The sequence below is a fragment of the Heterodontus francisci genome, chromosome 2 (assembly GCF_036365525.1).
Source record: "Heterodontus francisci isolate sHetFra1 chromosome 2, sHetFra1.hap1, whole genome shotgun sequence".
In the NCBI taxonomy this organism is placed as follows: domain Eukaryota; kingdom Metazoa; phylum Chordata; class Chondrichthyes; order Heterodontiformes; family Heterodontidae; genus Heterodontus; species Heterodontus francisci.
This window is the reverse complement of record NC_090372.1, coordinates 182,873,273-183,161,630: the sequence shown is the minus strand read 5'-3', so window position 1 is coordinate 183,161,630 and position 288,358 is coordinate 182,873,273. Positions and strand designations below refer to the sequence as shown.

Genomic DNA, 288,358 nt, shown 5'->3' with positions numbered 1-288,358 from the left:
TATTCTAATGAACGCTATATATCTATTGATAATTCATGATGCAGATTCCAGCTGTCGCAGGAGAGCAGTGCTGTAGGGAGTGGGAGCATCATGTCAATCCAACGCACACTTGCTGACAAGTCCAGTCATGCGGTCAGCAATTTGCTATTTAAATTCCCACAAACTTGCCAGTCGATCAGTTGTTTCTACCGATGGAAGAGAAAGAAAGGCAGAGCTCAATGGTCCAGATAAGATAACAGAGTGGGCATCCCCACCATATGAAGTAAGTTTGTGCAATGTTAAATCACCACATAGTGGGCAAGGCCCAGGGCACAGAACTGCCAATAACTAACACAAAATTGACAATCTTACGCAGAGAGGCCACAGGACGGTTGACATGGGCGATGGGAAAGTCACAATCGTGCCACATAAATGACAGAAGAAATTTTATTCTGCATCTAACCACATTGTGCCTGATCTTGAACTTTTGATGCTGATACTCAGTGCTTTAATTGGGAAATTATTCCATTGCCAACCAGAACATCCCTCACCTTAAAGAGCACTAAGGTTGTCAAAATCTTTCTAGAAGGTTTAAAGCTGAATAAACCTCAAAGATTAATATGCTAGGCTGCTAGCAGCTATTCTTGGTTTTGTAGACAATATTGTTACATTTTTAGAACCATATGAAAGGAGGCTACAAACACATCTTCTAGACTACAGTTGCTAATTTCATTGTCCCAGTCTATATTCAGATTAAAATCTCCCACAATTGATACATTACCTTTTTTACACGCTCCAATAATTTCCCATTTAATGTTTTGTCCAATAATATAACTACTGTTAGGGGGCCTGTAAACTAGTGTTTTCTGACTCCTACTATTCCTAATTCCCACCCAAATTGATTCTACTTCATGATCTTCTGAGGCCAGATCCCTTCTAATTAATGTCTTTATGTCATCCTTTAGTATCAGGGCTACCCCTCCTCCTTTGCCATTCTATCTGTCTCTCCAAAATATTGTGCACCCTGGAATATTCATTTCTCTGTAACCATGGGCTGAATTTTACCCTCAGCGGATGAACAAAGAACAAAGAAAATTACAGCACAGCAACAGGCCCTTCGGCCCTCCAAGCCTGCGCCGATCCAGATCCTCTATCTAAACATGTCGCCTATTTTCTAAGGGTCTGTATCTCTTTGCTTCCTGCCCATTCATGTATCGGTCTAGATACATCTTAAAAGACGTTATCGTGCCCGCGTCTACCACCTCCACTGGCAACGCGTTCCAGACACCCACCACCCTCTGCGTAAAGAACTTTCCACGCATATCCCCCCTAAACTTTTCCCCTCTCACTTTGAACTCGTGACCCCTAGTAATTGAATCCCCCACTCTGGGAAAAAGCTTCTTGCTATCCACCCTGTCTATACCTCTCATGATTTTGTACACCTCAATCAGGTCCCCCCTCAACCTGAACCATCCACCAACTGGAAAGTCAGTGGTGAACCCACCTCCGTCTGGCCTGGAGGTCCAGAACACATTTTGCGGTCCCCAAGCCCTTAATTGGTCTGAGGCGGGACTTCCACCTCCGGTCAATCAGCAGGCCCGCAGCTCTTAATCCCAGAAGCGTCACCAGGAAGCGGTGGCCACTGCTGGGACTGCAACCCAGCCATCGGAAAGAAGATGTCGGGGAGCCCTCGAATGAAGGTAAGTTTTCAGGGCCTCACCAGGGGTGATCGGTCAGGCCCCAGCAAGGCAAAGGTGGATTGGGGGAACAGGGGCCGTGTTGGGTGTTGGAGGTGGTTGGAGGCAGCCCTCTGTCGGGCTCAGGGTGCCTGATCATTAGGGCACCCCCCACCCCCCCGCCCCCTGGCCATCAGAAAGTCACCTGCTTTTCTCAGGTGGCTTTTCTTGGGCCTGGGCTGCCCGACCGGCCATGGGTAAAATCCTCGTGGCGGCGGGCGGAGGCCCTTAAGTGGCCATTTAAGGGCCTTGATTGACCTGGGGTGGGCGGGCCATTTTCTGTCACCACCATCCTGAATAAAGTGGCGGCGGAGGTGCCAGTGGGTCAGGAAGGGCCCCCCCGAGCCTCCCGCTCCATTTTACGCACCCCCCAGCCACCTTACCGCTCTTTGGGGAGGCGTAAAATTCAGCCCATGTCTCGGTAATCGCAAATAGATCTAAAACATTTACCTCTATTCGTGCCACTAGTAGATCTATCTTATTACAGATGCTTTGTGTATTCAGATAAAGGAACAATAATTTCATTTTTTTAATCTCTATTCCCTGCAATTACCTTATTGGCTGATGTACATTTTTTGTGAAACTCTCTGTTCCTTCCCTTCCCGTTCTGTTGGGTGTTATCCACATCACTATCCTGCTCCAATGCCCTGATCTCTCTCTTTGGATTTCTAAATTTCCCTGAACCCAAACCCTCCCCCAATTCTGTTAGTTTAAAGCCCTGTCCACAACCCTAGTTATGCGATTGGCCAGGACACTGGTCCCAGCCCATCCCAACAGAATAGCTCCCTTTTCCCTGAGTGCTGATGCCAGTGTCCCAAGAATCAAACCCGCTTCTTCCTACACCACACTTTGAGTCACACATTTAGTTTTCTAATCTGCTCGACCTTGTGCCAATTTACACATGGCTCAAGTAACAATCCGGAGATGATTACCTTTGATGTTCTGCATTTTAGGTTGGACTCTAACTCCTCAAGTTCTCAAAGCAGAACATCATTTCCGGTTCTACATATGTCATTGGTTCCCACATGGACCACAACAACTGGATCTTGCCCCTCCCACTCCAGGTTGCTCTCCAGGGGGCACCTCTGTCAAAATCCCAATGACTGACTGCTTCCCTCGCTCCACCCACCACCTTCCTCCCACCAGGGACCAGTTTGGGACCCAGATCCTCCCAACTACTGTTTCCTGTCCCCGAAGGGAAAATCCAGCCCCTTGAACAAACAGACTTAGGCTCAATTGGCTCTTTTAAAGATTGGTATCTGTTCAGAGGCAAATTGAAGTTTATCTATCCAACAACACTTGTTAGCTTTGTATTGGGGGGATATCAGGGAAGGAATTTCTGTGGTGTGGGAAGGAGTGCTACAATGGAGTAGTGATACATGGTGGAGTATAGTATTTGACAGCCTGAATGGTCTTTCTGGTGTTTTATTGTGCGGAGTGAGCTCTAAAATGGCACTACTGTTGTCAAATCAGCGTTCCATGCTGATTGATATCATGATCTGCCTGCTCTGCATATGTTTGGTGGACATTGGTGTACTTGTCCATAGATCACTGAAGGCAGCAGCACAGGTAGATAAGGTGGTTCGGAAGGCATATGGGATACTTGCCTTTATTAGCCGAGGCATAGAATATAAGAGCAGGGAGGTTATGATGAAGCTGTATAAAACACTAGTTAGGCCACAGCTGGAGTACTGTGTACAGTTCTGGGCACCACACTATAAGAAGGATGTCATTGCACTGGAGAGGGTGCAGAGGAGATTCAAAGAACAAAGAACAAAGAACAGTACAGCACAGGAACAGGCCATTTGGCCCTCCAAGCCTGCGCCGATCTTGATGCCTGCCTGAACTAAAACCTTCTGCACTTCCGGGGACTGTAGCCCTCTATTCCCATCCTATTCATGTATTTGTCAAGATGCCTCTTAAACGTCATTATCGTACCTGCTTCCACCACCTCCCTTGGCAGCAGGTTCCAGGCATTCAACACCCTCTGTGTAAAGAACTTGCCTCGCACATCCCCTCTAAACTTTGCCCCTTTCATCTTAAACCTATGTCCCCTAGTAACTGACTCTTCCACCCTGGGAAAAGTTAACTGGAGAGTTAATAGTTTGTTTTAAAGTTGTAATAGGGACACTGACATTATTGATGGCTGACTGCTGGATTCAATTGTGTTTATATGCTATTAGTTAGTTTAAATTGCAGTGAAATAAAATTAATATCTAATCTAATGTTTCACTTTTCTGTCCATGCCGCTCATAACTTTGTAAACCTCTATCATGTCACCCCTCCACCTCCGTCGTTCCAGTGAAAACAATCCGAGTTTATCCAACCTCACCTCATAGCTAATGCCCTCCAGACCAGGCAACATCCTGGTAAACCTCTTCTGTACCTTCTCCAAAGCCTCCACGTCCTTCTGGTAGTGTGGCGACCAGAATTGCACGCAATATTCTAAGTGTAATATTCACCAGGATGTTGCCTCGGCTGGAGCATTTCAGCTATGAAGAGAGATTGAAAAGGCTAGGGTTGCTTTCCTCAGAACAGAGAAGGATGAGGGGGGACATGATTGAGGTATACAAAATTATGAAGGGCATGGATAGGTTAGTTAGGAAGAGACTTTTTCCCTTAGCAGAGGTGTCAATAACCAGGGGACATAGATTTAAGGCAAGGGACAGGAAGTTTAGAGTGGATTTGTGGAAAAATTATTTCACCCAGAGGGTGGTTGGAATCTGGAATACACTGCCTAAAGTGGTGGTAGAGGCAGGAACCCTCACAACATTTAAGAAATATTTAGATGAGCACTTGAAACATCATAGCACATAAGGCTATGGGCCAACTGCTGGAAAATGGGACTAGAATAGTTATGTGCTTGATGGCCGGCACAGTCACGATGGGCTGAAGGGCCTGTTTCTGTGCTGTATAACTCTATGACATTCAATGCAGGTGCGCTAACACCCTCACCAATATGGTGTCTGGTGTGATTTGGCTCAAACATTAGTGCATGTCGTGGATGCCATTTTGGAGTTCTAAGGGCATTAGTAGCACCCAAAAATGGGCACTAAAGAGTCCAGTTTCTTGCCTGTTGTACCATTAGAATAGAGGTTAAGAACAGATATGATAAATGTGTTCAAAATTATGAGGCATTTTGTTCCGTGAAACAGGAAATATTCTTTTCACCAGTCAGTAACAAATGGGCACAAATTTAAGATTATCGTCAAAAGAATGAAGGGGGAGATTAAGATAAATGATTTTATATAGGGGGTTATTCAGGCATGGAATGATCTACTAAAAATAGTAATGGAAACAGAATGCATAACAGCTTTTAAAAGGGAAGTAGATAAATATTTGGAAATGAAAATCTTGAAAGGGCATGAAGAAAAGCTGGAGAAATGGGCTTAAGTGGATAGCTCTTTCAGAGAGTCACTGAGTGGCCTCCTCCTGTGCAGTTTAACTCAATGGTTCTTTAATTCTATAAGAATTCTTCCTGTTAACTGTTCATATGAGCCATGAATTGAATTTGCCTTGTTCGATTGTTCTGTAAATGCTATATTCATGCTGTAATTTCATCAGGATGGGCTGTTCAGAGTTACCTAAAAGGAAACTGCTTTTAGATCAAAGTGCAGTTCTGAGGATAAATGTTATTGAACTGCCAATTCTCACTCAGTTCTGTTTGTCTTGCCATGATGTATGGAATGAATTAAGCTCCATAGTGTACATTTATGTCATTCTTACAAAAATTATATTCTGTTTTCAATCAAGCACAAGATTGGTTATTTCTTTCTGAGACGTGCTTCCTGTTAAATTCTGTAAGAAGAATTCAAAGGGTCTTATCTGTCTTTTTGTTCGATTAACTCCTTGTTAACTTGTTCCCAGACTTAGTGCTCCATCACACTATTCAATCGTGCTTTTGTCTCTGTCAATAATTCTACTCATAAATAAACACATTAACTAGTTTAGCTGGTCACAAAAAGTCTCTGGCTTGAACTACAACAGAGGATATGAAATTGGACCTGGGGTGATAGACATTTAAACAGTGAGTGAAAACAACTACAGTATGTAGCATGACTGTGTTATATCTGGGATATGTTGGCTAAGTAAAATTAGTTGTTGGCATGTGAAGAATGTTATCAATCATTAAAATTAAAAAAGTGTAGACCTGCTTCGGGCAGCAGTTTCATACTAACACTGGGCAGCACCCCTCTGTTCTGGAGAGGAGAACAATCAGCCAATGTTTCACTCTTGATTGCTGTCTAAGTACTCCTATTGGAAAGTCCATGTTGATTGAAGAAAGGTGAGGATAGGATCAAACTTTACTGGCAAAGGGTCATAAGACCAGAAACATCAGCCCTACCTGCCTCTCTCCACAGATGTCGCCTGACCTGCTGAGTATTTCCAGCATTTTCTGCTTTTGTTTCCGATTTCCAGCATCTGTAGAATTTGGGGGTGGGGAATAGCCACTTTGCTGAGATAGCAGAGCTCATTTCATTCCATGTCACACCTTCTATACCAAAACAGAGGCTGCACCAACAGATACATTAGACTGTGATCAAACTGGATTCTTTTCCTGGAAGACATGCCTTGCCTTGTTTAAAACTGATACTTGGTCCTGATTTCTTGATCCACCATCAAATGTTTATATTGTATAAGCTCCTTATTCACGTTCCCTATTTTTCAACTCTCCCCGTTCTGCTGAAATCTTGTAAAGCCTTCAATTACGATCAGATTTTTGGTGAATTAGCAAGCAATTCAGTTTATTTTGTGTTTCAAGTAAACATTTTACTGCCAGTGGAAAGAAAATCACACAATATTTTTTGAAAAAGAGATTACATTTCTTCCAACAAATGCCAATCAAAATAAACAATCAAAACAACACTTTAGCAAACAATAAAATTAGAATTTTTATAATGACTACCTTCCCTCTGATCCTTTAAGATGCATAGGGCTTCCCTTAGACATACTCTAGAGAGGTAAAGAAAGCCTCCCATTCTATCTCATCGTCGACAAAGAAATCGTGCTAAGCTTCAATTTCAATGCATTGTTGTGTTTAGTTGAAGCTATGACTTATTTTTGACACAACCACTTTAAGTCAGTCAAAAGCCCTACGACAAAATTGCACTCAGCATTAAATTGGCACAGATAGTGTTATGTGGATCTGTGGATTTCCCGGTCCTTAGGCACCTGTTCCACTCTTGCACTACACACCATAGCAACCAGGATACTTATCCTAATATGGCCTGGTCAAAATTGATCCTTTCCCTGACAAGCAGTGCAAGGTAAACTTGATGATTTAGTTCTCGCAATGCAAAGCTTCACACCGGAAGGACATTTTAAAAATATCTATCCAAATATGTCAATACAAACAAAATTGCATAAGATACGTTGTTAGAAAATGACAAAACCCATGTGTTCTGCTCTGGTTTCATTAAACCAACTGGAGGTATGTAATATGGCAGTGTAGAATATTGACAAAAATGTAATCTGGTGAAAGGCAAATTTAGGACTGATATAAGGGTGATCACAAAAGAATTGATCAACATATGGAGGAAATTGTGTACAACACCCCCCATGTGCTCCATGCTTGGGTCAGGGTATGAAGAATCGAGATGAGATGGCTCAGCTGTGAACTATTTGGTCTGAATAGAGTAATGAAGGCAAAAGCTGTGATAACATTTGGATGTGAGAATGGACTAAGTGACCCCCTTCATCCTTAACTATCTTGTAATTCTTTGAACTCTGTTCAGGCTGGCTTGGTAACTTTCAATGAACACTGATCAGGAGTAATACCTGAGGTGATATTGTGAAGATCCACTCTTGTTATGGAGCCTTGTTAGATGGGAGCATGGTTTTGGAGATAGAGATATTACACTATTGAGCTGAACATACCACCTGCGCTCTCACTGAGCCATGCACTTTTCAGAAAGTGGATCCTCATTAAAATAACCCCTTTATTGTTTATCATTGGGTTTTATCACATTGGTCTAATGGCTGAAAGTGTTTATCGGGTCTGTCCTCCTGTTTAGTATTTAATGGAATAATAACATGTGTGTTTTTCTTCTGCTCCTTAACTTAATAGATATACTGGCAACAGGAGCAGAGTCTTTGCCTGTGAATCACTGTTATACTCCCACTAGGAAAAAGATGGTCAGAAAAAAAAATCCAACTCCTGGCGCACTCCTTTTATAAAAGACCAAATAATTCACAGCTGAGCCATCTCATCTCGATTCTTCATGCTCTGACCCAGGCACGGAGCACATGGGAGGTGTTGTACACAATTTCCTCCTTCCCAGATCTATCCATGATGCCAGAGTAAAGATATTACTGGACCACCCCGGTGATACCGCACATTCCCACGCATACTAACTCCTTGATATCAGGTTATGCTCGTCCACAAGATACTAGTAAAAACTGTTGGTTCAGATTGCTCAGCTACCTAATAACTGATGAAAGAGTCTCTATCCTTCTTTATTATAATGTAAAGCTGAGCAACCCACCCCCCGCAAGATGTTCCTGAAACAAGACTGTACAGTTACTCCATGCTTCCATTAATTCTATCTTTGGATCTATGAGCAGAGAATCAAATGATCATATTATACAGAATTATACAGAATTTTATGCTCCAATGTGTCAACATTTAGGAATCATAAAACTTAATTTAAAAACATTGTAAATCAACTTTCCTTTCACCCACAATCCATTTCCAAACTGCAGACACACTGGTGTTTATTCAGCAACTTAAAGAATAAGGTTTGACGCAGAACAAAACAAAAATTCTAGTCTTATCACCAACCCCGTAGGTATAGCAACAACGAGTTACTTAGGAAGCCTCTGCTTCCCCTGAAACTGATCCTTTCATTCGGAGGCCCAATGGGTTTTCCACAGCAATTCAAATAGCAAGTCTCAATTATTTGCTCTGTCTGCATTTCAGAGGTCAGGATGACATCTGCCTATATTCAACACTTCATATTCTTCTTCTATCAAAAGCATTTAAAGGCACATATTTCAGTAGATTATTTCTCCTACTATATTTCCGGAGCAGCTGGTTTACAGAGCTCAGAATTCTTTTGCTATCACAGTTGTTACTGCTGTATCCAAATTATATATTCACTCAATCATTTATTTAATGCTCAAAGGTAAATGCAGAAACAGTAAAGGATGGATGATAGTAAGTATGATCTGGGGAAGACAAGCATTTCCTGAGTGCCCTCGTGCATGACTCTATAATGTCTTATTGTGGGTGCGCCATTTATTCATGAGAATCCTGTGCCCTTTCCTTGAAGCCAATGTGCCCGGCAATGATTCAAGATGGTCCAGTTTGGCTGCAGTATTAGCTACCTCTGCCATTACCTTCCAAAAAATTTATAAGTGTACTAACACTGGTAGTAATCAAATGCAAATTAGATAATTCCTTACAGAAAAATTATATTTCAGGATTCAGTATTTGAGTCCTTTGAGACATGACATATAAGTGTAGTCTACTTGGGAGCAACAGGTGACTTTCAACCAATGGTTCCCAAAGCTTTCCACCATTAGGGATTATCTCAGAATCACAGAATTGTTACAGCACAGAAGGAGGCCATTCAGCCCATCATGTCTGCACCGGCTCTCCGAACGAACAATTCACTTAGTGCCATTCCCCCGCCTTCTCCCCGTAACCCTGCACATTCTTCCTTTTCATATAACAGTCTAATTCCCTTTTGAATACTTCAATTGAACCTGCCTCCACCGCACTCTCAGGCAGCCCATCCAGTCTTAATGTTTTTCCTCATGTCGCTTTTACTTCTTTACCATTACTTGCAATCTGTGCCCTCTCGTTCTCGATCCTTTCACGTGTGGGAACAGTTTCACCCTATCTGATCTGTCCAGAAGCTTCATGGTTTTGAATACCTCTATCAAATCACCTCTCAGCCTTCTCTTCCCCAAGGAAAACAGTCCCAACTTCTCCAATCTAATTTTAGAACTGCAGTTCTTCATCCTTGGAACCATTCTCGTGAATCTTTTCTGCACTCTCTCTAATGCCCTCACATTTTTCCTAATGTGTGGAACCTGCATCTGGATGCAATACTCCAGGTGAGGCCGAACTAGTCTCTTATATAAGTTCAACATAACATCCTTGTTCTTGTACTCCATGTCCCTATTAATAAATCCCAGGATACTGTATTTTTTTTTATTCATTCATGGGATGTGGGCATCGCTGGCCAGGCCAGCATTTATTGCCCATCCCTAATTGCCCTTGAGAAGGTGGTGATGAGCTGCCTTCTTGAACCGCTGCAGTCCATGTGGGGTAGGTACACCCACAGTGCTGTTAGGAAGGGAGTTCCAGGACTTTGACCCAGCGACAGTGAAGGAACGGCGATATAGTTCCAAGTCAAGGTGGTGTGTGACGTGGTGGGGAACTTGCAGGTGGTGGTGTTCCCATGCATCTGCTGCCCTTGTCCTTCTAGTTGGTAGAGGTCGCGGGTTTGGAAGGTGCTGTCTAAGGAGCCTTGGTGCATTGCTGCAGTGCATCTTGTAGATGGTACACACTGCTGCCACTGTGCGTCGGTGGTGGAGGGAGTGAATGTTTGTAGATGGGGTGCCAATCAAGCGGGCTACTTTGTTCTGGATGGTGTCGAGCTTCTTGAGTGTTGTTGGAGCTGCACCCATCCAGGCAAGTGGAGAGTATTCCATCACACTCCTGACTTGTGCCTTGTAGATGATAGAAAGGCTTTGGGGAGTCAGGAGGTGAGTTACCTGCCGCAGTATTCCTAGCCTCTGACCTGCTCTTGTAGCCACGGTATTTATATGGCTACTCCAGGTCGGTCTCTGGTCAATGGTAACCCCTAGGATGTTGATAGTGGGGGATTCAGCAATGGTAATGCCATTGAATGTCAAGGGGAGATGGTTAGATTCTCTCTTGTTGGAGATGTGACTTGTGTGGTGCGAATGTTACTTGCCACTTATCAGCCCAAGCCTGGATATTGTCCAGGTCTTGCTGCATTTCTACACGGACTGCTTCAGTATCTGAGGAGTCACGAATGGCGCTGAACATTGTGCAATCATCAGCGAACATCCCCACTTCTGACCTTATGATTGAAGGAAGGTCTTTGATTAAGCAGCTGAAGATGGTTGGGCCTAGGACACTACCCTGAGGAATACCTACAGTGATGTCCTGGAGCTATGATTGACCTCCAACAACCACAACCATCTTCCTTTGTGCGAGGTATGACTTCAGCCAGCGGAGGGTTTTCCCCCTGATTCCCATTGACCTCAGTTTTGCTCGGGCTCCTTGATGCCATACTCGGTCAAATGCTGCCTTGATGTCAAGGGCAGTCACTCTCACCTCACCTCTTGAGTTCAGCTCTTTTGTCCATGTTTGAACCAAGGCTGTAATGAGGTCAGGAGCTGAGTGGCCCTGGCGGAACCCAAACTGAGCATCACTGAGCAGGCTATTGCTAAGCAAGTGCCACTTGATGGCACTGTTGATGACACCTTCCATCACTTTACTGATGATTGAGAGTAGGCTGATGGGGTGGTAATTGGCCAGGTTGGACTTGTCCCGCTTTTTGTGTACAGGACCTACCTGGGCAATTTTCCACAGTGCAGGGTAGATGCCAGTGTTGTAGCTGTAGTTGTACTGGAACAGCTTGGCTAGGGGCGCGGCAAGTTCTGGAGCACGGGTCTTCAGTACTATTGCCGGAATATTGACAGGGCCCATAGCTTTTGCGGTATCCAGTGCCTTCGGTCGTTTCTTGATATCACGCAGAGTGAATCGAATTGGCTGAAGTCTGGCATCTGTGATGCTGAGGACTTCAGGAGGAGGCCGAGATGGATAATCAACTCGGCACTTCTGGCTGAAGACCTTTGCAAATGCTTCAGCCTTATCTTTCGCACTGATGTGCTGGGCTCCCCCATCATTGAAGATGGGGATATTTGTGGAGCCACCTCCTCCAGTTAGTTGTTTAATTGTCCACCACCATTCATGGCTGGATGTGGCAGGACTGCAGAGCTTAGATCTGATCCATTGGTTATGGGATTGCTTATCTCTGTCTATCGCATGCTGCTTACGCAGTTTGGCACGCAGATAGTCCTGTGTTGTAGCTTCACCAGGTTGACACCTCATTTTGAGGTATGCCTGGTGCTGCTCCTGGCATGCCCTCCTGCACTCTTCTTTGAACCAGGGTTGGTCTCGTGGCTTGATGGTAATGGTAGAGTGGGGGATATGCTGGGCCATGAGGTTACAGATTGTGGCTGAGTACAATTCTGCTGCTGCTGATGGCCCACAGCGCCTCATGGATGCCCAGTTTTGCATTGCTAGATCTGTTCGAAATCTTTCCCATTTAGCACAATGGGAGTGCCACACAACACGAAGGAGGGTATCCTCAATGTGAAGGCGGGACTTCGTCTCCACAATGACTGTGCGGTGGTTACTCCTACCAATACAGTCATGGACAGATGCACCTGCAGCAGGCAGATTGGTGAGGACAAGGTCAAGTATGTTTTCCCCACTTGTTGGTTCCCTCACCACCTGCCGCATACCCAGTCTAGCAGAAATGTCCTTTAGGACTCGGCCCGCTCGGTCAGTAGTGGTGCTACCGAATCACTCTTGGTGATGGACGTTGAAGTCCCCACCCAGAGTACATTCTGTGCCCTTGCCACCCTCAGTGCTTCCTGCATGTGCTGTCCAACATGGAGGAGTACTGACTCATCAGCTGAGGGAGGGCGGTAGATGGTAATTAGCAGGAGGTTTCCTTGTCCATGTTTGATCTGATGCATGAGACTTCATGGGGTCCAGAGTCAATGTTGAGGACTCCCAGGGCAACTCCCTCCCGACTGTATACCACTATGGCGCCACCTCTGCTGGGTCTGTCCTGCCGGTGGGACAGGACATACCTGGGGATGGTGATGGCAGTGTCTGGGACATTGTCTGTCAGGTATGATTCCAGAGTATGACTATGTCAGGCTGTTGCTTGAATAGTCTATGGGATAGCTGTCCCAACTTTGGCTCAAGCCCCCAGATGTTAGTAAGGAGGACTTTGCAGGGTTGAATTGGCTGGGTTTGCCGTTGTCGTTTCCGGTGCCTAGGTCGATGCCGGGTGGTCCATCCAGTTTCATTCCTTTTTATTGACTTCATAGCAGTTAGATACAACTGAGTGGCTTGCTTGGCCATTTCAGAGGGCATGTAAGAATCAACCACATTGCTGTGGGTCTGGAGTCACATGTAGGCCAGACCAGGTAAGGACAGCAGATGCTTTATTAACCGCTCTCTCAACCTGTCCTGCCACCTTCAATGACTTATGCACACATTCACCCAGGACCTCTGCTCCTGCACCCCCTTTAGAATTGTGCTCTTTATTTTATATTGTCTCTCCATGTTCTTCCTACCAAAATGAATCACTTCACATTTCTCTGCATTGAACTTCATCTGCCACCTATCCGTCCATTCCACCAACTTGTCTCTGACTTTTTGCAGTTCTACACCTTCCTCCTCACAGTTCACAATGCTTCCAAGTTTCATATCATCTGCAAACTTTGAAATTGTGCCCTGTACATCATGGTGTATGTTATTAATATATATCAGGAAAAGCAAGGGTCCCAACACTGACCCCTGGGGAACTCTTCTACAAATCTGAAAGAAAAACAAAAAGTGCTGCAAATACTCAGCAGGTCTGGTAGCATCTGTGGAGAGAGAAGCAAAGTTAACGTTTCAGGTCTGTGACATTTCATCAGAACTGGCAAAGGTTAGAACAGAATTGGGTTTTAAGCAAGGTTTTAAGGAGAAGGGGGTGGGGGAGAGAACAAAGGGGAAGGTGTTTGATAGGACAGATGGCAGGAGAGATTAAATAACAAAGCTGTCCTGGGACAAAGGCAAAGAGTGTGTTCATGCTTGTGGTGAAAGACAAAACATTAGTCCAGAGAGAGTGTGAATAGCAGAATAATGAGCAGCTCAGACTACATGAAAAGCATGCACATGGTGAAAAAATAAAATTTAAAAAGGCCAGTCATGCTCTGAAGTTATTGAACTCATTGTTCAGTCTGCAAGACTGTTGAGTGCCTAATCGAAAGATCAGGTGCTGCTCCTCGAGCTTGCATTGATGTTCACTGGAACACTGGAGCAGGCCAAAGACAGAAATGTTGGCATGAGAGCAGGGGGGAGTGTTGAAATCGCAAGCAACCGGAAGCTTGGGTCACGCTTTTGGACTGAGCGGAGGTGTTTCGCAAAGCATTCTGCGTTTGGTCTCCTCGATGTGGAGGAGACCTCATTGTGAGCAATGAATACAGTATACTAAATTGAAAGAAGTACAAGTAAATTACTGCTTCATCTGAAAGGAGTGTTAGGGGCCTTAGATAGTGAGGAGAGAGGAAGTAAAAAGGCAGGTATTATACCTCCTGTGATTGCACGGGAAGGTGCCATGGGTAGGGGACGAGGTGTCGGGGGTAACGGAGGAGTGGACCAAGGTGTCGTGGAGGGAACGATCCCTTTGGAATGCTGACAGGGAGGAGAGGGGAAGATGGGTTTGGTGGTGGCATCACGTTGGAGGTGACGGAAATGGTGGAGGATGATCCTCTGGATGTGGAGGCTGGTGGGGTAGAAAGTGAGGACAAGTGGAACCCTGTCACCGTTCTGGGAGGGAGGGGAAGGGGTGAGGGCAGAAGTGTGGGGAATGGGCCAGACACAGTTGAAGGCCCTGTCAATCACAGTGGGGGAGAATCCTCGGTTGAGGAAAAAAGGAAGATATATCAGAAGTGTTGTTGTGGACGGTTGCATCATCAGATCAGATGCCTCTACCAACCTTCCTCCAGCCCGAAAAACGTCCATTTTCCTACCATCCTTTTTATTCCATGAGCTATAGCTTTTCTCACAAGTCTGTTGTGTGGCATTGTATCAAACGCCATTTGGAAGTCCTTGTACACTACATTAACTGCATTGTCCGCATCAACCCTTTCTGTTACCTCCTCAAAAAACTTCAGCAAGTTAATCAAACATGATTTTCCCTTAAGAAATCCTTGCTGGCATCATGTCTGGATCTTTTGTAGTCTAATTAACAGGGATTGATTGCTATGATGAGTCAACAACTATACTATCGCCATTTTTATTATGTTTCTAAGGGTAACTTTGTATTCATAGTAAGGTACAGGAAGTTGACTGTTGTCTCTAACCAGGAAGTCTTTGTATGATTAACAGTTGCATGTAGTCAGTTGAAGTGGCTGAGCATTAAGTAGCATACATTTTGAAACACTGGAATTTTATCTAGTTTAAAACCAACTGAACTTAATAACAAATGCTACAATAACATGAAACCTTAATGGGTTTCAAGACAAAACTAGACAGGTTTTTGTCAATAAATGAGATTCAAGATTCAGAGAAACTTTCAGCACAGAAGGAGGCTATTTATTTTATTTTCCAGCACTGAAACAGGCCCTTCGGCCCACCGAGTCTGTGCCGACCAACAACCACCCAGTTATACTAATCCTACATTAATCCCATATTCCCTATCACATCCCCACCACCTACCTACACTCGGGGCAATTTACAATGGCCAACTTACCTATCAACCTGCAAGTCTTTGGCTGTGGGAGGAAACCAGAGCACCCGGCAGAAACCCACGTGGTCACAGGGAGAACTTGCAAACTCCGCACAGGCAGTACCCAGAATTGAACCCGGGTCGCTGGAGCTGTGAGGCTGCGGTGCTAACCACTGCGCCACTGTGCCGTCCTATCACACCTGTGTTGGTTGTTTGAAAGAGCAGTTGTGCTTAATCCCACATCAGTGGTTATTAGAAATATGTGATAAGGGGCCACAACAAAGGTTATTGCAGAAAATAGAAGCTCATGGTGTCGGGGATAACATATTGGTATGGATAGAAGATTGGCTAGCTAACAGGAAACAGAGAGAGTAGGCATAAATGCAGTCATTTTCTGGTTGGCAAGATGTAACAAGTGGTATGCCACAGGGGTTAATGCTGGGGCCTCAACTTTTTACAATTTATATAAATGACATGGATGAAGGGACCGAAGGTATGGTTGCTAAATTTGCTGATGACACAGGTCGGAAAGTAAGTTGTGGAGAAAACATAAGGCGGCTACAAAGGGATATAGATAGTTTAAGTGAGTGGGCAAAGATCTGGCAAATGGAGTATAATGTGGGAAAGTTGTTCATTTTGGCAGAATAAAAAAGAAGCATATTATCTCATTGGTGAGAGATTGCAGAGCTCTAAGATGCAGAGGGATCTGGGTGTCCTAGTGCATGAATCACAAAAGGTTAGTATGCAGGTTCAGATAGTAAGTAAGAAAGCTAAAAGAATATTATCGTTTATTGTGAGGGAATTGAATACAAAAGTAGGGAGGTTTATGCTTCAGTTATGCAGGGCATTGGTGAAACCACATCTGGAGTACTGTGTACAGTATTGGTCTCCTTATTTAAGGAAGGATGAAAATGTGTTGGAACCACTTCCGAGGAGGTTTACTGGACTAATACCTGGAATGGACGGGTTGCCATATGAAGAAAGGTTGGACAAGCTAGGCTTGTATCTGCTGGAGTTTAGAAGAGTAAGAGGTGAGTGACTTGATAGAAACATATAAGACCCTGAGGGGTCTTGACAGGGTGGATGTGGAAAGGATGTTTCCTCTGTGGGAGAATCTAGAACTAGGGGTCACAATTTAAAAATAAGGGCTCGCCCATTTAAGACAGAGATGAGAAGTTTTTTCTCTCAGAGGGTCATGAGACTTTGGAACTCTCTTCCTCAAAAGGCAGTGGAAGCAGTGTCCTTAAATATTTTTGAGGCAGGGGTAGATAGATTCTTGATAAGCAAGAGGGTGAAAAGTAATCGGGGGTAGGCAGGAAGGTGGAGTCAAGGTTACAATCGGGTCAGCTATGACCTTAATGAATGGTGGAGCAGGCTCGAGGGGCCCAAGTGGCCTACTCCTGCTCCTAATTTGTATGTTCATACGTTCATATGTCATGGGAATGCTGTGTATAGATGGGCTGCATTGACTGGAGGTCTTCTCCTACCTGAAACTGTTACTATGTTACTGCAATAAGGTTTCCAATGTCTAGTCTTAAAATCAGTATCAGAATTTATCTTCTCCCTTTTTATTCAGAATACAGTGAAATACCTATTAGTAAGCGGAACAATAATGTAGCGTTGCACACCTCTGGTTTAGGGATTTGAAGATCTTACACTGGGCTCATTCCTGTGATAAGCTGGCACACCATTTCTATTCTTTATAGAATTGTTTCTCCCTGTCTTTCCTGAATGCTAGTATATTGTTTCATGGCAGTCCTTAAATACTGAGCCTAAAAGGCAATTCCTGAGGTATGAGCTTAGTGAGTGTTGGCAAGCTATTCAACCAAGAGAGACAAACAACCAAACCCTATCTAATTAGCCTTGGCTCAGTGGTAGCACTGCCAAATCATTTTACCAATGGCGTTGCAATCGAAAAATCTAGACCAATATCTTTAACATCCACTCAAAGAGACAGCCAGAACTTAAGTTTAATATTTCATCTGAAAGGTAGCTTTTTTTGCAATGTAGTGTTACATCAATACTTTGATGATGTCAACCATGGCTCAGTGGTAGCACTCTTGCATGTGAGTCAGAAGGCTGTGAATTCAAATCCCACTGAAGAGATTTGAGCACATAATCTGGACTGGCACTTCAGTGCATTACTGATGGAGTGCTGCATTGTAGGAGGTGCCATATTTCAGATGAGACGCTATACCAAAGCCCCAGTTGCCCTCTCAGATGGGCCTAGAAGATTCCACAGCATTATTCAAAAAATAGCACAAGAGTTCTCGTTCGTGTCCTGGCCAATATTTATCCTTCAACCACCACCTAAAACAGATGATGTGGTCATTTATTTCATTGCTATTTGGGGGAGCTTGGAGTGCATAAATTGGCTGTTTTATTGGCTGTGAAGTATTTTTGAGATTGTGAAAGGCCCTACATAAATGCAAATCTTTCTTTCTACATAATATGACAGCAGCGGGCATTACTGATTGCCTTTCTCCACCCTAATCAAGGAGCACCAAAGTCAACTTTTACCCTAACTCCTGCTCCAGTTCGGGCAAGAGATTAAACTTAGAGCCCTCCTAGACATCAAAGCCCACTACTACACCAGTCTAGTAGTCATACCTGTCTATGACTATTTTCAGTTCATTTATCTCAGAGCAGAGGCTGCCAAAATTAAGTCAACGAAAGGGAACAGGTGGGGAGTGTAGCTACTGTCCGATTCACTATCACCCATTTTGCGCTCGCACTGATGCCACGTTCTACCCCCTGGATGTTTATACCATGTTTATTGACAACTAGGAAGAAGTGCCAGAAGACAATTGTCATGCTGTGCCCCCACCTGCCAAGAATGACGCATATTAATTTTGCCATATGTACATTACATTTTAAATTGTTGCTGGGAAGAAGAGAAGGCCTGTTAAAAGGGCTGACTGACTTAGATGGAGGAAATTTGCATACCAATAGTGACAAGAGAGGTTACTTCCCTTATCCAATTTAACCCACAATGGACTTTGAGCATCAGACATTGAAGGTGAGGGAGCTCAAATTTTAGGATTACTGCTGGGATAGCCAAATCCACAAACAGACGTGGTCAGACCAGCTGGTCATGTGACTAGCCTGCTTGGCAACCTGGTTTTTCTGAATTGTACAAACAGTTTGAACTGAAAAAGACTGTTTGCTCCTGGACTGAGAAGATCCCCTGAATTGTACAAACAGTTTGAATTGAAAAAGACTGTTTGCTCCTGGACTGAGAAGATCTCTCCTGTCTGCTCCCGTCTCTTTCTCACAAGCCTCTGAATCACTGTAGACACATGAACCCCAAGAGAGAATAGTCTCCTACAGCAAACAAGGTTTAAGAAGAAGACTGGGCCCCAACGAAAAGCAAGATCTACCTACAATCAAGGACTCTACAGTGAGCTCGAAGAACCTTAACAAAAACTCTTCAGATATTGCCTCAAACATTTCCACTTTAGTTTTCTTCTGCTCTTTTCTGTCTCTATTTGCATGTGTATATTGCTTATGCATTGCTAGAGTGGGTGTGTCGTGTATCCGTAGGTGTCAACCGAATTAGAGTTTAAGTTCAAGTTTAATAAATTTCAACCTTTCTTCTTTGACCCTAAGAAAACTTGTTGGTGCTGGTTTCTTTGCCTTATAATTGGAAAGAGGTGAACAAGGATTCACCAAGGGGGAGCTAAAACATGGTGTTTTAAAAATTAAACCCTGTTACAGTAAGACCAGGTGAAGGCTGAGAGGGACCCCTAGACACCTTTATCACCTGGTTGTAACACAATGCACATCTGGGTGGTCCAAGAAAAGGCTATAGCTAGGTTCAAATCAATTGTCTGGCTATATTTCAGTTGCAAGTTTAGAAATAATAAATGATAAGCCAACAAAAAAACAGCCACAGTTAGACATCCAAACTGGACTTTTGTTTTTATTGTACACTGCAGCTGCCAAGCCCAGTTTTTTTGTTCTCAGGCTATGTTTATGCTGTTAGTAGAGCCGCAGACAGTGTTCAATAGCTCTCAACAAGCTTCACAGCATCCACTTATTGTTCAATTTGGCCACTGTTTTGATTTTCAAGCCAGCCACAGTCTTTCCCACCTCTGATTTCGCTCATTTCTCTTCCTTTGAAATATGGACAATGACAGAGGGTAATAAGAGGAAAATTAGAAACTGAAACAAAAAGTACTTTGAAAAACAATGTTAAAAAAAAAGAAGTGGGAGAGAAAATAAATGAAGGAAGAGGAAATGAAAAAACAATAACTGTAAAAAAAAGTACAAGATGCAAACATAAAATAGAAAGATAGATGAGAAATGTAATAATAAACAAGAAGGAAGATTACAAAGGAGAATGAGTGAGTGCCATGGTAGTGCAGTGTATTTAAGTTCCAACAAACTATGCATGAAGAGGTAGGTTGTGTGTTCACAGCATCCCCGAAAGAGCAGGAATAAAGATCAGAAGAGCAGCTATCCTGGCCACTCATTGCCTATAAAGCACCATTGCTTGAAGCTATCTGCACATTAAACTGAACAGAGTCGTGATATTTCTCACGGCTGTTCACAATAATATGCAGGTCGGGCCTTTACCGTAATCACGTGGAGGGGGCCGGCTCACCGACATGGCAATAGCATCAGCTGCCTGTGCGCAGGCACTGGCACCATTTTTAAAGAGTTGCTGGCTAATTAAAATTTTTAAAGTTCTATCCTCCCACTGTACTGATTAAAAATCTGCTGCCCCTTTCCCACCCCCCAGTAACAATAAAATTCAGTATTTGCCCTCTCCCCCCCCCAAAAGCACTTACCTTCCACACTTGACCTTCCCTCTCTCCCCTCCAAACTGAACAAAATGCTCAGAAGATCGCGGACTGATGGCAAGATTGGAGTAAATTTTATTTAAATGCATGAATTCTGCTAATTTGAATATGATCCTGTCGCCCAGCGGCCGGGGGCCATCACAGAGCCTCGCTGCTGCCAGGAAGATCAGGCCCGGCCCTCTCGGCATCGGCTCTGTGGCGGGCCGCTACCAGAATGATCTTCCGGCCCCCTCCGCCACGGATTCCGACGTTGGGAACTTTGTAAAATCCCAGCCAGTGGGTGAGATTTTGACTCACTCAAAACCCATCCACTTGCAGAGAGTTAAAATTGGGCCCAGTGTGTTACTTTGGGGGAAAAGTAAGGAAACTATTCATCATGATCATTCTTATTGTGCCATTGAGATGCTTAAGGCAGTAACCAATCAATGTCATTCAATTCTATCTTGGGTTTGTGCCTACAGATCACATATTTGCAAGTGCACTTCAGCTGCATCCTTTGTTATTGTGGTGCATAGACTTCCTCTTGATTGGCCTTTATCTCTTTTCCTTCATGGCTTCCATTTCCATATTTGCTTAGGGATCTCTGTGTCAGGCACTTAGAATATAGGTTCTGCTTCTTTTTAGACAGCTGTAGTCAGTGTTTGTATCTGTTCTCTCCAAAGTACACTTTCATTCTTTACTTTGTTAAACCATCTGATGTTAAACAGCCAATGTAGGCATATACAGAAAGTTGAGTTCTTTTGGATGGTTTTGTTTGATCCAAGCAGGAACATCACCAGAACATTGTCATAGAGAGATACAGCACTGAAACAGGCCCTTCGGCCCACCAAGTCTGTGCTGACCATCAACCACCCATTTATACTAATCCTACATTAATCCCATGTTCCCTATCACATCCCCACCTTCTCTCAATTTTCCTACCACCTACCTACACTAGGGGCAACTTACAATGGCCAATTTACTTATCAACCTGCAAGTCTTTGGCTGTGGGAGGAAACCGGAGCACCCGGCGGAAACCCACGTGGTCACAGGGAGAACTTGCAAACTCCACACAGGCAATACCCAGAATCAAACCCGGGTCGCTGGAGCTGTGAGGCGGCGGTGCTAACCACTGCGCCACTGTGCCGCCCCTTTTTTTTGCTCTTAAAAATTCTCGATTTTGTTTATAATTTCTCTGATCACATTTGATGCCCAGATTGAATGAAGTGTTTGAATAGCTCCATCAAATTTTCCGATGTGAGTTTTGGCATCTGACTTGTCTCCATCATCAGCACCAGACCAGCCTAGCAGGAGAAAGGATGCACAGTTTGCAGTCATTCACCTTCCAGATCTATTTATTCATCAGACTCAACATTATTTTTCATGACCTGGGTTTTTGAATTGTTGATGTATAACCCAACAGTTCTGGCTGAGAGATTGCTTGTCTTTCTTTGCATGCCTTCGATACTTTTATTTATGAGGCAGGCCTGTCTGCAAAGTCCTGGTCCCCAAGTTCTCCACTGGTCCATGCAATGCTTGATTTGCTAGGTGAAAGTCTGATCACAAAATTAATCACAATGCCAAAAAGCATAGGGGACACGATGCAGCCTTGTCTGACACCACTTGTGGTATCGAGCCAGTCAGATAGCTCATTGTCTATTCCCATCATACACTATGATTCTTTATACAGAATCTTGATGATGTTACTGACATCCCATGGTAGCTCACATACACTTCAAGAATTTGTCATTTGGAATTTCTGCTCACACTACCAAATGACCTCTGAAAGTCAATGGAATTTACCACATCTAGTAACTGCCATTTTTTTGCACAATGACTTTACAAAGAGACAATGCAAAATTTGTTCTGGTGAAAGCTAACATGCTCTTCTTGGAGTTTCTCATTGATGCCACCATAGTTATACTGAAGATAATGGTTCGGAAGAGTTTGCCAGTCACATAGAGTACCATGCTACCACCACTTCTGTTCACCTTCTTAGGAAGCTTGAGGACGCTTCCTTTGGTCCAAACAATTGGTGTTATTTCTTTTTGCAACATAAAATTAAAGAGCCGTAGAATGGCAGATATGTTTTTGCCTCAACTTTCCCTTTTTCAGTGATTACCAATTTGATCGTCTCAAGATGATTTGTTGCTCTTTAAATTAGCTATGGCTGATCTCAACTATTGCATGGTAATTTTGCCATAATTAACAGCCAGTTCAGCCATCTTCTTTGCCTGGCAGAAACTAAATGAGGACTGGGAGTTGAAATAGTCTGAGCTTTATTTCTAGAGCAGCAGGTCCTCACTAGCCACCCGCCCAGAGTTAAAATCGGTGCCAGTGATTCCAGTTTGTGTGCCTGATCTCCCAACTTGACATAACATCTTACATTCTGATTTTAGTCTTAGCAAAGCTTTTCTTGATTTTGCAAATGGTTTCCTTGATCTTACCTACATCTCTGACACTTAGCAGAGTTCTTGTCAGAGTATGGTGTGCTTTCGGGCGATTTTTCTCTTCAGGCTTTATTACAAGCTGAGATGAAGCCTGCGTTTGAGATGATTCACTTAACCAAACAAATGAACCAATCCCATTGATCTCATTTCTACTTTAACAGATGTGTACACTGGAACTTTAAAAGAGATTATACTACTGTGCAGTTTTACCTTAAACCTGTGTTCATATTTTAAGTCTGAATACCAAATCTGTTTCCCGTTTGTTTCTATCTGGCTTTAAACTTTGTGTCCTGGAATAAAATATGAAGAACTTTCATCACATTAGGCCAAGTAGATGTGAGTTAAATGTAAACTTTAGCCATCAAAATAAGTGAAATTCATATTGACCTTATGAACTGCATGAGTTTTTCAGCATTTACACACATTGCTACCTGGTTACACCCCAATTATAGTCATTTTGAGTTACAGTTGTGGGAAAAGGAGCTATAAATGACCATTTTTAAGCTAATATGTGTACAGTGAATTTCAAGCTTTAACAGGTCTACTCATTGGAGCATATTGTATCATCTTTCTAGCTTTCTAAGGACATACTTATTCTTATTTTCCTGTTTATTTCTCATTCTCTCCACTTTACCTTGCTTTCCTTTTCTACCATTTCATAGCTATACCAACCACCAAATTTAGAACTGTAAAGTGGGATCTAACCAGATAGCAATGTGTGTAAATGCTGGAAACCTCACACAGTTCACAAGATCCATATGAGTCTGACTTATTTTGATAGCTATAGTTCAAATTTAAATAGCATCTGTCTGGTCTGATGTGATGAGAGTTCTTCATTTTATATTGCTTTCTGTTTTTCGACTTATCCTGGTCCCACTAGGCCTGTTAAGAATTCAAACACAAATTTATGGTACAGTATATTCAAACTTAGTCTTTTTTTTAAACTTATTTTTCTTTCTCTCCAGTTTACATTTTTTTTTCTTTTCTGCCATTTCAGAGTAAAACCATTCATCTCTCTAAATATGACTGCATGTCTATTGGTGATCATTTTACTTTCTCATAAGATAATTCTTATCATGCATTATGAATGAATACAGAAACAATTAATACTTTCATGAAGCCATTAATTCATGTGGTACATTTTTTTAAATATTAAGAGGATTATTTATCTCTGGGCTTTGTATTGATTGATTGGTCTAATTAGGCACAAAGCAGAGATGATGAATGATTTTGTAACTTCATTGCATACTTTATAAAATCATTTTCAATATTAGTCAGGTTAAAGGTCATTGCTAAGACGCACTATATATGTAGGTTCAACTTCAGTAAGATGTGTGTTTGCAGTGCAGTAAATTTAAATGAGATCTCTCATTAGACTATATGACTTCTTGCAACATTCTTTTGAAATATATATATCTAAATAAGTCATTAAGCCCCACCCCCTCTTTGAACTATGCAAGCTGAATACTTAACTCCATTAAGTGGCTCAAAAGAGATTACTTCAAACAGACTCATGTATTCTCAGTTCAACTAAAGAGGCTGGAAGAACAGAGGGAGGAATAAAATAGACAAATCAAAGTCAAGTGACTATAGATTATTAGTTGCAGCCTTGAATATACTACACCATAAATTTGTGTTTGAATTCCTAACAGGCCCAGTGGAGCACTATAACATGAAGAATTTTGATTACATCAAGCCAGACAAATTTTACTTAAACTTGGACCATCAAAATAAGTCAAATTCACAAGATCTGCATGAACTGTTTGAGTTTTCCAGCATTTACCTATATGGCTGCCTGACTAAATCCCACTTTATAGTTTGAAATTTGATGGACGATATAGCTATGACATTGAGAAAAGCGAAACAAGGTAGATTGGAGAGAATGAGAAATAAGCAGAAAAATAAGAATGAGCTGTATGTCTTTGAGAAGGGAGAAAGATGATATGATATGCTCCGATGAGTAGACCTGTTAAAGTCTTAGGGCTCAAAATACGATTGCGCAAGATTTGTGATTCACAACTTACTCTTGCTGGTCCCAATGCAAGTAGGCAGCATGTACATTTTGTGTTGCTTTCTCATTCAAATGATAGTGGTATGCAGCCCAGCACAACCTGTGCTACTAGCTGGCTGCACACACAACAGAGGCCTAAGAGGATGTGAGGCTAGCACATATTCTAGCTAGTCTTCAACTCTTAAAGGCAGTCTGTTCTTCTTAAAGAGAAGCTGCATTGGTAACTGAAGGCTGCAAATATTGATATTCAAACATTCAGAGTGAAGGGAAATAGAATACCAGACCAGGGAGAGGGTTCCAAGATTGTTAGATGCCATGAGGGAAAAACCTACTTGACCTCGTTCTCACCAATCTTCCTGTCACAGATGCATCTGTCCATGACAGTATTGGAAGGAGTGACCACCATACAGTCCTTGTGGAGACGAAGTCCCGTCTTCACACTGAGGGTACCCACCATCGTGTGTGTGCTCAATGGGATAGATTTTGAACAGATCTAGCAACTCAAAACTGGGCATCGATGAGGCGGTGTGGGCCATCAGCAGTAGCAGAATTGTATTCGACCATAATCTGCAACCTCATGGCCTGGCATATTCCCCACTCTACCATTACCATCAAGCCAGGGAACCAACCCTGGTTCAATGGAGTGCAGGAGAGTGGACTAGGAGCAGCACCAGGTATACCTCAAAATGAAGTGTCAGCCTGGTGAAGCTACAACACAGGATCACTTGCAAGTCAAACAGTGGAAGCAGGATGCAATTGGGAGGGCTAAGCGATCCCACAACCAACGGATCAGATCAAAGCTCTGCAGTCCTGCCACATCCAGTCGTAAATGGTGGTGGACAATTAAACAACTGACGGGAGGCGGCTCCACAAACACACCCATCCTCAATGATGGGGTGGCCCAGCACATCAGTGCGAAAGACAAGGCTGAAGCATTTTCATCTATCTTCAGCCAGAAGTGCTGAGTGGATGATCCATCTCGGCCTCCTCCTGAGGTCTCCAGCATCACAGATGCCAGCCTTCAGCCAATCTGATTCACTTCGCATGCTATCAAGAAATGGCTGAAAGCGCTGGATACTGCACAGGCTATGGGCTCTGACAACATTCCGGCTATAGTACTGAAGACTTGTGCTCCAGAACTAGCTGTGCCCCTAGCCAAGCTGTTCTAGTACAGCTACAACACTGGCATCTACCTGGCAAGGTGGAAAATTGCCCAGGTATGTCCTGTGCACAAAAAGCAGGACAAATCCGACCTGGCCAATTACCGCCCTATCAGTCTACTCCCGATAATCAGTAAAGTGATGGAAGGGGTCGTTGGCAGTGCTATCAAGCGACACTTGCTCAGCAATAACCTGCTCAGTTACACTCAGTTTGAGTTGCACCTCATTACAGCCTTGGTCCAAACATGGACAAAAGACTTGAACTCCAGAGGTGAGGTGAGAGTGACCGCCCTTGACATCAAGGCAGCATTTGACCGAGTATGGCATCAAGGAGTCCTGGCAAAACTGGAGCAATGGGAATCGGGGGAAAACTCTCTGCTGGTTGGAATAATACCTAGCACAAAGGAAGATGGTTGTGGTTGTTGGAGGTCAATCATCTCAGTCCCAGGACATTACTGCAAGAGTTCCTCAGGGTAGTGTCCTAGGCCCAATCATCTTCAGCTGTTTCATCAATGACCCTCCCTCCCTCATAAGGTCAGAAGTGGGAATGTTCGCTGATGATTGCACAATGTTCAGCACCATTCGTGACTCCTCAGATACTGAAGCAGCCCGTGTCCATATGCAGCAAGACCTGGACAATATCCAGGCTTGGGCTGATAAGTGGCAAGTAACATTCGTGCCACACAAGTGCCAGGCAATGACTATCTCAAACAAGAGAGAATCTAACCATCTCCCCTTGACGTTCAATGGCATAACCATCGCTGAATCCCCCACTATCAACGCTCTATGGGATTACCATTTACCAGAAACTGAACTGGAGTAACCATATAAATGCTGTTGCTACAAGAGCAGGTCAAAGGCTAGGAATCCTGTGGCGATTAACTCACCTCCTGACTTCCCAGTGCCTGCCCACCATCTACAAGCCACATGACAGGAGTGTGATGGAATATTCACCACTTGCCTGGATGGGTGCAGCTCCAACAACACTCAAGAAGCTCAACACCATCCAGGACAAAGAAGCCCGCTTGATTGGCACCCTATTCACCACCTTCAACATTCACTCCCTCCACCACCGACACACAGTGGCAGCAGTGTGTACCATCTACAAGATGCACTGCAGCAACTCACCAAGTCTCCTTCAACAGCATACGAACATACATATGAGCTGTCATGCAGGCCCCCACTGGCCAAGAATGAGGCATATTAATTTTGCCACATGGACATGAAATTTCAAATTGTTGCTGGGAAGAAGACAATGCCTGTGACAAGGGGTTGCCGGGCCCCTGGCTGGAAAGACATTTTTGCACATTAACAGGCAGTGTTGGAACAAAGGAGCTATCCCCTGCTCCAGTACAATCCACAAACAGAGCTGATCAAACCACGTAGTCACATGACTAACCTACTTGGCAGTCTGGGTTTTTTTCTGAATTGTACGGTTTGAACTGAGAGTCTGCAGAAAGTTGTTTGCTCCTGGATTGAAAAGACCTCTCCTGGCTGGTTCGCCACAACCTCTCCTGTCTGCTCCCATCTTTCTCACGGAACTCCAAAACCCACTGAAGACACATGAACCCCAAGAGAGAAAAGTCTCCTACAGTGAACAAGATTTAAGAAGAATACTGGGCCCCAACGAAAAGCAAGATCTACCTACAATCAAGGACTCTACAGCGAGCTCAAAGCACAGTAACAAAAATCTCTCTTCAGAGATTGCCTCAAACTTTTCCACTTTATTTTTTTTCTGCTCTTTTCTGTCCCTATCTGCATGTGTGTATTGCATATGCATGCTAGCGTGGGCGCGTCGTGTATCCGCAGGCGTTAACTGAATTAGTGTTTAAGTTAATAAATTTCAATCTTTCTTCTTTAAACCTAAGAAGACCTGTTTGTGAAAATGGTGAACAAGGATTCGCCAAGGGGTAGCTAAAACACAGTGTGTTTAAAATTTAAACCCTGTTACAGTAAGATCAGGTGAAGGCTGAAAGGGAACCCTAGATCTCTTTCTGACCTGGTCGAAACAGAGCATATGAATTAGAAGCAGAAGTAGGCCATTCAGCCCCTTGAGCCTGCTCCGCCATTCAATAAGATCATGGCTGACCTGTTTGTGTTTCGAAATCCACACTCTCATCTACCCCCGATGCTCCTTGATTCCCTTGCCTAACAAGAATCTATCTACCTCCACCTTAAAAATATTCACCTTCTGAGGCAGAGAGTTCCAAAGTTACACAACCCTCTGAGAGAAAATATTTCTCCTCATCTCTGTCCTAAAAAGGCATCCCCTAATTTTAAAACAGTGCCCCCTAGTTCTGGACTCCCCCACAAGAGGAAACATCCTCTCCACATCCACCTTGTCCAGACTGTTCATGATCTTATATGCTTCAATCAAGTCTCTCCTCACTCTTCTAAACCCCAGTGAAAACAAGCTCAGTCTATCCAACCTTTCCTCATAAGACAACCCGCTCATTCCAGGTATCAATCTGGTAAACCTCCTCTGAATCGCCTCCAACGCATATAAGTGAAGCATCACATCCTTACTTTTATTTTCAATTCTTCTCATATTAGAGGATAGCATTCCATTAGCCTTTTTTATTACCTGCTGTCATGAAGACCCCCATCTGCCAAGAATGAGGCATATTAATTTTGTCATATGAACATTAGCTATTAAACTGTTGCTGAAGTGAAAAAATTACTTGTTAAAAAGAGATCACCAGACACATGGCTGGAGGACATTTGCATACTAAGAGACGGTGCTTGTGGAGACAAAGCAGCTAATCCCTGGTCCAATTAACCCAAATGGATTTTGATCACCAGACATTGAAGTTGCAAGGAAGCTCCCATTCCAGGGTCTGCTAAGATGATAGAATCCACAAATGCAGAAGTGCTTTAACCAGCTGGTCACATGACTAACCTGCTGGTGCTAGCTTTTTGAACTAGACGCAGGACAGTTTGAAGACACAGACTGCAGTTTGCAACTGAACCTGGAACAAGACAGCCTCTCTCCTGGCTGGCTCTCTCTCACTTTCTCACAAGCCTCTTGTCCCACTGAAGACACGTAAACCTCAAGAGAGAAAAGACTCCTAAGACAAGTTAAAGCGTGCACTGGGCCCCAACGAACAGCAAGTCTTACCGGCAACCAAAGACTCAACATCAAACTCAAAGGACTGTAACTACCAGATATTGCCTCAAACTTTTTCCCTTTATTCCTTCCACTTTTTCTGTCTCTATCTGCATGTGTGTTTATCGCGTATGCATGCTAGTGTGGTCGCGTCGCATATTCGTAGTCGTTAACTGGATTAGAGTTTAAGATTAATAAACTTCCACCTTTCTTGTTTAAATCTAAGAAAACCTGTCTGATTTGATTTATTTGCCTTGCAATTGAAAAGCAGTGAACAAGGATTCACTGAGGGGGAGCTAAAACACGGTGTTTTTAAAATTAAACCCTGTTACGGTTAAACCAGGCAAAAGCTGAGAAGGAATCCCTAGACCCCTCTCACCTGGTCGTAACAGAAATTTGGGGGCTTGTGTCCTGGATTTAACCCACAGACAAATGAGGAAATTGGAAGTGGGAAGCCAAATTGATCCCAATCAAAAAAGAGAAAAGATTTCAATAAAGGTTTTCTTGTGGTTGTGTGTGCTAGAATACTAACATGTCTGTAACTGAAGCCAGTAGCTCCCCAAGCCAGGGTGAAGTAATGTGGAATAAGTTAAAAGCACTGTGGAAAATGGCTGAGCAGTGTGGGATCACTGTACGTGGCAAGGCTAGGAAGTCTGAACTCCTAAGGCTAGTGACCAACCACTTTTCCCTTGAGTCTGAAGAAGCAGAAACAGGGTTAGAAGTAGACTCCGACAGGGTATTGTTAGCAAAGATACATGTGGAACAGAGGAAACTTGAATTTGAGGAATGAGAAAAAGAGAGAGATAGGAGAAAGAAAGAGACAGACAGAAGTGAGAGAAAGAAAGAGCCTTCCAGAAGGAATGTGAAGAGAGAGAGCTGAGACGACTTGAGTTAACTAGGGGGCAACAGAGTAACCCCAGTGAAACCATGGCCAATATGGAGGAGTGTAATTCAGGGCTGGGTACAGAATTGTTAAAACTTTCTCAACTGATCCCAAAATTCAATGAAGGAGACATGGAAGTGTTTTTTGTGTCTTTTGAAAAACTGGCAAGGCAGTTAAAGTGGCCAGCTGAGGCTTGGACTCTCCTGCTACAAAGTAAGCTAACCAGAAAAGCCCATGAGGTTTATTCCATGTTGCCAGATAAGAGTTCATCAGATTATGAATTGACAAAAATGTTATCCTCGGGGCATATGAGTAAGTACTGGAAGCCTATCGCCAAAAGTTTAGAACCCTCAAGAAGCAAGCTGATCAAACTTACCTGGAGTGGCTGAGGGCTGTTAAAGTGCAGCCCAGCTATGAAAATCTCAGAGAACTAATTTTGCTCAAGGAATTTAAAAACTCTCTCCACTCTCCATAAAGTCACGTGTAGAGGAACAGAAGGTTCATAGAGTTCGGAAAGCCGCAGTGCTGGCTGATGAGTTTGCTCTCATTTATAAGTCAGTTCTCCAGGGGAAAACCTTTCCTATTCACCCCCACAAATCCGAAAAGGACAAAGGGTGAGAAGGTAATAGAAGCCCAAGCAGTCCTGGGAGGGAAAGGAAAGCAGGAGACCCAGGAGGCCCTCTTCCAGCCAAAAAGGAAGGTACTGTAAGTAGGAGTGAAACCCGGAGACCTGTGTGCTTCCATTGTAATAAAGCAGGGCACTTAAGAGCTGACTGCTAGAAATTAAAGGGAAAACCTGTAGGGTTAATCAGGGCACACCTGCTCAGTGAAAGAGAAGGGATCCTGATGGAAAGCACAGCAGAACATGCTGTGGCTTTAACTGTAGTAAGACCCAAGAAGCTTATGGCTGCAGGTGCAGCAAAATTTAATAGGATTCCTGAAGGTTATCAGGGTTTTGTGTCTGAAGGGAAAGTAACCCCATACCCCTCGAGTGGGGCAAGCAAGCCCATAGTAATTCTCAGAGACACAGGGGCCACTCGATCTCTTTTACTGGGAAAAGGCCTGACCTTTCCCCCAGAGAGTGCATTAAACACCAGAGGGCAGTGTATGCCTGTACCTCTACACCGAGTGCGACCTAGTTTCGGGACCGGTGACCATAGGGATTGTCCCTAGTTTGCCTGTGGACGGGGTTGACCTGCTGCTAGATAATGATCTGGTGCGGATGAAGGTGGTAGCTTCCCCAGTAGAGAAAGAGACACTGCAGGAGGTCAGAGAAACAGGGCAGTGGCAGGAGACGGTCCTCTGCAGTTTCCCTGAATGTGTAATGAATCAGGCCATGATCAAACCAGTTCCCCCAGAGGAGACTGAATTGGCACTGCAGGCAGATGACCGTGAGGTCTGCCTGTCTGAGACTTTCTTTGGAAAGTTAGAAGGGAATGAGTTAAATGGATCTTCCCTAGCTGAGGCTCAGCGAGCTGACTCAGTATTGAGAGAGTTAACATCGGCTGCCCAGTCTGAAATTGAAGCAGAGGGAGTCCCTGATTGCTACTATTTAAAGAATGAGGTACTGATGAGGAAATAGAGTTCTCCTCACAGACCGAAAAGCAAAGAGTGGACAGTAGTTCACCAGTTAATGGTGCTGCAGTGGTACTGACACGGAACACAAAAGTCCAAGTGTATCAAGCCTGTGTCCTCAGTACCTTGCTCTACGGCAGCGAGGCCTGGACAACGTATGTCAGCCAAGAGCGACGTCTCAATTCATTCCATCTTCGCTGCCTCTGGAGAATCCTTGGAATCAGGTGGCAGGACCGTATCTCCAATGCAGAAGTCCTCAAGGCGGCCAACATACCCAGCATATACACACTACTGTGCCAGCGGTGCTTGAGATGGCTTGGCCATGTGAGCTGCATGGAAGATGGCAGGATCCCCAAGGACACATTGTACAGCGAGCTCGTCACTGGTATCAGACCCACCGGCCGTCCATGTCTCCGTTTTAAAGACGTCTGCAAACGCGACATGAAGTCCTGTGACATTGATCACAAGTCGTGGGAGTCAGTTGCCAGCGATCGCTAGAGCTGGCGGACAGCCATAAAGGCAGGGCTAAAGTGTGGCGAGTCGAAGAGACTTAGCAGTTGGCAGGAAAAAAGACAGAAGCGCAAGGGGAGACCCAACTGTGTAACAGCCCCGACAACCAATTTTATCTGCAGCACCTGTGGAAGAGTCTGTCACTCTAGAATTGGCCTTTATAGCCACTCCAGGTGCTGCTTCACAAACCACTGACCACCTCCAGGCGCTTACCCATTGTCTCTCGAGACAAGGAGGCCAAAGAAGAAGAAGAAGTGGTACAGGAGAGAAATATTAAGAATGGCCCATGAGATTACAGTAGCTGTACACGTCGGCATACGAAAAACCAAAGCCCACCCGCATAAGACAGCAGTTTGACTGGCCAAAACTCCACAAAGATGTGGTGGAGTACTGCAGGAGTTGCCACAGGTGCCAAGTTGAGGACAAGCCCCAACCTACAGTGAAAACTGCATCCCTAAGTCCTGTATCAGTGTTTGGAGGACTCTCCAGCAGAGGGCTGGTGAACTGTAAGGGACCCCTGCCAAGAACAAAAGGGGAAAGGTAGGCACAAGGCTCGCAAAAGGTTAGAAAGGAAAGGAGAAAAAGGAAGTCCGGGAAGAATCCGAAATGGAATCCCCTACTGTCCGGTCAGCCAACCCCGAAATATTTGAAAAGTTAGACCCCACATCCTCCTATGTAAATGCAGACACTAGAAGCTAGAGTTGCTAACAGCATTTACAGGAACCTGCAGAGACAAAGAAACTCCTCGAGGGCAGAAGAACCGTGAGAGTGATGCCTCACCTAGTCGAAGTGCCACAGGGGAGTGCAGCAGAAGCTGAGCAAATACCTGCAAGCAGGAGTGTCCCAGAAGACAAATGGAAAATTAGCAAGGAATCCTCCGCCACAGTCAGGAGAAAAGGGAACCAACCACCCCCTAAGGTGAAAAGCCATTGCATGACTCACCAAAGCACTGCAAGAGAGTTCCAAGTAGAACCACCCACTGCCACCGCCCATGAGCAGAACTCAAACCTGAGGCTAATTAAATCTAACCCTCCTCCTGCAGACCTCAACAAGAACAAAGACACCCGATGCAGTCATGGAAATGTGCAAACTAAAAAAACTTCCCCAAAAACCACATGTTTATTGGGATGCCAAAAAGGACAGTTTAGAGTTTAAGATTAATAAACTTCCACCTTTCTTGTTTAATTCTAAGAAAACCTGTCTGATTTGATTTCTTTGCCTTGCAATTGGAAAGCAGTGAACAAGGATTCACTGAGAACATAAGAAATAGGAACAGGGTAGGCCATTCGGCCCTTCAAGCCTGCCCCACCATTCAATAAGATCATGGCTGATTTGCCCCAGACAGGCAGGCACAAGGCTGGCAAAAGGTTAGAAAGGAAAAGGGAAAAAGGGACCCAGAGGGCAGGTTAAAGGAAGTCTGGGAGGAATCCCAAATGGAAACCCCTACTGTCCGGACAGCCAACCCTGAAATAATTGAAAAGTTAGACCCCATATCTTCCTATGTAAATGCAGACACTAGAAGCACCCCACCAGAGTTACTAACAGCATTTACAGGAACCTGCAGAGGCAAAGAAAGTCCTCAAGAGGTCAGAGAAACTGTGAGGGTGAGGGGGAGCTAAAACATGGTGTTTTTAAAATTGAATCCTGTTACGGTTAAACCAGGCAACGGCTGAAAGGGAACCCCTAGACCCCTGACTCACCTGGTTGTAACACTGCATACTAACATTTTGTGACTCCTGCAGTAGAACACCTAGATCCCTCTGCATCTTGGAATTTTGCAGTCATTCTCTGTTTAAGTAATACTCTGCTTTTTTATTCTTCCTGCCAAAATGAACAACTTCACATTTTTCCACATTATACTCCATTTGCCAGATTTTTTCCCACTCACTCAACCTATCTATATCGGTCTGCAACCTGCTTATGTCCTCTTCACAACATACTTTCCTACCTATCTTTGTGTCATCTACAAATTTAGCTACCATGCCATTGCTCCCCTCACCTAAATCATTGATATAAATTGTAAAAAGTTGAGGCCCCAACACAGACCCCAGCAGGTCTCCACTCATCACATCCTGCCAATCAGAAAAGGACCCATTTATGCATACTCTCTGTTTTCTGCCAGCCAGCCAATCTTCTATCCATGCTAATAAGTTAGCCCCTACACCATGAGCTCCTACTTTGCACAATAACCTTGTATGTGGCACCTTGTCAAATGCCTTCTGGAAATCCAAGTACAGTACGTCAACGGGTTCCCCTTTATCCATAGCACATGTCTCTCCTTCAAAGAACAACAAATTGGTTAAACATGATTTCCCTTTCACAAAGCCATGCTGACTCTTCCCGATTACCTTCAGATTTTCTAAGTACCCAGCTACAACCTCCTTAATGATCGATTTTAACACCTTCCCCAAGACAGATGTCCTTCCAAACCCGCAACCTCTACCATTCATAAGGACAAGGGCAGCAGATGCATGGGAACACCACCACTTGCAAGTTCCCCTCCAAGTCACACACCATGCTGACTTGGAACTATATCACTATTGCTGGGTCAAAATCCTGGAACTCCCTTCCTAACAGCACTGTTGGTGTACCTACACTCCAAGGACTGCAGCGGTTCAAGAAGGCAGCTCACCACCACCTTCTCAAGGGCAATTAAGGATGGACAATAAATGCTGGCTAGCCAGCAACGCTCACATCCCACCAATGAATAAAAAAAATGCTGGAGACACTAGTGTTGGAGATGGACTCAAGGAGAGAGGCAATGTTTCTGAGGGGGGTGGGGGAGCGGGCAGAGGGCAAGAGGTCCTCACAACAGACCGTTTGAAGGGAGTGGGTAATAGGTGGCAAGGGAAGTAAATACCCGGGATCTGGCTCTAAGGACCTGAAAACAGTCTCAAAGAAGGTTAATTAATGGTCGAGGTCAGTGAATGCATCTTCATATCATCTCTCCTACTCACCAGACCACAAGCCTCTCACACTGCTCAGTGCATCACATCCTCATCGTTCACCCAGCAACACCTACTGGCACTCAGGACTCATGCCTAACATTCCCATTTTCCACCTCACCCATATACACTTTCCACTGAGGCCAACCTGATGCCCACCCCTCACTGCCTACACATACTTCCAACTATTTAGCTATGGCAGGCACATTACCCAAACAAAGTGCCACACAGTCACTGATTTTCAGCCCCCATCTTGTGGGACAAGAGTTCCCATAACAGGAAGGAGAACCAGAAAAGCGCGATGAAGGAGATGGCACTCTGAATCATGGGGCTGGCTGCAACAGAGCCCATGGCATTAGGCCCAGAGCATTGAGTGTGATGGTAAGCTACTTCCTTATGCCCCTTCTCAACTCCCTCCTCACCCTTATCCTGAGATCTGGCATGAAATGAAAGCTGCAGATGTCGCGACGATGTACCTCCTGCTTTCCTTCCCACACCAGTATTGAGGAATTACCATCACTTGATCTGACATTTGTAGTCACCAGTTCAGCTATTGGTACTGCATCTAGCTTAGAGACTAGTAAAGGGTCGGAATCTGCATGTGTGAGTCATCAGGCACGAGTGAGCTGCAGCCAGATCAGGGAGAAAGAATAGATCCTGTGCCAGCTCACTTGAGGCGAGGTCACAGATGTGTTTTGCTGCAGGGGACTCAGATGAGGACTTCGATGGGGTGGCATACAGGAGAAGACTGATGAGCATGCATACCGAGATGCTTGGTGCATTGGCAGGCCTGCCAGACAGCCTCTTGTCACTGACTGTCAAGGAGGAGTCTGGCTCCAAGGTAGCACAGAACATCGCAAAGTGCTTGGAGTCGATCCTTTCCTCTGTGGAAGTGGTGGCCAACTCCATGACTGCACTTGCAGACCCAGCCGTGATGGAGCATCTGGTGTCTGCTTCTCAGCTTCCACTGCAGCACAAGCAGAAACCACCCAATGTCTCAGTGCTGCAATGAAAGCTCAGACAGAGTTCATGAGATCCATGCCTGGTGCCATGCAAGCTCAGACTGCTGCCCTCATGGGTGTGGATCTCAGTGCTCAGAGGGGCTTGCAGACTCTCACAGGAGTCCAGCAATCTGTTCTGTAACAGATTACAAGGATTGCTGAAGTGCTGTCCTATGGGATGGCAGTGACTCCGTGGTGCACACCTCTCCTCTCTCAGGGTGACAGCATTCATGCTCCCACCATTGCCACTCCACCAGCATCCTTACTGTTCTCTCAGCCGGCCAGCCCAAACTGTTGCTGCTTATGCCAAGGTGGTGCAGTCCAAAGTCAGGCTCTCAAAGCCCGGAGCTGCTCGAGGATGCCCCCCAAAGCCATCTGCAGTCTCATCCAGTGAAACTCAGCATCTCTCCAGTAGCTATGCTGCAGCCACTGAGTAGGAGGACTAGGACAGGCAAAGGTACCCACAAAACAGGCAGTAAGGGAATGCACAAGAGTGAATAGTTTATCTCTGTTTGTATAAATGGATGTGTTGTTGGATAAAGATGTATGTAAAGGTTTTTATTGGTGGCTTTTATTATTGGATGGTGGTCAAGGGGACATTGTGATGTGAAGTCTCAGATGGATGTAATGGTGGGTGATGGTGGGTCCATATTGGTGTAGGGAAGTTGTATCACTGTAATTGGAGCCTGATAATCCATTCTCTCACAGCCTGTCCAGTTTAAAGGAGTCCAGGATGCCTTCTCCCTGCTGCCTCCTGTTCCTCCTTCTGCTGTTCCTTCTCCTCCTCCCAAGTCGACCTCCAGATTCCCTGGAGGTAATGGTTGTGCCCTCATAGTAATGAGGTGGTGGATGATGCTGTAGACTACCATGAGCTTTGAGACCCACTCTGGTGTGTATTGCAGGGCTCCCCCCGTGGGGTCAAGGCATCGACAATGTTGTTTCAGAGACTAATTGGCCTGCTTGACGATGTTCCAAGTAGCTCCATGACTCTCATTGTAGGTCCACTCTGCTCGCATGCTGGGATGATGGAGGAGGATCATCAGCTACATACAGGGTGGGGGTTGTGTGATGGCTAACGCTTGTTCCCGAGCAGCTGGCCTCTGGTTCCTCTAGGTTGGCCAAAGTGATGGGTGGGGCTGAATGCACCATGACTGTTGCAAGGATAGTGGGCATTCACCTCCATGATATATTGAGAGTGGTTGCATACCAACTGCATATGAATGGAATGGAAACCCTTGCAGTTCCTGTACCTCTCCCCATTGACATGGGGCCTGCAGAGCCATGTGAATGCAGTTTATGGCGCCCTCTGCCATCAGGAATCCGACTATCTTGGGAAAGTCCCGTCCTCCGCAAAACAACAATGAACTGCCCTAGCCTGGAGTAGAAGGCCTCCGTAACCTCTCGGTTGCTGCAATGTTATCGATGTCTCCTACTCTCACTTGGAAGGACCAGGAGGCGTAAAAATTGAGGGTGACACTGGCAGGGCCGCCCTCGTTCTGGCTCCAGGTCGTTTCCACCAGGGCAAGTTGAATGAGCTGGCACCTCTTTGTTGAATCTGAGTTGCCTCAGGCACTGCTCCTGGGTCAGGCAGGAGAAGTGCTCTTGAAAACCCCCTGGTGGGTAGGGCCTTCTGTGTAGAAACCTCCTCCTCCTCCTCCCCCTCCTCTTCCTTCCCCTCCTCGCAGAGCTTCCCCTCTCTGCGTCCTCTGCTCCATTTCCTGGCAGACCAAGAGGCATGGCCACCACAGCCCTCGTACCTGGGTCAGGTTATTCACTGTCCTCTTTGTCTGTAAGAACCAACTCTCAGAAAACAACTCCAAACACACAGTATTTCCATAAGCATAAGCAAGTTAAAAGCACCTCTCCTGCGACTTGTTGACTGGCCCTTTAAATACAGCTGGTATAAGACCCCTCTTGCAGCTGAATGCTTGATCTTTGAGTGACCTGAGAATTCATTCAATGGACCTGTGTGGTCCAAATTTGGAAAGTGGACATCACATCAGCTGGACATCACATCAGTGTGACGTTGTGATATCACCAGTTTCATTGCTTCTGGTGCTCACGGGAAATGCCCGTGTGACCACCCTTCTCAAGATTGTGTACTGTGCGGGCCACACCTCTAATGGCTACTGATCCAAATTTTCATACCCTTCATATTCACTGTGTACGTATTAGCTTACAAATGCTTACCATGTTCATTTACAGCTCATTTTATTGTTATTTTACCAGAAATATTAAGTATTTTATTAAAATAATAGACAAAGAAATTAAAACTAAACATGTTATGCATCAGTACGCTAATATTTGCACAGGTCACTGAGTATCAAAGTAAACTCACTGGTTCCGTGCTCCCTGTGGGGAGCTTTGGCTGAAGAGATTGTAGGTCAAAGATAGAACTGTACTCCTTATTCTCTGAGCAGCATACCCTCTAGCATTTTGAAGCCAACCTCCTATTTTGATGTGCAATACTAAGGTGCATTTTCTCAGTGTAATCTTGTAGTCCATTTGCTTATTCTCACCATTTTCAATAGTAGTTTATTCACTCTTAATATGCCAGTGACTCCAGTTTCCTATCGCAATTTGTGAGAAATTTCCCTGTGGTACTAGAAGAGTTAATTGTTCCAAGTATATATATCAGTCAATCCTGTTCAGTTCCTTAAGCAGTACTGTCTTATATAACTATAAATATAATACAATGTATATCCGAACAGATAACTTTTTGCAATTGAACATAACCTTTTTAAGTACACACCGTTGATAAGTGTATAAGAAATGTGAAAAATCAGTTATACACTTAATATAAAAGCATGATAGAAGCCGACACAGAGAGATAAAGCAGGGACTGAGTGATAAGAGTAAATTACTTGTATCGGGAAAGGAAATTTAAATAAAAGTCAGACTGAGAAAAAGGATGGGAGAGTTGTAATTGAGATGGATCTAAAAGGTGCAGCCTAAAACCTTAAATAAATGATAGACAGCTTGGTATTACAGCTCTGCTGTTGAATAAATAAATAACCACTGTAATTTATAAGAGCAATGTAAGTACAGTGATTGCTTTTATACATGTATTACTAATGCTCTGTTATCACTGCTGGGGAATTCAAGCAAGTATTTCCACACTCCGTATGATATTATAGTTTAGAAATGATTGTTGGTGATATTAGCAGGTGAATGCTTAAAGTGTTTGGTGTCCCTCTGCTATTTTAGTGCAGGTGTTAATATCTTTTTTTTTTAAATAGGATTGCATCCTGACTAAAATTGTGACCAAAGAATGCATCAAGTGTTTGAACGCTAATAATTCCTAGGCTCATCTTTTATTTAAATGCAAATACTTGGCTGAGTGTTTCTAGCATTTTCTGTTTTCATTTGAAATAGTGGTACTTCAGCAAAGAAAAGAGGTTAAACCGATTTAGTTTCTTCAGAAATGCATGCAATGATAAATGATTCACTAAAATGTAAAGTAGCAAGACATTTTTATAAATTTACTAGAAGTCGATCAAAGGGTTTAAGTTTAAACATCCTATTAGAAATAATCATTAAGCATATTATTGTGTACTCTATTCAGGTGGAATATCACCAAATTCAATGCTTGTATAAGCAAAGTCAAAATTGGCTGACAGAAGCATCGGTTGCTATTTAAGAGACAAAATCTCTTTTTGAAATTGCTGCTTGGTGTTTTCTTTTATGCCAGCTCAATCTTTAATACATGTGCAGCAGAGGCTGATAGATTCAATTCATGATCCAAATGGGGAATGTTGTCTTATGTTAATTAATTATACCAGTCTTATAAATTCTGCACGCCTAATCAGCTTTTCCTTTTGATCAAAGTATGACGAGCTTTGAAATTTCTTTAGCTCGGTCTGGCTTTCTTTTTCAATCAGCAAAAAGTAGTCTTTATCACCGTCCCCCAAACAGTGCATACTATCTGCTCAATTTTCATGCAAAAATATTGTAAAGAGTAGGAGAAGAAGAGGAAAGAATGTTCCACGTGAAAAAAGGTAACGAGAAGAAATATATTAAAGTAAACGGACAACCGCAAACTACAAGCAGATGTGATGAGAGGCTAATTGCCTATCACAATCATTACATTTAATGGGGTGAAATGATCTGAAAATTCTTTACTGGACGTTTTATGCTTTATTAAATCCTGCAGTGTGAACAATAAACCTATTCACGCCTTTTAACAAAATTGGAATTGTGATGTTTTGTTCGAAGGATAATTTCCTTCATTCAATTCATCACATATAGACAGGTTGGCATCAACTTGAATCAGTATAAGCTAAACTGCATATTATCTGCCAGGTTTTTGTTGATGGTTACCTAGATTCATTTCAGGCACCAGTGATATCAGATTAACAGCCAGATGTGTGAACTGAGTATTGCTGTCTTCCCGAAAAAACACAGGAGATTCAAATGTGGTGTTTGAGCCTGATGTCAATCTTGTGTTTTGTAGCTTTGCACAAATTTGAGGTTTACCCCAGACTCTGAATGTGGTAAATAACTCAGCACTAGTTGGCATCAGGACCACTTGGCATCAGGTGGCAGGAGCGTATCTCCAAAGCAGAAGTCCTCGAGGCGGCCAACATCCCCAGCATATATACCCTACTGAGCCAGCATCGCTTGAGATGGCTTGGCCATGTGAGCCACATGGAAGATGGCAGGATCCCCAAGGACGCATTGTACAGCGAGCTCGTCAATGGTATCAGGCCCACCGGCCGTCCATGTCTCCACTTTAAAGACGTCTGCAAGCGCGACATGAAGTCCTGTGACATTGACCACAAGTCGTGGGAGTCGGTTGCCAGTTATCGCCAGGGCTGGTGGACAGCCATAAAAGCGGGGCCAAAGAGTGGCGAGTCGAAGAGACTTAGCAGTTGGCAGGAAAAAAGACAGGGGAGAGCCAACTGTGTAACAGCCCCGACAACCAATTTTATTTGCAGCGCCTGTGGAAGAGTCTGTCACTCTAGTATTGGCCTTTATAGCCACTCCACGCGCTGCTCCACAAACCACTGACCACCTCCAGGCGCTTACCCATTGTCTCTCGAGACAAGGAGGCCAAAGAAAGAAAGTTAATTTTTAATTATAAGCTGTAAATCCAATTGAAAATTATACAAGACCATCAGAACATAAAAAAGCACAAATTGCAAAATGGCCTTTTGGCCCTCGACAAACATTGGCCCTATTATGGACTTTACCTCACTTAGTTACTATCCTATAGGAAAGGTCTGGAAAAATCTCTTCTTGATTCTAAGGAGAATCAAAAAGAAAACCTCCAGAATTTCGAACCATTCCCATATCTCTGCTATTAAATCCTGGCTCGTTACCACAGCAGCACAGCAAAATATATATATATTTAAAAGGCAGCACAGTAACTATCACACTTCATGGAGTATTTGATTATCTCTTTCTACACTTAGTCACATACCCTTATTGAAGGGGAGGGGGACAGTACCTGAGGAGAGGGAACCGTTAGCAACATCAGCTAACATGGGGCCAGAAAGGGAAGTTGGGTGCTCAGCAGTTTGGTGGGAATAAGGTCAAAGGCGAAGGAGGAGGGTCTCATGGAGATGATGAGCTTAGAAAGAGATAGGAGATAATCTAGAAAACGATATAGAGCTGGATTTCACCAAGCTTCGCGGCGGGAATGGCCGGGGCGGGGAGTGGCAGAAGATTGTTCTGGCAGAAGCCCGCCTCGGAGCTCGACACCGAGAGGGCCCAGCCCGATCCTCCCAGCAGCGGCGAGGCTCCATGGCGGCCCCACTGGGCGACAGTACCTCAATTTCAATATATAAATTAATGAGATGAATAAATTTAAATCAATTTACCTGGTACCTTCCAGGCCCGCTACGATCTTCAGCATGGCAACCGGCACTCCTGCGCCTTCAATTCCACATCTGGGGAAAGCAGACATGACACTGGTGGGGAGGCAGGAGGAGCTAAGATTTTTACTGCGTGGTGGGGGGGAGTGGGGTAACAGGGTCAAATAAGCATCATCAGTGTTGGGGATGGTGGGAAGGGGTGAACTTTCAACTTTGTGCAGTCTTGTGCGGAGAGACAGTCAGAATTCAAAGCTAAATGTTTTGGGGGGAAAGGGCAAATACTGTAAATGTTATTGGGGGGTTGGCAAGAGGCATTACAATTTTATTTTGTAAATTTTGGGGGGGTGGGGGGTGCTTTAAAAATTTAATGTACCAACAGGGCTGGCTGCCCTTTAAAAATGGCACCAGCGCCTGCACACAGCCAGCTGACGCCATTGCTGGTGACAGACAGCCCACCCACTCCATGTGATTGGGGGGAGGCGAGCCACCCCAGTTATTTAAATGAGCCGTTGCGCGGGAGAATGCGGTGGCTCTTTGGTGTGCAGCCCAGAGCTCGCCGCCAGGAGCAATGGCGGGCTCTTAAAGTCCAGCTCATGAGGTCAGAGCTAGGGCTGGGGAACTTCAGGTGATGATTCGCATGGTGGGCAAGGGGAAAGGAGGGAAACAGGACAGGAAGCTAAAGAAATGGTCTCAATCCTAGTGACAAAAATGTTCATGAGCTCTTTGCACTTATTGTTGGCATTGAGGACAGAGGGCTAAGGGAAGGTGAAGAAGATGGTTGGCAGTGGAAAAGAGAAGCTGGGTGTTAACTTTGCATTCTAGGATGATCTTTGAATAGTGAGCACTTTTGGCAAAGGAGAGAAAGAATTGACTGCTTTACGATGTCCAGCTAATTCTGGTGATGAACGGTTAAGCCAGTTGTATGCCATAATGTTCATAACTATGTCCCTTGGACTTAACAGAATGAGGCCATACCAGGGGAATGGCCAGGGTGAGAAAAAGTAACGTTTTAATGAGAACAAGAGCATCAGTGGAGGAGTTGAGGGCATGATTGAGCAGATCGGCAGCTGCAGAAATGTCATGATGGGTGAAGGGCCAAAGGCTAGACATCTGAGAACTTGAAAGTGCAGTTGTAAGTGACTTGAGGGAGAGACTTTTCCATGGGCAGATACTGAAGAAAGTGGGGTTGGGAGTGGGAAGGAGGATGTGGGTGGAGAGGGGTACAAGGAGGTAATCAGAGATGGGTGTAGCAAGGCCACGTGAGATGGTGAGATTAAGGGGTTGGCCATGAATATGGATAGGGGAGTTTATATGGAGGATGAAATTAAGGGAGGAAGGGAGGCCAGTGAACTCAGAGGAGAGTATGATGACATGAGATGGAGGTTGAAATCACCAAAGATGAGAGGCTGCTTGGTGCAGAGGGTGAGGGAGGAATGCAGTGAAGATACCTCAGTGTGAAATTGGTGTGATACTTGGTTGGATCATAGAAAACAAAGAATTTAAATTAGAGGCATGACAGATAGACAATGTGAGTTGCTCAAAGAAGGAGACATTGCCAGAGGAATAGGGGGACAGACTAAGGTGTGATTTAGTGATAAGGGTTACACTGCCACCAGGCGGTTTGGGTGAGACAAATGCTGAAAAGTGTAGCCAGGTGGGGAAGCTTCATTAGGGGGAAAGGTGCCATCATCTCTCAGCCTGGTCTTCATCAAGGCCATGATGTTGGTGCAATCATACACAATAAGCTCACTAAATTCTTCAAATTTGCCATCATCATCACTTTCCTCAAAAAACTCCTCCTTGACCCTTTGACCTTGCAAGCCATCATTCCATATACAAACCTCCTTTCCTCTCCAAAGTCCCTGAGCATGTTGTTACTCCCCAAATACATACCCATCATTCCTGCAATTCCATGTTTGATTCCCTGCAATCAGGTTTCTGCCCCACTACAATACTGTAACAGCCTTTATCGAAGTCACAAATGAGATTCTATGTGACTGTAACCAGGATAAACTATCCCTCCTTATCCTTCTCGAACTATCTGCAGGCTTTGACATGGTTGACAACATCATCCTCCTCCAATGCCTCTCCTTCTGTTCAGATGGATGGGACTTCTCTTACCTGGTTCCATTCTTATCTATTGAATCGAAGCCATTGTCTTCAGTTCTTGCCACAAACTTTGTTCCTTGGCCATCAATTCCATCCCTCTCTCTGGCAACTGTCTGAAGCTGAACCAGACCATTTGCAACCCTGGTGTTGTGTTTGACCTTGAGGTGAACTTCTGACTACTTATATACTCCATTACCAAGACTGCCTACTTCCACCTCTGTAATATTGCCCAACTCTGCTCCACCTCAGCTCACCTGCCACTAAAATCCTCATTCATGCCTTTCTTACCTCCAGACTTGACTATTCCAATGCTCTCCTGGCTGGCTTGCCCCATCTTCCACCCTACATAAACTTATGTTCACCCAAAACTCTACTGCCTGTATCCTAACTCACACCAAGTCCTGTTCACCCATCACCCCTGGGCCCAGCAATGTCTCAATTTTAAAATTCTCATCCTTGTTTTCAAATCTTCCCTTGTCCTCACCCTTCCCTACCTCTGTAACCTCCTCCACCTCACAATCCTCCGAGATCTCTGCACTCATTTAATTCTGGCATTTTGCGCATCTCCAATTTTAATCGATCTACTATTGGCAGCCATGCCTTCAGCTGCCTCGGCCCTCTGGAATTCTCTCCCTAAACTTCTTTGGGTCTCTAACTCTGTCTCCTCCTTTAAGACACTCCATAAAATCTACCTCTTTGATCAAGCTTTTAGTCACCTCTCTTGAAATCTCCTTCTATGGCTTAGTGTCCCATTTTGATTGAGAACACTGTTGTGAAGGTTGTTGGAATATGTTGCTATGTTAACCATAATGACGATATATAAATGCAAGCTGTTGTGGTTGTTGTAACTTGCTGCCCCATTTCCGATAAGAGCATAAGAATAAGCAAAAAAGGCAATTAAGATATGGCTGCTTTAGAATTTATGGGGCTTAATTTTGAACCTGTTACAATTGGACATTTTTGTTAATGGACTTACAGCAAAAACAAATTACAAATCTTTTAATGAACAACATGCAAAAAGCATTATCCCTAGGCAAGTCAACATCGACGAGAGTTATAAGGAAGTGTTTAACTATTATCTATATTGATTCTGCACGAAAAGCATATAGTATTTTGATGGTTGTGTGGGAATAGCAGCTTATCCAAAGTAATGGGTATGCAATTGATTGTAATTGGAAGTTGCATGTGTATTAATTATCCAAGTTGAAGGTAAACAGATATAACTGTAAGGTGGTCGTGATTGTCATTCACTTCTGTCAATTGTGTTTGAATGTGTTCATTGTGTTTCCAACTGCGAATATTCACTGGACAAGAATTGCGATCACCGAAAATTATTCTTCACAAATGTTCGTCTTGAACCTTCCATTATCCTGGGCTGCTCCTCTCAATTTAGCTCAGGTCCTTTGTCGGGCCCTGTTATTTATTGGGTTGATCCTCTCGCACTCCTGCAGGTCCATTCTAGGGCCTCAGTTTCTTTTCTCGCTCCCCTACAGGCCCACTCTCAGTCCTTATTTTATAGAGGGTCGCTCCTTTCACTCGCTATGGAGGGAGTTTTTTTTCATTCATTCACAGGATGTGGGCGTCACTGGCTATGCCAGCATTTATTGCCCATCCCTAATTGCCCTTGAGAAGGTGGTGGTGAGCTGCCTTCTTGAACCGCTGCAGTCCATGTGGGGTAGGTAGACCCACAGTGCTGTTAGGAAGGGAGTTCCAGGATTTTGACCCAGCGACAGTGAAGGAACGGCGATATAGTTCCAAGTCAGGATGGTGTGTGACTTGGAGGGGAACTTGCAGGTGGTGGTGTTCCCATACATTGTCCGTCTAGTTGGTAGAGGTCGCGGGTTTGGAAGGTGCTGTCTAAGGAGCCTTGGTGCATTGCTGTAGTGCATCTTGTAGATGGTACACACTGCTGCCACTGTGCATCGGTGGTGGAGGGAGTGAATGTTTGTAGATGGTGTGCCAATCAAGCAGGCTGCTTTGTCCTGGATGGTGTCGAGTTTCTTGAGTGTTGTTGGAGCTGCACCCATCCAGGCAAGTGGAGAGTATTCCATCACACTCCTGACTTGTGCCTTGTAGATGGTGGACAGACTTTGGGGAGTCAGGAGGTGAGTTACTCGCCTCAGGATTCCTAGCATCTGACCTGCTCTTGTAGTCACGGTATTTATATGGCTACTCCAGTTCAGTTTCTGGTCAATGGTAGCCCCTAGGATGTTGATAGTGGGGGATTCAGCGATGGTAATGCCGTTGAATGTCAAGGGGAGATGGTTAGATTCTGTCTTGTTGGAGATGGTCATTGCCTGGCACTTGTGTGGCGCAATTGTTACTTGCCACTTATCAGCCCAAGCCTGGATATTGTCCAGGTCTTGCTGCATTTCTACATGGACTGCTTCAGTATCTGAGGAGTCACGAATGGTGCTGAACATGTATGTTCGTATGCTGTTGAAGGAGACTTGGTGAGTTGCTGCAGTGCATCTTGTAGATGGTACACACTGCTGCCACTGTGTGTCGGTGGTGGAGGGAGTGAATGTTGAAGGTGGTGAATAGGGTGCCAATCAAGCGGGCTTCTTTGTCCTGGATGGTGTTGAGCTTCTTGAGTGTTGTTGGAGCTGCACCCATCCAGGCAAGTGGTGAATATTCCATCACACTCCTGTCATGTGGCTTGTAGATGGTGGGCAGGCACTGGGAAGTCAGGAGGTGAGTTAATCGCCACAGGATTCCTAGCCTTTGACCTGCTCTTGTAGCAACAGCATTTATATGGTTACTCCAGTTCAGTTTCTGGTAAATGGTAATCCCATAGAGCGTTGATAGTGGGGGATTCAGCGATGGTTATGCCATTGAACGTCAAGGGGAGATGGTTAGAACATAGAACATAGAACATAGAAAATACAGCACAGAACAGGCCCTTCGGCCCACGATGTTGTGCCGATCCTTTGTCCTCTGTCAAGGACAATTTAATCTATACCCCATCATTCTCCTTTATCCATATACCTATCTAAAAGCCGTTTGAAAGTCCCTAAAGTTTCTGACTCAACAACTTCCCCAGGCAAGGCATTCCATGCCCCGACCACTCTCTGGGTAAAGAACCTTCCCCTGACATCCCCCCTATATCTCCCACCCTTCACCTTAAATTTATGACCCCTTGTAACGCTTTGCTCCACCCGGGGAAAAAGTTTCTGATTGTCTACCCTATCTATTCCCCTGATCATCTTATAAACCTCTATCATGTCACCCCTCATCCTTCTCCGTTCTAACGAGAAGAGGCCTAGAATGTTCAGCCTTTCCTCGTAAGACTTATTCTCCATTCCAGGCAACATCCTGGTAAATCTCCTCTGCACCCTCTCCAAGGCTTCCACATCCTTCCTAAAATGAGGCGACCAGAACTGCACACAGTACTCCAAATGAGGCCTTACCAAGGTCCTGTACAGCTGCATCATCACCTCACGGCTCTTAAATTCAATCCCTCTGCCAATGAACGCTAACACCCCATATGCCTTCTTCACAGCCCTATCCACTTGAGTTGCAACTTTCAACGATCTATGCACATAGACCCCAAGGTCTCTCTGCTCCTCCACATGCCCAAGAACCCTACCGTTAACCCAGTATTTTGCATTCGTGTTTGTCCTTCCAAAATGGACGACCTCACACTTTTCAGGGTTAAACTCCATCTGCCACTTTTCAGCCCAGCACTGCAACCTATCCAAGTCCCTTTGCAGACGACAATAGCCCTCCTCGGTATCCACAACTCCACCAACCTTTGTATCATCTGCAAATTTACTGACCCACCCTTCGACTTCCTCATCCAAGTCGTTAATAAAAATCACAAACAGGAGAGGACCCAGAACTGATCCCTGTGGCACGCCACTGGTAACTGGGCTCCAGGCTGAGTATTTACCATCTAAGACCACTCTCTGCCTTCTATCAGTTAGCCAATTCTTAATCCAACTGGCCACATTCCCCACTATCCCATGCCTCCTGACTTTCTCCATAAGTCTACCACCAACAGCTCTATCACTTGCCCTGGTTCATTACCTAGTACCAAATCCAATATTGCCTCCCCTCTGGTCGGGCAGTCTACATACTGAGTCAGAAAAGCTTCCTGGACATACTGCACAAACACTACCCCATCCAAACTATTCGATCTAAAGAGTTGCCAATCAATATTTGGGAAGTTGAAATCCCCCATAATTACTACCCTGTGACTTCTGCTCCTTTCCAAAATCTGTTTCCCAATCTGCTCTTCCACCTCCCTGCTGCTATTGGGGGGCCGATAGAAAACTCCCATCAAGGTGACTGCTCCTTTCCTGTTCCTGACCTCAACCCACAGTGCCTCAGTCGGCAGATCCTCCTCGAAAATTCTTTCAGCAGTTGTTACACTATTTCTAACTAACAAAGCCACCCCCCCACCTCTTTTACCACCATTCCTAATCTTATGAAAACATCTATAACCAGGTACCTCCAAGAACCATTCCTCCCCCTCACCTATCCACGTTTCAGTGATGGCCACAACATCGTAGTCCCAAGTGCCCATCCACGCCTTCAATTCACTCACCTTATTCCTGATGCTTCTTGCGTTGAAGTATACGCACTTTAACCCTTCTCCGTGCCCATCTGTCCTCTGCGACAGTGCTACCTTCCCCAATACCTCACTACACTCTTTGTCTTTCTGAGTGGACCCACTGGTCCCTGGACTACAAGTCCGGTTCCCATCCCCCTCCCAAACTAGTTTAAACCCTCCCGAACAGTACTAGCAAACCTCCCTCCCAGGATATTGGTGCCCCTCTGGTTCAGATGCAGCCCGTCCTGTTTGAACAGGTCCCATCTTCCCCAGAATGCAGTCCAATTATCCAAGAACTGGAAGCCCTCCCTCCTACACCATTCCTGCAGCCACGTGTTCAGCTGTGCTCTCTCCCTATTCCTAGCCTCACTATCACGTGGCGCCGGCAACAAACCAGAGATAACAACTCTGTCCGTCCGAGCTTTCAGCTTCCAGCCTAACTCCCTAAACTCACTTCTAACATCTGTGCCACCCTTCCTTCCTACGTCGTTGGTGCCAATGTGCACCACGACCTCTGGCTGCTCCCCCTCCCCTTTAAGGATCCTGAAGACGCGATCACAAACATCACGGACCCTGGCACCAGGGAGGCAACAAATCATCCGTGCGTCTCGCTTGCGCCCACAGAACCGCCTGTCGGTACTCCTCACCATCGAGTCCCCGATGACTAGTGCTCTCCCGTTCTCCCTCCTTCCCCTCTGAGCCACAGTGCAGGACCCCGTGCCAGAGGCCCGTTCACTGCAGCCTGCCCCCGATAGGCCGTCCCCCCCAACAGTATCTAAAACTGTATACTTGTTGCTGAGGGGAACGACCACAGGAGATCCCTGCACTGACCTCTTCCCACCTCTAACTGTTACCCAGCTGCCTTTGTTTTGTGGAGTAACGACATCCCTGTAGCTTCTATCTATCACCCCCTCAGCTTCCCGAATGATCCTCAGTTCATCCAGCTCCAGCTCCAGTTCCCTAACACGGTCTGATAGGAGCTGGAGACGGATGCACTTCCAGCAGGTGAAGTCGGCAGGGTCACCGGAGGTTCCCCTCACCTCGAACATACTGCAGGAGGAGCACTGCACTCCCCTGGCTGCCATTTCTTTTACTCAATTACCCCTTAATTAAGTACAAATATAGATATTAACAAAAACAGTGAATTAGCTTACCTGTTCAGTCCTTTTTGGTTAGAGGAGGAGGGTAAAAAGGGTCTTATTATTAGGTTAGAGGAGGAGGATGGGTGGGAGACACTACATGTGTAGTGTCTCGAGTTAACTCTGCTCCGCACCTTTAAAGAAAATACCTACCCAGGAGTCCTTGCTGCCGTCCAGCCGTCCACAAGATTCTCTCTTGTTTGAGATAGTCATTGCCTGGCACTTGTGTGGCACGAATGTTACTTGCCACTTATCAGCCCAAGCCTGGATATTGTCCAGGTCTTGCTGCATATGGACACGGGCTGCTTCAGTATCTGAGGAGTCACGAATGGTGCTGAACATTGTGCAATCATCAGTGAACATCCCCACTTCTGACCTTATGATTGAAGGAAGGTCATTGATGAAGCAGCTGAAGATGGTTGGGCCTAGGACACTACCCTGAGGAACTCCTGCAGTGATGTCCTGGAGCTGAAATGATTGACCTCCAACAACCACAACCACCTTCCTTTGCGCTAGGTATGTCTCCAGCCAGCGGAGGGTTTTCCCCCGATTTCCATTGACCTCAGTTTTGCTACGGCTCCTTGATGCCATACTCGGTCAAATGCTGCCTTGATGTCAAGAGCGGTCACTCTCACCTCACCTCTTGAGTTCACACCTTTTGTCCATGTTTGAACCAAGCCTGTAATGAGGTCAGGAGCTGAGTGGCCCTGGCGGAACCCAAATTGAGCGTCACTGAGCAGGTTATTGCTAAGTAAGTGCCACTTGATGGCACTGTTGATGAAACCTTCCATCACTTTACTGATGATTGAGAGTAGGCTGATGGGGCGGTAATTGGCCGGGTTGGACTTGTCCTGCTTTATGTGCAGCGAAAGTTCACCACACTGATTCCTGGGAAGGCAGGACTGACGTATGAAGTGAGATTGGGTCGATTAGGCTTGTATTCACTAGAATTTAGAAGAATGAGAGGGGATCTCATAGAAACCTACAAAATACTAACAGGATTGGACAGACTAGATGCAGGAAGGATGTTCCCAGTGGCGGGGGAGTCCAGGACCAGGGATCACAGTCTAAGGATAAGGGGTAAGCCATTTAGGACTGAGATGAGGAGAGATTACTTCACCCAGAGAGTGGTGAACCTGTGGAATTCTCTAACACAGAAAGCAGTTGAGGCCAAATCATTAAATATATTCAAGAAAGAGTTAGATATAGTTTTTAGGGATCAAGAAATACAGGGAGGAAGTGGGAACAAGTTACTGAGCTTGGATGATCAGCCATGCTTGAAGGGCTGAATGGCCTACTCCTGCTTCTATTTTTCTATGTTTCTATGTTGTAGGTGCAAAAGGAACAGGATGTGATTTTATATTTTTGTGATGATACTAAAATTTATTTGTGATACAAATGAAATTTTGCACCAACACAATTAAAAAAAAACAATTTTATGAATGAATGTAAAACCTTCACTAAAATTTAGCACTCATCAGTCTAGCAAGGGGCAAATCTCCAAATACTTTTGGCAGCTCTATTACTTCAGCACCTACCAAATTATTTTATTATTTTGGCAATCATTCGATTCATTTTTGATGGCATGAATGCCATTACTGTTTTGTTGACATTGTCAAATATCTTATACCACATTTTTATTTGCTCCAAAAGATATTCTTCTAAGAAGGAATTTTTTCCCTCGTGGGTATCTCCCTCCTTTTGTAGCGAGCCCAATACACTACAATATAGAAGGTACAGTGAGAAATAGTTCTGCACTTAACTGCATTGGTAGCTGAAGATTCCTCCCCTGTGGTATAATGGCTTTGGACTGAAATACTCCAAAAGTCCCAATTTGCATTGATTTAAATATTTATATAATATTAAAGAACTTAAGCTCAATGCTACAAATACAATGAGAGACATTTTAATCTTGCCCGCTCAGCTGGAAACTGACAGGATTAGACTGGCCGCCCACTGAAATTAATGGAGAGTAAAATCGAGCGTAATGTAAAAATGGGTGGCTGATCTGATCTTGTCAGTTTCTTGCCAGGCAGTTTAGCTTTGAATTGCCCACAATGGGCTGAATTTAATGAGGCTGCTGCCGGGCTTGGTAAGTCATGCCATTCCCGCCCATTGTGTGGGTGTCCACCCAACGCGATTACGCGGTGGGCATCCATTTTGCATATTGGAGGTGTGGGTCCCCCCAAATCACGTGGAAGGGGCGGGATGTGATTCGTTGATTATGGCCTCAGATGACTCTGGAGCAGCTGTTGGTACCGTATTTAAAAGCCTGCCAGCCCTGTATTCACTACTGTCCTGGAAATGATGCAGCATACAAATCTGTCCTATTGTGTCCTGCACTGCCCCGCCCCCACACCCCCAGGAAGGAATAATACGATGGCAGATCACAGACACCAGGTGGCCCCACGGTTCAGTGATGCCTCCCTGCAGATTCTCCCCCAGACTGCAAGGGACAGGCGTGAGGTTCTCTTCCCCACAATAGCAAGAAGAGGTCCTCCCGCCTGAACAAGTAAGCCTGGGTGGAGATTGCAGCGGAGGTTGGACCCAGTGCAGGAAGAGGGTCAACGACCCAACTGTGTTCTGCCAAGGTGAGTGCTCCATACCAATCACCTCCTTGAGGCTTGCATGTGAGTAGGCGGGAGGTTGCGCATCATGGGGAGGATGGCAGCATTGTGGGGTTGACTGAGTGCCTAGGGGTCTGTCTCTTCCTGACATATGCATGGATGTCTCATGGCCACAGGATACGTTCATTCATAGGTCACCCCGCCCCTTCCATGAGAGACATCAGATTCCTCAATAGAGATTGAGGGGCTGGAAAGAGCTGAACTGTCATATTGATCTGTGTGCCATTCTCAACCATCTCCATCCTTTCTCTTGTAGGACTAGAGGGCCCATAATAGGATGGAGATGTCCCCGACAAGTGGAGGAATCCCAGATGTACATCCATTGACCTCCGCGAGGAAAAGGCCTTGGAGCTGGCGGTCACTCTGCGTGGCCGATCAGCATGCGATGGGAGAGACTGGAGTACCTGCGCAAGAGAGTGAGGATTGTCTCCTGTTGACATGTGCATCAATGTTGTAGACCTACATAATGCTTAGTAGGCATCAGGAGAACTGCACAGACTAAGCCTCATATAATTGTGTTCTCTCAAATAGGTAGCCATTCGCAGGGGCCCACAACCACTAGGTGATAGCCATCCACCCTGAAAACTAAGAGGATGCATTATCCCAAGACTCTCCTGCACCCTCCACCAGCGCAGAGACTTCCACCTCAGTGGTTAACTGCTGGGCTTTAGAATCTGGGTCACGAGCTGGTGAGAGCACCGCACATGTGACCGAGCAGCTGGTGACAGCTGAGACAGCCAAGGCCTCTGACAGTCAGAGGACTGTGGTTGGCCAGGCCCATGCTGAGCCCCAGGATAATGACGGGCCCCTGTTTTGATAGAACAGAACATGCTGGAGTTGCATAGAGGGATAGGGCAAAGGTATCGGAGGCCATGCGCAGCCATGAGCGAGCGATGGAGAAGTCCTTCCATGCCATGACAGCTGTGTGTCTCAGGTGTGTGGTAACATGGCATCCTCCATCGAGAGGTTGGAGACCCTTATGGACAGCCAGATCCCATAGATCCACATGGACCTCCACACCATCGTCTTGGTCATGAGCTGGATGCAGCAGTGGCAAGGCGAGAGAAGGAACAGGAGCCCAGATGGTTCTGCTGCTCCTGGTCTTTCTTTGGTGAGCAGGGTGGCTCAGGAGAGCCTTCAAAGGGAGGAGGAGAGGCTGATAGCCACATCTGGAGATGCCGCTCAGGGCGTTTCCCCTCTGCCAGTGAGTCCAGCTCTAGCGGCCACGATGCCTGAAGAGAGTCCTGCACCAATCCAGGACACCCCCAGGCAGCGGGGGCCTTCCAAACCTCAGGTAGCCAGAGGATGCCTGCCAAAGTCATCAGAGGCTAAGGGGCATCCTGATCAGCAGCCTGCCTCCAGCCCAGCTGCTGCCGACGGGATCACAGCATGTAGGAGAACCTGCAAACAGATTAAAAAGAGCGCAGACTAATGATTTGGGTTTCATGGGTGTAATTTATACCTTTTGTGTTAAATTACTAAAAGATGCTTTGTTGAAATCTTTAGGTGTCATTGTTTGAAAGCCATACATCACTATTCCTTAATTGTGAGATGTAGATCTCACCCTTCGCCTCAGGACTATGCCAATGTGAACACATGCCAATGTGATGAGAGCCTCCGTTAACAAATGCTCTCTTATGGGCACTACTGCACACTGCCATCCGCACGCAAGACAGGGACCATAAATTGAAAGAACACAACAAAGCTCAGGCACTGAGGTGAGACTTTATTCACTGTCTGTGAATAGATACCAGGATGGCCGCAAACAATTCATTGTGAGGTTCTCTGTTGCCCCCTCTGCATGTCCCTATACCAGTTTGGCCCCCTGCCTTGGTACATGAGGATGTGCAAATTATGTCAGCTCATGGACATCCAATCCCTGCCTACATGAAGGCCCAGCCTTTGTTTCAACTGTGTGATCACACAGCTGTTTGCCTACCCCATCGTGACAGCCCACAACCACCCCCTGAAACACGGATTTCATCCCTTTGCAGAGCCCCCTTTATCCTGCACCTTTTTGCAGAGCCCCCTCTACCTCTACCCCAAACGCCTTTTCAGAGCCCTCCAGCAATGTGCTCCCACAATGGCCTCCAAACCCCTCTCTTCCCCTGGGCTGCAATGCTCGAGGCTGTCTACCCATCGCATCAATGTGCCCTCTCGCCTTTGTGCCACCAGATTTCACTGGTCGTGAAATCGAAGGCACGTTGGTGTTGCCCGCCATTAACAGAATCGGCCTTCGGACTTAAAATCGCTTTAAATGATATTAAAATGCATTTAAATCAGCATCCAAGCAGTTTAAAAGAGGTTCCCGTCGTGTTGCGGCAACTGTGCCGCCATTGTGCTTTCCCGCCACTGACAAAATCCAGAACCAAAATCATGATGCCGAATTTCCGGGCGGGTGGCTGCATTGCAATTCTCTGGTCCCTCCGCCAGCAATCCGGCCCTCGACGGCCACACTAAATCCAACACAATGTTTGGATTCATTGTGAGGTTCTCCTCACAATGCTGTGTAAAGACAGACTATTTAACTTTCAACTAGTAAAAACAGACTTCTTTTATATATCAGGCTGACTTTTTTTATTCTTTCATGGGATGTGTACATTTGTATTTGTCCTGGTGGTGAGTCACTTTCCTGAACTGCTGCAGTCTATGTGGTGTAGGTCACCACAGAATTCCCAGCTTCTGCCTGCTCTTGAAGACACAGTATTTGTATGGCTGGTCCAGTTAGGCTTCTGGTCAATGGTAACCACCAGGATGGGGAATTCAACGATGGTAATGCCGTTGAATGACAAGAGGAGGTGGTTAGATTCTCCCTCGTTGGAGATGGTCAATGCCTGGCATTTGTGTTGCGTGAATGTTACTTGTTGTATATGTTACTTTTGTATTATTATTCTGCATATGTATTGTCGTATATGTTACTTTTTTGAAGCTCTGAATTAGCTATGAATAAGTATAGTTACAGATGTTCTAAAAGAGGGATTTCACTATGAATGAAGCAGTCAAGTAAACTTTAAATATAGCTAAGTATAATGGATATTACTTAATTATGCATATTAGGATATATGCATGCTTTTCTCATGGCACGTATGAAAGGTCTTCTTACAGACCATCAGCATATACCACTTTTATTAATGATATTACCATCTATGGAGAGGTTAACTAACTCCCTTTGAATTACTAAAGCAGATATGGACAGAATTAGATAATGTTGCAAAAATGGTGTGTTATTTTCAGGGCTGAGAAGACCAAATAATCCTGCTGAGAAAAATTGGCCATGATATTAACACCATGTCTAATTTATAGAGGGTTGCAAAATCTTTTTAGTTGCACACATATTGACTCTTTGCTTGGCACATCTGGTCTATGATGGTTGGCAAATCAGTAAATGCTCAGTGAGGATGTGGCTCCCTGTCACCATTAGTAATTTATATATTTAATATTTGCAGATCATTCTTAATGTGAGTATTCTTCAAAGCTTATATCATCCTGAGATGCAATATTGAATTTCATTTGGCAGAGTGCAAAATAAAATGTTCCTAAATTTTGTACAATTCAAACCCACACAGGTCAAAGGTTTGAGGGTTTCCCACTTCATGCCTCTACAACATTAAAGACGGATGAGTGTCATTCTCCATGAAATTATTACTTGAACAGCATAGCAAAAGTTATAAAAATAAAGGCAGGAGGAATCATTGCTGGAAACATTATAGAAGAGACAAAAATATATTGACAGTTCATTGGCTTCCAGTGATGATCCATGAAGTGCTTAAGACAGACCTACATTTTTAAGGCAAAGAACACAAGTGTTGCCTTACTACAGCTCAAGATTTTACATGAATCCAACATTTACACAATACTACCAGTAATGAAACTTCACCCATCTCTTATCAAGCCTTTAGCATTTTCTCAACATCTTGATCTCTATCCACAGAATTTAAAATCATCATTTTCTAAACTAAGGTTGTTGAAACATATATTAGACTATGGAAAATCTATGATTTGCCTGTCAGGTCCTAATACAAATTTCTGACTTTTTCCAGCAACCAACAGGGTCAATTTTCTATAATAAATTAAAAGCAAAATACTGCAGTTGCTGGAAATCTGAAATAAAAACAAGAAATGCTGGAAATACTCAGCAGGTCTGGCAGCATCTGTGGAGAGAGAAGCAGAGTTAACGTTTCAGGTCAGTGACCCTTCATCAGAATGGGGTCAATTTTCTTGCAGCTTCTTATGCCACCAGTGCATCTATAATATATAACAGTAATCCTTATTACTCTAAATGCTGAATATAATCAGAGCATTTTTTTATCGTCAGACTGTGGACAAGAAAGAAATATACTATGCCATTTAACTGGATAATTTTGTAAGAAAATCTTTAGAGAAGTGTTCAGTAGACAAGTCTAATCACTAATTAACTGAGCTAACCAGACCAAATATAATAAGAAAAATCAAAGCTAATTGCATGAAGTTACAGAACAAGTTCACATTATTATTTCAATTTAAATGATAATGGCGAACACTGGTGCAAAAATAAAGGCAGGAGGAATCATTGATGGAAACATTATAGAAGGGGCAAAAATATATTGACAGTTCATTGGCTTCCAGTGATGATCCATTAAATGTTAAGTAATTAGCAGAAATTTAATTTGGTACTTCCTTTGAAATTGTCTATAGAGACAAATTAAATCTCCAGCTACATGGCAACCTTCACTTGTTACCACTTCCTCTAGGCAAGAGCAGAAAATCCACTTTTTTTCATTGGCAGCTGCATTATTTATCAACCATAGCAGCTTGTCCAAATTCTGAACTTCAAGTATTGTTAAACAAGTTCATTCAATTCTATTTGTTCTCGCTATGTAACCTACTCATAAACAACCATTATAATCTTCACACAGTAGAAGCGTTAGTATGATAGTTAGCTTTTAAGTAAAGTAACATTGATTTCCACGTGCTGTGCAGATGGTATATTTCTGGATATTTCAACTATTTTGAAATAGTTTGAGATCATTTTTCTTCATGACTTTTTACAGTAATGATTTCCACCTGGTTAAAAATTGGTTGCCAGGTTTTAAAACTCATGTTTGCAACAGATAGCTGGTAAGTAGAAATGCACTTATTTATTTGTTTGTCTGTCAGAGGTTGTGTATGCTGGCTCACCTCCTGACTCCCCAGAGCTTCTCTACCACCTATAAGGCAGGAACTAAGAACGGGATGGAATACCACCAATTGCCTGGATAGGTGCAGCTTCAACAACAATCAAGAAACTCAACACTATCCAGGACTAAGCAGTCTGCCTGATTTTTTATTATTCTTTCATGGGATGTGAGCGTCTCTGGCAATGCCAGCATTTGCTGCCCATCCCTAATTACTCTTGAGAACGTGGTGGTGAGCTGCCTTTTTGAACTACTGCAGTCCATGTGGTGTAGGTGCACCACATAGTGCTGTTAGGAAGGGAGTTCCAGGATTTTGACCCCACACCCTCTCCACTGGCTTAAACATCCACTGCCTCCACCATTGGTGTACTGTGGTGCAGTACCATCTACAGGATGCACTGCAGCAACCCGCCAAGGCTTCCTCTGCAGCAACTCCCACACCCATGACTTCCACCATCTAGAAAAGCAAGGGCAGTAGGTGTATGGGATCACCTCTACATTACACACTTTGGACATATATCTATAGTCCTTCATTGTCACTGGGTCAAAATCCTGGAAATCCCTACCTAGCAGCATTGTGGAAGTATGTTCACCACATGAACTCAAGGGATGGGCAATAAATGCCAGCTTTGTCAGCAACACTCACAAAAAAGAACAAAGATTTCCTCCACCGCTTGTCTCCTGAAGCTGCTGACTTTGAAGCACATGTTCACAAGCACTGATGACATCCTGGTACCTCAGCCAAGAACCCATTCTTCATATGTCAGCCCAGAATGCCGTTAGGTGCATCACAGCCAAGCTAGATCCTGTCCTTAGAAGATGTGTATAAATACACTTTTCAGCAAGGGTCACTGCCTAGTGAGGGGAGCAGGAGACTCTGGCTGATATTCTCTTATCTAGCACAGGGACATTGCTGCCAATTGTACCACTCTCCTACCGTAACTGACATCAATGAATTGAGCTGTATGCCTCAGTACCATTCCAGGAAATGCATTCACCTACTGAGCCTTTGGGTGAACTAAGGGAAATTTATTTCGAGATTGAGGTGCGACTATATCATTTGAATTCCAAGATTGCGTCCCAATTTCTCTGATCGCCTTCCGCTATTTTACTTAATACTGTACAGTGCAGAGTGCTGGAAAAGTCTGAAAGAAATGCGGGAGAAGGTTTAAAAAAAATTGTCAACAAATGTGTTGAGCACATTTTGAAAGCCTGGTGACAAGAAGTGAGTGACAAGACGAGCGAAGAAGTTGACAAACATCCAGGAGAGATAAAGTGAGATTCTGTCAATTGCAATTCTACAGAATAGACATCTCCCTAAACAAGCCTCGTAACTTGTATTTCTGCAGCACTTTGAACACAGCGTATGTCTGAACATGCCTCGTGGAAGAGAATCCGATACTGAGTAGTGAGGGACCACGATATTTACTGTAATACACAGACGTGTCTGTGAATATTATACAGACATTCTTACACTGCTGTGGTGCACCTCCTGTTGGCTGCTTCGGAAAGTTCTGCCGGGTTTGGAAGTCCTGGAGAAGGTTATAGCTGTTTGGGCTGCATACATAAACGAGGTTATGTGGAGGTAAAAGTCCTGGATTAAGGTTAGGGCCACATTTTGGGAAAAGTGAAATAGTTTTCCATTACTTTATAGTAACATTTTAATGTGTTTTTTTTAAACTGTACAATTGCTCCTCAGGATGTGGAATTGACCTTGCATTGAACTGGCTGAAAGTGTGCGGAGGGGACTGTCCCTTACTGTTTGTTGAGAGGATGTTTCGCCTCCCTTCCACGCTCCCGGACTCGGAGACTGGCTACGAACAGGTGAAGCACACCCAGCCCATCCAGTGCCAATGCCAAGCTGGCTTGGGACTCCGAGACAGCATCTCCTGTCTGGAAGTGCAGCGTTCCGCTGCTTCAGAGATTTAACCCTTGAAATCCTGTATTCTGGACCAGTTTCCGTGTGCAGAAGAAAGCTGTGTATGTGTGTGTGTGTATGAAGTGTGCAGAAGGCACTAATATAGCATTCTGTGCAAGAAGTTCTTTTTTCACAGCTGTATCTAACTGGGAACTCAAAGTCATGCAGCCAATTTTTTTGGCAGCCCTCCCATCAGCACACTGGTTAAATCTAAAGAAGCAGCCAGGGTGTGACGAGCTGTTCTCTTTCGATGTTTTCTCCTTCAGATTGCTGATAACCCGGACCAGTTGCACGGCTCTGGCGGCCGTGTGTGTTATGTGTATGTGTGTATATGCTGTGTATTGTGTTGTTATGTGTGTGTATTGTGTATTGTGTGTGTACAGGGGACTCTGCTGGCGACTTGCTGTTCAGCCAATGAACTCTTCATAAAAAAAAGTCTGCTTGGCTGCCGGAGCATGGGCGTTTCTTCCCCGTTGACTGTGCTTCAACAGAAATGCTATTGAGGAAACCAAGACGGCTGGCTTCACTTTTTTTCCAACTGAGTCGGGTGGGGAGAGACGCAGGAGGGGTTTTGAGTGTCCTGCGCCGTCATCACTTGGAGCGAATCTCCACCTCTCTCTCTCTCTTTCTCTCCTCCTGTGTCCACTTCCAGAGCTGCTCTATTATACTGAGAGTTACGCCAATCTTCCTTCCCCTGTGAGAATACACTTAATAGGAAGCCTCAGCCACTAGAGTCAATTAATATCCATTTCTGAGTGCAGGACTGGAGACTGGAGAGCGACTAAGATCAGAGGCACATGAGTGCGATCATCCCTACTGAGGTTATTTCAATCCTTACCTTTACCAGGGCCAATCGCCCAGTGTTTTATCATTTATACTTTGTTATATATGTGAACATGAGCAGAATGCTGTTTATCTGTCTCGAACCTGCACATTGTTCACCATTAGGTCTTTCCTTATGGATTTGACTCCTTTTTTATTTCTTAAACATATTTAATGGGAACCTCCCGACTTTTTTTTCTCTTTCCCACCAGAGAATCGTTGTGTTTTACCGCTGTATGATCGGCTGTTGGCTGGAAGGAGTCTCCCACTCTCTCTGTGTATATGTGTGTCGAGCCTGTGGAAAGCTTTTTATTGGCTCAGGACTTTTAGGAAATGGCAACAGCAGACATTGCAACAGGAACAGTGTATCCGCAAGCGGCGAGAGGAAATCGAAGCTAAATGATTAGGATGCAGATCGCTCAGATCCCCAAAAGTAGCCAACTGCGCTAAGTCCGGGACTGCCTTTTTCTTATCCCTTCTCCTCTCTCCCTGCTCGCTGTTTTCCCAGACTCTCCATATCATGAAGATGCACCAGGTCTCTCTCCTGCATATTCTGGCCGTGCTCATCGGACTGTCCAGGGCGCACAGGAGTGGTGAGTGCCAATTCTACCGAATACAAGCGGGCGCAATGTTAGTAAGTGTGACTCCCTCCCCAGGACACCTTAGAGCAGCGACCTGACCCATGATACAACACTGGGGGATTTGCGAATTAACATGAACCTCTGTCCAGGGCGCATGGGGCAGAGTAAACCTTGTTCGAAAGCAGGTTCGTCTCGGAGATTGTTATATATATATATATATATATAGGTGTTATTTAATCTTATAGTGAGAGACACAGCAGAGAATGGGGAACCGCGGCTGTATGGGGTTTCTCTAAGATAGAGATCAGACATTCACCGAGAGGGGCATAGGGAATGAAAGAGAGGTGTCATTTATAAATAAGTGAAGTTTATCACTGATCTATATAGACGCACTATAACTTAACAATCTTAGCTTTGGTAAGAGAGTCGAAACACTCAGTAAGGACATAACTCACCTCCAAGCGTTTCGCTATAAATAGGGCAATGAGCCGGGAAAGCTGAGCTCAGAAATGGGGAATTGGTGGATAGAATACACCAAGAGTGTCGAGTGAACGTGTTGAATTGTATTCAACCGACTAACAGTGAATAGGCAACAGTGGAATCTCCCATGGGCGATAAGATCGCATTTTGCCCCAGTACATGGCAGCTGATTTTGGAAGGGGCCAGTGTATCGTTCTTGCTGGGACTCTGATCTACGTCAAATTGGCCAGGACTGGAGTTTGAACGCTGCCCTTCCACTTGCTGGGGGAATGTAATCTTTCCTTTTGCCACTAGTTGCCTGCAACGGCGGGGACACAACGACAAGCGGCTCTTTTAAACTCAATCTGAGCAAATGTCTATCTCGCTCATAGTAAACCAAACAAGAAACTCTACAAACACAGATCCGGGGAGGGGAGTGGGGCTCGGTACTGTTCAAACCACAGATTCAACAAAAAACTCTCCAGAATGCAGTATGCCCGGTCTGGCATGTTTAAAACGGGGCGGGGGAGATCTATATCACAACAATCAGCTGTTTCTGTCCGGCGCCTCTTTTAGTTTGAAACCTAGCCCCTCTGACAGCAGTGATCTGCCGAGGAAGACACACTGGCTCCCTCTTATCTCCACAGTCCCTCAGAGCAGATCATAAACCGCCCGGCAATGTTCTCTTGAAGAGGTGCCGCCTAATATATTAACCTTGTCTCAAACGCAACGAGCAGAGCCCTCGATCTCATCCTGATTCATTCATTAACCTCGGCCCCAGCATTAGGACCTCCCCAGCCCCCTGGTTGCTCTGAAACTGTCCAGTGCCCGCTTTGTCTCCGCTGCTATCGGGGATGCCCGTTGTTGAGAAACACTGAGAGCCCCAAAACTCAGCTGTCATGCCTGACAAAGGAAGGGGAAGAGAGCCGAAAGAGAGGGCTTCAAGAGGAAAATAATAGACCCGGCATAAATAATGAAAGAGGGTGGAGGTGAGGTTGGGGAACTAGAAACAGCATATAACATCACAGCATTGTAAATAGAAAGGGAAAGTTCTAGAAAGTTTTACAGCAAAATGTTCCATTGCGCTTTAATCCCTTTTGAGACTTTGCAAATATACAAATGGAGACTCGGGTCAGCAGTTTAGTTTTAGTTTTTAGTTTTAGAGATACAGCACTGAAACAGGCCCTTCGGCCCACCGAGTCTGTGCCGACCATCAACCACCCATTTTTACTTTCACCTTCACCATCGCTGCTGCTGTACTGTCACTGCTTGGCTTTCGTTGCATTTTACAAGCGGGTAAGGAAAGAGCGCCTCTGAAAGTGGAAGTTTGACCAACCACCTTAATTCTGAGCCGCATGCATGAGAAATTCCACTTATCAAGGGCCCATTAGTCTCTGAATTCAGTCTCGGTGATTTTACCTTGCTTGGCCTTTGTTATTGGAGACAAGTGAGCATAACCTGGAATTCCATTTTACCCTATTGATTGTGTGTGAGGTAGGGGGTGGGGTTGAAGAGAATTCAGCAGGTCAGGAAGACTGAAACAAGGCGACCTCTGACCAACCAGCCCGAGCTGGTACAGTCCGGCACTCGCGGGAAAACAAGGTTCAAAGCAAAACCGCTTTCCTATTGCAATCTGAAATCTACTCAAACTAATTATAGACCGAAATCCTCGAAACACGTTAAAGCCACGTAACAAAGCTATTTCAGGAATTTACAGAGATTTCATATAGCACTGGATGAGATGCAACGGTAAAAAAAAATCTTAAACTCCTCAGAATCCGCTCCCACATCATTCGTGATCACTGCCCGCCTACTCTTAACCCCCACAGCCCAGAACCAGCGGCAGTGACTGAAGCTTTCGAAACCACACTACAGTCTAACGCAAACATCAATGTGTCATCCTCATTGTGCGTATAGAAAGCGAACGAACTGTTACCCCCCGGGGTTTGAATCAAATAAAATGTTTCAAATCTGGCCAAGTATTTTACAGTATAGAATAAGACTGGAGAAACTGTAACCAAATGCAAAACAGCTGTTACCCTCACTGAGACTAAGATGTGAAACCAAAAACAAATCCATTAGTTTGCTTTGACTATATGTGCTTCTCCATTGTAGATCGATGTGGAGATACGATACAAATCACGAGTCCTGGGTACCTGAACTCTCCTGGATATCCAAACTCTTACTACCCCCGGGAGAGCTGTGCCTGGGTGATCCAAGCACCCGAACCTTACCAGCGAATAATGATCAATTTTAACCCTCACTTTGATCTGGAGGACCGAGATTGCAAGTAAGTCAGAGACATTGGAAACAGGCTCCAATTTACATGCAGTGACCTCTAGTGGTGTTAAGATATTTACTGGAGCTTGCTGAGAGGGAGAGAAAGCCCTACCTTTCCGTAAGAAAAGGCTAAAATTCCACTTTACAGTAGAAATGCACACATTCCTAATATCGCACTTGCTACAAAATGTCAGATCCTCTGTCTCTTTACATCGAACCTATTTACTGCGAGTTTCTGTTACAGCCACTCGGTTATCAATAAGGATTGTTAACCATTCCAAAACCGTTATTCCTTTAAGGATAAAAACAACCACACGATCAGCCAAAAAAGATTTCCCAAGGAGCCAATAGGAGTGAGCATTGTGTCATTGTAATTGGTTTATTTGTGACTCAAATAATGAGAACACGATTTTGGTAGAGCCTCACACCACAACTGATTATCATAAATATTACATACGAGCCACTTTCTGTATATTGTGAAGCAACTGTTTCCACTTTGTTAATAAGATGCTGTTAGCTGTTCAGCTACTTGAAATTTAATATAAACAATAATAATCTTCCACCTCCAGCTAATACTTTACAAAATACAGGGATCATATGCTTCAGAGATTAATTAGTATCGACAACCCTTTGCATAAATGTTGACGCCCATTTCTCTATAGTTTATATTAATAACTCTACTGCTACACATTATTCAGAAGGAATTCCCATGAACTAATGTATATCTAAATGTGTTGCACTGAGAATAGCTGTATCTCATAGAGTCATTTATGGCATAGAAGGCCCAGGTCCATGCTGGCTCTCAGCAGAGCAATCCAGTAAGTCTCACTCCCCCGCTCACTTCCCATAGCCTTGCAATTTTATTTTCCTCAACTGCCAATCCAATTTCCTTAGAAATCATTGATTGTCTCCACTTGCACCACACTCACATGGAGTGAGTTCCAGGTCATTACCATTTGCTGCATAAAAAAGTTCTTCCTCACATTCCCCCCTGCATCTCTTGCCCAAAACCTTCAATCTGTGTCCCCTAGTCCTCGTACCATCAGTTAATGGGAACAGTTTTTCCTTGTCTAACTTATCTAAGTCTGTCATAATCTTGTACACCTCTATCAAATCTCCCCTCAATTTCCTTTGCTCCAAGGAGAACAACCCCAGCTTTTCCAACCTAACCTTGTAACTAAAATCCCCCATCCCTGGAACCATTCTGGTAAATCTCCTCTGTACCCTGTCAAAGAGCCTCACATCTTTCCTAAAGTGTGATGGCCAGAACTGGATGTAATACTCCAGTTGTGGCCTAACCTGAGCTTTATAAAGGTTCAGCATAACCTCCCTTCTTTTGTACTCAATGCTTCTATTTGTGAAGCCCTAGATCCCATGTGCTTTGCTAACCACTCTCTCAATATGTCCTGCCATCTTCAAAGATCGATGCACATGCAGCCCCAGGTCTTCTGTTCCTGCACACTCTTTAGAACTGCGCCATTAAGTCTATATTGCCTCACCGTCTCCCTTCTGCCAAAGTGCATCACCTCACACTTGTCTGTATTAAATTCTATCTGCCACTTGTCTGTCCATTCTGCTAGTCTATCTATGTCCTGTTGCAGGTGACTTGTATCATCCTCACTGTTTGCCACTCCTCCAAGTTTGGTATCATTGGCAAATTATGAAATTCTACTCTATAGTTCAAGATTCAGGTCACTTATATATAGCAAACAAAGCAGTGGTCCTAGCACTGACCCTTAGGGGACACCTCTGTCTACCAATCTCCAGTCTGAAAAACAACCATTTAGCATGAATCACTGTTTTCTGTCCTTGAGCCATTTTTTAAAATCTATTTGGACATTGACCCTCCTATTCCATGAGCCTCAATTTTGTTAAAACAGCCTTTTATGTGGTACTTTATCAAAGGCTTTCTTAAAACCCATATAGACAAAATCTACCCCATCCCCTTCATTAGTCTTCTCTGTTAGTTCATCACAAGTTCAATTAGATAAATCAAGCATGATCTGCCTTTTACAAATCTGTCCTGGCTATCCTTAATTAACTCCAACCTCTCCAAGTACCTGTTGAATTTTTCTGATTGTTGTTTCCAAATCCTTACCCACCGGTGATGTTAAACTAACTGTCCTGTAGTTGCTAGGACTGTCCTTACACCCTTTCTTGAATAACAATAATACATTTGCCACTTTCCAATCCTCTGGCACCTCCCTTGTACCTAGGGAAGATTGGAAGATTATGGCAAGCCCTTCTGTTATCTTCATCCCCACTTCCTTTAGCAACCAGGGATGCAAGCCATTCAGATCAAGTGACTTATCTACCCTAGACATAGTCAGTCTTTCCAGTACCTCCTCACTCTCAGCTTTTACCCTATCCATTGCTCTACTGTCTCTGCTTCCACTAATATTTTGGCAGATTCCTCTTCCTTAGTAAACACTGATACAAAGTACTCATTAAGTATTCTAGCCTGGCCATGTGCCTCAAAGCACATATTACCCTCTTTGTCACTAATAGGCCCCACTCCACCTCTTACTACCTGCTTACTATTTACATGCCGGCAGAAGATTTTTGGCTTCCCTTTTATGTTGACTGCCATTCTATTCTCATATTCTCTCTTTGCCAGTCTTATTTTCCTCTTTACCTCCCCTCTCAACTTATTGTATTTGGCCTAGTTTTCACTTGCATAGTTCACCTTGTATGTATCATACACCTTTTTTTGTTTCATCATAATTTCTACCTCCCTCGTCATCCAAGGAGACCTGATTTTTGGTTCCCTTACCTTTCGCTCTTGTTGGAATGTACCCAGCCTGTTCCTGAAGCAGCTCTTCCTTAAAGATAATCCATTGTTCCGTTACAGTTTTGCCCGTCAGTCTTTGGTTCCATTCTACCCTGGCTAGATCCCTTCTCATCGCATTGAAATTAGCCCTCTTCCTATTGATCCGTTCTACCTTATATCATTCCTTGCTTTTCTGCAATACCAGTCTAAAACTTATGATCCAATAATCGCTCTTATCCATGTATTCTCCCACAGACGCTTGGTCTACTTGGCCCACCTTATTTCCCAATACCAGATCCAGCAATGCCTCCTTTCTAGTTGGACCGAGGACATGCTGATCAAGGAAGTTCTCCTGAACACAATCCAGAAATTCCTATCCCTCCTTTCCCTTTACTCTAAAATTATCCCAATTGATATTTGGGTAAATAAAATCCCCCAATATCACCACTCTATAGTTCTTGCATATCTCAAAGATTTCCCTGCAGATTTGCTCCTCTATTTTTTTTAATTCTTTCATGGGATGTCGGCATCGCTAGCTAAGCCAACATTTATTACCCACCCCTAATTGCCCTTGAGAAGGTGGTGGTGAGCCACCTTCTTGAACTCCTGCAGTCCATGTGGGGTAGGTACACCCACAGTGCTGTTAGGAAGGGAGTTCCAGGATTTTAACCCAGTGACAGTGAAGGAACGGCAATGTAGTTCCAAATCAGGATGGTGTGTGGCTTGGAGGGGAACTTGCAGATGGTGGTGTTCCCATGCATCTGTTGCCATTGTCCTTCTAGTTGGTAGAGGTCGCAGGTTTGGAAGGTGCTGTCCAAGGAGCCTTGGTGAATTGCTGCAGTGCATCTTGTAGATGGTACACACTGCTGCCACTGTGCGTCGGTGGTGGAGGGAGTGAATGTCTGTGGATGGTGTGCCAGTCAAGTGGGCTGCTTTGTCCTGGATGGTGTCGAGCTTCTTGAGTGTTGTTGGAGCTGTACTCATCCAGGCAAGTGGAGAGTATTCCATCACACTCCTGACTTGTGCCTTGTAGATGGTGGACAGGCTTTGAGGAGTCAGGAGTGAGTTACTCGCCGCTGGATGCCTAGCCTCTGACCTGCTCTTGTAGCCACGGTATTTATATGGTTGCGCCAGTTCGGTTTCTGGTCAATGGTAACCCCCAGGATTTTGATAGTAGGGGATTCAGCGATTGTAATGCCATTGAATGTCAAAGGGAGATGGTTAGATTCTCTCTTGTTTGAGATGGTCATTGCCTGGCACTTGTGTGGCGCAGATGTTACCTGCCACTTATCAGCTCAAGCCTGGATATTGTCCAGTCTTGCAGCATTTCTACACAGACTGCTTCAGTATCTGAGGAGTCGCAAATGGTGCTGAACATTGTGCAATCATCAGCAAACATCCCCATTTCTGACCTTATGATTGAAGGAAGGTCATTGATGAAGCAGCTGAAGATGGTTGGGCTTAGGACACTACCCTGAGGAACTCTTGAACCTCTCATTATTTGGAGGCCTCTAGAATATCCCCAGTAGCATGATCATAGCCTTTTTGCTTCTCAGCCATAATCAAATGGATTCTGTCCTTGTCCCCTCAAGAAAATCCCCTCATTCCAACACTACAGTGTCCTCCCTAATCAGAACTGCCACCACACCTCCCTTTTTCTCTTCTTTATCTTTTCTGAACACTTTATATCCTTATACATTAAGTGCCCAGTTCACACCATTTTTAAGCCACATTTCTGTTATTGCCACATCGTATTCTAATACTGCTATTTGTGCTTGTAGCTTACCAACCTTATTCACTACACTTTGTGAGTTTACATACATGCATTGCAATCCTGTCTTTGCATTCCTCGTAGTCCTGCTCAGTCCACTCCCATCTAATATGGAACAACTTCATTCTGTAGTACTGTCTAATACTGTCACATTATGCACTTTATTCCTCTTTTCTACTTCTATGTGCTGGTGCCCATCACCCTGCCAATTTAGTTTAAATCCTCCCCCAACCATACTAGCAAACCTCCCCACAAGGTCGTTGGTCCCAGTCCTGTTGAGGTGCAACCTGTCCCTTTTGAATAGGCAACTTCTGCCCCAGAACGGCTCCCAATGTCCCAAGAATCTGAAGTCCTCCCTCCTGCACTATGCTTCAAGCCACGCATTGATCCTCCCTATCTTCCTATTTCTGCTCTTGCTAGCATGTGGCATTGGGAGTAATCCAGAGATTACTACCTTCAAGTTCCTACTCTTTAACTTCATCCCTAGCTGCTGAAAATTTGAAGAAGTTTTCGAACTTTGACCAGTATAGTTGCCATGCATGTAAGGTATATTGTGTTCAATGGCACAGGCTATGGATCTAGTGAGTTGTGACAAGCAATATTTGTGCACTACTTTAGCACAGGTTGAAAATAGCATTTTGACAGTTTATGCTTTTAAGTTCTAATGCCATTTAATGCATTTATAATATGTTCAATACTTATGGAAAATATATCGTATAATGGGCCACTTCAGAAGCTGACAACCTACAGAGCAGTGTTTTAGCTTTTGTTGTCATTTGCCACACAATAACTGTTGTCTGAGATGTTTTGAGTTTTAGTCATTTTGTTATTCATTCTTTATTTAGCTCCTTTGTTGCAGTATTGTTTGTTGGCAAAATCCAAATTGCTACTTGCCCCAAGCCTCACTGCTTTTACTGTGGATGTGAATTGTGTAAATTCCTATTGTATTTCAAAATATACTTCGCTTAAATACTTAAGCTTTCTCCATCCACAATAATAATTTAAAACGAGCCTTTAAAATTAAAGTTTTAAAAGTAATATTGCAGGAAGAGATATTTCATGCAAAATTATCTGTTGCATTTTTCTAGTTCCTAAGAATGGAATTTCTAGATAAAGCTGGGTATCTGTGAAATTTGAATTCATAGCAATAAGATTTTACACCACTATTCCTTCTGTGTCTTTCGAGGGAGAGTACCCTTGTCAGAACAATGTTTTCCAATTTAGCTGAGAAGCGCTGTAATGTTCTAATTCTAAAAAAAAAGCCTTTAAGAAAATTTGGTTCCATTGATTTTCTTGCTTTCGATGGTATGTATTACATATGTTACTCATAGCAATAATTATATATTTTTCAAGGTGATCGGTCATAAAATGTACTGGACTGTCAGAAGGCAAATCAGAAAATTATTATTGCAGTACTGTTCATTCTGTGCACTGTTCAATGGAACTGACTGAAAGGAGGGATACTCGCTCTGAACAAGAAAAATTAAAGTTATTTGTTTGGATGATGAATGTATACTTGAATGGCCGAGCAAGGCAGGAAAAGGGTGAATGGCTCAATACTGCCACTTTCTTATATATTCTTAATGTCTTCTAAAAATATGTTTACTGCCATGTAATCTTATATATATCTACATAGTATCTCTCCTCCGTGTACCCTCACTATGTTGAAATTAAGCCTTATTATACAGTCTCCTACTGTTGTTCTTTAACAGGTTTTCAAAACTCTGAACACCACCCCCACCAGCACCATCCCCCAGTCTTTCCTCATGCGACAGTCCTCAGGTTTTTAAAACCCAACCTTGCCATCATCTAATCACTATTTCCCGATTTACCTCATCGTTCATTTTACTCTTTTAGTCTTAGTAATATCCTGCAGGATTTCGCTGTTCACTTTGGTTTCCCAATTAAAACAACTATTTAATATGAGCGTAGGAGGATTTCTGGTAGTCAAACCCACATGGTATTTCTTTGTTTCACTGAATTAAGGAGCAGTTCAGGCTATGTCTCTACTATAAAGAAGATTCTTTGCATGCTTATACATAGAAAATATGTTGCACAAAGTAATAAGGAAATGCTTGAAAAGCACCAATAAAAATCTGAAATCTGTAACAGGTGCTCTAAAATTCGGAGGTCTGTTGTATATTTGACTTGCAGTTGATAACTTTGATAACAAAATTCGGAAAAGTCAATAGGAAAAACATGTGGCAATGGTTTATCTGATCAGAAAATAATTTTAGAATACAGCAATTTGAAAATTAGCAGGTAAATTGGTTTTCATTACATTTTATTTTTGTGAAACAGGGTTAAGAGTCTCAAAAACAACCTAACTGGAAATTCACAATTGTAGAGTTTCTGTGGGCCTGGTATGGTGTGAATGTTCTCCCCTGTAAGGAATAATTCATTAAGCATAAAAAACTAAGGGCAGGTTGGCACCAGTCAGGGCTTAGGGAACCCTAAGTGTGTGGAAGGGTACTGTTGAATCTAGCCAGCTAAAATAGCATAGCTTTTCAGTACAAAGCACTGATAAGCTTCCTGTTGCTTATCTAGCAAGAACCACCCAACCAATTAGGGCATTTATTTGTCTGCAGGGTTATCTGGACCTATATGAGAAAATGCCCCAGGGACAAGTCTACCCCTCCAGATGCCACTAATGATGCAAGCTATTTGGCCAATCATCAACAGTGCCCTGGAGTATTGTAGATCTTTGTGACTCAGCTATCTGGTTACTATCATAGAATATTGACTTAGTTTCAGCATTCCATTGTGAGGTAGGAGCCAACTTGATGCTAAACTGATCATTAATTTCCCCAAGGAGGCTAGCTTCTAGTTGCTCATAAAACAACTAAGAAGGCAAGTTTGAGCCCTTGCCAGGCAGACAGTAGAAATTCCTCATCAACAAAATAACCCTCCATTAAAAGCATTGATTCATTCCTTCTAACCACAGTATGGACACACATCATACGATATGGTTTAAGATGTTGAGATCCAGCAGCAATCGCTTGCATTTCTGCAACCCAGTCATGATAGTTTTACCATGATTTCGAATACACAACCGCTACGTAATAACGATAGCTATTATGGCCAAACATCAAATGTCTTCAATAATAATAGACCAGATAACTGCCTGCACTATCATGGATGGTCCTATGTAGGACTGTTTGTTAGGTGCCAACCACTTTAATGTACTGAATGTACCAAGCTACTTAGCAGTGTTAATCCAGCTGCTTTTATGCCCATTTTGCGATGGACATCCCATCCAAAATACTGAGTGGCAGGTCACTGTAGGCCAAAGCCCTCCCTCAACTAAATCCTCTTTCTGCCACAAATCCATCTTATAGATTGGTCCTGAACATGTACATGGGTTGAAAGAAGCCCTTCCATTACTTGCTTTGGAGTTCTGAACCACATTTTGGAACTCCTAGTATGTACGCATGAGGAAATATTTGCTAGTTTCACCAAACATAAAGAAAGAAAGGGAATAGAAAGAACTTAAATTTACGTAGCGACTTTCAGGCCCTCAAGATGCCCCAAAGTGTTTCACAGCCAACAAATTATTTTTGATTTATAGCAACCATTGTTATGTAGGAAAAGGAAGCAGCAAATTTGTGGACAGGAGGTTCCACAATCAACAGTGAGTTTTATTATCAGTTAATTGGTTTATGGTGGTGCTGGTTAATGTAGGTCAGAACATTTGATTGACCAGAATTCTTTATTCAGTCTGTCGGAAAAACTTTAGTGAAAGGCATCACTCAGGGAAATATATAAAAAAAGCCTGGGTAAACAGATGTTTTAACAAGGAGTCTAATCTTCCTTAAATTAACTTAATATTTGTGGCACCAAAAAGAATGAGAGGATTCTGATGGAGTTAGTCAAAAAGTGTTTTGTACTTGTAAGTTGATATGAACTGAGATAACCCTGAACCATTGATGTCACTGTTTATCATTGCTGCTGTGTCAACCGTGGATTCCACTTTTAATTTTAATTCATGCTCCATAGAATGTAATGAAAGATGTTACTGACATTCACCAAGTTTTCTAGTTATTGCAGCAGGAGTGAGAATGCAATGTGCATTTTCAAATGTAGTTTGCAAATTACCGTACACTTTGTTCTAAACTCAGTGACTTGGTTTAGAATTAGTTATAAAAGCCAATGATATACCTTTAATGTTGATGCTGTTTAGAGCTCTGCTGCTGTATAGAACCTTTGAAATATTCTGGTTTACTAAATTTTGGAAGTTGAATCATATCCTAAGCTTTGTTCTAATCCACTAAATCAAACCTTCAATCAGGATATACTTAGAATAATTTATGTGTTCTCAATCTGTGCTGGCATAGGCAAATGTTACCTTTGAGGCTAGTTTTAAACCAGTGCCAATCCTGATCTGTACTGGTGTAATCTTTTTTCAGACCCAAGGCCAAATCTCCTTCTCTCTGTTGCAACTGTTGAATCTTTCAGTTCCACTGGTTGCACGCCCTCCAATTATGCGTACAGTGATTCCCATCTGCTGTTACTGCTGCTTAGTTTTAAACAAAACTCTTAATTTTTAGGAATTATTAGGGCACATAATTCATGTTGTAGTGGTGACTAGCGAGAGTATGTGGCATAACTTCATTTACATCCATTGTAGCTCAGTTGGTTGCACTTTTGCCTCTGGGTTAGAAGGTTGTGGGTTCAAAGCCCACTCCAGAGACTTGAGCAAAAATCTAACTATCCACTGCAGTATTGAAGGGGTGCTGTCTTGCAGATGAGATGCTAAACTGAGACAATGTGTGCTCTCTCATGTGGATATAAAAGTTCACATGATATTCTTCTGAAGAAGTGCAGGGGAGTTATCCCCAGTGCCCTGGCCAAGTTTTATCCTTTGATCAACATCACAAAAAAGGATTATTTAGTCATTGTCACATTGCTGTTTCTTGAAGCTTGCCATGTGCAAATTGATTGCTGTGTTACCTACATTACAACAGTGACTACACTTCAAAAGCACTTCATTGGCTGTGAAGTGCTTTGGGACCTCCTGAGGTTGTGAAAGGTGCTATATAAATGCAAGTCTTTTCTTTTTAACCAGGCCTCACTCACTTGAAATACCCAGCAAGACGAGATCACATGGGACTAAACCACATGACTTATACTTTCCCTGCCAATTTATAGCAGAGTTTCCTTGACTTTGACATGCACCTTTCATATTGGGATTTCCACTGGCTCAGAACAAGGTAACTGTAGACCTAGGTGCCCTGTTACAATTAGGATCAAATGTCTTCAGTCAGGGAGCGATAAAGTTAAAAAATGTCAAGACAAGAATTCATGGAAGAACTCAATCCACATGTACTGAATAGGCAAAAAGGTCAGAGCAATTGAATGCATTCTTTCTAAATTTATATCGAGACAGTGAACACTTACTTCAGTGAGTGAGGTTGATCCTACAATATGAAAATAATTTCAGTTCAAAAGAAAATCTCCAGTTTTGTAAATAAGGAAAATGGTTATTAAATTCAAAAACTTTTTGTACAGATTTCTATCTGTTTGTAATATTTTGATTTAGTCAGTGAGTTACTGGGAACCAGCTCAGTGGAATGACTTAACTCAACAGTGCAAGAAAGCTAAGTTCACATCAATATGCTTGTTGTGCAGGATTGGGTACCTAAGTTTAATGTTTTCCTTCTACTTCTTAAATGTTCTTTAAGTTACATATTTTCAGCTGACCCCTGACATTGTGGCTAAGGTAAGTAGAAGGAATGTGTAGGGGTATGGCCTAGCAACAGGAGGGCAGAAGTAATCAGGAAGGGAACCACTATATCCATAACACATTAGGTTCAGGAGTGAGGCCAGTCAAATGCTCCAAGTGATTTACATAGAGGAAAGAAAACAATAGATAAAAGGAGCAAGGAAGCAGATGCGGAGCCATACTGCAAGAGTTAGGAGAGGTGCTCAAAAAGCTTGATTCAAAATATGGGTTTTGAGAAGGTTTTAGAGATGGCGAGAGAATTGAAGGGACAGAGGAATTTAAGGAGGGAGTTCCAGAGAATAGGGCCAAGGTATCCTGAAGGTTCTGCCACCAACACTGGGGCAAAGGGAGGAGGTGCATCAAAGACCAGATTTGGAGGTCTGAAGAGGATGTGTGGGGGTCTAAGGCTGTAGATACAGTGGGGTTTGGCCTGAGACAAGATTGAAGATTTTAAATTTAATTTTTTAAAAACAAAATGCTGCAGATACTGGAAACATGAAACAAAAACAGAAAATGCCGGAGCATATATAGGCTAGTTTGCTTCTGTGGAGAGAACAAACAGGTTAACTGACATGCTACATGTTTCCAATATTTCCAGTTTTTGTTTTCAATTTAATGTATTGGGAGAGAGGGAGCAAATATCGGTCAGCAAGGATGGGAGTAATGGGTGATCGAGATATATGGGCTGAATTTAGCGAGTCCGTTTGGAGCGGGAATGGAGGCATGGGGGGGCCGGAGAATAGCATCGAACACGTCTGTCTGGAAATTCAACGTTGTGATGTCAGTTCTGGATTTAGTCAACAGTGGGAAAGCACCAAGACAGTGTTGCCATACCGTGATGGGAGTGCCATTTAAATTGTAGAATAGTAAGTTATAATACATTTGCATGCAATAGATCACAATTCAATGGGGGACTGGGAATTAAGTGGGCGATGGGCAGCCCTCACATGCCTTCAGATCCACAGCTGTTGAAAGCTGGCAGCACCAAGGCGAGGTCTCAGTGCTGCAATGGGTAGGCAGCCATGACCAGCACTGGATGGGGGAAGAGGAGGGAGCAGAGGCTACATCGGCCTGCAGTGCTGTGCGCTCTGCATGGGTGGGCTTGGTCTCAGGTGGCAGTACTGGGTGCGCTTGGTCTCTGGTGGCAGTACTGGGTGGGCTTGGTCTTAGGTGGCGGTACTGCGTGGCCATATTATTGGGTGGTCTGCATGGGTTGACTCTGTGCTGTTGACTCTAGAGGCTCGTCACGAGCCTGGGGCTCAGCATAGGCCTGGCCACCCACAGTCCTACAACTGTCAGAGGCCTCGGCTGTCTCAGCCTCAGTCAGCTGCTTGGGCACGTGTGCAGTGCTCTCACCAGCTTGTGACACTGATTCTAAAGCCTAGCGCAATCCCACTGAGGTGAATAAATCTGTGCTGGTGGAAGGTGCAGGAGAGTCATGTGACGGTGCAGCCTCTGACTGCTCCTCCGCCTCAGAAGTTGACTGCTATCCCCATTCTGATGAAGTCTCCTGCGGTCACCGACCTGCAGGAGAGAACACAAACATGTGTGGGTTAGGCTGTGCAGATCTCGTCATGATATCCATACATGATGTGGATCTCCAGAATTGAACTGTATGTCGTTTGAAGACAATCCTCACTCTCTTGCGCGGAGACTCCAGTCTCACCATTCGCAATTGAGCAGCCGCCCTGGGTCCCTGCTAACTCCAGTGCCTTCTCCTCAGCTGTAGAGAGAGGCCAGATGTCTGGAATTCCTCCACCTGTCTGCAAAGTCTCCCTGTTGTTCTGGGCCCTCTTATCCTGCAAGTGGAAAGAGGGAGATAGTCATATTTTGCTGAAAGATCAACATGACAGTTCTGCTCATGGAAGCTGCTTGTCCCCTGCTGGGGTTTGCTATATGCTTATCCTCATGCCAGCTCTCAGGGGGTGAGCTTAGAAAGAAGGTGGCCCGTGGCCGAGATGCAGCCATGCATCTATCAGGATGCGATGATGCTTAACCACCTTTGCCAGAGTTTTTGTAGTCCCTCCCTCCCCATTGCCCACTTCCTTCTGCATAGCCACATGCAATCCTGAAAATGGAGAGTGGTATGGAGCACTCATCTTAACAGAATGAAGGAGGTCATTGATCCTCTTGCGGCACTGGACCTATGTTCAGGAGGGTGACCGTATGGCTTCTGACCTCCTCTGTGATCGCCATCTAGGCTTGCTTGGTTAGGCAGGAGAAACTCTTGCCATCGCTGGGAATAGGACCTCCCGCCTTTCCCTTGCAGGCCAGAGGAGAATCTCCAGCGAGGCATCTCTAAACAATGGGGCCACCCTGTGTCTTGCTTCTGCCATCCTGTAGGGTCCTTCTCCAGGGGGGCTGGTGGGGTGGGGTGGGGTGTCCAGGAGTTACTCCAACACCGATTTCAGCAGAGAACTCAAAACAGCGAATGACTGAAAAGCAGCAATGCAAACAGGGCTGACAGGGCTTTAAATATGACGCCAGCACATACCGTATTCGGTGCCTAGAATCCCACCCCGTCATGTGATTGGCCATTCCCCACTCCTCCATTATTATAATTGGCTGCCTGCCGTGTAATTGCGGTAGGCGTGTCACACACGTGTCGAGCAGCAATGACGCCCACTTTTGGGTCCGCCAGCCAGACCCGCGACGTTCACTAAATTCAGCCCATAGTATGGGACAGGACATGGGTTGCTGAGTTTTGAAAAAGTTGGAGTTCATGGAGAATGAAGGTTGGGAGGTCGAAAAGAATAGCATTGGAGAAATTGAGTCAAAAGGTTTCAGTGGCAGTTGGAGTATGGTGGAGGTAGAGGCAGGAGATCTAGCTGAGGTGCCAGTAAGTAGTCGTGGTGATCAGCAGGGTGCAGGGTTTCAAGCTCCGCTCTGTGTCAAACAGAACACTATGATTTTGCATGATTTGGTTCAACCTGAGTTGGTGGCTGGGGAGGGAGATGGAATAAGTTTGGAGGGAACAGAATATAGCCGGGATCAAAAATGACAGCATCAAAATTCCCGATGTTCAGTTAAAATTTTTCTTTCGGTTCATCAACAAGCTGATGTCAAAAAGGTAGTCTGACAAGTGCAGAGGTGGTTGTGGATCAGGGGAGGTGGCCAAGAGGTACAGTCCTGATTGGAATCTGGAGTGCAGCATTCCTAGTGAGGTTGCATCACACTGCTGGGCCTTGACTACCCTCTCAAAACATTTAAAATTTATCAGTCACGAGCATTACTTTGTGCATGTATGTAAGAGTACATGTGTGGTGCTCCCTTACGGTGACGGGAATGGGATTTATTTGCACCCAGCATGATAAATTGGGTCTGCAAGTTGTGAGCCATTCTTGGCAGCTACTGATAGGTAGCATGTTATGGCTTCAACCTCAAAGTACAAATAGAGCTATTGAATTTAATATTCTAAATTGACATTGGATTCAGCACCGTTATCATGCAAATCCAATGTGTGTTTAGAATACAGCATGGGGTAATAGAGTCATTAACCTCGAGTGTTTCACTTTCAACTGAATATGTTAATTCAGCTCCTTTCACAGTCAGGTTCAGTAGTTCCTCTTTGCCAGTTCCTTCAACAATGTCATTAATATTCAGCATTTTTAAAACAAAAATATAAAAACAAATGGTATACACCTTGAAATTATACCATTGGAGGCCACCATATGAACACTTCAAATGTTGGTCTCTTTATGTTTAAAATAAATGGTTTAACACCTCCACCAAAATAAAAAGAGAGAAGAATTTCAGACAACTGTATGCTAGCATCCCATGTTATGATTTAAGGCCATAATTTCTTCTTATTCTAAAGATGATTTAAGTTTATTTGTGTTTAAATACTCCTATTTCGTAAAATGTACAAAGGTAAAGGTTTGTTACTTACACAATGCTCACAAGTAAAAATGCAACTATATTAATAAGTGCAGAAGAATTACAATTGATTTTTTTTTTAAACTTCAATAGATGTCTTATGCCTCAGACCAAAAGTTAATATATTAACTATAAAGATTTACTGAGGACTGCATTCTTTCAGCAAACACTAACCTAGGCTTTATAGGTTTTGCTAATTGGGTGTGACATTGGATTTAGCCATAAATCACATGAAAGTGCTACAGTTAGCATTCCATAAGGTTTGCCTGGGAAGTTGGCCTCTTGAAAGTAAACTGACGCATGACTGCACATCCTTCAAGGGAATCGTCCCCATTTACCTGAAGTTAACAATTTATAGATGCTGCTTTTAGAATTTGACACGATTGTTTCCTTGAACCAAATTAGCCAAAATAGGACTGAAGCTCAGGCCTGAACTTGTGGACCTAAGAAGTTCATTGGGTTAGGAAGGAATGTTGAATAAATCATAGAGAAGGCAAACTTAACCTTAGCTAAACAAATGATTTAACCAAATGCATTCACAAGGCATTTTCTTCTTAAGGTTATGTCATTGGTAGGCCCAATTAGTTTAGAAACAACTCTGAATTTAGATTAAAGTCAGATCATTTAGAAAGAATGAAATCAAAGATTAGGCTGCTAATATAGCTTTGTTAGATACATTTTTTGTTAGGGGAGGTGATGGTGTAGTGGTAATGTCACTAGGCTAGTACTCTAGAGCCCAGGCTAATGCTCTGGGGTAAAAACAAGAAATGCTGGAACCACTCAGCAGGTCTGGCAGCATCTGTGGAACTCCGAAGAAGGGTCACTGACCCGAAACGTTAACTCTGCTTCTCTTTCCACAGATGCTGCCAGACCTGCTGAGTGGTTCCAGCATTTCTTGTTTTTATTTCAGATTTCCATCATTCGCAGTATTTTGCTTTTATTTTAATGCTCTGGGGACATGGGTTTGGATCCCACCATGGCAGATGGTGAAATTTGAATTCAATTAATAAATCTGGAATTAAGAATTAGTCTATTGTGACCATGAAACCATTGTCGATTGTTGTAAAAATCCATCTGGTTCACTAATGCCCTTCAGGGAAGGAAATCTGCTGGCCTACATGTGACTCCAGACTCTTAAAAAAATGCCTAGCAAGCCACTCAGTTCAAGGGCAATAAATGCTAGCCTAGCCAGTGACACCCACATCCCACATCCCACAAACAAATATATTTTAAAAAATCTACACATTCTTTTTTCTCATCACAATTGTCCAGCTACTTTGGATTCTTTTTTTAGCTCTCACATGAATGTCCCCTCCATTGTCTCAAATCAGAGATCCACCCCTGTACATAACTACGTGGCTCCAACAACAACTTAAATTTAGGTAGCATCATTAATGGAGTAAAGCATCCAAAGGTACTTCACATTACCAAACAAAATTGAACACTGAGCCATATAAGGAGCTATTAAGACAGTTGACCAAAAGCTTGGCCAAAGATGCAGATTGTAAGGAGAGTCTTAAAATTGGAGAGAGATGTAGAGAAGCAGAAAGGTTTAGTGAGAGAATTCCAAAGCTTAGGGCCTTGGCACAGCTGCCACTGGTGGAGCACTGAAAATTGGGGATGTACAAGTGAACCAGAATTGGAGGAGTGCAGATACCTCAGAGGGTTGTTGGGCTGAAGGAGTTTACAGAGAAAGGTTGGGGTGCGACCATGAAGGGATTTGAAAATAAGAATAAGAATTTTAAAATTGAGGTGTTACCAGACCGGGAGCCAATGTGCGTCAGCAAGCACAAGGGTGAGGAGCGAAAAGGACGTGGCCAGAATATAACGCACCTTGCCCCCACCCCCGGGAATGGACTAAGAAGCTGGGGGGGCATAAAACTGAGTGGGAGGCGGTGGTGCCATTCCCGTCACCTACCCTCCTCCCCCACTGCTATTTTACCAGCGGGGGAGGTAGCAAATGGTCCGCCTGCCCTAGGCCAAGTGAGGCCTTTAAGTGACCAATTAATTGCCACCTAAGGGCCTCCTCCCACCACAGCTGGTATATTGCCAGCAGCAGACGGGCACTTTGCCACCCAAGGAGGCTGTCTAGTAGAACCTGGTGGCCTCCTTGCAGGCTGGGGGAGTGGCCCTCCTGATCAGACACCCGGTGCCCCATGAAGGGCCTCCAACAGCAGCATGAGCCACTCCCCCTAAAACTATCCCCTTTTCTCTACATTCTGACTCCCACCCACCTCACTGGAGCCCAGCCGATTGTCCCCAGCGAGGCCCGACCCCTACCCAGCTGTTTTAGGCTGGCATCCTTGCTGGATCCTCTCACTGGCTGTAGTTTAATAGTGGCCACCACTCCCTGTGGCACTGCTGGGATTGAAGAACTGCTGGCCCTCTGATTGGCTGGCAGCTCTAGGAGGCAGGACTTCCTGCTTCAGAGGGGCGGAAATCCCAATTTAGGCCAATTGAGGACCTGGACCACGTAAAATTACAGCATGGCATCCAGGCAGAGGCATGCCTGCCTGCGACTTTTTTGCCAGTGGGCAGGGCCACTGCCGCAAGGTAAAATTCCAGCCTTGGTGTGACTTAGAATATGGGCATCAGAGTTTTGAATGTGCTCAAGTTTCCAATGCTAATACTACTTTGTGGTTCAGTTGACATAAAATGTGCTTAATAAGGACAAGGTAGGTTAACTGTTGATCTTTTGGCTAATATGGAGATTTTACTTAAAGAATTCGTATAACATGTATGAATGATGAAATTGGACAGCAGTTACTACTCGTAATGAAATCCATGACTACATCCCTCAGAAGAATTGGCAGTTTACTATCCAATATATGACTGGGCTGGCATTTATTTTTAATTATCGTTCACTTAAAAGTTTTCTAAAACTGCTTGATTTGCCAATGAGATGGATAGAAATTACTTTTAACAAGATTATGTGGTCAAAGAATAATTTGCACTAATGCATTAATCAATCATTCTAGGGTCAATAATGAATTTAACTATGCACAATAGGCCAGTGATCTGCTTCATGAGATCAAAAGATCTAATGTATGTGAAATATGGGAAGGAGTAGTAAAACCGAATCCTGAAAAGACAAGGCAAATACTTCCAAAGAAACTTTGGTCCCCCAAAACAAAGCACGAGAGAGCAGAGAAAATAACCAAGATCATATTGAGAAGGATGAAATAAATAACATAATCTTCTCTGGCCATTACAGCATTTCCAGCCCTAAGGGTGTTATTACTGCTCATCAGGTCAATAATAAACACTTCAGTACCGGTAATAGCTGTAATATGCTTCAAAAATTACGTTAGAGGTCTTCCAGAGAGACGGCACAATGGGGTGGACATACCAGACTTCAAGTTGCCGAGAATTACATGAATCTTGCCTGAGTACAAAAAAATATCATGCACAAAGCTTCTCAGACACTCCATTTGAGAAAGGGCTCGTTAACTGGCTCCTAGCTGGTGAATCCTCTGACATTTGAGTCAACATGCTCTTTTGTTTCCCAGCTATCAAACAGCTACCATTGTCAAAATATGAAGTATGCTACCATGAGATAGCTGTACTGCTGGCTAGTGCACATTATCTTTAGAGTGTGTTTGAAATTTTGATAGCAGTAGCGAAAACATGAAATTTTCACAAATAAATTTATGACGTTGCGACATACGCACTCCCTTACATTGAAGAATTATCAGTATGGAGAGAAAAGGTCAATGAACTTCAACCTATGCGAACTGGAGAAAAAGGCGGGTGCCATCGGGAAATGTTATGTTTTACCCAACAGCACTGCCAGTAGAACCTAGTCCACTTGCTAGTCAACAATGTCATGATGCTGCACTTCTACTTATTGCGACTCCATTTTAAGGAAACAGCCAGAAATTTCCTCAGAGTTGCAAACGTTCCGCAGCCATAGCTTTACTGGAAGTGCAACAAGAACTTTTTCTATGCCATACTTTCTGTGAAACTATGGTGGTGGAGAACAACTCTGTGGAAATTCCTGCTGTGGATGTGTCTTTTAAGCAGTGCCAATTATACATCGAGTGTGCAACTTAGCATGTTGACTTACTAATTCCTACATTGTTGCAGAAGGTGTTTGGAAAATATGGTAGTGTGGAGTTAATGGCCTATATCAATCTGATGGTTAATGGTAAAGTGGTGCCAATTACAGATTTTGTTTGCAATTCCCAGCATAGATCAAGAAGAAATTTCAGACATTGCATTTACGAGAGAGAAAGATAATTGATTCTTATCTGATACATCCGTACTGTTTGTACAGTAATACTGTCTTCTCCTGTTTTTCAATTGTTGCATTTTGAAAGCTGTTTATACAAAGTAATCAATACTGCGCCAGCAAACATTTCAACAAGCTCAAATGTTTCTTGTGAAAGCCGGCACCAAACTACCCCATTCAAAATTACCTCCAGTATCAATTTGGAATTTGGCTGATTTCCAAATTGTCTCAGCCTTTTTTTATCAGTTGAATTGGCTCTCAATGACATTGATGATAATCGTTATTGCAAGCTATCAACCTGCACAGAAAAATGCAAACAGCTGGTAGTTCTACCCAAACACTATCAGGCATAAGGAAATCCAGCTCTAAATAGTTCAAACTTTCCATGCACTAAAATCTGTCAAAGCATTCCTCTGACTAAATGATTTCATTTTCTGTCACTGTATTCTGATAAAAGACTGTAAACCATGTTGGAAAACAAAAAGGTTATTTCCAACCATAGAGAAAGGGGAGAGAATGTTCTGCCTTTTAACGAACTTTTTAAAGTAAGGAGTAAGTAGCTGTTGAAAGAGAAAAGTATATTGTTATGGTCGTGAGGAGGGGTCGAAGAGCTTCCCTCTTTTCCCTCTCCTTGTTTGACCACAACAGGTTTAATTCTTTCTTAAAGTGGATGTACTGGCCATATCAGTAGGTGTTTGATTACTTACTTGCTATGATCATAACAAGAACCAATCAGTCAGGTTTTCTTGAGTTTAACAAAGAAAGAGGTTAATTTTATTGTACCTAAATCGAACTAATGAAAATAATAAACTATGCGCAAACTTTCACTCACACATACACACATACAAATAGATTACAGAGTGGGGAAATGTAGATTGATTGAGTTAGAGTCCATAGGAAAAAAGGGGTATACAGTCTGTGGGTTTGAAGATTTGGCTGGCTTCTAGCTGAATTCGTGGTCCTGAGGCTTTTAGTTTGAAGAGGTAGATGACTTGTTCGGTGGGTCTCTTGGAGATGGTGATACAGATGATTTCCTTCTGATTGTAGTCAGAGTATGTAAAGGTGGTCAGTCAACAGGCAGGATTTGAAGCTTGCAAGCTGGAATGGTGAGCGAGAGAGAGACCTCCTACTTGGTTCTGCAGGTGTCAGACTCTAGATGCTTCTCCTTGCTGCTGCAGAGAAACACAAGCTTAAAACCACAGATGGGGAGGGGTTTGTCACATGAAAGTCACTCAGTGATTCAAGCATAGTAGTTAACAGTATTTCATCTTTCTAAAAAATAAAGAACAATCAGTTCTCTTAAACTTCTTGGGCCTTGATTCTTGCTGGGAAGAGCAGACATAGCCTTGCAATGTAGGCTACAGTGATACAGTGTTGCAAATTAGGTGGCCATCTTAAGCTGCTAGCAAAGTCATCTTTCATCTGTTCTTTTTAAAATTTATTTAAAAAAATAAATAAATTCAGATCTCCAGTCAGTGGATTAAAGAAAATTATCATTCAACGAAGCAAGCTGGCATGACAATATGAAGTTTATGAGCTTGCTTTGAGAATGACTAAAAGGTATCATAACCTGCAGCAGGTGTGTGTTGAAAAGGGGCCAAACTCGTCACTTGAGGCAGAGAGAAGTCGGCATCTGATGATGTTCACTGATTTATTTTTATTAGTTTTTCAGAGACATTTCAAGCAGCTTTATTTACAAGCGCTAGACACTTGAGACTCGCAATTAATTATCCAAGGAAAACAACAACAACTTGCATTTATATAGCATCTTTAACATAGTAAAATGTCCCAAGGCACTTCGAGTGTAATCGGAAGTAAATTGGCACCAAGCCAAAGGAGGGGATATTAGGGCAGGTGACTAAAAGCTTTATCAAAGATGTAGGTTTTAAATGGAATAGAATAGAAATAAAAGAGAGGTGGCAGTATTAAACATCAATCCAATTACAACATAAGAATGTAAGGATACTATAGGGCATGGTGAAAAAGATGAATCTATTTAATTAGAGTTAATAAAAAAAAGAAAACTGCTATTCTGTTAGGAGCATATAATAGACTGATGAATGTTAGAATGAACACAGGAAGTAATATGTAGACAAATTAGAGAATAATACAGAAACAATAGCGTTATAGTAATGGTTACAGAGCTCTGTTTAAAATCATTTTTTTATTCATTCATGAGGTGTTGGCACCACTGGCTATGCCAGTATTTATTGCCCATCCCTAATTGCCCTTGAGAACCATAGAATGGTTACAGCACAGAAGGAGGCCATTTGGCACGTCATATCTGTGCCAGCTCTCTACAAGAGCAACTCACCTAGTCCCACTTCCCCATCTTTTCCCTGTAGTCCTGCAAATCTTTTCTCTTCAGATAATTAGCCAATTCTCTTTTGAAGGCTTTGATTGAATCTGCCTCCACCACACTCTCAGGCAGTGCATTCCAGATCCTAACCACTCGCTGCGTAAAAAAGTTTTTTCTCATGTCGCTGTGCTTTTTTTGCCAGTCACCTTAAATTGGTGTCCTCTGGTTCTGGATCCTTCCACTGATGGGAACAGTTTCTTCCGATCTTCTCTGTCCATACCCTTCATGATTTTGAGCACCTCTATCAAATCTCCTCATAATCTTCTCTTCTCCGAGGAGAACAGACCTAGCTTCTCTGACCTATCCAGGTAACTGAAGTCTCTCATTCCTGGAATCATTCTCGTGAAACTTTTCTGCACCCTCTCTAATGCCTTAACGACCTTCCTGAAGTATGGTGTCCAGAACTGGACACAGTACTCCAGTTGAAGCCAAACTCGTGTTTTATACAGGTCTATCCTGTATACATCTTATTGAAATGTGTAAGATTCAGAGGGGGCTTGACAGGGTAGAAGCTGAGATGATGTTTCCCCTCACGGGGGAATCTAGAACTAGGGGGCACAATTTCAAAATAAGAGATAATTTAAAAGATGAGGAGGGATTTCTTCTTTTAGAGGGTCACTAGTGTTTGTAATTCTCTTCCCCAGTAAGCAGTGGAGGCTGGGTCATTGAATATATTCAAGGCTGAGTTAGACAGATTTTTGATTGACAAGGGAGTCAAGGGTTATGGGGGGCAGGCAGGAAAGTGGAGTTAAGGGCACAATCAGATCAGCCATGATCTTATTGAATGGCGGAGCAGGCTTGAGGGGCCGAATGGTCTACTCCTGCTCCTATTTCTTATTTTCTTATCATAAAGTTCTTGGCATTGTACTCAAGCCCCTATTTATAAAGCCCAGGATCCCATATGCTATATTAACGGCTTTCTCAACATGCCCGACAACCTTTATTGATTTATGCACATATATCCCCAGGTCCCTCTGCTCCTGTATTTCCTTTAGAATTTTACCCTTTATTTTATATTGCCTCTCCTCGTTCTTTCTACCAAAATGAATTACTTCATGCTTTTCTGCATTAAATTTCATCTGCCACTTGTTCGCCCATTCCACCAGCCTGAGTCCTGTTATGTTTATCACTATCCTCTTCACAGTGCACAATACTTCCAAGTTATGTATCGTCCACAAACTTTGAAATTGGGCCCTGTACACCAAAGTCTAGGTCATTAATATATATCAAGAAAAGGAGTGGTTCTAACACTGTCCCCTGGGGAACCCCATTATATACATTCCTCCAGTCTGAAAAATAACCAATCACAACTCTGTTTCCTATCACTCAGCCAATTGTGTATCCATGCTGCTACTGCCTCTTTTATTCCATGGGCTGTAACTTTGCTCACAAGTCTGCTATGTGGCACTTTAGCAAGTGCCTTTTGAAGTCCATGTACAACACATCAACCACATTACTCTCATCAACCCTCTCTGTAACTCATCAAAATCTCAAGCAATTAGTTAAACACGATTTGCCCTTAATCAATCCGTACTGGCTTCCCTTAACTAATCCATATTTGTCCAGGGTGACTATTAATTTTGTTCCGATTTATCATTTCTAAAAGCTTTTCCACCACTGATGTTAAACTAACTGGCCTGTAGCTGCTGGGTTTATCCTTATAACCAAGGGTGTAAAATTTGCAATTCTCCAGTCCTCTGGCACCACACCTGTATCCAAGAATGATTGGAAGATTACAGCCAGTGCCTCCGCAATTTCCACCCTTACTTTTCTCAGATGCATCTCATCCAGTCCTGTTGACTTATCAACTTTCAGTACAGCCAGCCTATCTAATACCTCATCTTTTGTCAATTTTTAGCTCATCCAGTGTCTCAACTACCTCCTGTTTCACCATAACTTGGGCAGCATCTTCTTCCTTAAATTGGTCACCAATTTAAGGATAAAGACAGATGCAAAGTACTCATGTAGTACCTCAGCCATGCTTGCTGCCTCCATCCATAAATCCCCTTTTAGGTCCCTAATCAGTCCCATTCCTCCTTTCACCACCCTTTTACTATTTATATGCCTATAGAAGACTTTTATGTTAGCTGTGAGTCTCGTCTCATACTCTTTGCTTCTCATTTGTTTTTCCACTCCCCCTCTGAACCTTCTATATTCATCCTGGTTCTCAATTGTATTATCCACCTGACATCTGTCATATGCACCCTTTTTTGCTTCATCTTACTCTCTATCTCTTTCATTATCCAGGGAGCTCTGGATCTGTTTGCCCTACCTTTCCTCCTCATGGGAATGTACCTTGACTGTACCCAAACAATCTCCTCTTTCAAAGTAGCCCATTGTTCAGTTACAGTTTTGCCTGCCAATCTTTGATTCCAATATACTTGGGCCAGATCCATTCTCACTCCATTGAAGTTGGCCCTCCCCCAATTAATTATCTTTAGTCTGGATTGCTCCTTGTCCTTTTCCATAGCTAATCTAAACCTTATGATGTCATGGTCACTGACCCCTGAATGTTCCCCTACTGTTGCTTGATTCACTTGACCCACCTCATTGCCCAGAACCAGATCCAGCAATGTCTCCTTCCTTAAAAGCAAAATACTGTGGATGCTGGAAATCTGAAGGGTCACTGACCCGAAATGTTAACTCTGCTTCTCTCTCCACAGATGCTGCCAGACCTGCTGAGTATTTCCAGCATCTCTTGTTTTTATGTCTCCTTCCTTGTTGGACTGGAAACATATAGATGTAGAAAATTCTCATAAACACACTCTAGAGACTCTTGCCCCTCTCTGCCCTTTACTCTATTATTATCACAGTCTATGTTAGGATAATTAAAGTCCCCCATTATATCTACTCTATAATTCTTGCACCTTTCTGTAATTTCCTTGAAAATTTGTTCCTCTATATCCTCTCCACTAGTTGGGTAACAGGAACATGGCTGAAACAATGGGATTGTTACCTGTGATCAAGGTGATCAAGGTGAATAGTGTGGGGTGTAGTGCTGGAGTTTTTGCCCCAATATCTTTGGTGGTATAATGAATTTCACACTCTTCTTCTCCAGGTGTATCTTTCAATCTCCCTCAGGGCTTTACAGTGGACAGTGTATTTTTTTTATTCTTTCATGCGATGTGGCCGTCGCTGGCAATTTGTTGCCCATCCCTAGTTGCCCTTGACAACTGAGTGGCTTGCTAAACCAGTGCCTAGCACATGCATAGTCTGTCAGAAAGAATAGGCTCTCAAGTTGACTAACTTTTCCTCATTTCTAATCTTATGTTTTCATGCATTGGGAGAAAGTAACATCTTTCAGCATTTTAGACCAACATAGTGACTTCAGCATTTCTCAGAGCATACTGGGCGATATTTTTAATACTCTCCTAGCTTTTATTTTTAACTCAATGCATTAGTGCCTTTAATGAATGTGGCTAACGAGAGCCCAAGTCCTGGTCCCTGTATGCCAATGATGGTTTCTTTGCACAACCTGATTCTTCTGTGCCTGGGAAGCCTTTAATTTTATGTTTGAAGATCGATGTCTAATGTTTAATATTGTGTTCCATACTTTATTTGTTGTTTTCCAGTTGATCTTTTACATAAACTAAAGAAATAATTAGGAGAAGCAAAATAGTGTGAATGCTGGAAATCTGAACAACAAACAGAAAATACTGGTAATTCTCAGCAGATCAGACAACACCTGTGGAGAGAGAAACAGAGTTAATGTTTCAGGTTGGTGAGTTCTGATGAAAGGTCACTGATCTGAAATGTTAACTCTGCTTATCACTACATAGGTGCTGCCTGACCTGTGGAGTATTTCCAGTATTTTTGGTTCTATTTTAAATAATTTGGAGAAGTTGGAGTTCATGTAGGGTCGGGTTTGGGTGCCTTTGGTGAGGAGAATGTTGTTCAGGTTGAGGTGGAAGAGATAAAGGCATGAATGAGCATTTCAGGGTTGGTAGAGTTGAGGTTTAATTTCCTCTGTGACTTTGCCCCTCCCTCCCTCCCTCTTGTATGTCTTACAACCACCCAACCATCCCCACCCCCCGATCATTCTGTTCTTCAAATTTAGGTTTCTTAGGCATCCTCCCCTTCCTTTGCCCACCACCATTGGCAGCTGTGTCTTCCTTCAGTTGCCCAAACCCTATGCGCTGGAATGCTCATTCTAAACCCCTCCATTTCTGCAGCTCCCTCTTCTCCTTTAAGACCCTCCTTAAAGCCCAGCTCTTTGCCCAAGCTTTTAGTTACTCCTTCTAACATCTCTTTCATTGGCTTGGCATCCATTTTTATCCATTCACCACTGTGAAGTGGCTTGGGATATTTTTCAATGATAAATGAGTAAGGTAGATGTATAAGTGTTACGTCTCTATGTGCTTTATAAATGCTTGTTGTTTTTGAGGTAGGGACTGGAGTAGCCCCCAATATTGTGTGATCTGGAGCAGATCAATGTGAGAACTAGCAGTTTCAATAATGAATGGGAGTGTTAGGCAAAATTAATAATTGGTTCAAAAGGACTGGAATGTAATCAGTGCACTGGTATAAGACCATGAAGCAGAAAACTATTGTTTCTAATACTCAAGTAACATAGAATGCATCGGAGAGTGGAACTTTAGGGTTGCACTTCTTGGTTTGAGGAAGGGCTGGGCAGCAGAATATTTGGGCATTTCAGAGCCATTTCACAGTGGCTAACTCTGGTTATCTGACAATCGTTCATCTTTGAGCTGATTATCTATGTTATGTCTTCTACTTAGAGAAATATCTATGAAGATATTTTATTACTCTGTTCTAAGCAACTCATCTTAGGCATGCAACCTATTGTTACGGTTGAATTTCTAAAGGAATCAATCTTGCATCAAGCTGAACCAGCTGGTTTTACCAAGTTATAATTGCAGCATTATTATACCGTTACTTATTTAATCACCCCATTTATATTGCTGATGATGGCAGCCAGGAATTGCTAACAGTGTTGTATTACCTGATGTTAATCTTCAGTCTTCATCATCAGCAATAATTAAATAAAGCGCTGCTGAATGGGAATACTTCTACTCCCATATTTGCTTCGTTTGTGACCTGTTTCCTGCGCCCCCACCGTCACCCCCACCCCCACCACCACCCCCCCCCCCCACCCCACCACCAATAATTTACCTCCTGTCCTCCCACGTTACGTCTCTGACTTGCACTATTGATTTTATTTGAGAGAGATGGTGGGAAAGTCCAACACAAGACCAATCTTCACAGAGGCTGTTAATTTTGCATTCCTTGAGCGATTCAGTTGGGGAAGTGATCATTAAATAATATTGCAAAGACCTGTACTATTATGAGCAGATGTAAATTATCCAATTTCTTGGGTGTTCACAGGAAAAATAAATCTTGAAGAAGAATTACATTTGGAACGTGATTTTGCTTTTTACTTAGCTAACATCAATGTATGAAAAAATAATTAAGTGGTGATTATTGGGCAGTGCCTTTGATAGTATCATTAATGCTATGGTTACAGGGTATCTCACAGCTTGGCTTAGCTTTCAGGCTAGAAAGCATTTGTAGTTTAAGGGCTTTTCTATTTTTGTTCTCCATAGAGGTCTGTCAAGCCTTTTGTGTCGTTTCACCATGGAATTTTAACTGTAGCATAACTGGAATATTTGGTTAGCTTCACAGAAAAATCCAAAAATACAATCAGCTAACAATTCAACGTGTTGCTCAGCTGTTCTAATGACCAGCAGCATTGCTACTGTCCTACAGTGACATAACAGAAATAAATTCTGATAGGAGTCTGAGAGCCTTTGACTTCTTGGCCTGACTTCATGGATTAGACCGCATCAATTAAAGAAGTTTTCCATATCCTTTGTATTTCCGTCAGCACCTGGGTCCCCCACTGACTTTTCATTTGAATGCCGTTGTGCAGGTTTAAAAACTATTAGCAGCAATGCCTGACCTTTACCCTGCGGGGTAGGGCACCCTGTGGAGCCAAATAACACAAAAAAATAGCAAAGAATAAGATCAAATAGGTAGTAAAATGTCAAGTGACTGGGCCACAGTTAAATTATTAAGTGAAGCTTTCTGTCGCTGTTTGAACATAGGCAGGGTAGGCCAATAAATGCTCCTTCTCTTCCTGTTTTGTTTCTTTTTTAAAAGTATTTGGTGATATTTACAGCAACTCAGGTACTATATAATAGTACAGTCTTATTTCAATCAGTGCACATTCATTTTCAGACTGTGCAGGAGATACTCAGTTACAAGTTGTAGAATATGGAATTCGGTTGACAGGAGTGCAATCAAGGCAATTCTGACTTGTGTAGTTCCTGCTCACCATTTCCTAAATACATCTTTCAACGTCTTGCCATCAGGTACTCAGGACGTAGCACAAGTATCATATGTGTAGAGAGCTCTATATATGTGTGTGTGTGTGTGTGTGTGTGTGTGTGTGTGTGTGTGTGTGTGTGTGTGTGTGTGTGTGTGTGTGTGTGTGTGTGTGTGTGTGTGTGTGTGTGTGTGTGTGTCTCCTGTTGTTTTCAGCACAGGGAGTTAAGACCAAGTGCAGTGTTCAGTTCAGACAGTTTTGAAGATGGGCAAGGTTGGAGCAAGAGAAAGGAGAAAAGAGTGATGGAAGGAGAGAAAGAAGAGGGCAGGTGAGAAAGCAGCAAGAAGTGGAGGAAAGGAGAGACACAAAGTAGTTGGGTATAGAGAGAGGAAAGGGGAGAGGGAGAGAAGGGGAAGTTGAGAAGAGAGAAAGGAGGGAGAGGGAAAAATGCAGTAGGGTTTTCAGCGATGTTAGGACAAAGTTCAGCAGGGAATGGGATGTGGGGTGAAGCTGAAAGGGACCTTCAGCCAAAGTGTGGCAGTGCCATTAGAGTGAGGTTTAGCAGTGTCAATGGACAGCAATGGTGTAGATCCATGATTCAACTACGAAAAACAGAACGATTAGGTGAGAATGAAGTTTATAAGTTATTTTTGTGGTCAGGATTGATAGTAGGAAGCAGACAGATGGGGGAAAAGCAAAAAACACTTAATTTTGCTTACTTTTATCAAAATGTCCATCATGCTCCAACAAAATATTTGGTGGACACAGTGTCAAATGCAATGAATTGCAATGAAAGTTCAAATAAGCAGTCAAACAGTAGTTGATTGACAGTCACGTAACATTAGGGAAACCGAGGAACAGGATTAGTCCATTTAACCCCTCAAGCCTGTTCTGCCACTCAATGAGATCACAGTTGATCTGTGAGCGAACTCTCAGACTGGAGTTTTATGTTCCCCTGAGAGCAGGCTGGGAGGCGGTGGCGGAGGATAGCGTAAAATCAGGTGGCATTGCAGGTGGTGCAGTGCCTGTCACCTACCTACCTCCACTGGTATTTTACCAACAGCAGGCTGGTAGCAGGTGGCCTGCCCGCCCTTGGATCAGTTGAGGCCCTGAGGTGGCTAATTAATGGCTATTTCAGGGCCCCTTCCTGCTGCCGCTGGTATTTTACCAGCGGCGGTTGAGCACTTTGCACCTGGGGAGGCCACCCAGTAAAACCTGGTGGCCTCCCTGTGGGCTTGGTTGGTGGGGGGGAGTCCCTCCTGCTCAGGTATCCTGTGCCCCATGGAAGGCCCCCTCTTCAGCAAGTGCCTCCACTAATGGAAGACCGCTCCCCCCCACCCCACTCCATGCCCCGGCCTTGCAATCCCAGGAGTGGCCACCACTCCTAGTGGTGCTGCTGGGACTGAAGAGCTGCCGGCCCTCTGATTGACCAGCAGCTCTTGGAGATGGGACATCCTTCCTTAGAATGGTGGATGCTACAACTGTAGGCAGTTAATTGCCTGAGGACTGTAAAATATAGTTGTGACTTTCTGGGCTGGCGGAGGCAGACTCGCTCCCGACTTTCCAGCCAGTGGGTGGGAACACCGACTCCACGTTTAATCCCAGCATATGTTTTTTACCCCATATCCCTTAATTTCTTATGTTAACAAAGATCTATCAATCTCAGATTTAAAGTTAACAATTCATTGAGCATCAATTGCCATTTGCGGAAGAGAGTTCCAAACTCTACCATCCTTTGCGTGTAGATGTGTTTCCCAATTTCACTCCTGAAAGGCCTGGCTCTAATTTTTAAGCAATGTCCCCTAGTCCTAGATTCCCCAACCAGCAGAACCAGTTTCGCTCTATCTACCTTATCAGTTCCTCTTCATATCTTGAAAAATTTGATCAGATCACTCTTCTAAATTCCAGGGAAAACTACCTTAGTTTGCATAATCTCTGCTTGTAATTTAACCCTTGGAGTCCATGTATCATTTTAGTAAATCGACACTGCACTCCCTCCACGGCCAATATATCCTTCCAAAGGTGTGGTGCCCAGAAGTGAACACACTACTCCAGGTGTGGTTTAACCAGGGAGACCCATTTAAGTTAATGAAACACATTATCTGATGCTCCAGTGTTACCTACAGAAGCGATACATTTAGAGCATTGCAATTACTCACAACTTTTAATATATATAGTTATATATTAATACGTCAGTTGTGTTTTAGTTGGGAGCTAATCTAAAGAAAATAATTATTAATGCCTCCCTAGCATTTATATGAAGTGGGATAATGTTTATTGATCCAATTTGCTATCCCATTTCCCTGTCTCAGTTTTTTTATAGTGGGACATTATTCTATGAGCATTGACAACACTCCAATACCTGACCCAGACGCCCCCATCTGGCATTATAGTTAAAAGTTATGGATAGGTACAGGCCTAACATTCGTGTGTTTTGATGACTTGCCATGAAGTTAGTTTGAAGATCTAACTTTGACTTTCTGGCACTCGTCGACATTACAGAAAGATAAATGCTTCCAGTCCTGGAAGGTGGCCTTGTTGCTAATCCCCGGTAACAGGGATGCTTCTGTTTCAGTTCTTTTCCAAACCTACTGACTTTAAGATAAATTTGCACTTACAGTAGCAAGGCGTGAAAGAGGCAGATACTATTTCAGATGGCTGATTGAATGCCATGTACCGGATGGAGTTGGAAAACAGTCATAGTTCCCCTATCTGAATAAGTTGTCCAAAAAAGCAACCTCAGTGTATCAGACCCACCGACCGTCCATGTCTCCGCTTTAAAGACGTCTGCAAACGTGACATGAAGTCCTGTGACATTGATCACAAGTCGTGGGAGTCAGTTGCCAGCGTTCGCTAGAGCTGGCAGGCAGCCATAAAGGCGGGGCTAAAGTGTGGCGAGTCGAAGAGACTTAGCAGTTGGCAGGAAAAAAGACAAAAGCGCAAGGGGAGAGCCAACTGTGTAATAGCCCCGACAAACAAATTTTTCTGCAGCACCTGTGGAAGAGCCTGTCACTCTAGAGTTGGCCTTGATAGCCACTCCAGGCGCTGCTCCACACACCACTGACCACCTCCAGACGCTTACCCATTGTCTCTCAAGATAAGGAGGCCAAAGAAGTCTCTACTTAAGTACAAGGGATAGAAGTGTTTTTGTAATAACTATATATGCATTAATATTGCCTTCACGGTGTTAACTCATAAGGTTTTGCACAAAATAGAAATATTACACATGATAAAATAGTCAAATAATTACATTATGAAGGCAGACTGGGGAAAAGTGAACTTATTACGCTTGTATTGAGGTGGCTGGAATTGTGGCGAGTAACTCACCTCCTGACTCCCCAAAGCCTGTCTACCATCTACAAGGCACATGTCAGGAGTGTGATGGAATACTCTCCACTTGCCTGGATGGGTGCAGCTCCAACAACACTCAAGAAGCTCGACACCATCCAGGACAAAGCAGCCCGCTTTCTTGGCAGCCCATTCACAACATTTACTCCCTCCACCGCCGATGCACAGTGGCAGCAGTGTGTACCATCTACAAGGTGCACTGCAGCAAAATGCCAAGGCTCCTTAGACAGCAGCTTCCAAACCCACAACCTCTACAAACTAGAAAGACAAGGGCAGCAGATGCATGGGAACACCACAACCTGCAAGTTCCCCTCCAAGCCACACACCATCCTGACTTGGAACTATATCGCCGTTCCTTCACTGTCGCTGGGTCAAAGTCCTGGAATTCCCTTCCTAACAGCACTGTGGGTGTACCTACCTCACATGGACTGCAGCAGTTCAAGAAGGCAGCTCACCACCACCTTCTCAAGGCCAATTAAGGATGGGCAATAAATGCTGGCCTGGCCAGCGACACCCACTTCCCAGTAACAAATGAAAAAAAGGAGGTAAATTTGGGGCAACCGTTCAAGTAAAGCCAAGAGCAGGAGGTACACACTAAAACAAATGGAAGGTCAACTTAAGACTGATGTCAGGAAGAACTTGTTCAGTGATCAACTTTTAGAGTTGGGTATAAAGATGCAAACCTAGAAAAATAATGGCTTCAAAAAAGCTAACTCCTCTTGCAAAAATACCTCAGAGTCACCTGTATATAAGCATAAAATTGTTAAAATAAGTAACTACATTGATAGTACAGCCTTGTAACTCGAATTATAGATCTCCCAACCTTCCTTAACTTGCATTGGAGGAAATAAATCACAAATATGTGAATGACAGAAGGGGATATAAGTGTTGAAGTCACAAGAATTATTTCCTCGGATAACTCAGGACTGTGTGCTCCCAAAATGTTTTGTAGTATGCATTAAAAATAATGCTTAATGTTAAACACTGTTTTACTTCTTAGTTAATAGATTTTTAATCCAAAAAAAAGTAAATGACAATTGAGTTTTCAACAGACTAATCAGAACATCACCTCCCCAAAATTGAGCCCAGCAATAATACACCACAACCTTATACAATCTCCAAGGTTTGGGGAATTGGGACCTACTCTTGAGAGTGATCTAAGATATCAGATCTTAAACAATCGAGGATAAAACGCTTGAAAAAGACCCAAAATGACCTTACCGCAGATGGCACAGCTCTGCATCTGCAGACCTTCAGAACACAGTTAGTTCCCCATGGGTCATTGTCAGGAGGCTGTGCCAAGGCCTGGAGAAATATTTGGTGTCATTTTAACAAGTGTAGCCAATCACAATGTCCAGTTTGCTGATTGCCCTTGCAGGCCTTTTTATGTAGCATCATGGAAAGAATAACATAGGATATTTTCACCAATCATAGTGGTGCTTTGCGTTGGGAATCTGAAGAAAGGCCACACTTACTACTCTCTGTTTAGAATAAAATGTAATAATTTTCATTAATTACAAAGATTATTCAGAAAATATTTTACAAGGGACATTCGAATGATGTAAATAAGGAGATGCATGGCAAAGGAAACAGAAGCGACATGAGGAAGCTTTCTTTGACATAGTGAGTTGTTATGATCTGGAATGCACTGCTTGAAAGCATGATGAAAACTTTCAAAAAGGAAATTGGAAAGATACTTGAAGGGAAAAAGCTTGCAGAGCTTTGGGAAAAGAACAGAGGTTTGGGACCAATTGTTACCTCTTTCAAAGAGCCAGCATAGACTCGAGGGCTTGAATGGCCTTCTTATGTGATTTTAAAAATTCATTTCATGGGATGTGGACATTGCTGATTTATTGCCCATCCTTAATTGCCTTTGAGAAGGTGGTGGTGAGCTGCCTTCTTGAACCGCTGGAGTCCATCTTGTGCATCTACGCCCACAGTGCTATTAGGGAGGGAGTTCCAGGATTTTGATCCAACCACAGTGAAGGAACAGTGATATATTTCCAAGTCAGGACGGTGTGTGACTTCAAGGGGAACTTGCAGATGGTGGTGTTCCCATGCGTTTGCTGCCCTTGTCCTTCTACAAACAAAGAACAAACAACAAAGAACAGTACAGCACAGGAACAGGCCATTCGGCCCTCCAAGCCTGCGCCAATCTTGATGCCTGCCGAAACTAACACCTTCTGCACTTCTGGGGCCCATATCCCTCTATTCCCTTCCTAGTCATGTATTTGTCAAGATGTCTCTTAAACGTCGCTATGGTATCTGCTTCCACCACCTCCCCTCGCAGCAAGTTCCAGGCACTCACCACCCTCTGTGTAAAACACTTGCCTCGCACATCCCCTCTAAACCTTGTCCCTCGCACCTTAAACCTATGTCCCCTAGTAACTGGCTCTTCCACCCTGGGAAAAAGCTTCTGACTATCCACTCTGTCCATGCCGCTCATAACTTTGTAAACCTCTATCATGTTGCCCCTCCACCTCCGTCATTCCAGTGAAAACAATCCGAGTTTTTCCAACCTCTCCTCATAGCTAATGCCCTCCAGACCAGGCAACATCCTGGTAAACCTCCTCTGTACCCTCTCCAAAGCCTCCACGTCCTTCTGGTAGTGTGGCGACCAGAATTGCACGCAATATTCTAAGTGTGGCCTAACTAAGGTTCTGTACAGCTGCAACATGACTTGCCAATTTTTATACTCTATGCCCCGACCGATGAAGGCAAGCATGCCGTATGCCTTCTTGACTACCTTCTAGTTGGAAGAGGTCGTGGGTTTGGAAGATGCTGTTGAAGGAGGTGTGGTGAATTGCTGCAGTGCAACATGTAGATGGTACACACTGCTGCCATTGCGTCGATGGTGCAGGGAGTTAATGTTTAAGGTGGTGGATGGGTGCCGATCAAGTGGGCTGCTTTGTCCTGGATAGTGTCGAGCTTCTTGTGTGTTATTGGAGCTGCTCTCATCCAGGCAAGTAGAGAGTATATGCTTTGTGGTGGACAGGCTTTAGGGAGTAAGTTACTCACTGCAGAATTCCCAGTCTCTGACATGCTCTTGTAGCCACAGTATTTATGTGGCTGGTCCAGTTCAGTTTCTCGTCAATGGTAACCTCCAGGATGTTGATAGTGGGGGATCCAGTGATGGTAATGCCATTGAATGTCAAGGGGAGATGGTTAGATTCTCTCTTGTTGGAGATGGTCATTGCTTGGCACTTGTGTGGCACAAATGTGACTTGCCACCTATCAGCCCAAGCCTGAATGCTATCCAGGTCTCGCTGTATATGGACACGGACTGCTTCAGTATCTGAGGAGTTGTGAATGGTGCTGAACATTGTGCAATCATCAGTGAACATCCCCACTTCTGACCTTATGATGAAGGGAAGGTCATTGATGAAGCAGCTGAAGATGGTTGGGCCTAGGACACTACCCTGAAGCAACCCTGCAGCAATATCCTGGGGCTGAGATGATTGGCCTCCAACAACCACAACCTCAACTCATTTAAAAGGTACCTGGACATGCACCTGAAGTGCTGTAACCTGCAAGACTACGGACCAGGTGCTGGAAGGTGGGATTGGATTGGGTGGCTAGTTTTTTCAGCCGGCGCAGAAACAATGGGCTGAATGGCCTCCTTCTGTGCTGAAACATTTCTATGGTTTCTATTTTCCTTTGTGCTAGGTATGACTCCAGCCAGCGTAGAGTTTCACTCTCTCACCTCCCTTCCTACTGGTGAGAAAGTTCTTTAGTCGAGACAGTATGGCTAATATTGGGAGTTCATTTTGCATTCATTCCAGGGATCTGTACCCTAAAATGTCTGGAATTTTGTGTTAATACACAGCACTTTATGGTTTTAGTCTATTCTTGTAACTAAATTTGATTTTTATGGTGGTATTTTGGTGAAAAGTGAAGAAATGTTCTCCATAGCAACTCAGCAGGTATCAAACATGCCTGTATACAACTGGGCTGTAGACATTATATTAAGTAGGATTAGTCATCAGCAATGAATAAAGTAGCTGCAAGTTACTGTTTTCAACTTTGTATTAACTTGGAGGGAAACTGCACTTACATTTTATAATTGCAGACAGTCTGAAAGTGCACTTTCCATTATCGTTAGTTTTGGCTGCTTTATAAGCTAAACTGCTGGAACCAGAAATTGTGCACAGTCACCCCACTGTTACACACAGGATAATAGATGGCTGGCACTGAGTTACAAGACAGTAATTCAATCAAGCAGTTCCGATGACATCATAAACCATGAGAGCAAAGCTCAAACAATTTTATGAAGATCAGCAAAAAGGTAGAGATTCAATTACAGCCTTAAACAGACCAGAAGCTACTTATTATCATATATAACATATAGTGAGTGGATTTTAGTAATTAAACTCTTTGTTGTTGCTGTTTTTATATGGGGCGAAAATTAGTCAGTGTAAAAATCACTCAATTTTTCACTTGTAAACAACATTCACATACTCGATTCACAACAATTCCATTTCATTTCTTCATCTTTGACTAGTTCTTAAAGTTAATATTCTGCTTTTTTAAAAAACTTTTTTTGTTCTCAAGCAACGGGCATATAGACATGGCTGAAAAGGGAATAAACCACATCGCCTGGTACTGGAAATATATGCTATCATAAAACAGGCTTTCAAAGGTTTTTTTGGAGTTATAAGTAACTTATTATATCAGTTACATAAACAGTTCATGCAGCATTCTACATTAAAAAAAAGCTTTTTTTAAATGGTGGGTGGATGTTTTGATAAAAATCTGTCAGTGAGGGTACAGGATCAAAATTTGACATTGTGTTTATGGGGATTAATACCAGATGTGCAATGCTGCAGACAGTCTGTTCAACATTAGTTTAAGGTCACTGTCACTGAAGCCTGTGCAGTCTGTTTAGTAGCATATTTGTTCCATTTCTACTAAGTAGGGAGGTCCAGAGACTGGTAGTGGAAGACTGCCACCGATGGTAGAATGAAGGATAAGAGAGAGCAGAGACCACACAGAAGGCCAGAGTCAGAGAGCTGAAAGGTGCAGGGAGGAAATAAAAAGCTGAAGGCAGTGATAAGTTGGGACAAAGCCCATGTAGGGATTTGAAGACGATGACAAGGTGTTTAAAATGGGGTACAGGGAGCCAGTGTAGGTCAAGGATTGGGTGATGAGAAAGTAGGGATTAGGTGCAGGATCAGATGCAGGTGGCTGCATTTTTGGACAAGTTAGTGGTGGATAGGTGACTATCAGGAGAAGGAGAATCCATGAATATCTCCAACTTCAGCCATAGAGGAGTACAGCTGAAAGTGTTTACAGGTGTATTGAGCTAAAAGTGCCGAGTGTATGATTCTACCATCATAGCAGTGGATAGCCAATTCAGTTCATTGCATATTAACATTTGCTGAATGCACCGGACACTATGGGTCCTGATAACATCCAATTGGTACTGCTGAAGGTATGTGTTACCTGCTCCTCTTGCCAAGCTATTCCAGGATAGCTATGACACTGGCATCTATGCAATAATGTGAAATATTGCCCAAGTATCTCTAATCTACAAAAAAACAGAATAAATGTAATAGGCAAATTACTGGCCTCTTAGACTCCTCCCACTCATCGGTAAAATGATGGAAAGAGTCATCAAAAGTGCTATCAAGTGAGACCTACTCATCAATAATCTGCTTACCGACACTCATTGCGACTTCTGCCAAAACCAGCCAGCTTCAGACCTCACCGGCGCCTTGATCCAGATATGAACTGAATGCTAGAGAAGTGGTGTAGCTGCCCTCGACATCACTGGAGGATTCAACTGAGTATCACACTAAGGACACATGGCAAACCTAATGCAATTGATATGACAGTTAAGTTTTTACACGCCACCTAATTATACATTTCATTAAGTTTAATGTTTATGGAGAGTGGGGAATGGGAGGACAAAATGTAGGCCATTGGAACAGTTGAGACTAGGGGTGGCAAATATGTGTATGAAGCTTTTAGTGGTAGAGAGAGTGAGGTATGGGTGGAGGGGAGGCAATTTGGCCCAGGTGGAAAGAGGCAGTCTAAATGACGAGTAGAATATAGAGTTGTCACCTTCAGATTTCGGCAGTGTTGTATGCTGCTCAATGACAGTCTGCATTACTGAATGACATTGTTCAATTGGTAAAATCAGCCACTCTATCCAGAACAGCTTCTATCAGTTCATGAGACAAATGCTTTGTTCACTAGTTTCCACTCAAGAAGTACTGTCTGCTTCATCGTTGACCCCTCAAGGTCAAATTCATGAAGTGACTCAGCAGGATCCGTACCCTTGTTAAGCCTCTACTCACACAGTAACCAGGTATTCTTCATGAGCTATGTTGTCTCATCCTCATCCATGATCAGACCCCTTCTCAAATTCATATATTAGTGTATAATGCTGGTCCAGTGCCTGCTTCAAGTGGTGTGACTGATGCAAAGTGCTGTAGTGATCGTATCATTACAGAAGAAACAGATTCATTCTTTTGGACTTCTGTGTTGTGAAATTAGGCTCGGTGGGGGACGCAATACAGGCAACATTGCTTTTGCCGGCCATTATACGCTTCGTCTGGTATTCAGTTCTATTGATGCCAATGGAATTGAATATCGTGTGGAACATGTAACAGGTGACTAATGCAATATGGCATTGAATCAGTTTGTATTTACGTAAGGGCTTTCAGATACCACATACCACAATCAGTTCTTTCCCATTGGTGCCTGCTGCAAGTCTTCTTCAGCGAATAAAAGAACAGTGGTATTGCTTGAGAGGACATTTTACATGGAGAAGGAAGGTTGCCCATTGCTGGCATAACAAAATAAAATGTCATATAGCTTGTTAACTGCAGCCAGAAAAGCAGAGTGAACATTTTAAGATTTAAGAATATTCAATATTTAAGAACAGTAAAGAATGTTCATGAAATATCTTTGCCTGCTGTCATTTTGTGTATGTAATTTTGTAACCTATTGTAATATTCTGAAATATTCTCATTAGCCGTCCTTTCATGCTCCATTTTCAGCATGTTTGTGGGTAAAATTGGGTTTGCAATTGTGCTTTGTAAAAGTATTCAGACAAGCATACTGACATTCGCAAACTTCTTGCTTAACCATGTGGAACATTGCAAGATAATTGACAGTCAGACCGTATACAGCCCATGTAAGAGAACTGACAGTCATCTTCACTGCTTAGCTAAGAACTTTCTTTCCTGCAATCGTCTGCCATGTCTGTTGACGGAGCTGCCCCCGGAAGTCTAGAAGGCATCTGTGCATCTTCCTGCTCCTATCAATAATCACATGAAGTGACTCGTCAGTGAAATGGGCCTTCCTGCACCTGATTCCTTCCACTAGCACTCTAATGTGTGCACTCCATAACTGAACAGATGCACTTACTTGTCCATTATGATAATTAACAAGTGATTCAGTGCCATTATTGCAGATGTATCCTGAGCAGCCATTCACTTTTGCATTGGTTGTAATGCATGCGACCTCCAACAATGCAGGAGGGGTAACCTTGTATATTCGTGCAAGTGCACCAAAAAAATGAGCTCATTAATCAAACCATAGTCAGTGCACTGAGTAAATTGACCCCCATGGAGTCATTGTCAAACAAAATAATATAGTTTTGTTCATGACCTTTGGCTTTTGCAGGATATGAACATTCATGTAGTACTTCCGAATGATAGTTATCTATCATTGTAATGGAAGAGTGTTTTTTAAAGCAATTTTTATTGTTCTGAATTGAGTTATACTACTAAAGTTGTTTTTAATTGCTTAGTAAATATTGCTGCGCATTTTCTTCATGGCTGTTATTATTATGTTATTTCTAAAATAGTTTGTATAAATGATACCAGCAAAGGTATTGCAGGGGTTATATTTGCATCATATATCATCTCCAGTCTTCCTGCTTATTTGTCCTTCACACCTCACCTGCTGAGAAAGCATTCAAGCAGCCTGCTCCCAGGCTAATGTCTTCAATGCCCCTGAGGTTAGCAACCAGGATGCATTAATCAGATAGGTCTCTCCCTTCTGATTCCTAGCACCCCCACCACAACCCCCCTCCAAACCCCCAACCTCCCCACTTTTGGTGGATGGAGAAATAACCACAACCTCCACTAGACACAGGTCAGAAACTGAGCAGACAAAGATCAGGGACAGGGGATATTAACTCAGAGGCAGGAAGGAAAGGGGGAGCTGGTTTGAGGTCAGGAAGCCCGGAAGAACGAGTTTTCTTAATGTCCAGCTGAATTTAATGACAGCTTGGGGAGTGTCGGGGGGTGACAATTACAAAGTATGAAGACAGAGTTGGTTACAGTGGACTGGGAAAATAGGTTAAAAGATAACATGGTTGATAAGCAGTGGCAGACATTTAAGGAGATATCTGCTAACTCTCAACCATTGAGAAAGACTACGAGAAGGATACACCATCCTAACTAAGGAAGTTAAGGATGGTTTCAAATTGAAAGAAAAGGCATACAATTCTGCAAAGATTAGTGGTAGGCCAGAAGATTGGGAAAATTTTAGAAACCAGCAAAGGAGGACTAAAAAAAGGAAGAAATTAGCATATAAAAGTAAACTAGCAAGAAGTACAAAAAGAACAGTAAGAGGTTCTACAAGTATATAAAAAGGAAGAGAGTAGCTAAAGTAAATGTTGGTCCCTTAGAGGATGAGACTGGGGAGTTAATAATGGGAAGGGCAAAAGGAAAGGAGGAACTTAAGACAATCACTATCACTAAGAAAACTAAAGGGGCTAACGGCTGCCAAGTCTCTTGGACCTGATGGTCTGCATCCAAAGCTGTGAAAAGAAGTGGCTGCAGAGATATTGGATGCATTGGTTGTAAACTTCCAAAATTCCCAAACTCTGGAAAGGTCCCAGCAGTTTGGAATACTGCTGTTCAGAAAGGAGGGAGACAGAAAGCAAGAAACGAGAGGCCAGTTAGCCTAACATCTGTCGTTGGGAAAATGCTGGAATCCATTATTGAGGAAGTAGTAGTAGAAGGAAAATCATAATACAATCAAGCAGAGTCAACATGGTTTTGTGAAAGTAAAATCACGTTTGACAAATTTATTAGAGTTCCTTGAGGATGTAACAAGCAGGGTGAATAAATGGCAACCAGTAGATGTAGCATATTTGGATTTCCAAAAGGCATTCGATAGGGTGCCACATAAAAGGTGACTGCACAAGGTAAGAGTGTTGAGGGAAATATATTAGCATGGATACAGGATTGGCTAACTAGGAACCAGAAAATCGGAATAAATGGGTTATTTTCAGGTTCACAAACTGTAACTAGCGGGGTGCCACAGACATCAGTGCTGCGGTCTCAACCATTTACAATCGATATTAATGACTTGGATGAAGGGACTGAGCCTATTGTAGCCAAATTTACTGCTGATACAAAGATAGGTGGGAAAGCAAGTTGTGAGGAGGACACAAAGGGGGGAATTTTATGCTTTCCCCCATGGCAACTTTGGAGGTGGGGTGAGCATATAGTCAGGCGGGGTGGTGGTGGGAGGGAGCCGCCACCTTCCCGCCTCCACCCAAATTAAGTCCGGGGCGGGAAGGTCTTTCCACCCTGCTGCCAATTGGAGCTGTTAAATGGGAATTAAGGGCCTCATCCCACCGCTGCTGGTATTAACCCTGCAGGCCTGTCGCCACACAGAGAGCACGCCAAGCAAACACGTGCGGGTTGCTTGCCAGCTCCGGGGGCAGGGGTCCCCTCCTTCAAAGGCACTTAGTACCTGGTCGAGGGACCCGGCATCAAGAAGGAGGAGGCCCAGTCCTTGCTGCCGATTCTCCTACATGAATGGCCACCCTAAGATTGTAGCGGCTTCATGGAGGAGGTCGGAAGGGTTGGGGGTGAGGAAGATTAGAGGCTGAGGCCCAGAAAACGCAGCTGGCCAGAGTTAAATTTAAAATGGTGGACTCATTTTAATATTTAAATTGCCAGCCCACCTCTTGCAAGCGAGTTGGTTGCCTCCCCTTTGTCCTGCCTCTGCTAAAACCAGAAGTGGACAGGTTGAAGTTGAGATTGGGAACTTTAACATTTTAGCAGCCCACCCGACCCAAATCTGCCAGTTGAGTGTTTAAAATGCTCCGCCAAATCTCTGTTCAACTCACTTTGTGATGTACAGCACCTTTCACAACCTCAGGATATTCCAAAGCGCTTTACAGCCAATAAAGTGCTTTTGAAATGTATTCATGTTCTGGTCCTCAGTGACACCAATGCACTGTGAAGGTGTGCGTTGTAAATCCAGTTGATGTATTAAAGAAAACTGGTGTGACTTAACTTGTATAGTTGACAATGGAATTGCCATTTCTATTGCCAACACTTTTCCAATTAAAAATAGATTAGAAATTGTTTAAAACACTGCAAGGTTCTAATGTAAGCTTGGGGAGGAGTAGCTGAGATGTCAGCTTCAGTGATTTAAAGACAAAGCTTTTGATGAGAGTCTGAATTATTACTGCAGCAGTTTTGTATAAACATTCTTCCAGTATCTCCCTATCTCTTGCAGCTGCCAAAATTTGACATGCTGCTGGCTATCATCTGCTTTTGCTGCTGACATTTTGAGCTATCTTTGACTTCCATCACACATGCCACCACTGCTGGTAGCACTCCAGCTGTTAGCACTCTTGCTTCTAAGTTGTAAAGGCTCTGGGGTCAAGTCCCAGTCCAGGAAATGAGCACAAAACTCAAGGCTGATGTTGCAGCACCGTACTGAGGGAGTGCTGCACTGTTGCTGGTGCTGTATTTTGAATGAAACGTTAAACCAAGGCCCCATTACCCTTTCAGGTGGATGTAAAAGATCCCATGGTGCTATTCTGAAGAAGAGCAGGGGACTTAAACCCAGTGTCCTGGCCAATGTTTATCCCTCAATCAACATCACAAAAACAAATAATCTGGTCATTACCACATTGATATTTGTAGCACCTTGTTGTGCACAAATTGGCTGCTGCATTTTCTACATTACCACAGTGGTTACATTTCAAAAGCACTTCATTGGCTGTAAAGTGCTTTGGGATATCCTGAGGTTGTGAAATGTGTGAAAGGTGCTATGTAAATGCAAGTTTTCCTTTTTACTGCAACAGTTCTGCAGCATGAGTCTGTTTCCCTTGCCACTGACAGTTAGTATCTCAGGCTTCTGTTGGATTTACTTTTACTTAACTCCATCTCCAGCTACTTCTGCTGACCTCCTTCTGCTCGTCTAACATCATATGACAGGAGGTGTCTATTCATTTATAGCATTTGTATTAAATGATTGTCTTGCGAAGCAATCCTGGGACAGTTTAACCAAAAAAATAAAATACATGTTATTCAAAATTGTTTTGATCTTCTGCATATTATTTACAGAATATATGTTGCAAGGTTGTGATACAGCTGAGGGATTGTAGATGATTGTGAGAGAGTAATTTGTGAGGTCTAGCATACTTCAAGATTATTGAGAAGACACTTGCAGAGTTTTGAGGACATCCTCTCATTTTTCTGAGGTCATCTTTATTTGTGCTCAACTCTACAGGGCACAATGGGCGGCACAGTGGCGCAGTGGTTAGCACCGCAGCCTCACAGCTCCAGCGACCCGGGTTCAATTCTGGGTACTGCCTGTGTGGAGTTTGCAAGTTCTCCCGGTGTCTGCGTGGGTTTCCTCCGGGTGCTCCGGTTTCTTCCCACATGCCAAAGACTTGCTGGTTGATAGGTTAATTGGCCTTTATAAATTGCTCCTAGTATAGGTAGGTGGTAGTGAAATATAGAGACAGGTGGGGATGTGGTAGTAATGTGGAATTAGTGTAGGATTAGTATAAAATGGGTGGTTGATGGTCGGCACAGACTCGGTGGGCCGAAGGGCCTGTTTCAGTGCTGTATCTCTAAAAAAATACTATGCTGGCGACTTTTTCTGACGCCAACGATGTTCTGAAGAGTGACAAAGCAAATGAGATCAAGTAGCATCATGTGACAGCTAGTATCTCATGCTTCTGTTGAGTTTACTTTTACTTATCTCCATCTCCAGCTGCTGCTTCTGACTTTCTTCTGCTCGTCCAAGATCATAGGACAGGAAGTGCCTATTTTATTTATAACATTTGAATAACAAGTGTCTTACAAAACAATCCTGGGACAGTTTAACCAAAAAGTAAAATGCATGTTGTTCAAAATTGTTTTGATCATGTGCATATTATTTACAGAATATATGTCACATGGTTGTGATCCAGTTGAGGGATTGCAGATCATTGTGAGAGAAACTTGTGAGCTCCACCAGTTATCTGAGCCCTGAGGTTGTGTTCTAGGCTTGTGGCAAACTATCAGGGATCTGTCATTTTATATAACGTTTTAAATCCTCACTCTCTGTTGAGATGGACTCATTCAATGACAAAGAAATGTATTAAAAAATTTGTCACCTTGGGCTCCCTCTGCCAGACAATGTTTGGTGCAATACTGAACCATGCAGAGCAGGACCTTGGTCTGTACTGAGATAGCCAATCTCAGCCAGGTGAACATAGAGTCATAGAGAGATACAGCACTGAAACAGGCCCTTCAGCACAATGAGTCTGCACTGACCATCAACCACCCATTTATACTAACCTTCCATTAATCCCATTTTTCCTTCTCACATCCCCACCTTCCCTCAATTCTCCTACTACCTACCTGCACTAGGGGCAATTTTTACAACAGCCAATTTACCTATAAACCCACAAGTCTTTAACATGTGGGAGGAAACCCACACAGTCACAGGGAGAACTTGCACACTCCACACAGGCAGTACCCAGAACTGAACCTGGGTCGCTGGAGCTGTGAGGCTGCAATGCTAGCCACTGCACCACTGTGCTGCCACAGCATAGTATAATTGTAGAGACTACAATTGTTCTCAGTGTCCCTGGGCAAGGGAAAGGTACAAGGTCCCTGCTCCAGACTAGTGTCAAGTGATATCATGCTACTGATACTGCCTAACCCAGCACAGATGAAGGAACCAAGGACCTTTCAAGCCTTTATGACTCAGTACCCCAACATATGCTGCATTTTCCCCTGCTGGAATGTGTGCTGATATGAATGCCAGGTGAGGATTGAATTAACTCAGCTGTGATGCTTGTAACACCCAATGTCCAAGCTGACACATGATAAATAGCAGGACGGGCTTATGAATTTGGCATTCAGCAGGTTGCAGTAAGGAGTAATGGAGGAAAAGAAAACGCGGTTACTTTTCAACTTCAGTTGTAATTTTGCTCCACGGTAATTCAGGTATCAGACATGTCGAACAAAATGGAAAGGAAATGAAGATTACTGAATAGGTTAATAACAGAATTCTTCTAATTGAATTCCCGGTATTTTCCCTCAGGTACGATTATGTGGAGGTGCGAGATGGTGGAGATGAGAAAGCAGCATCACTGGGAAAATTTTGTGGAAAGATTGCACCTTCTCCGCAGATCTCCACAGGACCACTGCTGTTTGTAAAGTTTGTGTCTGATTATGAAACACATGGAGCTGGCTTTTCTATCCGCTATGAAGTTTTCAAAACAGGTTGGTTGCACTGACTCTGTTGCATTATTCCCATTGGTTTTATAAAGTATCTGAGTTTTTCAGTTGGGCTGAATGATTCAGTCACCACAAAATTGGTACCATCTATATATTGTTAAAAATCTTGCATAGAGAGCACATTCAGGGCTGGATTTTATGCTCTGTTAAAAGGCGGGTTTTTTGGCAGGGGGGCTGGAGAATTGGTGTGGAGTCATCTGCCACGGAACCCGACGCCGTAATGCTGGTTTCCGATTTTCTCAGAGGCGGCGAAGTTCCACGGCGGCACCTCGCCGCACATGATGGGATCATAATTTAAATCTGACACATACTGTTTTGCATGAATTTGCATCAAATACCCTGCGATCCTACCAGGCGGTCGCAATCTTATGCATGAGGGGCGGCACTTATGTGCCTTCACTTTCCCGTATTTGAAAAGCTGCTGCCACTGAGGCGAGAGTCATAGGTGCCTGCAAAGGTCAGGTAATTTATCCATTGTTATCTGATAGATTTTGTTTTCACAACAGACATTGCAGCTGAGCTTAATCTGCAGATGTGAGGGAAGGAGGGAACTCTGCAAGTGGATATTGTTGTGGGGGGGAGGGGGAGGGTGGAACTCTGCAAGTGGATATTGTTGGGTGGGGGGAGGGTGGAACTCTGCAAGTGGATATTGTTGTGGGGGGGAGGGTGGAACTCTGCAAGTGGATATTGTTGGGTGGGGGGAGGGGGGAACTCTGCAAGTGGATATTGTTGTGGGGTGGGGGGAGGGTGGAACTCTGCAAGTGGATATTGTTGGTAGGGGGTGGGTGGAACTCTGCAAGTAGATATTGTTGTGGGGGGAGGGTGGAACTCTGCAAGTGGATATTGTTGGGGGGAGGGGGAGGGTGGAACTCTGCAAGTGGATATTGTTGGGTGGGGGGAGGGTGGAACTCTGCAAGTGGATATTGTTGGGTGGGGGGAGGGTGGAACTCTGCAAGTGGATATTGTTGTGGGGGGGAGGGGGGAACTCTGCAAGTGGATATTGTTGGGTGGGGGGAGGGTGGAACTCTGCAAGTGGATATTGTTGGGTGGGGGGAGGGGGGAACTCTGCAAGTGGATATTGTTGTGGGGTGGGGGGATGGTAGAACTCTGCAAGTGGATATTGTTGTGGGGGGGGAGGGTGGAACTCTGCAAGTGGATATTGTTGGGGGGGGCGGAGGGTGGAACTCTGCAAGTGGATATTGTTGGGGGGGGCGGAGGGTGGAACTCTGCAAGTGGATATTGTTGGGTGGGGGGAGGGCAGAACTCTGCAAGTGGATATTGTTGGGTGGGGGGAGGGCAGAACTCTGCAAGTGGATATTGTTGGGTGGGGGGAGGGCAGAACTCTGCAAGTGGATATTGTTGTGGGGGGGGAGGGTGGAACTCTGCAAGTGGATATTGTTGTGGGGGGGGAGGGTGGAACTCTGCAAGTGGATATTGTTGGGGGGGGCGGAGGGTGGAACTCTGCAAGTGGATATTGTTGTGGGGGGAGGGCGGAACTCTGCAAGTGGATATTGTTGGGTGGGGGGAGGGCAGAACTCTGCAAGTGGATATTGTTGTGGGGGGGGAGGGTGGAACTCTGCAAGTGGATATTGTTGGGTGGGGGGAGGGTGGAACTCTGCAAGTGGATATTGTTGGGTGGGGGGAGGGTGGAACTCTGCAAGTGGATATTGTTGGGTGGGGGGAGGGTGGAACTCTGCAAGTGGATATTGTTGGGTGGGGGGAGGGTGGAACTCTGCAAGTGGATATTGTTGTGGGGGGGGGGGAGGGTGGAACTCTGTAATCCAACATCAGGAGACGCTGTTAACGACTTCACCAATGCCGCCCAGCCACGTGATTGGAGGGGAACAGCCACCATCATAATGAACGCTAAATGAACGCCCGCTGCATAATCGCGACGGTGAGGCCATGAACCTCACAGGCAGGACCGCTGCCATTTTGCGCCCCCCCACCCCGCCGCTCTCAGCAGCGGATAGTAAAATCTAGCCCTAACTGTCAACAAAGTGTTAATTTCTGTGGAAATGGGCTGTATTTTCACCACAGAGGTGGGAAATAGGAGCTCAGTTTGTTTTCGGGTCAGAAACCATCAGTGGGAAACTGATAAAAGTTAAGATTTTCACAGGGATGAGTCATTATTTGATATGGAGATGGGTTTCCTGCCACTTAGAACTCATGGAGGTGGGAACGGAGGTGGGTCAGATGAAGTGTGGGACTCATTTAGACATCCACAGCAACCATCACTGAGAGAGAGATTTGTGCCAAAGCCTTCCACTGCATCAGAGGGAAGCGAGACGTCACAGGGGAGCAGGCGGCCTGGCACCCAGGGTAGGGCTGCCCCGGCACCCAGGATAGGGCTGCCCCTTGCTTCATTGATGCCAAACTGGATCTAATGCTGGAAGCCATGGGGGAGAGGGTGGCAGGAGGAGGCTGGCAGGAGCAGGCTACATCGGTGTGTAACCGGCGCAACTCTCTGTTCAGTATCATCTCCCTTCGCCTCCAATTCTTCCTCCACTCTAACCTCTTGCTCCTCATCCGATGAGCTGTCCTCACTGTCCTCAAGGTCCACACCTCTCTGGAGGTTCATGTTACGGAAAGTGCAGCAGACCACCACAATGACATAGCCCATTGCAGGAGGGTATTGGGGGGTAAAGGCCTGCTCGGGTCTGGGAAAAAAAACCCGACCCGAACCCGACCCCGACCCAACCACCGGAATGTTCACTTTCTCCAGTTGACAGCATTCATTTTACATCCATAGTGCACTAACTGTACTTACCACTTTTAGACGGATGGAATGGAAGGAAGCTGCAGCCTGAGCGCGATGACGTCATAGAGACGCTCACTCGCTCACTGCGCAGACTCAGAGTCTGTGGAGTCCGGATGCATGTTTCCCTGCTTGACGTTCCAGACTCCTAGCTCAGGCAGGCTTTTCAAATTTTGACGCTGACTTACTCAACTTCCCGTTTCCTCCCAGCAGAGCAAAAAGTAGTACTGTGTGTGTCCGACCCGGAACCAGCCTGACATGACCCGAGCCCGAAAGCCGAACCCGGAAGAGTGAGCCGACCTGACCCGAACCCGACACATGTCATTGGGTCCTGTCGGGCTCGGGTCGGGTAGCAGGTCTTTATTGGAGGGCACCACCTGACCAGTTCAGGAAACTAAATCACATCTTCAGAAGCCTGATGACCTGCTCAGTGATTGTCCTACTGAGCAGGTGGCTTTGGTTGTATCACATCTGTGCCTCTGTCTGGGGCTTCCGTAGAGGGGTCAGTAACCATGTCTTCAAGGGACAGTCCTTGTCCCCTAGGATCCATCCACGCACTTTGGGGGCTGGAGTGAAGATCTGAGGCAGCCTGGACTGGCGAAGGATCAAGGAGTCATGGCAGCTGCTAGGAAAGTGAGTGCACACATAGAGGAATCTCTTGTTGTGGTCACAAACCAGTTGGACATTGAGGGAGTGGAAGCCCTTCCTGTTGATGGATCCCGCTGATCGGTTGCTGGGTGCCTTGATGGCCACAAACACCTGGGGGAATCCAGCAATGGAGGTGAAACCCAATGCTGTCTGTCCCTGTGAGGCCGTGTCTGTCATTAAATGAAAGTGCTCTCCAGCTCTGGCAAAGTGGCCATAGTGGGCAAAGTGACCAGTGCGATGCAATGTTGTGCAGCCGTTTGCGAGATGCCACTTGGAAGGAGCCTTAAGCGAAGAAGTTCAAGTCCACAGTGACTCTTTCCTCTCCCATGCCCTCCTGATGCTTGGGGTTCTTCCTTTCCTGCAGATAATGTTGTTCCTCATCACCACTGGCCCAAAATCAGACAGTCGGGTGCCCCTTGCCAGCTGGAGCCTTCGTTCTGGGCAGGCGGCCACCCAATTGTCCATGGCAGCCTTGCCCCCTGCTCTTCTGCCCCAGCAATGCCAGAAGGATGCTGACCCTGTTCAAAACCCGGGCGCTGAATGCCCACTCTTCCTGCCACCTGTGCAGCACCAAGGGCACCCCCTTACCAAGTGCCCAGTTCTCCTCTGCTCCACTGACCCTCCTATGGTGCCGAGATGATGCCCTAGGGCAGCCATGGCTGGCTCCCCACACTTTACCTTCCTCGCTTCAGCTGGTCAGTTTCTGAATGCGTGGGTAACCTGTCAGCCCTTTAAAAGTTTAAAGTTCTTATTGAGCCTCAATTGGGAGGAGAGTGGGATTCCTGCCCCACCCTGGTGATTATTGCCGGCACCAGGATCAGTGCCTTGAAATTGACATACCACCCAGTGTCAGTATTTTCAGGACCCCCAACCCCCACTCCTGACTTTAGGGGGGACCCGAAAATTCAGCCCAATAAATCTAACTCCAAATGAATATGTTTTGACGGGCATCCATTTGCACCAACAAATGTTAAATTGAAATGTAAAACAATGGATTTGCGAAGGACTTGGCTTTCAGTCTAACTTTTCTGTGTTTTGGCCAATCCTCAGTTTGTTCAGACAGTAGAGTAATGTGCTTCAATGCTAAAGCAAGAACGAGATGAGAGTGCTGTTAGTCGGCCCTGTGCAAGAACCTCAAGCCCATAGTTTTTCCTCATTCACACAACATCTGTGATTGATCAAAAGTGCCCAAGGAATTTTTATAGGCACTCATGCAGCTAAACCTTCACTTCTTGGCACAGGCCTCAAGAAATTGCTGCCATTTCCTATAGACAGGAGCTCATTCTGATAACTAATAATGTTAAAAATAATTCTTTACAAATCATGCAATTCTAGTAAAGTGCATGCAATTTTAACAAACTCGTACCATAAATTGATCTTTAAGGTTGTAATTGGTCAATCTGTGGTTACCATTAGAGCTTACCGTTCCGTTAAATAAAACATAGATTACCTCTTGTGGCATTATGAACCTTGCTTTAAAGAACAAAGAACAGTACAGCACAGGAACAGGACATTCGGCCCTCCAAGCCTGCGCCGATCTTGATGCCTGCCTGAACTAAAACCTTCTGCACTTCCGGGGACTGTATCCCTCTATTCCCATCCTATTCATGTATTTGTCAAGATGCCTCTTAAACGTAATTATCGTACCTGCTTCCACCATCTCCCCCGGCAGCAAGTTCCAGGCACTCACCACCCTCTGTGTAAAGAACTTGCCTCGCACATTCCCTCTAAACTTTGCCCCTCTCACCTTAAACCTATGTCCCCTCGTAACTGACTCTTCCGTCCTGGGAAAAAGCTTCTGACTATCCACTCTGTCCATGCCGCTCATAACTTTGTAAACCTCTATCATGTCACCCCTCCACCTCCGTCGTTCCAGTGAAAACAATCCGAGTTTATCCAACCTCTCCTCATAGCTAATGCCCTCCAGACCAGGCAACATCCTGGTAAACCTCTTCTGTATCCTCTCCAAAGCCTCCACATCCTTCTGGTAGTGTGGCGACCAGAATTGCACACAATATTCTAAGTGTGGCCTGACTAAAGTACTGTACAGCTGCAGCATGACTTGCCAATTTATATACTCTATGCCCCGACCAATGAAGGCAAGCATGCTGTATGCCTTCTTGACTACCTTATCCACCTGTGTTGCCACTTTCAGTGACCTGTGGACCTGTACGCCCAGATCTCTCTGCCTGTCAATACTCCTAAGGGTTCTGCCATTTACTGTATACTTCCCACCTGCATTAGATCTTCCAAAATGCATTACCTCACATTTGTCCAGATTAAACTCCATCTGCCATTTCTCCGCCCAAGTCTCAAACCGATCTATATCCTGCTGTATCCTCTTGACAGTCCTCATCACTATCCGCAACTCCACCAACCTTTGTGTCGTCCGCAAACTTACTAATCAGACCAGCTACATTTTCCTCCAAATCATTTATATATACTACAAACAGCAAAGGTCCCAGCACTGATCCCTGCGGAACACCACTAGTCACATCCCTCCATTCAGAAAAGCACCCTTCCACTGCTACCCTCTGTCTTCTATGGCAGAGCCAGTTCTGTATCCATCTTGCCAGCTCCCCTCTGATCCCGTGTGACTTCACCTTTTGTACCAGTCTGCCATGAGGGACCTTGTCAAAGGCTTTACTGAAGTCCATATAGATAACATCCACTGCCCTTCCTTCATCAATCATCTTTGTCACTTCCTCAAAAAACTCAATCAAATTAGTGAGACACGACCTCCCCTTCACAAAGCCATGCTGCCTCTCGCTAATAAGTTTGTTTGTTTCCAAATGGGAGTAAATCCTGTCCCGAAGAATCCTCTCTAATAATTTCTCTACCACTGACGTAATGCTCACCGGCCTATAATTTCCTGGATTATCCTTTCTACCCTTCTTGAACAAAGGAACAACATTGCTATTCTCCAGTCCTCTGGGACCTCACCTGTAGCCAATGAGGATGCAAAGATTTCTGTCAAGGCCCCAGCAATTTCTTCCCTTGCCTCCCTTAGTATACATATACAAACAGTGAAGCTGAAACCAAAGTCAGAAAAGGCATATTGTCATGACTGTCAGAATTACTAAGGAAATTATGATTTACAGGAGTAATTGCCTTCTCCATTTCCTATCTTCTCATATTGCCTTGGAATTAGTTCAATGATGCATAGACTACATTTGAAAGATACAGAGAATGTACCAACACAACAAACTTTTCCTCTTAATTTCTTGGTAAGCATATACATGCAGTAATTTCCAATTAATCACTATCCAGTAGATAACAGTATTTGTTTAAAAGAACCTGTGCTTAAGCACAAATTAATTCCATTTATATGAAAGGACACTGCTGATTTGTAGGAAATATTTAGGATACCTGGGAACACCCAGAGTTGCATCATATTGTAGTGTTATGTACAGCAAGAACGAGTGAAACGACTTTCAGTCTTTTTACGTGCACTCTCTTAAGCACTAAACCCTTTCCATCTACTCAAATCCATCTGAACTTCAAGGTGAGTGAAACAAAAAAATATAGAGCATGAAGATACTGCTTTTAGTACAAGTCTTCTGCTGAGGGCAGAAACTGACCCACTATTCAATTAACTCTAACCATCAAAAACAATAGTCTGATATCTGTTTGCAGATCATTAACCCCATGCTTTTGTGTTGGAGTTTCTCATAAACAGATTGTTAGGGTCTCAAGTTCCCCTCTTGCCCCTTCCTCTTATTTGACCGCACAGGGTTTATTCCTTTTAAACAGTTGTTGTGCTTACCACCTCTGTGAGTGTTTTACCTTTTTCCTTTACTGTGATTGCGAAAGAACCAATTGGACAGGTTTTCTTGAGTTTAAACAAGAAAGAGGTAAGTTTACTATACTTAACACTCTAACTCGATTTAAAAATATGCTACACATTCACGCACACATTCACACATACACAAGTAGATTACAGGAGGGAAAATAGATTTGGTGGTTGGATTAAAGTCCAGAAGAAATGGAACTTAAATACAGTCTGTAAAGTGGGTGATCCAGTAGTCCTTGGCTGAAGCTGTATCTTGAAGTTCTCAGCTACTGTCCACTCGGTTCCTGCCTTTCTGCTTGTCTGTGTAACAAAACTTGTTTCTTCAGAGATGAACAAGCATTCACATGGTTCTTCTCAATCCCCGTTGTTTCTAGTGAGGTTTTTCTGGAATCTTCTAATGAAATTCAAGGTTCTACATGCCCCAGGATGTCCATTCACACTTGGAGGGGTTGTCTCTTTCAAAGTCAATCGGTGGGGATGGCCTTGATGGCTGTGCTAATGAAGCCATTCTCGGTAATTCAATCACTTAGAGCAAACCATTGTTCTGGCTGGGCTTCTTAAACTTTTTGTCTCCAGTCCAGTCTCCTGGTATTTCAGATGTAAATGGCAGTGACCATCTTGGCTGCTAGTTTTTTAAAAGTTACTTGTAGGTTTTTTTTCCCATTAAAAGTCTAAGGTAAGTTTCCAACCAATGAAATTAATATGTCCCATTTGGCATAGAGGGTTTTCCTGACTAGATGTATAAGTCGGCATGGTCTCTTTAAAATTTTGCTGCTCTTGTTGCTGTAAGGTAGTTTCAGCCTTAATGACTTCAACAGGACAATTGTACACCTTGCATAAAACCTATGCTGTCAAAGTTAATGACTTTAATTCCAGGACATTTAAAGGACAAGTTTCTGAGAATCTTGTTGAGTATAGATATGGTTTGTCTAATGTGATCATTTGGATAAAAGCACTGTTTTGGTTACCATGGAGGTGGCCCCATAAGAGGCCTGTACTGTACTGCTTGTAAATTGAAAATGATGATGTAAAGACCCAACTCCAGCCATTTTTACTACCTCATATAAATGAACTTGGAATGCCAGAACCAAACATGTGAGGGTGGGAGGTGGCTTTCTAGTATAATAGAGCTTCTCTTGTACTTTTTCTTTGTCCTGATTGTGAACTCTGTAGTTTGTTTGCTAACCCTTTCTGACTCAAAAGTAGGGAAGATGCCAGGGTCACAAATGCTTCTTCGAGTAAAAGTTTTGAGTCATAATTTGTCCCCATCCATATTGATAAGGATTCAGTTTTCATCAATATTCTATCTTATGATCCAAACACAGGTATTTGTGAATTCAATCCATTTTGAATTGTGGTCCATTGATTAGAGAGGAACAGACCCATTTTCCAACCATTCTTTGATTCTCCTTGCTGAAACCTAAGGAATACAGGGAGGTATAAAAAGAGAAGGTACTTGCATTTTTGTAGCACCCTTTTATGTCCTCAGGCCACCCCAAGGTGCTTCACTGCCAGTGAATTATTTTTAAAGTGCAGCCATTGATGTAGTGTAGGCAGATTTGGCAGACATTTTGTGTGCAGCAAGGTCTCACAAATAGCAATTGGTGGTGTTGTTTGAAAGAGGAACATTGGCCAGGACACTCAGAGAACTGCTTCCTCTTCTTTGAGTGGTGACATGGGATCTTTATTTCCACTTAAACAGGCAGATGGAGCCTTAGTTTAATGTCCCTTCTAAAAGAAGGCACTTCTGACAATACAGCAACCCCTCAGTGTTGCAGTGCAGTGTCAGCCTAAATGATGTACTCAATTTGATATTAGGGATTTCTGCTATAAAACCATTAACTGACCATCAAGACTACAGGGATTGTATAGATGTGTAACTATCACAGTCATGGTAGTTCCCACTAACCTATCAGAATCTGGAAAATGATTGCAAAATTCAACAACATGCCCACACCCCTTGCCCACCCTTACCATTACATTACCAAGGATCAAATATCAGCCACCAGAAATTTGACATCCACATGTAGATAACTGGCTGCCAGATACTTTCATATCATTTGATTACCTTCTCCTACTATCGAAAAAGAATAAAATGGAAAGTACAAAATAGGAAAATATCCACACTCAAAGAGACATTTTGGGCTGAATTTTATGTGCGCCGCAAATCACGGTGGCGTGCTCTGATGTTGGCAGTCTTCCTGCACAGATGCGCCATCGCTGAGCCCCCGTGATATTTCGCGCGGAGGCTCATTTAAATGGAGGGGGCTATGGCGTAGAGGGCCCGGCCGCTCCATCCCCGGTAATGGCGTCTGGTGCCATCGCGCAGGTACTGCCGCCATTTTTAAAGCGTTTCAAGCCTTTCAACTAGATTTAAACTTTTGATGGTATTGCTGCCCTGAAATGGAAAATAAAATTGTAGTGACACTTTCAGCACCCATTTCCAACCTCCCCCTTCACCACTGATATATCAATAAATAAAATATAAACCTATTGTTTAAATGAGGACCTTTCACCCCCACCCCCACCCCAACTTCAGCAGCTTTGACCTTCAACCGCTTCCCACTGTTCCCATACCCAATCGGAGCGGTGTTCCCCGCTACCCCCCTCCCGCCCTCAAAATTTTCACTCCTCCCCCTGCCCCACCATTGTCACGGAACTCCAAACGGAGTTTCATCCAGCGGCCAGAATATCGGCTTGGGACAGCTGTCGCTACCAGGTAGGTAAGTATCTTCTAAATGTAATAGCATTTGCATATTAAAATGAAGGCCCCGGTGCCGAACCGCGGGGGGGAGCTGCAACAAGGCCTTGCCGCTGCTGGTAAAATGCGGTGGGGCCTTCCCGGTATCGAGGGTTGTGGCGGCCCTTTCCCCCTCCGCCACGACCCCCAATGTCGGAGGGCTAGTAAAATTCAGGACGTTGTGTGTTTGTGGGTTACAACTCACATTCTAATTCAAGATTTGAACATTCATAAGTAAATCGATAATTAAGCAATTTGGGGCACTTCAGATTTTGAATTTGTTACAGATCTCACAGCTAGTCTTCACGGTCACTTAAACGTCAGACCCTCTGGTCAGTGGCAAGCATTGGATAATCGATTTTTTAAGTATTTGCTTTTGTTCATTTGTCGTTGATTTAATATGTGCTGCAACATTTGGATCTAAAACCAGCTCCTCTCGTACTTACAGAGTATGTCACTCTGACACATAGAGGACTGTTGATGGACCCTGTATGGGTTCGCAGGTAGTAATTCATCAAAATTACAAGCAACAGCCACTTCCTCATTGTATTCACTTACTAAACGGAAGCAAAATTGTATCATCTGTTTACTGGTAGGGGCAAGGGAACAATTGCTTCCAAAGACGAATTATGCAGAATGTATTTATTTCTGTATTATTAAAATTGCTATTTCCTATCGCCTGCAAATATTCCGTTACTCTGTGTTAGTTGAGTCTACATGCCTGTCCTGTCCCATTTCCAATTAAAGTGATAACCTGTAATGCTGCAGTTTCTTGTTCTCCCCCCCCCCCCCCACCACCCCCCACTGATCTTCAACATCCTTCCCTCTCACATTCGTCTTCCTTTCTCTTCCTCTCCTTCCCTTTCCACCTCCCAAGTCCCCCTTCTCCCTCCCATTTCTTTCCTCAGCTCCTCCTTTCCTCCCCCTTCTCCGATCCTCTACCAACACCCCTCCCCCTCTTTTGCCCTCTCTCCCTCCTACTTGAGCTAAAAATTTCATAGCTAAAAACTAAACGCTTAATCTTGACTCCCCATGCACAAAACCATGGATGATTATCTAGCAGAGGAAATCAGAAGGGGGAATCCCATAATGGAGTTGGAAAGAAAATGCTTAAAAAATTAGGAATTGGAGATAGAAAAAAATTTATAAGGCTACGGGGAAAGGGCGAGGGAGTGGGACTAGCTCAAGTGCTCTTGCAGAGAGCCAGCATGGACACAGTGGGCCCAATTACCTCTTTCTGTGCTGTAACCATTCCATGATTCTATGAGAAAGGCCTTCGTCTGGAAGCATTGTGGTTTATCTGAAATTTTTTCATGTAACTAACTTTAATTCAGCTTTAATCAATAGAGTTGGCAGATATTCTTTGTTGTTTCTTTAGTTCCCTCTTTTTTTTACCCGTCATCTGAGGGCACTGGCATGTGCTGGGGTATAGTTCAACTGGGGCTGTGCTATGTCATCCAAATGGCTTTCTTCATGTGTGAAGGACATAAGCATAGAGCTGAGTCCAATCCTGTTCTTCCCCCAATGTCTAAACATGCTCTTTTCAAAAGGGATTCACTAAAAAAAAGGAAGAACTTACATTTATATAGCACCTTTCCCAACTTCAAGATGTCCCATTATGCCTTACAGCCAACGCAGTACGTTTGAAGTGTAGTCACTGTTGTAGGAAACACGGCAGCCAAATTGCGCACAGCAAGCTCCTACAAACAGCTGTGAGATAAATGACCAGATAATTTGTTTTAATGATGTTGGTTGAGTGATAAATATTGGTTTGGATACCAGAGAAAACTTCCCTGTTCTTCTTCAGAATAGTGCCATGGGATTTTTACATCCACCCTGAGAGGGAAGACAGGGCCTTGGTTTGACATCTCATCCAAACAACTCTGACAGTGCAGCACCCCCTCAGTACTGCACTGGAATGTCAGCCTAGATTATGTATTGAGGTGGTCATGAACCCACAGGCTTCTGACTCGGAGGTGAGAATGCTAACACTGAGCCACGGCTGACGCTATAATGTATAGATAGTGATCAAGATTGCAAGCCTTACTGATTGCTTTCCCCTCCCTTGTCCAGGAGAACATCTTTGTAGCTCTCTATTGCCACACAAGCTGAAATCAGCTAGCTCAGCATAGGCCAGGGATCAAACCTCACTGGTTCAATGGTCACTTTTCCTGTGTTGTGCGAAGTTTAACAACTTTGATATTTGTTCTCACATGCTTAATTAAGAATTCCTCCACATTTTTAACATTTTTGAGTGAATGAAGTATTCCTTTCTTGACCGATCACCTCCGCTAAAAGCTAACCATGCAGAAAAACCTTTAATTCTCATATGCCTTCCCCTTAGTTATCTGTTTATTGGACTGTCAGCCATACATGACTGTTCTCCCTTTGCTACATACAGCCATGCTAACTTGCTCACATCAAATACTTGATGTGCATGTGAAAATTAGATAATGGAAAGGACTATTTCCTGATGGGTGATTGACTGAGGTGATTATTATTAAATGACCAATACACAGTAAGCAGGGCGATAAATTGCAGCCTGCAGCTGAATGCCATTCCATTTAAAAGGGCCATGGGTTAAGTGTAAAGGAGGGTAGATACATTTTGGAAGTCACAATGATAGTACACGCTGTTAACATCTAGACAAAAGCTCTTTTTATCAGGGTATTACAGTTCAAAGTGCAAGATTGACTGTCAAGTTTCTGAAGGCTACAGGGAAAAGGTACCCATTAAGCATGCTAAAAGTTAATCTTAGTCTTAATTTGATTTTATGACACCTGGAGATATGATTACCATTGCTGTAATAACAATGCAGAGAGAGAGAGTACTGCCAATGAATATTACATGTCAAGATTCATTTAGTTAGAGTGCAAGTTGAAAGTTTAATGTTAATTCAATAATAATACAAGCTTTCTCTTTTGAGTATTGTCAATTAGAACAAATCACATTTGTTCTCTATGCAGCTAATGTCTATAATTTCTTCCTAATTATCTAAAATTACTGGTCAATAGTTCTGAATGCAATTTACTTGCTTTGAGAATTATGCCCTCTACTTTGAAAATCCATCAAAGTGTGCAGTTATCATTTATATGTCACTTTGCATGTATAATTATCATTATACATCATTTACCCCTACATAATCTGTGAATACGCCCTAACCTGTGCATACAAACCTTACTTTATATACACAACCAGTACCACATTACATTATGCAACATACCATATTTTTAGATACTTTACACACAAATATATGTCACCTTTACCTATCTCACAGCTACATAGCATAACCTATACATTCACTTCCTATATATGTACCAAGATATATCATCTATACATACATACTCAATGAAAAAATCGGCCATGCATTCTTCACCAATGCATACATTAACATAGGCAATTTGGCTTGGGAATCTTATAGAATGGTACCATCACAGAAGAAGGCCATTTGGCCCATCATGTCTGTGCCAGCTTGCTGCAAGAAAAACTCAGTTAGTCCCACTCCCCTGCCCTTTCTCCGTAGACCTGCAAATGTTTTCTCTTCAGGTGCTTATCCAATACCCTTTTGAAAGCCATGCTTGAATCTGCCTCCCTCGCACTGTCAGGCAGTGCATTCCAGTTCCTAACCACGCACTGCATAAAAAGGTTCTTCCTCATGTTGCCGTGCTTCTTTTGCCAAATCGGTGTCCTCTGGTTCTCGACCATTCTGCCAATGGGAGCAGTTTCTCTCTACCTACTCAGTCTAGACCCCTCATGATTTTGAAATCTTGTACAGAAACATATCAGCATATGCTATGTTTCTAAAACTATACGCAGGTTGTGTGTTAAAGAGCTATTTTCAAATGGCTGTTGTAATGCTGTGGATATGTTGCATGCAGATTATGTAGCAGCCCCTTTTGCAACAGGATCAAATAATCTTCCATTTGTCCCTATAGGCTTGTAATTGCAGTTAAAATTGAAATCTTAGTCTTAAATTGATTTAATGACACCTGGAGATAGGCTTGGAATTGCAATTAAAGTTGAGATTGAAATTTTAAAAATTCTTGAAGCTGCATAGGAGGTGATTGAGGCAGCACTTCCCTCCTTCATTTTTAATTTTTTTAAGGAGTGTTATTGAACAACAGTATAACAACACAGATTGACTTACCTCTTCAACTAATAGACCAACAGTTTTACTTTAGGGTGAGACTCCTTTTTTATTTTCCTTCTCCTTGCTGGGGGTTTTTTTTTGTCACACACCATCCATGACCAAAAGAACAGGCGAGCAGGTGGCTGGGCTGCTCCTGACCCCTGCCATTGTTGAGGCAGTTTTATCTTTAGGGTCCAAGGGATCAGGTACAGGGCGAGTGGCTTGTGTGCACTGCTCTTCTCTGTTTATACTGCTAGGTCAATTCACTTAGCAATGCACAAGAAAAGTTTGAAACAAAAACAGAAAATGCTGGAAAGACTAAGGTCACGTCAGGCAACATCTGTGAGACAGCAAACAAGTTAACCTTCAGGGGCTTACCCTCATTCAAAACAGAAAGAGTTTGTTGTTCCAATGGAAGATCAAGTGCCCCCCTAAGTGCCATCAGCGCTTTGGTTTTATTTGCTCTCATGATGTAGGCGATATTGCCAAAGTCGCATTCATTTCCCACCCTTGGTTGCCCTGAGAAGGTGCTGAGCTATTGCATTTAACTGCTGTAGTGCTTGTGGCGATATTGCCCCCACAATGGTGTTAGACAGGGAATTTCCAGATAGTGACCCACCGACAATGAGTGAATACCAGTCAGGATGGTGTATCACCTGGAGGGGACTTGATGGTGCTTCCATGACATTACTGCTTGCCCTTCTTGCTGGTAGAGACTGTAAGGGAGGGAAGGTTGACATTATCTTGGTGAGCCACTGAGGTGCACCTTGTTAGATTGTATATACCACGGCCACTATGCACTGGAAATGGAGGGGGTGCATACTGAATCTACTCATATGGAGGCTGATCAGGTGAACTGCTCGGTCCTGAATAGTATTAAGCTTCTTGAGTGTTGTAGTGTCCGCACCCATCCAGGCGAGTGGTATCGCACGCAAGAATTGTCGTTGGCACTCGAGGGGTCGAGTGGCCTACTCCTGCTCCTAATTCGTAAGTTCGTATGTTGGCAGTAGATAGGCACTTCGGTGAGGTAAACGTGCATCTGCTGTGTTGCCAGCTCTCGAGAAATTAGCAAGACTATCCTGTACTGATCCTTCTTCTGTTTTTTTCTTCCATGCTGAAAGGAAGCAATAAATCAGCCTTCAGTGCCTCCTCACAATAGCACAACTGAGATGGTTGGCCTGGATATGGAAGATCGTAGGAGCACACCCTATATCCTATCACTCTGAGTTGGAGGGTGTCACGGCTCTAATGGCCTGTGTCACCCCACACAAAACTAATTTTCTTCAGGTTTTAGGTTTTACCCATGTTGATGAATGTTTTGTTGATAGTATAATTTATTCTGTTGCTGTGCTTGCTCATTTCACAGCATCGGAACATGATAATTAACTCCAGCAAGAATGAAAAATGATAACCAACTGCATTTAATTATCACATTATGTTGGCACTGCGCGATGCATCCAAAACATGTTTAAAAACAAATCTCAGCTCCCTGTTAGTGCATCTGGCAAATACACTGTCTGATGTGAAACTGTGTCAACCAAGCCAGCAGGTCCCAGGTTCAAACTCCAGCTCTTTAAGTAACCTCAGTGTCACTGGGCAGAGAGGGGTAAAAGTTCATGAAGAGCTTCTGCCCAATTCCTGATTGCTATCCAGTGACTTCAGACAGTTAAAGTAAGCATGTGTGACATAGATGAGAATAGAGTCATCTCCAGCTGTGATAGCCCTCATGCCCAAGAAGCCACTCACTTTTTGGGTCTATGCGTGAAGAATGGCTCTCTGGCTGAGGTGTCAGAGGTCAGCGAGCTCTTCTGGAACTGTGCCAGGCAAGAGTCAACGTTTTCAGGAGAGAAGGGAAGGAAATTGGAGGAAATTGGAAAAGCAAATGTAAACCTATAGAATAAATAAAGCACTGCACCATGGTCATTCTATAGTTAATGTGAAAGTCCAGCATTGGTCTGGATTGCTGGCATGTACACTCGCAAAACTCCTCTGACTCCATATTCTTGCTGCTGTTTTTTTATACTTGAAAAGGCATGGCTGACGTAAATCTCTGGAATGCCTTTATTTAAAAGCTCCCTTTCAAGCTTCAGAGATTTAATGATTCTTTGAACGATTTCTGAGAAAAGTGATGAGGCATTATATAAATATGAGGTTTTTTCTTTTCAATGCTGCTTAGAAAAAGGAGGAAAAAATACATGCATGTGGGCATAACTTACACTAACTACTGCAATTTATCATTTCATTTCATTACAACACTTTATAGCAACACCTGTGTCAACACTGTTCGACCTGTACCCCAATGATAGGCACATGCTGTATGCATTAACTCTTCCACCCCTGTGTGTCAGTGCATGATAGGTCACATCTGGTGTGCAAACAGAATCACTCCCTGTGGAAACATATGCCAGGTCTCCCTCAGCTCGTAGAGACTTGTGTATCCCACTGGTGTTAGTAAAATGCTGCCATTCTCACATAAAACCTTCTTTAAAATTTAAATTAACAACAGGAAAGGTACAATTACTGTTTCTCCAGTGGGCAGCTGAAATTCCTAGACCATGCACATACCTATTCCTAATGCTATGCAGTATTAGGAATGCCATTATATTTAGTGCTGGAAGTCACATAAAGCCAAACTATTAAACCTTAAGAAGCAGGCTTTTATGTCAAAGGCCACAATTATAGTTCAGCAAGAAGGCTGTATTGGTCTCTACTTGATCATAATGTACTTCAATTAATGAAGGGTTGGCACAATTATCAGGTATAACTTATTGCATTTACCCCCATGTACGAGCACTAGGCCAGTGCTGGCAGCGATAGAGTCTCTTCTCTCACCTATTTTTATCTGCACTACCTACTGATTAAGTGCTGCAGGTCATCACTTGCTGCCTGTTTTCCAGCAGAGTTGTTAATGTTTACATATGGCAACAGTTATGTGAATGAAAACCCTGCCAATAATTTTTTTTTATATCATTAGTAGGAATGTCAATGATATTAAAGACAGTAACAGTGCAACATAAAAGGCAAAGAAATAATTGCCAAGATGCACCAGAGAAGCACAACACACGTGTGTCAAGTTATCATATCTTTTGGGATGAAAGTCAACTCCAACTGACATACATATTTGTCACAACTGATGTTGCTCTCATAGACTCTTAGCTCACAGGCTCAGAAATCATTGACCCTTCCAGTGCATTCCCACTGTATGTCCAGTGGGATTGCTGTGGAAGGGCTGCAAATTAGGCCAGGACCTGGCAATAACAGGTCTTGCCCATCCATGGCAGTTTCTTCAGGGCCTTGTTTGGGGCAGAGCTTTGAGATTGCGTCCAAACTGCTTGTTCCTTTTCTAAGGTTAGGCTTTACATGCTCTTATTGATGTACATTCCAGAGGTGCTTCGGTGATGTTTTTGGTAGAGAGAGTGGGGCTTTGCTATAGTAGCGACTACATTTCCTCACCAAGAGCTACAAGAGCTTGAAGTGTACTCATTCTTTTAAGGGGGGATGGGGAAGTCGAATGTGGAGCCTCATTTCATGGGTTAACCTCCAACAGACAGAGGATATTATGGGATTGAAACTTGTCTTGGGCGGTAATACATCGGCTGCCATTATACACCCTACCCAAAATTCCATTCCTATCCCTATATGTTTTATTATTAATCTATTGTTCTGTGTTTTCAGGGCCAGAATGTTCCAAAAATTTCACTGCACAAAGTGCAGAGATAAGATCACCTGGATTTCCTGATAAATACCCAAATAATTTGGAATGCACCTACATGATCTTTGCACCAGCAATGGCAGAGATCCTTCTGGAGTTTGAAAGCTTTGACTTGGAACCAGATAATAATCAACGGGAGGGAATGTTATGTCGCTTTGACAGACTGGAAGTCTGGGATGGTTTTCCAGGAGGTAAGAGAAGAACAGTAACTTTTCCTGAAGTCATATGTTTTTTAGCAGTTTTTAATCGAGAAACAGTTGAAGCCATATAGTTAACAATACACTGATTAACCATTGAACTGAAAGCTGTAACTCACTTCCATTATACACAGAAAGTTGCAATTATAACATTGTTGTTAAGGAGAATAACACACAGGATATTAAATGGAATGTTACAGAATTCATTCATAATCTGTAAGAACATCTAGACTGGAAAACTTATTACATTTTAAAAGTTATCGCTTTAATCCAACAAATAGTTTTAAACAAAAACTTGAAGTTAGTTATTACTTTATTACTGTACTAGACCTTTGGGTACTGTCTGGAACTGATACAATTCCAAAGAATTTTAATGGTTGTTTAAATGAAAGGAAATTCTGAATAATAGCAAAAATTATCAGTAGTTAAAATCAACTGTTCTTTTCATCGTAATGCAGTAAACCCATTGCCTCTAAACCATGCTGTATTTTGATATCAAGAAAGCTGGGTGCAGATATGAATAAGGCTCCAACAACAGCAACAACTTCCATTTATATAGCATCAATAAAATACTCAACCACCCTAAGTCTTCAAAAGACCATCATCTGACAAAAATTGGCACCGAGCCAAAGAAGGAGATATTAGAACAGGTCACCAAACACGGTCAATGAGAGCTTTTAAGTTGAGTCTCAAAGGAGAAGCGAGATGGAGAAGCGAAGAGGTTTGGTGGGGGAGGGGAGGGTGGTGAGGGGCGGGGGAGGGGTGCGTTCGTGCATTTCAGAGCTTTGGGCCTCGACAGCTGAGGATACTGTGCCAATGGTGGGGCAGAACGAATTGAGGGATACACAAGAGGCCAGAGTTGGAAAAATGTAAAGAGTAAAAGATGTGAATCAGATAGTAGTGATTCAGTGATGTGAAGTTTGGTTTTAAACCTGAAGATTCTAGGATGGAAACACTGAGTGAGTTAAATAATTTCAGAATTATGAGGTCCTGCAAAGGAGTTAAAGTAGGAGGCTGTGGGGATACATTTCTGTGGAGAATCTCTCGCTTGTCTGGCATAGCTTTGGAAACTGCTAAAACTAGCATGAACAGGTTTCTGCGGCTCTTCCACCAAATTTACAGTGGACAATCAGGAGAACCCCTCCAAAAATTCAAGCCCTGTGTGTAATGAGCCTTAATTTTAACACTGTGAGAATGTAAGGAGAGGGAAAGGCTTTTAGGATGGTAACTTGAGTTTGGGAGGCATTAAACTTGGTAGTATTGAATTCAACTTGGTAGTATTGATAAAGTAGAGAGTTTTGAGATATTATGAGATTCAGACAGTACATTTATTTTAAAATAATAGTTCTCTTTTGAGTCACTGGTACAGTGATTTAGAGTCTTAAGTAGTACAGAAATGACAACAGAATTTGGTTCATCACTCTGTGCTGCTGCTAGCTCTTCATCTGAAGCGACCTACTATAATCTACCATTTCGCTATCCTTTCCCCATAATCCTTCAAAATGCTTCCTTTTCAATAATGTATCCATTGTCTTTTAAATGATGTGTTTCTTGTCTCCAATAGCCACTTGTTCATGTTTTAATAATCCTCTGTGTGAAATAATTGTTCATCAAGTGAAAATCTTTGTTTCAAATTCACCAATCAGTGGAAATAATTCTCAACTATTTACACACTCAAAACCTTTCATTATTTTGAACACCCTCCCCTGTAACCTTCTTTGTTCAAAAGAAGAAAGCTACAATATCTCAAGTCTTTTTCGTAACTATAACTTTTCCTTCTTAGTATTGTTCTAGTAAATCTTCACTGTACTCTTTCCATGCCTTCAATATCCTTGCTATAATGGAATGCCCAGAACTGCACACAATAATTGGAAGTGACCTAACCACATCCAGCATCACTTCCTTGCTTTTATATTTAATGCCCCTATGTACTAAATCCAGAATTTTATATGCTTTTTTATGACATTGATACCTGCATTAGCATTTTTAAAGATCTATGCAACTGCACCTCTAGATTTCTCTGTTTCCCTACTTTGTCAAGCATCTTGCCATTTAAGGCATTCATACTTTCGCTATTCATATCCCAAAATGTGTAACTGCTGTTACGACCAGGTGTGGAGGGGGGTCTCAGGCTCCCCTCTTGCCCCTTCGTCTTATTTGACCGCAACAGGGTTTATTCCTTTTAAACAGTGGTTGTGCTTACCACCTCTGAGTGTTTTACCTTTTACCTTTAATGTAATCATGAAAGAACCAATCGGACAGGTTTTCTTGTGTTTAAACAAGAAAGAGGTAAGTTTATTATACTTAACACTCTAACTCGATTTAAAAATATTGAAAATACGCTACACATTCATGCACACATTCACACGGGAATCACACACACACACAAATAGATTACAGGAGGGAAGATAGATTTGGTGGTTGAATTAAAGTCCAGAATAAATGGAACTTAAATACACTCCGTAAAGTGGATGGCCCAGTAGTCCTCGGCTGAAGTTGTATTCTTGAAGGTCTTGGTTGGTCAAAGTGTATTTTGGCTGGCTTCCTTTGATCAGGTTTTTCCTGAAGGCATAGTCTGTAGTTGGCTCTCTTCCCTTGGGGGTTGCTAGCTGTAAGTGGTCTGTAGGCTTGAAGGATTCCCCAGTCACAGACGGTTTCCAAACTTGATGTTTTCTGGGGAGAGATAAAGGGAGAGCGAAAGGGAAGCATGCAGCTTTCTGCTGCAGCACACTCAGTTACTCCTTGTCATCTATCTGTGTAACAAAACATCTAGTTTCTTCAGAAGTGAACAGGCAGTCACATGGTTCTCTCAATCCCCTTTGTTTCTGATAAGGTTTTTCTGGAATCTTTTAATGAAATTCAAGGTTCTACATGCCCCAGGATGCCCATTCACACTTGGAGGGAGTTGGTTCTTTCAAAGTCAGTGTGTGCGGATGGCCTTGACTGTCATGCTAATGAAGCCATTTTAGGTAATTTAGTCACTTAGAGCAAGCCATTGTCCTGGCTGGGCTTCTTGCTGGACTTTTTTGTCTCCAGTTCAGTCTCCTGGTATTTCAGATGTAAATGGCAGAGGCCATCTTGGCTGCCAGTTTTTTAAAAAGTTACTGTAGAATTTTTCCCATTAAAAGTCTCAGGTAAGTTTCCAACTGATGAAATTAATATTTCTCAATTGGCACATAGGACTTTCTTGACATTGCACATCTCTTTGCACTGACCAGCATCTGTCACTTTTCTGGGTCCCCCCTGCATTCTTCCTCACAGTTTGTTACGCCCCTTAATTTGACATCAGCAAACTTTTTATTTTTCCTCTTGTAACTATATCCAAATCATTGTAAAAATGGAAAACAAAAGAGGTCCCAGCACAAATCTGTAGGATAGACCACTGCTCACATGCTGCCAATCTGAGAAACATTCATTTACCCCCTACTTTCTGCTTTCTATCCTGCAACCAAAGTATGTTAATCATCTAAAATGATTAAGAGCAGTAACTTTGGCAGACAGCTTAAGAAAATGAAGATCCGAATATCATTATTCAAGGTTGCCGATCAGATTTTTTTTCCAGGACTTATTTTGTGGGCATTTCTAGGATTACCACAATAGCAATAAACATACAGTTCACTGTAGGAGATAAGCAACAAATCAAACAATTTTGCAACATTGCCTTTCTAAAAATAACTGTACAATAATTTATTTTGCCTAAGACAATTATTTATAGTTATTAAATTATGAAGATACTGTATCTTTATCTAAAGGCGCCAGAATCTGCAGCAATTGGCAGCAAAATAATCTACTTCTCATACAGGTTAGAAATAATACATTAGAAATCTTTGAAACACGTGCCTGTACTTTGGCATGGTTATTTCGCCTCCAAATTGAGCTAATAAGTAATTCAAACTGCAGTACAAGGCAGTGTTTGATAACATTGGACCTGGTCATCTATTACATTACTACCCACTTGACTGTAACTAGGACACTTCCCAAGCCAAATGTTTCCCATCAGCTGGCCCGAGAACTTTCAAACCAGTTTGTTACACAACTCCTGCTTAAACCATGTGTCTGATGTTAAGGCCAAGGACAGCTGATGGTGAGAAAAATTGCTATTTAGTTTTATTTGCAGAGTCAATCAGATTTTGCATTTTAATAATTGTCTGAACCCAAAATAAATCATTTCACAGTTAGATTCAGAAAGGTAATTTTACAAAAGTGTTTGATTCATTGCTTATCTCCTACAGTGTGCCACATGTTTATTGAAATCCTGGTTACCCTGGAAATATATTCAGGAAATATTACCTGAGTGGCATTTCTAAACACAGATATTTTGACCTTCATTTTCTTTACTGTCTCTTATATGACACATCCTGGCACTATAACAGCCTGGCCTCAAACCTCAACCTTTAACTGTTTCCCGAGGTATTATACCATTTTTGCATTGATACAAAGTTTGCAGTTTAACTCGACCGAAAGTAAACATTCTTGATTAACAGTACCATAATGTTATTCCTCCACCTCACCACCACCTCTCTCGACTCCTCCACTGTCTCTGAATTGTCTGACGTCTAGTACTGGATGAGCAGAAATTTACTTCAACTAAATATTGGGTGCACTGAAGCCATTGTCTTTGGTCCCTGCCACAAACTCTGCTCCTTAGCCACCGAATCCATCCTTCTCCCTGGCAACTCTCTGAGACTGAACCAGACTATTCACAACATTCGTGTCATATTTGACCCACGTTGAGCTTTGACCACATATTTGCACCATTACTAAGACTGCCTATTTCCACCGCTGTAACATTGCCCAACACTGCCCCTGCCTCAACTCTTCTGCTGCTGACACCCTCACCCATGCCTTTATGACCTTGAGACTTGACTATTCCAACACATTCCTGACCATCCTCCCATATTCTATCCTCCATAAACTTGAGTTCATCCAAATCTCTGTTGTCCACGTCCTTACTCGCACCAAGTCCTGTTCATCCATTGCCCTGTGCTCACTGAACTACATTGGCTCCTGGTTAATCAAACCTCAATTTTAAAATTTTCAACTTTGTTTTCATTTCCCTCCAGGGCCTAGCCTTTCCGTGTCTTTTTAATCTCTTCTGGCTCCCAAACCCTCCAAGGTATCTGCATTCCTCTAATTTTGGCCTCTTGAGCATCCTTATTTTAATTGCTCCAACACTGATCATGCCTTCAGCTACCTAGGCCCTAAGCTCTGAAATTCCCTCCATAAACCTCTCCTCCTCTCTATTTCACTCTCCTCCTTTAAGATGCTCCTTAAAACCTAGCTCTTTGACCATGTTTTTGGCCATCTGCCCTAATATCTGCTTATGTGGCTTGGTGTCAAATTTTGTAACGCATCTGTGAAGTGTTTTGGGACATTAAAGGTGCTATATAAATCCAAGTTGTTGCAGTTGAATTGAGAGTGTGTTCAAAAGACAAGGTGATGGATACAGAGAATATCTCATATCTCCTTCAGAGACTTGGTGTCTTACTTTGTTTTATAATGCTCCAGTGAAGCGCCTTGGAATGTTTTATTATGAAAAAGTGGCTATATAAATATAAATTGTTGGTGGGTACTTTGTGCAGCTGGTCACATGATGGATCTATTTGTGAAGGCTGCTTATTCACATTACCCCCTATTGAAGCCTGATTAAATTTTCACAAAAGCAAAGTACATTTATTGTGCACACTAACAGCTGGTTTAGATGATGGATTTACACGTGTGTAACACAATCTCAGCATCTAGATGACTTTTTAAGCGATCGTTTTCACAGTTTATGAGGTAATCCAAACTCCTCAGTCGAGCTATTTCTACAGCCTTGTTAATACACTCCCAGCTATCAATTATAGAAAACGTAGAAAATGTTTTTGTCATATTTGGATTTGCTGCTGCAAGAATAGTCACTTTTAGAAATCATATTACCCTGTGTATCTGAAGAAATCAGAATGGAAAGTAGTACAGATTGCTTTTCTAAATGATGTCTGAAAGCAACACTCTGTGAGACACAACCGTTTCTGTGCATTTGAGAGTGTGGATATGTCATCCTAAGGAAGCTTGGCTCAGATTAATTATGAATAATGCAGGATGTAAGGTAGAATGTATATTCTTCTCATTTTCTTTTGGAGAAAGGGAAAACCTTAACAGAGAGTCTTTCCTCAGGAGATGAAATAGATTGGGTAGAATCCATGATAGAACACATTGTACGTGGTCAGTGATAGGATTGGGTGGTAAGAGTTGGATGGCCTTTCTCTTTCTGTTGTATGTTGCTTTTAGTGGAAGCAAACGGATTATATCAACTCTATTGTATTCTTTGTTCTCCATCACTATGATTTAATATTCTTTGCTGGGGAAGAGGTGGGAACATTGTAATGAATAACATCAACAGTTGATAATTGATTTAGCCCCAGGAATATACCTGGTTACCATGAAGTAGCTCCCTCAGAACAAGCAGAAAGGACAAGGAGACTCCAGAATAAAAAAAAGAGAAATGAGATAGAGAAACAGAAGGATACTAAGATATAAAGGATATTGGAAAACAAAGAGGAACTGGACTCACACACAAAGAAAATACAGCAATGAAAAGGGAAGATAAATGCAGAAAATACATGGAGAGCCAAGATAAAGTAGAGATGCATAAGAACAATCAAGGACAAGGAAAATTTATTTGGCCTATCAAAGCTGCTTTTTCTAGTTCACCCATCCTAATATCCCACTTGCATTCCACTTGCCTTATCTCTACTATCTTGCTTGGCAGAATATGTCAAACATTCTTATTATGTTATTATAAAAAGAGTCTCATCGACAGGTTTGCGGCTGCCTGCAACGAATTTGGCCTAACCATCAGCCTCAAGAAAACGAACATCATGGAACAGGGTGTCAGAAATGCTCCATCCATCAATATTGGCGACCACGCTCTGGAAGTGGTTCAAGAGTTCACCTACCTAGGCTCAACTATCACCAGTAACCTGTCTCTAGATGCAGAAATCAACAAGCGCATGGGAAAGGCTTCCACTGCTGTGTCCAGACTGGCCAAGAGAGTGTGGGAAAATGGCGCACTGACACGGAATACAAAAGTCCGTGTGTATCAAGCCTGTGTCCTCAGTACCTTGCTCTATGGCAGCGAGGCCTGGACAACGTATGTCAGCCAAGAGCGATGTCTCAATTCATTCCATCTTCGCTGCCTCCAGAGAATACTTGGCATCAGGTGGCAGGACCGTATCTCGAACACTGAAGTCCTCGAGGCGGCCAACACCCCCAGCTTATACACACTACTGAGTCAGCGGTGCTTGAGATGGCTTGGCCATGTGAGCCGCATGTAAGATGGCAGGATCCCCAAAGACACATTGTACAGCGATCTCGCCACTGGTATCAGACCCACTGGCCGTCCATGTCTCCGCTTTAAAGACGTCTGCAAATGCGACATGAAGTCCTCTGACATTGATCACAAGTCGTGGGAGTCAGTTGCCAGCGATCGCCAGAGCTGGCGGGCAGCCATAAAGGCAGGGCTAAAGTGTGGCGAGTCTAAGAGACTTAGCAGTTGGCAGGAAAAAAGACAGAAGCGCAAGGAGAGAGCCAACTGTGTAACAGCCCCGACAACCAATTTTATCTGCAGCACCTGCGGAAGAGTCTGTCACTCTAGAATTGGCCTTTATAGCCACTCCAGGCGCTGCTCCACACACCCCTGACCTCCTCCAGGTGCTTACCCATTGTCTCTCGAGATAAGGAGGCCAAAGAAGAACAAAGAAGATATTAAAAACATCTATTACTTTTTTAAATAGCTGCTATTACACAGAGAAATTAAATGGAGAAAAGTGGTTGGCACAGACACAGTGGAGACACACACAGAGGGCTGAATTTTATGAGTGCGCCGCAGTTTATGGTGGCGAACTCCAAGAACAGCATGCATCTCGAGTGGATGCGCCTTCCCTGAGCCCCCGCGATATTATGTGCGGGGGCTCATTTAAATAGAGGGGGCGGAGCAGCCGCCCCGATGATGCAGAGGAGACGGCCTCCGCGCCCCCGGCAACGGCGTCCGGTGCCACTGCGCAGGCGCCGGTGCCATTTTTAAATGGCTTTAAGCTCACACAAATAAGTGTAATTTTTAAAGGGTATAAAATAAAAGTTTTTTAATACATTGAAAGATAAGTGATGGAGGCCCTTCCCATACGGAGTTCTGAAGGCGCGCGAAGCACGAACGGCGGCCGTAATATCGGAGTGGGATAGCCGCTGCCTGCAGATAAGTTTATTCAAATATTTTACATGTTCATTTACATATGCTGAAAAGGGCCTGTCGCCAGGCGGCGGGGGGTCCTCACAGAGGTCCCACTGCCGGCAGCGGGCCCTTCTCAATGTCGCAGGTCGAGGCGGGCCTCTCCCCGCAGCATTGTACCAGCCCCTGCGCCATGACCTGCAGCGTTGAGTGGCCGGTAAAATTCAGTCCAGCGTAATTAAAATAGCACAAGAAAGTAAAAGAAATGTGGAAGGGCAAAGTAAGGAGACAGAAAGAGCAATCAAGGGAATAAATGAGGCATGAGTGTCTCTCATTCACACGCGAATTATTTGTTCTCCTCCAAAAAGGTTATCAGATACCAAAAGTTTATTATCCAGCTCAATTTGATTTTGTCATAGCACTGCTTTCTCATCAGCGGCACGGTGGCACAATGGTTAGCACCGCAGCCTCACAGCTCCAGCGACCCGGGTTCAATTCTGGGTCCTGCCTGTGTGGAGTTTGCAAGTTCTCCCTGTGTCTGTGTGGGTTTCCTCTGGGTGCTCCGGTTTCCTCCCACATGCCAAAGACTTGCAGGTTGATAGGTAAATTGGCCATTGTAAATTGCCCCTAGTATAGGTAGGTGGTAGGGAAATATAGGGACAGGTGGGGATGTGGTAGGAATATGGGATTAGTATGGATGGGTGGCTGATGGTCGACACAGACTCGGTGGGTCGAAGGGCCTGTTTCAGTGCTGTATCTCAAAAACTAAAAACTTTTGGGCACACATCAATTTAAATGGAAGAATAACTTAGGAGCCTGGCTCCATTCTGAGACCTGAATGTACTAAAACCAAGCAATCTTGAACTTTTGAAACTTTGTCCAGAATCTTTTTAATGTTAGGAGAAACTGCCCACGCCCTTTTAACATTTAAGTCCAACAACCTAGGGAATTAAGCTTTGTTTGTACCCAAGCATGTACATGCAGAGGAAAGACCCTTTGTGACTAGCTCAGTGCAACCTGCAGACAGGCAGACACAATAATACAACTTTGTTCTACCAACTGCACATCACAGTCCATAGTATTACAGAAATCTTAGAAACAAATTAATTTTCTACCTGCAGCACCTCTGTCAAATTTGTTCAGCGTCCAAACCTGTGAACGCTAATTTATTTCACAAAATAAATATTAACACAAACATTCACAAGTACTCCACAGTATATATACTCCACAAGAAACCTGTCCTGATGCAGCTTGCAGCTAGTTCCAAAACTGAGCTGGCTCCTGTGGGTTTGGGAAACCGGAGTGTAGTGAGACTGGACCCGCAGTGGCTTGCACTATTATTGCAGAGCACTCCTGCTCCTCCCCCTCCGGCTCCACAGAAACACAAGTATAAAAAAGTACCTTTCTGTTGCATTCTCCATTGGTCACTTTAAGGACTTGAAAAAATTGAGCGGTTTCCCCAGTTGATGACGAATTTAGCACAGGATCCTAAAACAGGCTCAAGGACCGTGGTTTGCATATTCAAGGTGCTTAACACCTTTTGCAGGCTGGTGCCCTGGACACCTAGAAACCACTGGCTTCCGATTTTGGCAGTTGGCACAATTCTGGGACAGATCGGCCAGGAGGGATCATGATTCAAAATTATGTTTTTTTATTCGTTCCAGGCCAGCATTTATTGCCCATCCCTCATTGCCCTTGAGAAGGTGGTGGTGAGCTGCCTTCTTGAACCGCTGCAGTCCATGTGGGTTAGGTACACTCACAGTGCTGTTAGGAAGGGCGTTCCAGGATTTTGACCCAGCGACAGTGAAGGAACGGCGATATAGTCCCAAGTCAGGATGGTGTGTGACTTGGAGGGGAGCTTGCAGGTGGTGGTGTTCCCATGCATTAGCTGCCCTTGTTCTTCTAGTTGGTAGTGTTGTGGGTTTGGAAGGTGCTGTTAAGGAGCCTTGGTGCGTTGCTGCAGTGCATCTTGTAGATGGTACACACTGCTGCCACTGTGCGTCGGTGGTGGAGAGTGAATGTTTGTGGGTGGGGTGCCAATCAAGTGGGCTGCTTTGTCCTGGATGGTGTCGAGCTTCTTGAGTGTTGTTGGAGCTGCATCCATCCAGGCAAGTGGAGAGTATTCCATCACACTCCTGACTTGTGCCTTGTAAATGGTGGACAGGCTTTGGGGAGTCAGGAGGAGAGTTACTCGCCTCAGGATTCCTAGCCTCTGACCTGCTCTTGTAGCCACAGTATTTATATGGCTACTCCAGTTCAGTTTCTGGTCAATGGTAACCCCCAGGATGTTGATAGTGGGGGATTCAGCAATGGTAATGCTATTGAATATCAAGGGGAGATGGTTTGATTCTCTCTTTGAGATGCTCATTGCCTGGCACTTGTGTGGCGCAAATGTTACTTGCCACTTATCAGCCCAAGCCTGGATATTGTCCAGGTCTTGCTGCATTTCTGTGTAGGCTGCTTTAGTATTTGAGGAGTCGCGAATAGTGCTGAACATTGTGCAATCATCAGCGAACATCCCCACTTCTGACCTTATGATTGAAGGAAGGTCATTGATGAAGCAGTTGAAGATGGTTGGGCCTAGTATACTACCCTGAGGAACTCCTGCAGTGATGTCCTGGAGGTGAGATGATTGACCTCCAACAACCACAACCATCTTCCTTTGCACTGGGTACGACTCCAATCAGCGAAGCGTTTTCCCCCTGATTCCCATTGACTCCAGTTTTGCTAGGGCTCCTTGATGCCATACTCGGTCAAATGCTGCCTTGATGTCAAGGGCAGTCACTCTCACCTCACCTTTTGAGTTCAGCTCTTTTTTCATGTTTGAACCAAGGCTGTAACGAGGTCAGTAGCTGAGTGGCCCTGGTGGAGCCCAAACTGAGAGTCACTGAGCAGGTTATTGCTGAGCAAGTGCTGCTTGATGGCACTGTCAACGACACCTTCCATCTCTTTACTGATGATTGAGAGTAGGCTGTTGGAGCAGTAATTGGCCTGGTTGGACTTGTCCTGCTTTTTGTGTGCAGGACATACTTGGGCAATTTTCCACATTGCTGGGTAGATGCCAGTGTTGTAGCTATACTGGAACAGCTTGACTAGTGGCGCGGCAAGTTCTGGAGCACAGGTCTTCATTACTATTGCCCAGCGCCAACGCTCCCCCTACCCCTTCCACAGACTAGCGTTTTGGTCAAAAATGAACACGTGAGGATCAATTTTTCCCCCGTGGATACTACTGTACTACTATACTGTACTACCGCCAATTAACATTCCATATTATTAGTTTAATTCATTCCTATTATAGTCCACTATTCCATTCAATATAACTGAAATGCACTGCACAGCCAGTGAATGTCCCACTGCTCTCTTAACTTTGGGATTCTTCTAAATACTCACAGGAGACCTTTCACATCTGCCATAGGTGCATAATAAGTCCTTCAGTTTCCCCGATGTATAAACATTCCTCAGTTTTATGACACACACTTTCTAATATTCGCCAGTGCTACATCTCGACTTCCATTTATCCCCTTCCTTTCTTCTGATGAGCCATTATATGAGACAATCATGAGAACAGTTTTGGAAACAGAACTACTTAAGTGTTGTCGAGTATTTATTCACCCTATAAATGTTTTGTGCATATTCAATATCATGTATCATTGTGCTTCCTTTTTCTGAAAATAGAATAATTTATCTGCTTTCAAACCTAATCTGCCACTCTGTTCATGTGCTTCCCGCAGTGGCTGAAGTCAGTGACGCGATTGTTTTTGAGTGTCAGTTGAAGCTTCTGGGACTGAGGTGGCTCGCTGCCTCCTTGAGTATGGTATTGAGGTGTCCTAACTATTGGCTGCACTGTGCCCACTGCTACCAGGACTGTCTGGTAGTGCCCATTTTCTGGTGTATATATATAGAGTAATGAAGTAGGGAATGCTGGGTGGTTCCAGGTGTGCAACAGCATCCTCTTCTGTGTAAGCTCCAGCCAGGCCCTTGCTGCTGGACCCAGTCTCACCATGGACAATAATTTACATGGCAGCCGACCCTACAGCACTGATGAGTAATGTGAAGCGCTTGACCGTGCTTCTTTTAATCTGATCTGACAGCATCTGAAAACAAGAGCAGGAAACAAGTTGGATAATAGAGACTGAGGCCTATGCCTATAGGGTCTCCTCTGCAATGTCTCTGGAGTTGTCACACACTCCAGGGTGGACTGCAATGCTCTGTATGTATCCATTATTCTTGTACAGATGCAGCCTGGGGACTCTTCAAAATGCCCTTTAGCTGTTCCAGGCCACTTGCCAAATTGTCCACTACTTGCAACACACTTCTGTGCTCAGAAAGCATCCTTGAGGCTTGCAGCCCTTAGCTGCTTAGCTGCGAATGACTCAAGCTGGCCCTTTGGATCGCAGGGTTCCTGCTTCTCCTTTTCCTCCATCACCTCCTGCTCACCTGCACTTTGTGAATAACCCAATGCTGCAGCTGTCAATAGACAATTCCCTCGGGTTGAGTGCTTTGGAGATCCAGGCTAGTTGTCCGGTGAAAATACTCCTGTCGTACAAGAGAAAGCGAATTAGGAGAGATACTACAACAACTGAATTACATGTAAAATGAGTTCCATTAGAATTTGATGCAGCTTCTTGAGCTTGAGTGCATGTATTGGTGGCAGTGAGTGGATGTGTGAATAGATAGAGTGAATAAACCCTGTTGACCTATACACATTTATTTCTGAAACACAACACTGGGATGAAGAGGGCCCCTGAGCCCATTTGAGTGCACGCTTCCAGTATGCCTGGCAGGGCATCTTCCACTGCAGCATCGAAAATGTTTCTTAATAACCCCAGTGTCCTGACATTAATGACCCTTCCTGGCAACTGTTTATGACTGTTGATCACCCTCTGTGTAAAGAAATACTTCCTGATATCTGTCTTTACCATCCAACCGTAGATTTCACAAATATATTCAGAACAATTGGCACCTTGTTGAATGGTAGATAGATTAGTTATGCACAGCTCAGAACAAAGACTTAAGCTGGAGGGTGAATGAGATGGGCTGAATGACTACTCTTTTTTCACTTGGCCCTGTTTGTTAAAGGGTTCGTGTTTTTGTTAATACAAACTTCCCATCTTGTCTCAGATGCACCAGTTACGCAGGTAGTCAGTATTGGAAACAGTTGCTGAAGATTCTGTAAAGATTGCTTCAATTAAAACAAAAACAGTGTCACCGAATATAGATTATATGGATGGTGTGGTTTAAAACCACAGGAAAGCTACAAAAAGTAATAAAAATAGATCGACACAAGACAACCCATTAAAAGACTTTAACCTACATCACTTGCAATAATCAATTATGATAGGCTGGCAGTTTTCTTTGTATCTGAGAAAGCCTATTGCTGTAATAAATTTAGACTCCATTTTAAAATCAGGTGCAATGGTCATATTCTATTATCTTCTAATGTTGCTCAGTGAAGACGAGAGCACCTGGAGTGAGGTATTCCAGACAGTAGTGCATAGCTTATAACATGGAGCGAAGAACCCCTGTTGCTTTGTTGTACTGAAGTGCATTGGTAATTGCTTGATATTACAGTCCAGTGGCTTACGAGGATTTTTTTTTTAAAAACTGTCTTTAATTGTATATGATTACAAAAGTTTAAAATGTAGTTCTGTAATAACACTTGCGCATATACTTTGCCATGGTATCTTGATGTTTTGCCTTCTATTGTGGTATGTACATATCTAACATGCAGCTCTATTACTCAGTGTGGTGAAGGAGATACCCAAATGTTCCTGATGACTATGGTGATCATAGTGACATTTTTTTTAAAATATAAGTTGGTATGAGTGGTGAGAGCACTTGGAATGTCTGGATATCACTGAAATAGTTGCAAAAAATTTAGCCTTTCTGCTTGGAGCAGTGAAATAAACTTGCTTATGATTCAAAAAGAACTTGAAAAATCTCTGGAGGAAGCTGATCACCATTGCCCCTGTGTCTCTGTGTATCAACACAGATTCTGACTGAGGAGCAAGTTTTCATAATAACAACTGACCAGAGCCACTGATTGATTGTTGCTATGGAAATTCTCATTGGGGGTGACATTCCTTTTTTAAACCAAAAATGTAAGAATGCCTCTGATTAATGATCCACTGATGAAATCGCTTTCTCAAACACTGCATGTTTCAAATTTTTGCTTTTATTGATTGCGGAGATAAACAAGCATTCTACCGATTTTTCTTTTTCTTTTTTTTTTAAATGAGAGGAATTTCAGGCCCCCGGGTTCGAAACCAAGCTGTAACAGCATCTAACTGATTGGCAAACATCTGTGCTGTGAATTGGCAATTTCATATCATTCATGAATATTCTATCAGGATTTTCCAATTTAGATCATGTGAAGTCCCTCACTCTACATTGTAAAGTATGATCTAATGTATGAAATAACTCACTTTAGTTGCCATCGAGTCAGTGGAACAAAAGGCAATGCCCACGGCTCTTGCTTTTAAAATGGAGTTTAAATTTACAACAGCAGCAGTATGTTTTATGGGATGCACAGGAGGTTGTCAGCTTGACCACAATTGATTAGTGCAAGTGAGGTAGGTTAGTGTCTTCTAATGGCTTGTCCCTGTTAATACATTCTTATTGTATTTTATTGCTTTTCATTTGCCGTTAACCCGTGCAGACCTAGTAGTCTGTACTTTGTATAATTAATTAATTTTAAAATAAATGGCAAAGGGGTTTCATGTGAATGCATTAAGTAATGTTGGAGAGCATGTTTTCAATCCATTATAGGCCATTTCAGGGCTCTGGGTAGGACAGCTGGTTCACCTAATTCACTTATCTGAACATATTGTTCACTCCTATGTATAAGGAGGCTGCGTAGCTTTAGATGCACCTCATTTGGAGCGAAACTAAATTATTTTTCGGCCCTACACAATTGGGTCTCTATATGTTTGGAAACATCCCTCTGCATTTTCTCCAATCTCTCCTCAAGGCACTAATGTTTATTGGGGTACAACTCCAGAATGTCCAGCCACTCTCCGGAATCCAGCCCAAGTGACTATTCTATCCATAGAACGGACTGAACGAATAGATGCTCACACGTCGTCCAGGTCTCAAATTCTTTGTCCCAAGTATAATGTGATCAGCGCTTCAGTCAAAACTTCTGCATTTTGACTAATGTAAAGTCAAATCTGATATGGGCCTGTAACCAATTTTGCTCTGGGAGTCTATTTTGATTTTGGTCAAGAGAAGGCAGTTTCCAACTTTAACTCTGGTTAGTTTAAAATAATATAAAATACTGAAGTTTTCAGTATTTGGTGCTGGTGAAAAAGTCCTTTTTTTCTCACATTACTTTATAGATTGTTGGGCTGACATGTTGCCATGTCTCTATTCTAGAATTCTATATAGCATCATTAATGCACAAGGAAATGAGAATTTAAGTTTGAAAATTAGAAGCAATAATGATATAATAAGTTAAAACATACAATGAAGCCTACACCACTGCATCCAAAACATTGTAATTGAGCGGGCAGAATGGACTTTAGTTAAAATGAACATAGAACATAGAACATAGAACATAGAAAAATACAGCACAGAACAGGCCCTTCGGCCCACGATGTTGTGCCGATCCTTTGTCCTCTGTCAAGGACAATTTAATCTATACCCCATCATTCTCCTTTATCCATATACCTATCTAAAAGCCGTTTGAAAGTCCCTAAAGTTTCTGACTCAACAACTTCCCCAGGCAAGGCATTCCATGCCCCGACCACTCTCTGGGTAAAGAACCTTCCCCTGACATCCCCCTTATATCTCCCACCCTTCACTTTAAATTTATGACCCCTTGTAACGCTTTGCTCCACCCGGGGAAAAAGTTTCTGACTGTCTACCCTATCTATTCCCCTGATCATCTTATAAACCTCTATCATGTCACCCCTCATCCTTCTCCGTTCTAATGAGAAGAGGCCTAGAATGTTCAGCCTTTCCTCGTAAGACTTATTCTCCATTCCAGGCAACATCCTGGTAAATCTCCTCTGCACCCTCTCCAAGGCTTCCACATCCTTCCTAAAATGAGGCGACCAGAACTGCACACAGTACTCCAAATGAGGCCTTACCAAGGTCCTGTACAGCTGCATCATCACCTCACGGCTCTTAAATTCAATCCCTCTGCTAATGAACGCTAACACCCCATATGCCTTCTTCACAGCCCTATCCACTTGAGTTGCAACTTTCAACGATCTATGCACATAGACCCCAAGGTCTCTCTGCTCCTCCACATGCCCAAGAACCCTACCGTTAACCCAGTATTTTGCATTCGTGTTTGTCCTTCCAAAATGGACGACCTCACACTTTTCAGGGTTAAACTCCATCTGCCACTTTTCAGCCCAGCACTGCAACCTATCCAAGTCCCTTTGCAGACGACAATAGCCCTCCTCGGTATCCACAACTCCACCAACCTTTGTATCATCTGCAAATTTACTGACCCACCCTTCGACTTCCTCATCCAAGTCGTTAATAAAAATCACAAACAGGAGAGGACCCAGAACTGATCCCTGTGGCACGCCACTGGTAACTGGGCTCCAGGCTGAGTATTTACCATCTAAGACCACTCTCTGCCTTCTATCAGTTAGCCAATTCTTAATCCAACTGGCCACATTCCCCACTATCCCATGCCTCCTGACTTTCTCCATAAGTCTACCATGGGGGACCTTATCAAATGCCTTACTAAAATCCATGTACACCACATCCACTGGTTTACCCTCATCCACTTGCTTGGTCACCTGCTCAAAGAATTCAATCAGGCTTGTGAGGCAAGACCTACCCCTCACAAAACCGTGCTGACTGTCCCGAATCAAGCAGTGTCTTTCCAGATGCTCAGAAATCCTATCCCTCAGCACCTTTTCCATCAACTTGCCTACCACCGAAGTAAGACTAACTGGCCTGTAATTCCCAGGGTTGTTCCTATTCCCTTTCTTGAACAGGGGCACAACATTTGCCACCCTCCAATCACCTGGTACCACCCCCGTCAACAGAGAAGATGAAAAGATCATTGCCAGCGGCTCTGCAATTTCATCCCTTGCTTCCCATAATATCCTTGGATATACCCCGTCAGGCCCGGGAGACTTGTCTATCTTCAAGTTATTCAAAAACCCCAACACATCTTCCCTCCTAACGAGCACTTCGTCGAGCTTACCAGTCTGTTTCACACCGTCCTCTTCAGTAATACACCCCTTCTCATTCGTAAATACCGAAGAGAAGTACTCATTCAAAACCTCACTTATCTCTTCCGGCTCAACACACAGTCTCCCGCTATTGTCCTTGACCGGACCTACGGTCCCCCTAGTCATCCTCATATTTCTGACATACGCGTAAAAGGCCTTGGGGTTTTCTTTTATCCTACCCGCCAAGCATTTTTCATGCCCTCTCTTAGCTCTCCTAATCCCTTTCTTCAGATCCTTCCTGGCCATCTTGTATCCCTCCAGAGCTATGCCTGTGCCCTTTTTCCTCAACCTTATATACGCATCCTTCTTCTTCCTAACAAGACTCTCAACCTCTCTTGTCAACCACGGTTCCCTCACATGACCATCCCTTCCCTGTCTGACAGGGACATGCTTATCAATGGCCCCTACTATCTGCTCCTTGAAAAAGTTCCACATTTCGACCGTGCCCTTCCCTGCCAGCATATGCTCCCAACTTATGCTCCTCAGTTCCTGCCTGACAGCATCATATCTACCCTTCCCCCAATTGTAAACCTTGCCCTGTTGCACATACCTATCCCTCTCCATTACCACAGTGAATGCTACAGAATTGTGATCACTATCTCCAAAGTGCTCGCCCACCAACAGCTCTATCACTTGCCCTGGTTCATTACCTAGTACCAAATCCAATATTGCCTCCCCTCTGGTCGGGCAGTCTACATACTGAGTCAGAAAAGCTTCCTGGACATACTGCACAAACACTACCCCATCCAAACTATTCGATCTAAAGAGTTGCCAATCAATATTTGGGAAGTTGAAATCCCCCATAATTACTACCCTGTGACTTCTGCTCCTTTCCAAAATCTGTTTCCCAATCTGCTCTTCCACCTCCCTGCTGCTATTGGGGGGCCGATAGAAAACTCCCATCAAGGTGACTGCTCCTTTCCTGTTCCTGACCTCAACCCACAGTGCCTCAGTCGGCAGATCCTCCTCGAAAATTCTTTCAGCAGTTGTTACACTATTTCTAACTAACAATGCCACCCCCCCACCTCTTTTACCACCATTCCTAATCTTATGAAAACATCTATAACCAGGTACCTCCAAGAACCATTCCTCCCCCTCACCTATCCACGTTTCAGTGATGGCCACAACATCGTAGTCCCAAGTGCCCATCCACGCCTTCAATTCACTCACCTTATTCCTGATGCTTCTTGCGTTGAAGTATACGCACTTTAACCGTTCTCCGTGCCCATCTGTCCTCTGCGACAGTGCTACCTTCCCCAATACCTCACTACACTCTTTGTCTTTCTGAGTGGACCCACTGGTCCCTGGACTACAAGTCCGGTTCCCATCCCCCTCCCAAACTAGTTTAAACCCTCCCGAACAGTACTAGCAAACCTCCCTCCCAGGATATTGGTGCCCCTCTGGTTCAGATGCAGCCCGTCCTGTTTGAACAGGTCCCATCTTCCCCAGAATGCAGTCCAATTATCCAAGAACTGGAAGCCCTCTCTTCTACACCATTCCTGCAGCCACGTGTTCAGCTGTGCTCTCTCCCTATTCCTAGCCTCACTATCACGTGGCGCCGGCAACAAACCAGAGATAACAACTCTGTCCGTCCGAGCTTTCAGCTTCCAGCCTAACTCCCTAAACTCACTTCTAACATCTGTGCCACCCTTCCTTCCTACGTCGTTGGTGCCAATGTGCACCACGACCTCTGGCTGCTCCCCCTCCCCTTTAAGGATCCTGAAGACGCGATCACAAACATCACGGACCCTGGCACCAGGTAGGCAACAAACCATCCGTGCGTCTCGCTTGCGCCCACAGAACCGCCTGTCGGTACTCCTCACCATCGAGTCCCCGATGACTAGTGCTCTCCCATTCTCCCTCCTTCCCTTCTGAGCCACAGTGCAGGACCCCGTGCCAGAGGCCCGTTCACTGCAGCCTGCCCCCGATAGGCCGTCCCCCCCAACAGTATCTAAAACTGTATACTTGTTGCTGAGGGGAACGACCACAGGAGATCCCTGCACTGACCTCTTCCCACCTCTAACTGTTACCCAGCTGCCTTTGTTTTGTGGAGTAACGACATCCCTGTAGCTTCTATCTATCACCCCCTCAGCTTCCCGAATGATCCTCAGTTCATCCAGCTCCAGCTCCAGTTCCCTAACACGGTCTGATAGGAGCTGGAGACGGATGCACTTCCAGCAGGTGAAGTCGGCAGGGTCACCGGAGGTTCCCCTCACCTCGAACATACTGCAGGAGGAGCACTGCACTCCCCTGGCTGCCATTTCTTTTACTCAATTACCCCTTAATTAAGTACAAATATAGATATTAACAAAAACAGTGAAATAGCTTACCTGTTCAGTCCTTTTTGGCTAGAGGAGGAGGGTAAAAAGGGTCTTATTATTAGGTTAGAGGAGGAGGATGGGTGGGAGACACTACATGTGTAGTTTCTCGGGTTAACTCTGCTCCGCACCTTTAAAGAAAATACCTACCCAGGAGTCCTTGCTGCCGTCCAGCTTCCGGTTCCTCCCGCGCCAAAAGTAACTTGAACACAAGGAAAACAGTAAGTACAACTTTTAAAACAACTTTTAAAACACAGCTCCTGTTGCCTTCACTTACCCACCGAAGAGTCGCTACCTTCTCCTGCTTCTCCGCCGGGAAATTGAGTATAATTGATTATATTTGATTATATCAAACAATGATTAAGCCATGACTGCTTGAACTCATTTTGAACTATGCCTGGTCTCAGTCTTCACTTTAACCTGTGTTTCCTGGGCTTCACTAAACGGATAGCTTGCTTTAGGAAAGAATACGATCCTAATAATTCTGGTCTATTTTCTCATTCCAACAGCCTTTAGATCATTTTTCAAAAATATGTGTCATGCTCAAAGACAACATTCATTAACAAGAATAAAAGCAAAATACTGCAGATGCTGGAAATCTGAAATAAAGGGAGAAAGCGCTGCTAATACAGAGCAGGTCTGGCAGCATCTGTGGAGAGAGAAACAGAGTTAACAGTTCAGGTCTATGACCTTTCAGACCTGAAATGTTAACTCTATTTCTCACTACACAGATGCTGTCTGACCTCTTGAATATTTCCAGCACTTTATGTTTTTATTTGAATAACAACATATTACCAGTGACACTGTACAATGTGTGGCAATACTGTATTTTTGCACTGTTCAGCTTTATGTATCGAAGAAAATTTACACTAATGGCTTGACATTGTTTGCCCTGTCTGTCTCAGACAAAAAAAAATCATTCTTTCTTTCAAAACTGATGAGGGGGAAGGGATAGTTGTTTTTTGTGAAAGCAGGATTTTAATTTCTGATAAAACTGTTTGTGACTTTAAAGTTATTTGGATGACCTTACTTAAAAGGATGTGAGGTCCTTTTATTTTTTCAGGTTGCCTGCCAAAACTGCCAAGACAAACCCTGTTTTCAAGCACCAATTGCATTTTTGACATGCCTTTTAAATGCATGCATAATAAACACATCCAGCATTGTTGATGTGGCTTTCTTTGATATTCTTTGTAATGGACCTATGTAAGGAGATGATATCGCCATGTACCATGGTCAAGTAACAAGATGCTGTCAGACATGTGACAGTGTTTTCCTGCAATTTGAAAAAGATTACAATACAGACCTTGTTTTAGTTATGGGCAAAAATCCTCTCAGTGAAAATACTTGGTTCATTTTGCATAGACTCATTTGGCCAAGGCACAAAATTCTCGTAAAAATTGAAATGAAGGCAGCTGTTGGAGCTGGACCACAACACTGGCTCCAAATGCTGTGAGAGTTCTCAAAACATCAGTGAACTTTAATGGAGAAAAAGCAGTAAGGATTAAAAGTTGTTTTGGGACAAAATGACAAGTTTAATAACTACTGTTGCAAAAATAAAGCAAGTCATTCCTTTTTCAACTGATCGCCATTTGGCAAATAGTTTTGTCTAAAGAGGCTACAGGCAACAGTCCAGCAAGCAGGCAAGTAAGACTTGTCTTCATAACTCATGTATCCAATCACACATTGGTTCCAACTTCACATCATTGGAAGGTACAAAAAGTTTAACTTTGTGACTAGTTTATTTATAACTCAATTTATGGCAGCTTTACTCCAACTCAAAAAGCTGATGTGCATATTTTGGATACCAAGGCAGCAATACTGGAAAATTAATCTCGGAACAGGATGGAAAATTATTGCTAGCAGGTCAAGGATCCTGAAAAATGGTTGGTATTAATTAATGTATGTTGTTACAGAATATTTTGACATTGTTTAATTTTAGCCTACTTGCTGAAAGGAGGAGAGATTTCCTCCAGTTTCATCTGAGGTGCCTTCCAGCTCTGCAAGCTCCACTGTGCAGTATCTTCTCTTCTTCTTTGGCCTCCTTGTCTCGAGAGACAATGGGTAAGCGCCTAGAGGTGGTCAGTGGTTTGTGGAGCAGCACCTGGAGTGGCTATAAAGGCCAATTCTAGAGTGACAGACTCTTCCACAGGTGCTGCAGATAAAATTGGTTGTCGGGGCTGTTACACAGTTGGCTCTCTCCTTGCACTTCTGTCTTTTTTCCTGCCAACTGCTAACACTCTTCGACTCGCCACTCTTTAGCCCCGCCTTTATGGTTGTCCGCCAGCTCTGGTGATCACTGGCAACTGACTCCCACGACTTGTGGTAAATGTCACAAGACTTCATGTCATGTTTGCAGACGCCTTTAAAGTGGAGACATGGATGGTTGGTGGGTCTGATACCAGTGATGAGCTCGCTGTGCAATGCATCCTTGGGGATCCTGCCACCTTCCATGCGGCTCACATGGCCAAGCCATCTCAAGTGCCGCTGGCTCAGTAGGGTGTATATGCTGGGGATGTTGGCCGCCTCGAGGACTTCTGCCTTGGCTATACGGTCCTGCCACCTGATGCCAAGGATTCTTTGGAGGCAGCAAAGATGGAATGAATTGAGACGTCACTCTTGGCTGACATACGTTGTCCAGGCCTCGCTGCCATAGAGCAAGGTACTGAGGACACAGGCTTGAAACATTCGGACTTTTGTGTTCCGTGTCAGTGCGCCATTTGCCCACACCCTCTTGGCCAGTCTGGACATAGCAGCGGACGCCTTTCCCATGCGCTTGTTAATTTCTGCATCTAGAGACAGGTTACTGGTGATAGTTGAGCCTCGGTAGGTGAACTCTTGAACCACTTCCAGAGCATGGTCGCCAATATTGATGGATGGAGCATTTCTGACGTCCTATCCCATGATGTTCATTTTCTTGAGGCTGATGGTTAGGCCAAATTTGTTGCAGGCAGCCGCAAACCTGTCGATGAGACTCTGCAGGCACTCTTCAGTGTGAGATGTTAAAGCAGCAACGTCAGCAAAGAGGAGTTCCCTGATGAGAACTTTCCGTACTTTGGTCTTTGCTCTTAGACGGGCAAGGTTGAACAACCTGCCATCTGATCTTGTGTGGAGGAAAATTCCTTCTTCTGAAGACTTGAACGCATGTGAGAGCAGCAGTAAGAAAAAGATCCCAAACAGTGTAGGTGCGAGAACACAGCCCTGTTTCACGCCACTCAGGATTGGAAAGGGGTCTGATGAGGTACCGCTATGCTGAATTGTGCCTTTCATATTGTCATGGAATGAGGTGATGATACTTAGTAGCTTTGGTGGACATCCGATCTTTGCTAGTAGTCTGAAGAGACCACGTCTGCAGACGAGGTCAAAGGCTTTGGTGAGATCTATGAAAGCAACGTAGAGGGGCATCTGTTGTTCGCGGCATTTCTCCTGTAGCTGGCGAAGGGAGAACAGCATGTCAATGGTGGATCTCTCTGCTCAAAAGCCACACTGTGCCTCAGGGTAGACTCCAGAAGCTGGCATGCAGTATCTGGGTCCTTGTGAACTTTCGATCAGATAAATTGATCCTCCTCCACCAAGAGGTTCTCTCCCTACCCTAATGCCATTTCTCCATGTAACTGTTCCACTATAAGGAGTTCTAGACATAAGAATGAGAAATGATGAGGGACATGAGGCAAGAAGAAAGTGAAAGCAAAATACTGCAGATGCTGGAAATCTGAAATAAAAACAGAAAATGCTGGAACTACTCAGCAGGTCTGGCAGCATCTGTGCAGAGAGAAACAGAACTTCTGGTGAAAGGTGACAGACCTGAAACGTTAACTCTGCTTCTCTCTCCATAGAAGAAAGTGAAGTGGGGGAGAAGGAAAGAAAGGACATCGAATACAAAAGGAGATTAGAATGAAGCAAAATCAAAGGAAAGAGGTGCATTTATATAGCACCTTTCACAGGCTTATGAGCTTCCAAAGCATTTCATAACAAATTACTTGCTTTTGAAGTGTAGTCACTGTTGACTTGTTGACAAACATGACAGCCAATTTGCACTTAGTAAGGTTTAACAAATAGTAAATGAAACAAACGACCTGTTAAGCTATTTCGGTGCTACGGGCTGAGGGAGAAATAGTGTCTAGGAAAGCTCCTCTCTTCTTTTCCGAATAGTGTCATGAGATACTTTGCACATACCTGAATAAACAGTGGCCTCAGTTTAATGTCTCATCTGAAAAATCACATCTCCAGTGATGCAGAAGTCTCTCAGTACTGAACTGAAGTGTTTGCACTCCAGTTTTAGGGTGAGGTTTTAATTCACAAGCTCCTTAGTTCGAAGCAAGATGTGTAACCACTGTGCCAAGCTGACATTACACTCTTGTTTCTAGGTGTTTTGTGAGTCTGCTTGCGTTAGTTGAATTGCAGTCATTATATATTTATGTGTGTCCCATATTTTTCAACCAATAGCGAATAATTTACATTTGTTAACGCTAAATTTCATTAGCCACATATCTGTCTAATTACATCATCTAAAGATCCATTTGCCTAACATTAACAATTAAACATTAATGGAACCAGTAATCTGTAACAAAATTGAAAAGTGTCTTATGAAAATATCCTAACAGGAGAGTTAACATGCTTTTAGATTTTGCCTGAACAGGATTTTGCGGTCCCATTAGTGGCAAACACAGAGACGTTCGCCGCCATTGAGAACTGGAATGGCATTCCAACTTCCAGCGATTGCAGATGTGTCAAAAACCAGAAGTTGCACTGCGCCTCAGTGAGCTCCAGAGGAGTGTATGATGCTGGTCTTGCCAGGCCACTTTTCAAAGCGTCAGGGACAAGTACTGTGTGAATTTGGGCTATTGCTCACAACTTGCACAAATTTTCATGCGCCTTGTGTTAGAGCTGATATTAGCCGGCATAAAGCCTGCTTGGGTGCGGATCGGCCAATTAACTTTACAATGAGCAGAAGGATCTCAACGAATCCTAGGAGTCTCAGAGGCACAGATTGTTATTCCTTGTGGTTGGCATGCCATCAGCTGAAGTACCAGATGCTTCAGAATATTGATTTTTCACAGAATTAAAAGTAATTCAACACTTAAAATTATATTTATAAAAAATTCCAAATCATTTTGTCTCTGACAACCTAAATGCTTTGTAAGACAAGTATGATGGTTTCAATAGCCACCCATTTTAAGAGGTTTTTTTTCTGAGCGATACCAATTTAGTATTTAGAAAAGAAAATAGCTACATATGTTTCTGCCAGTTGCTGAACGTACTCTGCCTGTGTCATGTGCAATACAATGCTAGTTATTGGTGATATTGGCAAAGGAACATTTAACGAGATCACATGATGTTATTTAGTTCCCTTAACAAGAGGTACTAACCATGAGTTTAAGACAGCAGACAGAGGACTGCTTTACGAAAGCTTTCATTGTGTCTGCTAATCTTGTTATCGGTCATTTTTAGCCAACAATCCTTCTGAGGACTGCCTGTAAAAGATTCATTTTCTTGAAATATTTGTTCTAACAAAAATATATTTTAAAAGACTGCCTGTAAAAGATTCATTTTCTTGAAATATTTGTTCTAACAAAAATATATTTTAAAAAGAATGCCTGACTTTCATTCAAAACAAGCCAAACAGACAACTAGCCACAATATTTTACTCATCAAAGGTTCGAATGTCATGTCACAAGTTGAGTATTTTCAGTGTTCCACAGCTCCCTCTTGATTATGTGCTAAGCATTAAATTTGGATCAGTTAATGACAATTCGATAATTGCTCAAGCTAATATACTGCAGCTCTCATTCTTCAAATTGCTCCTCTACAATCCTTGGTAAAGACATGAAACCAGAATGCCCATGAAGAATATTTTCAACAAGCACATGTTTGAGCTTAGCATATTTATCAATCAAATGAGAAAAGTAACATTTCTTCACACTGCGTCTGGTGTCTGTCTCTCAGTTTCTCTCTGTCTCCTTCTCGCAGTGTCTAGGGTCTCTGCCCCAGTTTCTCTCCCTCTCTGTATCTGTCTCAGTGCCTCTCCTCTCTCTCAGTCTCTGTCTGCCTTTCCATCTCTCCCTGTACCTATCTCCCTCCCTTTCTCAGTGTCCCTCTCCTGGTCTGTCTCAGTATTTAAAAGTTTGTAACAATTTTTTTAAAATTGGAAGTGTTAAAAGCATTTAAAAGGTTATAGCAGTTTAAATAATGTTTAAAAGTATTTAAAATCATAATAAAGCATTCACCTGCCTTTGAGCTGAAGACTGACCTCAATGCACCTTGCTGCTAGGCCTCGGAGCTCGTTTCATCAGTGGGCCCCGCTGCAGCAAGAAGTGGAAGTTCTCGCTGCAGCCAATGAACAGGTAAGTTGGTATTTCTCGGTGTAGTTAGCAGCGGACATTGTCGCTTCGCCACTGACCGCAAAATCCCAGCCATATTGACATCCCAATTTGACAGAGGGAAGGCATATGATATTCTGCATCTTAATTCTGAAAGATTTTTGATAAATTACTGCATGGGAGACTGCTTTGCAACTAAGCTCAATAGGTGTCAAGGGTAGGACATAGACATGACTTTGTAACTGGGTAATGGGATAGCAGTAGAGGTGTCCCAAGGGCCTGTGCTGATCTCCTCCTTTTCCTAGTATATATTAATGATTTGTAATCACAGTCTCAATGCAAAGTAATTAATTTCAGATGCAGTAAGCGAGGAGGCAGTGGGCACAGATGAGCCAACAAAGAATTTACAAGGAAACCTTGACAGAATTTGAACTTGGGCCGATCAGTGATGAAGGAAGTTTAATATGGATAATGTAATGCACTGTACATTGGAAGTAAAAATAGGCCAATTAATTTGCTCTAAGTGGTATTGGTCGAGGGATTAATGTTAACTAGGACAGTGGGGAAACCCCATGCTCTTCTTTGACATTCAACCAAACCACTTCGTTTAACATCTCACTCACAAGATGGGAGGGGAATTTAAACTCTCCTCACTTGGCAGGAGTGGAGTGGGCAACAGTTAATGCTGCTAATTTTGGCAGTGGATGTGCCCTCCCCAGACTCAGGCAGGAGCCTTGTACATAAATACTATGGGGGTCTTATTATGTCAATAAGATTCTGATGGCGCTTTAACTGAGGCCAGTGCAGGAAAACTGTCATGGCTTCCACACTGGGATAAAGCAGTTAGCAGCTAATGGCAAGTTAGAAGACCCTTTCAGGTAAGTGGACAGCTATCCTTTGTGGGGTCTGGAGGCGCAGGTGTGCTCCTCCACATAGGAAGTCACAGGCTCTGCTGCCCCACACCCTACCCTCCTGTAAGACCCTCCAGGAACGTCCTCTCCCGTCACTTACTAGCAAACTGGCGGGCGACCCTTAACTACCTGATTCCACTGCCAGCAGCTGTTCTTCATCCTCTTTCTGCCTGTTCGAGGCAGGAAATGGGCCAGTGGCTTTTAAATGAGGCCCAGGTGTGTGAGTACCTCTCACACACACCCAGAACTCATGCTGGGTTAAAATTGACTTCGCTGAATATAAACTAGCTGTAAGAAACTCATTACAATAATAGGCATAAGGGTAAGTTCACCAATTCTGTGCTCTCAGTGAGGAACCATGGTGGAAAAGGATGAGTGGGTCAAGTTAGGGCTACAATATTGTAGTGCTAAGTGCAGCTTCCTAATGGGAGCTTGAGTTCAGTGAATTTACTGTGTAGATACCATTTGACAACACTTGTTGTAATGCCAAATGCCTGTAGACTTCAGATAGACTCCAGGAAGTGGCTTGGTTTCTCCCCATTGCCTTCTGTAATTTCAGTGGATCGGTAGAAACTCCAGATAGAAGTGTAAGCGGGTTTTCTGCCGATCATGCGCTCATGTTACGACAGCGGATCAGGAGAAACCCACCGAGGAAATTCTAGATATAAGTCGCTTTGTGCCATAAAATACAAGAAGCTTTAATCATACCCCTCATGAATAGTCAGGACTTTGCCCAGGCCAGTAACTTAAAAACCACCCTCTCCAAAGGTGAGATTAACCATGTTTACCATTGAATGCTGTCTCTCAGTGTGGTAAATGCAGTGTTCAATGCACAGTGGAGAAAATCATTAATAATCTATTCATGTGGCTGGAATGAAAAGACTTCAAAAGTTCTAACAAGGTTAAGTACCATGCAAGTCTTTCAAGGTTAAATGGTGCTGTTTTTCAACAGACTTGAAGATTAGCCAAATGTACAGTAGAGAAGCTTTTATTATTAGAGACATGCAAAGAACCAGGGGCTACATTCTGTAGCTCATCAGCAATCATTTCTTTATTATAATTACACTTTCCAGTCATTAATAATTACTGTTTTTCCTTGTGATACGAGAGCTGATTGAGGAGATAAAATACATCAGGTCTCCTTGTTCAGCTTTCTGGTCCATGTTCCTCATTCAAGCTTAAGCTTTCTTATGCTTGGCCAGGACAGATTCATTTAATAATTCTGTAAATAAAATTTAATCTTGTATTGTAAAAACTGTGGTGAATTCTTTTACCTTTTTTCTTCGGAACCCCATTTCTACTTTGTCAGCAGGGTGTCAGACATGTGTGGATGTATTTAATATATCAAATCACACCATTGAAGTCAATGGGAAGAAAAATTTGCAGGGTGTACAAGGAGCACCACCTCCAATATCGCCAGTCTTAACTTGTCGCTGAAAGGTAAAATTACCCCCATTTTCTGTGAACAGAAGTGCCACAATTATTTCAGAAGTACCTGGGCCAGACACTCCGGGCAGAATTTTTGAGCCCCTCCGAGTTCGGAAACGGAGGCGCTCAGGGCCCAAAAATAACTGCCTGGAGGTGGGCACCTAGTGGCAGGCTGGGGGTACAGCACTCCAGGCAGACCTACAGGGCTTCCCTGCCTGCCTGGGTGTGGATACAGCCAAAGGCCGCCCTTTTGAGAGATACCCCACCTTGGCGCCCACCTCCCCACCCCCACCACCCTACAGTGGTAGCCTGGCTGCGTTTGCTGTTTTTTAAATTACATTTTTAGAAAAGTCGGTGAGCGGGTGCCTTCATCTTGAAACGTCCTCGCAGTTACTTACCCTTTACTGCAGGCTGCTGCTTCTCTCAAGCTGGAGGGCCTCTGATTAACGTCATAACATTCAAGGCTATGGGCCAAGTGCTGGTAAATGGGATTAGGTAGACAGGTCAGGTGTCTTTAATGTATCGGTGCAGACTCGATGGGCCGAAGGGCCTCTTCTACACTGTACTATTCTGTGATTCTGTTCTGTGAGCCCACCTTCCGCCCTTAGTTGCACAGGGAAACTGTCTCCATGCCAATTAAGGGGCCACCTTTGTGAAAATCCCAGGTCAGTGACTGTTACCGCCTGGGGGCGTGTTCGAGACCCGTAAATATTCCTGACTCCCGAAGCAAACATTCAGCCCTCCAAGTCTACCATAGAACCATAGAGCCATAGTTAAGTTATGGCACAGAAAGAGGCCATTCAGCCCATCGTGTTTGCGTGGCTAATAAAACCAGCTTCCCATTCTAATCCCGCCTTCCAGCACCTGGTCTGTGGCCTTGCAGGTTACAGCACTTCAGGTCCAAGTACCTTTTAAATGAGTTGAGAGTTTCTGCCTCCACCACTGATCTGGGCAGTGAATTCCAGACACCCAACATCCTCTGGTGAAAAGGATTTTCCTCATATCCCCTCTATCCTTCTAGCAATCACCATAAATCTGTGCCCTCTGCTAATTGACCTCTCCGCTAGGGGAAACAGGTCCTTCCTGTCTACTCTATCTAGGCCCCTCATAATTTTGTACACCTCAATTAAGTCACCCTTCAGCCTCCTCTGTTCTAAGGAATAAAACCCCAGCCTATCTAATCTTTCCTCATAGCTGCAATTTTCAAACCCTGGCAACATTCTTGTAAATCTCCTCTGTACTCTCTCCAGAGCAATTTACTTCAGCTGTGGCCTAACCAGCATTTTATACAATTCCAGCATTACATCCCTGCTTTTGTATTCTATACCTCCACTAATAAAGGAAAGCATTCCATATGCCCTCTTCACCACTTTATCTGCCCTCCAAGGTCTCTCACTTCCTCTACCCTCTCAATAGCCTCCACTTCTGATTCTATTCCACACATCACTGTGATGGAGATATCAAATAGGATGATGGATGGTACTTGAGAATTTTCCCTCACTCCTCTTTTGAGAGAGAGCTAGGCTTAGTGAGTCTCCCATCTACCCTTGGAGGTAGGTCTTGGAGCTGAACTACATATCCTGGATAAACTTCTAGTTTCACTTGTAACCCAAAACCTTTAGGCTTGTTCTTGAGAGCTGTGTGTAGCACAAGGGTGAAAGCTGTATGGAAACCAACTCCAGTATGTCCGCAACCCCTAACCAACATGCAGTCTTGCATAAACTCATAGCCTGCTCCATGCACTCCTAATGAGGCAGTTATTTTCTGATTAGATGCAGCCAATGTTGTGAAGATCCAAGGAACCAATGTTAGAGCCACTTATGTAAGTTAGATTCCTCAGGATCACGCTTGTGCTCTTGAATGACGAGGGCGGCATGACTCAAACTTAATATTTTTCCTCATCCTCTTTCCATAAAATTATTGGGTCATGGTGCTTTTATAATTATTTTCCTTTTAGTTATGCCTTGTGATGAAAATCTTAGAGTTATATTTACCTCTGCTTGAAGAATTTAGCAGAGTACGGTGTGTACTTCTTTGTTAAAATCAAGAAATGGAGGAAAATTTAGGCAAAACGGAAAACATGAGGGGTTCTCTATTCCCAGGTTAAGCTTCTGCAGGATATGAATGGATTACTAATAATGAATACACATGAGTTAATGAAAAAGACTTCAAAAAATTATAGCCTAAAACCTCTGCAGATCATTGTGAGTGGATGAATTGCACAGGTCCAGGATCTCATTACCACAAGCAGATGGGTAAATCAGAAAGAGTGGTCTCTGTTTTGCCTGTCTCTGAAATCTTTGTGTTTTGTTTCTCTCTGTCTCTCCACATCTGCCACCCACAGGAGTAAAAGGCACTGCAAGTACTTACAATTAGTTTTGCAATGAAACATGTAACCCACAAGCCAAATTTTAATTACCACTAGTTGATATCCCATTGCGTTTCTCACTGGAGGTAAGACCACGTCCAGTATTCAAGAAAAGCAGGTTAGAGAGTGATGGGTTAACTGAACCCAGGTAAGAGAGAGTTGACGGGGGTGGGTGGGAGAGAGAGGAGATGAGGGGAGGAGAGGGCGAGGAGGTAGTCAGGCAGGTGGGGACAATGGCGGACATGGAACACAAAAAGACAATAAAGGCATGTATGGCACGGGCTAGGGGCCATTTCTTCCAAGTGGCGGGAGAAGGGAGAGACAATAGAGGAGGGGAAAGGGAGGGTGAGCAGGGAGCAGAAGGGCCACGCATTAAGTGTCACTGGGTCAGGGCCAATTGTCTTCTCAGCTGGAGGGGGCAGCTGACCTGCGCCAAGACCCAATTCCATTTCTGTGTGGTGGGGGAGAACATTTTTCTTCTTTTCTGGCAGGGAGAAATGTTGCTGAGGTTTTCTGGTCAGGGTGGGCAATGGTGATGAGTTACTACTGGGTGTGGGGCTGGAAGAGGCATGAATTGTTTCTTATTGGGTAGGCAGTGAGTTACTTTGCATGTGGCCAGAAAAAGACACAAATTTGTTCTAAAGTGCGTGGGGAGGGCAACCTCAGGTGCAAACTGCACATTTTCCATCTTCAACTGAGGACAAAGGATTAATCTCTGTGTCCCTACTCTGTATACGTCATTCCTATTAAAATACTTAAATGGAATTACATCACAGAAACAGGCCATTCGGCTCAACTGGTTTATGCCAGTGTTTAATGCTCCACATCAGGCTCATCCCGTCCTACTTCATCTCATCCTATCATCAAGTCCTTCTATTCTTCTGTCCCCCATGTACTTACCTAGCTTCTCCTTAAATGCATCTATACTATTTCCCCCCCCCCCCCCTCCCCACTCCACATGACAGCAAGTTGCACATTCTAACCACTCTCTCACACCAAATCCCATTCACTCATCACCCCTGTGCTCGTTGACCTACCTTGGCTCCTGGTTGAGCAAGGCCTTGATTTTAAAGTTCGCATCCTTGTTTTCAAATCCCTCCATGGCCTCACCCCTCCTATCTCTGTAATCCCCTCCAGCCCCACAACCCTCCAAAATATCTGTGCTCGTCTGTTTCTGGCCTCTTGAGCATTCCCAATTTTAATTGCTTCATCATTGGTGGCTGTTTCTTCAGCTGCCAGGGCCCTAAACTCTGGAAATCCCTGCCTAAACTTCTCTGCCTCTCTACCTCACCTTCCTCCTTTAAGACACTCCTTAAAACCTACCTTTTTGACCAAGCGGTTGGTCACTGTCCCAATATCTCCTTACATGGCTCGGTGTCAATACAACTTGTTATTGTTGCTAAAGAGATTTCTCCTCAATGTCTTATTGGATTTAACAATGACTATCTTGTATTTATGACCACTAGCTTTGGATTCACACACAAATGGAAACTTTTTATTAAGACTACCCTATCAAACCCATTCATAATTTTACTGTTAGGTCACCTCTCAGCCTATGGAAAAGAGCCCCAACCTGTTCAGTCTTTCCTGATCATTATAACCTCTTAGTCCTGGTATGATCCTCATCTATCTTTTTTGTGCCTCTTCTAGTAGGGGATATAGAGCTATCATTTCCAGAATTAAGGTTTAGAAAACTGATGGATAGTTAGGAAAGGTAGGCAGGATAGATTAATAGTCTTCTCCTGCCCAAAACATTGCAACATTACCATCATTTCAATGGCTTAAACCCTTTTACTCATTCAGAAACATTCCTGTTAATATTGCTCTTTCCATGCATGTTCCAGGGTATGTACTTGCATGTGAAAGTAGTTCTTTTGCAGTATGTGAACCATGGCCTGGAAAACCCTGAGATTTGACAAGGTTCAAAAAGAAGCCTTTGTAGTAAATGTGTTTCAGATTGGGCAGGATGGGAACCATGTGAGAAGTAATTGCAAAATAACTATTAAAAAAAAACTGTTAGCAACAATTTCTGAATAAAAACTTGCGTCAGACTTATTAAATCTAGAGGAAAATGCTTCATAAGAATTGTAAATTACATTTGGCATTTGCGCATTGATTTATTTGGAAAACGTAAGCAAGTAATCAATGAATTCCACATTTATAAAATTGCCAGTGACTAGATTGATTTTTCTTTTACTTGAACGGGGTAATTGTAGAATATGAAACATCCAGCTAAGTACTCAGAATCCCAGCTGATATGCATCATTTTCATAGTTACCAGTAGAACAGCTGGTAGTTGTAATGCTTTGGAACAGCTTCCTGTGTGAAACCTTGCCCAGAAGTAAAAATTTCCCTGTTCCAGTAACAATCTAAAGACAGACTAAAGTTTGCATTAGGGATGCCAATGGGATAGAAATTTTTAGGTTGAGAGAGGGAACAACACAGGCAAGGGATAGGGGATTGGGAATTTGGAGCGGAAACTGAATCTGTAGAGGTTCCTCCATGAAATCCCAAATGTTGGGGTGGGCTGTGTTATCGGGAGCCCTGGGCTACCCCGGGAATTCCACCCAGTAGGCAAATTTTAGGCCAAGCAAATTCCTTGCCTGCTGAAGGAAACTATAGGCTCCATACGGGGCTTCCATTGGTCCCAAACATGTCACTGCTCCAACAATAATTCCTTCCAAGTGGAAACCCTGGGCTGAATTTTCCAGGCCCTTTGGGGATGAGCTATAAGGTGGGAAAGCTGGCAAAATGGCAGGGGAAGGCCTCAGGAGGGGAGCCTGTCCTCCCGCCGCCATGCTGTATTGCCAGTGACGGGAAAGTTGGTGGCTCAGATGCCTACAGGGAGGCCAATTGAGCCACTTCAGTGGCCAATTAAGGACCATTTTCTGCCTCTGTGGGCATTTTGCTTGTGTTGGGTGGGCCTGCTGCCACATGGGGCGACCACCCAGTGAAACGTGCGTCCTCCCAATGGGTTCCTGAGGGGGTGGGGGGCCTCCTTTATGGCCACTCCATGGTCCACAGAAGGGCCTCCCACTGGCACAGCTGCTGTCATGGCAATGGTGCCGCTGGTGCTCAGCAACCTCCCCCCACACCCCCATCCCCACCCAACGATTACTGAGGCCTGCCTGCCTGGCCCCAGCATCCCAAACCTAACTTACCTTTCTTTGAGGGTGCTCAGCATGTGAGGCACCCTCTCCCTGGAGCTGCAGCCTCAGCAATTGTCACCACTAGCCATCCTGGATCCCAGCAATTTTCAGGGCCAGTGAGTTTACATTGGCGATTAAAGGGTGGATTTATGCAGCTGTCTCCAATGCCAGTGTAAAGGGGATTGGAATAAACCCTCTCATTGCTTCTTATTTCAATATTCTCTTCTTCCAGGATGCAGTTTCCTGGGTAATAAAATCATAGATGCATCTTTTATCGGCCACTCCCGGTCCAGAACACTCCCTGGGGTTTACATCATTACATCTGTCTAATTGTGCTGACACTTATTGTAGGGATTAGCTTCCTCGGTATTGCTTTCAAATCCACATCTTTTATAGTTGATTCCTAATTTATAGTTGTTGGGACTGGTTTATGGAACCCCTGAGGAACCCCTGAGACACATGAGCTGAGAGCCACAGTGGTGTCTTGGATTGACACCATGCACTGTCTGACAGTGGGTTAAGGCTGTCACTCCTAATTGCAGTCTCTTAACTTGATATTACAGGGCATATTATTCAACACGTGTAGGAATTAAAACCAGATCTGCTGTGTGCACTGGTGCTCAAGGCATCCTGACAAAAGAAGGAGCACAGGACGAGATATACAATCTGTAGTAAGGCTAATGTCGCCCTGAGCTAAAATCCTCCCACCCCCTCATTTCCTCCCAGTTCTCCTGAAGGCAGTGATTCATGCTGTGGTATGGTTCCATAGGTCCCAGTCATTGTCTGATAACCTGCCTAAGTAGCTATTATTTGCATGTGAACTTCGCATGTCACCATAACAAGCATCATAGCCAATTTATCTAGAATCAGTCTCTTTTAATATCCTTGAAAACAATACTTCCTGGAATTAAGGAACCATTAACATTCATAAAGGAACTGTCAGTCAACTACAAACTGAGCTAAGCACAAAATCTGTACATGTGTGAGAGTTGCGTGTTAGGCTTTCTCTGCAGCCTGTTATGACAGAATCTATAATGATAAACTTATCAATGTTGTGTCAGGATAGGTTTGTGGCTATAGTGGGCAGTTAAATTCCCACTGCATAATACCTGAGTTTTAAAGGGTGGCCATCAAACCAAAACCTAGACATTTCATTCATCTCTTGGTCACCTATTCTGACATTTCCACCTTGGTTCTATACCTATTCCTTGCATCTATTTGTTTCACCCCTCTGTAAATTATCTTGGAATGCTTTTTTATGTTAAAAGCACTTGTTAAAGCAATTTGGTCTCTGACAATTGTGCAACAATGATTGGACCTCTAATGAAGCAGCAATGAATAGGTTTCATTGGTAGTCATCATGAGGTTATGGAATTGTATCTTCTGACACAATATATTGGCACATGCTTGTATTTTAATATAATTGCATATTCTTAGCTGTGTATGAGAATATAATGATTGAGGAGAAATTAAATAGAAATATATGGTATCAAATCGCTAAATGATGCAAATAGGCTGATAATATAAAATCATCCCAATCAACAGAACCTCAGCTACTTTAGCCGAGCTATTTTAAATGGAAACAAATCTGATGATTATGGTAATATCCCCAGCCCTGTGCATACACCGTCTTTCAATAAAAGTTGCAGACAATCAATGCTACATACTGCCTGAAGAAATCTTGTCAGATGTAGCCCAAGAGTGTAATAAAGCCAAATAGTTACGACATATATGCTGCTAGTAGTGGTATAGGATTTCCCCACAGACTGTTGCAATAGCCTCAAATGTATAATAATGCCAGGAGGAGCAGGTTACTGGTTAGTCTAGCAGTTTTCCTGACAGTGTTATCCTGGTGTTGTTTACAGAAATTATATTTCTCACAGCCTGGGGATGGCTCTGTTTGGAACCTTAATTTAGTACAAGCTCTGACAATGAAAACAAGATTGCATTCATTACAAGCATGCAGAATTCCCACTCTTTGATTTGTTCTGTAGCCCTCACTGTTAGTGTGTGGGATGCCTTATCAGTGATACCATGCATATGTAGTGCATAGAAAAGATAAACTGTACTGAACATTTTACGAAAATGTTGTTAAGATAGTCAAAGCCATTTACTGAGTCGGTAACTAATAAGCAAGAAGAGAAAGTTGACTTTGTGAGATAGTGTAACATGGTTGGTAGCGAGTTGGCAGTCCATTTTACATCATGCTCAATTTGAAATTGAGTATTTTAGTGGGAGATCTTAGCCCTTTTAAAAGAAATAGGTTAATGACTCCATCAAAATACTGGGCAAAGGAATGTCACATGAATGTCTCATATGAACATGCTGAACCATCATGTGCTAGTTTTGCAAACAGCAATTTCTATGCTTCACTGTTTCTGCTGTGGCATTTACCATCTGCTTTAAATGCACATAGCCAATTTAGGGCAGTAACGTGAGCACAATCTTACACATTACCAATCCTCATTATTGTTCCGCTTTCCCTCAGTAGTTCAACTTGCTTTACAACAAAATGTACTTTCCATACTCGGTTTGCTTGATAATCCCAAAACCCAAGCAAGAAATTATAGCGACTTTCATTTAAATTGAGTGCCACTGAGGAATCTTTAATCTAAATCTTTTTTACTGGAAAAAAGAGGGGAGGATTAGAATTCAAAGAGACTGTAAAGTATTTTAATAAACTTTCAGGCAGTGCTTTTCAAGCAGAACAGTACGTGACCAGAACTATCAGTGTTTGTTTTTCTACAGCCCTGAATTTCCAAGACAGCTTTGTTCTTTCAGCCTGTCTTTGGCAGCCTTCAGCTCGTAGCTCTGATGTGACATAGCTTCTCTTGGGTCTTAAGAGTTACCTGCATCATGTGTGCTAATGTTGCCCTTTTCAATGGACCTTACTTTTAATCTTGCAGGCCAGGAAGAATCCTCCAAAACTCCAAAAACCTTTTAAGGTCCCTTCTTTAAAGTTTACAAAATAAAACAGTAATTTCATCACTTTTGTGTCCATACTATCTATCTGGAAAATCATATTATCGAAAAACATCATCCACAAAAGCATTGCATTGTAGTTTATGTGTCAGCCTCTAGTGTTCAATGCTTCTAGGTTTTCTCATTTCTAATTCCTGACACATTCTTGTTTATGTGTCTCTTTGTAATTCTGTGAGAAGTTCTGGAAATAAATGGTTATTTCTTGGGTATTGAGTGATTTATTTCCCCTTACGCTGTTAACTATTTTCTTCCTTCCACCATTATTATCTTTCCTCCTCTTGCAGATGCTCTGGATTATGTACCATTTCCCGCCCATGAGGAGGGTGGGGGCAGGTGATTTGCTCTCAGTCTTCTGTCAGTGTCACTTTGGAACAGTCTGCTGATGTGCACATTAGAGAGGCCCCAGATTTTGTTTCTTTCTAAGTGGGGATGTGCCTTACCTAAACTGAGCCACTCCCCACTGATGACCAGAGAGGTTGGTGTCTGAGGGAACTTGAACCTAAACTCACACCCTGCTGTGCCATTGATACACCAACACAATACACCATCTCTACCCATAGGTTTCGCCTATACTTACAGTGTGTAAAGATCAAATGGGTTAATTTTCTTGGAGTTTCTCCCACTCCGCCATCATAACTTCAATGGTAACTCCTATTACACATGACAAAACAAGAGAAGCTTCAAGCAAATTCCCAGCGTAAGACTCATTGTATAATCTCCTTCTCTAAATTATTATTTCCTAGGACTTCAAAACTGTGCAGCCGCTTACTTTTCTTGGTGTGCCTTCCCTGCTACAATCTGCAGTCTTTCAAAAGACAAGCTTGGTATCAGCTCACAAATACTTCTTCATACCTCTTCTCCCTTATTCTTTTCAACTTTGCTGATGCTGTCTTAATGGTTCTTGACTTTTACCCAATCTTTCTCAATATAAAAAATAGGTTCTGATCTTTATATGCATGTGCATTAAGGCTATTTTGATCAGTTCAATTATTCATCCTAGATGATGTTGCTCCATTAAGAATCAATTAATAAAGACTGAACAAGTTGGGGCTTTTTTGTCTAGAAAAGGGAAGACTGAAGGGTGACCTGATGGAGGTTTTTAAGATTATGAAAGGTTTTGTTAGGGTAGATGGAGAGAAGATGTTTCCACTTGCGGGCAAGACCGGAATAAGAGGCTATAAAGATGGTCATTAATAAATCCAGTAGGGAATTCAGGAGAAACTTCTTTTCTCAGAGAGTGGTTTGAATGTAGAGCTTGCTACCACAAGGAGTAGTTGAGGTGAATAGCATAGGTGCATTAAAGGATAAACTAGATAAGTATATGAAAGAGAAAAGGTCAGAAGGATTGGTTGATGGGGTGAGATGAAGTGGGGTGTAAAGAGACTCGCATGGAGCATAAACAATAGCATGGACCTCTTGGGGTGAATGGCCTGTTTCTGTGCTGTCACTGCTTTGAAATACTTTGCAATGCGATAATTAAAAAACGATTGTTAACCGTACAAATGGAAGTTGTTATTGACTGTATAACTGCTCTCACCTGCCCACCCACCCCACAAAGAAAGCTCACAAGAATAATTCAGAACCTGAATGCAGCTTTGTTCATGTGTTTTTCTCTCTCTGTTTCAGTTGGTCTTCATATAGGACGCTTCTGTGGGCAGGTCGCTCCTGAACGTATTCAGTCACTCACGGGCATTCTGTCTTTGACGCTGCACACAGATACTGCGATCGCTAGGGATGGTTTCTCTGCTAACTATTCCATTGTCCAGAAGAATTTATCAGAAAGTGAGTAGAAATTGCTTTATTAACATGAACAGTTTTGGATGGACACTGAGCATGAAAGTGTCACTACCTTGATATGCTGAGTAAAAAATACCAGGCGAAAGTGCTACTGGCATTTCAGTGATGCTGAGAGAGGTGCAGCCAGTCAAGGATGAATGAAACATGGGAACTTTACTCCGGGTAAATAAGGCACTATATAGATGCAAGTTCTTGTTTTTGTTGTTGTTGAATACAAGATTGGGCTTGATTTTGGTGCCTCCCGTCATAGCTGAATACTGCACTCAATAACCACTTAATTAGTGGAATCTGTGGAACAGTAGTCCAGTACAGGGACATGATCTTCAGGAGAGGAAGTGAGAAAATGGTAGAGAATTGTGGAGAAAAAACTAAAATGATAAATCTAATATAAGCAAGCTTGGCCAGTCTTCATGGCAATGTATGTTGAGAGCATTGCCTTATGAAGTGCAGAAAGTAAGAAAGGCTTTGTTTTAAAACGTATATTTTTAAAGGTTATTGCGTTTGAATATTCTTGGACTTAAAATTTCTTGTTAGATGTTTTAGAGTTTCTGCATTACTGAGGAAGTAGTATAAGAGAGATAGAGAGACTTTTTTTATTACTGATCTTTTCACCACTGTATTCAGGTTTATCAACTCGAGAGAAAAATTGGATATTGAATTGCAGGAAATTTGAGCCCACTGTGATGTGGACTACCGCATGTCCATTACCATGTGCTTGTCAGGGAAAGCCCATAGTGGGCATAGGGTAATTTTTTCCTTCTTGTGCTTGGCGTGTTTAGTCCTGATAAATAAAGAGCACACTTGCATTTATAATACATCTTATCACACCCTAGGAATAATGCAAACCAATTCAGAGCCAACAAATTAATTTTTAAAGACAGTATCCAGTCATTGTTGTTTTGTAGGAAAGCAGAGCAATTAATTTGAAAGCAGCAAGCTTCCACAAGTAGTGCATGAGATGAATAGCCAATTACTCTGTTTTTGGTGATAGTCATTGGCAGAGAAATGTTGGACTCTTTTTGTTTCCTGCATTGAAGTCTTTTACAGCTACCTGAATAGGCAGTCAGGACCTCAGTTAATGTCACATCGGAAATACACCACCTCTGGCAATATAAATTGCCTTGGCATAACGCCATGGGACGTTTTACCACATTAAAGATGCCTCTATGAGGGCAAGTTGTTGTTATTGCACTGCAGCTTCATGGTTCATTTGAGCAGTACCGTAACTGTCCACTGTTCCTGCTTTTGTCGTGCTGCTCTCCACCTAGTGTCCCAGGGGAGAATTGACAAAAAAGCCTCTTTAATGCAGGCCAGATTCAGCTAAGGCTGGGATTCAAAGTGGAATTTTCAGGCAAAACAGATGAAGTTTCAGATTCTGACAGTGTTAATTATGACCTTTATTGAACAAAAATCAAAGTGAAAGCTTTTAACACAGTCAACCAGGAAGGACTGCTTCTTTTCTGACTGCCAGTGACATAATGGATCATGTTGAAATGACAGAAATGGTGTAAGTTGTATAAACAGTTGTTTCTGATGTGCAAGTCCAAATGTCTGACAAGTCAGCTCTTTGAAATTATATGCAGTTGGGCATGACAGTTTAAATATGTACCTGGGGCTGTGTCATTCTCAATATTGTTAGTAAGTTTATATTACAACACCATGTGGAGGATTTTAACATTTATCCTTTAATTCATTTTGTTTGATTTCTTTGGTGCTTCTCTGATCAGAATAAAGAGATTGCTGGTTATTTTACTACATATGGCTACCGTGCACTGTGAACGCCATCTGTTTCTATCATTCCACTGTTCACTATAAAAATCTTTTTGTTTCAGTGTCGAAAGAGGCGCAGAAAAAAATCCTGATAATTGGCAATAAGAACAGGAAAGAATGTTTCTGGGGCAGTTTAACTTTAACATACAAAAGATTGGGAGACTAAAGCTGATGTTACTGCTGGCAATATTATGTGTGCCTAGTTTTCCACATAAAGCCGCAATATCCCTTTTCTAAAGAGGTGCTGTCAGTTCCAGAGATAATCTCAGAAATGCCAAAGCAGGCAATAATCTCTGTAAACAAAGATAGAGTTGATGTATGCATCAACAAAATACTTAAGTGAACATCTGGGCTTTATTTGTTATTTTTGAGGAAAATATTATCATACTTCTGAAAGGAATAAGAAGCATTTAAAAGAAAAATAACCTTATGGCTCAGTTGGTAACTAAACTGTCGAACTAACCCAGTGGGATTTGGGTTTAGTCTGCAGTATGTGTTAACTGAAATAAAAACAGAAAATGCTAGAAATACTGAACAGGTCTGGCAGCATCTGTGGAGAGGGTATGATCACACTACTGGGGGTATTCTATAGGCCTCCAAATAGTGAGAGAGAGATAGAGGAGCAAATCTGCAGGGAAATCACAGAGATGTGCAAGAACTATAGAGCTTAACATCTGTCATAAGGAAAATGTTAGAAGGTATTATTAAATTCGAAGTAATCAGGCAGAGTGAACATGGTTTTGTGAAAGGGAAATCATATTTAACCAATTTATTGGAGTTTTTTGAGGGAGTTACATGTGCTGTGGATAAAGGGGAACCAGTGGATGTACTGTACTTAGATTTCCAAAAGACATTTGATAAGGTGCCACATCAAAGGTTATTGCAGAAAATAAAAGCTCATGGTGTAGGGGGTAACAAATTGGCATGGATAGAAGATTGGCCAGCTAACAAGAAACAAAGAGTTGGCACAAATTAGTCATTTTCTGCTTGGCAAGATGTAATGAGTGGTTTGCCACAGGGATCAATGCTGGGGCCTCAACTTTTTACAATTTTTATAAATGACTTGGATGGAGGGACTGAAGGTATGCTTGCTGAATTTGCTGATGATGCAATGGAAGGTAGGAAAGTAAGTTGTGAAGAGGACATAAAGAGGCTACAAAGGGATATAGATAGGTTAAGTGAGCGGACAGAGATCTGGCAAATGGAGTATAATGTGGGAAAATGTGAAATTGCCCATTTTAGCAGGAAGAATAAAAAAGAAGCATATTATCTAAATGGTGAGAGATTGCAGAGCTCTGAGATGCAGAGGGATCTGGGCGTCCTAGTGCATGAATTGCAAAAAGTTAGTATGCAGGAAACCCAAAAATCTTCTAAAGTCGTAGAGTCATAGAGTCATTTACGGCATAGAAGGAGGGCATTCAGCTCATCAAGTCCCTGTGGAGCAATCCACTCAGTTCCACTCCCCCACTCAATCCCCGTAGCCTGCACATTTATTTCCTTCAAGTCCCCATCCATTTTTCTTTTGAAATCATTGATGGTCTAGGTGTTCCAGGTCATTACCACTTGCTGCATAAAAAATTCTTCCTCACATTCCCCCTGCATTTCTTGCCCAAAATATTCAATTTGTGTCCCCTAGTCCATGTACCATCAGTTAATGGGAACAGTATTTCCTTGTCTAACTTATCTAAGTCTGTCATAACCTTGTACACCTCTATCAAATCTCCACTCAATCTCCTTTGCTCCAGAGAGAACAACCCTAGCTTTTCCAATCTAACCTTAAAACTAAAATCCCCCATCCTTGGAACAATTCTGGCAAATCTCCTCTGCACCCAGTCAAGGACCCTCACATCCTTCCTAAAGTGTAGTGACCATAACTGGACACAATACTGTTGTTGGAGACTAACCAGAGCTTCATAAAATTCAGCATAGATTCTCTACTTCTGAACTCTATGCCTCTATTTATGAAGCCCTAGATCCCATATGCTTAGCTGACCACTCTCTCAATATGTCCTGCTAACTTCAAAGATCAATGCATATGCACACGCAGGTTGCTCTGTTCCTGCATACTTTTTAGAACTGCACCATTAAGTCTATATTGCCTCAAGAACGGATGTAAGGACATCCTTCTGCCAAAATGCATCACCTCACACTTGTCTGTATTAAATTCCATCTACCCATTCTGCTAGCATATCTATGTCCTGTTGCAGGCGGTTCATATCATCTTTACTGTTTGCAACTCCTCCAAGTTTGGTATCATCAGCAAATTTTGGCATCTACTCTGTATTCCAAGATCCAAGTCATTTACATATAACAAATAAAACAGTGGTGCTGGAACTGACCCTTGGGGAACACCACTGTCCACCTCCTCTACTCTGAAAAATAATCATTTACCACGACTCGCTGTTTTCTGTCCTTGAGCCAATTTTTTATCTAACGGCATGTAAATAGTAAGTGGGTAGTAAGAGGTGGGGTGGATCCTATTAGGGACAAAGAGGGTGATATATGCTTCGAGGTGCAGGACAAGGCTACAATATTTAATGAGTTTTGTATTGGTGTTTATTAAGGAAGAGGAATCTGACAAAATATTGGTAGACATGGAGATGTTAGAGGTAATGAATGGGGTGAAAATTGATAAGATTGAAATGGAAAGGCTGCCTATGCTTAGAGTGGATAAGTCACCTGGTCTGGATGGCTTGCATCCAAGCTGCAAAAGGAAATAGGAGTGGAGATAGCAGAAGGGCTTGCCATAATTTCCAAGCTTCCCTAGATACGGGGGAGGTGCCAAAGGATTGGAGAGTGGCAAATGTGACACCCTTATTCAAGAACGGATGTAAGGACATTCCTAGTAACTAGAGGCCAGTCAGTTTAACATCAGTGGGAAGGTGATAGCGTTGTGGTAATGTCACTGGACTAGTAATCCAGAGGCCCAGGCTAATGACCTGGTGACATGGGTTTAAATTCAATTAATGAACAAAAATCTGGAATTGAAAGCTAGTCACGGTAACGGTGTCATGCAACCATCATCGATTGTTGTAAAAACCCATCTGGTTCACTAACGTCCTTTAGGGAAGGAAATCTGCCGTCCTTACCTGGTCTGGCCTATATGTGACTCCAGATCACAGCAATGTGGTTGACTCTTAACTGCCCTCTGAAATGGCCTAGCAAGCCATTCAGTTGTCAAGGACAATTAGGGATGGTAACAAATGCTGGCCTTGCCAGCAACGCCCACATCCCATGGAAGAATTTAAAAAAGGCACTTGGAGAGGTTTGAATTAATTAAGGATTTGTAAAAGGCAGATTGTGCTTCACTAATCTAATTAAATTGTTTGATCAAGTAACAGAGAAGCTTGATGAGGGAAAGCAATGGATGTTGTCTATATGGATTTTATGGAAGTGTTTGACAAAGTACCACATAAAAAGCTCGTTAACAAAATTGAAGCTCATGGAATAGGAGGGTTAGGTTCAGCTTGGATTAAAAACATTGGCTTAAGGACAGAAAACAGTGAGTCATGGTAAAAGGTTGTTTTTCAGACCGGTGAACATTTCCCAAGATTCACTGCTTGGAGCATTGCTTTTTTGATATATATATATAGGACTTTGATATCGGAAAACAGAAGTAAAATTTCACAATTTGCCAATGATACAAATCTTGGAGGTGTGCCAGACAGTGACGAGGATACCAATCATCTGCAACGGGACATAGATAGGCTAGTAGAGTGGGCAGACAAGTGGCAGATGGAATTTAATACAGAGAAGTGTGAGGTGCTGCATTTTAGCTGAATGGATAGGGAAAGGCAATATCAACTTAATGGTGCAGTTCTAAAGCATGCACAGGACAGAGGGACCTGGGGGTACATGTGCATAGATCTTTAAAGGTGGCCGGACATATTAACAGAACATTGAGCAAAACATGTGGGATCTTGAGGTATTGAGTGCAAAAGCAGGGAAGTTACGCTAAACCTTTATAAAACTCTGGTTCGGCCCCAGCTAGAGTACTGTCCAGTTCTGGTCACCACACTATAGGAAGGATGAGGGTCCTTGAGAGCGTGTAAAGGAGATTTACTAGAATAGTTCCAGGGATGGTGGATTTTAGTTACAGAGTTAGGATGGAAAAGCTGGGGTTGTTCTCCTTGGGGAAAAGGAGATTGAGGGGAGCTTTGATAGAGGTGTACAAGATTATGACAGGTTTAAATAAGGTAGACAAAGAAAAACTGTTCCCATTAGCAGTTAGTACTTGGACACAGATTGAAGGTTTTGGGCAAGAGCTGCAGAGGGGGATATGAGGAAGAACTTTATTGCACAGCGAGTGGTAATAACCTGGAACTCGCAGCCTACGAGGGTGGTGGAAGCGGAATTGATGAATGATTTCAGAAGGAAACTAGATGGGCACTTGAGGAAAATAAACTTGCAGGGCTATGGAGATAGAATGGTGAAATTGAACTAATTGTATTGCTCTACAGGGAGTCAGCATGGACTCAATGGACTGAATGGCCTCCTTCTGTACTGTAATGACTCTATGGGCTGGATTTTGTAGTCCCACTGCCAGGAGTGGCAGTGGGCATCAAAAATGGCGGCCGTTACGCACGGGCCGCACGCTGCCAGGCCGCTGCAATCTTGAGCCCGGTAGCTCATTATCGTATGCAGGGCGGCCACCCCCCACAATCACGTGGCGGGGGCAGCCTCAGCAACGCCATGAACTGCGTCAACTGTATCTGTGCAGGCGCTGGTGCTGTTTTAAAGGGCTTCCAGCTCTGAGTAGAAACTGCAGAGTTTCCCCCATTCCACCTCCCACTGCACTAAAAATACATATTTGCCCGTCTCCCCACCCCAACCCATTACCCTACCAATGCAGAGTTGACCCCTTCTCCCCCCAAGTGCACTATGTGCAGAGGTCACCCGTTCTCCCCGACTACACTAAAAATGCAGAGATCCCCCCTTCCCCACCTCGGTGGCCCCAGCTTTCCCAGGAGAGAAAGCGAAGGCGTGTGAGTGCCCCTCTCACGTGGAAGATTCGGAACTGCAGGTAAGATTTCTGCGGATTAGATTTTAATTAATGCAAACAGCTAATTTAAATATGTAAAGTCGGGTGCCGTCGCAGAGCGGAGTTGGATCCACCACAGAGCCTCCCCGCCGTCGGGAAGATCGGGCCGGGTAATCCCGGCAGTGGATCCCGAGGCGGGCTGCTGCCGCTCCAATTTTCTTACAGGGCAACTCCCCCCCCCCCCCCCCAACACTGCCCCCCCCCCCCCACCACAGAGCCTTATGTTGGGAGAGGAACAAAATCCAGCCCAATGACTCTATGAAAGAGAAACAGAGTTAACGTTTCAGGTTGATGCCCTTTTGCCAGAACATGTGTTGACTGATCTCAGCTGGATCAGTAATAGTTGTGCTACAGTTGGCTTCTGTATGTCTGTGAGCTCGGGAAGGGAAAGTCATCCAAGGTCCCTGAAGAAGGGTCACTGATCTGAAACGTTAACTCTGCTTCTCTCTCCACAGATGCTGCCAGACCTGCTGAGTATTTCCAACATTTCTTGTTTTTATTTCAGATTTCCAACATCTGCAGTATTTTGCTTTTATTTATCCAAGGTTCCTGCTCTTGATCACTATCCAGAACTCCCAAAAATAATAACAACTTGCATTTAGACGTAATGTAGTAAAACAGCCCAAGGCACGTCACAGAGTGTAATCGACAAAAAAATGTAGACAATCCAAAGGAGGAGGCATTACGACAAAAGTTGGTCAAAGAGTTAAGCTTTAAGGAAACATCTTAAAAGAGGAGTGAGAGGTGGAGAGCTTTTAATACCAGAGCTTAGGGCCTAGCCAGCTGAAAGCATGGCTGCCAAAGGTAGGGTGAAAAAAGAAAAACTTGCATTTATATAGCACTTTTCACTACCACCCGACATTTCAAAGTGGTTTGCAGCCAATGAAGCACTTTGGAAATGTTAATCACTGTTGTAATGTAGAAAATTTGCGCACAGCAAACACCCACAAACAGCAATGTGATGATGACCAGATAAGCTGTTTTTGTGATGTGGATTAATTAAGGAAAGCCAACAGGGATTTGTTAAGGGCAAATTATGTTTAACTAATTTGCTTGGGTTATTGCTGAGGTAACAGAGAGGGTGGATGAGGGTACTAAGCTACTAAGTTACTAAGTTACTACAAAGCTACTAAGTATCATCACCTCATTCCATGACAATATGAAAGGCACAATTCAACATGGTGGCTCCTCATCAGAGCCCTTTCCTATCCTGAGTGGCGTGAAACAGGGCTGTGTTCTCACACCCACATTTTTTGGGATTTTCTTCTCCCTGCTGCTTTCACATGCGTTCAAGTCCTCTGAAGAAGGAATTTTCCTCCACACAAGATCAGGGGGCAGGTTGTTCAACCTTGCCCGTCTAAGAGTGAAGCCCAAAGTACGGAAAGTCCTCATCAGGGAACTCCTCTTTGCTGACGATGCTGCTTTAACATCTCACACTGAAGAGTGCCTGCAAAGTCTCATCGACAGGTTTGCGGCTGCCTGCAATGAATTTGGCCTAACCATCAGCCTCAAGAAAACGAACATCATGGGGCAGGACGTCAGAAATGCTCCATCCATCAATATTGGCGACCACGCTCTGGAAGTGGTTCAAGAGTTCACCTACCTAGGCTCAACTATCACCAGTAACCTGTCTCTAGATGCAGAAATCAACAAGCGCATGGGAAAGGCTTCCACTGCTATGTCCAGACTGGCCAAGAGAGTGTGGAAAATGGCGCACTGACACGGAACACAAACGTCCGAGTGTATCAGGCCTGTGTCCTCAGTACCTTGCTCTATGGCAGCGAGGCCTGGACAACGTATGTCAGCCAAGAGCGACGTCTCAATTCATTCCATCTTCACTGCCTGCGGAGAATACTTGGCATCAGGTGGCAGGACCGTATCTCCAACACAGAAGTCCTTGAGGCGGCCAACATCCCCAGTTTATACACACTACTGAGTCAGCGGCGCTTGAGATGGCTTGGCCATGTGAGCCGCATGGAAGATGGCAGGATCTCCAAAGACACATTGTACAGCGAGCTCGCCACTGGTATCAGACCCACCGGCTGTCCATGTCTCCGCTTTAAAGACGTCTGCAAACGCGACATGAAATCCTGTGACATTGATCACAAGTCGTGGGAGTCAGTTGCCAGCGTTCGCCAGAGCTGGCGGGCAGCCATAAAGTCGGGGCTAAAATGTGGCGAGTCGAAGAGACTTAGTAGTTGGCAGGAAAAAAGACAGAGGCTCAAGGGGAGAGCCAACTGTGCAACAGCCCCGACAAACAAATTTCTCTGCAGCACCTGTGGAAGAGCCCGTCACTCTGGAATTGGCCTTTATAGCCACTCCAGGCGCTGCTTCACAAACCACCGACCACCTTCAGGCGCGTATCCATTGTCTCTCGAGATAAGGAGGCCAAGGAAGGATGAGGGTAATACAGTTGATGTGGTGTGCATGGACTTCCAAAAGGTGTTTGATAAAGTGCCACATAACAGGCTTGTCAGCAAAGTTAGAGCCCATGGAATAAAAGAGATGGTAGCAGCATGGATACAAAATTGGCTGAGTGACAGGAAATAGAGTGTGAACGGTTGCTTTTTGGACTGGTTCCCCAGTGGTTGATTTTAGGACCCCTGTTTTTTGTGATATATATTAATGACCTAGACCTGGGTGTACAGGGCACAATTTGAAAATCTGCGGATGACACAAAACTTTGAAGTATTGTGAACTGTGAGAAGGGTAGTGATAAACTTCAAGAGGACATAGACAGGCTGGCGGAATGGGCGGTCAAGTGGCAGATGAAATTTAATGCAGAAAAGTGTGAATTGGTTCATTTTGGTAGGAAGAATGAGAAGAGGCAATATAAAATAGAGGGTAAAATTCTAAAGGGGATGCAGGAGCAGAGGCACCTGGGGGTATATGTGCAAAAATCATTGAATGTTGCAGGGCATGTTGAGAAAGCGGTTAATGAAGCATATATGATCCTGGGCTTTATAAATAGGGGCATCGAGTTCAAAAACAAAGAAGTTATGATAAACCTGTATAAAACACTGGTTCAGCCTCAACTGGAGTATTTTGTTCAGTTCCGGGCACCCCACTTACAGAAGGATTTGAAGGCATTAGAAAGGGTGCAGAAAAAAAAGGTCCACGAGAATGGGGTTCCAGGGCTGAGGAACTTCACTTACATGGATAGATTTTAGAAGCTGGGTCTGTTCTCCTTGGAGGAGAGAAGATTAAGAGGCGATTTGAAAGAGGTGTTCAAAATCCTGAGGAATCTGGACAGAGCAGATAGGGAGAAACTGTTCCCATTGGTCAATGGATCCAGAACCAGAGAACAACAATTTAAGGTGACCAGCAAAAGAAGCAACAGTGACATGAGGAAAAACTTTTTTATGCAGTGAGTTGTTAGGATCTGGAATGCTCCGCCTGAGAGTGTGGTGGAGGCAGATTCAATCGAGGCCTTCAAATGAGAACTGGATAATTATCTGAAGAGAAAAACTTTTCACAGCTACAGGGAAAAGGCGGGGGAGTGGGACTAGGTGAGTTGCTCTTGCAGATCGCTGGCAAGGCCATGTCGGGCCCAATGGCCTCCTTCTGTGCTGTAACCATTCTATGATTCTATGTTGATTGAGGGATAAATATTGGCCAGGACACCAGGGATAACTCCCCTGCTCTTCTTCAAAATTATACCATGGGATCTTTTACATCCACCCAAGCAGACAGATGGGGACTCGGTTTAACGTCTCATCCAAAGGACAGGACAGTACTCCACTGTGTTGTGTGATTGCCTTTAAGAATGATGACCTTTTAAGATCTTAGTATGCTAATGAGCCAAAAATCAGGATGCAATCATGTGACTTGGAGCCAGAGTCACTCTGGTACTGTAACAACAAGAGGCAAGTCCTTTAAATAGTTAGCTCTGTATTGTATAAAATTGTTAGCTGTAAATAAACCTGTTTGAGATCTGATCTCCACGCATCTCATTTATGTTGTATCAGACAACATAAAAAGCTTCTCATTACACACTGGAGTGTCAGCTTGATTTTCGTGCTCAAGCCCTGGAGTGGGACTATGAATTTGGAATCTTGTGATTTAGAGGAAAGAGTGCTACCAACTGAGCCACAAACAGTGGAAGATGCCTAAGAGGCCAGAGGTAGAGCATCGCAGAGTTGTCTGGGGTGTGGGGGGTTATAGGGCTGCACAGGGTTACAGATATTGGGATGAGTGAGGTCCTGGGTGCAATTGTACATGAGGAGGAAAATTCAAAAATTGGCTCCCGATCCAGCAATATATCAATGTAGGTCACCGAATGCAGGGGTGATGGTTGAATGGGATTTGGTCTGAGTTAGGATACTAACAGAAGGGTTTCGGATGAATTGAAGTTTTTGGAGGGTGCATAAGGTTGAAACTGGCCACTTGCTGGAAATTGTACATCAGGATGTTAGATGAGAAGAAGCTCAGCTGTGAAGCTTCTCATAAACAAACAGTCAGCCAAAACACATTGGCTCGGATTTTCCTCGGAGCTGCTCCAACAACGTTACTTTGCCGGAAGTGCGGAGGAAATCTTGCTATGGCATGCCAATGAGGTTACCATGGTGCTCCCGGTGAAGTAACACAGCAGAATGAGAGCAGCTCTGAGAGCTTTCATGGCCATTGTCTAGTCTCACAGATGAAGAATAGGTGCCAGGAGACAGTTCATACCTGTGGAATTTCACCTCTGTGCAAATCAGCACAATAAGAGGAATGGAGGAAACTGAGTCCAAAAAAATGAATTTCTTTCCATTTTTTACAGCAAATTTGAGTATAATAATATTTTTTAAAAACTATCTGCCTCAGAGATAAAATCATAGACAGACTGAAAGAGGCTATTCCTCCCCATCATACCAGTGTTGGCTCTTTGAAAGTGATATCCTATTAGGCCCATTTATAAGATGCGATGAAATATTTTATGTTGTTGTATTTTCTGTTTTTTTTTAACCAGACGTTCACTGTAATGAATCACTTGGCATGGAATCAGGCAAGATCCATGCAGATCAAATTTTGAGTTCCAGCAGTTATAATTTATACTGGTCCCCGGAAAGATCGAGACTAAATTACCCAGAAAACGCATGGACACCGTCTGAGGACTCCAGCAAAGAATGGATACAGGTAAACATAGTGACAAGAGTTCATTTTACTCAGAATGTCATTAGTAGGTTAAAGTCATTGTCCCTATTGTCATTCAAGAAGGCTTGTGACTGAATAGAATTTCCAGCTTTAGACTACAGAGTAAACTGCGTTTCTTTAATCTGAATATCAAACAAATCTTCTGAGCTAGTAATTTCCTACTATTGCAGTCACAAAATTCCTGATAAAGTTTCATTCTCAGTACATGCACTAACAGAACAATATATCTGTATGCTGTCATCAGTTCCATTTTTTAAAATCTGTTTTAACTAGTTAAAATTTGTGATCATTGTGTTGAGAAATGTCAATGCTGGCACATGGGCACCCACAGGCAGCATCAAGCGTTCCTAGGTCAGGTACTAATGGCACTACCTTGACTCTGCCCCAACAATGTGATGTTTGTATCATTTTCCATATCACCCCCTGGGAAGAGTTGCTCTGGGCACTATCAGTTGTGTGGTAGTAAACATAATCAAAAAGAACGTGTTACAGGTTCCATCACAATTTGGCTTTGTGGGGGTGATAGTGAATCAGCAGCCTGTTTTACACAGCCCTCAATTTCTTGAGTTCCGTTGACCTCAATTTTGTCATTTTACCATTTAACATAGAGAATTGTTTGAATCTTTAATTAATTATGAAATGACCACACTTCGAGAAAATGAGAAAATAGAAGTAGCCCACACAGAATTTAAAAATTACCATCTTGATTGGCAAACCTTTTAAGAATTTTTTGAGAAGAAACATACTTGGTAGATGGGATAATACAGTGAATGTAGTGTCCATGGACTTTAGGAAAGCTTTCGACAAGGACTTTATTAGGGAAGATCAAGGGGTATGGAATCACGGGGACAATAGCCAGCAGGATAAAAAAATGGTTGGAAGGGAAAAAATAGCAAGAAAGCAGGCTGTTTCCAGGATTAGTAGTTGAGGCAAAAATGTCTACATTCAAAATAGGTAGATGTATCATTAATGGAAAAGTAAATATAAATCGGATTATTTGCTGGTGTGAAGGATAAACACTGACACAAACTAGCTGGGCCAGATCACATGTTTGCATGTTGTAACTTAAAGGGCAAAATTATGTTGATGATTTTAAAAGGGGGCTATTGGCCTAACGGATTATTGGATTGCATATTGCGTCAGCTCTCATATCCACGTTTACACACACAATCTATGCAGAGAGAGAGAGGGAGAGAGACAATGTTGTTTTTGCTAAGCTACTTTTGAGTGATCCATTGTAGTAAACAGCAGGTGTAATGAGCTTGAGTCTGAGATGACATTAACAAGTTTTATTGTTTAAATTTGAATGTTATTATACATATATGACAAGCCACAGTTAGAGGATGAAAGATTGAAAGTTTTTTAAAATAACTTGTGCAGTAAAGAGTAATCCAAAATATGATAGGAGATAACATGATATTGTTCTGCCTTTGGTGTAGAACAGACATTAGTTCCACTCGGAATTTTCTTTCTGAAAATTCTTAAATTTGACCAAGTGAGTCTAACATGCTACTTGGAAGTCTGTAAGTATTATTATCACAGTGAGGTTGAAGTGCCACATTGGTTCTTCCAATCGTCTGCCATAACTTTGGCGCATAGTTATGGAAACTCAAGAAAAATGGGGTAGACACCATAGATGCCATTTTCCTAGGTTTCTGCAGCTTTAGTGCTGGTGTTACACTGGTCGATTGGGAGAACCCTTGAGAAAATTTACCTCCCAAAGTCTTTGAGCATCGTGAACCTTCTTTATAAAATAGGACACGATGGCACAGTGGGTGCTGGTGATTTCGTCACGTTAGTAATTGTACCCTGGCCTCAGTTTCAGCATAATATTCATTAAAATTATTTTTTTTTGGAAAAGGATTGGATCAATTCGCATTTCCGTTTGCCTCACGAACTCACTCTTGTGTTCAATGTGGCGGTATGGCAGTGAGGGTTTTGTAGAAGGCTGCTGCTCAGTGTTCCTGAAATTCAGCCTGTTCTGAATCTTCCCACTGGGGTGACAGCAGTCCTTTAAATCATTTTGCAACAGCTTTGGCATCATAAATGGTACAATTATCATAAATAGACTCTCTGTGGATAGATTGGTCATTTTTTTAAAAACTGTGCCAAATAATTTCACAGATAAAAGATAGATGTATTTTTATTTATACATAATCTCGAAGAATAAAAAAATCGTAATGGCTGTAATGTCACAGCCAGGCCTAATCCCCAGAACAAATCACCTGTCAGGGTAAGAGGTCCCACATCTGTTTTTAGTCTAAGGTCTAATTCTGCTTTTTGTATTGACTTTATAATTTAAAGCACCATTATTATTAATCCTATACTAGAGGCCCAAGGAAAGGGAAAAATGAAATTCATTACTAAATTGTTCTGTATTGATTTGGATTTAAGGCCATTTTTGGTGTGCCAGAAGATTATCATTTCTTTGCTATCAGCCATTTATGCAGCATTTTGTAAAACTGATTTTTTAATTTATGTCCTTTCCCACTTCTAATACATTCAAAGCATGTGGTTGTAGAACTGCATTTTCCAACTGCACCAACACGTTCTAAAGGGATACTACCTTTGTGAAAAAGTGTTTGCCAAACCTTTTAAAATTTGTTTACAAACACTCATGGATAATCACAGAATCATACAATGATAGAATGATTACAGCACAGAAGGAGGCCTTTTGGCCCATCGACTCCGTGCCAGCTCTCTGCAACAGAAACTCTGCTAGACCCTGTCCCCTGCTCTTTCTCCATAGCCCTGCAGGTGCTTATCCAATTCACTTTTGAAAGCCCCAATTGAATCTGCCTCTATCACCCTCTAAGCGAGTGCAATCCAGATCCCAACCATTTGCTGCATAAAAAAATGTTTCCTTTTGTCGCCTTTGGTTCGTTTGCCAGTCACCTTAAATTTGTGCCCTCTGGTTCTCAACCCCTCAAAGGGAACAGTTTCTCTCCATCTACTCTCTCTGGACCCTTCATGATGTTGAGCACTTCTATCAAATTTCCTCTCATCCTTCTCCTCCAAGGAGAATAGCCCCAGCTTCGTCAATCTATCCACATAGCTGAAGTGTCTCATCCCTGGAACCAAACTCGCGAATCTTGGGTACAATACTCCAGTTGAGGCCAAACCAGTGTTCTACAAAGGTTCACCATAACTGCCTTGCTTTTCTACTCTATGCCTTGATTTATAAAGCCCAGGATATTGTATACCTTTTTAATCACTTTCTCAACTTGCCCTGACATCTTCAAAGATTTGTACACATGTACCTGCCGATGTAATAACATAGATCACATCTAAACATGCCAATGTGCTGCTTTTGTGATTTAAAAAAATTAAGTCTTGGGGAGTTGTGAGCATTGCTGGAAAGGCCAACATTTGTTGCTCTTGAGAAGATGGTGATAGGCCGCCTTCATGAACCGCTGTCGTCCGTGAGGTAAACATGCTCCTTTAATGCTGTTAGGTACCCAGTTCCAGGATTATGACCCAGTAACATCATCTCGATACATCGCCCTTGGCTCTTCACCTTCCCAGTTAGCCGCACACCTCTTCATGAACACAGTGCCTTTAATATAAGCAGTCAATAAATATTAAACACTGTATCTAATATATTTCCTTTCATCTGAGAATCCTGAAAGAGACCACTGTCCTTTTATCAGCCTGCCTGTGTTATATTTTTGAAGAAAAAATCTCTAAATGCATGCAACAAATGCAATTTCCTACTTCAAGTAGTTTTTCGAAATGCATCGATGGGTAGCTTCAAAGAAGTAGGTTGTTGTTGTTGCCAGGTGAAGGATGCTGTTTGTACACTGATCAGAAGGAACATGACCTTTCACTCTAATAATGTGTCAGTGGTGAGATCACCTTAGTAGGGGTTTAACACCAAGGAGTTGAAAATCTTGCAAGTTATTTTTGAATTCAAATGCCTACCTGGATCCTGCATGTTTTTAGGTTTGGCCAAAATCTGCTGTAATTTAATATTTAACTTAAATATTGTTATAAAAATATAATTTTCATTGGGATTGCAGGGGCCACTGAAAAGGTTTGAGCGAGGCAGGCCCGGCACCTGCTCCATTTGTAGTAAACTAATTTATAGGGGCCCTAATTAACATATGGGAGCCACCCAAAACACCTGCAAAGTTGCGAACACCAACATGGCAGTGCTTATAATGCAGGTGCTGATCAGATGTGATCAGATTGCCCCCCATAATTGGTTCATTTCTGTTTTCGTTTTCTTCCCAGAAAATGGGTGACATGAGGACCACTCACTATCCCAACATGTATAAAACCCCCTATCTTTAAATGGGCCTTCACAAAACAAGTTGGGGTAATGTGCAATGCAAACTGGAACTTCATAGAACAACTGCATCCTTTGGCTCAAGTTATTGAAACATCTTCAAACGTCAATGGCAGGCTTATGATAAATGAAAGATAAAAGGCTAATGTGAGAGTTTGATATTTGATAGCTTCTATATCTAGGCTGCACAAAAGAGATGTCGTATCTTTAAGGATTGTAAGCTGAACTAGGCCCTGTGCAGGAATTTGATACAGTTGGATAGCTTTCCAGAGAGCAGGATGCTGGAAGTTTGAGGAAATCCCAAGTTGATATATTTTGACATCCAGATGAATCTTGTTTCACTACAGTAATGGAAGTTTGGATGAAATAGGCTTTCCTCGGCATCCCTTTTCCCTACACAGCTACAGATATTGTAGCATTTCATATTTCCCATTTACTCCTATGCTTATTTTGGTGGGTGTTTGTGAATTTAATCCTTTAAGGACCACTTTTAGAGAGTCAAACGCCCTTCTACATTTCTTTTCCTCCCTCTTGGGTCACCATGCATGTTTCTCACTGAGAAAAGCCAGTGATCTTTTCAATGCCCTGCCACGAATGCTACTTTCAAATTTCTTGTTGGGAAATGTACAAGAACAGCCTGTGATGGTGCATTCACTGATGTTCATCTTTCATAGCAAAATGCCAGTCAGGGGCTTTTACCCTGCTCACAGATGATGGTGCTTGGAGGATTCCAGATAAGAAGTCAGGTTCGAACATACTGTCATGTAGTATGTTGGGACATTTTGGTTTTCGTTTTCATTGCTTCAAAAAATAATAACATAGACAGGTTTTTGGCTTCTTAATGACTCAGTAAATATAGAGGTAAAATTGTTTGCTCATATTATACTGGTTCAAGTCTCAGAGATGAGAAGCCCCAGAAGGCTGTTCAAATTCCAGCCCAGAGGGGCTTGAGGTCAATGCAAAGCCTCAATGTTCAACTTTATCTGGCTTCCTTTGGCTTCAGTTGGACCATTAGAGGGAGAACTATGCAGCATTATTTGGGAAGTACTTCCTTAGTTGAAGGAATTGGGAGTGACTGAGGGGAAATAATTACAACTTGGTTAAACGGCTCCCTGGCCTTGAATCAAAGAATCATATAGCACAGAAGGGGGCCATTTGGTCTATGTGCCTGTGCCAGCTCTTTGAGAGAGTTATCCAATTAGACCCATGCCCCTGCTTTTCCCCCATAGCTCTACAGATGTTTCAAATATATAGCCAATTACCTTTTGAAAGTTATTATTGAATCTGCTTCCACCACCCCTTCAGGCAGTTCATTCCAGATCATAACAACTCACTGGATAAAAAAAAGTTCTCCTCACCTCTCCTTCATTTCTTTTGCCATAACTGTTGCATTGCCTTGAAAGGCAATTTAGCAAGTTACAGAAGAATGTAACAATGTGTCACCAATCACGTGTTTATATTTCAACAGTCGCCATGGAGAGGTCACTCCATAGTTGCCTCACAGCGACTGACACCACTGACCACCTCTAGGCGCTTACCCATTGTCTCTCGAGACAAGGAGGCCAAAGAAGAAGAAGAAGAGGCACTTCTGCCACTGAGCCCAGTTTTCACCACAAATGTACTGTGGCTGTAGTACATACCATCTACAGGATTCACTGTAGCAAGTCACTAAGGTTACTTCCACAGCACCTCCCAGTCCTACGACTTCTACCACTGAGAACAAGAGAAGCAGACTCATTGGAATACCATCACCTGCACGTTCCCCTCCAAGTCAAACATCATCATAGCTTGAGCATATACTGCCCATCCTTCATTATTGCTGGGTCACAATCCAGGAATTCTCTACCTAATACCAGCATGGCAGCATCATTGGCACAAGGATTTGCAGCAGTTCAAGGAGATGGCTAATCAACACCTTCTCAGGATGAGTAGATACAGGCATTGAAGTGCAGCTTTGCTGGCAGCACCTTACTTCTCAAGAACAAAAGAAGAAAAAACTTGTTTGAAAATTACCGTATAGATTTAAAGGTCATGTTGTAAATACTGCAGCAAATACAACACCTGCTACTCAAACAAAGTTACCGTGGCTTCCAAAATGGCAATGCAGCAATGGAGTTTTCAAGCCAGGCAAATGCTGTCAGACTGCCTGCTGAGGTGATAACACCACTTTAATTCACTCACTGGATGTGTATTTTGTCCCTCATTATCCAACCACTAAGTGGAGCAGCCTTGAGGGCAAATTGCCCCATGGTAAATGCAAATCCTATTTGTTGTATTTTGGAATGGCAAAAAGGGGTCAGAAGTCAAAGAGGAGTCTGTGACCTATTCATCCACCCTCCCAGCTGAAAAAATAATGCATTTGTGTATTTGGCTGTGGTTGTTAAGAGTTAACAACATGGAATAAGTGATCCAAACAATACTGAAAGAGGTACGTTGCTTCAACTGATTTCATTCTCTCATATGACCTTCCCCATTTTAATTTCAGACTTACTTTTGAACAGATGAAAGCTCTAAAATCGAACCACACAAAGAAAACAGGAATTCTTCCAAACATTCACAAAACAAATACAGTCTACCTCATACCCTAGTGACTATATAAAAGTTAACTGCTGTGAGGCGCCACTACATAAAAAATCTTTAGCTCAGTACCCACTGTGTCAAAATGATGGATTATCCACTTGGCCTAACCACAAATATATTTATTAGCTCCTATTACATTGTACATGCAATTCAGTTCTCCTGCCTTACAAAAGTTGAGATCCAAAGAAAATGGTATATCTTCAGCATTTGTTGACTCGTGTTAACTAGTTGGTTAACATTAAGTTGCATCTTGAACCCTGCAAAAGGAAAGGAATCAGTAGCATTTATGTTTCATTTCCCTTATTTGTGAATCGAAACGATGACCAGATGTGTGACTTGCACAGCTCAGCCGTAAGCAAGACTCCCACCAACCTCCTCCTCGGGCAATTTTTTTACCACTATTTAAATTGGAACTTTACATATGTTTCAGCTATGTGAAAGGCAAGTGAAGTGTAGAATATTGGAGGAGACAGTGAATAAAAAGAAACAAAAACAGAACACACTTCCATTAACATGTTAATGCACATGTACCTGCATTGGAACACAAAAGTCACATGTTTAATGTTTCCCATCCCCTTGTTTTGAGCTCCCCATGGCCGCATTCCTCTATATAGCTCTTCCCCTACCTCGCGGGGAGCTGATTAGGAGTAGGCTTCTCTGTAGCTTTTATTATGGATCTTTTTACATCTTTTAATATAAAAGAGGCAGATGTGAAGCTCAGTTATTGCAGTGGTGGGATATAGAGATTTATGGCATAGAAGGAGACCATTCGGCCCATCGAGTCCATGTCGGTTCTCCGTGGAGCAATCCAGTCAGTCCCACTCCCCCAATTGATCCAAATAGTCCTGCAAGTTTATTTCCTTCAAGCCCAATCCAGTTTCCTTTTGAAATCATTGATTTTCTCGGTTTCCACCACCCTTGTGGGCAGCGAGTTCCAGGTCATTATCACCCACTGCATAAAAAAGTTCTTCCTCACTTTCCCCCTTCATCACTTGCCCAAAACCTTAAATCTGTGTCCTCTAGTCCTTGTACCATCAGTTAATGGGAACAGCTTTTCATTGTCTAACTTATCTAAACCTGTCATATCTTGTACACCTCTATTAATACTTCCCTCAATCTCCTTTGCTCCAGGGAGAACAATCCCAGCTTTTCCAACCTAACCTTGTAGCTAAAATCCCTCACCCCTGGAACCATTCTGGTAAATTTCCTTTGCATCCTGTCAAGGACCCTCACATCCTTTCGAAAGTGTGGTGACCAGAACTGGACGCAATACTCTAGTTGGGGCCTAACCAGAGCTTTATAAAGGCTACATATTTGCCCAGCATTTTGGAATGTGCCTTTCATTTTGAGTTCATGAACTACTGCAGTTTTAGTTGAACCAGACACACAGGTGAGCTTCACTCCAGCTGAAAATCTTGAATGGCCTCCTTGCATAAATAATCTGGGAAGATTTAATCTGCGACACATTGATGTCAGTTTTTTAAAAGGTCTTTGAGCACCCACATATCTGACAATCGAATGAACAGTGAATTCATGAATAAATAAACCAGGGCTTCCAGTGAATGAATAGTTCCATTACAGAAACACAAACTGCACATAAACTTTGCACAGTAGCTCATTCTATATTTGGCAAGATGATCACACACACTCTAGCAAACATACACAAATAAGAAACTCTTATGACTAAATCACCAGACAATTTTGTTTTACTATTTAAAATTTCACTTTGACTGTTTGAAAACATTAATAAGAGTTGGTGCCATATTAATATGTTTTCCTCACTAGATGATTAGAACTATTGTGTGATGCTACAAGTTATATTAATCTCTAACAAGCTCTTGCTGCTTTTGAATGTTGCAGGTGGACCTCGGGTTCCTGCAGCATGTCTCTGCAATCGCGACGCAAGGTGCTGTCTCCAAAGAAACTCAGCGGGTGTATTTTATCCAAACGTACAAAGTAGATGTGAGTTCCAATGGTGAAGACTGGATAACTGTGAAGGAAAGGAATAAACAAAAGGTATGTTGTTCAAACAAATAATTAGTTACTTCAAATATGTCAAAAAAATGCTGTCTTGGAAAATAAATGCAGGAGGGAATGAGGGAAGTAAGGAAGGAAATTGCAGAGGCACTGGCCATAATCTTCCAAACCTTCTTTGATATGGTGGAGCGGGGCAGGGCGGGGGGGGGGGCGCGGGGGGGTGGGGTGCGGGTGGCGGGTGCCAGCACTGCAACTGTTACACCCTTGTTCAGAAAAGTGTGTAAGGATAAGCCCAGCAACTACAGGCTAGTCAGTTTAACCTTGGTGGTGGAAAAGTTTAGATCAGGACAAAATTAACAGTCACTTGGACGAATGTGGATTAATTCAGGAAAGCCAGCACGGATTTAAGGGCAACTTGTTTTAACTAATTGTTTGAGTTTTATGACAGAGAGGGTTGATGAGGGTAATGCAGTTGATGTTGTGTACATGGACTTCAAAACGGCATTTAATGAAGTACCACATAACAGGCTTGTCAGCAAAATATAAGAGGCAGGAGCAGAGTGGATATGAAATTAGCTGAGTGACAGGGGAGTAGTGGTGAATGATTGTTTTTCAGACTAGAGGAAAGTATACAGTGGGGTTCTCCAGGAGTCAGTGTTAGAACCCCTGCTTTTTCTGATATATATTAATGACTGAGACTTGGGCATACAGGGCACAATTTCAAAATTTGGATGACGTAAAACTTGGAAGTATTGTGAACTGAAGAGGATAGTAATAAACTTCAAGAGAACATAGACAGGCTAGTGGAATGGACATGTGGCAGATGAAATCTAATGCAGAAAAGTGTGAAGTGATATATTTTGGTAGGAAAAATGAGGAAAGGCAATATAAAATAAAAAGTAAAATTCTAAAGGAGGGTGCAGAAGCAGAGGGACCTGGTGGTATATGTGCACAAATCACTGAAGGTGGCAGGGCAGAGCACTTAATAAAGCAGATGGGATCCTGGGCTTTATAAGTAGAGACATAGAGTACAAAAGCAGGGAAGTTATGATAAACCTGTATAAGACACTTGATTGGCCTCAACTGGAGTATTGTGTTCAGTTCTGGGCAACACTCTTTAGGAAGGATCTGAAGGCATTAGAGAGGGTGCAGAAAAGATTCACGAGAATGGTTATAGGGATGAGGGACTTCATTTATGTGGATAGATTGGAGAAGTTGAGTCTGTTCGCCTTGGAAAATAGAGGATTAAGAGGAGATTTGTTGGAGGTGTTCAAAATCATGAAGGGCCTGGACAGAGTAGACAGGGAGAAACTGTTGCCGTTGGTGGAAGGATCGAAAACCAGAGGACACCGCTTTAAGGTGATTGGCAAAAGAAGCAACAGCGACATAAGGAAAAACTTCTTTATGCAGCAAGTGGTTTGAATCTGTAATGCACTACCTGAAAGTATGGTGGGGGCAGATTTCATCATGGCATTCAAAAGAGAATTTAACAATTATCTGAAGTGAAAAAATTTGCCAGGCTACAGGGAAAAGTCCAGGGAGTGGGACTAGGTGAATTTCCTCTTGCAGAGAGCTGGCACGGACACAATAGGCCAAATGGCCTCCTTCTGTGCTGTAACCAGTCTATGATTCTATAAAAAACGTGTAATTCAACTTGTTTTTTCCTTGAAACCCTAACTTTAGAAGCATGAATTGTTGTTTCTTAATGTCCCTGAAGTAAAGTTACTCTCCATAATTAGAAAAGTTGCTTTAAGATAAATATGACCTTCTGGAAGCTAGAATTTCCCAGATTCCCACAAAGGAAAGGTTCATATATTGGATCCTAACAAGCAGAAAAGATAAGTTAAATGTGCGATTTTCTTTTTGGTTAATGGTATATGAATAAGAGACTTGCATGAAACAAGTGAATTAAATTTCCCCACAATCCCTGCTCCTGACAGCTCAGGCCTAACATTCGGAGCACAACCATTATCTATGATTGAGTGAATTGTAGTTTTACGACCAATGGCGGTTGTATTCTTTTATGTTGTACATTTTGAAATATAAGTTATATGTAAATACATATAATTTTGCACAAATTGCCACAAAAAGAGAAAACATGTGATATAATCTCAGGTATCAACCTTCCACTCAATAGGAATGAGCACCTTACACTTCTCTAATGCTGGTCTTCATTTACTTTTTTCAGTTGGCTATCAGCGAGGTCAATTGTATCAATGGAGAACATATCTCAGGTGTCTGTCCCTATAAATTGTTGTCCAACTGGAACCACATGATCCCCTCTTCCCATAATCTGCAATGATTAACCCCCCACAAAATAATACTTAAATTTTACTTTTTCCAATTATCAAATAGTCACATTTCTACTTTATGCACAAACAAGAAAGAAAACTTTGTGAGATTATATCACCTATCATACAAATCTTCAGCCAGGAAGGTAGTCAAGAATTGTGCTCATGTGACTTTCACATTCAACTCAGAATTTTATTCAGAAATCATAACACACCGTAACACCTGACTCCTAATCAGTATCAACTGCAGGAAAGTCTTTTCAATTGTTCACAGTATTGATTAACTAGCGTTTTTCATCAGATCATGGACTTATACTGTTTGGATTTTGCCAATAATTTCATAATAAATAGTCATTTGGTAGTACAGAACTTGAGTATTGCTGAAAATAGAGACATGTCAAAGCTTTTCATCTTGCACTCATCAGGACAATCTGCAAGAATACCAATGTAAGGGAAAACAACAACTTTATACTGTATGAGAAGAGAGTGCTAATTGGTTGGCAAGTGAACTCTGATTGGTAGAGGCGTTGCCATGGAGAATACACCAGTTTACAGTGACTGACAGTTAACTGCCAAGACCAATCAGAGTCAAGCTGCCTGGTTTAAATTTCAAACAAAGCTTGGCAGTAACTGTCAGTCACTGTAAACTGGCACATTCTTCATGGCAACACCTCTACCTATCAGAGTTCACTTACCAACCAATGATTACTCTCTTCTCATACAGTATAAAGTTGTTGTTTTCCCTTACATTGGTATTCTTGTGGATTGTCCTGATGAGTGCAAGACGAAAAGCTTCGACAACGTGTCTCTATTTTCAGCAATTTTCATAATAGGCTGATTAGAGAAAGGACTCAGGAAGCTGATTAGGTATAGAGTAAAAGATGAGGCCCTGTCCCTTGTGATTAACTGCTAGAAACACATTAAGTTCTTCTCCAATTCTGGCCTCTTGTGCATGTCTGATTTTCTTTGCTCCACCTTTGGTAACCGTGCCTTCAGCTGCCTAGGCCCTAAGCTCTGGGATTCCTTCCCTAAACCTCTCCGCCTCTCTCTCATTAAAAACCTGCCTCTTCAACCAAGCATTTGGTCTCCTATCCTAATATCTCTTTATGTGGTGTCAAAGTTTGTTTGATAATCGCTCCCGTGAAGCACCCTTAGAGCATTTTATAATGGTAAAGGTGCTATATAAATGCCTGTCATTTTTGTTATAAGTTGTCTCTAGACGCTAAAGCCAGTCGGTAAACATTGGGATGGTGAGAAAATAGAACCAAGATTCTTTATCTTAGGATTCATGTCAGTGCCATTATAAAAGATCATAATGTTTGTAACCACTACTACATCAGGAAGGTGTTTTTTGGTTAGCTACTGAACTCCTTCTTGATCATTAAGTGTGGCAGTTGATGCTGAGCCTATGCATCTGCACTCGGAGAACTCCAGTAGTACATTCCTTTATAATCAAATGAAAGAGCCTGGAATAATTGGGACCTGGACAGTTCTCTCAAGACAGAATAGCGAAAGACAATTCTGATTCTCTGTCCTTTTAGTTCTCTATATTGGTAGATAAAAGACTTTTTTTAGTGATCAAAGAACTAGCAGGCCAGCTTATCAAGACTATTCCCTAGCATGGAGACCAGTTCAAACAAAGCCGATCTTTTACTGGTGGTACATTGGCCTTTTGGGTCTCTGAATGCCCACCAGCACCAGTTGATTTGAAATCCAGCTTCTGGAGACCAAACATGACATGAAAGAAAAAGCCATGGGGCAGGGAATGGGGTCCAGATGTCAGGCAATCAAGGAAGAATTTAACAAGTTTAAACATATATTTTGACAAGACTTGTGGAGCTGCAATTTCTTATGCTCCAGAGATAAGAATATGGATAGGTCCAGAATTCACACTAAAATTGTTTAAATTGTCGGTATCTTGTTACCCTGTGTTTTTCCTTACAAATGTGTATTATAGGATCATTGCCCCTCATTGGTAGGCTGTAAAAGAGTGTTATTATTAAGACTGCATATCTGTCATTTTGGTCTATAGCAAAGGACATTCAATCAATTTAACTCACAGGAGTTGTTCCTTTCTACAAACCGAGAATCCATCAGATTTCTAAGTATGAGAACATTAACATTAACAAGAAACGTTTGCTGAAGAACACCATCCTAATTTAAAACTGATCACATCTCTACAAGATTTACTTGGAAATGACTGTTGCCAATATTAGTCAGCGGGTGCTTAATGCTTTCACATGACCTCCCTCTGTTTGCTGTTTTAACAGAGGCATTAACACATTTAAAATAATCTGAGGCTCTAATGTGAATCATTAAACAGATTATTCTCAAATCCTTTTGGTTGAATAAACTCATTCCACCTGTAAACCCTTAACTTAAATATAATTAAATGGTAGTCTCAACTGAAATCTTCTGTGAAGTAATGATTGAATTATTACCAAAATGTATCTTAAAACAGTTTAAGAAGTCTTGTTGCATACTCTTGGGTGTTAGAAGCTTTCACGTGCAACTCAGAATCACTTGTGTGAGAAGAGTCGATGGGACTATTTTAATCAGTTTGAATTATTTTCAAACAGGTCAATATTAAATGGTAATTGTTTCAGACAATCCCTGGGTGTAACAGTCTGCTATAAAGTACAGGTGTCATTCTCTTATGTGAAGGTCATGCTGCCTGCTATGGAATATGAACTTACTTTTGCCATTTTGGAGGTGGTTGAGGAAGGGATATGACAAGGGCACCAGGACAACTCCCTGCAGCTCTTTGAGCATTGAATATTTGAATCTGCCTCATCTATCTGAAGAGATAGATAGAACCTTGTTTTATTATCTCATCCAAAGGCAGTACCTCTGTCAACATATCACATCCATTGCACTGTACTGAAATGTCAGCGTGGATTCCGGGCTCAAGTCCTGGAGTTGGGTTTACACCCACAACCTACTAACTCGAAGGTGACAGTGTGACCAACTGAGCCAAGCTGACACTAAAAGCCAACTGGTATGATTATAACTAATCTTTTTTCCAAAATAGTCTGAATGAACTCTCTCTGCTCAATCTGTGGTAAATTTTTACCTTCAGTTCACGGGCAGTAATTTGGTAGAGTGGCTCTCCCAACCATTCTGGAACCTGTGAACAACTTGCGTTCAATTAAAATCAAGGCCAGCATTTGTTGCCCATCCCTAATTGCTCTTGGACTGAGTGGCTTGCTAGGCCAATTCAGAGGGCATTTTAAGAGTCAACCACACTGCTGTGGGTCTGGAGTCACATGTGAGCCAGACCAGGTAAGGATGGCAGATTTCTTTCCCTAAAGGACATTAGTAAAACAGATGGGTTTTTACAACAATTGACAATAGTTCCATGGTCATCAGTAGACTAGCTTTTAACTCCAGATTTAATTGAATTCAAAATTCACCATTTGCTATGGTAGGATTCGAACGCGTGCCCCCAGAGCATTAGCCTGCACTCTGGATGATTAGTTCAGTGACATTACCATTACACTACCACCTCCCCCCCACTAGGTAATTTAAAAGTCAACCATGTTTCAACTTGGTGGATGATGAGTCTAGGGAAGGGAGTGTAGATAGTCTGGGTCATGTCATTATCAAAAAGGAGGAGATGTTGGGCGTCTTGCAAAGCATTAAGGTAGGTAAGTCCCTTGGGCCTGATGGGATCTGCCCCAGAATACTGAGGGAGGCAAGGGATGAAATTGCTCGGGCCTTGACAGAAATCTTTGTATCCTCATTGGCTACAGGTGAGGTCCCAGAGGACTGGAGAATAGCCAATGTTGTTCCTTTGTTTAAGAAGGGTAGCAAGGATAATCCAGGAAATTATAGGCCGGTGAGCCTTACGTCAGTGGTAGGGAAATTATTAGAGAGGATTCTTCGGGACAGGATTTACTCCCATTTGGAAACAAACGAACTTATTAGCGAGAGGCAGCATGGTTTTGTGAAGGGGAGGTCGTGTCTCACTAACTTGATTGAGTTTTTTGAGGAAGTGACGAAGATGATTGATGAAAGAAAGGCAGTGGATGTTGTCTATATGGACTTCAGTAAAGCCTTTGACAAGGTCCTTCATGGCAGACTGGTACAAAAGGTGAAGTCACACGGGATCAGAGGTGAGCTGGCAAGATGGATACAGAACTGGCTCGGTCATAGAAGACAGAGGGTAGCAGTGGAAGGGTGCTTTTCTGAATGGAGGGCTGTGGCTAGTGGTGTTCCACAAGGATCAGTGCTGGGACCTTTGCTGTTTGTACAATATATAAATGATTTGGAGGAAAATGTAGCTGGTCTGATTAGTAAGTTTGCCGACGACACAAAGGTTGGTGGAGCTGCGGATAGTGATGAGGATTGTCAGAGGATACAGCAGGATATAGATCGGTTGGAGACTTGGGCGGAGAAATGGCAGATGGAGTTTAATCTGGACAAATGTGAGGTAATGCATTTTGGAAGATCTAATGCAGGTGGGAAGTATACAGTAAATGGCAGAACCCTTAGGAGTATTGACAGGCAGAGAGATCTGGGCGTACAGGTCCACAGGTCACTGAAAGTGGCAACACAGGTGGATAAGGTAGTCAAGAAGGCATACAGCATGCTTGTCTTCATCGGTCGGGGCATAGAGTATAAAAATTGGCAAGTCATGCTGCAGCTGTACAGTACTTTAGTCAGGCCACACTTAGAATATTGTGTGCAATTCTGGTCGCCACACTACCAGAAGGATGTGGAGGCTTTGGAAAGGATACAGAAGAGGTTTACCAGGATGTTGCCTGGTCTGGAGGGCATTAGCTATGAGGAGAAGTTGGATAAACTCGGATTGTTTTCACTAGAACGACGGAGGTGGAGGGGCAACATGATAGAGGTTTACAAAGTTATGAGCGGCATGGACAGAGTGGATAGTCAGAAGCTTTTTCCCAGGACGGAAGAGTCAGTTACGAGGGGACATAGGTTTAAGGTGAGAGGGGCAAAGTTTAGAGGGGATGTGCGAGGCAAGTTCTTTACACAGAGGGTGGTGAGTGCCTGGAACTTGCTGCCGGGGGAGATGGTGGAAGCAGGTACGATAATTACGTTTAAGAGGCATCTTGACAAATACATGAATAGGATGGGAATAGAGGGATATGGACCCCGGAAGTGCAGAAGGTTTTAGTTTAGACAGGCATCAAGATCGGCGCAGGCTTGGAGGGCTGAATGGCCTGTTCCTGTGCTGTACTGTTCTTTGTTCTTTGTTCATGTTGACGTGGGACTGAAATCAAATGTCGGCCAGAACAGATAAGTGGCAGATGGCAGATTCAAGTCCCTAAAAGGACATTAGCTGGGTTTTTACAATAATTTAACAGGTTTATGATCACTATGACTGATGTCAGATTTTTATTTCCAGATTACCTTTTAAATTGAATTCACATTCTATAGCTGCCATATTGGGATTTGAAATCAAATTCCAGGCCTCTGTAAATTAACCACTATGCTACCCTAGCCCAATAATTGAAACTTGCTATAATTCTGTTATTCCATATTCATTGAGGAGCAAAGTCACAGGAGTTGGATACAGTCGTAATTCCACTGGTCTGTGGTTGGCATCAGAACAATGTACTCCCCTGGGTTACTCATTTACTAATTCTTTTGCTATTTCTTCAATGTTCAGTCTTTTTGAGGTTGCTTGGGAATAGGAAGATCAATTTTAATTTTTCTTCCTCTTGTTACATTATGAGTATTATCATCATATAACACAAACTGTTTCCTATACAAAAATTTCTATTGAAAATTAGGTCCAAAATAATGCTGGCGTGTTGTGTGTGTGTGATCACGCAATGTGCGTGATGTGCGCTTACCTCAGGTTCCGCTAGGAGCAGGGAAAACATGGTTTCTGAAGGTGAGAAATGGGCAGAAATTGTTTTTGTGGATCTGCCAAACCAGTGGAATCTGGGAATTTATTGGTGAAAATTGGTAAAAACTGGTTGTAAAGATTTCTCTGTAAGCTTTATTCATATTCTAAAGCAAGCTCCAACCCCACCACTCCTCCACCATCCTCCTATCAACCATGACTCAAAACAAATGATCGATTCAAACGTCATTTCAAATGACCTATTTCAATATTATAGTTACTTTTCACTATTTCATCCATTGGAGTGTTTCCTTCTCAAGAAAAGGCAAATGATTAGTGGGTCTAACTTATAATAAAAAAGGCTTGCATACTGCTGACGTGACAAATGCCATTTTATTGAATTAGCGCTGCACGTCGTTACTTCAGCATCATTAACAGCTGTACAGAGAAGTAAAAGTAAACTGTTGACTGGCTGGAGTTTCTTACATGTCTCTACAGGAACACAATTAAGTATAAATCGAGATCTTTATCCAGCCTGGCATTTGAGTTCCACCACAGCTGATAAAGTTTCAAGATAGTGGACAATATATCCTGAAGTAATCACACTTCAACAACACACTAAAGGCATGGAAAATGTTGAGAATCCTCAGTGCTGATTGTACAAAGAAACTATTTTAGTCCGAAACACCGTTCTCTCCTCTAGAGACGAAAATTCAAATTAAGTTTTAGTGGTGACGGATAAAGATCTGATTTCTTACTGCTGACTGTTAAATATCTCAAACAAAATAAAATCTGTTCGCCTCAGGGTAGACTTCAATAGTTCTCAGTTGACAATACAAAATTGCACTTTCAACTGAGATACATTTGGAGTGAAAGGTTGAGATTAGCGGAGAGTTGTTTGGTGCATTGAAGGGCATTCTTCTTAGGCCTGGTTTGAACAGCAGTGGGAGTGTCTACCACTACCACAAGACCTCATAGAATAGACAGCAATATTTAGTATTATAGGATCATAGAAATTTACAGCATGGAAGGAGGCCATTCAGCCCATTGTGTCCGTGCCAGCCAAAAAGTAGCCATCCAGCCGAATGCCACTTTCAGGCTCTTTGTCCAATGTCTTGTAGAGCACGGAAATTCAAGTGCATATCCAAGTCTTGTTAAATGTTATGAGGGTTTCTGCCTCTAGCGCCCTTTCAGGCAGTGAGTTCCAGATCCCCACTACCCTCTGGGTGAAAACATTTCCCCTTGAATCCCCTTTAAACCTCCTACCTCTTACCCTAAATCTATGCCCCCTGGAATAGGGCTATCCACTCTATCTAGACCCCTCATAATTTTATACACTTCAATTAAGTCTCCCCATCAGCCTCCTCTGTTCTAAAGAAAACAACCCTAGCCTATCCAATCTTTCCTCATAACTAAAATTCTCCAGGCCACGCAACATCCTCGTAAATTTCATCTGTACCCTCTCTAGCGCAATCGCATCTTTCCTTTAGTGAGGTGACCAGAACTGCACACACTACTGCAGCTGTGGCCTAACTAGTGTTTTATACATTTCCAACATAACTTCCCAGCTCTTATATTTGATGCCTCAACTAATATTCAAGGGCGGCACAGTGGCGCAGTGGTTAGTACCGCAGCCTCACAGCTCCAGCAACCCGAGTTCAATTCTGGGTTCTGCAAGTTCTCCCTGTGACCGCATGGGTTTTTGCCGGGTGCTCCGGTTTCCTCCCACATGCCAAAGACTTGCAGGTTGATAGGTAAATTCGCCATTATAAATTGCCCCTAGTATAGGTAGGTGGTAGGGGAATATAGGGAAGGTGGGGATGTGGTAGGAATATGGGATTAGTGTAGGATTAGTATAAATAGGTGGTTAATGGTTGGCACAGACTCGGTGGGCTGAAGGGCCTGTTTCAGTGCTGTATCTCTAAATAAATAAATAATAAAGGCAAGTATCCCGTATGCCTTCTTGATCACCTTATCTACCTGTCCAGCCACCTTCAGGGATCTGTGAACATGCACTCCAAGGTCCCTCTGTTGCTCTATATTTCTCAGTATTCTAATATTTATTGTGTATTCCCTTGCCTTGTTAGCCTTCCCCAAATGCATTACCTCACACTTCTATGGATTGAACTCCATTTGCCATTGTTCTGCCCACCTGACTAGTCCATTGATATCTTCCTGCAGTCTACAGCTTTCTTCTTCATTTTCAACCACAAGGCCAATTTTTGTATCATCTGCAAACTTCTTAATCATACCCCTATATTCAAATCAAATCATTGATATATACCACAAAAAGCAAGGGACCTAGTACTAAAAAAGTAATAAAAAGAGCAAAGGTAAATTATGAAAGAAAACTAGCACAAAATATAAAAACAGATAGCAAAAGCTTCTATAAGTATATAAAAGGGAAGAGAGTAGCTAAAGCGAATGTTGGTCCCTTGGAGGATGAGACTGGGGAGTTAATAGTGAGGAACACAGAAATGGAAGAGACGTTAAATCAGTATTTTGCCTCAATTTTTACAGTGGAGGACACTAGTACCATCCCACTAGTAACAGGTAATGCAGAGGTTCGAGAAAGGGAGGAACTTAGAACAATCATCATCACTAGGGGAAAAAGTACTCTGAAAACTATTGGGATTGAAGGCAGACAAGTCCCCAGAGCCTGATGGCCTACATCCTAGGGTCTTAAAGGAAGTGGCAGTGGATATAGTGGATCCATTGGTTATAATATTCCAAAATTCCCTGGATGTGGGAAAGGTTCCAGTGGATTGGAAAAATGCTAATGTAACGCTCTTATTCAAAAAAGGGAGGGAAGCAGAAAGTAGGAAACTATAGACCAGTTAGTTTAACATCTGTTGTTGGGAAATTGTCAGAATCCATTATTAAGGAAGTAATAACAGGACATTTAGAAAGTCAAAATGCAATCCATCAGAGTCAGCATAGTTTTATGAAGGGTAAATCGTGTTTGACTAATTTGCTACAGTTCTTCGAAGATGTAACAAGTAAAGTGGATAATGGGGATCCTGTAGATGTATTATATCTGGACTTCCAGAAGGCATTTGATAAGGTGCCGCACAAAAGGTTAATACACAAGGTAAGATCACATGGGGTTAGGGGCAATGTATTAGCTTGGATAGAGGATTGGCTAACCAACAGAAAACAGAGAGTCGGGTTAAATGGGTCCTTTTCTGGTTGGCAAGATGTAACTAGTGGGGTGCCACAGGGTTCGGTCCTCGGGCCCCAACTATTTACAATCTATATTAATGACTTGGATGCAGGGATAGAAGGTACTATAGCCAAATTTGCAGATGACACTAAAATAGGTGGGATAGTAAATTGCAATAAAGAAATAAGAAATTTGCAAATGGATTTGGATAGATTAGGAGAATGGGCCAAAATTTGGCAGATGGAGTTTAACGTGGATAAGTGTGAGGTTATCCAAATTGGTCGGAAGAATAGAAAGGCAAATTATTATCTAAATGGAGAGAAACTTCAGAGTGCTTTGGTGCAGAGGGATCTGGGTGTCCTCGTGCATGCATCGCAGAAAACTAGTATGCAGGTGCAGCAGGTAATAAGGAAAGCAAATGGAATTTTGGCATTTATTGCTAAAGGAATAGAGTATAAAAGTAGGGAAGTGTTGCTGCAACTGTACAAGGCATTAGTGTGACCGCACCTGGAGTATTGCATACAGTTTTGGTCCCCTTACATGAGGAGGGATGTTGTTGCATTGGAGGCAGTTCAGAGGAGGTTCACTAGATTGATTCCAGAGATGAGGAGTTTGTCTTATTAAGAAAGATTGAGCAGTTTAGGCCTTTACTCTCCAGAGTTTAGAAGAATGAGAGGAGATCTAATTGAGGTATATAAGATGATTAAGGGGATTGACAAAGTTGATGTAGAGAGGATATTTCCTCTGGTGGGGCAATCTAGAACATAGTTTTACGATATGGGGTAGCAGATTTAGAACAGAGATGAGAAGAAATTACTTCTCCCAAAGGGTCGTGAGTCTGTGGAATTCACTACCCCAGAGTGCGGTGGATGCTGGAACATTGAGTAAATTTAAGGAGGAGATAGACAGATTTTTAATTAGTAAAAGGTTGAAGAGTTATGGAAAATGGGCAGGAAAGTGGAGTTGAGGCCGAGATGAGATCAGCCATGATTGTATTGAATGGCGGAGCAGGCGCGAGGGGCTGAATTGCCTACTCCTCCTTGTTCTTATGTACTAAGCCCAGCAGAACCCCACTGGAAACAGCCTTCCAGTCACAAAAACATCTGTCAACCATTACCCTTTGCGTCCTGCCTCTGAGCCAATTTTGGATGCAACTTGCCATTTTGCCTTGCTTCCAGGGGCTTTTACTTTCGTGACCAGTCTGCCATGTGGGACCTTGTCAAAAGCCTTGCTAAAATCCATATAAACTGCATCAAATGCACTACCCTCATCGACCCTTCTTGTTACCTCCTCAAAAAATTCAATCACGTCAGTCAAACACAGCCTTCCATTAACAAATCCATGCTGATTGTCTTTGATTACTCCATGTCTTTCTAAATAAAGATTTATCCTGTACCTCAGAATATTTTCCAATAATTATCCCACCACCAAGGTTAGGCCGACTGGCCTATAATTACTCGGTCTATCCCTTTCTTCCTTTGTAAACAATGGTACAATGTTAGCAGTCCTCCTGTCCTCTGGCACCACACCTGTAGCCACAGAGGTTTGGAAAATGGTGGTCAAAGCCTCCGCTATTTCTTCTCTTGCTTCCCTTAACAGCCGAGGATATATTTTGTTCAGGCCTGGGGATTTATCTACTTTCAAAGATGTTGAACCCCTTAATACATCCTCTCTCACTATGTTAATTTCATCTAATATTTCACACTCCTCCTCCCTAATTGCAATATCTGTATCGTCCCTTTCTTTAATGAAAACAGATGCAAAATATTCATTAAGAACCATACCAACATCCTCTGCCTCCACACACCCTTATGGTCCCTAGCAGGCCCTATTCTTTCTTTAGTTATCTTCTTGCTCAAAAAAATCTTGGATTTTTTTTGCCAATATTTTTTCACGTCTTCTCTTTGTTTTCCTAATTTCCTTTTGGATTTCACCCCTATACTTTTTATACTCCTCTCGGTTTTCTACCCCACTGTGTCGATGGGCTACTGATGACGTGAGACGTCTCAGCCTAGCCCGATTCTGCTCTCATCCAACATCCAGATATACATACTCTTTGGCATGGATCACAGGACAGCAGTCAGGAGTGAAAATTCTAGGTGAATTTCCCCTTTGTAGCCTGGAAAGGAGGGCAACTGTAGCCTACCCACTTAACTCAAGATCACTTAATTCAACATAAAAAAGTAATAGGGCCCAATAAAGTCTGGAACTTACCTTTTACTCAATCAACCATTCCCGTCCTCCATTCTCTAACCGTAATATTATCCATTTTACCTCCTCTAGAATAAGGTAATAATTACCAATGTGTTTTTTTTAACCATGACCAATTAAATAACTTACTTTCTGCTAAGTGCCTTCAATTAAAAATACCATGTGTGGGTAAATGCATCGCATTGTGTGGTACTGAGCTCTACAGACCAAAATAGTCCCAGATTCCAACCTTGCTTTGTGGTGAGTTATCTGATGTTAGCCAAGGTCAATGTTATGGACATTGTAATTTGGCCTTCATGTTTTGGTTTAGTGAGGAGCAAAGACAGCTATGATTCCTGCTCCTGATTACAATCGAGTGATTCCTACTGGGGCACAGGTTTGGCTGAAATGTTGTTCCACAGTCAGATGCCTTAACCCAGAAGGTTGCCGGTGCTCAAAGCAGTGCCAGTGCCCTCAGAACCATACCTTGACATGAGTTATTGTGGAGCAGAGCAAAGCAAATTCGAAGAATAAGTAACTTGTCTTATGTGTACTCTTGTGATTTTGTCCTTCATGTTTGCAGATATTTCAAGGTAACAGCAATCCCAATGATATCGTTATAAGGGAGTTTCCTCAGACAATCCTGACACGATATGTTCGCATAAGACCACAGACATGGGAGAACGGTGTTGCGCTTCGGTTCGAACTTTTTGGATGCAAGATCACAGGTAAAGAATCAACTCGAGAGAAAGCTAACTATTAAAAATAGCTTATTCTCAGATAAACCATAGGCTCTACTTACAAAGAGTTAACTGTTTTCTGCAACTATCTTTTCTGTAACTTCTTTTTTGGTCAGTTGAATATCTGCTAAAGGGGGAAAATGTTCAGCATGTTTTAAAGTCCCTGAAACAAGCTACTGAGAAATCTACAATTGTAAAATTTCAGTTTGCTCAAGACAGAGTTCACACTTTCTCCCCACTCATCCCATTCCGGCGTATCCCACTTATCTCATCCACAAAGTTTAGGTACAGGTTGGCAGAGTTTAAGAAGCTTCCAAGTACACACAAGGCACTGCTAGAGTATAACAAGCTAAAAGAATGCATCCAAGAATGAATCCGTTCTCCCAATTCGGATGAAAGGTCACGGGCCTGAAACAATAACTCTGATTCTCGCTCTGCAGATGCTGCCAGACCTGCTGAGTATTTCCAGCATTTTCTGTTTTTATTTTTTAAAAATGCACAGCTTGCCACACAGCGCACTGGTAAGCTTCCCACTGCTGGTCCAGCTAAGAACAGCTACTTGTTACAGCATTGCCTATAGGGTTATCTGGAGCCTCTTGGAAAGAGTTCTCCCAGTGTCCTGGTTAACATTTAACACTCATTGCTGTTTGTGGAACCTTGCTGTGCATAAATTGGGTGCCATGTTTCCCTATGTTACAACAATGACTATACACCAAAAATTCTTCATTGGCTGCAAATCATTTTGGGTAATCCTATGGTTGTTAAAAATGCTCTATAAATGCAACCTCTTTCTACCTTAGGTTCCAGGCTTGAATCCAGCCTAGTCTGATGGGTAAAAATCTCCCCCATCTGCCAGCTGTAAATGTGCTATGTGTCTTATACATGCCAACATAGCAAAATCTGACCGTTTCAAAAAAAGCTGACACAATCTTAAAAGAAATCTGACAATTCAAAAAAGAAATTGTAAGTCAAAAAGAATTCTCAATATAAGCCTGAGATCACTAAATGTACACAATCATGTGGAGTTTTGCACATGCACATGAAAAAGCTTTTGATATTCTGGGTTGACTCACCCGAAGCAGCGAAATACTGGGTGGGGGGGAATAAATTTCCGCAGGGGTTCTCTCGTTCCTCAGTCATATGAGTTCAAGCAGGAGAACTGTCATGACTTTCCACAACAGAGGTGAGGTTGCGGGCAACACTGGTTGTTCCGTATGAAATATGGATGGTCGGCTTCCTTGGGGTCTGGGCCATCTCAAATCAGTTCCTTGTGGATGTGGGTTCGCAGACTAAAACTACCTGTAATCAGGCACAAATTGGACATCTCAATCAGGTGCGCAAAGGATGGCTGATGGAGAAAACAGACATGTTTGGATCTTGAGAATTAGCCATTGCGTTATGGAACTGACAACTGTCATTGGACCCCCTACAATGGAGGGGGTTTTTTTTGAACCATGTACATCAGACAATGTGTATATACAATTAATTACCTGCAGAATTTTTGTAATGGCTTTTATTCAGAAGCCATGTTGCTGGACGACCTGTGGAGAAAATCTGTCCTGAAAATAGACTGACCACAGGCAAGTGACATTTGCGCCACACAGGCAATGACCATCTCCAACAAGAGAATCTAACCATCTCCCCTTGACATTCAATGGCATTACTATCGCTGAATCCCCCACGATCAACATCCTAGGGGCTACCATTGGCCAGAAACTGAACTGGAGTAGCCATATAAATACCGTGGCTACAAGAGCAGGTCAGAGGGTAGGAATCCTACGGCGGGTAACTCACTTCCTGACTCCCCAGTGCCTGTCCACAATCTACAAGCACATGTCAGGAGTGTGATGGAATACTCTCCACTTGCCTGGATGTGTGCAGCTCCAACAACACTCAAGGAGCTCAACACCATCCAGGACAAAGCGGCCTGCTTGATCGGCACCCCATCCACAAACATTCACTCCCTCCACCACTAACGCACAGTGGCAGCAGTGTGTACCATCTACAAGATGCACTGCAGCAACACACCAAGGCTCCTAAGACAGCACCTTCCAAACCCGCGACCTCGACCAACTAGAAGGACAAGGGCAGTAAATGCATGGGAACACCACCACCTGCAAGGGGGAGGGTGAACAGCCAGAGGTTGTGGTACACATTGGTACGAATGACATAGGCAGGAAGAGTGACGAGGTCTTGCAGGGGGAATTCAGGGAGTTAGGTAGTAAGTTTAAAAAAACAGGACCTCTAAGGTTGTAATCTCGAGATTACTCCCTGTGCCACATGCCAGTGAGGCTAGAAATAGGAAGATAGTGCAGCTAAACACGTGGCTGAACAGCTGGTGTAGGAGAGGGGGTTTCAGATATCTGGATCATTGGGATCTCTTCTGGGATAGGTGGGACCTGTACAAGAAGGATGGGTTGCTTCTAAACTAGAGGGGCACAAATATCCTGGCTGCGAGGTTTGCTAGCGTCACTCAGGAGGGTTTAAACTAGTGTGGCAGGGGGGTGGGAACCAGAGCAGTAGGTCAGCAGGTGAAATAACTGAGGGGGAACTAGTGAATAAGGCCAGTAAGACTGAGAGGAAGAGCAGGCAGGGAGATGTTGCTGAGCACAGCGGGACTGGTGGTCTGAACAGCATTTGTTTCAATGCGAGACGTATAACAGGTAAGGCAGATGAATTTAGAGCTTGGATTAGTACTTGGAACTATGATGTTGTTGCTATTACAGAGACTTGGTTGAGGGAAGGACAGGATTGGCAGATAAACGTTCCAGGATTTAGATGCTTCAGGTGGGATAGAGGAAGATGTAAAAGGGGTGGGGGAGTTGCATTACTGGTTAAGGAGAATATCACAGCTGTACTGCGGGAGGACACCTCGGAGGGCTCATGCAGTGAGGCAATATGGGTAGAGCTTAGGAATAGGAAGGGTGCAGTCACAGTGTTGGGGGTTTACTACAGGCCTGCCAACAGCCAGCGGGAGATAGAGGAGCAGATATGTAGACAGATTTTGGAAAGATGTAAAAGCAACAGGGTTGTTGTGGTGGGTGAATTTAACTTCCCCTATATTGACTGGGACTCACTTAGTGCTAGGGGCTTGGATGGGGCAGAATTTGTGAGGAGCATCCAGGAGGGCTTCTTGAAACAATATGTAGATAGTCCAACTCGGGAAGGGGTCGTACTGGACCTGGTATTGGGAAATGAGCCCGGCCAGGTGGTCGAAGTTTCACTAGCAGAGCATTTCGGGAACAGTGACCATAATTCCGTAGGTTTTGAGGTATTAGTGGATAAGGATAAGAGTAGTCCTCAGGTGAAGGTGCTAAATTGGGGGAAAGCTAATTAAAACAATATTAGGCAGGAACTGAAGAATTTAGATTGGGGGCGGTTGTTTGAGGGTATACTGCATACAATTCTGGTCACCACACTACCAGAAGGATGTGGAGGCTTTGGAGAGGGTACAGAAGAGGTTTAACAGGATGTTGCCTGGTCTGGAGGGTATTAACTATGAGGAGAGGTTGGATAAACTCAAATTGTTTTCACTGAAACGACGGAGGTTGAGGGGCAACCTGATAGAGGTTTACAAAGTTATGACAGAGTGGATAGTCAGAAGCTTTTTCCCAGGGTGAAAGAGTCAGTTACTAGGGGACACAGGTTTAAGGTGCGAGGGGCAAAGTTTAGAGGGGATGTGCGAGGCAAATTTTTTACACAAAGGGTGGTGAGTGCCTGGAATTTGCTGCCGGGGGAGGTAGTGGAAGCAGGTACGATAGCGACGTTTAAGAGGCATCTTGACAAATACATGAATAGGATGGGAATAGAGGGATATGGACCCCGGAAGTGCAGAAGGTTTTAGTTTAGACAGGCATCATGATCAACGCAGGCTTGGAGGACCAAATGGCCTGTTCCTGTGCTGTACTGTTGTTTATTCTTTGTTCTTTGTTCCCCTCCAAGTCACACACCATCCTGACTTTGAACTATATCGCTGTTCCTTCACTGTCGCTGGGGCAAGACCCTGGAACTCCCTTCCTAACAGCACTGTGGGTGTACCTATCTCACATGGACTGCAGCGGTTCAAGAAGGCAGCTCACCACCACCTTCTCAAGGGCAATTAGGGATGGGCAATAAATGCTAGCCTAGCCAGCGATGCCCGCATCCCATGAATGAATTTAAAAAAGTGTTTGACTGATGTTGGAATTGGCCCCTACCAGCAATGAAGAGGATACAGAGACAGAAACAAATGTTACAATGATCTTTAATGTACAAGTACCACTTATACTGTTATTACTTTCATATAATGGGAAAAGCTTATAATGGGATGTATAATTTGGCTATTCATTCGATGGCCTCCTGAGATACTGAGTGGAGAAATGAGGTGCCTCCGCAACAGATTTTAGTGGGCGGGTTGATGTGATGTGCTTTATAGTCTGGGACCCATGGCGACAATCGCAATCCAGGTCGTCCCTCATCTTCTACTTGTGGAGCAGGTGGCCACATCGTTCATGCCCTCTTTGGATTCGGTTGAGCACTGTCCACTTCCTTTGAGGAAGGTTGAACCTCGGCTATTGGGTCAATGATGTTTCTTTATGCTGTTTGCATCCCATGATTCTGTCCATCTGGATAGTGGGTTGATACCAGCTGCATGAGTATTAGCTGCTGTTTCCCAGAATGACCAGCGTGATTTTAAATGCTTTCATGGTGAATTTTTCAAGTCTTAATGAATGGAAGTCAACTAACACATTGGAGTGTTCTAAGAAGTCTCTAGCCTTTCTACCAGGTTCCTTCCACTCTTGCCTTGGATTTACTTTGTGTGCGATTTTCTAAATTATTCTTCAATTCAGGGATCTATGACTGCTAACTAGGCAATCAGAATCATAAGTTTTTTCTTAGTCCAGTATGAATTACATCACTTCTCCCTTGTTAGATAATCTCCACTGATGTGACGATTGTGACAAGCAGCTCAGATAGGGCCCCATCAAAGCCAATTCTGATGCATGCAACAAATACAGTGAAATGTAAAGCCCATTTTTACATTGTTCCTTCTGACATGCTATCAATAATCCCATCCTTATTACAGCCTATTTGTGACCACAGTCAATCTGTACAACAGTTCATAATATAATGTGAATTTGTGATATACTTCTATATATACATACACACTTAAAAGCTTAAATATAATTGGCTCATAATAAACTAAGATGTATATTGCAAAGGTCCAAGACATTTACTCATTTAAACAGCTCCATATATGAAGGTAACCCTTCTCATAATGAAGTGTTGACATGGAAAAGGGCCATACTCAAAAGTTAATAAAGAGCACCGCAACCACCGTCAGAACTAATGAAACGTGCTGTGAACCAGTTAATGTATGAAAAGAAAAGCAGCAAATAGCACGGGGTCTGGTAACAGCAGCAGCCGAGGTGCTCATCTCTCAGTTATCTCAGTCAAAAGATTTTGGATGAGATGCCTTGAAATCAAAATGGCACGACATACTTGCTGTGACTTATTCTGACCCACTATTGCATTATCACATTTGAAGACAAAGCTTAATCTTTAATATTTAGCCTTCAAGTAATGGGTGTGAATACTATGCCACAAAATTCTACAGCAGCATGTGTCATCCAGGTACTTATCAATAGGGCTGCACCCTGCTTTAATTCAAGACTTGATTTTTTTTGTTATGATTTTTCATATTGAACTAGTATGCCAGTACACTACTACAGATAGATTGTTTTTCAGTATGTAGTTAAGTATATCTTTATAATACAATGTTCCCTCATTCCTCTCTAATGGCCATTAACTTTTGTCCTGCAGATTACCCCTGCTCTGGAATGCTAGGAATGGTATCTGGACTCATCTCTGATAACCAGATCACAGCTTCATCCTCCATGGATCGTTACTGGGGTCCTGAACATGCTCGGCTTCTCACCAGTCGAGCAGGCTGGGCATTACAACCGATCCGTCGACCTTATAATAACGAATGGATACAGATAGACCTGGGAGTGGAGAAAGAGGTGCGAAGCCTGATCATTCAGGGTGTGAAGCAGAGAGACAATAAAGTGTATATGCGGAAGTTCAAGCTTGGGTACAGCACAAATGGATCAGACTGGAAGCTGGTAACAAATACTGGCAGCTCTAAACCGAAGGCAAGTAGAATGTGATCACATCTTTAGGCATGGCTATTTCTTTTTGAAATGGAAGTAAGACACTGAGTTCAGCATATGCCGTCATGCTGCCACTAAAATTAACATCTCAGGTGCTACAGTAAAAAAAAACAAGCACATATGCAGCACTATGCAAGAGTCATGTGTCACATTTGCCATGTCCCCCAACATATAAATGATGGAACATGTCTACATTAAAAAAAAATTAATGGTGTTTTTTCTTTCCCTGTCAGAAGATATTAGTCTCAATTTTCTCTGCAACAGAACACTGCTATCACACAAAGCCAACATTTTGTCTTTGTGGATTACACTTAAAGTGCTTCTTTGTCTGGCAAAGCAGAAGACTCCGTATCAATTAGAATGCAAAGATTCTCTTCATGAAAGAGCATCTGGAGAATCTTTGTTTGGGAAACAAGAACACTCCAAAGCCTTTTTATCATGCTGACATGAAGCATATAGTGTCCAATGGTGCATTTCAATAAAATTTGCGTTACTGCATCACGTTTCCATAAGCAAATGGAAAAAGGTTTTCTGAACACTTTCATGTAAAGACCGATTTTAGGCAATGTGATGCCATTTAATTTGGATGTCAGTGTGAAGTGGGTCCTGGAGTTATTTGATAGGTATGCTATAAGTTTTCTGCTTTTTAGTTTAGTTTAGAGATACAGCACTGAAACAGGCCCTTCGGCCCACCGAGTGTGTGCCGACCATCAACCACCCACTTATACTAAATCCTACACTAATCCCATATTCCTACCACATCCCCACCTGTCCCTATATATTTCCCTACCACCTACCTATACTAGGGGTAATTTATAATGGCCAATTAACCTATCAACCTGCAAGTCTTTGGCATGTGGGAGGAAACCAGAGCACCCGGAGGAAACCCACGCAGACACAGGGAGAACTTGCAAACTCCGCACAGGCAGTACCCAGAATCGAACCCGGGTCTCTGGAGCTGTGAGGCTGCAGTGCTAACCACTGCGCCACTGTGCCGCCCATGTGTGGCCAGTTTTCAGTGTTACACAGCTTGACTCTTGCACTTCATTCCAGTAATTGTCAATGGGAATGATATAATCAATATTATTTATCATAGTAGTGATAACGGCTAGGGAAAGACAGAAAATAATACAAAAGAAAACTGTGCAAAAAATGATTGTTGGGCAGGTATATAGATTTCAATCAGAAATTTCACTAAAGCATTCCAATAACCTAATGTCACCTGCAAATGTAATAAAATGTCAAGTTTAAACTAAATTTATACCATATTGTAAATACCCAGTGTGAATATCTACCAACAGTGATATGGATTTTTATGACACTTTATCAAATTGTGCAAAGCTTCCATAAATAGAGGTACAAATTGTTATGCATTATGTCTATTTTTTGGGTGTAAAACAGGTGTCGAGCATACCAATTTATCAGTGGGACTTTGTGTGTTCCTCTAGAAAATTGGTGGCAACCTTTTCAGATTTGAATTTCTAAGAGGAATCTTTGGCACCATACTTGTTGATTTACAATTATTGTTAAGAAATAATGCAGGAAGAATTTACCATTTAATGTATGGCTTACTACCATGTATTCTACCCTGTACCCTGTATACTATCCTGTCCTCAGTACCTTGCTCTATGGCAGTGAGGCCTGGACAACGTATGTCAGCCAAGAGCAACGTCTCAATTCATTCCATCTTCGCTGCCTCCGGAGAATACTTGGCATCAGGTGGCAGGACCGTATCTCCAACACAGAAGTCCTCGAGGCAGCCAACATCCCCAGCTTATACACATTAATGAGTCAGCGGCGCTTGAGATGGCTTGGCCATGTGAGCCGCATGGAAGATGGCAGGATCCCCAAAGACACATTGTACAGCGAGCTCGCCACTGGTATCAGACCCACCGGCCGTCCATGTCTCCGCTTTAAAGACGTCTGCAAACGCGACATGAAATCCTGTGACATTGATCACAAGTCGTGGGAGTCAGTTGCCAGCATTCGCCAGAGCTGGCGGGAGGCCATAAAGGCCATGTGGCGAGTCGAAGAGACTTAGTAGTTGGCAGGAAAAAAGACAGAGACACAAGGGGAGAGCCAACTGTGTAACAGCCCCGACAAACAAATTTTTCTGCAGCACCTGTGGAAGAGTCTGTCACTCTAGAATTGGCCTTTACAGCCACTCCAGGTGCTGCTTCACAAACCACTGACCACCTCCAGGTGCTTATCCACTGTCTCTCGAGATAAGGAGGCCAAAGAAGAACTACCCTGTAATAGTACTCAGTTTTCAAACGGTCATTTGGTAGTACTGCTGAAAATAGAGACATTTTGTCAAAGCTTTTCGTCTTGCACTCATTGGGACAATTCGCAAGAATAACAATGTAAGGGATACAACAAATTTATATTGTACGAGAAGAGAGTGCTGATTGGTTGGCAAGTGGACTCTGATTGCTAGAGGCATTGCCATGGTGAATGCAACAGGTTATGGTGACTGACAGTTAACTGCCAAGCTTTGCTTGAAATGTAAACCAGGCAGTTTGACTCTGATTGGTCAAGGCATTGCCCTGAAGAACGAACCAGTGAATGGCTGTCACTTATTTTGTTCAGCTGAACAGGCTCAATGTACATGTTCTTTCTGTCTGCAAAGAACAGGGCCCTGTGTATTAATATATGTAGCTTCCAGTATGCGCACTGTGAGCCCTACTGACAATCTTAAATTGGTTGTCAGCATAATTCTTAGCTCTCTTTCTTTGGCCTCCTTGTCTCGAGAGACAATGGGTACGCGCCTGGAGGTGGTCAGTGGTTTGTGAAGCAGCACCTAGAGTGGCTAGAAAGACTAATTCTCGAGTGACCGACTCTTCCACAGGCGCTGCAGATAAAATTGGTTGTCGGGACTGTTACACAGTTGGCTCTCTCCTTGCGCATCTGTCTTTTTTCCTGCCAACAGCTAAGTCTCTTTGACTCGCCACTCTTTAGCCCTGCCTTTATGGCTGTCCACCAGCTCTGGTGATCACTGGCAACTGACTCCCACGACTTGTGATCAATGTCACAGGATTTCATGTCACGTTTGCAGACGTCTTTAAAGCGGAGACATGGATGGCTGGTGGGTCTGATACTAGTGACGAGTTCACTGTACAATGCATCCTTGGGGATCCTGCCATCTTCCATGCGGCTCACATGGCCAAGCCATCTCAAGCGCTGCTGGCTCAGTAGGGTGTATATGCTGGGGATGTTGGCTGCCTCGAGGATTTCTGCGTTGGAGATACGGTCCTGCCACCTGATGCCAAGGATTCTCCGGAGGCAGCGAAGCTGGAATGAATTGAGACGTCGCTCTTGGCTGACATACGTTGTCCAGGCCTCGCTGCAGTAGAGCAAGGTACTGAGGACACAGGCTTGATACACACGGACTTTTGTGTTCCGTGTCAGTGCGCCATTTTCCCACACTCTCTTGGCCAGTCTGGACATAGCAGTGGACGTCTTTCCCATGCGCTTGTTAATTTCTGCATCGAGAGACAGGTTACTGGTGATAGTTGAGCCTAGGTAGGTGAACTCTTGAACCACTTCCAGAGCGTGGTCACCAATATTGATGGATGGAGCATTTCTGACGTCCTGTCCCATGATGTTCATTTTCTTGAGGCTGATGGTTAGGCCAAATTCGTTGCAGGCAGCCGCAATCCTGTTGATGAGTCACTGCAGACACTGTTCTGTGTGGGATGTTAATGCAGCATCATCAGCAAAGAGGAGTTCCCTGATGAGGACTTTCCGTACTTTGGTCTTCACTCTAAGACGGGCAAGGTTGAACAACCTGCCATCTGATCTTGTGTGGAGGAAAATTCCTTCTTCTGAAGACTTGAACGCATGTGAGAGCAGCAAGGAGAAGAAGATCCCAAACAGTGTAGGTGCAAAAACACAGCCCTGTTTCACGCCACTCAGGATAGGAAAGGGGTCTGATGAGGCGCCGCTATGCTGAATTGTGCCTTTCATATTGTCATGGAATGAGGTGATGATACTTAGTAGCTTTGGTGGACATCTGATCTTTGCTAGTAGTCTGAAGAGACAACATCTGCTGACGAGGTCAAAGGCTTTGGTGAGATCAATGAAAGCAACGTAGAGGGCCATCTGTTGTTCACGGCATTTCTCCTGTCGATGGCAAAGAGAGAACAGCATGTCAATGGTGGATCTCTCTGCTTGGAAGCCACACTGTGCCTCAGGGTAGATACGCTCGGCCAGCTTCTGGAGTCTGTTTAAAATGACTGGGGCAAAAACTTTCCCCACTATGCTGAGCAGGGAGATTCCACGGTAGTTGTTACAGTCACTGTGGTCACTCTTGTTCTTATAGAGGGTAATGATATTGGCATCGCGCATGTCCTGTGGTACTGCTCCCTCATCCCAGCACAGGCAAAGCAGTTCATGGAGTGCTGAGAGTATAGCAGGCGTGGCACTCTTGATTATTTCAGGGGTAATGCTGTCCTTCGCAGGGGCTCTTCCACTGGCGAAAGAATCAATGGCATCACTGAGTTCCGATTTTATTGGCTGTCCGTCCAGCTCACCCATCACTGGCAGAGACTAGCTGCAGTGAGGGCGGTCTCAGTGACAACATTTTCCCTGGAGTACAGTCCTAGGTAGTGCTCCACACAGCGGTCCATTTGCTTGCGTTGGTCAGTGATCGTGTCCCCTGATTTAGACTTGAGGGGAGGCGATCTTCTTGATGGTAGGCCCAAAAGCTCTCTTAATGCCATCATTGGGCGGCACAGTGGCGCAGTGGTTCGCACCGCAGCCTTAAAGCTCCAGCGACCCGGGTTCAATTCTGGGTATTGCTTGTGTGGAGTTTGCAAGTTCTCCCTGTGTCTGCGTGGGTTTCCTCCGGGTGCTCCGGTTTCCTCCCACATGCCAAAGACTTGCAGGTTGATAGGTTAATTGGCCATTATAAATTGCCCCTAGTATAGGTAGGTGGTAGGGAAATATAGCGACAGATGGGGATGTGGTAGGAATATGGAATTAGTGCAGGATTAGTATAAATGGGTGGTTGATGGTCGGTACAGACTCGGTGGGCCGAAGGGCCTGTTTCAGTGCTGTATCTCTAAACTAAACTAAACATTCCTCTGATGTTTCTGGTGTCGGAGGCCAGCTGAATACGACTGCATAGGTGTTGCCAGTAGTCATTTGCGCAGCACCTGGCTGTTCTTTGTGCAGCGCTTCTGGCTACTTTAAGTGCTACGGATGTTAACTCACTGGGGGCTTTCTTGTAGTTCAACAGTGCAATGCGCTTAGCGGCTATGACAGGTTCCAGCTCTTCAAAGTGAGATTGAAACCAGTCTGCATTCTGCTTCTCAGTTTTGCCGTGGGTGGTCATTGCTGAGTCATAGAAGTCTTCTCTGATGTGGGCCAACTTGGGATGAGGGCGCACTGAGAATTATTCAGTAAAAGTAGTCCAATTGCAGAATCACATCTATCACATCTTCAGCAATACCCAGTTTTCAATTAGACAAAAACAAAATACTGCGGATACTGGAAATCTGTATTACAAACAGAAAATGCTGGAAACACTCAGCAGGTCAGGCAGCATCTGTGGAGAGAGAAACAGAGTTAATGTTTCAGACTGATGACCTTTCATCAGAACTGAGAAGAGTTAGAAACGTAATAGGTTTTCAGCAAGTGAAAGAAGGGAGGGTGGGAAGAACAACAAAGGGGGATGTCTGTGATAGGATGCAGGCTCAGCTTTCAATTTATGTTTGATTCTTAATGGAAAAATCCAATGTCGAATTACATAAACTTTACTGAATTACTACGTATTCCAGGTGCCTGCATCTCGTGTACATAATTCCAGAGTTATATTCAAGCTGCTAATTTTGAAAATTGGGAGCAATATTGTAATTACAAATGCTGCTAAGTTATGAAAATGGAACGCAGATAATGCAGCTCATTATATTTTGGTTTCGGAAATGAGCATATTTTGCCTGTGTAATTCTGTTAATGGATTCAACTAATGTCTGAGTATTTTTTTTTCATATTGTCTAGACATTTGAAGGAAATACCAACTATGATACACCAGAAATTCGGAAATTTGAACCATTGTTAACAAGATACATTCGTATCTACCCTGAGCGAGCATCACCAGCTGGATTAGGACTACGTATGGAGCTGCTGGGCTGTGATATTGAAGGTACAAAGACTTTTAAAATGCACCATGGCTTCACTGCATCATGTATCCATCAACAGGAATGGCCCTTGGGGGTGAGCTGGAGGATTGAAATAAGATGAAAACTTGAAATCGAAGGTTCCACTCGCTGTTAAATCTTTACTTTTTTTGTGTGTCATTAAGGGCTGAAGATATGCCATCCGCCTTCATCATTCATCAGTGCAGGTGTTCTTTTGGTAATAAGAGGGTTTGCCTAGAGGACATATGTTTCAGTAGATTTATTTTAATGGTTACAATATTGTTGTACGAGCATCAGTATAAACCTTATAAATAGATTAGAGGATATTTGAAAAGCAATGACTGGCATACGCATAACGTTTTTGTCTTTTTTAATACTATAATAATTTACAACAGTGAAACAAATTTAGAATAAGATCCCATTTGCATCAGAAGCAGAGGTTTATCAAACATTGACTAAAAATATGTTTGCATATTGATAGTAAAGCAAATCACTGCTGCCATCTCCTTTGTGTGTTAACCTCACTTATCAGATAAAATTGCACTTATGCAATATTAATGTACAAAAATGAGAGTGTACTTGTATGAAATTCCTGTGGAAACTATTTTAATAAAGGTGTTAATCTGTTCAAAATAAATGGGCTGACACCTTAATTAAAATAGCATTTATATGCTAATTGGCAGAGTGTGATCTCACCCCGCTGGACTGCACAATGCCAATGGGTTTAACCACAGAAAGTTTTTTTTGACACACAATCCTGACTAATTGAGCCTACGCTTCTAAAGATAACAATAGAAATACCCAAAACATATCAGTGTTTATCTTATGTCCTTTGCTTCTCTTCCCTATTAGTGAGTAAAAAAAAAAGAATGTTGTATTCTATTCATCCAGGTTCAATATTAGATGCTGAGATATAGACCACTCCTTTCATTTTTCGAGTAATGATCTTGATTTTATGCCCCCATATTACACTTTGCCAATCAGCAGAAACAATGGACTGAATTTTACCAGCCCTCTGGAGATGGGCTGGGAAGCGGGTGGCCTCATAAAATGGTGACGGAAGACCGGCGTCTTCCCGCCGCCACTGGATATTCTCAATGGTGGGAATGTCAGTTTCGTGGCCGCCCGCTGACTGGAGGCAGGCACAATTAAACCAAGTAATGGTCACTTTCCACTCCCAGTGGCATTTTACTAGTGTCGGGCAGGCTCTGGCGGTGTGGAGAGACCACCAGGTAAGCCTTCCTTAATGGCCAATCCATGGCCCACAGAGGGGCTCCCCTGCAGCTATGGCCACTCCCGCAGCTCCAACACCGTGCTGGAGAGTTCACCCCTCCAATCGCAGGGGCCTGCCTTCCTGCCTGGCCCTGGCACAGTAAGAAAAAAGCTTACCTGGCCTTCAAGTGTGTCTCAACATGGAAACATCCTCTTCCTTTCCCTGCAGCCTCAGCAGCGTCCACCTCTTTCAGAGGCACTGCCAAGGCTGCCTAACTGCCGGCCCTCTGACTGGCAAGCTTTCTTGCAGGCGGTGGGGTCCTTCCTGATCGGGCACCCTGTGCCCCACAGAGGGCCTCCCCACCATGGCCCAACCGTCCCAACTGGACAACACTCCAGGAACAGGCTGATTGTCCCCGACAAGGCCCCAAAATCTTACCTTGGTTCTGGGGCCGGCATCCTCCTTGCTGCCGTTGGCTGGGTGCAGTCCCAGCAGTGGCTGCAGCTCTCGGGTGCTGCTGAGACTAAGAGTTGCCAGTCCGCTGATTGCCCGGCAGCTCAATTAGGCGGGACGTCCTGCCTCAAGGAGGTGGAAGTCCTGCCCAAGGCCAATTAAGAGCCTGGGGAGCGAAAAAGCCCGGTGTGGCTCCCCAGGCCTGGCGGAGGCAGAATCGTCACCAACATTTTGGCCGGTGGGCGGGGCCACCTGCCCAACATAAAATTCCGGCCAATGCTTCATTTGCAATACTTGGTATATTATATATAACTGGACTGCATAACTAAATTGTGTGATTTTTGCATATTCATTTTAAGTAAAAATAGGATTGTAAAATATTCCCAATGGAGCAGACGGAAACGTAAGTGCTAAGTCAGTGCAAGACTGCGATTTGCAACCACAAGCGCCCAAATATTTACCAGCATGTTTAAAAATTAGGATATATGATGCAGAGACAATACCAAATGTGTTTTGATGCTCTCCTTTTCAGCGGATTGGGGGAATGGGGGGCAGCATTTGTGGCAATGCTTCTGTCCTGATGACATTGGGTTAACCCAATGCCATTCTACTGGTCCAGCTTAAACTAGTCCACATGTGTCATGATGTTTAAGAGTTGAACTCCCAACGCTAATCTTACCACCAACTTCAATTGGTCGATTGGTTAAATTGGGACTCCCTAGATCTATGGCTAGTGCTAATTGCGCCAAAAAAAGTTGAACTCAGGTACTGTTAGCCCAGCTGTCAGCTCTCACTAAAATGCAGTATGATTCTATTATAAAACAATAAAAGTAGGTCAGGTACACAGCAGCTGAGAGCTCTGCATCTTTTCAATGAATATTTTGATAGACCAGTGCAGCCACTATTAATGTAGAAGCAGTATTGTAGTTAAATCTGCAGCTTTTCACCAATAGATTCCATATTTCAAATTCCATCTGCTATCAGAACACACTCCTACGTGAGGTGCGTTCTTAGTACCTCTGCTCAGTACACTGAGCTATGCATTGCTGGAATAATTGTGTAATCGAAACCACTTGAGGATCCTTTTCTTTGGAGACATACTCGAGTGAGACAGTGTTAGAGAGTTTTAGTTGCAACATGTTCCATTGGGGAAAGTAGTGTGACTGTCATCCAGGCACAGTTCAATGGCCTATTTAATGAGCATATTAACACTGGCAATTATGAAAACATTAAACAGTAAAATAATAGTACGATACCAGTGCATTTGCTCTATCTCTTTACCATATGGTTCATTCCACTAAAATCTTAATAACGGTAAATCATGTTGACATATTTCTGATATTTCAGCAGGCAGGCACAATTTAACTCTCAGCAATCAAAACTGTCTGCTAGACTGCTCAGTCTATTATACCAATCCATCTCTAAACAATGCAACTTCTCAAGTGTAAAATGTTCTTTGGTGCTGCTTTCTTTTTCCTAACCAATGGCACCATAGTACATTTATATTCAGGGAAGTAACTAGCACCTCAGTCTAAATGGTTTTCAGAATTGAAAACAAGTGTATATACAAGGTACTTGCTGAAGGCTTGAGTTCAACCTGAATGGCCACCCTCATTGAACTCATGATTAAAAATCACTTGCAGGCTGCACTGACGGCTGAGCAAGTTTATCCAGTGAGTCGCTGAACCATGCAGACTTGGGAGGCCCCTGCAGATCCCTGGTCGATGTTGAGTTAGCTGATCTCAGCCAGGTGGAAGTGAGGAGCTTCAATTCAAATAAGAAAGAACTTGCATTTATATAGCGCCTTTCATGCCCACAGGATATTCCAAAGTGCTTTACAGCCAGTTAAATATTTTTGAAGTGTAGTCACGATTGTAATCTAGGAAAGTGGCAGCCAATTTGCACACGGCAAGGTCTCACTAACAGCATTGTGATAATGGCCAGATAATTTGCTTCTTTAGTGATGTTGGTTGAGGGATAAATATTGGCCAGGGCACCAAGGATAACTCTCCTGCTCTTCTTTGAACTAGAGCAATGAGACCTATTATGTCCATGTAAGAGGGCAATGGGGCCTTCGTTTAAAGATCTCACGACCATCAGTGCAGCACTCACTCAGTACCACACTGGAGTGTCAGTCTATATTTTCTGCTCAAGTCTCTGGAGTGAGACATGAAGCCAAAACTTTCTGACTCTGATGCAAGAATGCTACCACTGAGCCACAGCTTACACCTTAGCTTCAGTGGGCTGAATTTTCCGGGGGACATTGTAGACCCGTCGCCGGGACCGAAAGTGGGAGACGACTGCACTCCGGTGGATAGTGGGACACTGGGGCCGAATTTTGCAGCAGTGGTCAATTAACTGACAGCTGCCCAATGGAGGACGGCGGCCTGCCCCCCCCCACCTTCCTCAGAGCTGCCGGCCCAATCAGAGGGCTAGCAGCCTCAGCAGCACTAACACTAGCAGTGCCCAGTGCTGAGGCTGCAGCTCCAAGATGAGGGGCCCTCGATGGAGGCCCCCTCGAAGAAATGGTGAGTTCTTTGGGGAAAGCCAGCGGCGATCATGGGTGGTGGGGGGGTGTGGGGGGAGTGTCCCGGTGCCCCTGGGGGTCACCCCATGCAGCGACGGTCCCGCCCAATGTGGGCAAAATGCCTGTGCGGGCAGGAAGTGTCCATTAATTGGCCACATAAGTGGCTTGGCGGCCAAGCTGCTGAGCTCTCCGCCGCTGGCAATATGCCATGGTGGCAGGAAGACGTCGGGTTCCCCTCCCAACACCTTCCCCCTGCATATTGCCAGCCTTTACGCCTCCCAACCCGACCCCAATAGAATTAGAATTAGAATTAGAACATTACAGCGCAGTACAGGCCCTTCGGCCCTCGATGTTGCGCCGACCTGTGAAACATCTGACCTACACTATTCCATTTTCATCCATATGTCTATCCAATGACCACTTAAATGCCCTTAAAGTTGGCGAGTCTACTACTGCTGCAGGCAGGGCGTTCCACGCCCCTACTACTCTCTGAGTAAAGAAACTACCTCTGACATCTGTCCTATATCTATCACCCCTCAACTTAAAGCTATGTCCCCTCGTGTTTGCCATCAACATCCGAGGAAAAAGACTCTCACTATCCACCCTATCTAACCCTCTGATTATCTTATATGTCTCTATTAAGTCACCTCTCCTCCTCCTTCTCTCCAACGAAAACAACCTCAAGTCCCTCAGCCTTTCCTCGTAAGACCTTCCCTCCATACCAGGCAACATCCTAGTAAATCTCCTCTGCACCCTTTCCAAAGCTTCCACATCCTTCCTATAATGCGGTGACCAGAACTGCACGCAATACTCCAGGTGCGGTCTCACCAGAGTTTTGTACAGCTGCAGCATGACCTCGTGGCTCCAAAACTCGATCCCCCTCCTAATAAAAGCTAACACACCATATGCCTTCTTAACAGCCCTATTAACCTGGGTAGCAACCTTCAGGGATTTATGCACCTGGACACCAAGATCTCTCTGTTCATCTACACTACCAAGAATCTTCCCATTAGCCCAGTACTCTGTATTCCTGTTACTCCTTCCAAAGTGAATCACCTCGCACTTTTCCGCATTAAACTCCATTTGCCATCTCTCAGCCCAGCTCTGCAGCCTATCTATGTCCCTCTGTACCCTACAATAGACTGGGAAAATTCAACCTGGTGCCTGTGCATTAGGAAGTAAACCAACAGTCTTTGCACGATGTGGGCATTTGAAACCAGTGGTTAAGGACAGGATTGGGCTCGGTGATGTTGCCTCACAGCTCCTAGTCAAATAGCCTGCCAGCACACACCCTGAAGACTCACACGTGAATAATAGCAACATAGCAAGGTGAACCTGTAATCCTGTCCTTCAGAAGGGGAGGGAAGAAAAAACAATGTTGAAAACAGTCAGTGTTGTCTAGATTTATAATTATGATGGTCTGAGCCTAATGTATGCTTTTAGAGATACACGCGAGTGTTGCAAATTATTAATACCTTCATCTTTCAATTACAGTCCCAACATCCCCTCCGACCTTGGATTCAGATGAGTGTGACGAGGAGTTTGGAAACTGCCACAGCGGAACAGGTGATGGCTTCGACTTTACAGGTGCATAAATCCTCCTAACACCATAACTGTAACCTTTCTCACTTGCTTCCTGTGTGCTCAACTGTTAATGAGCCAAAAATTACTAAAACACATGTCTCTCATCCAACTAATAAACAGCTTATCCTTACAAATCTGCCACTATCAACACCTTCCCTCTACTAATTGGGACTAATCCTTCAGTGTTCATTCTTCCTTATTAGGAACTGCAGCACCACATTGGAAGAATAAATAAACAAGCAATTAAACTGACAGTGAAGCATTTGGTGCAGTCTTACAATTAATGTATGGCTTGAATTATTAACACTTAGTGGAAACATATACTTCTGAATGAGTCCAAATTCACATTTGGAGCTTGGTCTTTCAGACCTCTGATCAGACTCCCTGGGGGGCATTTTAACTTTTTGACCTGCAGGGATCAGTGTGGGGTGGGTGGGGGGTGGGGGGCGGTATCTGGGAGCACATCGGAAACCCAGAAGTCAGGTTTCCGCGCACACTGGGGAGTTTTAACTCCATAGTGTTTGTCTGACGTCACTGAGAAGTTCCCCACCTGGAGGTCAGCCTGATTGACAGGCTTGGCTTCCAGTTGGGTGGGGTTTACTGGAGAAGAGGCCGCAGGAGCATGTAGGTCTGATCCCTAACTCTGAAGGTGAAAGGGGGGGAGGGGGAGGTATCCGATCCCAGAGGGAGGGCATTCCAATCCCTAACCCCTGGGGGAAGGGCCTGATCCTGGGCTGGTGGGGGAGGTCCAATCCTAGGGCAGGGAGGGGTTCAATCCCGGTGTGGCGTCCAATCCAGGGGTGTCTGATCCCGAGGTGTCTGATCCAGGGTGGGGGAGGTTTGTGGGATGTGTCTGATCCCAGGAAGTGGGGGTGGGGGCAGGGGGGAAGGGAGTTCAATCCAACATTCTCTCTTTTTTGTTACAAACAGCCTATTTATTTAAGTGTGTCATAACTTTAAGGGTCCGACTTGTGTTCAGCCTGTGCAGGAACCTCTGGGTTGCTGTGCAGCCATGCGGCTTAGTGGAAGCATTAGTCCGATCCCAGGGTAGGTGGGGTTCTGATCGTGGGGGATCTTGGGGGGGGGGGGGTGGGGGGACCGGGAGGAAGGGGTCCTCCATAAGCCTGCCCTGACCTTGCTGCAGTGTTCAGGGTTCCCGAGACCCAGGAAACCTGGACGGCCAAATTTAAACCTGTAAAGTGGGTTAAATCTGAGGCTTCCAGCCTCATGAACATTTTTAAAATGCCAACCCACTTTCTGGGAGTGGGTTGGCTGCCGTAAAGGCCTGCTCGGGTCTGCAAATGAGACCCAATCCGAGCCCAACAGAACCCCATCCGACCCGAGCCCGACCTGACCGAGTCCTTCCATTTTTTCCTGCGCCCGACCTAACCCAAACATCGGTTAACCTACCTTCAGTTGTTCACTTTGTTCCTTACCTGCACAAGCTTAAAATAACTGTAGCAAAACCACCTTTAAAGTCCAAAAAGTAAATTAACATTAGAGTCACTTACCTGAGGTGGTGATAGAGCATGTCCGATCCAGCCCAACCTGACCCGAGCCGGAAAGCCGGACCCGGAAGTGCGACCCAACCCAACCCGAACCTGACGCATGTCGTCGGGTCCCATTGGGTTCGGGTCGGGTAGCAGGCCTTTAAGCTGGCGGCCTCTTGTCCCAACTGTGTAAAACCAGGAAGTCGGTGAGATAGAGCGAACCTCCCAACACACTTCCAGTTTTTGGGCATTTAAACCGCTGCCACCATTTAATAAGAAGCATTTTATGCTGTCTGATGCAACACAAATGAGATGCATGGGGTTCAGTTGATTGAAGATCTCAAACAGGTTTATTAGCAGTTAACAATTATATACAGCACAGAGCTAACTATTTACAGAAGCTGCCTCTTGGTGTTACAGTTACAGAGTGAGACTGGCAGGTAGCCACATGACTGCATCCTGGCACATAGCTCATTAGCATACTAAGATCTTAAAGGGACATCACTCTTAAAGGCAATCACACATCTCCCCACACTCAATCCCACCTGCTTCCCCCATGTTAAAACTGCCCCCCACCCATGTCAAATGCAAATCAAAAGCTTCTCGAAAACCCAACTTTTATGTAACAATCTCCCACAAACTTGCACTGACCAGTAATAATATTGTCTGATGTCTACATTGTTCACTCAGTTTGGACCATGGAGCTTAATTAACGCTAACAGGGCAGTTAGTTCTTTATGTATTGCGCTTCCAACAAGGACCAGCGTCAACTCCACGTGTCCTCCATCTGATTCATCTTTGTTACCTTTGCCTCAGGCTGCACCTTGTTTTTATGCCCCCGAATATACACAATTACTAGTTGTCTGTGTTGGTATTTCTGTTGGGTATAGACAGATTTTTTTTTAAAAGATGAGGGTTTTTGTATAACAATTAGAAGCGAGAACTCTTGACTGATTTTGTTTTGTTCTCCTCTCATTGTGGCTCTGTGCCTATAACCTGTGCTGCTGACCACCTTTCATATTGACAACTGCTTGCTTTTTTTGCAGATTCCCTGCTGTTGGGTGAAAATCTGTTCTCGTCTGTGAAATGCAGAATGACAGAAACTGGGGTGGATTTAATGTTTTTTAGTGCTGTAATTTTGAAGGTATCATTTTGCTGGCAGGTTTGTTGGTAATCTGGCAGCTGACAGCAGTACTGCATAGCAGCCAGAGGAAGTTATTGAAGCTGCTTACGGTGCTATTGCTGCAGCTTTACAGAGAAATAATCTCCAGCCCACTGCAGAGCAATTCTACGTTCAATAAATATTCCTTCTACAGGAATATATTTTAACAAGTTACCGTTCTGCTTGAGAAGGCTTTAAAAATCTGTTACCAATTCTTTCTAATGGAAGGCATAGAAACAAAGGGGCCATTTCAAAAATTCTTCAGCAGGATCATTGATATTTCAAGGAGATCACTGTCTCAGAGAAGCTGTTATTTTATATCATGTGCAAATAACCCAGTGACATTTTTGCTTCTTCAAAGAATTATGTCACTGTTCTAAGCGTACGTATACCACAACATTGGAAATATCTTTCCCTCCTACGTTGTTCTAAAATAAACAGTAAAGCAAACAATCAGGAAATGTTTTAAAGATTTTCCCTTTTTTGTTGTTAGTCTTCCCTCCTAATTCAATGTGATAAATAACGTCTGAAAGAGTTCTAAAAAAATGTTATATTAATCCCCAGAACAACCCCCAAATTCTACCCTGCAGTCAATTACTCTCCTCCCCTGCTGCTTACATCTATATTCCCTCTACTCAGTCAGTGTTTGCTTCCATATATGAGACTAACCAATAAAATTTAATAATAGTAGAATGGAGACAACGAGAACTCAGAATTCATTTCCATGGCGATCCTTAACTTCTACTAACAGGACTAACATCCCCTTTCTACGCTCTGGGCATGGTATACTCATCAGAATTAGATATCGCAGATTGGAAGCAAAGTCCTAGATGGTGTGACACCAAGCTATGGCCCCAACCCCATAGACATGTTCTTCAATTGATTAGTGATCTTATTCCTGTTTCGCAGGTGGCAACACTGCTCTCGTAACAGAGGAACCAACGTTACCTGAATTACCAGGGTTCCCAGGTATGGAGCATGTTTGGTCAAAGTTAATATGCAGATAATAGGTGGTGGGGGGGGTGGGGTGGGGAGGGGAGCAGCGGAAGCATCTGGAACCCTCTTGGATACGCATATTGTGTTGAAGGACATTATAGCAAGTTGAGCAGGGCACGGCAGAAACAATAGGCCCTAAAAATGTCCTCCGGAACTGAAGGAAGATTTATTAGATGTTGCAAAATTCAATTAATAAATCTGGAATTAAAAAGCTAGTCTAATGATGGCCATGAAACCATTGTCGATTGTTGTAAAAACCCATCTGGTTCAATAATGTCCTTTAGGGAAGGAAATCTGCTGTCCTTACCTGGTCTGGCCTACATGTGACTCCAGACCCGCAGCAATGTGGTTAACTCTTACATGCCCTCTGAAATGGCCTAGCAAGCCACTCGGTTGTATCTAACCGCTAGCACTGTGGATGTACCTACCCCAGATGGACTGCAGCGGTTCAAGAAGGCAGCTCACCGCCACCTTCTCAAGGGCAATTAGGGATGGGCAATAAATGCTGGCCTGGCTGCGACGCCCACATCCTATGAATGAATAAAAAATCTTAACGTAACTGCTTAGAGATAAAATCCCCAGAGCTTGGTAGCTGTATTTTCTTAGAGCTTCCCCCACTCCACTGTTGTAACCTCATCAGAAATTTGGCCAAAACCAGGTTTACATGTGAGAACAAAGTTTCTGCTGAACCTCAGCAGAGTTTACAGCATCGGGAGTGCGGGAGGTTCCAGAAAAATTTACCCCCTGGTACAAGTTTAGGGTCAATTCTTTCAGTGATGGTCACTTAATGTCAGCATCGAACACTCATAGGGTATGTGCAGTATGGGTTAAAGGCTGAACAAAGTTCTCCTTCCTCTGACCCAACAATGAACTTAACTTAATTCCGACCTCCGGAAAGCAATCCCTGCAGGACTAGATTGGTGATTCCGTTTCATAAATCTATTTATAGTTGTTGGAAGGAGCAGGAGACCTGAAGTGGTCTGGTGGTAGAATAACGAGATTCATGTTACTATGGTTACGGATTCAACTCCTGTTGGGGGACTCTAACTTGCTAATAAAATATTATACGACTTTCACTCGTCCTTAACCAGGCTTCTAGGAGGGAATTTATGGAAAACTAAATCTTTCCCGTTCTCACTGTATGGAAGCCCATTTGCTGTTTATCAAACTGTAAAATGTCAGACTCCCTGGAAGCTGTCCATTGCCACATTTACATCCATGGGATATGTGGACTTTAAATCATGTTGGCTCAACCAAATGTGACTTACTTCAGTAGAAACGGGTAATGCGTTAAATTTAATCTTACAAATAATTTCATTTAGCGCTGGTCTAGCTGATTTATCTGATACCTACGTGTGTAAACATTTATGAACATATCCAAAATCAGTGACTGCCCAGTGTATTGTTAATTTGCCGTGTATCAAAGTAAGGCTGTTTCCTGTGATAAGTCAGCGAACCTAAGTGCAGTGAAAACCTATGACCCATTTGCCTGTGTTTCTGGCTGATGATGCTGAGTGTTGGTGATGTGGGGAAGGTGAGTAATAGAATAGAGACAAATAAAAACAAAAACTTGTATTTTACAAAAGACATTGCAGTGATCACACACCCTTTTGTCTGGAGTGTATTATTATTGCAACAAAATTTATTTCTGTGCCTTTAATTGATTGAATTTAAACAGGATCGAGGTCAGTGCTCCATTAACTGCTGCCATGTTGGCTTGGTGCTGCTAAAATTACTCACTATTCCAGAATCATCCAGGAATGCAAAGATAACCTCTGGCTTCTTTTCTCTACTGCAAACTGTCTTCTTAAACCCCACTTCCATGTCCCCTCCACCCTCACCTCCAACAGTGCGAGGAGCTCATGGACTTCTTTGTCACTATGATCGAGACCATCGGATCAGCTGCCTCTGCCACATCCCTCCCTTCCACTTGCCACCTGGCCACACTTCCTATAATTCTCCCCCACTGCCTTAGCCCTGAACTTGCATCTTTAGTTTCTCTCCTATCTTCCCTCATGCTCTCTCTGAGCTCACCTTGTCCATGAGACCCACCACCTGTTCCCTCGATCCTATTCGCACTAAGCCACTGATCACTCAACTTCCCCTCCTGCTCCCCATGTTAACCGATATTGTAAATGGTTCTCTGTCTTCAGGTGATGTCCCTCTCTCTTTTAAATTTGCCGTCATCACTCCTCCCCTCAAAAAAAACAACCCTTGACCCCACCGCCCTTATAAACTACTGTCCTATCTCCAACCTCCCTTTCCTCTCCAAAGTCCTTGAACGTGTTGTCGCCTCCCAAATCCATTCCCATCTTTCTCGGAACACGTTTGAATCTTTCCAGTCAGGTTTCTGTCCCTGCCACAGTACCAACAGAAACAACTCTTATCAAAGTCACAAACAACATCCTTGTGACTGTGACAAAGGTAAACTATCCCTCCTTGTCCTTCTCAACCTGTCTGCAGCATTCGACATGCTTGACCACGCCATCCTCCTCGAACGCCTCTCCACTGTTGTCCTTCTGTCGTCCAGCTGGGTGGGACTGCTCTCACCTGGTTCCATTCTTTTCTATCTAATCGTAGCCAGAGAATCACTGGCAATAGCTTCTCTTCCTGCTCCCACACCGTGATCTCTGGTGTTCCCCAAGAATCTATCCTTGTTCCCCTCCTATTTCTCATCTACATGCTGTCCCTTGGCGACATCATCCAAAAACACAGTGTTAGTTTTCACATGTACGCTGACAACACCCAGCTCTACCTCACCACCACCTCTCTCCACTCCTTCACTGCTGCTAAATTATCAGACTGCTTACCCGACATCCAGTACTGAAAGAAAGACTTGCATTTATATAGCACTATTCACAACCACAGGCAATGAAGTACTTTTAAAGTGTAGTCACCGTACTGGATGAGTAGAAATTTCCTCCAAATAAATATGGGGAAGACTGAAGCCATTGTTTTCAGTCCCTGCTCCAAACTCTGTTGGCTAGCTAATGACTCTGTTCCTCTCCCTGGCAACAGTCTGTTCACAACCTTGGTGTCACATTTGACCCCGACATGAGTTTCTGACCTCATATTCATGCCATCACTAAGACTGCCTATTTCCACATCCGTAACATCGCCTGACTCCACCTGTCTCAGCTCATTTGCTGCTGAAACACTCATTCATGCTCTAGACTTGACTACTCCAACGCACTTCTGGCTGGTCTACCACATTCTACGTTCCGTCAACTTGAGTTCATCCAAAACTCTACTGTAGGTGTCTTAACTGACACCAAGTCCCATTCCCCTATCACCCTTGCGCACACTGACTTATATTGGCTCTCAGTCAAGCAGTTGATTTTAAAATTCTCAGCCTTGTTTTCAAATCCTTCCATGGTCTGGCCCCTCCCTATCTCTGTAATCTCCTCCAGCCCCACAACCCTCCAAGATATCTGTGCTCCTCAAATTCTGGCCTCTTGAGCATCCTGATTTTAATTGCTCCACCATTGGTGGCCAGACCTTCAGTTGCCTCGGCCCCAAGCTCTGGAGTACCCTCCTTACAGCTTTCTTTCTTAAAGGCACTCCTTAAATCCTACCTCTTTGAACAAGATTTTGGTCATCTGCTCTAATAACTCCTTATGTGACTCGGTATCATACTTTGTTTTATAATGCTCCTGTAAAGTGCCTTGGGATGTTTGATTCTGTTAAAGGTGCTATATAAATATATGTTATTGTTGTTATGCTCATGCCACTGGTCATCAGCATGCAGATCTTATGCAGCCTGCGCAAGCCTAAAGTAAACTCACGATTTGTTACAGCCTGTGCCAGGGTAGATCCAGTTTTTATCAAACACACAGGTCTTCCCAGCTGCATATATTGGTGAATCTGTCAATTTGACTGTGGGTTAGGCATCATCTGGGTGAGTCCTGTGTGACAGCACCAATGTTGAATAAAATTATCGCCCCAAAAATTCCTGTCAAAGTGGCTCCAGGCTAACAGCACTTCAGGTGGACAGAAGATGCTCAGTTAAATGTGGAAATCAAGAAGTTCCCATCCAAGATGCACCGCTCCACTGTTAGCTTCGCAAAAATAGCATTCACTGTCTGGCTCCCCATTCATATACATTGAATGGGGTGAAGTTGATGTATTTGTGCAGTAGGTATGAAGTACACTTGCCACAGAAAACTAAATCAAGTCACTTCAAGTCAAAATCTTTGGACCAATATAAAAGCAGGCATTGTCAATCTCACCTTTCCCTCTATCAGTTACTCACCATCGTTTTCTTCAGTGCCTCTTTTATGGTTTCTCTCTGTACTGTCAGGCTGTAAAGGGAGGCTCAGAGTCATAAGGGCAGAAGTTACTGCCACCGATGTTATTCTACAAATGCTTAATGCTCTTATATCAGCTTCCTGCCTTTGCTGTGTTACCAGAGGCACTGATCCAGTAGCAGCTCTTGTAAGGGCCACAGGTGAGAGGCAGATAGGCTATAAGTCACCCCAGGGCCGCATTGCCTGAGTACCACAGCCTACATGAACACATAGTATTCTTTCTCCTTTTAGCATTTATTCTTCATCTCCTCACACTCCCTCAGCCTGCCTATGGGTATTGTGTTTTAGGCAGGGGAAGGAAAGGGAAACTGAGCCACATTTAACATAGTCAGTACCTTACCTGAGAACATATATCTATCTTCTATTTAAAGTAACGCTATGGGGGTAATGTTAAGCTAACACGCCTGGCAGGAAACTAATAGGATCAGATCAGCTGCCTATTTTACAACCCAACTGATTTGACTTTACGTTCACTCCATCGATTTTAAAAAATTCTCCTAAACTAGTGAGTTAATAGCTACTTTCTGCCAAGCACATATCAAATGGAAAGTCAAAATGCAATTAGCTTTTAGCTTTGCCTAAAAAAAGAGACTACATTTATTGTTGTTCAATCAATAAACTTACCAATTCCACCATTTATTTTGCTATGTCAGTCAGCAGTGCTGAACATGCTGAGCGTGTTATCTCTACTGCATTCTGCCTCTCAACAGCTGGAATTTTTGGTTCCAAGGGTTTGGTGTGGGCAGAAAACAGAAATAGCTATTTTCTGTACTTTTCTTCCTTACACAATAAAGAAATGCAAGATCAATGCTCCGTAGGAGGAATAGTGATCTGATGTAGCTGGAAACTTTTCCTGAGGAAGGGCCCAGCAGATGATACAGATTTGTATGATGTAGATTTGAAGTTGGGAGGAGACGATTATAAAGTAGCCTTGTGTAAAAAACGTTAGGTACTTAGCGACTGGGAAAGAATTGACAGGGAGGTGACCTCGCCAACTGCCTGACATGTTGGGTCCTTGGTATAGAGAAGAGGGCACATTCAGACCCTGAGAGGAAGCAGCTGGCCATAGTTTCATGGTCCTGGCACACCAGTCACAGAACGCCCGCTGGCTGGACATTGCTCTGGAGAGCAGCCGTCAGAAGGCCCTGGGCCTTTAGCTCATTTTGATGGAAGAATGGTACAGAAATTAATTACTTGGCTGCATATTCTTCTGCCTGCCCCTGGTACTGCTGCAGACCCACCTGCCTGTAAGCATCTGGGGACAGGTCACTGTATTAAAGTTCTTCAGGCACCCCTCCGCTGGGGAGCTAAATGAGCATAGCTGAAGATAGAATGAGATGGGAGACTAAGAATGCCTCCTCCCATCTGGTTATAATGGCAACAGTGGGCCTGTTGCATCTGTTACATTGGCAGGGAAAGACACAGGAAATTTCAGGACAGCTTGATGCGTGCAGAGATATGACGTAACAGATCTCTTCTCCATTTTCCTCTTCCTTGCACCTGGATAGGGTCTGGTGGAGTGGTATACAGTTCCTATTATTTAACGTATTTGGGACAGCATCTCCTCTCACAAATATCGGGAAAGGAATGTTCTTTTTTTAACAACTTATTGAAAGGCACAGGAGGGGATTCATACTCATTCTTATCTTTCACATCAGACTAGTAAGTTGGGTCAGCAGTAGTATAATCACCCGTGGAGTCTTTCAGACAGATTGGACTGATTAAAGAGCAGACTGAACTAAAATCTTTGTTACTCATCAACACGAGAAACATCTTCAGCAGCTGCTGTTCAGTGATAGAAAGCCATTATCTAAGATGATCATTTTCAGCTGTTAAATCACTATGGCATTTTCTAAACCTTGTGTATAAATCATTGTAGTTTTCCTTAGCATTCCTGAACATCAGCCAAGACTCAGGTCCCAAATAACGGAGATCGCTCAGAGAACACTGGGGTCTCCATGGCCCAGACTGCTGAACTCTGTTACCCATTCATTTTCAGTACAAGTGGCATCAAAATGGAGGATTCTATTTCTCCACAGTATGCTTGTTACATCATACAGCTCAGAAGGAAGCCATTGGGCCCATCAAGTCTGTGCCAACTCTTCTAAAGAGCATAGAATCATAGAACATCATTGTTTGAATGCAGCAAGAATGAAGACGTGCAAAGAAGATGTTTAAATGCTGCCAACTTATAAAAGCAACTTATGCTATCAGTTGGTGTTACGACCAGCTCAGAAAGGTGTCGAGAGGTTCCTCTCAGCCTTCACCTGGCCTTCCTGTAATAGGGTTTGATTTTTAAACACACTGTGTTTTGAGCTCCCCCTTGATGAATCCTTGTTCTTCGCTTTCCAATTATAAGGCAAAGAAATGAGCACAAACAGGCTTTCTTAGGTTTAAAGAAGAAAAATTAAATTTATTAAACTTAAACTAAAAACTCGAATTCGGTTAACGCCTACAGATACTCGCTGTGCCCCACGCTAGCATGCATTCACGATACGCACATGCAAATAGAGACAGAAAAGAGAAGAAAAATAGTGGAAAGGCTTGAGACAATATTTGAAGTGTTTGTTACGGTTCTTCAAGCTCACTGTAAAGTCCTTTTGTAGGTTGATCTTGCTTTTCGTTGGGGCCCAGTATTCTTCTTAAACCTTGTTCACGGTAGGAGACTTTTCTCTCTTGGGGTTCATGTGTCTTCAATGGGTCTTGTAGTTCCGTGAGAAAGAGATGGGAGCAGACAGGAGAAAGGTCTTCTCAGCCCAGGAGCAAACAGCTTTCTAAGTTCAAATTCTCTGTGGCGAGTTCAAAAAAACCTGCAATGGCCAGTTAGTCATGTGACCTGCTGGCCTAACCAGTCCTGGCCCTTGTGGATTGTCTTGTCCTAGCAGACCTTGGAATGTCTCCTCTACACACAATACCTGGTGATCAAAGATTCATTGTGGGTTAAATTGGAGTAGGGAATAGCCCCTTTGTCCTTTCAAGTACCGTCTGTCTATATGAAAAACGTCTTTCCAGCCAATCTGGCAGTCCTTGTAATAGGCCTTCTCTTTTTCTTAGCAACAATTTGAAATGTAATGTCCATGTGGTGAAATTAATGTGCCTCATTCTTGTCAGGTGGGGGCATGACAGTTGGAGTGAGCGCAGCTTTCACATATTGGAATCTGCTGTGAAACCAGACAGAACTCCATCAACTGGCATTACAATCTTCTGGCTTAGAACACCCTGGCAGGAGGGCCAGCATGCACCCACCCACATCCTCTGTGACTGATGCGGGGAAGTTCACAAGGCCAGAGGGAGGGGCTATGAGTTCAGGGAACCCCCTTCTCACCCAACTGAAGCTTACTGGTGCAAGGGGGAAGGTATCAGGAAACACCCCCACCCCCGATCACCCCCTTTCTGGAATGAGGAACAGATTGGCGCCTTGTGTCGGGGGCCGGTTGTAATACTTCATAAAAAAATTGCACCCCTCATCTGAGGAGGGGCCCGAGCCCCAATTCCCGACCTGGATCACCAAGTAGACCCCATTTAGTAAACCATTCTATCGTTCTTAAAAATAAGATGCAAAGTATTGAGAGATTGGTCTTGTTCACAGTGAAGCTTCTTGCATTTTTAAAACCACTTACTGCTAGTGCACGGCTCACCATTAAATGCAGCATGTGGGTGCGAAACAAAGGGTGGAAGCACTTTACACTGCAGATTGTGCTCCCTTCGACAGTACAATGCTGGCTATGTGTCTGACTGTGTTTCCTTCCTGTGACATTTTAAGTGTGTTTCGAATGATTTACACAAGCTCCCCTATCAGCTCCTTTCATGGTGCGTGTTGCTCACGTTTCTAGCCCGCATGACGGAATGCAGCCAGTAATTTAATCCGACTTAGTTCATTGTTGAAGTTTTTTTTTGCAAAGGTCTGACAAGGGTAGCACAGGTGACCTTGGGATGAAAAGTAAACATTGACACAGTAACAGTAGAAAGCTGAAAAGAATGCAATTCACAATGAGCTGCTACCACTATCTGGCTTAAAAGTAGCACTTGTCACAAATTTTATCTCTGTGCTGTAACTCAATGTTGTCCTTTTCTTGATCAGATTTGTAACTTAATGAACACTAAATGCAGCCCGAGTCATTCATTGATACTGATGTTATCAACTGGAAGAACGCCCTGTTTTTGAATCTATTCTTGTTCAATATGGGAATGATAAAGGCCAGTTCCTCTTGTAAAGTTATTCAGCTCCGTTTTACATTTTGTACTGGGTTCCAAATTTAAAAAAAACAGAAACTGGTTTTACTGATTTAACAGTAAATGTACCTTTTGTTAAAAGAAATGTCATCTAAAACGATACTGAGACTTTTATCCAAGCTGTAAATCTCTTCAATTGTATTCCACTTACTTAAAGCTGTGTGACACCACCATTCCATTTTATTAGTCGGCCCCCTGCACTGAAGCTCATCATTAAAATCAGTAGGTCTGTGTCTTTGTGCATATTGTGTTTATGGACAGGATTGATAACACAACAGTGCTCACAGAGAGAAGGTCACCATTTTGGGGATTGGGTCCAGAAAACTCATGTTTAATTTTCACCATGTCCTGCATAAATGAAGCCATTACGTTCCACTTGTTTTCTGACAGGAGTGAGGTGTGTCCATAAACAATGGCTGGAGAAATTGTATCAACACTGAGACCTGATGCCTATTTACGCTGAATGTCTATCTGACTCAATATTTATCAAATAGTGGACATTGGCAATGCCAATTAGATTTAGGTGATCTTGCAGGTTTTTTTTTTAGATGGGAAAATTCCATTTTTGTTGATGATTTTTTTTTTAAATTAAAAGGGCCGCTTAACTGATTCTGCTCATTTGGACTTGACTGTTTCCTTTAATCAAACCCATGGTACTTTCACTCTTTCTAAAGAAAAAAGCAGGCTTTCAAGGGATGCAAAAAAAAAGTCAGGGAATTTTGATGACTGCTATTAAACAGGTAGCTGCCATGGTTAACAAAATGGCAGTGCAGGCTCAATAGGCAGATGGAATATAATATAATGTGGAAAAATGTGAGGTTATCCACTTTGGTAGGAGGAATAGATGAGCAGAGTATTTCTTAAATGGTAAGAGATTAGAAAGTGTGGATGTATAAAGGGACCTGGGTGTCCTTGTCAATAAGTCACTGAAAGCTAATATACAGTGCAGCAAGCAATTGGGAAGGCTAATGCTATGTTAGCCTTTATCTCAGGAGGATTTGAGTACAGGAATAGTGAAGTCTTGCTTCAATTGTATAGGACCTTGGTTAGACCGCACTAGGAGTACTGTGTGCAGTTTTGGTCCCCATACCCAAGGAAGGATATTATTGCCATAGAGGTAGTGCAACGAAGGTTCACCAGACTTGTTCCCGGGATGGCGGGACTGTCCTATGAAGAGAGATTGGGGAAACTGGGCCTGTATTCTCTAGAGTTTCGAAGAATGAGAGGTGATCTCATTAAAACCTACAAAATACTTAAAGGGATAGACAGGGTAGATGCAGCTGAGATGTTTCCCCTGGTTGGGAGTCTAAAACTAGGGGACACAATTTCAAAATAACGGGGAAGCCATTTAGGACGGAGATGAGGAGAAATTTCTTTACTCAGCAGGTTGTGAATCTTTGGAATTCTGTACCCCAGAGGGCTGTGGAAGCTCAGTCATTGAGTATGTTTAAAGCAGATGTTGACAGATTTCTAAATACAAATGACATGGGGATATGAGGATAGTGTGGGAAAAGGCATTGAAGTGGATGATCAGCCTTGATCATATTGAATGGTGGGGCAGGTTTGATGGGCTGAATGGCTTACACCTGCTCCTATGTTCCTATGTTCCTAATAGGCTGAATAACTCCTCACCCTATGGTTGAACTCACCTCCTGTAACTAACTTTCCCCCACACAATAGACAGAATGGAAGCAAAAGCAACCCAGCTAATGAGATGATGAGAGAATCCAAAGCACAAGCAGCAATAAAACTAAGGCCTGGTGTACAAAACAAATCAGCTTCTTAATTATGAAATAATCATCCGACAATGTGACTTGGTTTTGCCAGAGCCAATGGCTAAATGTCACAGTTGACTTTTAAATCTACATTAGCAGTATGTGTAAGACGATGTATTTGCTTATCTTTATACCAGTCAGTCAATCATGTGGGTGTGCCTAGGGTCACTAGCTCCAGTTTGACTGTACATAATTTCCAATACTAAACAAAATCGGCAGACATTACAATTGTATCTCGATAATAAACAGATTGAAGGCTGATCTTCTTCCCTTGACTTAGGAGCTTTAGAATTAAATAAAGTCGGTCATGAAGCTTCAGTCACCAAGACTGGCATAGAGTATAAAAGCAAAGAGATCATGCTAGAACTTTATAACTCACTAGTTAGGCCTCAGTTGGAGTATTGTGAATAATTCTAGACACCACACTTCAGGAAAGATGTAAAGGCCTTAGAATAGATTTGCCAAGATGTTAGCGGGGGTGAGGGACTTCAGTTATGAGGAGAGATTGGCAATGTTAGGACTGCTCTCCTTGGAACAGAGAAGGCGAAGAGGTGGCCTAATAGAATTTTTCCAAGATGATGGAAGGTTTCGATAGAGTAGGTGAAGAAAAACTATTCTCTCTGACGCATGCATTAATAACCAAAGGCCATAGATTGACAAAGGACCTAAAGGGAAGATGAGAATGCTTTTACATTGAATTTTCCCAGCCCGTTGGAGGGCTGTCAATATGGTGGGGGAAGGTGTTGGGAGGGGAGCCAATTATTACACTTAAATGGCCAATTAAGGGCCACTTTCCACACCCGTGGTAAACCCTGGCTGTCTCCCAGTGGGGCATTTCATGGCCCATGGAGAGACCCCCTGGTGGCAATGGCCATTCCCATGGCATGTGCACCCCCAGTGCATCACGACCCCCCTGCCCCCACCCTCTCCTGCCAATCATCAGGGCCCTGCCTGTCTGGCTCCAGCTTCCCCCAACCAAACTCATCACTCTTCGAAGGCGCCTCGCCATTTAGTTGCCCTCTCCCTGGTGCTGCAGCCTCAGCAATGGTCACCACCAGCAGTGGTACTGCTGACGCTGCCGAGCTGCCAGCCCTCTGGGGACGGGCTGACATCTCAATTGGCCCCGGCGACAGCCTCCTAATTGGCTGCTGCCGGCTAAATGCTGCCCCAGGGTCCCACCGCCTGCTGGAGTGGGGACAATTCCCACTTTCGGCCCTCGTAGAATGATTTGTCTATCAGCGAAAAAATTCAGCCCAGAGAGTTGCTGGGATCAGGGATGCTCTACCTGAAAAGGTGGTAGAAGCTGATTCCATTAATAATTTTAAAAGGGAGTTGGTAGGTACTTGAGGATGAGGAACTTACCGGGTTACAGTCAGAAAGCGGGTTGGTGTCAGGGAGAGCTGGTATGGTGGGATCAAACCCCAACAACTCTTTCAAAGAGCGAGCACAGGCATGACAAGCCATCTGGCCTCCTTCTGTGCTGCAAGTTTCTATGAAGAAGGGTGAGGTAGGCAAAAGAGAATGCTTGATAAGTTTGATATTTATAAAAGCAGTAGAAGAGACACAATAAACAAATACACTTTAGAACCTGTTGTACTATACATAGGAACAACACACGTTCTTTCCTCCTCTCTTAGCAGAAGATAGCATCTTCAAAACATCAATTTTATGTGGCCCTCACAAACTATGCCAAAAAGCTGCTGAACTGTATTGGTGTATCTTAAGAGATACAAATTTTTATGTGGGAAGGGAGACATCATGCTTTACGTTATTAGATTTACTTCGAAGTTCTATCAGCAGATTCAGTCGAGTTTAAAATGTCATGTTCCTCTTGTTATTTGGAAAGTGCAATAAATACAGTTGCTACATTTGTTTTGCAAGTTTGGAGCCTAATAGAGAGCACAATAAGGCCAAAGCATATGCTGGGCTGATGGTTATGCTTCTGAGATTCTCTTAGCTGCTGATGGATGTACATTGAAAAGCTTAATAAAGATACGGGCGGATCATAACACACATCAGTTGAGATTGTGCTGTGCAGTATGAGGAATACATGCCTTCAAATAGGTTAATATGTTTTCAGACAGAGAAATTTTAAATGGGCACATGACATGATTTCAACCCTAAAGTGTTCAGTGGAAGTAGCACATTATTTATCCCAAACCCTGCAGAAACTCCTTTGCGAAGTAGCACTTCATCAATTTCAGTAAACTAGTAAAAGTGAGAATGTACTTGAAAGCCAGTGACCGCTCCCCCCCCCCCCCCCCCCCACCCCAACTTAAAAATTGAGGCCAGGTCATTAAAGGGGCATCAGTGTGTCTTGAGGGAGTTTCAGCTTTGTTCCTGGAGCAGTCCACTGCAAAATGCGATTCCAGCTATTACACTGGGTGCCGAAAGAGTTTGTTGCACAGTGTATTTAGAGTCTGCTGCATAACACAGGGTTATGATTTGCAGATCATACATTTTTCAGTGCTCCTGCCATTGTGCACCTGTCTACAAACCCAATAAAATGACAACTATTCTGATACAGTCTGCAAAATCAGAGACTCGGCCAGAAAGCAAGTCATTTACCAAAAATGCATGCAGCAGATGACCCCCAGGATGGCCATAAGTGCCCTTTCTTGGGGGACGGGGGCCGTTTTCAAAGTGTTGCAACATGAACTGAAGATTTTGCATCAAATGTTGGGTCAGGCCATGGTCAGGAGGTTTGGCAAGTCTCAGAAAGCTGCTTGAATCAACAAGTACTATCTGTTCATGATGGAAGGGCAGTGACTGCCTGAACTACACTTTCTGAAGTGAAAATCTGAAAAGCTGCAAGTCAATGCATCACAGGTTTAAAGAATTAATTTTCAGCGCTGTGAAATGTTCTGCAAGTTTTTTAAAAAATCTTTGCTATTAGGAGCTGTTGTGCCAGAAGCAGCAACTATGTGGCTGGTGAGATAAAAGCATCACTCAGGGCACTTTTAGATTTCAATAATCAAGACTTACCAGTAATGCAAAGCAGTCTGCCCCATATGTCTAGCTCCTTGTTTCACTGCAAGAAACAAGCGCTTATTGAAATGTGCAAGTGCAGCCTCAAGTCAATTCACATTCTTTCAGCAGGATATAATAGAGAAAAGACCTGTGACCTGTATTCCAGCTCTCCACTGCCCCCAAGTGTACAGAGAGAGAGAGAGAGACGGAGAGCTGCACTTTCCCCAAAGACAAGGATGGACCTGCTTATTCGGACATTTAAACAAAATACATGCAATTCGCAGCACATTAGCAAAATAAATTCTCTTGCCTTCAATTAGTATGCATTTTTGAATATAAATTGCCCACTTTTCATGGTAATTTTCTTCAAGGTGTTGATGACAATGATAATCGAGAGTTGAAAATATCCTTTGCGCCAAAGTATGTAAATCTAGAAATTAGCATTTGTGAGACTAGCAAGCACACATTTAACAGGTTTCTGTGATATTCCTCTGTCCTCTAAGGCAGGCAGTAACATTTTAAACAGCTCTTTGCCTCTGTTAAACAGCAAACAAGATCGGCATTTCTCAAGTATCAAAACCGATCACTCCAACCCTATATTTTGGTTACAAGTTGTAATGAGAACAAAATCCCAAACACCCAACTCTGTAAAGTTAATGAATTGAGCAATATGGGATGTTTCATGCAGTATATACATGCTGGAGGCTTGTATGTTTTTTCTGACACAGAGAAACCTGCCAGCTTGCTTAAGAGTCTCCAAATAAAGCCAGTGACAAATTCATAACAGGGGTTCTGTTTGCCTGACACTCTCACCAGATAAGGCTCAAGTTTTCAAACTTTGGTCTCGGCATCTGACGGCTCCCCAGTGGGATCTCAGGGGTCAGGAGGTCACCAGATCTCTGTCTCTCTGTCATCAGATTTCTATGTTTGTTGACTTGCACGCACAGTATACTAATAAAAATGTTTGCCATGACAGCATTGTTAGCCTTCGGGTAGTTAATGTTGGTTAATGTTGTCTTTTGGAAGTTAGATCAGGGGGTGGTCGGGAGTGTGTCAATATTTTCATTATTTTCAGGGGACCGCCCCCTCCCTCCCCCCACACACAGCAAAGTTTGAAAGGCAAGTTGTGGGAACACTCCCTACTTACCCAATGTCCAGAGAGTTTTAGAAATGTTTTGCTGTATCCAAGGTTTATCCAATTAGAAACGTCTTAGAAACATCTAACTTTCGAATTGATTTTGACGTAGGCCAATCTCCATGTTATATTAATGGTGCATTAAACATAATCTATTACTTGCTTAAGCAAAAATAATCTATAGATGATATCAGAGATCCAATTGTGCACTGTTCAGGTTTAACCAGCTAAAGCACAGGAGTATCGAGAAGTTGCCCATAGTTTGTCCAGCACAACCCATTAGGATGCTTCTTTTACAGTGTTATCTGTGGCCAAGTGGGGAAGAATCTCTGGCGCCAGTGACAGTCTAGGCCTCAGGGTGACTACATTCCAATTGGCAGTTATGTCATCATGGAACCAATCCAGCACTAAAGAGACTCTGCTTACCTGTGGAAAGGTTTCGAAAGGTAGTGATAGGACTGTCACTAATATATATATCAAATGGAAATATCTGAAATTAAATATAAAATACTGAGAAACATCTAACTTTCGAATTGATTTTGACGTAGGCCAATCTCCATGTTATATTAATGGTGCATTAAACATAATCTATTACTTGTTTAAGCAAAAAAAAATCTATAGATGATATCAGAGATCCTTCATTTTTATTAGTTTGAAGTTGGAGGTGAATGGACGCTAAAATGTTTCACAGTTGGCAGCTCCTCATGGAAATAATTTAATGCTTGTTATGTTAAATATATCTCTTACGTTACGTAAGTTTCCAGAAATTTCTGGTAATTTGACCAGCAGCTTTCTGGAGGAGTAATATTTCACTGAGTAAAATAAATTAATTAACTTGAGATAAAGGAGACGGTCTGACTGGTAGAGATGTAAGGGAGGCTGGGGGGTGGGAGTTTGCTGGAGGGTGCATTGCGATTAACTCCCTCCACTCAGCAGAAACTGGGAGAGTGGTAGCTACAGAGCTCAATATCAAAGCAGCAGACCTACCGCTGGTTTCTTGCCCCTTCACAACCCACTCTGCCGCTGGTTTAATAGGCGGCTGAGGCATCATCCTAACTCAGCCAGGAGCCTCATCTGTACATTTAAATTGAGGCCCTATTATGTCCATTTTACAGCCTGCCGGGAGGATCATTCACAGTGGACACGCTGCTCACCAGAACTTGCTGACCATGAAAGTGGAGAGTCTCAAAGTTCGGTGCAAAAATTATTTTTGTGCAGGATCCCACAAAAAAAATGGGCCACTGCTGCCCCCATCCCAACCGCCACCGAGCCCCCTTCACCCCACTCCCAGCCCCCCCTCTCTGCAATTGCAAACCCCCTCCCCCCCACCCTTGCTACTCGGGGTTGCCTGATGTTGCACTGGTGCAAATCCAGCGAGCTGCATTGAGATGCCTGTTTGGGGTAGGCTGCTCTCCAATTCTCATTTCAACAAGGGCCACCCCTCAGAATGGTCCAGGCCTCCCCAGTGCACGTCCCAGGCATTGGGCCTACAAGTTCACCAGCTATCGGCCCAACTGCTAGAATACCTCAGCAGGATTTGCAGCACAAAAGGAGGCCATTCAGCCCTTCATGCCTGCGCCAACTCTCTGAAAGAGCTATTGGCTTAATCCCCTGCTCTTTCCCAATCCATTTTGTTTTTAATTGCACCGCAGTGTAATTACGGTGGGATTCTTGGCTTGCGTTGGTCTCTAAGGCTGTAATTTTACATTGGGCAGCAGTTCCTGCCCACCGGCCAGGAAGTCGGGGGTGAGCCCTCCTCCGCCGGGCCTGGGGAGCCACGCCAGGATTTTACGCTGTCCAGGCCCTTAATTGGCCTTCGGCAGGTCTTCCGCCCCTTTGAGGCAGGAAGTCCTGCATGATGGAGCAGCTGGCCAATCAGTGGGCAGGCAGCTCTCAGTCCCAGCAGCGGTGCCAGGAGCAGTGGCTGCTGCTGGGACTGTACCCAGCCACAGCAGGATCGTGGACACCAGCTCGGAGAAAAGGTCAGTCTCTGGGACCTCGCCAGGGACAATCGGCAGAGCCCTAGTGAGGCAAGGAGGGTGGGTCCGTTGGGAGGGAGGGGTGGAGTGTTGTGTAGTGGGGGTAGTTGGGCTGTTGAGGGGGCCCTCCATGGAGCACAGTGTGCCTGATGAGGAGGGCAACCCTCCCAGCCAGCAAGGAGTCTGCCAGTTTTTACTTGGAGTACCTGAGCCACCCGCCTCCCTCCAGTAAAATACCAACAGCAGCAGGCGGAGGCCCTTAAGTGGCAGTTCATTGGCCACTTAAGGGCCTTGATTGGCCTGGGGTGGGCAGACTATTTCTCGTCACCACCGCCCCTCCTAAAATTGCAGCGGGGACGGGAAGGGGTCGGGAAAGCCCCCCCCCCCCTCACCTCCCACTCAATTTTACGACCCCCCCCCCCCCCACCCGCCACTAGCCAGCTCCTGTGGGGGGTCGTAAAATTCCAGCCAAATTCTCACTTCTTTCTCAGTCAGTCAGAGCTGCTGCTGTGAAGTCAATAGAAGCACAGACAGAAATTCAACGCCTTATATTAAAACTAATGGCAATAATAAACTCCAGCATATGCCTGGTGCCCACCTGTACGACACCTGCTTCCTCCATGCTAAAACAAGGCTATGTCACCTTCATGTTCATTATTGACTCCTTAAATCTGGGCGCATTCATTTTTAAATATGTAGATTTTCACTCAGTAAGAATCAGTCCTAATATCAGGGGATTAAGAGCATTGGACTATCAATTCTTGGGCCGGATTTTGCTGCGAGCTTGGGAATCCCGACATCGAAACCAAATGGGATTCCCGAGCCCACACTTGCTGGCAGCAAGACCGGCTCAGCAAACTTCTGGGAGGTGGGCGTCTAATTGGCTGCCTCCTTGTTCGCCGTCCTATTAAGGAAGGCAAGCAATGTCTCGATGCTGCAGGACCAACCAGAGGGCTGGTAGCTCCGGAGCCTCAGCAGGCCCACCGAATGGAGGTGCCCTCTCTGGGCTGCTCAGCAGTGAAGAAATAATGAGGCAATGTGCCTTCACCGGGCTGGAGGGGATTGTGGCCTTTCTTGCTTGCAGCCCCGTCAATGGGGTGTGGAGCCTCAGGCTTCAGTGACACCCCAGCCTGCTGCGGGGAGGCTGCCTCCATTGCACTGACGGCCTCCGCATGCGGCGGTGGAGTGCTCCATCGGCGGCAAAATGTCAGAGAGGCTGGAATCGTCTTAATTGGGGTCTTAACCAGCATAATTGGATGGCCATATCTGTGGAGTGGGTAGCTGAATCGATTCCCAGCCTGTCACGGGATACGGCTTCCCATTATTTTCCCGGTCCCCTTGCCTCCACGCCCGCCATCACGGCAAATTCAGCCCTATATGTTTACAGTTTCACTAGAAATAGTCAACTGAGCAAATTTTATTTTATTCTTTCACAGGATGTGGGTGTCACTGGCTAGGTCAGCATTTATTGCCCATCCCTAACTGTCCTTGAGAAGGTGGTGGTGAACCAAATCTTGAATTTCAAATCTTGACATTCTCATTTATATCCTAACTAGAAAAATTGTAACCCTCAATAATCTTAATCGTAAATCTAACAGCATGGTGGTTATAATTTCGCAAGTAACACTGAACAGTGAAACTCTTTCTTCATCAACATGTTTACAATGTTGCGACACAGAGTGGCCAAAGGAATTCACATCCGAGTCTTTTTAGGGACTGTTTTCCTGGTAGCCTCTTAGCAAATTGGTTTTGATTTATGAGTTAATGCTACAGGAAACTGTCAAGCTATCCCTTCACTGTACGATCAACAGTCCTGAGAGACTGCAAGGAGCTGTAATCACCGAAGGAGAGAAGGTCAAAGGAGATCAAATCAAAGTTTTGAAAGGGGTGAACATAAAGAGTGAAAGTTTTTTCCCCACTTATCAGTAAATCAGTAATGGGGGGGGTGGCGGGGAGATAGATTAGGATTAGCACTAAAAGCATTAAGGGGGAGGTTTGTAGATTTTTTGTTTCACACAAGTGGTTATTATAATCTGGAATGAATTACCATCAATGGCATTTGAAACTAAGTCAGTCATTATATTTAAGAGGCAATTTGATAACAGTTGAAGAAGTTCCCTGGTCTCATTTCAGTTTAAAAAAAATACATGATCTCAGGATTTTGTTGATTGTACAACATTGAGTCATAGAATAGTACAGCATGGAAGGTGGCCATTGGGTCCATCGAGTCCATGCTAGCTCTTTCAAAGAGCAATCCAGTTAGTCCCACTCCCGTGCTCTTTCCTCAGAGCCCTGCAAATTTTTCTCCTTCAAGTATTTATCCAATTTCCTTTTAAGGCTACTATTGAATCTGTAAACCCCACCCTATCAGGCAGTGCATTCCAAATGCTAACCACTCATTAAGTAAAAAAGTTTTTCCTCATATCGCCTCTGGTTCGTTTGCTAATCATCTTAAATCTGTGCCCTCTGCCGTTGGAAACAGGTTCTCTTTAGTTACTGTATCTAAACTCTTCATGACTTTAGACACATCTGTCAAATCTCCTCTTATCCTTCTCTGCTCTCAGGAGAACAACTCCAGCTTCTCCAGTCTAGCCACATAACTATAATCCCTCATCCCTGGAATCATTCTAGTAAATCCCTTCTGTACTCTCTCCAAAGCCTTCACGTCCTTCCTAAAATGTGGTGCCCAGAATTGGACACACTGTTCCAGCTGGGGCTGAACTAGTGTTTTGTAAAGGTTTAGCATAACTTCCTGGTTTTTGTACTCTATGACCTGGAATTTGACTCAGAGGTGGGGAGGGGTGGTGGGGGTTGATGTTTGAGGTTGGGAAACCCGGAAGTACGGGTTTCCTGACTGCAGGATGTCTATAATTTTTTCCTGTCGGTTTCCCGCCCACAGCCAGTCTGGTTGACAGGCTAGAGGCCAGTCGGGCGAGAACTCCTACAGCACAAGGCTGCAATTGAACTGGCCTGAGAGTAGTTTAATAAGGGTGGTAGTAGGAGAGATTGTGGAAGAGTCATCCACTTGCAGGGTGGTGGGGAGGGGGTGGTCTAATTGGATGGGGGAAGGGGTCCAATCATGGTGGGGAGGTGGGGAGTTCTGATGGTGGTCAGGGGCGTACCAATCGTGGTGGGGGGGGGGACACCATGTCAGGGTTGAGTCTGATGGAGGTTGAGGTGGGGGGGTGGGGGTGGTGTCCGATGGGGAGGCAGACAGATCGGGGCAGGGTGTTTACTGGGTAGCTTCTTGGGCCCGGGGAAAATACTCCTGCTCCTCATGTCCATAAATAGTGCTACAGTGGCACATGCCTCCTGGATTCAGTCCTACTTCCTCCTTTCGCCTATCAAGGTTCCCGAGGTCTGAGAAGGCCAGCCAACATGAATTAAAATTAGAATGATTGTTAAAGTTAAGGCACACTGTCTCATTATAATATTTAAATGACCAGTTCACCTCCTGCAAGCTGTTTGGTCACCTACCCCTTGCCCCACCTCCGTTAAAATCAGAAGTGGGCGAGTTGTAGGTGGGTTGGTTTCCTGTTTCAGATTCTTTGAATTTTAACCTCTGGCCTGACCCATTTTTGGGAGTTACGATTCAACCATATGCCTCCATTGATAAAGTCCAGGATCCCATTTGCTTTATGAACTTGTTTGTTATACTTGTCCTTCTACCTTCAAACATTGGTGTGCAAGCACCTCCAGGTCTCTCTGTTCTTGCACCCTCTATGAAATTGTACCATTTTGCATGTATTGTCTCTCCTCATTCTTCCTACCAAAATGTATCACCTCACACTTTCCTGCATTGAATGTTAGTTTAATTCTTTTTTACTGAGTGCTCACCACAAAAATTGTGCTTTTTAAATGGCTGCAACTACATCATGAATTGAATTCTGACGTTTTTGGGTGTGGCACAATGTAGCATTTGGCTCAACCCTAGCATCTTATAACAAGGCCTCCAGGTACTCATTCTTAAAATTAGCCTGTCTCTTCAACTGTTATTTTATTTTTTCATGGGATGTGGCATCACTGGCAAGGTCAGCATTTGTTGCCCATCCCTAATTGCACTTGACAACTGAGTGGCTTGCTAGGCCATTTCAGAGGGCAGTTAAGAGTCAACCATTGTAGTTACGGAGGAAAAGAATAGAAATACCTCACTCACATCATTGAAATATGGTGCATTAATAGAAGGAAAAGACAAGTTAAAACTTTCAGGAGAAAATGACATTGTAACAATGAATATCTATAATGTTGAATTTGTGCTGCAGATCTATTTGCCATGGTTACAGTTGACATTTACGACATGCAGCCACCTTTCTGTGAGTTGGCAGAAATCTTGCACATTCTTGATTGAACTGTGTTTATAAAATCAGATCGATGACTTCTAGGATCCTAGGGAGACAATCTAAAAGTCACGATTGATGCAGTATCAAATATCCCGAATTCTCTTCACAGCATAACTCCGATTTAGTTCCATGTAAAGCCTGGCTACCCGACCTGAACCCAACCAAACCCGAGTACGTGTCAGGTTCGGGTCAGGTTGGGTCAGTATTCTGCGTAAAGCATTTGGGCTCGGAGCCGGACTGTACTGTTTTATTTCATATTGTTTTCGTTTTAATCTACATTTAATCTAATATGTTTGTTATTTTCGGGTCGGGCATTTAAAAAATTAAAGGACTCGGGCCTGGTTCAGGTTGGTTGTTGTCGGGTCGGGCCCAGGTCGGGTTTTAATTTTATACCTGAGCCAGGCTATAGTTCCATGTACGTTGATGTTTAGAATTGCAATACCTACTTACTTTCTTCACTGCATGAACTGTCTGTTTTGCAGGTGGCTTCTACCCCTATGAAGAGGGGCCCGGTTTCAACTGTAAGTTTGGGAGTAGTGTCCTGAAGAGTTTTTGTGAATGGCACCTTGACAAATCCGCAGACTTTTTGTGGAAAGTGCACTTGGCGAAAGGAGAATCCACTAATACAGGGCCAGCTGGAAATTACACAATGGGTAAGAACTGTGAGATGACATTCTGTACATCACATTCCATTCAACAGAATTTTATTTCACGACTGGAAACCTCTTTCAGGATAATGTTCAGAGCTGTCTCAGCTCATCTGCTGCTGCAACCCTCACTCGTGCCAATCCTCTCCTGACTGACCTCCCACCTTCCACCCTACATAAACTTGAATTCATCCAAAACTCTGCTGTTTGTGTCCTTACTCGCACCAAGTCTCATTCACCCATCATCCCTGTATTTTTTTAAAATTCATTCATGGGATGTGAGCATCGCTGGCAAGGCCAGCATTTTTTACCCATCCCTAATTGCTCTTGGGAAGGTGGTGGTGAGCTGCCTTCTTGAACCTGCAGTCCATGTGGTGCAGGTGCACCCACAGTGCTGATCTATGTTGGCTCCTGGTCCAGCAATATCTCAATTTTAAAATTCTCATCTTTGTTTCCAGATCCCTCCATGGCTTCACCCTTCCCTATCTCGGTAACTTACTCCAGCCCAACAGCTCTCCAAAATATCTGCGCTCCTTCAATTCTGGCCTCTTGCGCATCCTTGATTTTAATCGCTGCACCACAGGCAACCATGCCTTCTTTTGCCTAGGCCCTGAGCTCTGGAATTCAACCACTAAACCTCTACACCTCTCTACTTCACTTTCCTCCATTTAATATGGTCCTTAAAACCAATCTCTTTGACTTAGCTTTTGGTCATCTGATCCAACATCTCCTTATGTAGCTCAGTGAAAAATCTTGTTTGGTTATACTTCTGTGCCTTGGGACATTTTACTACATTAAAGGTGCTATATAAATGCATGTTGCTGTTGTTGCTTATCAAGAACCTCAGACTGAGTTTGTGCTTTTGTTCGGAAATCTTTAAGATATTTATGTTATTGCTGAAAATAGAGACATGTTGTCGAAACTTTGCACTCATCAGGACAATCACAAGAATAACCAATGGAAGGGAAAACAACAACTTATACTGCATGAGAAGAGAGTGCTGATTGTTTGGTTAGTGAACTCTGATTGGTAGTGGCGTTGCCATGGAGAATGCACCAGTTTACAGTGACTGACAGTTAACTGCCAAGCTTTGTTTAAAATTTAAACCAGGCAGCTTGACTCTGATTGGTCAAGGCATTGCCCTGAGGAATGAACCAGAATGGCTGTCACTTATTTTGTTCAGCTGAAACAGCTACAGTGATGGTACATATTCTTTCTGTCTGCAAAGAACAGGGTCCTGTGTATTAATATATTTAGTTAATTAGTGCAAGATGAAAAGCTTCAGCAACATGTCTCTATTTTCAGCAATACTCAAGTTCTGTACTACTATTACTTTTGACCAGTCAGGAATGAGCTTTGCATGAGTCAGAATATGCTCGATTTTACAATGGCAACATTCACATTTGAAAGACCCAAACTGAGATGACTGCAGCATTCCAAGTAATTAGTTGTTACTAGGTGACATTTCTTTATTTTAAAATTCAGTATTGAACTTTCAAGATAATTATTTTGAGCTGCATCAATGATTCAGCTAGTTAAGTGACTTGCAGCTTCATGCAGAGGAAGTTGTCAGCTTTGATGTCAGGAAGTGCAGGGATGTGTATGGCATTGGGTGAGTATAGGTCAAGCTTAGCCGGGATGTCCCTCTCCCCGCCCCACTCACCCCACTCCCACCCCGCCCACCTCCTGTGCCCAATAAGCTTGATTAGTCCACCGGCACTCACTGTTCAGGCTCACACATGAAGAACGGTCACTTGGGAAGAAGTTTCCGGAAGGCAGTTGACACCCATGGGACTGTAACTCAACAAAGGGTAACCTTCAGAGAGGGGGAGAGTGGATAATATTGGTGAGAAAAATAAACTTCAAAATAAGTAGTCGATCTCTTGTGGCATTGCATGGAAAGGGTACAGAAGAGAGGCGACAGCTGTTTAAATCTCCACCTTCTAATCTGGTTTCACATGTCTGAATGGCTGTACTGATCTCAGATTTTACAGTAGCTGCTTGAGTCTCCTGTGTTCTACAACTGCAAGGTATCACAGGAGGCAATGCTGTAAAATACCTGGTGAGGCTCTCCAACCAGATATGAGTCGACAATATCATGTATTACTTAAAAACTATAAGAACCGTATGTGATGGTTTGAATAGTAAGGGACATCTGCTTGAGTAAAATGTGTGTGAGGAATGCCTAGTCCAGTATTTTGTTTTACTTTGCTGCAGAGCTGAGCTCCATTTAAAGATTGCTGCTTTCCAAAAATCAAATCATTTACAAAGTTAATGCTATTTCATTAATGTATCAACAACTTGTAGAGCTTCATAGAGGGAGTAATAAGTAATGAGCAATACTAGGAGGAGAACTGGGGGAGGTGGTCAAAGGTATGGTTAAGAGGGTTAGTGAGAGTTCAGATTCTGGAGCCAAGATGACTAAAGCTACAGCTGCTGAAGATGGATCAGAGCAGGAGAACCTAAGGCACAGCTGGTCCAAGTTAGGAGACAAGAATGAGTATTGGCATGAAGGCAATTGCAAGGATAAGGAGCGCTGAAGCCTTAGAGAGATTTGTAAATGAGAATGAGGATATCAACATCAATGCATTAGGGAAGTAAAACTCAATGGAGGGAGGTGAGTATAGGTATGATAGGGGAGTGAAGCTTAGTGCAGGATAGGATGTGGACAGTGGAGTATTAAAGTTCATGTAAGGTGGAGCTCCGAAAGCCGATAAGGAAGGTGTTGCAGTAATTGAGCTTGGAGGTGATGAAGATGTGGATGAGGGTTTTGATGATGATGGAGATGAAGTAGAGCAGAAGCAGACAAGGTTACAGATGTGGAAATAGGTGTCCTTGATGATGGCTAGGTTGCAGGTTTAAAGGTCAGCTCAGCAACAGGACAGTAAAATTGTGCATTACTGGGCTAATCCTGAGCAAGCAACTTGGAAGGTAGAACAATCACTCTGCTATTGGATTCTTAGATGTAGGGGTTTTTCCAGGGTTACAAAAATGGTAAATTCCTGATCTTGGCTGGGTTGTTGACAGAAGCACTGAAAAAGTTTAGACACTTCCTCACTGTAAATGAGGAAAAATAGTTGTTGTGTTTCTAAGGTTAACCTGGACTGTAGGTACAGATCAAGGTTCAAAATTAGCAAGATGCAAGTGAGGTTAAGAACAGAAGATGTGCAGGAAAAACACCCAACAAAAATAGCCAGTGGTGTGGATTGGCACTATTAAAAAGGTGCAATATATCAGGTTGGGAGCAGCATTGATGGTTCCAGAAATAGGAATGGAGTGAGATAATTAAATACTCCATGGTTCATGTTGGATGTATGCAGCTGAGACAGAGAAAGAAGGAAAGTTCTCTGCGATAAGCAACGGATCAAGGTTAGAATAGTGAACAATTGGAGATATAGGTAAGCATTCAGTATTCTGGAATGTTGAGGAGCAGGGTGTAGGTAGAACTTTCTATCAAGACCTTGATTGTTGGGTGTACAGGTATGGATAGATTGCTGGTACACATACGTGGAAACAGTGGAATTGTTGAGTCACGGCCATTTCTTGTTCTGTGCTTTCTTGTGCATTGTAACGGGAAAGACGTTTTGAAGGAATTAATATTTCCTTGGTCCTTGCAGGAAAAGATCATTTTATTTATACTGAAATAATTGGACAAGAAGAAGGACAAGTTGCGCGACTGTGGAGCCCTTCATTGTTACCTGCTCATTATGGACGCTGTCTAGTTTTTTGGTACCAAATCCGTGGAACTCACGGCAGCAGTTTAAATGTGATTCAAAGAAAGCCATCAGATGATTTCATGATTAATGTCCTTTGGACCCTGAGTGGACCACAGGGCAACCATTGGCAAGAAGGTCGGGTGCTCCTTCCTCGATCATCAGGCATCTATCAGGTAACTTCAAGAGTTTGTTTAAATGTAACACAATCACTTAAAATGTATATAAAATTTAAATATGTTTTAATTGCTCAACCAAAGAATCACCCATTACAGGCATGTATCTGCCCAGTGGTTAAAACTGTTACGTTAGCATAGAATCAAACTGTTTTTTTCACTGGAATAAACCAAATTGAGAGGGAACATGATACATATCCAATGTTGAAATATGGATATCAGAAGGTTATTTAAAATTTGGTACAAGTGGAAAATTAACAAGGATTAGAAGAATATTTTTAGCACAGAGTACCAGATATGTGGAATAAATTCCAAATAAAGTAGATATTATGTTGATAACTTTTAAAACAGACATAGAAAAGTATCTGAATAAGAATGGAGTTAAAAGGTGTAGGAAAAAGTATAGAAATAGGTGATCCCAACAAGATAGTTCCAGTTAATAAAATAAAAGCAAAACACTGCAGATGCTGGAAATCTGAAATAAAAACAAGAAATGCTGGAAATACTCAGCAGGTCTGGCAGCATCTGTGGAGAGAGAAGCAGAGTTAACGTTTCAGGTCAGTGACCCTTCATCAAGATAGTTTCAGTTGTCAGGCTATCGGAACCCAACCAGTCACGTTTGAATAACATAGACTGTAATATTAAATTATTGTCTACGTGTTTTTGACTTGATTACCTTCAGGAATTGGTGAAATTTTACTGGAATTTTTCATTATCACGTACAATACTGTTTGAATTTGAACATTCGATTTTGGAAAGAATCATCAGTTTATGACAAAGTGACTATTAGATATACTTTGTTCATGCTGTTAAAAATGTCTGTTTTCAAAGGTGGGCCTGGAAGTAACAGTTGGGAAAGGAAACCCTGGCGAAGTGGCAGTGCACGATGTGGAAATAGTGAGCAACCGAAACGTGAATGAGTGCATGGGTAAGTTTTCCGCAAAGTGTGGTATTTTGGTTTATATACAGTGCCGAGCATTAAGGTAAAACCCTGCCAAGCCATGCACCACTGCTGGAGCCATGCACTGAGTGGGAAGCTTATTAGGAAATCACAGGTGCCCGGCCTGCAGTTTTCCATTTATTAATTGCAGTAGACAGAAAATGGTGGGCAGTGCACCCATGATTTTCCAATAAGCTGCCCACTACACAAGAGGGTCTGAGCCAGAATCAGGGTCTCAGAATATTCCTTAGTTAAATGTAACCCTGCACACTCTCTTATTGATCAACAATAATAATCTTAAATGCCGTCCACAGTCAGCGGGAAGAAGAGTTCCACTGTTTTTCTTCCCTGTTTACTCTAAAGTTCTGTGGCACGTGTGAATTTCATGTGTAGCAGTGCCCATCATGTGTCCACTGTTCTTCATTCATATCATTATGTGAGGGTGACTCTTGCTTCCTGAAACATCAGCAAAATCCAAACTTGATCCCTGACCGAAAGAAAAAAAACACAAATGGGTCCAGAAAATCAGGAATACTGCTTTGTGCTCAATTCAGTAGAACAGACTCCCAACAAAAGCACATGAAAGTGTTGATTAACCTCTTTATGATATCTGGCTGGGATCAGGATTGAAAGGTTCTCAAGACAAGTATAGCTTGAGACTCAGTAGTCCTCAGCTGTTAGGTGGAAGAATGTAAGTCTGGAGGACAGTAGGCCAGATTTGAATAATTTAGATATGAGCCTGGATGAATATTGCAGATGTTTTGAATGCTAGCCCCTGTGGATCAGGAAGTATTTATGCAGGAGATTAAATGGATGGAGTAGCATCTGTGATTAGGTTGATTGTACATGGACAGCATAAAAAAAAAAGCATGTGAATCCTTTAGCGACACTAAGCTAGCTGCTGAATCAGAAACCCATGCTAATGGGACTCTTTTAAATGTCATAATTTGTACTGAAATATAATTAGAGGTATTGACATGGTGATTCTGCAGAGAGGAAATTTGGGATGTGAAACTTCCAGAAAACCTTGCTTGTGCTGATGTAGTATTTTAACTTTCTATAGCTCCCAGGGATGCCTTTCCAGGCCTGGATGGTTCCACACCAATCTTTCCCAGTGGTAAGTCTCTTTTATCAGTTGCTGTAGCAAATGAAACAGAACATTAACATGTTTATTACCCAGTGTGCGATGAAGATCTGCACCGGTGCTTAGAAAACTGTTTGAAATGTTCCTAAACACGTGGCCAGTTATATTTTCTTTAGCTTGTCAACCTCAACATTAGTTACAGCAAATTAATCCTGAAAAAAATCAAACAATACATCTCAGACCTTCGAGCAAATTGGTCAATTGGGTAGGGAAAAGTTGCAACAGGCCATAAAGAATCAATTGCGGTGGGAAAGTAGAAAGTAAATCCAAGTCATTAGGGCTCATGTTAAGTGTGTGCAAGCCCTATCTCCACTTAATGATCCAGCATTTTCCCCATGCATAGCATTCCCATCTTGGGTAGGATGCTGGGGAAGCAGCAACTGGAGCAATTCCTCATCGGATCATAGGAACAGGAGCAGGTCCATTCAGCTCCTTAAGCCTGTTCTGCCAATCTATTAGATCATAACAAATGTGGACCTCAACCACATTTTAACCAACTTGTCTCCAAGGCAGCTATCTTGATACTCTTAGCATTTTGCAATTTTAATAGGTTCGCAACAAAAAATGTGAAAAATGATTGAAGTTAAGATACCCATTGTTAAAGCGCTTAAAAACAAAACAAACTGTAGCTCTAGTAGTAACTGGGTGCTGCAATTAGACACCATTCTAACACTTCTGCAAGCTGTGGGGAGGATTTCCTCTGATTGCTATGTGTAATGAACATTGTAAACAAGCATGAGCAGATTTCCTGTGGTTTGTATTTGTAAATGCTTTCACTTTGAACATTGCTGACCATGATGAAAAGGATAAAGAGTTTCTATGGTTTGTGAAATGGTGGAATTGACTAAATAGGTTGAATGGCCTTCTCCAGTTCCTATGTTTATGATTTCATTGGAAATACTGTGTAAAGGAAATATCATTTGTTTACAATGTCACCACATTCAGCGGTTGGGAGAAATTATCCTCATGAGTTTCAAATTCAAGTCAGAGTGATCAGTTGAAAATTTAGCACGATAGCTGGGGTGGCTAGCTCGGGTTTATCTTTTCTGGCTGTAAGTATCATAACAGGAAATGAGCTTTGGAAGTCTCAACAGATTGGGTGTGGGGCGACACTCAAAACTGACCTAATTCATTGATTTGCATCTTGCTGAAAAAGCGGAGATGGGGTGGTTTCAATGTTTCTTTTGTAACTGGGGTTTAAGCACATTTTTGGAGCTGGGGGACTTTACTCTGCATCCAACCTGTGCTGTACCTGACCCAGAAGTGGTTGATACTGATGCTGAGTGCCTGAACTGGAATAGCTATCCCATTTCCAGCATTGTCATCCTTTTCCTTTATCAATACAAAACAGCATACCAAAAAAAAGGGGGATATGTATTTCTGGTGAAATTTTGTACTTTACTGTTCTCTAAATATTTGACCATATAATACAGTATCATAGTCCTTCCCGATGCCAAATTACATATATATGGATTGTTAATGTAGAAATAAGTAAATAACACAAAACACTAGGCTTTTAAAAGGTTATTAATGTATTTTTCATTTCAGCTGAGGACCCTGAGGATCCCACTGACAAATCCTTCTATGAGAATTCTGGAGGTCATGGAAATGTATTGAAGACCCTTGACCCTATTCTTATTACCATCATAGCCATGAGTGCATTGGGAGTCATTCTGGGGGCTATCTGTGGGGTTGTCCTGTACTGTGCCTGTTGGCACAGTGCACTGGCTGACAGGAATCTATCTGCTCTCGAGAGCTATAATTTTGAACTTGTGGATGGAGTGAAACTGAAAAAGGACAAATTGAGCTCACAGAACTCGTACTCTGAGGCATGAGAAAGAAGCACTCAAGGGGTTTAAAATGACTGCAGAAGGATGCCAGAAACTGTGGAATTCTTTGAGGGGTTTTTTTTGTAATTGTTTCTCTAAGGAAAGACAAGGAGAGCTCTGGATAATGCTGGTCTGTGACTGAGCCAAGCTTTTCTCAGGAGCAACTTTTAAAGCAATCAAACATGATGCTATGTAAAAAAAAAATGAATTATGTACAGACTGCTTTTTAATTTTTAAATTAAAGTTTTAAATAAACAAATGCTGGTGTTGAGACCAAGTGAAATCATTTTACAAGTATTTATCGTTTTCTGTAAAGAGATAAATTTGTATCATTCTATTTGTATAATGACTTAGCTTCATAAAATATGTTTCCAAAGGGCTTTAAAAACCTATGTTTTTGTATATTAGTCCAGATTTTATACTTTGAGTATACAGTATTTTGATTTTTCCCACCCCCTCTTACTTTGAAAACAATTAGCATGAAGCCTCATAGGACACTGAGGGGGACCTTTATAACTAGGGTAAATAATATGATTTGGTAACATGCTACACAGTGCAACTGGCTGTACGCTGATAACATTGTGATTGGCTTCAGGCCAGTGGCCTGGAGTAACAATTGCTTGCACTGAAATACCCGCTATGAAGTTGATTTTCTTTCCTTCTGTGTTAGAAGAGTGTGCTATAAGAACAGTGTTAGAGACAGATTTGATTCTACGTTATTTTTGTTTATGCAATATCAGTTTAAACAAAAAAAGGAAAAAAAAAGTTTTGTTCTTGGAAAATTATTAAAGATATCTATAATTATATGGTTGACATGTTTCTTGTATGGTATTGTTTCATGTTTTGTATCGCTGTGAGTGTTTCTCTTCTGGATTGTTTTTCCTAAACTTTTTTTATTGGCATTATTGCTTGAGTAAATTGTTGCTTTGAAAATGAAGAGAAAAAAGGCCTTAACTCAAAATGTTTGTATTCTTGACACACGGAAAGCCTAGACAATTCACACTGTTGTGTTGTAACTTGTACTCAAATCTATGACTACTGCCTTCCAAAGATTCAATTAAATTTAATCTTTTCCTACAGTACTCTATTTGTGGTTTGTTGTGGTGGGACCTTGGAGTACAGTCTACTCGTGAGCCGCAGTGTCCCATAATTTCCTCAATTAACTATTAAGGCTATGCTAGTCATCACACTAGTCATGAGCTATTCCAGTTTATTCAGCATTTCCTGATATTCAGCAGGGTCAGATATGTGACTGTAGCACTAAGTCACTCAAACCAAAATAAATGAGCAATGGGAGATGTTGCTGTATCAATTGTCCTTAAACAATGAGGCTGTTATGGTCCCACAAATCAGTACTTAAATCTGTTAAATTTTTAATACTCCATTTCTCAATGGATACTAAAGGAATCTGAAAGGACATGGAGGGTATTTGTTTTTGTAACTAGTAATTATGGAGCACTGCAGATTTAAATGAATAACTGTCAGTTTGTCTTGTGTGATTGCAAACAGCATTCCTGCAACAGGAATTCCATCTGAGTAATCTATAATGAAATTCCTGGTACATTGCTGTGGAAAGTTTTTGACATTATAAAATCACTGTATACTTTTAGGTCACCGTATTGGGTGGAAGGCATGATTCAGAATGAGATGTATGGCGTAAAATAAATAAAATACAGAAAAAAGGAATAATTTATTATTTATGACTGAAAGCGGTATTCAGATAGAATTCTGTAGGATTTGTAATACCGTTCAGGGACCTATGTGGAACAGGGTAGACTTGCGGCCCCATATGTCTGCCCCACCACTGATGGCGCACCTGATGATGAATGTTGAGAGAGCTGGGGTTCAATACTGTTCCCTCTCTCTGTTTCTCCCTCTTTTGTGGTTCAGTGAGTGAAAGCAAAGAATTGCAAGTAGGAGACAGGGCTATCCCAGCCTCCATTATGTAATCAAAAGGGTCTCTGTGGGAAAATGCTTGGCCTCCATCTTATAATTGCTTAGAATGGTAGAACTGAAATTGGGAGCTCAGCATGTGGAGATCCGCAGGAAAGGCTTCCATCACATGACTGTGTGGTGTAAAAGTGGCCCTTGAGCAAAACCCCGCTTGAGATGATTGTCCTCAGCCGAAAGTTAGCAAGGAACATTGAGTTAATGAGAAATACTATACACGAGTAGAAAGGAAATGGTTCCAAGGATTTCCATTGATTTTACAAAGGTCGGACATCCTTTTATGTTCTATTTGTAACAGTAATTTCAACATAATTGGATATAAAATTTGGAACTAGAATGCATTTAATGGAATGCAAGATAAATGCTTACACGAAGTTAACGCTGATTGACAACGTGAAACCATAACCCTTTTATATCTTAGTATTAGACGTTCTGGCAATGACTTTGGAAGTGATGTTCCATAATGTAAAATAGCAACATTGAAAAATATGTTCCCACAGCAAAAGCCTTTCCTGCTAAGTTTGGGCAAAAATGTCTGGGAAGTTTGAATGAAAATAGTGGAGACTCCTGAGAAAGTTTGGATGTAAAATAGTTAGAACCACCTTAAGAAAAAGTTGAGTGTTCTTTCTTTGTAATTTTCATATTTGTTTGTATTTTATCAAAGGAAGTTCTGCGATAATATATATATTTCTATGCTGTGTATTAAACAGAAGGTTTTCACAATGGCTTGCTTGCCTTTTATTTATTTATTTCCACAGCATTCCTGCAAATTTCAAATAATTGGAAAGTAAATTAATTTAAGAACATTTCTTGGAATATTATAGGGTTATTGCCAGCTGATAAATTGTTGATTTGCTGCCAGGGGAGGTGGTGGAAGCAGATACGATAGTGACGTTTAAGAGACATCTTGACAAATACATGAATAGGAAGGGAATAGAGGGATATGGGCCCCGGAAGTGCAGAAGGTAGAAGTGTAGGTCAGATGGTTTCACAGGTCGGCGCAACATCGAGGGCCGAAGGACCTGTACTGCGCTGGAATGTTATAAAATGTTCTAAAAAAAAAGGTGTTAGTTTAGGCAGGCATCAAGATTGGCACAGGCTTGGAGGGCCGAATGGCCTGTTCCTGTGCTGTACTGTTCTTTGTTCTTTGATTTGCCAGATTTTCAAACAGAAGAGTAGAAGAACATAAATGCTTACTGCCAATATAGTGATACCATGATATCACCAGCTGCCTCCGCTGGTTCATTCCTGAACCACAAACTAGTGGAGCGTTTCAATGTGTTTAGGCATCTTTTTCCAAATGGTCACAGCCACAAGCAAAGTGGCAGCTGACGATGAGTTTGCCACCATTGAATTTGCGAATGAGGACTTTGATGACAGAATTGTCAAAAATAACAGCTCATCACTGCACTTAAAATAATATTGCTCTCAGCAAATTGTGTGCTAATCTGAATAATAGATCAAAGGGTAATGCAGAGGGTGGTGCATGTGAAAACTTTTTGCAATGGTGACTGCATGAAGATCCCAATATGCCCACTATGCCCTGTATGTAGAAAGAATTCCAAGATCACAAACTAATACAAGTGAGGAAGAGCATTTCTCAGTGCACACATCCAGAAAGACTTTACAACAAATGTAGATTTATATGAGCATCTTTAAAATAATGTCCCAAATTGATCAAAATCACATACTGAATTTGTGCAACCTTCGCGGGTACTGTAGCACGGTTGTTATTTACTGACTAGTAAACCAGAGGTCTGGCCTAATGGTCTGAAGACATAGTTCAAATCTCACCACTGCAGCTGGGAATTCAAGCTCAGTTAACTAAATAAATCTGTAAGTAAAAGCACTAATGGTAACCATTAAATTACTGAAGTGCCATAAAAATCTATCTGGTTCACTAATGTGCTGTTGGGGAGGAAATCTGCCATCGTTACATGTTCGTGCCTATTTGGGATTCCAGACCCACAGCAATGTGGTTGACTCTTAACTGCCTTTTGACATAGCCTAGCAAGCCACTCAGTTGTATCAAGCTGCTATTGAAAATTCTAATAAGGATAAAACCAGACAGACCACCCAGCATCAACCTAGGCACACCCAGTCCCTTGGACCCTGTAAAGTCCTCCTCACTAATATCTGTGCCAGTGCACAGACTAGTCAAGCAACATCTGACATAGTCATACTCTCAGAATCATGCCTTTCAGCTAATGTGCCAGACTCCTTCATCACCATCGCTGGGTATGTCCTGTACCACCAGCAGGACAGACCCACCAGAGGTGGCAGCACAGTACTATACAGTCGGGAGGGAGGGAGTGGCCCTGGGAGTCTCAACACGACTCCGGACCCTATGAAGTCTCATGGCATCAGGTCAAACATGGGCAAGGAAACTTCTTGCTGATTACCACCTAGCATCCTCCCTCAGCTGATGAATCAGTACTCTTCCATGTTGAACACCACTTGGAAGAAGCATTGAGGGTAGCAAGGGCACAGAATGTACTCTGGGTGGAGGACTTCAATGCCCATCACCAAGAGTGGCACCATTACTGACTGAGCTGGCCATGTCCAGAAGGTGCTAGCTGCAAGATTGGACTTGGGGCAGATGGTGAGAGAACCAACAGGAGGGAAAAATATGCATGACTTCATCCTCACCAATCTATCTGTTGCAGATGCATCTGTCCATGACTATATTGGTAGGAGTGACCACCACACAGTCCTTGTGGAGATCAAACCCCATCTTCAAACCGAGAACATCAAATAATGGATGAAGTATCTTTCTGCATGTAAAGATACACAATGGCCTGGCCTCTTCCTCAAGTGTGATTCTATACTTTGTCTTAAGTCTTCCGAGCCCTGTGGGCAGCTTCGGGTATTCTGTTTGAAAGCAATTGTGTTTACCTGTGTTTGTTTGACTTCATCGATCTTCTTGATCAGACGCAGGTCTAAGCATGCTTTTCTACTCAGTAAGGAAAATTCTTGATTAAGCAAGACATAACATTTAAGAACTATTTAGATGAGCACTTGAAACGCCATAGCATACAAGGCTACGGGTCAAGTGCTGGAAAATGGGACTAGAATAGATAGGCTTGATGGCCGGCACAGACATGGTGGGCTGAAGGGCCTGTTTCTGTGCTGTATAACTCTATGACTTTATGACATCCTCCATCATGCTGTGTGGCACTACCACTGTGCTAAGTGGGATAGATTCAGAACATGTAGATAGCAGTTCAAAACTGGGCATCCATGAGGTGCTGTGGACAAAAGCAACAGCAACAGAATTGTTTTCCATCACACTCTGTAACCTTATGACCCAGCAAATCCCTTATATCAGTCTACCGTTCCCATTAAGCCAGGGTACCCTGGTTCAATAAGGAACGTAGAGGAGAATGCTAGGTGCACTACTAGGCATAACTAAAGATGAAGTTCCAGCCTGGTGAAGCTACATCACAGGACTACATGCATGCTAAACAGAAGAAGCAGCATGCCATAGACTGAGGTGAGCAATCCCACAACCAATGGATTTAACCAAAGCTCTGCAGTCCTGCCACATCCAGTCATGAATGGTGGTGGACAATTAAACAGCTAACCAGAGGAGGAGGCTTCATGAATCAGGGGGAAAACTCGCCACTGGCTGGAGTCATACCTAGCACAAAGGAATATGGCTGTGCTTGTTGGAGGCCAATTGTCTTAGTTCAAGAACTTCGCTGCAGGAGTTCCTCAAGGCAGTGTCCTTGGCCCAACTATCGTCAGCTGCTTCATCAATGATCTTCTCTCCATTTTACGATCAGAAGTCAGGATGTTCAATGCTGATTGCACAGTGCTCAGTACCATTCACAGCTCCTCAGATAATGCGTGACTGTGTGCAGCAGGCCCGGACAATACTTAGGCTTGGGCTCATAAATGGCAAGTAACATTCGTGCCACACAAGTGCCAGGCAATGACCATCTCCAACAAAAGTGAGTCTAACTACTTCCCCTTGACATTCAATGGCATTACCATCGCTGAATTATACCACCTTCAACACCCTGGGAGTTGCCATTGACCAGAAACTTAACTGGACCAGTCACGTAAATACCATGACTACAAGAGCAGATCAGAGGCTCAGAATTCTGCAATGAGTAACCCACCTCCTGATTCCCCAAAGCCTATCCACCATCTATAAGGCACATATCTGGAGTGTGATGGAATACTCTCCACTTGTCTGGATGAGTGCAGCTCCAACAACACTCAAGAAACTGAACACCAGGCAGGACAAAACAATCCATTTCATTGACACCCCATCCACCATGTCAAACGTTCACTCCCTCCACCACAGGCACACCTTGGCTACAGTGTATATTATCTACAAGATGGCCTGCAGCAACTCACCAAGGCTTCTTGGACAGCACCTTCCAAACCTGCAACCTCTACCTCCTAGAAGGGCAAGGGAAACACCATCACCTGCAAGTTCCCCTCCAAGTCACAGACCACCCTGACTTGCAACTATATCGCCGTTCCTTCACTGTCACTGGGTCAAAAACCTGGAACTCCCTCCCTAACGGCACTGTGGATGTACCTACACCACAGGGACTGCAGCGGTTCAAGAAGGCAGCTCACCACCACCTTCTCAAGGGCAATTAGCGATGGGCAATAAATGCTGGCCTTGCCATGATAAGCAGAGAAGTAGATACTCCAGGAAGGGGGCAATTAGGAGGGATAGCCAAAGCCTTGATCAAAAAGATGAGTTTTGGGGAGGTTTTTAAAGAGGAGAGAAAGGCAGAGAGGCAGATAGGCTTTGGTAGAGATTCCAGAGGATAGGACCAGCTGATGAAGGCTTTACTGCCAATGCTGGGATGACGGGAGAGAGGAAGACAGTCAGAGTTAGAGAAATAATGTATTCAGGACCGATATAGGGCAAAGGGAGACTGCAGAGATAGAGTGGAGGAATGCAATGGAGCGATTTAAAGATGAGAATGAGAATTTAAAATTTAATGCTTATGGGGGTCAATGTAGATCAATAGGGATGGTGTAATGAGCAAGTGGAACAGGTTGCATGGACATGACAGCAGACTTTGGTACAAGTTAACAGATTACAGAAGGTGGAGACAGGAAGCTGGCTAGGAGAACATTGCAGTAGTTGAGACTGGAGATGATGGGGCAGAGGTCGGAATGGAGGTGGGCAATATTGCAGAGGTGAAAAAGAGGTGACAGTATTAAGCTTGAAGCATTTAATCAAAAAAAATCCAGGTTTTCTTTCCTCTGCTCTAACCTGAAGTTCACCCACGTGTAGATCACTTTCTGTGCTAAGAGCTTCCTAACATCAGCCCTAAGATTGGCCTTTACTAGTTTGAACCTGTGTCCCCTGTTCCCACTTCAACAACTTAATTTGATGTCATATTCCAGATTAACCTTTCCATTTATTTTCCATCTTACTGACCCTGATAAGATCATCTTTCAGTTATCTTCCATCAAAGCTGAAAAGCCCAAGTTTCTCCAGTCATTCAGCATAACTCAGACCTCTGGTGCTAGGAATCAGCCTCATAGCTCTTCTCTATGCTGCCTCCATTGCTTGAATATCTTTTATGTGTCAAGAGGACCAACAATGCATTCCTGTGGTCCTCCAATGCTGTTTCAATACAGGCGCTAGCTTATCATACTATCTGGAATGGATGCCTAAAGCCTGCTGTGCCCCTCTGGCACACAGGGTGATATAATGCGGTGATGAAGCTAAGGGATTACACCCACAGCATATGTCAGCTTGGCTCAGTTTGGAGTTTTTCTCACTTTGGAATCAGAAGGTTGTGGGTTTAAGCCTCATGACACATAATTCAGGCTGACAACTGCGTGCAATGCTGATGGAATCCCGTTTTGTCGGAGGTTCATCTTTTGTTTGGGATGGTAAACCTAGGTCCCATCTGGTGGTTCAGGTGGATGTAAAATCTCCAATGGCAGCATTCGGAGAAGTGCAAGAAGTCTTCCTGGTGTTCGAGTCAGTATTCCTCCCTAAAATAGCACCAGCAGAACAATAGTGCCTCACTTCAAAACAGTTGTGGCAAAGTGCACACTAATGTAAATCCATACTTTCATCCACGGAAGAGCCTCATTAAGGCCTCAGATTTTGTTCAACACATAACACCAGAATATAATATTCATGCCAGGTTTGCTTTTTCTTTCCTTCAGCATTCAGTTGGAATAAAAGCAGCTGTAATCCTCTACTGGGTGGAAAAGGTCTTCAAATAACAAAAGCTTTGCATTTTTGACAATGTTGCTATTGTTGCAGATTGTTCTCATAGTTTTAATATTTTATTTTGTAATATTTATTTCAGAAAAATGTTGGTAGGTGTAACTTCCTTTTACTTCTTAAGGTTAGCTTGTTTTTAAAGCATGGCGTTGTGTGGATTAGACTGGTGCAAGATAAAAGTAGGATGCCACCAAGATCAGCAGGCCTTCGACCATGAGGCTGAAAATGGAGGCGGGAAAGTTGTTGCATGTCCCAACTGGCTGTCCATTCCATTGACCTCAACATGTAATGAGTGGCTGATTCACTGTCACTATTTTCTGCCACTGTCAGTAGTGAAAATCAGCGCTCATATGTTCAAACTCTGACCAGCTACCTACCATGACTTAGAAGAACTGCCTCCTATTCTATAGGATGGCAAGGCACAAGTTGCCTCACACCCACAACTTGGAAAAGAGGAGATCGAGAGGGGATATAATAGCTATTTTTAGGATTCTAAAGGGTCTAGATAATGTCAACAAGCTGTTTCTGTGCTGTATAACTCTATGACTTTGTGCAGAACATTAGAAATAGAGGACACAGCCTTCACTTGATGCGGGGATAATTCAAAACCAATCCGCGGAAGCACTCAGTAAGCAAGTGGTCAATCTATGGAACAGGTGCCCTTGGGAGACAGTGGAAGCAGTTTGTATTGATTTATTCATATGCAAATTAGATACAATTCTTTCAGAAAACAACATATTGGGATACAGTATAAGAACAATTTGAGGCATGACACACGGGAAGTGTAGCATGCTTCGGATGAAAAAAGGTGACTTTTGGACCTATGGTTTTCAAAGCTCCCCATCACTGATGTTTTCCTTGTGTCATTTCTGGGCTGGTTGTAAACTAATTGATAGATATTGATTGCTTTGATTGGTTAACAGCTTGGTTATCGTATCATGCGACTATCAGGATGTTAGATGGCGAACTAGATGGACCATAGCTTTTTATCATCTTGCAATTTCTACATTCTAAAATTTCAAAATTTGTGGATGATACAAAACTTGGGACCATTGTGAACTGTGAGGAGGATACTGTAGAACTTCAAAAGGGCATAGACAGATTGGTGGAAAGGGTGGACAAGTGGCAGATGAAATTTAATGCAGAGAAGTGAGAAGTGATTCATTTTAGTAGGAAGAACGTGGAGAGACAGTATAAAATAAAGGATACAATTCTAAAGGGGGTGCAGGAGCAGAGGGACCTGGCTGTATATGTGTATATAAGTCATTGAAGGTGGCAGGATAGGTTGTGAGCACGGTTAACAGAGCATACAGTATCCTAGGCTTCATTAATAGGGGCATTGAGTACAAAAGCAAGGAAGTTATGTTAAATTTGTATAGAACATTGATTTGGCCTCAACTGTAGTATTGTGTTCAGTTCTGGGCGCCACACTTTCGGAAAGATGTGAAAGCATTGGAGAGAATGCAGAAAAGTTTCACGAGAATGGATCCAGAGATGAGAAACGTCAGTTACGTGGATAGATTGGAGAAGTTGGGACTGTTTTCTTTGGAAAAGAGAAGGTTGAGAGGAGATTTGATGGAGGTATTCAAAATCATGAGGTGTCTGGACAGGGTAGATAGGGAAAAATTGTTCCCATTGATGGAGGGATCGAGAATAATAGGGCACAGATTTAAGGTAATTGGCAAAAGAAGCAATGGCGACCTGAGGAAAAACATTTTCATGCAGCGAGTGGTTAGGATCTGAAATGCATTGCATGACAGTGTGTGGAGACAGGTTCAATCAAAACTTTCAAGAGGGAATTGGATTCTTATCTGAAAAGGAAGCAAGTATTGGGCTATAGGGGGAAGGCCGGGGAGTGGCACTAGGTAAACAGCTCTTTCGGAGAGCCAACACAGACACGACAGTCCGAATGGCCTCCTTCTGTGCTGTAACAATTCTGTGATTCCTATGATCCACTCAGAAAGTAGCATTTTCACTGCCTCCACAACCTATTCTGCAAATCTGCGATAGCCAGTGAATCGCACTACACACAGTTAAGTGTTGAACTTTACATGATTTCTCATGGGATGTTGTGCCACAGTGAGTCACTTATCCTGGTAATAAACCCATGCAGAGCATGATTTAAATTGTATCAGAGCTCATTCCATAACACATTTAATGTTTTTGGCTTTGTTGCAGAGGATGGCAGGGTAAAGACTCCAATTCCTGCCGGTGCTATTCACTGCAACAACAAAACGCAATTCAATCACCCTGACATCACAATTGTGACTCTTTTGCTCCTTTCCTATACTGAGGCCTTATTAACCTGAGGTGGCATTAGCTGCTCTTACAATGAATGCTGTAAAGTTTGAACAGTGAGTTACTGACAGATTTAGAAACACATTGGCCATGAATTTCTGTCAGGGTTGTCTCAATCTCCTGATGTAACTTTGGCAGGAGATTGGCAGAACCCACAGGAAAAAGACAGAAATGGTCGTTCCCGTCATTTCTCCAGAGGATACAGCAATCTACAGAAGTTATAACAAGAGATTGAGAAAACCGTTGTGGAAATTTGTTCAAAAAATGACCACCTATGTCTGTATTCACCTGTAGTTTTCCATATATTTCATTTAAAATCAGACACTGAACATGCATCACACACTTACAGCAGTCACACGCTCCCCCTCCTTTCTTGCACTGCTTACTTCCCAGGAGAAATTTTCTCTTTTCTCATGTTGTTCCTATTTGTCACTAATTATACTCATATATACTTATTTCTCCCCTCTTCTTAGTGTAAATAATTCATTTTGATCATTCCTAACTTGGATCATTTAATCTCAAAGATTCAGGGAGGATGAATTGTGGGAAAGGCCAAATTGCAGGAGGAAGTTCAGGAAAATGATTCTGGAGCGCAAAAGTAGTAGAAACAGCTTCTGCTTTTTGAGACAATGCAAGCTAAATGGTACAATTTTAAAAGGGGTGCAGGAAGATCGAGACCTGGGGGGTGCTTGTGCACAAACCTTTGAAGGTGGCAGGATAGGGAAACAAAGCAGTTAATAAAACATATGAGATCCTGGGTTTTATAAATACAGGCATAGAGTACAGTAGCCAGGAAGTTTTGCTAAATACTAATTCTGCTGCAGCTGAAGTATTGTGTCTAATTCTGTGCATCACCATTTAGGAAGGACATCAAGGCTTTGGATTTGGTACAGAGGAGATCTAATAGACTGTTTCCAGGGGTGAGGGATTGCAGTTATGTGGATATACCTGGAGAAGCTGGGGTTGTTCTCCTTTGAGCAGAGAAGGCCAAGAGGAGATTTGATAGAGATGTTTAAAATCATGAAGGATTTAAAAATAGTGAATAAAGAGAAACTATTTCCAATGCTGAAGGGTCGATAACCAAAGGGCACAGATTTAAGGTGACTGGCAAAAGAACCAGAGGAAATATGAGGAAAAAGTTTTTTGCACAATGATTAGGATTTGGAATGCACTGCCTGATAGGTGGATATAGATTCAATTGTAGCCTTCAAAAGGGAATCGGATAAATACTGGAAGGAAAAAATCGGCAGGGATATGAAGAAAGAATGGTGGAGTGGGTCTAACTTAATTGTTCTTCGGTACAGACACAAAGGGCCAAGTGGCCTCCTCCTAAACTGCAGTATTCTACAATTCTATAATTTGCTGCCCAGAGAAACTACTTACCCTTAATGTAATCCTGGAGACCTTCCTATAAATGCTTGGAATTTTGGGGTCAAATAATTAATTTAACAGAGATTACTTTATACTTGCAGTATGCAATTTAATTCCCACAGCTGCGTTTAATGTTCTGTCTAACATTTCAGTTATGCTGGTTAATAGAGTGTGAATTCTTTAAAAACAACTAGAGTTTCACCTCCGGTACTCAACATAATCCATAAGACCTTTAAGTACTGGATCAGTGCTAGCAGAAACCAGGCCAATGTGTTTAGTTCACTTCAGCACCAACTTGTATATGTAACAACAGCCAAAGGATTCTGCACAAATTAAGAGTCTAAGGAGTGACACATGCCTTTAAAAGTGGATAACACAGGCGATAATCTTGGCTTAGTGGTAGCATATTTACCTGGCTAGAAAGTTGTGCGATTGAGTCCTACTCCAGTGACTTAACTACATAGTCTAGGTTGACACTTCAGCGCAGTACTGAGGGAATGCCATCTTTTGGATGAGACATTAAATTGAGGCCCAATCTGCCCTCTCAGGTGGAAGTAAAATATTTCACAGCAGTATTTGAAGAAAAACAGGGACCTAGTATCCTAGGCAATATTTATCCCTCAACCGACACCTCAAACAGATGATCTGGTCACTTGTGACATTCCTGTTTCTGGAACCTTGCTGTGGGAAAATTGACTGTTGAGTTTCCCTACATTACAACAGTGACTACAGTTCAAAAATACTTAATTAATTGTAAAGTGCTTTAGAACAACTTCTTTCTTATTCAAGATTAAGCACAAAGGAACTATGTGCAGACTGTACAAATTAGAAGAAGAAATGAAAATGATTTTGATGTGATAACTGATTATTGATAGAAAACATAGTATCTTGGTGAGTTGTTGATAAATAAGGCTTGATTGAGATGCAACTTGGAATCAGATTTACAAGAATGTTGCCAGAGCTTGAAAATTGCAGCTATGAGGAAAGATTAGATAGGCTAAGGTTATTTTCCTTAGAACAGAGGAGGCTGAGGGGTGACTTAATAGAGATGTACAAAATTATGAGGGGCCTAGAGCCAGGAAGAACCTGTTTCCCCTAGCGAGAGGTCAATTACCAGGGGGCACAGATTTAATGTGACTGGTAGAAGGATTAGAGGGGACATGAGGAAAAACTTTTTCACCCAGATGGTGTCTGGAATTCACTGCCAGGACTGGTGGTGGAGGCAGAAAACCTCAATTCTTTTATAAGATACCTGGATCTGCATCTGAAGTGCTGTAACCTGCAAGGCTATGGACTAGGTGCTGGAAGGTGGGATTAGATTGGGTGGCTAGCTTTTTCGGCCGGCACGGGCATGATGGGCTGAATGGCCTCCTTCTGTGTTGTAACTTTTCTATGGTTCTATGGATCTATCATTTGATTGTAAGTCAAAACTGCTTATTTTAACTCTGTATAATTCCACATATAGAATTTTGAAAACACCTCAACAAAATATAGATCCATTGAAGAACATTCTGAGAAAAGCAATAAAGTTAATTCCAAAGTTTTAAGACTAGAATAGGTTGAAATATATGATATTGATAAGGAATGAGTTGTTACACTCAATTAATTTCTTTGCTATTTTATGGAAGGTATTAATGCATTTAAACAAGGTAACATGGTCATTAAAATAGTCAGAAGTAATATTAAATTGCATAGGAAAATGTGTTAAAGATTTTTTGAATTTGTTTTGATTCAGTTCCTGGTAGACAGTTTCAATTATAACAAAAAACTATGACAAGACTAATGCTGATTGGATACATTCAATATTTAGTTATGACCCATTATAACAAGCTAGATTGATACTTCAAGACAATGTGTAAAACAGTTTGCATTCAAAAAATAGAATAGAAATTCTTACATAAAATTGTTCACTTGACAAACAAATGACTGACACCTGGAGAATATCTCTTATTAAGGCTCTCCCACTATCTTCCAGCTTTCAAAGGAGGCTGCATGGGCTGAGAAAGAACTCAATTGGCCAGTAACAGAGATTGTCCCATTGCTACTAATGAGACACTGAAGAAGATAATTAGTTGGCCTGATATTTGTGTACCGAGTGTCGGTAACCTCCATGGACCTGACTAAACTCAAAGTGAACTTTAAAGTGCAGAGAGCAGATAACCAGAGTTTTGTATTCCCAAGCAGTGTGAGTAAATTCCAGTTCTGGTATGTAACTTCCAGCCTTAATGGTCAAATCCCTTGATGTGGTTGCATTGACCTATTAGTTTATTTTCAAACTAGAAGTTACTTAACTTTGCCCTGTATTTTCATCAATATCTTAAAAACAATTTATCTGCTTAAAGATGACTATTAAGTAAACATTTAGTGATTAAGGGCACATGCATGAGAGTTTATATTTGGCATCTGATGAGTGTGTCAATTTTTCTACACAATGGAAGAAAACATCTGTTGGGAAGACATCCAGTTTTCCCAATAGCAGAGAAAAATAAGAGGCCTGATGTTAGCAGTTCTAATATAGAGAAGAGAGGAAATCCAAGCAAAACTGCTGTCAGATTCAGTCCCTGGCCCCCTCATAAACTTTACTGTTGTCAAGGTTTCCACTTAATACACCAGAAATCATTTGGGAAATACATCTGTTTCTCAGGGTCTCTTAGCCTGGCCACCGAACTTTAACATGTTCTTGCTCCTGTCACCGATTACTTCAGTACTTTTTTCACACAAAATCTAATGGCATTGCTGATTGGATTCATTGATCCAGTGACATTTGAACTAAAATTGCATCAGATGGTATTAAAGGAGTTTGGTGGTTAGCTGATTATATTGTCTTCAGAATTGCAGTGTTGATCAATTCCACCCCACACTGAAGAAAGAAAGAACTTGCATTTCTACAATGTCTTTCACATCCTCATGATGACCCCAAACAGCTCACAGGCAATACTTTACTTGGAAGTGTTGACAGACTTGTCATTCGGCTAACTTGTTGCCAATTTGTGCAGAAACAGAAATGTGATAACTATTAAGTTTAATCTCTTTGTTAATGGTGTTAGTTGAGGACAACGGGAGAACTCCCCTATTCTTCTTTAAATAGTGCCATGGGATCTATAATGGTTTCCTGAATAGGCAGACAGAACCATGGTTTAATGTCTCCAACCAAAAGTCAGCACCTCTGATAATGAAGCACTCCCTCAATGCTGTAGCAAAGTGTCAGATCAAATTATGTGCTGAAGTCCCTGGAGTGGAACTTGAGCTGATAGAGCTTTAACTCCGAGGTAAGAATGCAGAATCAAGCCGATGCTGGAAAAATCTTATTTAAAATTAGTTTTGCAATCTCAATCCTGTTTAGGGCACTGTGCAGGACAGGATGGTGGGAGCTTTAATCTCTATTGTATCATGCCATGCTTGACACTGATATTATAAGTAGAAAAGTACTTCAGTTTTCAACAATAATGCCCCTGGCCTATGTTGTGGGATCACCTTAACAGACTGTAAGTGAAGCTCACCAAAGTAAGTGATGTCGTCACATCACACCTAACCAGGGGAGTTGTGGGTGTAGCCTGACAGAGTGAGATGAGTGTAGATCATGGACATGTGCTATGCCGAATGATGATTTTTTTTTATTCCACTGGCTGGAAACCTGAATTAAAATTTTAAAAAGGAATAGATGAAAGGTGGCTGCTAGCAGCTAAAATGGCCATGACAATTTGCATCACTATATCCTACATTCCAATGTATCAAGGTGGAGACTAATTGTCTGGCCAGTCCCCTCCAGAACAATGACGTGGGGAATGTTGAGTGAGCTGCCTGTCCTGTTCCCATCAACAAGCCATTTAAAGCAATCACTTGGGACATTAACCTAGTGGAGACAAACCACTCAAACCTTGAACAATGGGACCTGGGTGAGAGAAGGGAATTCCTAAACATGAACTGATTAAGTTATAAGAGGGTATACACACTGGGTGGCGATCATGTGACAGGCCCACCATCTCCGTGTTTAAGCTTCTCTCTCTCTCTCCGTTAGAAATGTAATAGGTTTTATGCAAATAGAGCGGCTCATCATCCTCTTCAATCACTACGAATTCTGATCTCCACTCGCAGTGAAACATCCAACAATTTGAAGTGAGTTTTTAGATATGTAAGGATAAAGCTTTTAGACACATTTTCAAGATTCTCTTTGTCTTCAGTTCCTCCCACATTCTTCTGTTGATGACATTACTGTCACTGCCTGAATCTACAATAACGCTCACTTCAACGTTTCCAACAATCACTAGAACTTTCTCATGGTTGCTTTCATTGACAGAAAACATGTATGCAACATTGCCATTTGTGTCCTCACTCACTGCATCTTCTTCAACTCGTCTTAGTTGTACTACTTTCATCTCTCTTTCCTTTACATGGTTTTCCAAGCCTCTCACTCTGCTCAGCTTTGCTTTTGCACTTCTTGGCAAAATGGTTTCTGTTTATATTGAAAACGCTGGTCCCTTCAATGAAACAGTACTTAATTCAGTGCTAATAGAGAGCAAGTGATGCTCATTGCAGTTTGCATTTAAGGGCTGGGTTTTTCCCCAGAGAGTTATTTCTGGACAGAGAGTTAGTCCAGAGGGAAGAGTGGGAACTGATATTTGGACTGAACTGTGAATTGACAATAAAACATTCGTGGATCAGAGAATGTCATAGGCTTCCTCATTTTGATGAATGGATATCTTCCTGTTTAACAGTCTCTGCCCCCACATTTTCTGCATATCTTTCCCTTGGCAGGACATCAATCATCTCTTCCATAGTACCTCAAGTTGCCACATCTGAAACACTCTCTCTCAGACTTTTGCTGTTTGCTGGATTCCGTTGTGTCACTTGATTAACCTCAGATTTTGTTGTGCCGATGACAGAAATTGAACCAGATTTCATGCTGTGAATTTGTCCATCCACTGATTCCGATGCAGCCACTATTTTCAAAGTGTCATCCAACGTTAAGTCACCTCCTCTTTCCAGCAGCCTACGCCTCAATTTATCCAACTTGCAATGTTGGACCACCTGATCCATTATCTGGTTATTCAGATCCGTCACAACATAATTGCATCCATCCGACACCTGCCTCAAACAATTCACAAATTGGGCTATTGTTTCCCCCTCTTTCTGTCTCATTTGACAGAAAACATGCCTTTGGAATATGACATTTGGTGTCACCACATAATGGTCCTTTAAAGCTTTCACTGCATGTTCATAAACCGCCTTTTCTCCATGTCAGGCAATGTCTTGAATGTCCCCTCACCGAGGTACCCGCAATGAACAGCAATAAGGCCATCACCATGCTTTCTGCACCTCCGTCGCACCATCCAAAAACAAACTGTGACTGTCAGCATACGCTTCAAACTCCTCCAGCCCTGCTTTCCATTTCACACTAACGGAACTAGCATCACCCATCGGATCAAACGGCTCAATTCCCCTGACTGCATACAATATGAGCTCTCGCAAATGCCATGACACAATCCTAAATACCTCCATTTACCTCTGTATTTGTGTTACGACCAGGTGAGAAAGGGGTCTAGGGGTTCTCTCTCAGCCATTATCTGGTTTGGCTGTAACAGGGTTTAATTTTTTTAAAACACCACATTTTAAGCTTCCCCTCAGTGAATCCTGGTTCACTGCTCTTTAATTGTAATGGCAAAGAAATCAATCAGACAGGTTTTCTTACATTTAAACAAGTAAGGTGTAAGTTGATGAACCTTAAAATTACTGGAAATACACAAAGCGACCACGCTAGCATGCATACACGATAAACACACACGCAAATAGAGACAGAGGAGGAGAAAGAAGGAGGAAGGTTTAAAGTAATAGCTGGAGTTCAGTTACTGGCTTTTGGGTTTGATGTAAAGTCTTGGATTGCAGTTGTCTTGCAGCTCTCGTTGGGGCCCAGTGCACACTTTCAAACTTGTTTAGCTGCAGGGGTCTTCTCTCTTGAGGTTTGAGTGGCTTCAGTGGATCCTCCTGAACTTTGTGAGAAAGTGACAGAGACGGAGACAGGGAGAGACCTTTCTTCTCTGTTGTCTTCAAATTGCAGTCTCTTTTCCAACTGTTCTGTGAGCACAATTCAAAACTCCAAGTTTACCAGCAGGTTAGTCATGTGACTAACCCCTTATTTGGGGCAACCTCTCCTGCAGTTTGTGGATTTCAAAGCTCTCGGTGGCGGGAGGGGGGGTGTAGTGCTGTCTCTTACACAGACAAGATGTGGATCACGGTTGCCCAGACCAATCTATGTTAATTGAATCAGTGAGCAGTTCCCATTGTCATTTCTTTTTCAATTGTCTTTTAGAATGCAAAACAAGCAGTCATTTTTCAGTGGTCTTTTAAACCAAGCCATTTTTTCAGTCCGGCAACATTTCAAAATGAATGTTCCATACGATGAATCTAATATGTCTCATTTTGGCAGGTGTAGTTTTCATGGCAATTTGTATTTATAACCTTGTTGCCAATGTCACACCTCAGGCTGCAGAATCACACTTGAAGTCACAAATTTAACAAGCTTTAATAAAAAGACTTCTGTTCAATACAGCAGCATTGCCTATCTGAACTTACAACAACCACCAGGTCAGGTGTCTTCCCCAAAACACTGAGTTCCTTTCAGTTTCACTTCCAAGTACCATACAGTCTCTTATTACTCAAGCCCATCCATACCATCGTGACACGATCCACCACAGCTCGGCTGACTGCCACAATGGTTCTCCAATCAAGTGCATTGGAATGATAACCTTGCAGTGCAGCTATGGGAGCTGCGAATGGCTACCACAAATGTTCTATATTGTAGACACAGCTGGACTAACTGTCGCAGGACTTCCAATATGCCAAGATTTATGAATCGTCACAATACATGAGGTCAACACCGCATCGAAAGGTATGGAAGGTTGCAGCACGAAGTGCATTGTGTTGGTTAGTGACCTGAAACTCCTTTACCCAGACAGGTTTGATGCAATCAGCGATTTCAAAGGTGATGCTCTATTGCACGTGAGGAAGAATGCAGTCCCTACTAACAACATGCCAAAGAAGTGCAGTGTACACATTCAAGAGAAGCTTAAAGTGGAACTGGATGAGATGGAGCGCAATGGAGTCATCCGCCAAATACACCAGCATTCCGATTGATGCAGCTCCATTACCTGCGTGCTAAGAAAGATAGCAATCTCAGGATTTGCTTAGACCATGATGACTGAATTTAGCTCTCCAGTGATGCCTGCATAAAATTCTGAACCTGGAGGAGCAAATCTTAACTTTACTAGTGCTAAGTATTTTTCAAAGCTCGTCGCAAAGCATAACTACTGGTCTATCCACTTAGCCAAGAAGTCCCAGCTAATCACACAACGTTTAGAATGCCATTAAGGAGATACTGTTTCAGACGGTCATCATTTGGTCTATGTGACGACCAGGACATTTTCCAACAATACATGGGCAGGATGACGGAAATGCCCTAGCCTGTAACTGTATAGCCAATGATATTGTGATGATGGGGCCAGCCAAGGCCGAGCATGACTGAAACTTGCATTTGCTAATGCTGGCTGCTCGTCGTGAGGGTTGCATTTGCTAATGCTGGCTGCTCGTCGTGAGGGTCTTGTGATTAATGGCAAGATGTGCCAGCTCAATATTGGACGCATCAACTTCTTTGGGTTGATATATTCCGCCATGGGAACACACCCAGATACAGATAAGATTGAAGATGTTAAAACCATGCCAACTCTTCAGGACCAGGAAGACCTACAACACCTGTCTAAGGCTGTTCAACATTTTGGCCCCATACATCCCCAATTTTGCTTAGTGAGGAGCACTGCTTGCTTAGGGAAGATATCCTTTACCTGTGGCAGGAAGACCACCAGTAGGTGGTTGAATCCTTAAAGTTAGCTCTGTCAAAGTCAAGACAGCGTGTTCTAGTTTTACAATCCGGCCAAAGAGACCACGCTCGAGGTCGACATGTCCCAGAAGGGATTAGGCACCTGCATCATGCAGGAAGGGAAGCCAATTGTCTTTGTGTCAATGAGTTTGTTCCAATCCCAATCCAATTACTCTAACATCAAACCTTAGCTTTGGTTTTTGGTACCGCTAGGTTTCACATCTCCTTGTTTGAAAAACATTTTTACCGTGGAGACTGACCATAAGCCACTTGAAATCATATGGTGCAAACCACTTACAAGTGCTCCTCTGCATTTGCAGAGGCTTTTGGGGAAGGTTCAGGACTATGATTGTGCCATCTAATATAAACCGGGCAGCAAAATGGTCACATCAGACATCCAAACAGATTGCCTAACCCTATAGGCTATGAAAGTCCCCTGTGGAGTAAGAAAGGTACGGCAATAATCATGGGTGATTTTAATATGCATATAGACTGGATTAATTAAATTGGGAAGGGTAGCCTCGAGGGAGAGTTCATTGAATGTATTAGAGATTGTTTGTTTTTTGGAGAAATATGTTGTGGAACCAACCAGGGAGCAGACTATTCTAGGTTTGGTATTGTGTAATGAGGTGGGATTAATTAATGATCTCATAGTTAAGGATCCTCTCGGGAAGAGTGATCATAGCATGCTAGAATTTCAAATTCCGTTTGAAGGCGAGAAACTGGAATCCCACACTAGTGTTCTGGAGTTAAACAAAGGTAATTACATAGGCATGAGGACAGATTTGGCCCTAGTGGACTGGGCAGGAAGACTAAAAGGTAGGACAGTTGATGAGCAGTGGCAGATGTTTAAGGAGATATTCAAATCCTCCCAACTAAAATATATTCCAGAGAGGAAGAAAGATTGTAAGAGGGGGCAAAACATCCATGGTTAAGCAAGCAAGTTAAGGATAGCATAAAGACAAAAACTAAGGCATACCATATTGCAAAGGCCAGTGGCAGGCTGGAAGATTGGGAAGATCTACAAAGGGTTACTAAAAAAGTAATAAAATGAACAAAGGTAAATTATGAAAGAAAACTAGCACAAAATATAAAAATGGATAGCAAAAGCTTCTATTAGTATATAAAAGGGAAGAGAGTAGCTAAAGTGCATGTTGGTCCCTTGGAAGATGAGACTGGGGAGTTAATATAGGGGAACACAGAAATGGCAGAGACACTAAATCAGTAATTTGCCTCCCTTTTTACGGAAGAGGACACTAGTACCATCCTAGTAGTAACTAGTAACAGATAATGCAGAGATTATAGAAAGGGAGGTACTTAGAACAATCATCATCACTAGGGAAAAAGTACTGAGCAAACTATTGGGATTGAAGGCAGACAGGTCCCCAGGGCCTGATGGCTTACATCCTAGGGTCTTAAAGGAAGTGGCAGGGGAGATAGTGGATCCATTAGTTATAGTATTCCAAAATTCCCTGGATGCGGGAAAGGTCCCAGTGGATTGGAAAAAAGCTAATATAACACCCTTATTCAAAAAGGGAGGGAGGTAGAAAGTAGGAAACTATAGACCAGTTAGTTTAACATCTGTCATTGGGAAATTGTTAGAATCCATTATTAAGGAAGTAATGACAGGGCATTTAGAAAGTCAAAACACAATCCATCAAAATCAGCATGGTTTTATGAAGGGTAACTCGTGTTTGACTAATTTGCTAAAGTTCTTCGAAGCTGTAACAAGTAAAGTGGATAATGGGTATCCTGTAGATGTATTATATCTGGACTTCCAGAAGGCATTTGATAAGGTGCCACACAAAAGGTTAATAGATAAGGTAAGATCACATGGGGTTAGGGAAAATTTATTAGCTTGGATAGAGGATTGGCTAACCAACAGAAAACAGAGTCGGGATAAATGGGTCCTTTTCTGGTTGGCAAGCTCTAACTAGTGGGGTGCCACAGGATTCGGTCCTCGGGCCTCAACTATTTACAATCTATATTAATGACTTGAATGCAGGGATAGAACATACTATAGCCAAATTTGCAGATGACACTAAAATAGGTAAGTTGCAATAAAAAAATAAGAAATTTATAAATGGATATGGATAGGTTAGGTGAATGGGCCAATATTTGGCATATGGAGTTTAACGTGGATAAGTGTGAGGTTATCCATTTTGGTCAGAAGAATAGAAAGGCAAATTATTATCTAAATGGAAAGAAACTTCAGAGTGCTTCGGTGCATGAATCGCAGAAAACTAGTATACAGGTACCGCAGGTAATAAGGAAGGCAATTGGAATTTTGCCATTTATTGTTAAAGGAATAGAGTATAAAAGTAGGGAAGTTATGCTGCAACTGTACAAGGCATTAGTGTAGACTGCACCTGGAGTATTGCGTACAGTTTTGGTCCCCTTACTTGAGGAGGGATGTATTGGAGACAGTTCAGTGGAGGTTCACTAGATTGATACCAGGGATGAGGGGTTTGTCTTATGAAGAGAGATTGAGCAGGTTAGGCCTTTACTCTCTAGAATTTAGAAGAATGAGAGGAGATCTAATTGAGCTATATAAGATGATTAAGGGGATTGACAAAGTCGATGTAGAGAGGATGTTTCCTCTGGTAGGGCAATCTAGAATGAGAGGTCATAGTTTTAGGACAAGGGGTAGCAGATTTAAAACAGAGATGAGGATAAATTACTTCTCTCAAAGGGTCATGAGTCTGCGGAATTCACTACCCCAGAGTGCGGTGGATGCCAGGACATTGAGTAAATTTAAAGAGGGGATAGACAGATTTTTAAATTAGTAATGGGTTGAAGGATTATGGAGAAGGGCAGGAAAGTGGAGTTGAGGCTGAGATGAGATCAGCCATGATCGTATTGAATGGCGGAGCAGGCTCAAGGGTCTGAATTGCCTACTCCTGCTCCTAGTTCTTATGTTCTTAGGTTCAGAGCCGTACTCTAGATGTAACAGGAATGAGTGACGCAACATCAAATAATGTGTTAAAAAAACAATTTTATTGAGTAATTATTAATGAAAATTATTTAAAATTATTAATAAAGGAAAGAAAGATAAATTTAATAAGGAAGGAAAAGCATATAGAAAGACAAAAAAACTTATAGCACACTGCTATAACCCCAAATTAGTCTATTAACGACAGATTCCTAAAATGATACCGTTCCCCCTTGGTACATATATCACCAAGTCTCCAGAGAATCTTGCAGGGGGGTGGACTCTCCAGTCAATCACTCCATCAATGTCCCTTCCTCCGTAGCTTCAGTGGATGACTAGTCCACTCAGCTGCAGCACAGAATGTTAGATGCCGTGCCCCTATAAGTCCAATTTCTGGCTCCAATCCAGCTTTCCGAGGTTTTCATCCAGACTTTCTCAAAACAAGAGTCCAACAACCATGAGTCTTATCAAATTCTTTTCAGGCACAACGAGGCTGTTCAGGCTGTTGACACATTCTTTGATAGTGTCTCTCACTTGCCATCAGCTAGGTTATACTGTCCATCAATTAAACTCCATCTTCTGGCTTAATATCATAGTGGACTACCCCATGTGCAAGGTTATCTATTGCCCTGGCTTGAAGTTCAAGAACCATCGAATACCATAAGCACTGACTTCAGTTTAAACAATGGGAAAGCAACTGTTATTTTCAAGAAGGGAAGAACAGTAGTTTAGACAAAACAACAGTTGTACATGGCCTGGCCTGACCAGCATGAAAACAAAAGGAAAAAGTTCTTGGGAGAAACAAGTTCATAGTCAATACTGATTGCCATTGATTTCATAATTGATTAATTACTTGACTTGATCAGAGTACAATTGCACTTAGTTTTAAATCAATGTCTACGAAGTAACTTTTAACAATTCACTACAGGTTTAATACAGTTTAAAAAAAAATCAAAGCAAAGCAAAAGCAAGGCAGAAGTAAAATGCAAAAACATAAGAAGTACAAAAAGTAGTGGTTACAGGCCTCAGGCCTACAATCCAAATAAAGATGCAGGTATCTCACTAGATTTGCACGTCCACAGTGTGGATACTGTTATGAAGGTGCTTCTATATTTTTTGTTAATTATTTTTTTGAGGACTCATATTTAAATTGTGGAAATAGATTCATTGGAAAGCTGAAGATTTTATAAATACTGGACTTTGTTTTGTTGTTAGTTCGCTGAAAGGGCACTGAGATGTTGTTTGAAAGCAACCCTTGCTGGAAATCATGTGCTTTAAGCTCAATAAACAACAGAAACCTTGGTGACCTGGAGATGATGTTTAGAGAAGCCACATGTCAAGGTTTATAGAGGTCGGGAGGTTGAATTTCTGTTTGTGTTTTTGTTTCTGAGATATTGTTTTGGTTCAGTTGGAGTGTGAACTATTTTGAAAACAGTTGGTGTTTTGCCTGCCAAGGAAAAAGAAACCCCAGCTCATTTTGCCTGCATCGCTCTAAGAGACCGTAAGAAGGCCAGTGTGTCGTCTCCTCTTTCCTCCTGTCTTTGGAAAAACCTTGTGATTCAAGTGTGTCCTGGCTGAAACTCCTGATGCCACATGTCTTCTGGAAAGCCTACAGTTGTTTTCTTGACATCTCCAGAACGAATGGCTTATGAAAAGATCCCAGTATCCTGTCTCCATATATCCAGACACCAGACCAAAAGGGACAACTGACTTCCTTCCGTATCTTCTCTTTTATCTTCAAGAAATAGCAAGTATTTGGCCAAAGTATTCTTTTTTTCTTGTTTTTTTTCTAACAGACCTCTGCAGAGAGAATTTCTATATTTTTTGTGTGTGTGTGTCTATGTGTGTGTCTGTGTGTGTGTAGTTTTAAAAGGGAACTTTCATATTTCAATCTGTGTGTTAGTTCTTTGCTTCTTTACGGCATAAGTCTTAATTGATAATAAACTGATAATTTTGTTGTTTCTTAAAGAAACATGGTTAATGTATTTTATTCTCGGATAAAGAGTAGAGTATATGCTAGTAGGGCGGCACAGTGGCGCAGTGGTAAGCACCACAGCCTCAGAGCTCCAGCGACCCAGGTTCGATTCTGGGTACTGCCTGTGCGGAGTTTGCAAGTTCTCCCTGTGACTGTGTGGGTTTCCGCCGGGTGCTCCGGTTTCCTCCCACAGCCAAAGACTTGCAGGTTGATAGGTAAATTGGGCATTGTAAATTGCCCCTAGTGTAGGTAGGTGGTAGGAGAATGGTGGGGATGTGGTAGGGGATATGGGATTAATGTAGGAATAGTATAAATGGGTGGTTGTTGGTCAGCACAGCCTCGGTGGGCTGAAGGGCCTGTTTCAGTGCTGTATCTCTAAATAAATAAAAAAATAAATATGATTGACCGATTTGGTAATTGGGTAAACATTTTAAAAATATATGTTGTGACGTCTGGAGAAGTGGGACTAAAAAAGACAGTGCACTCCTCCCACCTCGGTTGTAACAACACTGAGATTGAAGATGTCCTGAAGATTGACGACATGAATTTAGGACCCCACAAATGCAAGCAACTAAGAGATGAGATGGCACGTGACCCTACCCTATCATTGCTGTGGACAGTGATTGTGGAAGGATGGCCTGACATCATACAGGAAGTAACCGAAAGTCTATGTTGTTTCTGGCTATATCGAGACAAGCTCGGTTTATCACAAGGGGTGATTTTCAAAGGGAAACAAGTCGTGATATCCGAAGCTCTGCATTCTGATATTCTAACCTAACTACATCAAGGGCGTTTAGGAATAGAATGTACCAAACGCCTTGCCAGAGAGACAGTCAACTGGCCAGGAATCCACAGTGATGTTGAGACAGTGGTGAAATCCTGAGGCATGTCAAAGTTGTCAGCCAAATCAACAGAAGGAACCCTTGATTCTGTATGAAACACCTTCACATCCATGGGTGAAGATTGGCACACATATATTTCATGTTCAAGGTGATAATTTTCTCCTTGTTATGGATTACTTCACCAAGTTTCCGATCATCAGGCAGCTACAAGATACGTCAAGTCCAGTGGTTGCTGAGACAGTCAGTGCTCTGTTCAGCCTATTTGGCATGCCAGATGAACTCATTTCCGATAATGGGCCGCAATGTGCAGGAAGACCATTCCAAGACATGTGAGCCAGGTGGGGAGTTCATCCCGTGACATCATCGCCACATTATCCAAAGTCCAGTGGTATGGCTGAACATGTGGTGCACATGATCAAATCGCTAATTTTGAAGTGTAAGCAAACAGGACAAGATCTCAAGGTTGCGAGGCTGCATCTCCAAGTGACTCCATTGGACATAGGCTTATCATCACCTGCAGAGCTGATGTTTGGAAAACAAATAAGAACTACCCTGCCCAGTCAACATCTCGCTAAGCTTTCCACAGTGAAGGATATACTTCTTTTTAAACAAGGGATGATGAAGGCATCATATGACAGCAAGCAGGGTCAGAATTAGCTTGATTTGTGAGTAAGACAGAAGGACAGAGTCCTCAATCATGCATCAGGAACTTGGTATCCTGAAGAGCTTGCCAGGATATGTGACCAGCCCAGATTGTACGAGGTCCAGACATCCAATGTGGCAATTCTCAGTCGGAACTGAAGTACATCAACACTACATACAACCTTTTGGCATCGCAGAATGTTCAAAGACAAAGTCTGAGGATGAACATAGAGGCTCCAAGCACAGAGGAAGAGTATACTAACCAAGTCACCAGTGTCTCAGAACAGTCGTCAAGACAAGCTCAGTTCTGGGAAAAGGTTTCCAAGAACAAGATTGGGACAAATAAGCAAACCTCCTCTACATTTTAAAGAGTGTTAAATTTGATAACTTATAAATAACATTTTGTTTTAATCATGTATAGCTAGACCGAACCGCAACATCATTGTATATTGTACATATGTTTTTATCTTTGGGAGTACCTTCAGAGAGGATTATCTTAAGGGGCTGTAAGTAAAGGTCACTGGAGAAAGCGATGTTGCGTCACACATGACCAGGGAGTTGTCGGTGTAGCTGACAAAATGAGCTGTGTGTAGATGTGCTTGCGTAGTGGCTCTATATATATAATATACATTTATAATGTGTATGTTCTAGTTTAAGTTATAATAACCCACATATTCTTTGGATATTACTTGTAGCCCTGTGAAACTTAAAAGGAAAAAGTAATATTGTAAATATGTCCTTTTAAGGAAGGAAATTTGTCGTCCTTACCTGATCTGGCCTACATGTGACACCAGGACCATAGCAATGTGGCTGACTCTTAACTGCCCTCTGGACTAGCAAGCCACTTAGTTGTATCAAACCACTACGAAATCTAAGTTAGCACTGTTGGTGTACCTACACCCCAAAAACTGCAGCGGTTCAAGAAGGCAGCTCACCAGCACCTTCTCAAGGGCAATTAGGGATGAGCACTAAATGCTGGCCTGGCCAGTGGCACCCACTGCCCACGAACGAATAAAAAAAATTACAGCCTACAAACTGACCCAATATCCCTGATCGTGTAAGTGACTGAAGCAAGTTGCGTAAATGCAAGGGCTGATTTCCTGAGTGTGCATTACAGACAAGGAGCCCAATTGGCCAGCTTCCTATGATTGGGAAAATTCCAAGCAGCGCACTGACGATTTTCCAATATGTGCGGCCAATGAGCTAGGCTCCCGGCCAGCAACATGTACTTGGATAATTGACTCCATTGTGCCTGGAACCATACCAATGATTTCAATGTGCAGTCGATCTCAATTCTATTCTAATTGTGCAAACATTTTATCTATAAACTAAAATATAATATTGACAGTACCTCTTTAAATCATACATTAGCAGCATGTCCCTTTCACTGATCTGATACAAAAGATATGCATAGTCATTATGTTAGTATATGCTTTAACATACCCTGCTGCTGCAGATTGGAATACAGAAAATGATCGCTGTTTATTTGAATCCAGGCACACAACAAAAACCACTTCACAAGAAGGGCAATTCCCAGGAAAAGTCCTGGGGAAAATTGATGTACAGAGAGATTTGGGTGTTCAGGTCCATTGTTCCCTGAAGGTGGCAACGCAGGTTAATAGAGTGGTCAAGAAGGCATACGGCATGCTTTCCTTCATCGGACGGGGTATTGAGTACAAGAATTGGCAGGTCATGTTACAGTTGTATAGGACTTTGGTTCGGCCACATTTGGAATACTGCGTGCAGTTCTGGTCGCCACATTACCAAAAGGATGTGGATGCTTTGGAGAGGGTGCAGAGGAGGTTCACCAGGATGTTGCCTGGTATGGAGGGCGCTAGCTATGAAGAGAGGTTGAGTAGATTAGGATTATTTTCATTAGAAAGACGGAGGTTGAGGGGGGACCTGATTGAGGTGTACAAAATCATGAGAGGTATAGACAGGGTGGATAGCAAGAAGCTTTTTCCCAGAGTGGGGGATTCAATTACAAGGGGACACGAGTTCAAAGTGAAAGGGGAAAAGTTTAGGGGGGATATGCGTGGAAAGTTCTTTACGCAGAGAGTGGTGGGTGCCTGGAACGCGTTGCCAGCGGAGGTGGTAGACACGGGCATGATAGCGTCTTTTAAGATGTATCTAGACAGATACATGAATGGGCAGGAAGTAAAGCGATACAGACCCTTAGAAAATAGGCGACATGTTTAGATAGCGGATTTGGATCGGCGTAGGCTTGGAGGGCCGAAGGGCCTGTTCCTGTGCTGTAATTTTCTTTGTTCTTTGTTCGACTCATTTTGATATATTAAGGTGTTATATAAATGTAAGCATTACAATATTTAATCTGAATTGTGCAGTGAGAGTTTTGGCTCTTGTTAAAAGTAAAAAGGAAAACTGCAAATGCTGGAAATCCAAAATCAAAACACAAAGTGTTGGAAGTGCACAGCAGGTTGCTCAGCATTTGAGAGAAAGGTTAACATTTTGATTCGGGATCCTTCCTGTCTTTTCCCTTTCGGATCATGACTGACCTGCTGAATATTCCCAGCATTTATAGTTTTCACTCCTGTTATACTGTACAATTTAAATTGAACATTTTGATCTGGAACAAGTGTAAATTAATTCCACATTTAATGGTGTGTAAAAGTAGTTCAATATTTAAAATAGTATTGACAATATATGTTTCATCTCCACCTCTGATTAGAAGATTATGGGTTCAAGCTCCGCTCTAGAACCTAAAGCAGGCACATGGGGAGAGGATTATTGCTGACATTGAGGATAATCTTCAGCATGGACTAGTTGGGCTGAATGACCTGTTACAATGTTGCGATATCTATGTAATGAAAGGCATATTGTTTAAGCTTTTACATGAGATGTTAAACTGAAACTCTATCTTTCCCTTCAGATGGGTGTAACAGATCCCATGGCACTCTTTGAAGAAGGATGTTGTGAGGTGCTCGCCAACATTAATCCCCCAATCAACACCATCTATAAACAGATGAAATGTGTGCAAATTGTCTGCCATCATTGTCCACAAAACAACAGTGACTAAACTTATGAAGTAATTCGTTAGCTGTGAAGTATTTTGGGACATGCTGAGGGAAGAAACTGTTACATAAATCAAAGTCCTTTCTTAAAACTGAATAAAACCATTTCATTAAGAACGGATTTGGTTATAATCTTCCAAAAATCCTTAGCTTCTGGAAAAGTCCCAGTGGATTGGAAAATAGCAAATGTAACATCTCTATTCAAGAAAAGAGGAAGACCGAAAGCAGGAAACTATAGGGCAGTTAGCCTAACATCTGTCTTAGGAAAATTACTGGAATCCATTATTAAGGAGGTTATAGCAGGATACTGAGAAAATCATAATGGGATCAGATAGAGTCAACATGGTTTTGTGAAAAGGAAATTGTGTTTAACTAATTTATTAGAGTTCTTTTGAGAAAGTAACAATCAAGGTGGATAAAGGGAAACCTGTACATGTGGTGTACTTAGATTTCCAGAAGGCATTTGATAAGGTGCCACATCAAAGGTTACTACACAAGATAAAGAGCTCATGGTGTAGGGGTAACATATTAGCATGTATAGAAGTTTGGTCAGCTAACAGGAAGCAGAGAGTAGGGAGAAATGGGTCATTTTTGGGTTGGCAAACTAGTGGAGTGCCACAGGGATCAGTGCTGGGGCATCAAATATTTACAATTTATATCAATGACTTGGATGAAGGGACCGAATGTATGGTAGCTAAATTTGCTGATGACACCAAGATAGGAAGGAAAATAAGTTGTCAAGGGGAGGTAAAGAGGCTACAAAGGGATATAGATAGGTTAAATGATTTGGCAAAAATATGGCAAATGGAGTATAATGTGGGAAAATATGAACTTGCCCACATTGGCAGGAAGAATAGCAAAGCAGTATATTATTTAAATGGCAAGAGATTGCTGAACTTGGTAGTACAGAGGGATCTGGGTGTCCTGGTACATGAATCACAAAAGGTTAGTATGCCGCTACAGCAAGTGATTAGAAAGGCAAATGGAATGTTGGCGTTTATTGCAAGGGGTATCGAGTATAAAAGTAGGGAAGTTTTACTGCAACTCTACAGGACCTTGGTGAGACCACATCTGGAGTACTGTGTACAGTTTTGGTCTCCTTATTTGAAAAAGGATATAATTGCGATAGAAGCAGTTCAGAGAAGGTTTACTCGACTAATTCCAGGGTTGAATGGCTTATCTTATGAAGAAAGGTTGGACAGGTTGGGTCATTGGAGTTTAGAAGACTGAGAGATGATCTTACTGAAACATCTAAGATCCTGAGGGGACTTGACAGAGTGGACAGAGAGGATGTTTCCTTTTGTGAGGGAGACTAGAACTAGGGGACAAAGTTTAAGAATAAGAGGTCTCCCTTTCAAGACAGAGATGAGGAAATTTTTTTTTTCATCCCAGGTTGTTAAAGGAAGCCAGGGAAGAAATAACAGATGCTCTGAGGAAACATCTTCAAATCCTCACTAGATAAAGGCGAGGCACCAGAAGATTGGAGGTCTGCGAACGGTGTACCATTGTTTAAAAAGGGTGCGAGGGACAGGCCAAATAATTATAGGCCAGTCAGTCTGATCTCGGTGGTGGGTAAATTATTCAAATCAGTTCTGAGGGACAGGATAAACTGCCACTTAGAAAGGCACGGATTAATCAGGGATAGTCAGCATGGATTTGTTAAGGGAAGGTTATGTCTTACTAACTTTATTGAGTTTTTTGAGGAAGTAACCAGGAGGATTGATGAGGGTAGTGCAGTGGATGTGGTGTACTTGGATTTTAGTAAGACACTTGACAAGGTCCCACATGGCAGACTGGTCAGTAAAATAAAAGCCCATGGGATACAGGGGAATGTGGCAGGTTGGATCCAAAATTGGCTCAGTGACAGATAACAGAGTAATGGTTGAAGGATGTTTTTGTGAATGGAAATCTGTTTCCAGTGGCGTTCCATAGGGCTCAGTGTCGGCTCCCTTGTCGTTTGTTGTATATATGAATGATTTGGACTTAAATGTGGGAGGCATGATTGGGAAATTTGCTGATGACATAAAAATTGTTGTGTCGTTAATAGTGAAGAGGATAACGGTAGACTCCAGAATGATATCAATGGTTTGGTTGAGTAGGTGGAAAAGTGGCAAATGGAGTTTAATCCAGAAAAGTGCCAAGTAATGCATTTGGGGAGGACAAACAAAGCAAGGGAATACATAATAAACAGAAGGATATTGAGAGGAGTAGAAGAAGTGAGAGACCTTGGATTGCATGTCGACAGGTAGATAGAGTGTTAAAGAAGGCATGTGGAATGCTTTCCTTTATTGGCCGAGGTATAGAATACAGAAGCAGGGATGTAATGCTGGAACTGTATAAAACGCTGGTTAAGCCACAGCTGGAGTATTGCGTACAGTTCTGGTCACAGCATGAAAGGAAGGACACAATTGCTCTGGAGAGAGTACAGAGGAGATTTACAAGAATGTTGCTAGGGCTTGAAAATTACAGCTATCAGGAAAGATTGGATAGGCTAGAGTTGTTTTCCTTAGAACAGAGGAGGCTGAGGGGCGTCTTAATTGAGGTATACAGTTATGTGTGGCCTAGATTGAGTAGACAGGAAGGACCTATTTCCCCTAACGGAGAGATCAATTACCAGGGGGCACAGATTTAGGGTGATTGGTAGAAGGGTTAGAGGAAACATGAGGAAAAACTTTTTCACTCAGAGGGTGGTGGGTGTCTGGAATTCACTGCCAGGAATGATGGTGGAGGCAGAAACCCTCAATTGTTTTAAAAGGTACCTGGACATGCACCTGAAGTGTTGTAACCTGCAAGGCAATGGACCAAGTGCTGGAAGGTGGGATTAGATTGGGAAGATGGTTTTGCCAGCTGGCACGGACACAATGGGCTGAATGGCCTCTTTCTGTGCTGTAATTTTTCTATGGTTCTCAAAGGATCATTAGTCTGTGGAATTCTCTTCCTCAGAAAGCAGTGGAGGCTGGTTCATTGAATTTATTCAAGGCTGAGATTTTTGATTGACAAGGGAGTCAGGGGTTATGGGGGGGTTGGGGGGCGCGGTGCAGACAGGAAAGTGCAGTTGAGACCACAACCAGATCATCCATGATCTTATCAAATAGCGGAGCAGGCTCAAAGGGCCAAATGGCCTACTCTTGGTCCTAAGTCCTATGTTCCTATAATCATATTGCAGTTTCTAAAGGCATTGAGTGACCAAATATATTTTGGGACAAGATTTATTCTATGCTATGAAGATGATGGAAATACCATGTGTGGAATGCAACTGGTCTGTGTTGAATAGTGTGGGTTGTAATGTTAGTTTAGTTTAGTTTAGAGATACAGCACTGAAACAGGCCCTTCGGCCCACCGAGTCTGTGCCGACCATCAACCACCCATTTATACTAATCCTACACTAATCCCATATTGCTACCACATCCCCACCTGTCCCTATATTTCCCTACCACCTACCTATACTAGGGGCAATTTATAATGGCCAATTTACCTATCAACCTGCAAGTCTTTTGGCTTGTGGGAGGAAACCGGAGCACCCGGAGGAAACCCACGCAGACACAGGGAGAACTTGCAAACTCCACACAGGCAGTACCCAGAATTGAACCCGGGTGGCTGGAGCTGTGAGGCTGCAGTGCTAACCACTGCGCCACTGTATCCTGAGTTTATTCAATTACCCAGAAGAATTTTTAGAATGTTTTCAAAGAGATTATGCTGAGGTATTAACCTAAACTTGTTTGACTCCCTCAGGAGATTGAATGGGTTTGGTAGAGTCTGAGATAAGACAAAATTGTATCTAGTCTCTGCAAAAAAAAAGGTTTGATGAGTCAAGTGAGCTTTTCTTAATCCAAGAGCAGTGGTCGCTGCTCATGATGTGGTCTCCTTTATATAGAGGATACCAAATGCAGTCTGGATGACTGCTTTGCAGAGCACCTATGTTCAGTCTGTAAGCATGACCCTGAGCTTCCTGTTGCCTGTCATTTTAACTCTCTGCCTTGCTCAACTCTGACCTTTCTGTTCTTGGCCTGCTACTCTGTTCCACCGAAGATCAATGCAAGCTTGAGGAACAGCACCTCATCTTTCAACTGGCCACCTTGCTGCCTTCTGGACTCAATATTGAGTTCAACAATTCTGGATCATAATCTCTGCCCCCATTTTGTTTCATGCTTCTTTGCTGGTTTGTTTTTTTCCTCTTGTTTATTTCTTAATCCCTTAACTTTGCATTTGGACAGCTGGTATCCTGCCATTCATAGCTCATCTAGACACATCTTTGGTTTCTTTATTTGTCCCATTATCACTCCCTTTTTGGCTTTGCACCATGAAAGCTTTTGTCATTTAGTCTGTCCTGACCTTCACACTATCACAGACCTACCCTTTTGGTCTTCTTCCCACCCTCCACCCGCCCCACCCCCTTCTTCCCACTCCGTGTTCACCTGCTGAAAACCTATTATATCTCTAACTTTGCTCATTTTTGATGTAGGGTCATCGACCTGAAACGTTAACTCTGTTTCTCTCTCCATAGATGTTGCCAGACCTGCTGAGTTTTCCAGCACTTTCTGTTTTTATTTTTCTTAATCTATACTTTCTTATGTCCCAATCAAGTGATAATGGACCACAATTTTGTGCAGCAGGGCATCCAACAGTGTCTGCCATAAATTAGACTGGCACTTGCATGTTTAGATTTTAAAACTTTTTCTGCGGCACATTGCGGAAAGTGTGCGCTAATAATGGTGCAGCAAGGGTAACAGGTCATCTGTGACCTGAGGGAACAGGGCAAGTAACTGTGTAATAAAAACAAGAAATGCTGGATATACTCAGCAGCTCTGGCAGCATCCGTGGAGAGAGAAGCAGAGTTAACGTTTCAGGTCAGTGACCCTTCTTCAGAACTGGCAAATATTAGAAATGTCAAAGGTTATAAGCAAGTAAAGCAGAGGTGGGGCAAGAGATAACAAAGGAGAAGGTGTAGATAGGACAAGGTCACAGAATAGCTGACCAGAATGTGATGGAGCAAAGGCAAACAATATGTTCAATGAAGGTGAACAAGGTAAAAGAGACAAACGAAAATCCCGTCGGAGAGAAGAGTAACTGTGTATCTCCTTAATGAATCAAATTGAAGGATTGTGAAATTAACTGTGCAAGGACTAAGAAAGAAGTGTAAATTACAGTGCCAATGAATTCAATGTCAATTCAGGGACAGAAAGAAAAATAGAGAGAAAAAGATTGGAGAGAGAGAAAAGAGACAGAAAAGAAAAGTGAAAAAAGTTTGCATTTTTAATATCTCCAGTCACCAAAAACACCTAAAGGCATGAAACTCCTGACTTGTAATGGTTAATTTTCAGTGGCAGAGAGGTTGACAGGCAGTAATTAACATTTATCACATTGTTTAAAAGGGTACTTAAATTAGAATGGGCAAGAATTAACTTTCTGGGGTGAGTTTAGTTCATGTTTAATGTGCAAATGCCGGAACTTCACGCCATTCAATGCATTTCAATGGTGAGGCAGACAGGGAGATGCCATTTTTGTGAAGCTAACAGTGAAGTGGATCAACTCCGAACAACTTTTGGTTATCCATGTTTAACTGGACATCTGCACCTCTGCATGAAGTTGTTGTACCATTTGTGCATAAATAACGGTGAGAGCCATTAGCCTCACCATTATTTTGACAGCAATGTCTGGGCACATAAAATTGTCATCTGATGTTATAAACCTATTTAATATAAACCTATCATGATATAACATGATGCAGCAAAAATAAGTGCTCGTACTTGGTAGCGATAAGCAAAAATGTACCAGTAGCACAAGATTTCAGACTAAACTGTCATCTCAATACTGAAAACAAGTTTTTAAAAATCTGCAACCTGTGTAATCATTGTTTTAACTGTGTTTTCAGGATTGTAGCGCACCCTGCTCAGTCCAGAAGACATTCTCAATTGATGTGTTTCTTTCTTAAGCTTACAACATCATCCTAATGCCTGCAGCAAATTATTATTAAAATTAAATAGCCGGTTAACACAATCACTGCCAATCACCATTTTCCAAGTTGACTTAAAAAAACAGCAGATTGTAACTGATACGCAAGAACTGAAGAGGTTCCAGTGTGAGAAAAGACCATTCAGGCCATCAAGCCTGTTCCATCCAGTCTATGTATGATTAAACTATCGTATACTTTTCTCTCACATCATTTGTAATTTTCTAATTTAGGAAACACTCATTTCTTTCCCCAAGCAGGAAAAAATAATCAAGCAGTGTTAAATATATCTTTACAACCTTCAATCCCACTTATCAATAAATAGTGATCCAGCTCTTTTCTAAAGGTAATAATTAACCCCAAATCAACTGCCATCACTCATGATCTGTTTCATATCTCCACTACCCTGAGGAAATTGTTTTCTCTCTCATTTTTAACCTTACTCAGGATTAGTGAATGTTGTACTTTGTTTCGTCCTATGTTCATTGTCCAAGATAAATATCCAGAATATTTTTATGTTACCTGTACCTTTTTTGTTATTTTGAAGACCTTTATCTAAACTTTATGTTCTCCTATGAAAATAAATTTAACTGATTTCATAATTTAGTCCACCAATATCTTGCAATCATATTTCTCAGAAACCTTTTTAATGTATCTATATCCTTTTTGAGGTAGGGTAATAAAAACAGTATTAGTCAGAAACTGTGAGGGCTCCGCTGCTGACTCGTAGTCTCACTAGACACAAACAAAATTGGGCCTACGATGTAATGGGTGTAGAGTCATGATGACAATAACTAAAGTGGAGTTTCACAATTTCTCTGCATCTCGATCATTTCTCCATTTCCTGGTCTCACAGTCTCACCCCCATCTCTTGTTCTTCCATTCTCAATGTTTTCCCTGACTGCTTGCTTTAACTTTCCCTTTTCAGTTATTTCTAATGTCTCCCGCCTCCCCCTGCTCAGCTCAACTAGCCTCAGCTTCTATACCTTAGTCTCACTCAGTCTCCTGGTGCATCTCTACTTTAGAACCCACTCCTCTTGCACGTATCTGCTTCAGACCTAGCCATGCCATACATTGCTACATCTCTGGATACTTCTTCTTTTTTCTTTTGGCCTCCTTGTCTCGGGAGACAATGGGTAAGCGCCTGGAGGTGGTCAGTGGTTTGTGAAGCAGCGTCTGGAGTGGCTATAAAGGCAAATTCGAGAGTGACAGACTCTTCCACAGGTGTTGCAGATAAAATTGGTTGTCGGGGCTGTTACACAGTTGGCTCTCTCCTTGCGCGTCTGTCTTTTTTCCTGCCAACTGCTAAGTCTCTTCGACTCGCCACGCTTTAGCCCCGCCTTTATGGCTGTCCGCCAGCTCTGGCGAACGCTGGCAGCTGACTCCCACGACTTGTGATCAATGTCACAAGACTTCATGTCGCATTTGCAGACGTCTTTAAAGCGGAGACATGGACGGCCGGTGGGTCTGGTACCAGTGACGAGCTCGCTGTACAATGTGTCCTTGGGGATCCTGCCATCTTCATTGCGGCTCACATGGCCAAGCCATCTCAGGCGCCGCTGGCTTAGTAGGGTGTATATGCTGGGGATGTTGGCTGCCTCGAGGACTTCTGTGTTGGAGATACGGTCCTGCCACCTGATGCCAAGGATTCTCCAGAGTCAGCGAAGATGGAATGAATTGAGACGTCGCTCTTGGCTGACATGCATTGTCCAGGCCTTGCTGCCGTAGAGCAAGGTACTGAGGACACAGGCTTGATACACTTGGACTTTTGTGTTCCGTGTCAGTGCGCCATTTTCCCACACTCTCTTGGCCAGTCTGGACATAGCAGTGGACGTCTTTCCCATGCGCTTGTTGATTTCTGCATCGAGAGACAGGTTACTGGTGATAGTTGAGCCTAGGTAGGTGAACTCTTGAACCACTTCCAGAGTGTGGTCGCCGATATTGATGGATGGCGCATTTCTGACATCCTGTCCCATGATGTTCGTTTTCTTGAGGCTGATGGTTTGGCCAAATTCATTGCAGGCAGCCGCAAACCTGTTGATGAGTCTCTGCAGACACTCTTCAGTGTCAGATGTTAATGCAGCATCGTCAGCAAAGAGGAGTTCCCTGATGAGGACTTTCCGTACTTTGGTCTTCGCTTTTAGACGGGCAAGGTTGAACAACCTGCCACTTGATCTTGTGTGGAGGAAAATTCCTTCTTCTGAAGACTTGAATGCATGTGAGAGCAGCAGGGAGAAGAAGATCCCAAACAGTGTAGGTGCAAGAACACAGCCCTGTTTCACGCCACTCAGGATTGGAAAGGAGTCTGTTGAGGCGCCGCTATGCTGAATTGTGCCTTTCATATTGTCATGGAATGAGGTGATGATACTTAGTAGCTTTGGTGGGGATCCAATCTTTTCTAGTAGTCTGAAGAGATCACGTCTGCTGATGAGGTCAAAGGCTTTGGTGAGATCAATGAAAGCAACGTAGAGGGGCATCTGTTGTTCACGGCATTTCTCCTGTAGCTGGCGAAGGGAGAACAGCATGTCAATGGTGGATCTCTTTGCTTGAAACCCACACTGTGCCTCAGGGTAGACACGCTCAGCCAGTTTCTGGAGCCTGTTTAAAATGACACGAGCGAAGACTTTCCCCACTATGCTGAGCAGGGAGATTCCACGGTAGTTGTTGCAGTCACCGTGGTCACCCTTGTTCTTATAGAGGGTGATGATATTGGCATCACGCATGTCCTGTGGTACTGCTCCCTTGTCCCAGCACAGGCAAAGCAGTTCGTGCAGTGCTGAAAGTATAGCAGGCCTGGCACTCTTGATTTCAGGGGTAATGCCGTCTTTCCCAGGGGCTTTTCCGCTGGCTAGAGAATCAATGGCATCACTGAGTTCCGATTATGTTGGCTGTACGTCCAGCTCATCCATGACTGGCAGAGACAGGGTTGCATTGAGGGCGGTCTCAGTGACAACATTTTCCCTGGAGTACAGTTCTAGTTAGTGTTACACCCAGCGGTCCATTTGCTTGCGTTAGTCAGTGATTTTGTCCCCTGATTTAGATTTGAGAGGGGCGATCTTCTTGACGGTTGGCCCAAAAGCTCTCTTAATGCCATCATACATCCCTCTGATATTTCCTGTGTCAGAGGCCAGCTGAATATGACGGCATAGGTGTTGCCAGTAGTCATTTGCGCAGCACCTGGCTGTTCTTTGTGCAACGCTTCTGGCAGCTTTAAGTGCTACGGATGTTAACTCGCTGGGGGCTTTCTTGTAGTTCAGCAGTGCAATGCGCTTAGCAGCTATGACAGGTTCCAGCTGTTCAATGTGAGATTGAAACCAGTCTGCATTCCGCTTCACACAATTGCCATAGGTGGTCATTGCTGAGTCATCGATGGCGTCTCTGATGTGGGCCCACTTGGTCTCTGCATCCCCTGTGGGAGTGTTTTGAAGGGCTTTTTCAAGTGAATTTAGAAACTTACGTAATAGCTGTGGATGAGAAATTCTGCTAGTGTTGATGCGCGGGCGGCCCTTCTGCTTGGAGTGATGCAGCTTCTTTGGTTTGAGTGTAACCTTGCTGCACACCAGGGAGTGGTCGGTGTCGCAGTCCGCACTGTGGAAGCTGCGTGTGATTTGAACGCTGTTTAAAGAGGCTCGCCTTGTGACCATGAGGTCCAGCTGGTATCTCTGGATACACTGCCAGAATATAACTGCAAAACTTGTGACATCCCAATTTTTTCTGATAAACTATTTACTGTGTATTATATTGAATATAAAGTAGCTAACTGTGAGCTTAAAGCT

General features: G+C 43.1%; 1 protein-coding gene and 1 long non-coding RNA gene across 5 annotated transcripts; one reads left to right on the top strand and one right to left on the bottom strand.

Annotated features, from left to right (window-relative positions):
* The first annotated feature begins 59,223 nt into the window (after window positions 1-59,223).
* On the top strand, window positions 59,224-252,176 carry nrp1a (neuropilin 1a). 4 transcript variants are annotated; one of them, XM_068014658.1, is made up of 18 exons: window positions 59,224-59,774; window positions 59,988-60,368; window positions 62,931-63,105; window positions 106,761-106,942; window positions 124,701-124,928; window positions 163,437-163,592; window positions 175,370-175,536; window positions 184,283-184,438; window positions 198,442-198,586; window positions 204,401-204,732; window positions 210,751-210,895; window positions 216,578-216,649; window positions 220,229-220,288; window positions 241,537-241,707; window positions 245,319-245,590; window positions 246,422-246,518; window positions 247,594-247,647; window positions 249,223-252,176. In XM_068014658.1, the coding sequence occupies exons 2-18, from the start codon at window positions 60,296-60,298 to the stop codon at window positions 249,507-249,509; spliced, it is 2,772 nt and encodes a 923-aa protein (XP_067870759.1). In that variant the 5' UTR covers window positions 59,224-59,774; window positions 59,988-60,295; the 3' UTR covers window positions 249,510-252,176. The 4 variants fall into 4 exon arrangements, with proteins under 4 accessions (XP_067870759.1, XP_067870778.1, XP_067870748.1 ...); XM_068014647.1 differs by having other exon boundaries at window positions 59,225-59,774; window positions 216,578-216,670; XM_068014677.1 differs by lacking the exon at window positions 220,229-220,288 and having other exon boundaries at window positions 216,578-216,670.
* On the bottom strand, window positions 227,241-233,679 carry LOC137349218 (uncharacterized). The gene is made up of 3 exons (XR_010969292.1): window positions 233,616-233,679; window positions 231,993-232,120; window positions 227,241-227,537 (listed from the first exon to the last, which is right to left on the bottom strand). It is a non-coding gene; the product is annotated as an uncharacterized lncRNA (long non-coding RNA).
* Window positions 252,177-288,358: the final 36,182 nt, after the last annotated feature.

What these genes read in the sequence shown, in the direction of transcription:
- nrp1a (XM_068014647.1), top strand. Translation starts at nt 60,296, where the DNA reads ATGAAGATGCACCAGGTCTCTCTCCTGCATATTCTGGCCGTGCTCATC. An exon ending in CTGGAGGACCGAGATTGCAA is followed by an intron (nt 63,106 to 106,760) that starts GTAAGTCAGAGA and finishes ATTTTCCCTCAG; the next exon opens with GTACGATTATGTGGAGGTGC. An exon ending in CCAGAAGAATTTATCAGAAA is followed by an intron (nt 163,593 to 175,369) that starts GTGAGTAGAAAT and finishes TTTTTTAACCAG; the next exon opens with ACGTTCACTGTAATGAATCA.